We start from the raw sequence: 256880 nt of genomic DNA, 5'->3' as shown, positions 1-256880 counted from the left end.
AGTAACTGTCCTCAGCCTGTGGCTGTGGTTCCCCCGTGCACCGGCAGACCCTCAACCCGTGAGGGGGTAAGGAACCCTACGGGGCAGAGGGAGAGGGTGAACCACAGTGAGGTCACAACAAAGGCCTCAGCCCATCCCAGGATAAGTTCTAGAAGTTCTGTGGTCCTTCAGAGATACCTCAACTTGGGGTACAGAAGCTGGAGCTATCCCTGGCAGCCTTAACCAGTTACTGGATGCGGGGTGCACCCCAGAGGAGGCTTAACCTTGGGTAAGTAGTTGCCTTTGGAGGGAGGGTCATTCCTGGGGAGAGACATAGCTGTGAGCTGTCAAGGGGAAGGACGGTCTTATCATGAAGGGAAATGTGGGGGCATGCGGCACCTACTGCCCTGGCCCTGGGAACAAAAAGGAAGGCTACCGAAAGAGAATGGCTTCTGGAAGAAGTGCCAGGACACGCTGACCAGATAGCATAGGGTTCTTTCACTTAAGGACATCTACTACCTTTTTTGTGTTAGATACAGGCTCTGAATACAAAGTGTCCTTGACCTCAAGGAGCTCCTGGCTGGAAACCACAGAAGAGTCAGGACAGCTGCTAGGATGTCAGGAACGAGAGGTACACAGCACGAATGGGGTCGGGGGAGAGGGTAGGGGTGGGGGGAGCTCGTGACTAAAAAGATAAGATAATTCTTGATACGGTGGAGTTTTGTGTGTGTTTGTTTGTTTTTATCAGATTTGGAGTTTGAATTTTCCCTACGTCAAGAGATGCTCAAATCTCTGACTCCAAAGGAGAAATCTTCTTCCTGAGGGACCCTGAAGTACAGAGCGAGCACTCGTGCCATTGCCGCTCAGTCCACAGTGTCGCCGCCACCCCACGCCCCACACGCGTTCCATCCCACGGAACTGGGCCGCACAGGAGGCCGGTGACCTGAGGGAGTCCCGTGGCAGGAGCAGGACGCTCCATCAGAGGCGAGGCCCTCGCGAGGGCGCTGCGTGTCAGGAAGCGGCCTTGCCTTTGGCTCAGGAAGACGGGAGAGCTCGGAGGCTAGAAAGGTCCGCGGCGGGGCGGGGGGAGGCCGCGGAGCCTGTGCCCGCCCGAGGGCCCTCACAGAGGCGGCCACTAGGTGGCAGCAGGAGCTCAGTCCAGAGGGAGCGGCGGGGGCGGGGCGGGCCGGGGCTGCTCCCCGGGCGCTCCCTCGCTCCAGAAGACGTGTGAGGAGCGGGAAGCGGACGGGCAGGCTCCGGGAACCATCTGGGTCGGGGGGTGGCACGCCCAGGGTTCCCCGGTGCTGCTGGTCTCCCGAACCCGCGCACACCGGCCCCGTTCGAGTTCTTCCCTCGGCCACAGACGGGCCCTGCGGTCGGAAACCGTAACCCCGCGGCCGCCCGGGCCGACCCCCGGGGCTGGTTCCCCGCCCCTCCCGAGAGGCTGCGCCGCGGCGGGCGAGCGGGAGCGTCCCCAGGACTGGAACTCCGGCTCAGAGGGGGGGCCCTGCCCGCAGCTGCAGGGGGACCCGGGGGCGTGTCCCTGAGCCCGGGAGACGGGAAACAGCCCAAGACGTGCAGGGCTTTGGGGGAGCAAAGCCAAAAAGTCAGAGCTGCGCCTTCCCTTCCAGGGTCCCCTGGACCTTCTTGTCCGCCAGCTGACGGAGGGGGAGGGTAATGGGGTCAGTGTGGACCGGGCTCCGGGAGCCGCGAGGGGACAGAGCCGCCCCTGGCCCACGTTGAGGCCGCTCAGGGCAGAGAGTTGCAGAGAAAGACCTTCTGGTTTCAGGGATGGCCGCAAACGGCCTGGTGCCCGTGCACACTCGGGTCTCGCGCTCAAGCCCTTTTTGTCAGAGGTCCCCAGCCACGAGGAGTGGGGACCCGTTACTGCTGCGTGAGGAGTTCCTTTCACATGTGCCAGGTGCTTGCTTTTTTATTTTTTTTCAAGATTTTTTTTTTTCTAAGATTTTTTATTTATTTGTCAGAGAGAGAGAGAGTACACACAAGCAGGGAGAGAGGCAGGCAGAGAGAGAGAGGGGAGGAAGCAGGCTCCCTGCGGGGCAAGGAGCCCCATGTGGGACTCGATCCCAGGACCCCAGGGTCATGACCTGAGCAGAAGGTAGCGGCTTAACCCACTGAGCCAGGTGCTTTCTTACCAAAGCTCCTGGACCCGCGGGCGGTCGTTCTGGGCCTGACAAGTCATTGCGGGGGGGGGGGGGGGCGCCCTGATGGAGAACCACGGATTTACACTACACAACTCACTCAAGCCTCACAACCCTCCCTTATTTGTTTCATTGTTTTATTTTTATTTTGTGATTGAACGGATTTTGAGGGGATTGGTTTTTATTTTTGTTTAGAGAGAGGTAGGGTGCAGGGGAAGAAGGAAGGGGAAATTCTTTTTTTTTTCCATTTGAATAACTATTTATTGACAGGAAATTCAATATATTTCCATTATTTCTTTTTTTTTTACATTTCTTAAAATTAATTAATTTCAGCATAACAGTATTCATTATTTTTTCACCACACCCAGTGCTCCATGCAATCGGTGCCCTCTATAGTATCCACCACCTGGTACCCCAACCTCCCACCCCCCGCTGCTTCAAACCCCTCAGATTGTTTTTCAGAATCCATAGTCTCTCAAGGAAGGGGAGATTCTTAAGCAGGCTCCATTCCCAGTGCGGAGCCCAACATGTGGGGCTCCATCTCAGCCTCGTGACCTGAGGCTAAACCAAGAGTCAGACACCTAACCCATGAGCCTCCCAGGCACCCCATATTTTATTTTTTTTATTTAAAAAAATGGTGACAGAGACGTAACATAAAATTTACTGGCTTACCTGTCTTTAAATGTATGAAGTATGTTCTCACGACCGTGCACCATCACCACTGCCCATCTCTAGAACTCTCCATCTTGCAAAACGTACCCATTGGACAACTCCCCAGCACACCCCCCCCCCCCGCCCCGCAAGCCTCGGTTCAGCTTTGTCTCTGTGACTCTGATTACTCTGAGTACCTCATGGGAATGGAATTGTACCGTGTTTGTCCTTGCACTCAGCGTGAGATCTTCACATTCGTCCACGTGGTAGCGGGTGTCAGGATTTCTTCCATCTGAAGGCTCAGACACCATCGTATGGGTTCTGTTTATCCAAGCATCGGCTGGTGGACACCGGGCCTGCTTTCTCCTTGTAGCCATTGTGAGTAATGCTGCTCGTATGACCCCTTTTGATAGAGGCAGACACTGATGCTTAAGGGGTGAAGTACCCTAAGTCCACAGCTAGTAAGTGACAGAACTGGGATCCCAGCTGAACATCAACTTCAGAGACTGTGCCGTTGACCGTCACGAGCCCCCTCTTGAGGCAGGCAGGCACCGGGAGAGATGGCACCTTCTTTTGCCATCTGATCAACTCGGACCCGTGACGGCTTTGCTGGGAGCTGAGTTGGGTTGAAGATTTGTAGAGATGGGGAGAAATGCTGGAAATTCGAAAACGATTTCTTCCCTCCCCAACCCCCATCAGATCTTGAGTCTTATTTGATCCCTGGAAACCTGGGTTGAATGAGGAGGTAGAGAGATTTCTTCAGTGATGGGTGCTCCACAGGAAACTCCCACTATCTCTGTTCCGCCCCCACCATCTCTGTTCCGCCCCCACCAGTAATCCCAGCACCCTGACCCAGTGGCCTGATGCGGATGAGAACTAGAGTTCACCTGCTTCCATGTGCTAAAAGAGCAGCTAGTCTGCATTCTTATAAGGTCTTCTATTCGAAAATCCCTAAATAGACTCATTAATAAATTCTTCCTTGCAAGCGGTGTACCATGGCATGGGCATATTATAAAAGACATATGCGATCACTATGGGGTGGGGAAAGAAACCAGAAATCCCATTGTTTCACACAGTTTTTTTTTTTACAAAAATGTATCTACCAAAGTCTACAAAATTTAGATGTGAAACATTCACTATTTGGGGCTTCAAGTAAAGGTCCAGCACCCCTAGTGAATCAGCTCTTTGTCTGGATAGTGCTTGTGTATCAGGTTTTCGTAAGAAGACCCTGACTCTTCAGGTCTGCAGGTTTCCAAATATCAGATTTCTAAAACATAGAATGAGTCACAGTTTCACTGCTTCCCTTTGGCAAGGGATTTCTTTCTGTGACTGAGCCCTGAAGCTGTGGGGTCCGTGTTAACTCCAGCTTGATCGTGTCGGAACCAAACTGAATTGTTGCACACGCACTTGATGTCAGAGAATTGGTCGTTGATGTGGAAAAAACTCCACAGATTTGGTGTCAGAAAAAAGATACTGTTTTTTCACCCAACAGTGGAATCATCAGGATGTTTCTGCGACGTTGCAGTGCTCCTGGAGGTTTGGGGGGTCAGCGTAGATTATCACCTACACCCAGGGACAGCCAACCAAACGGACACGTTGGGCATGACAAGTCTCCGCTGTGAGGGCTTCTAACAACGTGTCGGGCTGCGTTTGGCAACATCCTTGATCTCTACCTGCTAGATGCCCGTAGCACCCACCTGCGAGTTCCTGCCTGCCTGCACAAAGTGTGACAAAAGTTAGAAAGGTAAGTGTAGTGCAGTCCTAAAGGAGACCTAGGGTCTGGTCCTGCCGCGGCTCCAGACTCCCTCTGAGACTTTGGGCACTGCTTCTTAGCCTCTGGGTGTCCTCGGACCCAATAACCTAGCTCCTTCTGCGGCAAAATGCTCTGTGGCTGTGCCTGATGCACCTCCCCGGAGGGAAATTAAGCTCATTAAAGGTAGTAACCCGGGTTCTGCCCTGTTTCTTGTTCCATCAAGGCCTGAACTCCCCTCTCTCTGAAGGATTTGACCCTGAGTCTCCTATTTCACATAGTGAGGCCTGCAGGGGCCCGACGAGGGGTCTGTGCTGGGGACAGTTGCTTAGTGACAACTTGGAAGGGCATCTAGACTGTGACTCTGAATGTGACTGGGTTAAGGAATCTTGTGGGCTTAGGGGGAGCTCCTTCCCCAAGGCAGCCTTCCCCGAGAGCCCCAGCGCAGGAGTGTGTCTTTGTGTGCGTGTGTGTGTGTGTGTGTGTGTGTGTGTGTGTAGGGGACCAGGGAGGGAATCCAGAGCGTCCCTGGGGGCAGACACCGGGCAGGGACCTGAAGCCTGAGCTCGCTGCCTGCTCAGCCCCTCCAGGGTTCGTCTTGTTAGAACCGGGAGCCCGCAGTCCTGCTGCTCTGGACGGGCCACATTCTGGAGGCAGCAGTCACCAGCCACGTGCCCTGCTGGGCTCCGTCCTTCAAAGAGAGGCCTCTTTTCTTCTCAAAGATAAGAGAATCTGAGCTTAGCAGGCAAGAACACGCCTGGGGGGAATCTCCACTCTCGTGTAACACCGAAAGTAGAAGGAATGGAAGTCCATGGACCTGGTAGCTGCGTCACCAGGACTGAGAGCTTATAATGAGGCTCACCTGATGCAGAGACCACGGGGCGCCCGGAACCAGGCTCGGCACTCAGTAGGACGTGTTTCATCTGATTCAGGAGATGGTTGTCGTTTTTACCCCCATTTACAGATCGGGTGGCAAGTTCTAGAGTAACTCACCGTCCTTCCAAAATGAGTAAGCTCCCACGCTTTCACGTAGGAAGCCCGGGCCTGGGGAGACCGGATCCTCGACACACGGGTTCTCTTGTCCCCAAGTCTCGGTGGGAAGAATTTGGGACATCTCAGCGAGTGTGGCCCAAGTTTCCTCAAAGCATTTCTGGTTCTTGGGAAAGGAGCGGAGGGGAGTATAAAGCCGGGGTGCTGACGGGAGGGGCGGTCTTCTGCTGACGGGGGCCGTTTCACACTGGAATCGTTCAGACTCATCCTGGTCTTCCTTCCTCTCCGGCCGTTCGTTAGCTCAATCAGTAAAATCTTACTAGGTACCCACTTGTGTATTGTGCGAAAGGCCGGCGATCCAAAAAAGAGTCCTCCCGCATCTCCTGTGCTCAAGGCATTCCCCGTCGCAGGCTGCTGGCTAGAGGCCAGACTCCTTCCCTGGGTCCACCTGGAAATCCGCCGGGGTTCACATCAGGCGAAAACTTCCCAGCTTAGTTTGTTGTCAGACTGGGATTCCCTGGACTTTTCCTTTATTGTACTGCATAGGCGGATCTTCTGGACAAGCCAGCCAGACTCTTGGGCCACCTGTGGTCATGCGGCCGCGGGCCCTGCCGCCTGTGCTTGGGTGCAGAGGTCCCAGGAACTCTGCCCCCTGCTTCTCTTGCCCCAGGGCACGATCTGTGGGGAACATCTCCCAGGTCACGGAGGGCAAACAGGACAGTTGGGGCCAGCCCAGCAGAGTCTGGAGAAAATGACTAAGGGATCTGTTTGCTGCCTATGGCCTCGGGGGTTGTGCTGCCGAAGGCCTGGCAGGCTGTGCTCTCCTGCCATCCTACAACCCCAGGCTTCCTGCCCTCCCTGCTTTTCTTTTTTTTTTCTTTTTCTTTTAAAGATTTTATTTATTAATTTGACAGAGAGAAATCACAAGTAGACGGAGAGGCAGCCAGAGAGAGAGAGAGAGGGAAGCAGGCTCTCCGCTGAGCAGAGAGCCCGATGCGGGACTCGATCCCAGGACTCTAAGATCATGACCTGAGCCGAAGGCAGCGGCTTAACCCACTGAGCCACCCAGGCGCCCCCTCCCTGCTTTTCTGCCCAGCCCTCCCCTGGGGCTGCAGGGAGTGGTTGCTCCCACCACCTCTGTGGTCAGATGGACCTGGGAGGGGTCTTCCCCCTGATGCACGAGGCAGAGTCAGAAGTCTTCTGAAAGGCAGATGGCTTCCCTGTTTCTGGGAGGTTTCCTGGCTCCCTGGTTGCTATGGTGCCAGCCCTTCTGTCCCATCTTCGGGGCCGCCACCCAGAGATATCTGGATTCTTCTCTCTAGTCCTCTTGACCTGGGGGGTTCATCACCCTGTTCCTAGACTGGGGAGAAACCTGCTGCACCCCTGCCTCCCCCACCCTCGTACGGTGTCGGCCTCCACTTTCCTGAACACTCCGGGGCCATCCCACCATTCATGAAACGGGGTAGTTCCCGCAGTTTCTACTATCTGTAAACTACTTGACATTAACATTTACTTCTCTCTCCTCTCTCTCTCTCTTGTTCTCTCTCTCGCTCTCTCTCTCTCTCACACACCCGGTGTAAAAAGCTATAATTATTCTTGAAATAAAGATAAGAAATTGAGTTCAGAGGCCACCTCTCGCTTTGGTCCGGAAGCTGTTCTCTTTGCCTAGAATGTAGGTTGTTGGTGATGCTTCTCAGCCTTTGCCTGGAAAGACAGTCTCCACGGGTGGGGGTCATAGTAAACAAAGCCAAAGGTGAAAACTTTTGCAAGCTGCTTAGAGATGGTCAGGCGTGGTGACCTTCCCGCTCGTGGGGAAAGGCAGGAAAAGACTCCACGGCTACCTCTGTCTTACGTGGGAGTTCACGAGTCCCAGCTGCTGGAGGTCGGAGCTGAAAATACCGATTTATGGGCTCTCCCTTGGGCCCAGCTGGACCTGGCTTCAGGGGCCAGTGTGCCTGTATGGGGCCCAGGCTCTTGTCCAGTAAATATACAGGTGGTCAGCGGGGAGGTGGAAATCCTGGCAAGGTCAAAGGTGTGAAGTTGGAAAAAGAGCTTAGATACCTGGTCTGGAGCGAATCCAACCTAGATTCAAAGCTAGCACCGTCCTGTGTCCTGTGTCCTGCTGTGTCCTGCTGGACAAGTGACCCCACATTTTAGAGCTAAACTCCACGGGGACAATAATAACATGCCATAGAATTGTGGTCAAGATGGAAGAGAATGTATAAAAAGGATAACAAACATAGTCAAAGTCTGTGATTTTCCATCATCATTAAATTAATGCAAACTTTCAAGTTATGAGATATTTTTCAGCTCATGGCAAACATTTTAAGGTTGATAATGGACAGTGTTGGCAAGGGTGTGGTAAAGCAAGCACTTCACATATTGTTGGTGGGAGTATGAATTAGTATAATAGCTGTGAAAGGTGATTTGGCATTAAGGATTAATTTTTAAAATGCATATAATTTTTGATGTAGCAATTCCACTGCTCTGAATTTATCTCGTGAATATATTAATTTTAATGAGGATATTGGATTGATTTCTGTAATACTCAGAATAACAGTGGCTTAAACACAATGGAGATTTCTTTCTTTCTGGAACACAACAGCACAGACTAATTAATCTAGGGCTGGGTGGTATGTGTGTCTGTTGGGGGGATACTTGCATGGTATTGGGGGGCCTAGGTTCTATGTTTTTTTGCTCCTCTAGGGTGCTTGCCTACATGGTGGGAGACAGCTCCTTACCATAGCCACATTCCAGCCGGGACCAACCGGGAAAGTGGTGGGGGTGGGGGGCACATCTCTTTCCTTTAAGGCCACAATCCCAGAGTTGCACACATCACTGCTGCTGTATCCCGATGACTAGAACTTAGCCACATGCTCTTTCCTAAATGCAGGGATGCTGGGAAATGTAGTCTCTATTCTGGGCAGCCGCATATCTACTACAACTCAGGATTGGATAGCAGAGGGGTTGGTGACCAGGTTGGACCATTGAGCGACCTCCAGTAGAACACCATGCACACAGGGAGAGGGTATTCATTGTAGCATTTTTTCCCAGTCTTTTATTATTATTATTATCATCATCATCATCATTATTATTATTTTCAGTTAGCCAACATATAGTACATCCTTAATTTCTGATGTCATGTTCAATGACCCATTGGTTGTATAGCAGCATTTTTTATAATGGGAAAAACCCCTGGTAACAATCTGAATTCCATCGACAAGTACAAGCCTGACTAAATAAAGAATAATACATTTGCTCTACGGAATACTATGCAGTCATCAAAATGAAGGTGGTCGATGTTTATCTGCTAATAAGATGTTTAGTGTGCTAAAAAGTGGCAGTCCCATAGGAGGTGGGCTTCCAAAAGCCATCAGCCTCTTTTCTGGGCAGACCGATCAGCCCCAGTCCTTTCTCAGCCTGCTGTATCCAGACCCTTGTCATGGTCTTAACAGTGGGCAAGGCATGCCCCTTGACGTGGACTTTGGTCAAGGCTGTGGACTGCAGTAGTGACATGCCCCTCTGAGACTCATATGCCTCTCTCTGTCCTCTTGCACGGGGAAGTGCCGCCCCGTCAACCTGGACCCCTGGCCAACACACGGTGGGACAGAGTAGGCCCCAGAGCTGCAGCGAGGAGTGGAGGCGTACCAGCTGAGCTCCGCCTAGATTGCCAGAGGCGTCCAGCCAACCCTGATCCAGAATAATGAGTAATTGTTACTTTATGCCAGCAGTGTGAACTAGTTCATCGTGTGGCAAACTGAAACATAGTCCCATCCTGGCCTCCATGGCTTGCTCTGTAGACTGATCCAAGGGACCACGGGAGGGCTCTCGTGCTCTCTGAGGCTTGCCTTTCCTCTCCACAGAGCAGACTTTTCCAAATTTTCCTTTCTGAGCTATGGAATTTTGTTTCAAAGAAAATTTCTTGTGTATCCTCATGTGTATATAATTGGTGAGACTCGATTTACCAATTTGGTGTACGAATATATATGCATCATTCCCCTGTCTCCTTGCAGGAAGTCCAACACCCTTCTCTTGAGGCCTTGAATTATCCTTTGGATGGAGAGCTCAGTGGCCCAAAGGGCTACCCTCCTTCCAAATGTCAGAGAGAGTTAGGGTGGCATGTCTGGTCAGCCTCTAGCAGGACTAAAGTCTTAGTCGTCATGGCTTCTGTTGCTGCCACATGGTGTTTTGATGAAAACTGTTCCCATAAAACCCAATGCGACACTCAACCTGGCCCATGTCCCAGGCATGGCAGTTACAGCAGTGTTCACTGAGGGGACTCGTCGCCCAAGCTGCACTTCCTAAGAAAGGAGCCCCACCCTCACCGGGGCACAGACCGAACTCAGCCTTCTGCCCTGATGAGCTCTTTCTTCTGACGCATCTCCCCATGGGGTCTCTGGTTCCTTTTGTTGACATTGGACCTTGGTACCGAGCACCTTAGTCTTTTAGGAAATTCTAAGAGCCTGAGCAGTATCAGTTCATGTCCTTGTCTGTCGTAACGTATAGAACCCTCAGTTTCTAACTGGGCAATAATGTTCGAAAGTTAAGAGCATGACTTTCTTACAAATATGGAATAAACACAGGTCAAAAACTTTTTTTAACTCAGTCATTAACGAGGGAGACAATACGACGGTCAGGCCGGTTCCGAGAGTAACGGCAGCCTTGGGGGTTACGTAAGCCTGTTCGAGGAAGGTTATTGGATACACAGGTTAGACACAGAACTGCTTCCTGTCCTGCAGGACAATGAACCCTCACTTGGAGGTTATCCTTTTTACCCGACAGGAATCATTTGCAGCCACATGGCTCTACACGCTAACCGTTAACTTCTCAGAGTCTGAGCCCTTCACGGATAGTAGACAGCAAAGTCAAACAAATGTAGGTCTCCTAGAAGGTGAACAATCCTTGGATGAGCCTGTTCTGCGATACTTCAGCGGGACATTGGAAGGACAGGCAGACAGATACCCCCTTGGCCTTGTTTTCAAGGATCTTTTTTCTTAACACTTGTCAGGTAAGCCTTACAGCCAAAGCAGCTGGTCAAGGGCATGGCCTGATGGCGGCCATGGGGCCCTGGATGGATCCTTCTGTGTCAGGCAGGGGAGGAAGATGTTGCTGAAAGTGGACCCGAAGGCCAGTGAGAAACGGCCAAACTTCTCCGTTCTGTCAACAAGCTCCAGAGCCTTGAGCAGAAGGTCAGGCTCTGCTGAACTGTCTAGTCGGCCTGCTGTCTGCTTCCTGTGCCCCCCCACCCCCGGCTGTCGAAGACAGGACGCGGAATTGTATGTCCCTTCTCTGAGCCCCTCCACTGCTCGGTACTTTCCTCGTGGCCCTCTCCGCCAGCGGCTTCCGTATGCTTTAGAACGCACAAACGTGCTCGTGTTTGAAAAGCAATTGCTTTTTTTTTTTTTTTAGCAGCTGCTTTTTTTGTGGCTGCCTGCAGCTCGTGCAGCGTGTACAGAGTGGCCACCCGCCCAGGAAATGCTGACTGGACACGATCAAACACCTGTCTCTGTGCCTCGTCCGATGCGGTCGTAGATCAAAGCTCAGGCCCCAGACACCCCCGCCTAGGCTTCCCCCTTGTGACCTCCCCGACCCAAGGCTGCCTCGTCTTCTGGGCTCACCCCACCCACCACAACCCTACTCAGCTTTGAGACTCAGTTCTGATGCCATGACCCTCAAGGGGGTTCTTCCCCCTCCTCGCAGTGACGTCCCCCTTTCCCAAGCCGTTTTTCTCTGTGCTGGACCCTCCTCATCCTGCTGTCACTCACGTTGCACACTGCCCCAGGGTCCAGAAACTGGGACCGGGTCTTCATCCTCTCGGGGCTTGTGGGCGCTGCTTTGCACCTCGTCCGGCTAACAAGTGTTCTCTGCCTCAGAGGATAGCCACGTGCGTTCAGGGCTGGCTGTTTCTGGCTTTGGCAGCAAATTTTTTCTCGTTTGTTCTTGGCGGTGCTCCAGGGCCCATCGATCACCTGCAGGATTCCGGCCTCTGAGGTGCCGAGCAGGAGACGCACGGCGCCTGTCCTCTGCCACACGAAGGGAGCCCGTGGCGAGCTGCTGGTAACTGGAGCATGTCCCTTCGTGCTTCATCAGCGGCGCATTGCTTTCCCTCTCGGGGGAGGTGGTGGGAGGAGCAGCTGCTGTCTTTGTGACTGTCCTAGCCTGCAGCCAGCTTAGGACACAGAGCTGCGCCTAATGTCCCTAATGTCTCTCCGTGTGCGCCCAGAGGGCCCAGTGGCTCCAGTGAGCTTCTGCTAGGAAAAGGCGTCCCCTGTCCCCTTCCCTTGCAGATGCATGCTCCAGGGGAGGCAGCTCGGGCTCTGCAGCTCGGGCGGTGAGACTCCAGGGGCAGGCTGCTCTGTGTGTGCTGCATGGGCCAGCAGCGTGGGTATCACCGGAGCTGCCGAGAGCCACAGGGTCTAGGGCGCAAGCCGCACCTTCTGATTCAGAACCCACGTGTAGGGAAATGCCCTGAGTCATGCATGTGCACGGTAAAGGTGGAAAGCAATGCTCTAGTTAATCCCAGGCTTGTGGGTAGGGGGTCAGCCTCCCTGGTGCAGGCCCAGGCTCTGAACTTGGAACACCTGCAACGGAACATCCTGGGAATTCAACCAGGAGGGCTCTGAGGTGATAGCACTGAGGGCTCGTTGGAGACCGGAAATGCTCAAATGCAGTCTTATTTTTGACATGCAGGAGTGACAAGTGCAGAACAGGAATCAATGCCCCCACTCTATGAATAGCTGAGCTGAAACCCAGTAACATCTTTGCAGAACAGGGGTGAAGGCTGGGTGGGAGGCCGAAGCTGTCTGTGGTCCCTCAGCCCATACCTGACTCTTGGTCTCAGGCTGCACAGAAAGATAAAGCCAAGGACGGAACTGAATGCCAGGGCCCACTAGGGCTGACCCTAAGTCCACGTGCCCTCCAGGCCGCCCAGAGCAGAGGTAGAGCCTGTGCAGGACTGTAAACTATGACGGCGGATTTGCTGAGCTCCCTTGCTCACCCAGGGAGGGTGTGATAGGGGCCAGAGCCCAGCCTAGCAGACCTTTAACTACGGCAGACACTGTGCCGCCCTGCCCCACCCCCCAGCAGAGTCCCAGATAGGCTCAAGAGTCCATAAAAACTTCCTTTGAAATACTTTCATTTGTTTAAACTGCTTTACTGTGGTGTAATTTACATACCATCAGCTCCGCCCGTGTTAAGCACACCAGTCAAGGATTGTGAGTGTATTTACAGAGCTGTGCCACATCCCCACAATGTAATTTCAGAACATTCTCCTTACCCTAGAAAGAACCTCATGCCCCTTTGCAGACACTCCCTGTTCCCAGCCCTACCCTCTGGCAGCCCCTGGTCCACTTCCTGTCTCGCCAGCTTATCTTCCTGTGCATCCAGAAAGCTGAGTTCCAGCATGTTCCTGATCCAGATTTCCCAGTTACCCTCACAGGGCTCGTGGGCTGCGGCTTTCTCCTGCCAGGGGCAAGGAATGATGTAGAAATGCATACAGTAGGCATATAATAAGAAGTATTTAAGAATGAAAACGAATTTGCTACCATCTTCAGTGTATTTGTCTTTTTGCAAGAGGAAGGGGAGTGGCCTTAAAGGAATGGGCCTTTAATTTAGGGGCTATTTCAGACCCCGAGGCCCTCACCAGCTCACACCTTGAGTGGAGCTGCCATTGCTCCTTGAAAATCAGAACGTGGTATCTTCTAGAACGAGACGCACGAGACGCTCCCTGTGGGGGAGTCCAGTCGTTAGAGCTAGAAACATTCCAGCCAGCACCTCTCTTGGGCTCTAGGCAGGGGAAATGGAAGGAGCTCCTGTCCTGCCCTTTCATTCCCAGTGTCACCTCTGCCTCTGGTGTCCCTGCTCCCCAATTCTCACACCTGGGTGCCCGTCCTCTCTCTCCAGCCTCCGGGCCCTGGGCTGCGGACACATTGCTTTGATGGCCTGGCATCTCCTCCAGCCCTTTTTCTAGAACCAGAAGCCTCCTTCCTTTGGGGAACACTCACCTCCATAGAATACTTAATTGTCTTTCTGCTTCCAACTAACCCTCTGCACCCTGCTCCGGAATGCTGGGGCTGGGACTCCACTGACACGCTTTGCTGCTGCAAAGCTTCATTGCTCCGCCCTGCAGAGGGGAATCTGGAGGATGGCTGAGAGGCGCGAGGAGGGTGGGTAGGAGAACTGGCTCATGCTTATGGCTTTCCAGCCACAGTAGTTGACTGCCCCCTCTCTGAGCTTTATGGCGATACGACAGACGTATTGTGTAAATTTAAGGTGCACAACGCGCTGATCTGGTACATTTATTATGGCAGAATGAGTAGCACAGGAGGTTTCGCCACCACCAGCATCATGCTTGCTTTTCTTAAAATGGAATTTACAAACCATAAAATTCACCCTCTTCAGAGTTCGCATATGGGCAGTGGTGCAACCCTCACTGCAGTCTTCCTTCATTTGCATCAGCCCAGAGAGAAACCCAGAGAGCATTCCCTCACATCCCCACGCCCACCCAGGCAACCACCAAGGTCCCTTCTATCTCTACCTCGGTGCCTTTTCTGGATGTCTCACAAAAACAGAAACTCCTGATCTGCCCACTTATGTCTGGCTCCTCGCACTCTGCAAAATGTTGCTGAGATCGATTCATCATCCTCTCTCCCTTGTTCTTGTCGAATAGTACTCCGGTGTGTGGATGTACCGCTCACATCCTGTTGGTCAGTCAGTAACCATGCATCCGTGCCGGTGGGAACAGCTGAATCCAGTTAGTGCTTTTCCAACCCGCCTCCATTCATCCCCCTCGGAGATGCCAACCAGCTGGCACTCTCTCTTCAAAAGCCCAGGTCTCAGCGCCCAGGGGGGTCCTTCTTTAAATTTTCTGTGTTTTCCTAAGTCCAGCCTCTTCCCCCTGTGCCCAGCCCTAGGGTTAGTAGGTTCTCAGGCGGTAGCTAACTCCACGAGCCAAATGAGTTCTCTTACCTTACCGGTTGCTCAGTGAACAACTTTACACGTTAGTAGAAGGTCTTTATAGAAATTGCTGTTCAAATAACAGCTGTGGTTTCAGCGATTCCAACATGCTGTGTAAACTCGAGCAGACACTTCTGAGGGCCCTGCGTCCTGGGTTCCTGCCGTCTGGAGGTCCGGGTGCAGGGCTGGGCGGACCCGTCAGGGTACCTCCCTGTGAGTTTTGGAGCTGAAGCCTGGCTAGAGGAGAAAGCTGACAGGTGCCTGTCCCCTCTCCGCAGTGAAGTATAGTGATGGTTGGCCTGGGGGCCGCCTGTGGCTGGAGAAAGCAGGGCTGGGAGGATGAGCACGGAGCGGAGCGGGAGGTGGAGGGGTGGTGCCAGATCCGAGAAGCCCATGGCACATGCCTCTTGACAGCCCTGGAGTCCTGGTTCCAGCGGGTGATCCGTGGTGTGGCCGTGGTTGGGCATCCCCAGGCCTGACTGTGAGTTTGTTTGTGTCTTTTACTCAATGTCAGATCCTAACCTAGCTGAGTAGCTGAGTTAGGCTTCTCTGGCTTGCAACCCCAAGTGTGCAAGGTTGCACACAGACTACCGGGTTTCTTGCCTCTGGGCTTGTTCCTCCAGTGACCTAGATCTCTCCAGCATCGATCCGCCCCCTGGAATCTTCACTGATCTTTCTGGCCTCTGCCTGGATGACAGCGCCCCTTTGGGGCCAGGACTGAGTCAGAAGGGCAGGGGTTTAAGTCCTAGGGTGACCCATGCTCCCTGGTGGGTGTGGACACCCTCTCCGCACGCAGGTGGCTGGCACAGGACGGCGGCTGGCATAAGGGATCTCATCGTCGGCAAGGAATCAAATGAGAGCACAGACCCAGAGCCTTACTCAGGCTCCATTTTTAATCAAGAGGCAGTGTGCACCCTGCAGGGGGAAGCAGGGCCCCCAGCTCTGGAAGCTGTGTAGGGGGCTCTGCCCTCTCTGGAAGCGTTGATATTCCTTCGCCCTGACTCCCTGCACATCAGCAGGGAGCTGCGTGGCTCCTGGCTGTGATTCGGGCATCTGTGGGCACTGCTCCCTGCCTACCCACCCATTGGCTACAGGTTTTTGCAACAACACAAGACAAGCCCCCCCACTCGTGTGCTGAGATAAGATTGTGTGGCCCTTTTTGGAAGTCAGCAGACACCGCGAATCCGTGTGGTAATTCGCAGACTCATACGCCCGCTGTCAGGCGTGTTTCTTCCTCTGCTTTCCGTCCTCCCTGGCAGCGTATAAGAACCGAGCGAACACTGTTCCATGCACACCAAAGGTCATGTTCACAATCCTCTGAGGGAGATAATACTTTAAAATTTTAATTTTAGAACAGTTCTAGATTTACAGAAAAATGATGAAGAAAATCCACAGAGTTCTCGTCTATGCCATACCCCGTGTCCACTATTAGGAATGTCTCACCTTAGTATGCTATGTTGGTCCCAATGAAAAGTTCAATATTGTTACATATTAGTAGCTAAAGTTGGTACTTTATTCAGATTTTTTCAGTTTTTTTCTTTTTAAGGTTTTATTTATTTGTCAGAGAGAGAGAGAGAGAGAACACAAGCAGGGGGAGCAGCAGCGGGGGAGGGAGAAGCAGGCTCCTGCTGAGCAAGGAGCCCCAGGGGAGGCTCGATCCCAGGACCCCGGCATTCATCACCTGAGCTGAAGACGTACGCTCAACCGACTGAGCCATCCGGGCGTCCCTCAGTTATTGTTGTTGTTTTAAAGATTTATTTATTTATTTTAAAGAGAGAAAGAGCACGAGCAGGAGGGGCAGAGGGAGAGGGACAGAATCTCAAGCAGACACCCCACTGAAGCGCAGAGCCAGACGCAGGACTCGGTCTCCCAACCCTGAGATCATGACCCAAGCTGAAGTCAAGAGTCGGATGCTTAACCGACTGTGCCACCCAGGTGCCCCCTCCGTCTTTACATAATTTCCTTTTTCTGTGTAAGGATCCCGTCTAGAATATCACATCACACATCAGTTCCTCTTGGCCATGGCAGCTTCTCATGATGGCATCCTTGTTTCTGATGACCTTGACAGTGTTGAGGACTGCTGTCTAGGAAGTCTGCAGGCCGTCTCTCCATTGTCATCGGGTGTTTGTCTTGTGATGAGACAGTCTGGATGTGTTTTGGGAGGAGGACAGATGTAACGTACCATTCTCGTCACATGAAGGGTTATCGGCTGGAGGCGTTAATCTTGGTCACCTGGCTCCGGAGAGGGCTGGTCAGGCTTCTCCACCGTAGTTACACTTTCCGCCCCATTTCCATAGGGTCCTCTTTGGAAGGAAGTCACTACACACAGCTCACACCTCCTTGAGGGCAGAGCAGCTCTAGAAAATATATGGAATTCTCCTGTATGGAAAATTGGTCTCTTCTTACCCATCCATCCGTCCGTCCGTCCATCCATCTAATTTCTTCATATCAATATGGACTCATGGAAACTGATTTTGTCCTTTGGGATATAATCTGATATGACTTTATCTATTTTGTTGCTCAGATGGTTCCAGCTTTGGTCACTGGGAGCCCTTTAGGTTCTCTCCTATGTCCCGTTCACAGCACCCGCCCCCACCACCACCACACTGGACCCGTCACCGTTGCCGTGAGCTGGGTGGTTCCCCACTTTGTCCCTTTCGGCACTTCCTTCCGTCCTTCTGGCCCCACCAGGTACTCCCGGCTCCAGGTGTATTTCCTGCCCCAGCCCTAGAATCCACCCTTTCTCCTGGGAGCCCTGGTTCCTTTCATTGCAAAATACCAAGCGGATAGCATTTTGTCCCTGTCTTACAGAGACGAAAACTGCTGCTTGGAGAAGTTGAATCGTTTGCCCCAAGTCGCATGGCGACTTTACTCCTGACTCTGCTCATTTCATTAGAAGGCGCCAGCTGATTCCTTGTGACTTGTAAAGCGTTACACTCGGGAGGGTCTTCTTGGCAGGGTGGTGGTTAGTGTTACTGCTGCCTCTTTTCTTTTCTCTTGTTCCTCTTTCTTTCTTTCTTTTTGTCTTTTTTCTTTTCTTTTTTTTTTTTTTTTTCCCACTAAGGAAAGTCTCTGTGTGTGGTGCACGCCGCGGGCAGCAGGCAGCCAACTCCAACGGGAATTCTTCCAGCCCCTCGTTCAGCCCCAGCTAGGCCCAGGGCGCACCCAAGTGCTGAGTCAGGAGGTTCTCGGGGAGAGTCTGCCAGGCCCCAGCAGCCGTGGAAGCAAGAGCCTGTCAGCACCACCACCTGCCATCAGCCCCCCCCCCCCCCCGGCTGCCATCACAAGCACCTGCTGGAGATGGGGAGCTGGACTAACGTGGGAAATCGCCAGACTCCGAGGTCCCTGGTGAAGGGAGAGAGGAAACCTGAGACATGAGAAGCAGAGCGGGCCGGGGGAGAATTGTAGGCTGCCCCCCACCTCGCATCCCCACCCTCCCCGCTACTTCCCCATCCCCCCACCCCCTTGCCTCGGGTAGGGCTTGGGTTTCCACTGCGGGCGCACAGTTTGTGCCAGCAGCCTGAGGGGGAGCCTCGGACCGGACCGGGGCTGGGGTTTGGGTGCCACAGCGGAGGGCCTGGGGGGGGGCAGTGAGGGCTCATGGGCAGACCTGGTGGCTGAGACCACACACGTGGAGGACAAGGTGGGTATTAAGTTGGTGGCACCGTAGGGGGTTTGTCCATTCTCTAGTCCTCAAACTCTCTGTAGAACCATCTTTATCCTCATACTGAGGGGAAAACCCCAAAACAGAGAAGGATGGATGCCTTGCACGTGGGGGAGACAGACTACTTCTCCAGTGAAGTTTAGACAAGAAGAGGGGGCGGCGGGGGCCGCCGGGAAGCAGCAGGCAGCAGCCTCTCCAGCGGAGTGTAGGACTAGCTCCCTCCCTCTCCGGGCAGGACGCCCCAACCCCAATTAGCAGCACAGCTGGGCGCGGCGGGGCCGTGGGCTGCCTCCCCCCTCTGGCTGGCAGTGCATCTCGGTTCCCTCTCTCCTGTGGCAATGCAGTTGCCGCCTCAGGACGGCCGGGGGACCCTCTCCTTCGTGTGGACAGTGCAGGGATCCAGCAGCGGCCACCCCTCCGGCTGCTCCCCTGCCCTGCTCCGTTCTCCAGGAAGGACCCAGCACGGCTTGCGTCCTTTCGTCCATGAAGACCTTCCTTCGACAACCATGTGCTAAGATCTAGGTGCGAATGTCTCTTCCTTTCCAAATTACGTGGGACGGAAGTTGCGACTAAAATAAGTGCTTCCCGGGGGTGCTTGGAATAGGCTTCCCCATCTTAGAGTTTTGGCATCCCTGGTGGTCCCCTGGGCCCCCGCCCCAGCTCCCGTCTTGTTGCGTTGCTTGCGGGGCTGACTTTCTCATCTTCGCGTGGCAGTGGCAGGAGAGTCTGCTGAGACCGGAAGGCAGCCGCTGTGGGGCTGGGGATTCCAGAGCCTCTGGACTCTATGAGCACCACGTCGTGCCCGCCGCCACCTTCCTGTGCCCAGAAGTAGCAAGCCACTTGGATGCAGCATGGGCAGTGGGAGGTATCCTGGGGACAGAGGCTAGCATGACATCCAAGCTGGACGAGGAGTGGGCTACGATGGTGGGGGACAGATGTCGGTCCCTCGGATGTCAGAGGAGGAGTGGCCTTTGGGGGCATTGAATACAGCGCCCTCACATCACCAGCTTACCTGCCCTCCCAGAGCCAGTCAGCAGAGCAGGTAGAACTGGGGCCCCGGGAGGGTCTTCTTGGCAGGGGGAGGCTCGCACGTAAACACACCAGCAAACACACATCTGGCGACGTAGAAAATCCCTGTCTGGAGCCCTCTTCTGTGCACAACACCCACCTCCTCAGAAAAGGTGTCTCCAAGCTTGCCGTCTATCACTGCTGCTGACCCACAATTTCAGAGATTATCCCATACCCCTCTCCACCTGAGATGGTGGAGCATATCAGTTTTATGATATCATAAAACTGTCCAGTCCAACTGACATGAGGGAGCATATCAGTTTTAAATTGTAAATATTTGTGTGATGATTTGGTGGTATTTGGCAAGGACCAAGAGAGGGGACTGCGTGTGTGTCTGTTCCTCACAGTGCATGGCCTGTCCGGAGGTGGGACTTCTCAGCAGTTACTAAAACTCAGGCTCGGGACTCTCCCCTGTGCAGCCTCTGCAAGGCTGGTGGTCATATTGTTCTAGTGTGGCAGGCTGTAAGGAGAGAAGCATTTCTGATTAAGCATGACAGGTCATTTGCCCAAAAAGACCTCAGAATGTAGGACCTGAATGTCCCAGACATCAGTAATATGTTGTGATTTCTCTTCGACCTTCTGGAGCGCCATCAAGAGAACACCTATTACTGGCACACCCGCTGACTTTGTAACCCATCGTTTTCTGATTGTTGATGGTTTGGTTCGGTGGGCCTCAGATTCTTTTCCCAAAATGCCATTTTAGTGAAAACTCTTAGAATCGGCTTATACTTTTTGTTCGTTATTCCCAATGACACATTCCTAGGAGAGGCTTACGCCTATCATTTTCCTAACACCCTTCCTATTCTTCCTGAAGACACACCCCCAGTTTAAGGTGGATGCGGCCGCCCCCCTGATGCCTGTGCTCAGAGATCAGCCCACCACGTTCCCAGGGAGCTAGTTTTCCCGAGACCAGCAACTCCAACCCATCAACATTGATCGAGTGACCTCAGCCTGTGCCGAGACACCAGTAACATAGTGTTGAGCCGGGCTGTGTCCAGAGGAGACTGGTCATCCTGGGGCCTAAACCCACGGGAGGCAGGTAAGTGCCCGTGATGGGGGCCGGGCTGGCCAAGATGAGCGGGGGCCTGGGGACGCTCAGTTGAATAGATGGATGAGGAAATTGAAGGTCAAAGACAGGAATATGGGCTCCTCCCCAGGACAGCGAGGCTGCTGCAGAGAAGGTTCGTAATAAGACGTAACTATGATGTATCGGGTGTTTACTCTTTGCCGGGCATTTTTATGTCCATTTGAGGTATATTATTTTATTTTTTAAAATTAATTCGTTAAAGGGCGCCTGGGTGGCTCAGTGGTTTAAGCCGCTGCCTTCGGCTCAGGTCATGATCTCAGGGTCCTGGGATCGGGTCCCGCATCGGGCTCTCTGCTCAGCAGGGAGCCTGCTTCCCTCTCTCTCTCTCTCCTGCCTCTCCATCTACTTGTGATTTCTCTCTGTCAAATAAATAAATAAAATCTTTAAAAATAAATAAATAAATAAAATTAATTCGTTAATTTATTATTTAAAAATTTAAAAAATAATTTTATTTATTTATTATATTATTTATCTCGGCAACTCCAGGGGACACACACTCTTGGTGTCCCCATATTACAGGAAACGAGGCCCTGAGAGGTGAAAGAACTTTCCTGATGTCACCCAGGGAGAAAGGGGCAGCTGTGAGGTTTGTGCCTGGACAGTCTGAGCTTGTGGTTACCCTGTAGCCCACTAAGCACAGAGGCCACCATTCGGGTCTGTCTGTGGCAAACGTAGAAGGCAGGGCCATGGGACACAACTTTTCACCGTGGACCCTCCAGGGCTTACAAGGGCTCGAGTCCTGCTAATTAACGTCTGTCGTGTCAAGACGCGACACCCTGTGCTGAGCGTGGTGAGGAGCGCGGGCCTTGCCCTCCAGGGACTTTGCCATCCCGGCCACACCGAGGGGGGAAGGCACGGTACGTAAACACGCTCCGAGGTCTGTAAAGAAAGCGCTAAGAGGGGAGTCACCCGGAGTCAAGGAGGTCCTGGAAGAAGGTGACATTTGAGAAAGTGGAGAAGGGGGTCAGGAGATTGCGACAGGCGGAAATGGTGGCAGGGACATGCCTGTCCACTTATCTGTTCCTGGGAGGAGCATGAGGAAAGCCAGTCACCCCTGATGGCCCCAGCAGAAGGTGCTGATGGGCCCTTTTGACCAGACACTTGGACTCCCCTCCGCTGCCTGGATCTGCGCCATGACGCCTCGTGTCCATCTTTGGAGAGGGTGACAGGTTAAGCCATCAGTCATGAAGCCACCGGTGCACAAAAGGGCCTGCAAGGCAATCCCAGTGGGGCCCTGGGAAGCCCAGGGAGGTGGGCTTGGCGACCATCTGTTCCACCTGTAGGTCACCAGGCCGACTCTGCTCCCACGCAGCAGGCTCATGGGAAATGGCGCTTGGCAGCCTGCAGACAAGCCTTTTACCAGGACCGATACTTCAACTGCCAGGCTGGGTTTTTGTTCTTCGGGTTTATTTTTATTCCAAGCTAGGGGAATCGATCTGGAGCAGCACAGTCCACTAGAACTTCCTGCGATGGTGCTATAATCTGGTCTGTTTACGGTGATAGCCCCCTGTCACGTGTCGCCAATCAGCACCTGAAATATGACCAAGGTGACTGAGAAACTCAATTTTTCATTTCGCCTAATTACAATTTATTCAAATTTAACTGGCTCCAAGTGGCTCGTAGCTCTCGTATGGGACAGTTTGGGGCTGGGGGATCTCGGATCAAAATGAAGAATCACATACATTTGAGAACATAAACCCAGTTCTTCAAATCATCTGAGACAAGGACCCTGGTCCTAGAGAGCAGGGAAACCCTACAGTGTTTTGAAAGGGGGCGGGCGAGCAAACAACTATTTCCCTCTCCAGCTAATAGGTGAGGTGTTCTGCAAACCCTGTCGGGTATCAGAGTGTTGGTTTGCTGTCCCCCTCAGGAGCCTCCTGGATGTGATGTGATCTTGACCCTGTACTCCAAGGGCAGGGAGAGACAGAAGGAAGATGCAGGCCATTCCTGGGGAGTACGTGGCCGTTTTAATAGGCAAAGGGAACGTACATATGAGGCTTGTCCTGGGCTGCAGCAGGTGAGTGGACCCCTGCACTCACCAAATCTGAGTTTACATAGAGACCTGCACTGGGCTCAGTCATGCCGACTGTGCAAGGGTCCTCCACGCATCGCCATCTCAAGGCCATGTCCTTAGAGCAGTTGCTGGGAGCAGGAAGGCACGTGGAACTCACTTCTAAGGACAGGGGTGGGGGTGAGGAGACTCTGAAGCGTCCCAGTTTGGCTCACAGGTCAACGGCTGGTCACGTCCTTTCAATGACAGTCCCCAACACAGATGCTGGGGTGACCAGCCAGTCTGAGTGTGGAAAGTGTTTAACAGGATTGGGGGTTGGGGGAAGAATACTCCTGAGACCAGGAATGAAAATTTCAAGACGTTTGCTCTTGGTCATTTTTTTTTTGATCACCATCCAAAAGGCAACCTTTTATTTCCCTTTTGATCATAGACCATCGTTTTATTTTGTATTTCTTTTTTTTTTTTAGGAGTAAAAACTCTTTGAGTGCCTACTATGTGCCTTACATAGGGGATATTCAATCCTCACATGAACAACACAAGTCGGGTATGATGGAGCGATTGCATTTCAGGACTGAAGTGAAGAGAAATGGAATGGGTTTAGGAGCAGCAACCTTCCAAGTTACAGCTGCATTCTGAGCCCATTGCTTAGAATGTGAGAGAGTGATGACCTAACAGCTGAGGGTACAGAAAGGAGCTCGACTTGGACAGTATGTAATGACCACAGGATTGTCTGTTGTCAGCGTCGGATCTGGACTCCGGCATCCCGGCCAAATACCGATTCTACAGACGAGTCTCTGAAGCCGGTGATGACTGTTTGCTGGCGTTCACTCTTTTACTGACTAGCAAGTCAGCACCATCCTGGAAAGGGATGGGGCAGTCACGTGTAACAATTTATGTTAAATCTACCATTTGGTTGAGTTCCAGAGTGGAGTCACCGTCAACTGTGCAACCCAACGTAATTCCCAAAATACTGGTGTATTACTTGTATTTTCCTAACCCAGTAGAAGCTATGGTTCCCAGCTCCTGTGTTTTCTCTTTAAAACTGTTGGGAAACTCTCCGACTACCTCCAACCTTCCTAATTCTACTCCTGTTCCTTTCACTCCTCATTCTGTCAGATGTTTATGATGTGCATGGACACACTTTCCCAATAAGTTTTTTCCCTACCTCTCCCCATCTCTGTAATTCACTCGCCTTTGCCCATTACAAGTGGTTTTCCTTGCCCGAGAAAACCATTTTCCTTCTCCGAGAAAACCACTTTGGTCAGGGGCAGGAGAAGGAGAGGGAATGAAAACCCTGGCTGGCAGTCTAGAGCCCTCTCGAATGTGCAGGGCTGGACACCTGCTAGGAACCTGCGCATTACTGATTTCCATCCCATCTCATTACAGAGCGCAAACATGATGTGCAACCGGGGAAATCTGCACAAAATCAGCTGCACCTTGCGGTGGCAGGCAGTTAGCCAAGCCAATACCCACTCCTTTGCCTCCTTTCCCTGCTAATACAACCCTGATTTGGTTTAACAAAGTGAGCAGATGCCGGCGATGAAACATGATTAGTCTAAGCCAGCCATGACTCTCCTGCTCCCTTCTCCAGGCTCACTGACTTCCTCATCTCCCTTGCAATGGCTGGTGGTCAGTGAGATCTAGCGGGAGGCAGAATAAAGATCTCCCAAACGTGTCCACATCCTAATGTTTGGAACCCGAGACTATGTTAGAGCACATGGCAAAGGGGAGTTCAGTTTGTAGATGGAAGTAAGGCTGCTAATCGGCGGACCTATAGAGAGTGGAGCTGGGGTCATCCACGTGAGCCCAGTGAAATCAGAAGGGTACATACATGTGGAAGAGAGAGTCAGCGTCAGTGTGATGCACCATGAGAAAGCCTTCGCCAGGGGCTGCTGGATTTGGACCTGGTAGGGGGCCGAGAGCCAAGGAATGGGGAAGCTGGAAAAGGCAAGGAAATGGATCCTCTCCTCAAGCCTCCAGAAGGAACCTGTCCTGCTGGCACCTTGATTTTAGCCTGCTGAGACCCATTTCAGACTTCTGACTTCCAGAACTGGAAGACACTACATGGGTCCTTTTCAGCCACTAAGCTTGGGGTCAGTGTTACAGCAGCAACAGGAACCTGGTACAGGCACATAAGGGACACTAGGTGAGCAGGTTTTGCAAAACCTTTTGCTTTGCTTTTTTCTTTCTTTCTTTCTTTCTTTCTTTCCCTTTTCTGATGCAAAGAAAAACATGGCTGGTTCTACTTTTTCCTTCACTCTCCCTGCCTTGAAAACAGGCACCGTAGCAGGAGCTGTGGCTTTCCTCTTGTGACTGTTAGGTCACAGCATGAGGGTGACAAGCCGTATGTCAAGGGTGGTTGAGAGGAAAGAATAAATGAACCTGGGAACTTCATCACCTTCTTGACTTACTGAAATCACCCTAGAACTGTGCATTTCCAGACCTTGTTCTGTGAGCCTACGAGTCCTGTGTGTTAAGCCTGTTGGTTGGATCTTCTGTTACTCACACGCCCATCAGAGTTCTTCCTGAAGGGCAGATGCACCAAAAGGAACGAAATAAGCCATTTCCTAGGCACCTGCTCCATGCTAAGCAGAAGACAGGCGACTTGCTTCGTCTCACCAATGGTCGGAAGGTCGCACGGCTTAACTGGGAAGGGGGACAAGAAGGCAGAAGGTATGAGCCATGCAGAGCCCGTCTGCAGCCCCAAGGCTTAAGGAAAAGTGAATCTGGCTCCTGCTATTAGCCCCACCCCCTCGGAAAGCCTAATCCCTCTACTTGGAGTCTGGAAAGAAAGTGGGGCTTCCAGCAACTCTCCCCCGCTCCCCCACCAGACCCCTAGAGGAAGCAGGGGGGTTTCCCTGGGCAAGTGCCGCGGTGTGGCCTTCTGCCACCTGACCATAGCTTGACGCTGCGGACAGTCATGAGGGAACTCCTGTCGCGCCCCACCCCCTCACACTTAGAGAAACAGAACCTGTATACTTCTCTCAGCTCTTCCCAAGACGGGAAGGTGGGGAAGGGGACAGGAAGGAAGGGCAGGCTCTTGCTCCCCCGGGCTGGGTAGGGACCCAGGGTTTAGGATAGGTCGGGGTGACTTAGAGCTGCAGCTCCCAAGGCTGCCTCTGTAGTCACCGGCCTGTCATCTGGGCAGGTGCCCGGGGGAGCCCATCCACACCTGCGTCCCGGAGGGGGCAGGCAGCTGCACGCAGGGAGACTGCTCGGCCCTCGTGCCGGCCAGCAGCACCTGGTTACCAGCAAATAAGTTCTTCTCCCCGGAGCCACTGGGCGCTGTGGGGCACAGCCAGCCGCAAAGTCAGTGAACAGGTCCCCGGGGTGGCCCTTCCTGCCAAGTGGAGTGGGAGCAGGAGAGGATTTGGACAACGACCTAAAAGGCCATTTATTTAATTCTGTGATATTGTGATTTATAATAAGAAATATTTATTTGGCTTTCATCTTCGTTTCTGGCAGAGCCTCTAAGCCTTGGAATTTCCTGTAAGGAGAGTGATAAAGATTCCTCTTGTGAGGCGACTTTTGGCCTGCACCCCGGCTTGGGGGCTGGGCGCCGGAAGAACTAACTGTGGGTTTGGAAGGTTAGAACTTTCAGTCCCGGCCCCTTGACCTGGGGAGGGGAGGCAGAAGGGAGCAGAAGTTAACTGAATCGCCAATAGGTAGTGATTTAATCAATCATGCCTCTGTGGTGAAGCCTCCACAAAACCCCCAAAAGGATGGGGGTTGCTGATCACGTGAAGGTTTGGGGAGAGTGGCACGTCCCAGAGAGCCTGGAAGCCCTGTGCCTCTCTTCTCTTTGGCTGTTCCTGAGTTAGGTCTGTTTATGAACCTGCAATCTAGTAAGTAAACTGTTTCTGTGGCCACTCTAGCAAAATAACCAAACCCAAGGAGAGGGTCATGGGAACTCCCAGTGTATAGCTGATTGGTCGGAAATACGGGCTGCCCTTGCCCAGGCGTCCGTGGGAGGCGTGGACAGTCTTGTAGGACTGAATCCTTCACCTGGGGCATCCTACGCTGTCTCTGGGTAGACAGTGTCAGAATTGAGTCGAATTGTAGGACAACAGCTGGTGTGGGAGACTTGCTTGGGTGTGTGAGGGGAACACTTGCACGCGCGCGCGCGTGTGTGTGTGCGCACACACAGGTTGGAAATTGGTGGCCAGAATTGTTGGCTGGTGATGAGAAGTTCAGAGTCAGAACACTCTAAGTCCTCTTGTTGAGTGCCTACTGTGTGCTAGGTTTTGGGATTCCAAAGATGAATGAAGGAAGTCCTGCGTGGAGGAACACACGGTCTCCTGGGGAGGCGTGGGTGACAATGACGCCAGCCAAGCAGACGTTGCTGCAAAGTGCGGTGAGGGCGGCACCAAGGAATTTCAGAGGGAACAGCAAGGATCATAAAATCTCTTCAGCTGACGGTCCCTGAAGGACTTCCTGGAGGAGGCTCCAGGAAGCCATTGCAGGTGGAAGGGGCTGGCCCAAGGAAAAGATACATGGGGACCGTGGGAACAGAAGGCCTGCACTGGGCGGAGCTGGTCCTTGGAGCTGGGTGAGTCTGGAATGCTGCATGACCGCCGGGGCGGGTCGTCACCGGGCACGTTAACCCAGGTAGAATGCGCTGTGGAGTGTCACCTGGCTCCAGGGACCGAAGAGGGAAGGAGACCCCAGATCTGTTCAGGGAGCTAGGAGCGGCAGGTAAGGGGAGGGCAAACACAACACTTGCAGGGCCAAGGAGGCCGAGCAGGGGCTGGGCTAGGATGCCAACCCTGATGCACCGCGCCCTGTCCCACCCCCTGTTCTCGGGTCCCAGAAGAGCTCATCTTGCAACCCGGGAAAGTGGATGCCTTTGTTCCTCACCAAGCAGCACTTTCTTGGATAAAGCAAACAAGTTTAAAGTTTCTGAAATGTACAAGTTAAAGTCTCATGTAATAGAAAAGAAAGAATCTCGTCATTAAAAAAAAAAAAAAGATATGCAACTTTAAACAAGCCTGGAATGATCTTCACTAGGATTGGGCACAGAATGCGGGGTGGGAACATAGGGTCTCGTCCCCTTGCCTGCTTCAGGCCCCCAAGGTAAGCTCAGCTCACTCTTCAGGCAGGCACACGGGGCTGGGGAGCTGCCCCTGTGCCACCACTCCCTGTGGTAGGTGTGGGCTCGGCTCTGACACAGTCCCCCTTCCTGGGGATGCACCTGCTCCAAGGAGGCCGGGCCTCGCTCTGCGGACCCTGCACGGGCGCCTCTGAGACACCTCCCGCAGGTGGCGGTCAGGAATTAACACGGTTGTGCCTTTGGAGAGCGCAGCTGAGCCTTTGCAGGTGTCTCTGGTGGGGCTAGCCGGTCCAGCACAGCCCTGAATCATCTTTAGGGACCTGTCAGGCTCTCCCTCCAGGTGCTGGATCTAAGAACATAGTTTATGGACTTCTGACACGTTTCTTTTTCCGAAGCGGATCCTGATGTCCCAGAGTCGAATTCCTTCCAGGCTCAGCCCGGCTTTTTTTTTTAGACCCCCTGCCAGGGATTCTGCGTTTTCCATCGAGGACAGGAAAAGCTCAGTTTGCTGAGAGGACCAGATCTCTGGTAAATGAGTGTGAGAAAGAGCCATGGCAGGGGTCCCCCAGCATCCGTGACATCAGATAGCAGTTATTCTTCCAAGATGCACCCCGGCCCGTGCCCTGGAGGGCAGAGTCCTGCTCAGCAGCCCGGCTGAGCTTAAAGAAACCAGATGGGGTAAGGAACTATCCCTGGGTGGTCCAGGACCAAATGCGCACAGAGTCCAAAGGCCAGTAGAGGAACAAGGACAGGGAAAACACAGCCCCAGTCTTCAGGGAGGCGGGCAGGGGAGGAGCCTGGATAAACTTGGACTATTTCCTTTCCAAAAAGGCCAGGATTTGCACCCGTCTTAGATGCTGGACCCTCTCCCCCAAAAAATAACTTTCAGAAACTCCACCATTAGATATTCACTCCTTGTCTTGAAGCTTTCAGAAAACCGGAAGTTGCTTCGTGGGTGCAGAGTTTCAGCTGGGAAAGAAGAGAATGCTCTCGAGTTGGGTGGTGGTGACGGTTGCACAACAGGGTGACTGCGCTTCATGCTGCCCAACTGTATGCGTAAAGTGGGTCAGAATGGTAAATTTTATGTTTTGTATATTTTACCATAATTTTTTAAAAAATGAACAAAAATATAAGTGTAGAAGGTCTTAGCTTCATTTAGGCTGCTTGGGACCAGATGGTGGAGTGACTTACAACAGTTGCGTGATGAGAACCCAGGTCTCCCTGGGGCGGACAGTCTGCTGGGGTAGCCCCTCGCGGGCCTTCTTTCCAGATAAACTCTTCTTTATAGCCAACGGTGCATCGAATCTGGCTCTTCCTCCTCGGATGCCCTGTAACCCTTCCCACCCCTCTTCCAGCCCCCAGCTGCCCAAGGTGAACATTCCGGAAGAGTCCCCCAGGGAAGCCTCACACCACTTCTGGAAACACCTCCCTTATCCAGGGCCTAACCAATTCAAAGGAAAGTTGTAGGAAGCAGAACTGGAAAAGTGGGTCCAAGTGTCCCACTTCCCACTCCCATCACATGCTGGCGAGACCTCCTCACTCAAGGTCTGACCCTTCCATAGGTCAAGCCCATGTCCAAATGGAGGCCCAGTGCTCCTTTGGAATCACAGGGTCCCCGGCTGGATTCCAGCCCAGCCTCCCCCTTCTGCTCACCCCCTCCCCTTCCTTTCACCCCTTGCTCCTGTTTCTGCAGAGCCAAAGAGCAGTGAGGACGAATCTCACACAGTAATGTGGCCCCACCAAAGCCGGACACAAAGGAGTAATGCTGTGCGATTCCATTTAGGTGAAGTTCAAAAGCAGGTAGGGCTCACTCCACTGGTTGCTTGGTTGCTCTTGGGCTGGGGGCCAAAAAAGAGTGAAGAAGGGGGTGACTTCTTGGGTGGTGACGGCGTTCTCTCTCTCGGTTCGGGGTACAGAGGCACATTCCTTTGCAGAAGATTCAACAAACTGGACTGCAGGACATGTGGACACAGAAACCTTCCCTCTCCTCGGAAACATTTAATGGGTTGGAGGCAGAGGGTTCAGAAGGCCACGAAGCTTCATAAACCCTCCATGGGTTCCTAAAGCCACCATTCTTCTTCCCTGGCTTGGGTGTACTTCCTGGGGCTTAGGCCTGTATGCCTCTGGGAACCTGGAGCTGAGCTTTTGGGGGCAGACTAGGGGACAGTGAATCCACCAGCCAGAAGTCTCTGAAAATGTCCTCTCCGTCTCCTCCATCCTGTGAGGTTGACGCCCAAGCACCGTGCCTCCTGGGGCTTTCATCAAGCAACAATTGTGACTTGCAGAAAGGTTTGCCCACCTGGAAATGTAAGGGAGGTCTCTGAAATGCTCCACATCCGGCCTGCTGTCAGGTAGAAATTGAGCGGCGTGCTCTAGGCCTGGGCAAGGGGCTGGGGGACCCACTCCAGGTGTCCAGGGCATGCTCTTTCAGTGCAAGGCCAAGTTCCCATCCCAGAGTTCCTGTTGGGGCTTGACCCTGATGCTCCCCCACTCTGAGTTGTGAGGTGGGGTGGGGAGACTGCTGACATCACCATCAGCTGTCCCCCCGCAGCTCCCCCTACCCCAGAGTGGCCAGTATAGTCTCTGTGGCAGCAAAGTCTGGTGTTCTTGGGCCACAATGCTGCCTCAGAGGTGCCCCGAGATCTCCTGCTTGAATCCCCTCCCATTCATGGAAGAAAACACAGGCCCAAGGAGGGGGCGTGACATTGTCCCCCTGCCACACAGCTGGACTGCCACTAATTAGAACTTGCATTTCTGGAGTCACATGGCTTCCTGTCTCTTTGGAGATTCACAAAGGGCACAGTCCCAGGGAGTGGCACCATCAGGTCTTAGCAGAACCTGGGGGCTTGTCCAGAGACCCTGGCTGGGACAGGGAAGGGTGCTGAGGACGGTGGCTCATGGGGAGACACAGGCTCCCTGGAAAAGCCGCAGGTACTCTGCAGGTCTGCCCATCGGCTGCCAAGTGACACTGTGAGCCCAGAGGTGGCCAATCTTAAGTTGCAGCCATATAAGTCAAATTGCATGAGAACTTTCCAAAGTGTTAAATAGCAGACGCTGTTATCAAGCAGCTTTTGCTAGTTTATGCTGGCTAAGGAAGAACCCCAAACTCTCAGTGACCCACAGCAACACTGATTCCTGCATTGTTCGTGGTCCACGTGGACTGTGGGTCTGGGGCTCCTGGGCTCCCTGCTCAGGTTAGCTGAGCCTCTGTCCACATGACTTCTTTACTCTGGGATCCAGGCTGAAGAGGCCGCTTTCATCTGGGACCTGCCATTCTTAGAGCAAAGGAAAAGGAACAGTGACTAAACCTTGTATCTGAGATGATGAGCGCCTCTGACTTCTTCACCCTGGATTGGCCAAAGCAAAGCCCATAGCCAAGTCCAAGATCAATGGCGAAGAGGGCACACTTCCAAGGGCAGGAGCACTGAGGAGTTGGGAATCATATCACTCCACACAGAGGCTAATATACTATTACTTTGGAAAGACCTGACAATCAAATACAAGCATCTCGGGGCCAGATTAGAGCCTCGGGAGGCCACCAGGTGCTGCTGGTGTGGAAGACGGACTTGGAGTTGGAGAAGTATACTCAAGTCCAGCGCAGCTGCCTGACTCACTTTGCAACCGGACCAGGTGCATGGACCTCCTGGGCCGCAGTCTCCTCGCACTTGTAAGACAGGGGTGAGAATACCAACCTCCTGGATGATCACAGAGCCCTGGGCACAGCGCCCGCCCCGAGCCGACTTTGGGGTACGGACGTGGGCCAGAAGGCTGGAGAGGAGCCCTTGAGTTCATTGACTGCAAAGAGCAGAGCCATGTGGACACAGCATGGCCGTTCCTCCAGAAGTTAAATATAGAACCGCCCTGTGACCGAGCAATCCCACTTGTGGGTGTGTACCCAGAAGAGCTGAAAGCTGGCTCTCGCGCAGACACCCATATCCCCTTGTCCACAGCTGCATCCCTGACCATAGTCACCAGGGGAAACAAGCAAGGTGTGCATCAACATGTGAGTGGATAAACAAAGCGTGGTCTACACATGCGATGGAATACTATCCAGCCTTAAGAAGGAAGGGAATTCGGATGTGTGCTGTCATGTGTGGATGAACCTTGGAGACCTCATGCCCAGTGAAATAAGCCAGACACAAAAGGCTGATTTCACTTAGATGATTCCGTGGAGAGCAGGTGCCTGGTGTAGCCAAATTTTTAGAGACAGAAAGTAGGATGCTGGTTGCCTGGGACTGGGGGAGAAGGGAATGGGGCGTTCGTGTTTAACATGTACAGCCTTAGTTTGGGATGATGAAAATGTTCTGGAGGCGGATGGCGGTGACGGTTATGTAACAGTGAATGTACTTAATGCCACTGAACTTCAAATGCCACGACACTTTAAAATGCTTAAAATGGCAAATTTGATGTTATATTTTACTACAGTTTTTTCTTTCTTTCTTTCTTCTTCTTCTTTTTTTTTTTTTTTTAAAGTGCCGAGCTGCACATTCCTGGTGCAGGCAGGTCTCCAGGTGGGGGCTGCTCCCAGCTGTCCCACGGCCCCGCCTTGTGGGAGTCCGTGGCCACTGCCACTCAGTGGCCTCCCGCTGGAAGCTGCTCCCACCTGCAGCTGTGGAAACCAGCAGAGCGAGGAGAGGTGGTGGGTGCGACATCTGTGAGACAGAGCCTGCCCTCCGACTTCCTCTCGACCGCTGTGCTCTGATCCAGCAGCGGCCCGGAATGGGGCACCTGCTGCGTCTTCGGCCCTGGGCTTCTCCCCCAGAAGTCTTGTTCCTTCGTTCACTGAGCAAATACTTACTGAGTACCCACGGATGTCCTGGCTCTCTTCTGGACTATCCGTCAGGGAATGAAAGACAAAGGAAATATTTTCTCCCCTCCTGAAGCTTATGTTGCAGTGGGGGAGAGAGACAAGAAACAAAAGATAAGTTAAAAAAAGAAAGGAAAAATTTTTTTTGTTAGAAGGTATTAATAGTTAGAAGGCATAGTTTGTTAGAAGGTATTAATCCTTGGGAGAAAGTAGAGCAGAACACAAGGGACTGGAGAGGCCAGTGGAGGGAGGGGGCTCGTCGTCTGGTGGTCGGGCCAGGCCCATGGAGAGGGTGACTGCTTTGGGTAAGAGCTACAATCCACACTGCCTACACCCTTTTAAAGTGCATGTAGTGAAAACTAGTTGTAGATCGACATGTGCACCTCACTCCCTCAATTGATCTTAGAACATTTCATCATTCCAAAAAGAAACTGTGCCCATTAGCTGTCATTCCCCATTCTTCCCTCCGCGCAGCCCTAGGCAACCAATTCCTTTTCTGTTTCGATACTTTGCCCATTCTGGACATTTCCTATAGATAGAGTCACACACCATGTGGCCTTTTGTGTCTCTCATGTCACAGAATGTTTTCAAGTTTCATCCATACTGTCGCACGTGTCAATCAATACCTCATTCCTCTTTAGGGCCAAAGAACATTCCACTATATGATGCACCATGTTTTGTTGATGCATTCGTCTCTTCATGGACACCGGGGCTGGTTTCACCTTTTGGCGATTTGAATGGAGCTGCTACGAACATTTGTGTACGAGGTCTTGTGTGAAGAGGGTGACTCAAGCAAAGACAAGAGGAGATGCGGAGATTCACCAGGCGCACAAATGTAGGGGCTCTGAGGTGTCACCTGCGTAGTGTGTGTGAGGCAGATAATGGAAAGAGACATGGTTGGAAAGAAATGGGTGGCCAAGTCACACCAGGCATTGGAAGCCATTGTAAGGACTTGCGCTTGAGTACATGAGAGCCACTGGAAGGTTTTGAGCAGAGAAATAGAGTGACTTGACCCTGTGTACACGTACACCGTGTAGAGTTTGCTTGAAAAGAATGCAAGTAGCCAGGCCCCAGCAGCACCCACCTCCACGGGGGACAGGTCAGACATGCAGAAATCCAGGCCCGGCTCCAGACCCAGCCATGTGGTCTGCACCTTGACAGGACACCTGGCTTTGAGAAGCTTTCTTTTTTCTGCCCATCAACTCCCTCCTCCACTCTGTTAAATCGAGGAGTGAGGGCTGCTGGCCTGTACATGACTTTCTGCCCCAGTGATGGTTGAGCAATGGGCACAATTAGAACACCAACCCTGGGTTTTCCTTCTCTGGTCTTGGGCTGCTGAGGCCAGGTCCCAGTGGGGGAAGAAATCAGGATATGGAAGGAAAAGAGCCAAAACACAGAGGCCAGAGCTGTCTGCCTAAGGCTGGTCTCTCAATTAGGATGTCTTGGTTGTAAGTAGCTCAGTTTTCCCAGCCAAAGAGAATTTATTGGAAGGGTACCCGATCTTTACAGAATTGAGGAAGTCTGAAGAGTCAGGCCTGGAAAGAGGTGGGAATCTGGGTGCCCCCCAAGGCCTAAGAAGCAGGATGGACAAGAACAGCCTCATGGCGGACGGAGTGCACAGGCAGACAGACGGAGTGCCCAGGCGGACAGAATCCTACCCTTCGCCTTGTTTGTTTCCTTCTGTTGGAGATTCGGGTTCCAGGGAGGGCTTGGTGGGCTCCTGAGTTTGGGATGTGCCCTGTCAGACTGTATCTGGGAGGAGTTAATGCTCAAAAGGAGACCTGAGTATTGTTAGGAAGAGGGCAGAAACCGTAGAAGCTCCCAGAACAGCAGAGGTCCTTTCGGAGGTGTCACTACTTGGTACCGTTTGATTGTGGAGGCGATCGCCCTGCTGTCCTTGATTCTCTACAACTTCTGCTCTAGTAATTCTCTCTGTTACCTCTTGCCGAATTGTCATTTTTACCATGAGTTTCCCACACAGTTGTTGGTAACCTTATCCAGATACTCTCAACACCACCAGCCAATGGCTCCCCCCTGCCTGCAGGAAAGAGTCCACATTCCTTGGTGGGCCTCAGCCCTGGCCTTCGCTGGCTTTCCCCCCACCCCACCCCCCACCACATTTGCCCACGTGGGACTCGGCCGCATTTCCAGACTCGGCCTTCCCAGCCCGGGCCTGTCCTGTCACCACACCCTTGCTGGAACTTGAGTCCACAACCTTCCCGCCCATCACTCAGGATCTCCAGGTCGTGAACTCCGCCCCACTGTCTGCACGTCACCTGGTCCTTTCGGTCAGGAGGCCCATCCTGCCTGCCCCACATCCCATGGCATGTGGCACTGAGCAAAAACTACAGGCAGGGGGTCCATGGCTCCCCTGGAAGGCTTAGTCACTCTGGAGCTATCTCTAAGTGGATTCGACCCTGAGCTGGTCTGGGCTCTGAGCTCAGGGACACTGACTTGACAGGTTAGGGATCCGTCTGTGGTCCTTTGTGCCTCTGTGGAGCCACCCCTCTGACTCCGCCGCCTCATGTCCCCGCCTCCTCCTGGCATCACACGTAGGAACTCTCTGCCTTGGCCTTGGCCTTGGCCCTGGCCCAGATGAAACTGTCATTATGAATGGCGTCTGTCCAGGTCACTTGGCGCCTCCTTGGTTCCTCCTTGAAGCCTTCCTTGATTTCTCCAGTGCTAACTAAGGACACTGGACACTTGTCCAGACACTTTCTTTCTCTCACACACACAAAAAGAAAAAAAAAATGTATGCTTCTATTAACATATTTTCAAAGTGCCTTCCTATATGTCAGATCACAGCCCAGCCTTGAAGAAGGTGGAGCAGACCAGGTTTCATCCTCAGGTGGGAGATGAAATAACCCAAGTTCAGAGAAGTGCGGTGATTTCCCAAGGCTGCACAGCTATTAGTGGGAAAGACAGGAGGGGTGCCTGGATCTAACTTTCGTTTCACACCTGTCTGGAATTCCACAGCCCACTATTGGAATATTCACCTATTTTAGAACTGTCTTTCATCCAAACCGGGAGCCCTGGATTTCAACACTAGCCCTTCAATTCGATGACAGCTAGAGACCAGGGCCAAAGGCAGCTTTCACAGAGATGATGGTTCTCTTTCCCGGCCCCTTCCAGCATAAGAAATGGAGCTTGGCAAATCTGACCCCCACTGCAGCGCTGTTTGGGTTACCAGATCTCTGCAGATTCTCCTTCTGAGTGTCTGGGAGGCTGTCTAAGCTCAGGCTGCTCTAACAGAATACCGTAGACTTGGTGGCTTAGAAAGTATAGGTGTTTATCTCTCTCAGGTCTGGAGGCCGGGAAGTCCAAGATCAGGTTGATGGCAGATTTGGCTCCTGGTGGAAGATCCAGCTCTTGGCTTGCAGGCGCCGGGCTGCCTAGCTGTGTCCTCACATGGCATCAAGAGAAAGCTCTGCTCAGCCTCTTCAGACCCTAATCCCACGATGGGGTCTCCACCCTCCAAACCTTATCATAAACCTGATGAAGCCCCGGAGACCCCACCTTCTAATGCCGACCACACGGAGGGGTAGGGCCTCAATGGATGAATTGCGGGGGGGGGGCATTTGGCCCATGAGGAAAGACGTCAGTTCTTGACTCCACAAGCTGCAGAGCATAGGGCCTGGGTCTCCCTGTGCCTAAAGTGTTTGGTAGAGTCAGCATTGCCACCCAAGGGAAAGAAAACGAAGCCTGCAGGACTGAGCCCGAATGCTGCTGGCTGGCTAGCAGCCAGACGTGGGGGGAATTGGAGCGCTGTGTCTTTAAGAAGGAAGAGGGCACATCTTCGGGGGTGGAGCCCGGCCCCATTATCCAAGGGCTTGGAAGTTGCTAGGACCTGCCTTTGAGGAGAGCAGGCCTTGTGGGTCTGGTTTGCAGCTCTGGCACCACTCAGGGCCCTGCTCCCCTACTTCCCTGCTGCCACACGACTCAGCCTTGGCACCGGTGAGCACCCTCCCACCCACACACCCACGAGCTCTCCGCCGTCTTTCCAAGCCCAGCGCTGACGGCTGTCATTTCCAAACTCTTCTCCAGGCCTTTCTTCTTCAAGTTCAGGCCCTTCTCTTTGGTGAAGAGAAGCTTCTCCACATGGTCCCTTTCTTGCCTGTTGGCCTGTGCTGGTGGTGGTGGGGGGGGGGGGCAGCTGAAAATAAGAAACCTGGTTTTCTAGGCTGACCTTCCTGGGTGATGTTGAGCCACCCAGGCTGCTGGCTGTGTTTAGGCTGTGAATCACGTGTGTGTGTGTGTGTGTGTGTGTGTGTGTGTGTGTGTTTTCTAAGCTGGAACTGAGAACTCTCTGGAAAGGGGCAAGGTGTCCCAGGCCTCCAGTATCCCAGGTGCGCTCCCAGGTGCCTGCCGTAGGCACTCAGAAGCCCCGGGCAAGAATGAGCTCATGGAAGCAGGACTGGCCTGAAAAGTGGAGACACTTGCATTCTCTCCCCACCTCCCCCTGCAGCTTTTTGGCAACCCCCTTGACCTCCCGAGGCATCCTCATTCTAGAAAAGAGGCAAACACTTGCGTCCTCGCCTCCTCCAGCTACCATAAGACCAATTAGATGCATGATGAGAAATTTCCCTCTGAGGACCAGCGAGCGGAATCAGGGGGGCGGAAGTTCCAAGGAGGCAGATTTGAGATCCGAATCAGGAAGACATTTCCATTTCCCAGAGTCCTTCCTGTAGATTCCTTGTCACCCAGAGAGCCTTCTGCTCGGGGAACTCGTCAAGCCTCCAAGGTGTTCATCTGACATCAGTCCTGCAGGAGGGAGCAGGGCTGTCCCCTCTGAGATGTGACAGTCTGCTTTTGGGTGGATGTGGAAGGGCTTTGGGAAGAATCTCTGGGGGGGCGGTTAAGTACGTTGGTTTCTCTGGGCCGTTCCCAGGAGCCTGGCCAAGCCTTCTCCTAGGAGGGGGTTAGGGATGCCAGGGGACAGCCAGCTGCCTGCCTGGGCTCTGGTGTCACAGAAATGCCTTGCCATTTTCCAAGACACCTTGAGTGGAGAGCTTCTGAGTCTGCAAAGCACATTGATGGAAGCCACAGGCCCTTTCTGCCTGGGCAGGGAGAGCCGCCTTCCGGCCATGCAGAGTTGCCCAGGGAGGAGGGCAGCCGTGCGGCAGGTCACTGGTCGCGGTGCAGGTGCTCAGGCGGGAGATGTGGTGCCCTCACAGGGGACATCTGACCCGGCCACGCTGGGAAGAGATGAGCCCGCCCTGCCTTCCAGGTGGTTCTTAGAGTATGATCGAAGGAAACCTTTTCTCCCCCCTCTTTCAAAGCCTACCCTTCAGCTCTAAGACGGAGAATGAGACCCTCTCCTTCTACTCCGTAGTAGTTTTTGGTCGGGAAAAAGCCAGAAGAGATGAAGGAGACAACAGACACTTTTTTTTTTTTTTTTTTTTTAGGCTGGTCCTATAGACCGGTGGAGAGCCCAGATTAGGGACAGGGGTGGGTAGGGAGGGCAAAAGCTGGACTGAAGGGTCAGGAAGGCTGAGCCCAAGTGTAACGGCTTGATTGGGAGAAGATGCCTGGCTGCGGGGGTGGGAGGGCCCTAGTCCCCTCCGGTGCCGGTGCCGGAGGTCCAGACAGGTTAGGGACAGCAGAGACCAGCCAGGGTGTTGATATGACCTTGGGCGACTCCAGCAGGGGCGCGGGGCAGCCAGCGCAGAGGAGGAAGAACCGGGCTTCACCAGGAGACGCCGGGAGCTCTCCAGAGGCAGGAGGGGGCGAGGACAGCGCAGGCCACTTGAAGAAGCAGCTCGTCGGTTAGGGACGGAGAGTGACCAGTTCGTTTCATCGCTTTTTCTTGTGAAAGAGACAGAAACATGTTTACAGACTGAGGAGGGGCTCCCAGAAAGGCAGAAGTTGAGCAATTAGGAGAAGGGACATGATGAATCAAAGACACCGGGAGGGCAGGGAAAGGGGAACCCACAGACCTGACGTGTGAGGGGCCCCATGCTGGCCTTTACTCCACCTGGAAATGGAAGGGGAAGGGTGCTCCCAGCGCTCTCTGCCACGAGGGGCTTGGGGAAGGGGGACGTGGCCGTGGTGGGGCTGAGGGGCCACCACACCCACTTGTGAGCCTCACCCGGGAGTAGAAAGGGGCACCTGGGGCAATGGCACGAGAATCACCAGGTGGAACTGATGAGTTTAGACAACCCGCTCCTGGCCCCTGCCCTGTGTATGGGATGGGGAAAGCTGGTCTGAAAAGCCAGGACACCCTGCCGTGGCTCTGTCCCTACCTCTGTAACGGTAGGATGTTGGGCAGATGGGAAGCTCTTAGGGTTTCCACCGGCTGGCTGGTACAGCTGGTGGAAACTCACTCGCCTGGCTTAGGAGCTGTGGGGTGGAGGGGACGGGGGCTGGAGCCTCACCGCTGCTCGGGGGGAGAGCAGAGTGTGGTATTAATGGCACGTCCCACTGCCTTGAAAAGCAGATACTCATGGCAAAGCAAATGGCCCAAGGCCCAGCAAATTGTTTCCGAGGGAGGCAGTGTCCACTGGTCCAGAGGACCCAGTGTTCAGGATATCGGGAGCCCGGCCTGACTCTGCCTCTGAAAGGCGTGGGACTTTGCCTTGGTCACTGCAACCTCTGGCCTCCGTTTCCCCTTCCCCTCAGTGGGGATGGGGGTGGCCAGCTGGGAGGGAGGGCAGCTCCACATCATCCAGTGAGGGAGCAGCCTCAGCGGAGTTAGACCTTTCCAGAAAGTGCAGGAAGAGAGTCAAGAGTGAGGGTCTCCTCTCTTCTTCCCTTTTCCCCCATAAGTACAAACGTCCCACAGTCTTTGCCCCCAGTCACATGCTGCAGTCCCTGCACCAGCGTCTGGGGCTGCTGTCGCCAGCCCAGCTCCCAGGGCAGGGCCGTGGCCAGCCCAGCACAGGCCGTGCTCGCCGCTTCCGTGGCCGCACCCCCAGCAGCGCCACAGTGGCCCCCACTCAGTGGCTGCAGGCAGCTCGTTCTCTGCCCCCTGCGGGGACTGGGATTGATTTAGCCTGTTTCCGTGGCAGCGCTGGCAGCTTCTGCTTCCCCACGAGGCTGAGTGAGTCACGGCCACCCACGCTAACCCTTGGCACAGCACAACCTTGCCGGGAGCTCAGAGGAGAAATCCGCAAGGAGATGGCAGAGCGCTTTGCACCGTCGGAAGGTTTCCCGCGCTGGGTCGCAGGCCTGGTGTGGATGGTGCGCCGGGGCACAGGGGTCTGGGCACCGCTCACCCACCCAGAAACCAGGCGGGCTCTCCCAGCGGGAGATGTTAGAGACCAGCTTCCGCTGCCTCCGGAGGGGCTCACCTGGGTGGGGGCCAGCAGCTACAAGGTCTTATGGGAGAGGATTGCAAGTTTTCGGACTCGAAGTCTAGGGCTCTTTTTATCCCCCGTGACCAGCTCTGCACCAGATCGGCCCCAGGTTCCTTCTGGCTCTCATCCTGGGACCTTCCTCTGTGGCACACATCTGCCCTCTCCTCTGGGCAGTAGCCCTCACTCTGGATTCTGTCCCAGGCCCTCCCCTCCCTGAAACTTCCCTTTCCCTCTTCCTGATCTGGGTGATCTGAAAGAAGGCGTGCCTCCTGTACCATTCATGGGTGGTAGCAGATTATAGTGTTATTCTGAAGGCATTATACTTAACCTTGACTTTGAGAGACAGAGCATCAGCCTAAGGGATGGGCCAGCAGCAGCAGCAGCAGCAGCAGCAGCAGCAGCGCAGGGAACTTATTAGAAATGCAAATTCTCAGACCCCACCCCGGATGCACTGTGTCTCAGACTCTGTGGGGGAGGGGGTGACCAACTGTTCCCACGGGCTCTCCAGGTGATGCGGAGACAGGCCGGGTTTGATCATCTCTGGCCTAGGGAAGTGGATCTGAAGCAGTGTCGTCCTCCCCCTGGGAGGAAGGGAGCGTTTGGGTCTGTATCTCTGTCTATACTCAGAGCACAGCTGCGAGGGTCTCTCTGTTCTGTGCGAGCCACACTGGGGGGCGTGGGTGAGCAAAGACCCCAATTGCTCCGACTCGGGGGAGGGGCTAGAGTTTTCCGAAATCTTGTCCTTCCTCCAGATTGTCTGCATCCCATGGAAAGAAACGGGTGCGTTTTCCCCATGTGGTCAACGGCAGCGTTGCCTCCCCCACCGCCGAGAGGACCTCGGGGTAGAAGGAAACCCGCCCATTGGCAATGAATAAGCCAGCCATGGTGGCCAGGCCTGGGGCCCGCCGGGGTCCGCTGCAGCAGAGCTGAGGGACTCCGGCAAAAGCCCTGATAATGCTTGTTCATCAATGTGCGTTACTCCTGTCTATCAGGTTGGGGTTTTTTTTTTTTTTTTTTTTTTTTAGCGTTTTGTGATCACCCCGTGCTATGCCCAATAAATGGCCTGACCTTGAAAGAGCTTGCAGGCAGTTGGGAGCATTAGTCAGAAGAGATCAGGCTCTGCCCAGGCAGCAAACCCCAGAATCACTGTGGCTGAACCAAACATCACAAAGGCTTAGCCGGCAGACGATTCCTGCGACGACCTGCTCTGCTCCACAGAATCACTCAGGGGCTCCGATGATAGACAATCCGCATCTTGTAGCTGCCTCGGACACTGCAGCAGCAGCGGGAAAAAGCTGGAGAGGGTCAGGCACCCGCCCAGGAGTGAATCCTGGCACTTCCGGTCACAGAACAGCATTAGTCGCCAGGCCCTGCCTAAGCTCAAGCAGGTGCACGCAGGAAGCCCATGCAGAAAGGAGAGAAGAATGGATACAGTCAGGTACTAAAAGGCATGACTGCATGGAGAGAGACCATTACTCTTTCATAAATGTTGCCAGGTTGCTTACAGTACCACGTAGCAGGCACTGGGCCGGACCCTGGGAGGAGCCCGTCACCAGCACAGCCGCTCTCCCATCATCTAGCGAGCACCAACAGCAGCGTAGCGTGTTAGGAAGAGCGCCCCCTGGAGTTGTGTGATGCAGGAGCCCTGCTTTTATTGTCCTCGCTTAGGTTATGTTTGGTCATTATCATCTGTCTTCCGCACCGTCAGGAAGACTTTGAGAGCAGGGCTTTTTACCTGAGTTGCCTACGGCTCTATTTTTAGACATTTAGCCCAGTCCCTAGGGGGCTTGACCAATACTTGTTAAGTGAATGATTAAAAATGGATGATCATGAACTGTGTTTCCGACCCATTCCTGCCCTCGAAGAGCTTACAGTCTGCTGTGCCAAGAAGTATATAAACAATCAACTAAAGTATAAAGAAATGTCATGCCAGAGAGGGAAAAATCCTTGCCAGGGAAACATCTGGGCCCTCGGGCTTGGGAAGAGAGGCAAAAGGTCATCTTAACCACAGGTGGGGTCAAGGATGCTTGCCGGGGAATAACGAAGGTCCGGACAGGTTAATGGGCCTGACAGAGGGTGAGCTGCAAAGTAGCGGGCAGGACCCTGCCGTATCCCTGGGTCTGCTGTTAGCTTCCCACACCAGCCACTAACGTATCTGTGCAGCGGTCTGGTTCTCCCAACGGCTTGGAGAAGCCTCATGTCTAACTATCGCTCCTCAGGGAGGCTTCGAACCCCCTCCAGGTGTCGAGCCTCAGAATTTGGTTCACTTTTGGGGTTTTGCGCTCACCCGCTAGGAGAGGTGGAATGTTTGGTTGGGTCCTCTCTGCCCCACTATACCTCAAAGCACCAGCTGCCCGGACAGCCTCACAGAGCAGGTAGCAAGTCACAAGGCTGCCTGCAGAGAGCCACGGGAAGGAAGGCTCCACCTCAGCGAAGCCAGACAGAGGAGGGTAGACAATGGTGGAACCAGAACCTTCCCCACAGGCAGGAATGGGGCTCATTATTTTCAGTTTAGCTTGCAGTGAAAACAATGACATAAGCTTCCCATCTGGCTTCCAAAGCACTTTGGAAATGATTCCATCACAAGTCCATTAATTTTATGTGGGCTCTAAAGACAGGGCGCTTTCCACCATTCAGGCTTTGTCACCGTATTGTCCTTCATCCCCACGGCTGCCCCATTCCTGCTTCTCCATCCTCTCCTGCCTGCCCACCTTCCCATCCTGCAAACCTCTCCCCGACCAGGACCCCAGGGCCCAGCTAGCAGATACTTCCTGGGTGCCTGCTCTACAGAAGGCCCATGCTTGGTGTTGGAGATACCAGGAGGAGCCCAACCAAGGCAGAACCTCAAGGAGCTTTCTGTGACATGGGTGTGGCTCAACCCTGACCCCTTCCTAAGATCCTGTTTCACCCTGTTCCGCCTTCCACCCTCTCCCCAAATACTGGTTCTTCCTCCGATGCCCCTGTGCACCAAGCAACGAGCTGAGAGTTGTGTGCATTCCTTTGTTTAATTTTTCACTCCAAGGAGATTCTAGGAGTATGTCAGTCTTCTAGATAAGGAGATTAAGGCTCCGAAGGGTATAGAAACTGTCCAAGGTCACGCAGCGAAGAAATGCCCAGCTGGGGTGCCTCCCTGTCGCCTGCCCTCAAGATCCATCTTTCTCCTGCTGCGCCGCCTCCACCGAAACTCGGCCGCTGACTGTCCAGTCCACACTCAGAACGAAAAGAATGAAGAAATGTCTAGGGCTTTAGCACTCTCTCTCCACCCCTTCCTTTGGAGAGTTAGCTTAAAAAAAAAAAGTGTAGTGATTTTTTTCCCTAAAGACCAGGAATTAGAGATCAATACCTCCTCATATTCCTGGAGTTTAAAAAACTGGATATTTTGATCATTTCTCCACTCCCTGGAGAGTAGGAGAACCCTTTTTGACACAACCACGTTAGCAGTCTGGTCTGACACATGGGCTGTGGCCTCTGTCTCAGAGGTCATCCCTGGGAGGTCTGGAAACTGCACAGATGCTGGGCTGTCTCTTCACATCTTCGGAGAGGGTTTCGATGCTCTGGGAAGGGGTTGGCACTGCTGGCGCACTGGCAGGCTTCGCTCATGGCCGTTTTTCACCCTGTAGTCCCCTCGGAAGGGCAGGAGATGGCAAAGAGCTCCATGGAGGTTTCTGAAGGTTCACATCCAGGAAGAGGGACGGCTTTGGACAGCGACTCTTGCTCGCCATGGGATCTGTACATTGCCCATGGCTTTCAAGCGTTCTCCTAAACTAGCAGAGATCTACAGCTGGATCAACAGCCAGATTTCGTTATTCTGGTGTTTGAGGCTGTCAAGTCTTGACTTGATTTTTTTTTTTCCTGATTTCACCACTTTCACCCACTCCAGCCAGCTCAAACTGCCTATGCCAGGAGAATGGAGAGGAAACGAAGTTGGGAAAAAAGTCAGAACTCCCCAGATGGTCTTTTGGTGTCAGCCAACTCTCCCACACAGTTTTGGTGCTGACCGCCTCCAGGAACACCGACTCCCTCGGTCTCTTACTTCGCTCCTTCCTCAGAGCTCCGCACAACCTCCACAAGGAGCTCTGTCTTGAAGGCCACCTTTGTGGGGCGGTCCCCAGGCCTCCGTGAGCTGCAGCCAGGGGCACCATGGGGCTAGGAGCATAGGGCGGTGGGGATCCCAGAAGGGTCAGAGATGCCCGCCGGCACGTGGTGAAGCTTGGGACACAGGCCCCAAAGGGGTCCAGTTGGAGAAAGACTGAGCGACTGGGGTGGGCTCTACATATGGGGGCTCACGTGGGACGGGGCTGAGAACGGTACCCAGCTTCGGCAATCCAGGCAGGGATTCCTTATCTCATCCCGGGCTTGTGTTTCAGAGCCAAGGCTACTTGAGCCCTCGAAGCTGCAAGAGTAGCTAAGTGTCAGGAAAATGGAAGCTGAGCTGTCACATGTTTCCATCCAACTTCCAAGAGTGCAGACCCACAATTTTGTCTGCCAAGCTACCCCCAACCTCACTGCAGTAGTAGACCCTCTCGCACGGTTGCCTTCCCCACCCAAGCATGGCTTATACAGATGGCTCTCGACCAAGCCCTTCCTAGAGATGTTCAAACTCAGAACCCACGGTATGACTTCGGTAGACCCTGTCAAGGCCCAGGACATACCCCTGTCCCTTCACTCTCCATTCTGACTCTGCATGATGGATTTTCTTTTCTTTTTTTAAGATTTATTTATTTATTTATGTGACAGGAATCACAAGTAGACAGAGAGGCAGGCTCCCTGCTGAGCAGAGAGCTCCCGATGCAGGGCTCGATCCCAGGACCCTGGGATCACGACCTGAGTCAAAGGCAGAGGCTTAACCCACTGAGCCACCCAGGCGCCCCGGATTTTCTTTAATAGATTCTCCCGCACAATCTGTTGACGAGCAGGTTCTCCAAATGTTCATGCGCCATTGAGAGTCTGACGCGCTGGTCTCTCACTTGCTCATGTTAAAAGCCAGAAGATCAAGAAGGATTGAGTCATTTTCTTCATTGGGTTTCACAGGCTTTCAGAGCGCTCCAAAGATTCTTCATTTTGAAGCGAAATGCTTCCTTTCAACACCTCAGCTCTCTCCCCACCTCCAGAATCTCTCCTGGAATTCAGAGCGGCCGAGTGGCCCTTTTTATATTACCTACCTGAGCCGAACCTTCCCTAATTTCAGTGAAACCCCTCAAGCTGGGAGTTAGGTGAACTCAGAGTCAGCTGTCTTTTTAAAGAAACTGATTCTGACACAGAACCATATTTTGCTATTTTTATGCTATGCACTTATTTTATCTACTAGACTGTAAACTTTTGGAGAAGTGTTGAATGTCTTTGTTTCCCTTGGCTCCCAACACTTCATATTCAATAAATACAAGTTTGAGACAACAATGAATCATTCAATCACATTCCTTAGGTTAAATATAAAATTAATGATTTAAGTATCATTAATGAAATAGATAATCCCACTAAAAAACATTTTTTTATTTTATTTTAATTTTTTTGATATTTTTATTCATTGGACAGACAGAGGTCACAAGTAGGCAGAGAGGCAGGCAGAGAGAGAGGGGGGGAAGCAGACTCCCTGCTAAGCAGAGAGCCCGATGCGGGGCTCAATCCCAGGACCCTAGGATCATGACCTGAGCCGAAGGCAGAGGCCTAACCCACTGAGCCACCCAGGCACCCCACTAAGAAACATGTTAAAGCATACTGTTCTATATTAGAGTGGTTTTAAAATAGATCCCAATATTAATAACATTGGGCAAAACAAGTCGGTATTTTTCTTTTGCATGAGGCACAGAGGCACAGAAATTCCTACCACCTTGAGGGTGAGAGGAAATTGGAGGGTCCAGGCAGAGAAAAAAATGTGCTATAGATGTATATCTTGATTCTTGTATATCTTGATTCTTCTTGTGGGCTAGTGAGCTGGCTGAGGTTCATGTACGGATGAACACATCGGATTCTGGGGGACTCAATGGAAGCATGGGGGGTGGGGCAGAGATCCTTTGGTCCTGATTGCCTCTCCAGGCCTGAAGTGTTCCCAGCCCTCTCCTGCTTCACAATAGGGCTGGTGGCTAGAGGACATCGGTTATCTATTCCACCCTCTTCTGGTAACAACACCAGGATTTGCTGCTGGGGACACATCCTTCCCCCACTCTCAACGCCTGTGACCTCATCCTTCTGTTCTAGAAGCGGACACATACCCCTGTCCTGGTCAGACGGTGGGTTCTAGCTCCCTGGCCACAGTGTGGATTTAAGAGGAGCCCAACCAGTCAGCCCAGGGCGGGTGGCTGGAAGAGAGGAAAGAGGCACTCTTTTCCCGCGGGCTAAGCCCAAAGATTCGGGGTGACGTGGGAAGGTGGGGGACTCTGAAGAGGGAGGTTGTGCCTGAGAATGAAATGAATGAAAATGAAACTGACCTGGGCTGGTCAAAGGAAGCCGCACAAACTTTACTCAGTGGACTGCCCAAGCTGAGACATTGCCTCCTCTCAAACCAGACTGCTTTGGTCTGGTTCTCAGTGCAGCTAAGGGTCCTGCCCATGAGAACAGGGAACCAAGGGAGAGAGGACTCTGCCACTGAGTCACGCTACTCTGGTGCCAACCTGGAAGGGCTCCACTTCCGTGCCTTTCCCATATTCTCCCCTGACAGCATCTCATACCCCGGGCAACAGTCCTTGAGAGGCTGCCTGCAAAGCCCAACGCACCCAAGGGCCCTGGCTTCCCCCCTGGTGTCCCACCCTCGTGTGTCAGCCTACTGGTGGGGGGAGGGGAGGGTTTCCTGTGAGTGCACTTAAATACGTTCAGAGCCATTTTTAGACTTTTTATTCTATAGACCAGAAAATTGCTGAAATTAGGAGACATTTGAAGTGGCTCTTCAACAAGCCCAGAAGAGATTTCTCTTCTGCTGCTCTATTTAAAAGCCCAGCAGCAGGTTGTTTGGGCTTCTGTCTTGCTGTTATGTAATAAACATAATGTTAAGCTTTGGGAGCCCCCACTACAGGTTGAGAGGGAGGCATACAGCAGCCTCACAGTGATGCGTGCCCTGGAAATGCTTTGTAGAGGTTGGGAAGAAGGTAATAGAGCTTTCTGTGTTAAATAGTGTTAAAAATAACAGCGTGTGTGCGCAGATCTTAATTACTATGTAAATTCCCGAAGGAACCAGTAGCAAAAAAGAAAATGGAAAGAAGGTGTTTTATTCATATAAGGGGGAAATGTAATCAAGAACCAAACAGAAGCTGTTTTTAAGAAGACAAAGGGACCCAGAGGTGTGGCCCCATCTGTTTCAGAAAGGAGACTGTATTAATTTTCTATGCTGTGTAGCAAATTACCATACATTTTATGCACTTGAGACCATGCAGATTTATGAAAACTCAGATCTGTGGATCAGACCTCCTGTCATGGTGTGGCTGTGTTCTCTGCTCTGGGTTTCAGGAGGCTGAAATCAATGTGTCGGTTGGGAGGAGCCACCTCGGAAGCATGGGGTCCTCTTCTGACCTCACTTAGCTTTGTGCAGAATTGAGTTGCCTTTGGTTGTAGGACTGAGGTTCCCATTTTCTTGTTAGCTCTCCCTGGGCACTGCCCTCACCTTCTAGATGGCTCCCACCTCCTCACCTCCACAGGCTCTCTCGCAACATAGCTGTCGTTTCCTTCAAGGCCCCAGAAAATCTCTCTCATGCTTCCAGTCTCTCCACCTTCTTCCATCTTGGACCCCTAGACCCTTTTTTAAGGAGATCAGCTGATTAGGTAAGGCCCACCCATCCCTCGTGGGGGCAAGAATCATGGGGACTATCTTGGAATTCTGCCTACCTCAGTGATCAAAGTGTACAAAAGCAGAACCCCCACACATGTAATCTTATTACGCTACTGTTATGGCCTGAATGTTTATGTCCCACCAGAATTGCTAATCTGCTCTGTGATGGTATTTGGAAGAGGGGGTCTCTCAGAAGGTGATTAGGTTTACATAAGGTCATGAGGGTGAGACTCCTGCAGTGGGACGGGCATTCTTATAAGAAGAGATGGAGAGCCCAGAGCTCTCTACCTCCACCATCTGAAGATCTAAGGAGAAAGCAGCCATCTTTAAGCCAGGAAGAAGGCTTTCACAAGGAGCTGAACTAGCCCACACCTTGATCTTGGACTCCAACCTCCAGAACTGTGAGAAATAGATGTCAGTCTGTGGTATTTATTTATAGCAGTCTGAACTGACTAAGACAGCTATAATACTGAAAGCCACATTAATTTACCGCAATATGAACCTTCTAGAAAGCAGGCTCTCCAAACACTGGGAAAGCATCCAGTATCTAGAGTTTTCTCATGAGCATGTCCTTCCATGTACACCTCATTTGTTTGAGCTTTTATTTGTTCAACCCTTAGCTCCTATTCTCCTTTTGGCCTGGCGCTTGATCCCAGGGCCGAGTCTATTTTTCCCTTAATTCCATCCACGGTATAGAGCTGAACCACTCACCAGAATCGGACTTGCCATCCTGTAGGTTGTTTAGAATTTCTCTCATTCAGCTAAGAAGCTCCTGGTTCTATTCTGGGTGCTCGGGAGGCCTTGTCCAATCTTGGATGCAAGGCCAACTGAGCCTGACACCCTCAGCCCCAAAGCAGAGCCCAGGGAAGGAGACCATCCCCAAGGCCTCTTATTCAGGGTCTTTTGGGCTCTTTTAGGCTCTTCTGGTGAAATCTTGTCTATTCACTGTTCTCCACTCTCCTGCTGAGTGGGCAAATGAGCCCCACAAGAAAGCAGTTTTGCGGCTGGGAGCCTTGCTATATCCTCATTCAGGTTAAACTTCCTTAAGTAACTGAGAGCAGACCTGAGTTAGATTTCTTAGGGCATTTCTCTGTGCTGAGTGCTTAACCAGGAAGAATGTTACACAGGGTACCGAGCTGAGGGCAAATAGCTGTGACCAATTCCCTAACCTCAGTCACAGAAGGGACTTGAGGGGTTGGACCTTGGGGTCCCTGGTGTCACCACAAGCTAGATCTACCTCTTCCAGAATCCTTTGCCCAACAGCAGAGCTATTATGAAGATTTCCCTCACCCTTCGTGCCCCAAGCAAGCAAGATGTTTGCTCCAGCCCTGGAGGGGGGGGGTGCAGGCAGCAAGGGGAAGAATGCTTAACCAGAGCTAACCCAAGTCAGATGGCTGGGCTGGCCACTAACCAGAGCTCTGCCTCGCCCTCTGGGGAGGGCAGAAGCAAAAGTCTGGATCTCTGCATGGCACTCTGGAGGTTTAAGCTCGGATCTGAAGCTTAACCACCCCCTTCCCAGAACTATTATTTATTCCCCCCCTTTAAGAGGAGGTGACTTGCTGTAGACAATAAAAAGAGCTTGGGACTGACCCTTACCTACTGCCTGTCAGAACTGAAGGGGGTTCCTTAATTTCTCTCAACTTCCATTTCCTCATCTGAAAGAGTGGGGTAATTATACTTGGCTTGGTCTTCCTGGCACCACACTTGGAAACTACCACTCCCTCCAGAAAGGGTTACTATTGCTGTTCTTTTTAGCCCTGCCTCTGGCTGTAGGTTTTTCATGGCTCTGCCTCAGCTAGGCTGCGAGTCTGAGAGCAAAGATGGTGTCCGCACTGAGGATTGCAATTCAGGTGCCTGAAAGAGAGGAGGCGCTGGTCTCTGAGTAAGTGTGGAGAGTCTGGAATTTGAGCAAGGGACAGCGGCCACAAGGAAATAAGCGTCTACGCGCAATGACTTACTCTATTTTCTGGGTCAGTGGTTCTCAAATTCTTTGTGTTCAGGACACATTCAGAGAAACAGACATATTCAGACACCCGTGAGTCAGCAATAATTGTAACTCTCTCCTTACTATTGAAGAACAGTGTCTTTCAGAAGCTATGAAAGCAGTCACTGTGGGGCATCTGGGTGCCTCACTGGGATAAGGGGCTGACTCTTGATTTCGGCTCAGGTCATGGTCTTAGGGTCCTGGGGGATTGAACGTTGTGTGGGTCTCCAGGCTCAGCACAGAGTCTGCCTGTGATTCTCTCCCTCTCCCTATGCCCCTGCCCCAACTCATGTGCTCTCTCATTCTCTCTCTCAAGTAAATTTTTTTTTTTTTTTAAGGCAATCACTGTGGCCTCACTGTTTATTGGGATGTCTTTGACCCTGTGGTTGAGCGGTAGCTGTTTACCGCTCTGATCTCCCCTACTAGTGTGCACAAGAAGAATTCATCCATGTCCAGTTAACCACCATAACTTCTTGGTCCCTGGCTTGATAACACAGCTTCAGTGCTTTCATAGCAGTACAGCTTGTGGCTGTGGTGTACCGGCCTGCCAGTCTCAGGCAGGAACTTCAACACTGGCCTTGGAATCCCAGGATTGAACTTTGCAATTTTTATTGGTTGGTAATCTCATAGGTCCTTGACATATAGTCATTTGTAAGTCATTTGGCTAAGATGTTAATTTTTAAAAAATTAGTTTATTATACAAGTAATATATGAATATGTGTGTGTGTGTGTATATATATATATATATACATTTAATGCTCACACAGTACAGACCCAGAGAAAAAGCTGTAGAAGTCTTCCTCTTTTTGTATCAGTCAGAATAGGTCATGTTATTGTACAGTAACACACACCCCAAATCTCAGTGGCCTACGGTGTATGTCTTATTCATAGTGTGCATGTCTTATTCATACTGCATGTTTTCTATGAGTCCACTACAGCTGTGTTTTTTTCCTTCCTCTAGAACCAAAGCTGATGGAAAAATTAGCCATCTGGAGCATTGTCCCTCTCATGACAGAAAGAAAATGACAAGGCAAATGGTGCCCTGACTCCCAGAACTCAGCACTAAAGTGACCAACATCACTTCTTTGACTAAAACAAGTAATATAGCCATTCCTAAGTTCAATGGCATTGGAATACATCCTCCACAGAGAGGAACGTGCCAGGAAAGAAACTGAAATGTTTAGTGAATGAGAACACATCTCTACCATCTCCTCCTAGGATGACTTCTTTCCCAGAGGTAACCGCTCTCAAAAGTTCAGTCCCTTTTCTTACGTATTGGTGTGTGTGTGTCTTTCTCTCCATTTATTTATTTATATTTCTGTAGAAAAAGGCATGTACAGAAACATGGAACGGTATACATGTTGCTCTGCAACTTTCTCTGATCACGTCCTTTGTCTCAGAGACCTTTCTACGTCGGTATAGAAGTCTATCCTGCTCTTCTAACAAATGCACAGCATTTCATGCCATAATATCTTGACATTGTTGGAGTACTTTTGGGTATTTTCAAAATCGTTTGCTATTATATATAATGCCATGATAATTACCCTCATACAGACATATATATTTATGCGCACATGTATTTCTGAGTAACGGTTTTCTAGAAATAAATTGTTAGAGTAGAGCCTGTGTATGTGACCACTTTAATAGGTTTGCCAATTTGCCTTGAAAAATGCCTTCACTGGGACACCTGGGTGGTTCAGTTGATTAAGCGTCTGCTTTCAGCTCAGGTCATGATCCTGGGATCTGGACTGAGTCCTGCAGTGGGGTCCCTGCTCAGTAGGGAACCTGCTTTTCCCTCTCCTCCCTGCTCAAGTGCTCTCTCTCGCTATCTCTGTCACTATCTCTGTCTCTCCCTCTGTCTCTCCCTCTCATCAACACACATACCCATCAGCAATGTAACAGAGTCTCATTTCCTACATAATCAACAACTTTTAATATTATCAAACTTTTTCTTTTTTGTTTTTGTTGATATGGTGAGTTTTAAAAGTGGTAGTTCATTATTTTATTGTGTTTAATGTGTTTCCTTCTTGAGCATTGCTTGTGTTTATTGTCTAATTTCATATTTTCTCTGTTGTGAATTGTCCCTTTCCACTCTCTACCTGTCCTCTAGTGGTTGTTTTTCCCTTCACATTTGAATGAGCTATTTGATATTAACCCTTTGTCTGTACTACTGGTTGTGAATGCAGGCATTTCTCATTTACCATCAGGAACTTTCCTAAAAACCAGACACTGAGCAAAATGTTACAGCAGCTTTTCTCCTGTCAATTCCTCACTACCAACCAATTTCCTAAAACACAGAACAATGTCAATATGTGCAACAAATTAGCATGTCAGTTGCATGAACCATGCATAACAAATTAGCATGTCAGTTGCAGGAACTATGTGTAACAAATCAGCATGTCAGTTGCACCAAAGGTTGCTTCCTGATGATCAAACAGTGAATGACTTTTCATAGATATTTGCATGTGTGCATTCACCTGGTCAGAGGATCATCAACGCCAGACTCAATCCCTTTGCTGATACTGAGTGCTTTTCACATCTGCATGTGATTCTGACATTCTTCCAATTATATGTGGAAAGTAACTAGAGAACTCCTCCCCACCCCCACACACATGCCACTTTGTTTAAAATGTTATATTGAATCTAGGGGATGTACAAATAAAATTTTCTGTATTAACCTTGGTCCAGAGCACATTGTGTTGGAAAGAGATGTCTGAGTGTCACAGATAGTAGGGGGATTCTCTTTTTAATTTTGTTTTTTGGGGTTTCCCCCCTAGCTTTATTGAGTTGTAGTTGACATGTAACTTGAAGTTGTATAATGTGATGCATATACAACGTATGCATATACATATGTTGCATAATAATCACCAGAGTTAGGGAAGCTAACACATCTTTCACTTCACATAATTTCTTTGTGTGTGTGTGTGTATGTGGTGAGAACTTTTGAGATCTACTCTCAGCAACTGTCAAGGATACAACACAGTATTATTAACTATAGTCGCCTTGCTGTATATTAGATCCTCAGAACTTACTCTGCTGGTAACTGGGAGTTTATGTCCTTCGACCAACATCTCCCTATATCTTTCCCTGTTCCTAGCAACCGCCATCCTATTGTCTGTTTCTGTGAGGTTGGCTTTTTAGATTCCACATACAAGTGAGATCATCCAGTGTTTGTCTTTCTTTGTCTGACTGAACTTCGCTTAGTATATCTACTGCCCTCAGGATCCAGCCATGGTGTCATGAATGGCAGATTTTTCTACTTTTTGTGGCTAAATAGTATTCCAGTGTGTATGAGTGTGTACACCATAGCTTTTTTATTCATTCATCTGTCGATGGACATTGAGGTTGTTTCCATGTCTTGGTTATTGTCAATAATGTTGCAGTGAACATAGGGGTGCACATATCTTTTCAAATTAGTGTTTTTCTATTCTTTGGGTAAATTCCCGGTAGTGGAATCACTAGATCATACAGTAGTTCTATTTTTAACTTTTTCAGGGAACTCTGTACTATTTTCCATAGTGGTGGCACCGTTGTTTATAATTTTGTTCATGGTGTCTCTTTTAGTTGCAAGATTTGTCATTTTCATGCAGTCGAATTTGTCAATTATCATGTTTCAGGTTTAAGGATTTAGAGTCTTGTTTTAAGTGACTTTCCCTATCTCCAGTTCTTTTTAAAGATTCCTACATATACATATATTTTAAGATTGTTAATTTTATGTTTGGCTCTTTAATCACAAGGAATTAATTATTGGGTAAGATAGATAGAGATAGGATAGTGGAGTCTACCTTTCCTCTGACCCCAAAGCAGGCAGCATATCAACCCAACACCTTTTTCCAACTGGTTTAAAATATACCATAAATTAAATTCTCAGCATTTAAAAATATGTATTCTCTATCTTCAGGAATCAAATTTTGCAGTGCTCCTGGTGTACAGGGATGCAAATCTCGGGGAGCATAGTGCTAAGGACCAGTATCCATGTATCAACAAGGGCATTCTCTGTCATTGTAATGATTGTCACACAGATAAACACTTTATGTGACAAACTATTCTGAGATCAAGGCAGCTGCTGGTGATGCATGTCGAGGGATCTAGGTGAAATGTTGATTACAAATAACTTTGTTCCTATTGTAATAAGATTATGAAAGTTTTTAAGGGGTCATTTTACTTTTTCAGTTATCCTTTAATGCACTTTCCCTAGGATCCTTATAGATCTGATGATGTTCAAGAAATCAGGGATTCGGTAACTCTAGGGCGAGTCCCTGGAAACATTCACGTTCTACTGTGCTGTGAGCTTTCTGGGTCCTGGAGATTGTCCTGCAGCTGTTCCCACCTCCGCCCTCCGTAGTTAGGGGTGAGACTTCTCCAGGTGTTTCTGTCCCACTTGTTTTATGAAAGAGGAGGCTGTGCTCTTGACCTCCATCCCTATCTCTCCCCACCAGTCACTGCTCATCCCATGGCAACCTGAGCGCCCCTTCTCCACACCTCTGAAAGGCCACCTGCGGGTCTAGTCAAGAAGTTTGAAGAGGCCAGAGTCGGGGTAGTAGAGTACAGGAGTGTTCAGATGATGGCTGACATATCTCTCTCTCTCTCTCTCTCTCTCTCTCTCACACACACACACACACACACACACACACACACACATATACCCTGAGGGAAAAGTAGGTGACATCTTAGAACAAGAAGGCCAGCCTGGGCTAAGAAGACAGTCTGAAAGCCTCATGAAGAGTTTTGAGAAAGCTTTAGCCTCATGGTGGCTGCCAGTCCGGGCCAGGCATCTCCTGACCATGGGCTGCCCCCCAGCTGGCCTTGTAGGTATCCTTCTCATTTCTTCGGGGGGCTTCACCCCCTGAGACCAAGCCCTTGTGCCCCCGCCATGGCTACTCAACTTCCTGCTCAGCCACACCAAGCTGCTTGAAGCCTCACTCCAAAGCCTGGAGAGACACAGCCCGTCCTACCTTAGGCAAATGTGGTATTTCTCGGCTGTCCCCAGCTTTATCTTTGAAACAGAAGCAAAGTTCGTGTTCCACATCATGGATCTGTGCTTATTTTGATATAAAAAAAAATGCATGTTCAATTTCATGCCTCACCCTCCCAGTAGGTCCCAGTATAAAATCCGAAACTGCTCTCTACTTCACAGTACTCAATACAGTTGTAAGTAATTCGTGTTTGCCCGATAATTTAGCTGCTTTCCTTCCCACTGGACTGTCAGCTCCCAGAGGGGTGTACTACGTTTTCCTTACTCCCTGCATTCGAAGGGGCTCACTAGTGCCTGTCGGGGGCTGTGGCTTTTAGTCTCCGCGGTGAGAGCCTTCTTCTTACGAGGCTGACATAGGGATTCCAGTCCTCGTGGAGGGCAAGTATCTGTGCTTCCGTTTACAAGCAGAAATGCCTGGAGAGTGGCCTCACAAAGGGGTCCTTGTTTACCAAGGGTCCAGGTGAGAGGCATGATCCGTCGCTGCTGGGGACCGTGTCACAGCTCCTGGCGCTCCCCTGGGACAGCGAGGTGATGACATCACCTGAGAGCACATACAAAAAGCACCTATTCCATAAAGGTCTCTAAGGAGAATTACTTTCAGCTCATTCTTTCTGTACTGGGTGCATCACATCATAAGTCACAGTTTCCTGGATTCAGTTCAAGGGCATCGATGATTTGGTAGTTATTTGATTTATAGAAGTTTTCCCAAGTCAGAGAGGAAATTGAAGTGTGTTTTGCTGAGGGTAGGAAAACAACTCAATTTGGAAGAGGAGCTGATACCTCGAATAAGCAATTGTAAATTATGTCAATTTCCCTCACCTTTGGGTCTAATTCTGCTGTCTCCTACACGATGTCAGTGACAACCCTGCTTAGCATTCCTGATACCCACAGAGCAGCAGTCAGAAGATTTATGGGTTAAAAAGATGCAAGTTCCTTAAAACAGCCAAGTGCTGTCTCCGAGTTTCATGCTAAGATATGGTTAATAGCATTTGAAGACAACACTAAATAAAAATAGTAAGAAATCTGAATTGTGGAATAATTATTACTGTAATTACTTGCATTTATTGGACACTTGTTACTGGGCAGACACTGGGCCGAGTTCTTTATATGGATCGGCTTGTTCATAGCAACCATTGAAGGTAGGGAGAATTATTATGCCCATTTCCCAGATGAGGAAACGGATCTCTGGAGAGAGTTAGTAACTTTCCCAAAATCTTGCCTAGTGGAAAAGAGAGTCAGAGCTTGGAGGCTGGTTCACATCATTTTCTGGTCCGGGCTCTTAGCACTGACCATGAATAAGCAATCAGCATTTGTGTTTGAGAAAGAAACAAACTTCGGTCATGCTGAGTACCAGTGGCTGGTGAGCTTGTGTTGTTCACTTCGGGGCCAGACAGATTTGTTTCCCTTGACAAAGACGTAAAGATCCTTCATAAGCGGTGCATTTATGAACTCTTAGGTGATGGAAAATCTTCTGTTCTCTTCCCTTAAAAATGTTAAGCATTGCCTTTCCTCTGCAAACCCATTACAATCTAACAAAATTTTTGTGAGTTTGGCCCAGGCTGAAATTCCAGCAAGACACCTGTTTCGGTTTGGCCAGTCATCAAACAGAGAGTTCTGACCAGCGGTGGTCTTTGGAATGGTAGGCTGACATTCACAGCCTCTGCTGAACGTCTCTCTCTGAGAGCAGGGCTCCCCAGGGTTTCTTTCAGTCACTGGAGTTGGTGGGAGTTTGTAGACGCTTCAAGTTACCCTTACAGAGTACTCGTGCAGGTGCATTTGGCAATGGTACGACCCTTTCCCCACAGCCATTGACCTTTCTGTCCATCTGGGTCCACAACCATCCCCCACTTCGGGAAACATTTTCAATTCCCTTCTGTCCAATGCAACAGGGATAGACAGAGCGGACACTATCTGCCCAATGTTGTGCTACTCCAGGCCGGGGGAGAAGACTCTCTAGAAAATATTAATGTATTAATAAAAGCTGACATTTATTGACTGGTTCTCGTGAAGCAGGACTTCATTTTATCCTCACAGTCATTATTCCGAGTGGCGGAGCCCCAGGTCCCAGTAGCGGCCTGAGGATCCAGGCTGATTGCAAATCTGACATCACAGTCTGGGATATTAACCCTTATTTCTTTGGTACCATTGCAGTGAATGCCAGGCAGTCTGAAGACAAGGGTGGGACTAGTCCCGGAAGAGTCCAGGGAAGGAGTGGAAATGGAGCTGGATTTAAAGGATTGCATTGGAAAGATTGGAAAGGTTTGCCCAGGGATGGAGTCGGGGCAGAAAAACAGGCTCTCTTGTTTTTGTTGTCCCTATAGAGCAGTGGGAAAGGTGAATTAGAGCACTTTGTGGTTGGCATTACCAATTAATTTTAAAATAAACACCCTCCTTGTCATTTGAACTTAATCTTATTATATAGCAGATCTCTTCAGATTTCTTTTGTTTGTGCAGATTTTGCAGGCAGGGCTTTTAAATCAATCAAAGAGTGCCTGGGCTGAAAGGAATTATTTTTTGTGTGCATTAAAATAATTGGCCTAGTTCCTCTCTGAAGCAATAAGTAAAACATCTCTAATTCCTATCTTAGAGGAAAAGTAATTCTGTATAGGGCAAAAAGCATTCACCTCACTACCTCTCTTTTATTTCTAGAACATGGGATGATGTCCGGGAAAATGAATTTACACTGTCTGGAGGAAGAGCTGAGATCAGCATATGTAGCCTGAACTTAGCACAGATACAGTGTCCTTGACAGTCATGCTGCATTTGCATGATAAGTGAGCAAAGTTTTCCAATAAGAGAGAGGGAACAGCCTGAGAAACGAGTTTGAACTGCTATATCCTGCACGCGGCTCAGGATACCTCCCTGTCCTCTTTTCTTCCACTTTCTGTCGTCTCACCATAAAAGTGCCTCATATAAAATATTCTTCCTGGGATATCTGGACTTTGTTTCCAAGTCATTTAATTCCCCCCTAGTTGTTGACTCTGTGTCCTTGTCTGTAAATCATCGAACTCCTTCACGGTTTCAATCTTCTCGTCTTTTTTGCAGAAAGGAATTTTTTCAAAGACATATTTCAATACATATAAGGGGGAAATTACCGGACTTTGATTTAGCATCTGCAAAGGAGCTTTGGTTTGTTTCTGAGAAAGCTAGAATCAGGTGACTTTCTTCTCTGTATGGGAGCAATCCAGGCTCTCTGTCCCTGCATAGAGATAAGCACTGTTGGTGGCAGCTCTGTGGGGTGGCTGGGCCCGAGCCTACCTTCAGCTCCAGCGTCTAGCCCTGATCAGTCGAGTTGATCGTGGGAAACAGTCTCTCCTGTTTCATGGGAGTAAGGCAGCACGTGGACCTTACTGCCGCCAGGCCTCCTATAATCATCAGGGACTTAGCCCTAGGAGGCAACCCACATTGGATGTGAAAGAGAGGGGTGGTAGGAAGAAAGAGAATTCTCCTGTCATTGTAGCAATCAGTGCTGTTCACTGTACCTCTGGCCAGTTGGCCAATAAGTCCCTCTTTGTTTAAGAGTTTTAATTCAGTTTTCTGTTACTTGCCGCCAAAAGCATTTTACCTGCTACACCCAACAACTGGGCCGTTGAACTGAAACACAGTTCTACACCTTACAGTGCAGTTTATCCATTGCATCTGTCTAACAGTAGCGTATTGGGTAAGGAAGTTGCACCCACTGATGGTAGGTGAGGTAGGATAGACGATGCTGTTAGAATTGTATCTTGCGCTCCCATGACAGCCTGAAGTGAGTGTTCCAAGTCAGCAGTTGGCTCTCTTCCCCTTGGTTCCACTAGTTTTTCAGGAAACCAGCTTCCTTCCACCTTTTGCCTTCCCATCTCTTAGGACTTTGTCAGCATCCTCATCAAGCTGGCAGAAGGGGAAGGAAGATGAAGGGGGTACCTCTGCCTCTTAAAAACCTGGGTCTAGAAATGGTACGAACTATTCCCACTCTCTTTTGGCTCAAACTCAGTCATGTGGCCACATCACCCAGCAAAGAAGGCCAAGAAGAAAAAGTAAATTGTTGATAACTAGTTCACAGTCTTGCCCAGAAAGAATGTTCTAGAAGATTATCAAATTACATGACAAAAAGCTCAAGAACAGTGCACATAATATCAGCCCAACTTTCCAAATGCCCGTGTCTATACATGTATAAGCTATGCCTCTCTATCAACATTTGTTCTCGATCTCCTGCAACCATGTTCCCCTTCTGGCACCTTCATGGTGACCGCGTTTGCAAATACACTCCACCACCCTCTGGTAACCGTTACAGATTTCATTGTAGATCTTGTATGGAGGTTAAGATGAAATCAAATTCCTCTACGGACACTTGTTCTTTCCTCCAAAATTCTCACCCCATGTCAGTGGTCCGTCTTCACCATCCACGTGCTTCCCTTCCACCATGACCGGCATAATCACCACCTGACCAGAGCCCACTCTGCCCCCTGCACTTGGTTATATGCCATCTGAGAAAAACAAAAACCTGCTAATCAACTCAAAACGAATGATATACTTTTCTCCTCCAGCATACCCCTCCAAGAACTTAGCGAATAATTCACTGAACAAAGAAAGGTTTCTTCTTGGGGTACATCTGCTGGGTGGGGAGCTGCTAAATAAGATGAGTTTTTGCCATAAAAATTCACTTCCATAGACAAAGAAAATTGGAGGGATAGTCCCAAAATGTTGACCATGTCTATCTCTAGGTAACTGGATTACATGTAATTGTTTTCCTCCTGCATATTTCTGTACTTTTCTGTAAATTTCGCTTCTGTATTTTTAAAGTGTTCTATAGTACATGCTGTACTTCTTTAACGAGCTGAAAAGACATATTTTTTCCCAAGATTTTACTCACTTATTTAGAGAGTAGGGGGAGGGGCAAAAGGAGAGGGAGAGAGAATCTGAAGCAAACTCCCTGCTGAGCATAGAGCCTGATGGTGAGCTTGACCCCATGGCCCCGACATGACCTGAGCTGAAATCAAGAGTTGGACACCCACCCAACTGAGTCACCCAGGTCCCCCAAGCTGAAAAAACATATTAAAGGAATGTATTTTTGCTCAATTTCCGTGATTGATAGAAAACTGTAAATCAAAAACCACAATGAGACCCTACTTCATGCCCATTAGGATGGTTACCATAAAAAAAAAAATAGAGAGAGAAAAAGAAAAATAGAAAATAGTAAGCGTTGTCAAGGATACAGAGAAATTAGAATTCTTGGTTGTCGCAGGGAATGCAAACCAGGGCAGCCGCTGTGGAAGACAGGATAGAGGTGCCTCCAGGCATTAAACGTAGACTTACCATAGAATCCAGCAATTCCGCTTCTGGATTGACATCCAGAAGTGAAAGCGGAATCTCAAAAAGGTATTTACACCCCCATGTTTATAGCAGCTTTATTCACAATAGCGAGGAGACAGAGGCAGCCCAAGTATCTATCGGTGGATGAATGGATAAACAAAATGCGGCATTTACATACGATGAGATATTATTTAGTCTTCAAAGGTGGGAAATTCTGGCATGTGCAGATGATGAATCTTGAGGACATTATGCTAAGTGAAATGAGGCAGTCACAAAAACACAAACACTGTACAATCGACTTGTGCGAGCTACTTAGAGTATCAAGTTCATAGAGGTTGAAAGTATTACGGTGGTTGCCAGACTGGTGGAGATGGGGAACAGGGAGTTAGTGTTGAATGGCTACAGAGTTTCAGCTGGGAAAGATGAGAATGTTCTGGAGGCGGACGGTCATGTGAATATCCTTCACACCACTGAATCGTATACTCAAATGGTTATTTGAAGTGGCAAATTTTTGTATATTTTACCATAATTTCTTAAAAGAAATTTGCTTTCCGGAAGCAGCTTTATGAGAATTCTTTACTTGGATAGCTTGTGATCTCTTTTGAAACCAGATATTGCTACAGTTCAGACTTCCCATCTCTATAGTATTACTGTTTTTTTTTTAATTTAAATTTTCTTAATTAAAATTAACGTACAGGCAATATCGGTTTCTGGAGTAGAATCCAGTGATTCATCATCCTCATACAACACCTGGGGCACATCCCAAGGGTCCTCACCCAGCGAGCCCATCCCCCACCCACCGCCCTCTACCAACCCTCAGTTTGTTCTTGGTCATTAAGAGTCACTTATGTCGGGGCGCCTGGGTGGGGCGTGTGGATGGCTCAGTCCTTAAGTGTCTGCCTTTGGCTCAGGTCATGATCCCAGGGTCCTGGGATCGAGCCCCACATCGGGCTCTCTGCTCAGCGGGGAGCCTGCTTCCTCCTCTCTCTCTCTGACTGCCTCTCTGCCTACTTGTGATCTCTCTCTGTCAAATAAATAAATAAATTCTTTAAAAAAAAAGAGTCACTTATGTCTTGTTTCCCTCTCTCTCTCTCTTTTTTTCTTTTTTCTTTTTTTCTTTCTTTCTTTTTTTTTTTTTTTAACTTAAGTAGGCTCCACTCCCAGTTGTGGAACTCAATGCAGGGCTTGAACTCACAACCCTGAGATTGAGACCTGAGCCGAGATCAAGAGTCAGACACCTGACTGTCTCAGCCCACCAGGTGCCCCTATAGAGTATTACTTTTAAAATGAATGTGTAAGTGATGTAAGGAAAAATACTTATTACACCCAAATTACAGAAGGCACAGGGTTTGATAAGCTATGGCTTTCTCCTCCCTAAAGATTTGCTGTCTGGTAAATGAGAAGGACAAGTAAACAATGAACTATGGTCCACTGGGAAATGAAACCGTGGCCAAGCGCAGAGATAGAGGCACTGAATTCTGCCTGGGTGGTTAGCGGGGCTTCCCAGAGAAAGAAGTGTTTAAACACTTGGGGGTTTGCTCGTAGAGATGAAGGCGTGAACATGGGGGCACACTGGAAAGTGGAAGAGAGATAGAGGGACAGGACTGGATCGTGAGGAAACCAGTCAAGCCACAAGTACCATCCCCAGAGGCCTCTGCGCAGTCACAGGACATCCTGGGACTTTGAACGTGCCTGGCTAAATAAAGGCTGGGGAGAAGGCAAGCTCAGGCTTGCATGTGGCAGCGTTGCCTTTACTGGGGAGAGGACCCAGGAGGCTGGCTAAACTCAGAAATCACGTGAAAGCCAGCCATGGGTCAGGGCCAGAGTGGAGACCTTGGCTGGCTCAGCAGTGTGGTTCTAGAGAAAGACGGAGCCCGCCAGAGCTCCTTGCGGAAAACAAGGGAATGGCTTCCTGCATGTTGGTGCCTGATCGTGTGCAGGTGTTGCTTTTGTAGTCTGACAAGAAGAAGAATGGAAAACTTTTCCACTCAATCCAAAAGCTTCTGTAATGTTCTGTTGGCATCTTGGACTTGGCCAAGCTGAGGCCCATGGCTTCCCCCAAGCCCCATAGGCACGGACTTCTCTCGGGATGACGGCAGGCAAATGGTGCACCGCTGGGCAACTGTCACCTTGGCCCAGGAAGAGTGGAGACCAGAGCATGCTTGTGAACTGGACATCTGTGGGCGCTGCGTCAGTTGGGTTGTGGGATGGGGGAGATAGATATGTGATGCGGGGATATTGTAATATTGGACCTGGAAGATCTTCAAGGTCAACTCAGTTGCTACCTTATTGTCAATTGGTGTGTGTCCCTCCTGTCACTGCGGCTGTTTCTGGCCTCTGAAGCTTCTGTCATCTGCTGGTCCCTCCCTCCTGTGGGGCACGTCTAGTCCAGGCAACTGCCTAGATGGCCCTCGTGGCTCCTCTCTGAGGCTCCAGCCCCCCGCCCCCCAGGACCCTTCCTGCTGCTCCAGGGACCAGAGCAGTGAGTGCCCACAGCTGGCTCTCATCAGTTCATGGCTCCAGCACAAACTGCAGGGGACGGGTCATGTGGAAAATCCCACAAATCCAGATCCATCCACTCTCAGGGGATCGGGCCCCTCTCTTATCCACAAATCACAAAAACCTCTACCCCCTTACCTTCTTGGAAGCCTCTTTCAATTCCCCGGGCAGGCTTGACTGCACAAAGAGCTGGAAACTCCCTGCCTGGGGTCAGGACACCCAGGTCTGGGAACACAAAGTGCTGGCTGTTTTTCCTGGAAGGGAGAGGGGAAATTATCTTGTCATTGTTTTTGTTGACAGGTCAGAGTGGCAAAAAAGAGAAGCTATTATAGAGAAGCTGTAATTTCTCAATATCTCACCTTGTTGCTTGTCGATGAGCTCACTAGCCTGAGCACCTGGAGACAGGAGGGCTGGGCTCCGCATCTGACACCGTGACATCAGTGGAGCCCTTGGCCTGACACCTGTTGGTCTGCTCTGGGTTTCTTGGCTCCCCAGGACGTGCCTGTCAGGCAGTTCTAGTGGGCCACTGATTGCTGCTTCCGTTCCTTTTCTTCCCACCCCTGTTGCTCCCAGGTGGCACTTCCCACTCCATCCACCTCTGTCTGGTCCTTCTCCTAGTCATTCCTGTGTCCTCGGGCACAAAGCCCCAGAGGATCTGATTGGATCTTAGGGCAGAGCCACACTCATGCAGCAGAACCAAACCCCAGCGATGCCTGAGCATTAGGAATCTGAGGGATGAACCCTCTTTACTTCCATATAAATTTAAAACTCACTTTGTACTAAGGATCCTGGCATGCCCGACCCCAAGGAGTAGCATCCTTTGTGAGGAGCCCGCTGCCCCAGGCCTGAATGAAGAGATCAAATGGCCTGAACGAAGCTATGTGGAAGAGGCCCTTCTCTCCTGTGGCTCAGGGAAAGCCCTTGTCTTTGTTCACCAAAGAAAAGGCCTTGTTCGCTTTTTCTGGAGTGTTCTTTAAGGAAGCTTGCAATCTGCTCGGTTCTGTATATTGGATTTTCCGTCTTGACTGGGGCCCTCGTGGAGCTGAAGCCAACCTCCCCTCTGATGGCCAAAGTCAGGGACTTTACAAGTTCTCGACACTGGAAGCTTTGCAACATCGGAGCCTCTCCCCCGGTCTCCTTCTGCAGCCTCTCCCGACAATCTCTGAGTCTAAACACTTTGGCCTCGCATCCGGGGTCTGGGGTGTGTGTCAACAGTGCGAGGGCTGCTTCTGCGTGTCGGCTGCTGCCCTCCGTGTCCACTTGCCCAGGTCTGAAAGCCACGACCTTTCACCTCCTCCTGGGTGCAGCCCCCCCTACCTCCCTGCCTGCCGCAGCCTATGTGCGTGGACAGATACAGGATCCAACAATCTGATTTATGTTTTCCAGATTTATCACATCACTCGCATACCCAGGCCGGCTGATATTTTAGGAGCGTGAATCAGAGTGTCTGGCATGGCTTCCTCTGCAGCCGAGCTCGTCTGCAAGCATGATGAAGTCGGGAGGGGGAAGAACTCCACTTATCAGGGAGGAAATTTGTGTCAGTGACAAGTCTGCCTGGCAACAGTGCTACGAAAGAGACACGCTAGGCCCCAACATCGGGACCAAAATCTTCACGCTGCTGGAGAGCGTCACGCTAAGCAGTTTTCCTCTTTGGTGAGCTGACTATACTCTTTGCGGGGTGGGGAAGGGGAGGAAAGGAAGTGTTCTGAACAAGCATTCTCCCAAGGAGATACCATCACCTGCCCTCAAGCAGGAAGACTATGGTCAACTGAAATGTCACCAGGCTGTAACTGTCCATTATCCATGGATACGTCGTGAATGAGTAATACAAAAGGGGCTCATACAGTGGAAAAGGGAGGTGCAAAGGTAAAGCTGCCAGAGGCAGAGCTCATGGACCCCCTGTGATTCAGGGTGGGCTCTGCTTGGGGAGCAGAGCTCAAGATGAGGCAACAAAGAGGTAGTCCTTGATTTTTTTCCTAGTTCGCTTAAGCACATGCTGCTAAAGAGAGAGTGTCTGATGGCTCAAGGAGTCTCATCGAACAATGGAGAAGGTAGATCCAGGGCGGGTGTAGACATCCAAACACTTGCAGATCAATTGGAAGCAGTGCTCGTTTCTTCTCTGCCTTTAGACCTCAACACCCAGATCAATGGTAGGCATAGCACAGAAGCTTACTGCAGGTGTGTTAAACCAAACCCAGGCCCAGCTCTGTTTGTACTTTGAGCGCCTGTGAGTATATCGCTTTACCCCTCCAGGCATCCTTTTTACCACTTACCAGTGATCTCTTAGAGGTCGTCCCAGGTCGGACATTCTAGGATTCTCAGGTCAAGACTAGTTTTAAAATCCTAAGAAAGCAGGGAATTTAAAACGTTTCCATAAATGTTTATATCTCAGATGCTGGATCCTTGGGTTCCTTTATTACCCCACTGTGTACACGCAGGTCTTCGGGCTTAAATGGCCCCATGAATACATCACCCAGCGGTATCTGGGGTATATTTACATTTTTAGCATCCGTGTAATTCTGTTTGGCTTTATGGCACAGGAAGTTCAAGCCTGATTCATTTAAGGAGTTTCGCAAAATGAGTCTTTAAAAAGGAAAGACGATGTGTTGCACATGTTAGACCATTGTACTTGGCATTGTTATCCAATCAGGCATGTTGGGGGTGGCTCGAGCTTCGGTCCAAGAATCTGTTAGCAATCCATAAAGTTGAATACTTTACTGTCTTATTTGGAAGCATGGAATTTAAGAGCTGGAATGGGCCTTCGAGGTAGGCAGGCATCTCTGACTAAAACAAGGGCAGGGGAGATTTTGCCCATTTTTGCATGCCTCTCAGCTCTCCATGCGGCTTTCGTATTGTGGGTCTAGAAAATCTGATCCGAAAAAGCCCTGGTGCTAAACCTGAGAATGAGACGGTTGGGAACAGACAACAGAATTGGGTCCAGTCTGAGAGTGTGTTCCTTCCCACCCCAAACAGACAGCTCCAGAGTTCAGTTCCTGCTTGTCACAGGCAGGGGGGGGCAGCGGTGCAGGGCGGCTTCGTGCCAGGCGGGAGCTACCTTTTGCTGGCTTTTGCAAGAAGTGTATCCCGAAGAGAAGCCGCCCTCCCTAAAAGTATAGCCGAAGACCCATGGGAACCTTACAAGGGAACGCTGAGCCCATGCAGACTGACAGAGAGACCGAGGACTCACAGCGATGCCATCAGACCTTGGATTAGAGTCAGCAGACAGGGCAGCGGCGGAACCCAGAGGAGAGACGAAACCAAAAAGGAGAGAAGCAAACATCCCGAGATGCCCCTAGTGAGATGGGAGATGAGGGTGGAAAGTGCAGAGGCGCTGCCGTGGGTCCTGAGGAGGCAGCGTGATTGCGGGGGACTGTATGCCTTAACCCATGGGACATGTAAGCTCCCATGGAGGACACAGTCCTCAAAGTGAAGGCTGTGGACGGAGGGAAGTAGCGTACTGGAAGGTGAAAAACGAAGTCCAAAGCTGGGAGAATTGAGGGCAGGGGAAGGTGAGGGCAGCAGGTTCAGAACAGAGTCTTACATTTCAGGAGTTCTTCTCTGTGGCACTTGACCCATGTCTGGGGCGACCATTTAAAGGCCCTCTGCCGAGGTTCGCACAAAGACAATGGACTGAGGGGATTTGGACAGGATCAGAACAGAATCCTGTCCTTTAGACAGTGTCCTTGGACACTGGAAGTTAATAATGGGGCCACAATCTGTATTGTAAAATCTCCATTGTACTTTTGGCTGCAAGTAACAGGAAGCCCAGCGGAAAGGAGCTGGAACCCGGAGGGATATTTAGCATCTCATAAAACAAGAAGGTGACCCAGGGCGGTGCCAGGGTTTTCCAGGAAAGGGGCCCCCCTGTCTGCAGCAAGGATCCTCTGTCTGCCCATCTTTTTTCCCCACTGGTCCGCAGGCGGATGCCCGCTCAGGATGGCTCTCCTCGTGGCGTTGGCAGTTTCAGGCATCCATGCAGACAACAACAGTCAAGGCAGAAGAAAGACCGAAGTCCTCACTTGTGTCACATCTTTGTGTGTGTGTATGCACGCGTGCACACGTGTGTATATGTCATTTCTTTTTTTTTTTTTTTAAGATTTTTATTTATTTATTTGACAGAGAGAGATTACAAGTAGGCAGAGAGGCAGGCAGAGAGAGAGAGGAGGAAGCAGGCTCCCTGCTGAGCAGAGATCCCGCTGCGGGACTCGATCCCAGGACCCTGAGATCATGACCTGAGCCGAAGGCAGCGGCTTAACACACTGAGCCACCCAGGCGCCGTGTATGTCATTTCTTAAGAGCAAAGAATCCCTTTCCAGAAGGGCCTCTTACAACATCCCCTCCCATCTTCTCAGTCACGGGGTGACCTCATTACGGCCCCAGGCCTTGACCATGGCCATCTTTCCGCAGAGCACGCTAGACCAACAGACTGGCTGAGGCTGTTGAAGGTTCATCCTGGGGGGGGGGTGGGAGGCTTCCCCGGAAGCAGGTGGCTGTCCAGGCAGAGGTGGACAGAACTGGGAGTCCGCGTGGGAAGGATTGAGGATCCAACGTGCACATGCGATTAGTTGTTCTGGGTCATGGTGAGGGGACTGGAGAGGGCGTCCCCAACCCAGGCCTGCTAAGCCCCTCCACTGACCCTCTGCACTTCGGGGACAACTGTGACAGAGGAGTGATTGAGGTCAAGGAGAAGTGAAATGATAGAGCAGCGTTTCTCAGGTAGGGAGGGGACAGCTTTCGAACTACCCCTCCCCCTGCCGCACCCCCCAACTCAGCCCTTTTTACCACCACGACAGCTCTTTCCCTGGGACATTTTAAACCACCTTCGTTAAGGCTTATTGCAGGGAAAACGTATTTGTCTCCAACTTTATTGAGACATAATTGACATATAACATTGTGTAACTTTACGGTGTAAAACGTGATGATTCAATACACCTGTACTTTGCGAAATGATCACCACCGTAGGTCAGTTAGCACATCTGTCACCTCGCGTCATCATCTTTTGTGTGTATCCCAAGAACATTTTAGATCTACTGGGAGTCGATCGTGAATACTTGCGAGTGTACAACCCAGCGATGTTAACTGGGGTCACCACGCGCACGTCGAGGCCCCAGGACTTGTTGGTCTTAAAACCGGAAGTCTGGACCCTTTGATCAGCACCTCCTACATTTTCCCTCCTCCCAGACCCTGTTTTTAGAAGTTGGTCTTGCGTTAGATTTCACATATCAATACATTTATATAGTATCTCTGTGTCTTTGACTTCAGTGAGCACAGTGTCCTCAAGGTCCACCCAAGTTGTCACACATGGCAGGATTTCTTTCTTTTTGAAGGCTGAAGTTTATATACAGCTATATATAATTATATATACTTGTTATATAGTTATATCTATAATACCTATTTTATGTATAGAACATGTATATATATACTATATGTTATTTATATATATATAACATTTTCTTTATCCATTCATCAATAGATTCAGAAGTGGTTTCCATGTCTTGGCTCTTGTGAACACGGGAGTGCAGGTGTCTCCTTCAGACACATACCCAGGACTGGCATTCCTGGATCATAGGCCAGCTCCGTTCTTCATCTTCTGAGGACCCTCCATACCGTTTCCCACAGTGGCTGCACTAAATATATTCCCACCGACAGGGCACGAGGGTCCTCTTTTCTCCACATCCTCGCCAACACTTCTTACTCCTCATCTTTTTGATAATAGCCACTCAAACAGGTGTGAAGTGGTATCTCATTGTGGTTCTAATTTGCATTTTCTTGATGATTTGTGATACGAAACATCTTTTCATGAATCTGTTGGCCACCTGTCTTTTTTTTTTTATTTTGAAAAAAATATTTATTCCATTCCTCTGCCAATTTTTAAATCAGATTATTTGGGTTTTTTGCTGCTGTTGAGTTGTATGATATCACATACTTGGGATATCCACCTCTTATCCCCTTACCTGAAATATGGTTTCTAAATATTTTCTGCCATTTCATAAGTTGTGTCATCATTTTGCTGTTTCCTTTGCTGTGTAGAAGGTTTTCAGTTAGATAGCCCTACTTATGTATTTTTGCTTCCGTTGCTTGTGTCTTCAGTCTCCAACCCTCCCCCACAAAAGAAAACTGGTTCTAAAACCAAGTGTCAAGGAGTTTTCCCTGATGTTTTCCTCTAGGAGTTTTATGGTTTCATGTCTTATATTTAAGTCTTTCATCGATTTTAAGTTCATTTTTAAAAAGATTTTATGTATTTATTTGACAGACAGAGATCACAAGTAGGCAGAGAGTCAGGCAGAGAGAGAGGGGGAAGCAGGCTCCCCACTGAGCAGAGAGCCCGATGTGGGGCTCAATCCCAGGACCCTGAGATCATGACCTGAGCTGAAGGCAGAGGCTTAACCCACTGAGCCACCCAGGTGCCCTGATTTTAAGTCCATTCTGCAAGTAGTGTAAGACAAGGATCCAGTTTTAAGCTTTTGTGTGTGGATACTCAGTTTCCCCAGAACCACTTCTTGAGAAGATTATCTTTTCTTCCTTCGAGTCTTCCTGCCTCCCTTGTCAAATATAAGCTGGCTGTATATACATGAGTTTGTTTCTGGGTTCTTGATTCTATTCCATTTATCAGCATGTTTTGCCATCCAGTTTTGATTACTACAGCTCTGAAGTGACAGTTAAAAATCAGGGAATGTCTGGCTTTGACATTGGTTTTCTGTTTTCTCAAGATTACTTTGGCTATTCAAGGTATCTTATGGTTTCATACCAATTTTACAATCATTTTTTCCTATTTCCATGAAAAAAATGCCATTAAAATTTTGATAGGAATTGCATTGACTCTATAGATGACTTTGGGAAGTATGGACATTTTTGCAATATTCATTCTTCCAGCCTACACACACAAGATAGTTTTCCATTAATTTGTGTCTTTTTCAGTTTCTTTTAGCTGTGTCTCATTGTTTTCAGTGTATAGATTGTTCACTTCTTTGGTTACATTTATTCTTAAGTATTTTTTTATTGTTTTTGAAGGTATTGTGAATAGGATTGTTTTCTTTACTTGTCCTTCAGATACTTAATGTTAATGCATAGAAATGCACCTGATTTTTGTAGGTTGATTTTGTGTCCTGCAAGATTATGAAATTTATGTTTTAGTTCTAACAGTGTTTTGGTGGTTTCTTTAAGGTTTTCTATATATAAGATCATGTCATCTGCAAAAAAAGATAATTTTACTCCTTCCTTTCCAATTTGGATGATCTGTCTCTCTCATCTCACTGCTGGGGCTGGGATTTCTAGTGCTATGTTGAACAGTAGTAGTAAGAATGGTCATCCTTATCTTGTTCCTAATTTTATTTTATGACCTACTTTTTTCTTATTTTAAGAAAGAGCTCTTAGTTTTTCACAGCTTTTTTCATATATGGCCTTCAGATGTTGAGAGATGCTACTTGTATACTTTATTTGTTGAAAGCTTTTATCGTGAAGGGTGTTGAATTTTGTTAAATGCCTTTCTGCCTTGGAGGGATTGTGTAATTTTTTTTAAAGATGGTATGATTTTTATTCTTCATTGTATTAATGTAGTCTATAGTGTCTATTGATTTCTGGATATTAAGCCTGCATCCCAGACAGAAATCCCACTTGATCATGATGTATGATCCTGTTCATATGTTGAATTCAATTTGCTAGAATTTTGTTGAGAATTTTCACATGTATATTCATCAAGGATATTGACCTTTGGTTTTCTTTTCACATAGTGTCCTTGTCTGGCTTTGACATCAGGGTAATGCTGGCCTTGTAAAATGAGTTTGGGAGTGTTCCCTCCTCTCCAAGGAGGAAGAGGTTGAGAAGAATTGGCATTACTTCTTTAAATATTTGGTAGAATTCATCAATGAAACCATTTGGTCTTGGGCTACTTTGTGGGAGGGTTTTGATTCTTCTTCTGTCCATGGTCATTATTGGTCTGTTCAGGTTTTCTATCTCTTCTTACAGTCTTGGTAAGTTGTCTATTCCTAGGAATTTATTTATTCTAGGTTATCTGATTTCTTGGTGTATAATTTTTCTTAGTAGCCTCTGTGGTCCTTCCTATTTTGTGGTATTCATTATAATGTCTTTTTTTTTTTTTTTTCATTTATAACTTTGCTATTTGAGTCCCCTTTCTTCTCTCCTTGGTTAATCTAGCTGTCAACTTTATCTTTAAAAAACCCAACTCTCAGTTTTACTGATTTTTTAAAAATTTCTTCTCTGTTTTTTGTTTTCCTTCTTACTGCTAACTTTGAGCTTAGTTTGTTCTTTTTTCTAATGACTTGAGATATAAAGTTAGTTGTTTATTTGAGATCGTCCTTTTTTTTTAACATATGCATTTATTGCTATAACCTCTTAGAACTGCTTTTGCTTCATGGCATAAGTTTTTATATGTTATATTTTTATTTTCATTTGTCTCAAGATACTTTTTTTTTTTTTTAAGATTTTATTTATTTATTTATTTGACAGACAGAAATCACAAGTAGTCAGAGAGGCAGACAGAGAGAGGAGGAAGCAGGCTCCCTACTGAGGAGAGACCCTGATGCGGGGCTCAATCCCAGGACCCTGATATCATGACCTGAGATGAAGGCAGAGGCCTTAACCCACTGAGCCACCCAAGCGCCCCTCAAGATACTTTCTGATTTCCCTTTATATTTATTGACCCACTGGTTGTTCAGGAATGTGTTGCTTAATTCCCCCACTTTTGTGAGTTTTTCAGTTTTCCGCCTGTTATTGATTTTTGGTTTCATACCATTGTGATTTAAAAAAGATATGATTCCAGTCCTCTTAAATTTGTTAAGACTTGCCTGGTGACCCAAAATACAGTCTATCCAAGTGCACTTGAGAAAGATGTATATCCAACATCTGCTGGATAGAATGTCCTGTTTATGTCTGTCAGTTCTATTTAGTCTATATTGTTATTCAGGTCAGGGGAAACTTGTTTGGCCATGAAATTGGGTGACATATCTAATGTGGCAATAATGAGATGTGGCCATTTTGAGGGAACAGCTGAGATCGGAGACAGAGCGACTTGGTTTTATTCTTGACTCTATTTTCTACTTGCGAGGCACTGAGCAGTTACTTGATGTCCTTAGACCTACCTCCAGCACCACAATTTCTTCGGCATGTGGCTTCTTTCATGGGACGCTACGACGAGGGCTTTCATGAGGGCTACCATGGCAATGAGTGTGGCATTCTACAGGTGCACAAACACAGGGCCGGCTGAGGGGCTGAGAACAAGGGGGCGGGGGAAACAAACGTCCTCATTTTTCTCTTCTCTCACCCTTCCATCCCCATTACTACTCACTGCCTTGGCCAAACCCAACAAGAAGCCGAGGGACAAGGAAGGAAAAAAAAAAGGTTGGGGAGAGGGGCAGTCTATACAAATATCTAATACAGGTGTCGTAGGTGCCCTATGGATGGACAGAAATGGATATTATTTTTGTTATTTTTTAAGTTTCAGAATCCTAAAGTCCATTTTTTCAAAAAAGGAAAGGTCAGACTTCCCATATATAAGAAAACCAGACCACATGTTAGAGACCACAGTCCCTGGTCTTCCTGTTGCTCTCTTCTCTCATCCACAGAGGAGAGCATGCTAAAGGAGAATTAGTTACATACTGAAATTCAACTATTTGAGGAAAGTTTGTGAGAAGCGTAGTTGGAATAGTTTTGTTATCTTCCTGCTCGTGTAAATACAATATGCCCCCCCCCCAGACTGTCTCTGTGTGTCAAACAAGTTCCTCCACTTCAACTAAACCGACCTGTCAGTGTAGCCAGACGCTGGGTAAACAAGTCTGACAGAAGCTGTGGTAATGACAACATGGAAAGCCATCTATCTTCTGCTATGATGACTGCATCACCAGTGCGTGCACCTTGAGTAGTTTTTCCTGAAGTGATGATACCAGTGGACCATTTGATACAGCCACACTCTCTGCCCTGTACCCATCAAAGACCAGCATGTGATGACAGGTCACTATTCCATTCTAAACTCGAGAGCCAGACTTGTGTAGTCAATGCAGATTTCTCCTAGCTCAGAGATGAGTCACTGTGCAATAAGCGTAAGTGAATTACACATGGGATCCGATGAGTGTAGACATTTGCATGCACAGCCCTCTCCTGCCTCCTGTTCTCACTCTTTCTCTGTTCTCCATTTCTCCCCACTGCCTCAGATTTTTGCCTTCCTCACCCATTTTCTTTCCATAGAGTCATTATTTTGTGATCCCCACCCGTGGATCCAGGTAGATTGAATCAGCACATCCAAGCAAAGAGCCCAACCTTTGAGGGGTGGAGCACATTTCCTGAGACCAGAAGAGAACCAGGCTAGATTCTAGAGCAGATCAGTGTTTCTCCTTGAGACAGTAACTGATATAGCCTCCAGTTTTGATGACCTAAGACCTTGGATGTAGGCTCTTGGTTACTTAGTCCACAAATTACCTTCTTCTGGTGGCTCTGCTCATCACAGTTATGCCAGATACTGACCAATTCTGTTCCCTCAGGAACTGATATTTGAATCCTTCCCATGCCCACCCCTTACTCAACTGCTGAATGAGCCAGAAAGTATTTCTAATTGGATTCCTGTTTTGATAAGATTTTACCTGTTGCCTTTAAAATAAACACATAAAGGACTTCCTCTCCTCCTGCTTTTCCAACTTGTAGCAAAAGGAATGAAAAAAATACCACATACATTGAGAGGAACAAGACAGGGGAAGGAGGTGTTCTCTCAACAATAAGAAATGTCTCAGCAACTATAACTTAATTTAGAAATATATGGGTAATTCCAAAGAGGGAAAGTTTTTGTAGGAAGCATGTTTCTTCTAAAAGCAGCAGTTGTCTTTATGTAATGGATATGCACAAGAACTTTTTGTCATCCGTGCCTAGAGCTGTTTGCTTCAATTATCTCAGTGGATTTCAATTTACCTCCTCCTCTTCCCTTGAGAGGAGACCATTGTTTATTAAAAAGGCGATCCAGTTCCCTTCTCCTGTATCAGGTGCCTATCCTGTCACAGAAGAAAAGTGTCTATAAAGAGCCTCCTTTGCTGGAGTGGGTGTAGGATCCTCGCTGGGATAAGATTAAGCTCGAGTGTCAGTCACACCCTTAGAGCAGTGTTTCTCAACCCAATTTGCACATTAAGATCACCTGGGGGAGTGTGGAAAGGGGTGGTGTATCTATACACACTGATTACCTGGGCCTCACCCTGGAGAATCTGATTTAATTGTCTGACGACCAGATATCCATAGGTTTTAAAAGTTCCTTAGTGGTTCTAATGTGCACCCAGGTTGAGAATTACTGCCTTAGAGCTTTCAGAAGTCTGCCCATGACTGGCTTTGTTACCTTATTGACTAGGTAGCTTTCTTCTGAAATTCAAAAGGAGATGCTTGAAATTGTTTGCCTATCTACAGTCCAGTGATGTCCAACCCTGAAGGAGAAAGGGGTGTAACGCCTGAAGCCTACGAGGGCCAGAGTTCTGAAAAGTCAAATATTTGAATCTGAGTATTGGAATACTGGTCAAACTGTGAGGATGCTTCCTTCCCTCCTTCCCCACCCCACCACCATATATATGCTTGCTTGTGTGTGCCTACATACATACATACATACACACACAATGACATACCGTGGTTCTACAAATGCACATCACTTTTGGCCCACCTGGCACAAAGCACTGAAGCAGTTAATTTCTATTTGTCAAAATGGTCTTCCTGCCCTTACTGGGGTGCAGATGGCCTTCTTAGGGTCAAATTGTTTTCCATCTCAAGTTGTTTGTTTGCAATTCCAACACAGGTTCCCATAGAAACAGTGTGAGTATGGTGATAAATTTCCAAAGTCACCTCAGTATAGCCTGTTAACCCATAATACATCTAAACCAGCACACAAAAAATTCTAGGGCAATCACTATGGATTTAAAGCACTAACAACATGTGTCCACCCTGCTGGATTACTAATACACCAATGTTCCTTGAAAGAATAAGGGCACAGGCAGGAAGAGTAACATAGAACAGCAATGATACAAAAAAAGAAGAGAGAAATGAGTCAAACTCAAGGGTGAGAGCAGGCTTTGGAGACCAAGAAAAGAATGAACATGAGCACTGAGTTTTAAGATCTAAGGGGTAGGCTGAGGTAGATGTAAGTGAGGTGGTATAACGGGGGTTTGCCTATTTAGTAGGTCATTGACATTCACAATCTTAAAAATTCCTGACTATGTAAACAGGGAACTCTTTATGGAGGCTGTGGGTTTCTTCCAAATTACATGCCCATAGGAATTTTCTCTGATTTTTATGAATATCTTGGTACCTTTGGTCATGTTTTCAATTTAATAGAAATTGAATTCTCTCTTGCCATTTTTTCACAAAGAAATAAAGTGTTACCAGGAAGTGGTGGAGACTGCAATGAACTAAAAGCAGATGCTCCATCTCACCTCCAACCAAAGACTTCCAGGATGTGCTGCTTGCCAGTTCTCTATTTTTGTTCAAGAAATAAGGTATTTACATAGACTATCCTGACTTTATCCTGGAAGTAGTAGTTAATGTAATAAGACAAGAAAAGGAAATGTAAGGAATATAGATTTAAGAAGGAAGAAATAAAATTATCTTTGTTCACAGAAGATGTAATTATCTATGCAGAAAACCACAAAGGATTGGAACTAATAAACAATTATGGCAAGATTGCAGAGTACAAGGTTAATATACAAAAGTCAGTAGCTTTCTTATATAAAAAAATGAGGAACGACTGGGTGGCTCAGTTGGTTAAGCAGCTGCCTTCAGCTCAGGTCATGATCCCAGCGTCCTGGGATCGAGTCCCACATCGGGCTCCTTGCTCAGCAGGGAGCCTGCTCCTCCCTCTACCTCTGCCTGCCATTCTGTCTGCCTATGCTCGCTCTCTCCCCCTCTCTCTCTCTGATAAATAAATAAAAAATCTTTTAAAAAAATGAAAAATTGGGATTTGAAATTAGAAAAATACCACCATTTCTACTAGTGGCAATAAATTTTAAATATTTATGTACAAATTGAACAAAATATGTAAAATATCTATATGAGGAAAACTGGAAAACCTTGATGAAAGAAATCAAAGAAGATCTGAAGGGAGAGGTATTCTATGTTCATGGATAGGAGGACCTGACATTATTAAGATGTACTTCTCAACTTTATCTGTAGATTCAACATAATCCCAGTCATAATTCCAGTAAATTATTTTGTGGATGTCAATAAACCGAATTTAAAGTTTACATGAAAAGACAAAAAAAAAAAAAAAAGAATAACCAACACAATACTAAAGAAGAAGAGCAAGCTCAGAGGAGTGAAACAACACAACTTCGAGACTTACTATGGAGAGACGCTAATCAAGACAGTTTGCTATTGCCAAAAGAACAAATCGATAGATCAATAGGACAAAATGGCCTAGAAATATACCCACACAAATTCAGTCAACTGATCTTTAACAAAGGAATTAAGGCAATTCAGTAGAGATAGGATATTCTTTTCAATAAATGATACACATCGCATGCAAAAATTCAATGTGGATCCAGACCTTTCACAAAAGTAACTCAAAATGGATCATGGACCTAAATGTAAAAAACAGTACTTCTGGAAGATACCATAGGAGAAAATTCAAGTGTGCTTGAGTTTGGTGATGACTTTTTTGACAGAACATTGAAAAAACATGACCCATGGGAAAAGAAAAAATTGATCACAGATTTCATACAGTTTAAAACTTCTGCTCTATGAAAGACCCCATTAGGAGAATGAAAAGACAGTCCACAGACTTGGAAAAATCTTTGCCAAACATGTGTTTGTGGAACTTATATCTAAAATACACAAAGAACTCTTCAAACTCAGTAAGAAAACAAACAACTCAGTTAAAAATGGACAAAAGATCCAAAAAACACTTCACCAAAGATGTTTGGATAACAAATATTTAGTATTTGTTTATTAGGAATATGAATATGAAACATATACATATGAAATATGTAAATGAAAAGATCCTCCACATTACATGTCGTTAGAGAACTTTATGTTGGAACAACCATGAAATACCACTACGCACCGATTAGAATGGCTAAAATCCAAAGTGGCTTCAAAAACCACAAGTGATCAAAAATATGGATGAGCATAGCCTGCTATGTTAGTACTCCAAATTAAATGCATGTTTGAAGATGTGCTAGCAGTGGGACAGGGAAGAGGAACTCTCTATGGGACGAAGCTGTGAGTCCGTCAGAAAAAGAAGATAGATTTGCCTGGCAGAAACAAACAAAAGTTACAAAGTTTTAAAATAGAATGAGGGGCAATTTTTAAGATGTCGACCACTCTATCTCCAAGTAAAATCCAGATCAGTTCACTGCAAATAAACTAAAATCATCTCACTTTCTATGTCCAGTAGATGCCTCCTGCATGGATGTCCTTTGGACTGTGCTCTAGAGATTGAAGGAGACAAAATGGTCAATGACATTTGCAGGCGAGTAAGAGAAGACAAGTACACCAATAACTAGATTTGATAACAGGTACAGAAGAGGATTCTCTAAAAAGAGGGAGACTGGGGAGGAAATAAATGGAAGCTTTTGGGAGAGGGACATTTTGGAAGGGTCTTGAAGAATTCGTAGAATTTTTACAGGCGATCAGACCAGGTGACAGTCCAAGTCAAGAGAGCGTTGTGAGCAATCGACCAGGTCAAGAAGGACAAATGTTAAGTGATGCAATTTGGCTGGAGTTGGGGCATAAACAGAGTGATAATGGAAAGTGTGGCTGAAGGGCAAGATTTGAACATTATGTGGAGAATCCTGAATGTCAGACTAAAGCATTTGCACTTAATTCAGTAGGCATTTATCAAGCATTAAGCACTGGACAGAATTCTAAAATTGTCCTTTTCTCTGTCCTTGGGCCTGATGTTGATGGAAAATTTGCTTTCTTCCCATATATATCTACATTTCTTCTCTTGTTCTCCCCTATGCCATCCTCCTCCTCTCCTTCCTCACTCTGTTCCTGAGGAATTTCAGATCTTCCTGCCTACTCCCCTCCCTTTAGCAGGGAGCAATATCTGTGGCCTAAATTAATTTCATTCCATTAAAAATCCTATTTGTAAGGATTTTTTTCTGGACTGCATGACCTAACATAAGCCACTAAATAAATAGCTCTCTGACGTCTGTTTTTTTTTGTTTTGTTTTGTTTTTTTGTTTTTTTCTGTTTCTCAAGTCACCAGGTTAACATCTCCATCAAGAGATGAAAAAGCTTTTGCTCTGTGGTTATGAGATGACAGATAACGTTGGTGTGCCCCAAAGTAGAGGGGTTCTCATAATTTGCTGGAGGGTGATAGTTAATGCAAATCTAAAAATAAAACATAGCCAGGCAGCCTCAGGTACAGCCCTCACCAAAAGCAAACAAGGTTTTAGTAGGCAAGTCATTATCCCTACTTTATTTATTCTGCAAGCATTCATTGAGCATCTACTCTGTAGCAATTACTGTGTAGGTTAAAAAGACAGTGTTTCTACATAGCTCACATCCTGAAGGGAAAAAAAAAAAGAAAATATAGCAATGTAATAAGTAATACAGAACTGTGCTTTCCAAATTTATTATGTATAACAAATCACCCAAGGATCTTGCTAAAAGTACATTTTCATTCAGTAGGTCTGGGGTTGGGTTAGTCTGCATTCCTAACATGCGGCACCCCAATGATGCCTATTCTATTGGTTCTGGACCACATCTGGAGAAGCAAAAATCTAGAGAAGTTCCCAGGGACATTGGAGCAAAGCCACCAATGAGTTTTCTTTTTAATGTGAACTCTCTCAAATAAAAAGAGTTATTTCAGAAAAAGGAAACATTAACATTTTATCAAAAACTAACGATTAGTATATCTTTGCTAATTGAATTTAAATAAGAAAAGAAAGAAAGAAAAGGAAAGGAAAGGAAAAAGAAAAATGAAACCATGAAGAGGCTTGGAAAAACAGAAACAATGGTAAACCTTAAAAAAATTATAAAAATCAGTTGGCAATTTCTGACTGTAAAAATAATGAACAATTTTTATGGCTTTAAAAAAAGGTTAAAACTAAAAATCTAAGCAACAATAAGAAGATGGAGAAGATATATGCAAAGAATGAAGTAAGTTAAGGTTCTGATTGAATTTGGAAGGATATAAATACTGACAAGTATTTGACTTGTTGGAAAAGTTATATTTAAATATGAAGGTTAAAAAGAGTTAAAAATGTACTACTTGTTAGAACAATTCAATCGCATCTAAGGGAAGACTTCATTATCAGATTCCTCACACATATCATCCATAGTATTTAGGATATAAGAAAACTTATGATACATTTGAAGAAATAGGAAAATGTCACCCATAGTCAAGAGAAAAGTCAAGTGACAAATATCATCAATGAACCAGATGTTGCAATTAGTAGATAAGACTTTAAAGCAGCTATTATAAATATGTTCAAGGCCTTGAAAGATAATATCATAAAGAATCAACAATGGGGAGTTGCAGCAAAATGGAAACCATAAAAATGAACTGAATGGAACTTAAAGAAATGCAAAGTACAATATCTGATCTTAAGAAAATTTATTGGCAGGACTTACCAACAAATGAGTTTGCAGAAGAACGGCTCAGGAAATTTGAAAACTCATAAACAGTAATTATCCAATCTGAGAAAAAGAGATTGTTAAAAAATACCACAATCTTGATAGCATGTAGAATAATATTCAATGGTTTATCATAAATGTAATTGGATCCCAGACAGAAAGGAGAAAGAGAATGGGGGGAGGGGGAAGAGAGCCTATCTGAAGAAATCATGGCCAAAGTTTTTCATTTACATGATAAATGTAAATTTAAAAATCCAAGATGCTCAGCAAATCCTAAGCAGGATAACAGCAAAAGAAACACATATAGGTCCATTAAGTCAAACTAATGAAAACCAAAGATTAAAAAAGAATTGTGAAGGCAGGTATAGAAAAGAAGGCACATTATATGCAAGGAAACAATGGTACTAATGATGTCAGTCTTCTAATTAAAAAAAAAAAAAACATAATCAGAAGACAATGGAGGAACTTTTCAAGGACTGAAAGCAAAAAACTGTCAACCCCCAATTTTTTATCTAGCAAAATATTCAAACACTGAGGTGAATTCAAAAGACATTTAGATTTTTTTTTAATTTTTTTAACATATAATGTATTTTTATCCCCAAGGTACAGGTCTGTGAATTGCTAGGTTTACACACTTCACAGCACTCACCATAGCACATACCCTCCCCAATGACATTTAGATTTTTTTTTAATAAGAAGATCATTAACCATAGATAAAGGAATATCTAAAAGTATTTCTTTAGATTGGAAGAGAATAACATAAGCTGGAAACTCAAATCTGTAGGAAGGAATGAACACCAGAAATAATCAATACATGGTACATATGAAAGGCCAATGTCAGCTCAGTGACAGATGCCAAGATGGAATTAGACATACCTAAGATTTCTTGGGGAAATGCTTGCGAAGGGGAGGGAAAGCCAAGGGAGGAGTTGGGAGCGCTTCAGAGAACAATGTAGGTCTGACACCTGGGCAAGAGGAGAGGGCGAAAGTTGGGGGCAGTGTGGGAGAAGACTTTCTTTTAAGATTTTATTTATTTTATTTAAGAGAGAGAGAGGGAAAGCATGAGCAAGTGTGAGCGGGGGAGGGGTAGAGGGAGAGAGAATCCCAAGCAGACTCAGCACTGAGCATAGAGCCAGACGTAGAACTCATACAGGCAACCATGAGATCATGACCTGAGCCCAAACCAGAAGTCCTTGCCTTAACTGACTGCACCACCAAGGCCCGAGAAGTTTTCACTAATGTGCAGCTCTGAAAAAACCTTGACCAGGCCAATTAGAATCTCCAGAGCAGAGACTGCCCATGAGAGGAGTCCCAGGTCAGGCAAGAATGGCCTAGCTCTAGTACCTCTGCTGTGCTCAGTCACAGGCTGAAAGCAGTCTGGGGCCCGCAGTCTCAGCATGAAAGCTGCGGCAGACCTTCATGGGCAGCCCTGGGAAGCTGTCCATCAGTTCCTCTGCTCCCAGCGGGTTTCTTGAAGGGAGATCCAGGCAGCACACCTTTATGTATTTATTTTTTTTCTCTTTTTAAAAAGTCATATGACTCTTTAAAGTAGGAATGAAAACACTATAATGTGGGGTTTATCATGTAAGTCGATGAAATGTAAATGACAATGATCACACAAAGGAGGAGGAGGTAAGTGGAACTATACTGTCGCAGAAGAATTCTACTTTATATATGAAGTAGTACGATATAACTCTAAATAGTTGTGGTGAGTCTAAGATGTATATTTGTAGTAGAGCAACCACAAAAAATAAGACGTAGTACAGCTACAAAGCCAGTAAAGGAATTAAACTGAAGCAGCACACACACACACACACACACACACACACACACACACACACAATTAAGCCAAAGGCAAGAAGGAAGTCATGAGGAACAAAAAAAAACATGAGGAAGAGATGGACAAGGGGTGCCTGGGTGGCTCAGTTGCTTAAGCATCTGACTCTTGGTTTCAGCTCAGGTTATGATCTCAGGGTCCTCAGATCGAGCCCCACGTAGGGCTTTGTGCTCAGTGCAGTCTACTTGTCCCTCCCCCTCTGTCCACTCCCACATGTGCTCTCCCTATATATAAAATAAATAAATAAAATCTTAAAAAAAATAGATGGATAAGTAAAAAATAACAAATAGCAATTGACACACCTAAATCTAATCATATTTATAATTACATTCAGAGTGAAGAGACTAAACATTCCAACTAAAAGACAGGGATGGTCAGACTGAATAAAAAAAAATGAAGACCCCCCACATATTCTGTCTATAAGAGACACACTATAAATGTAAAGACTTGGACTGAAAGTAACAAGATGGATAAAGATATATCTTGCAGACGATAAGCATAAGAAAATTGGAGTGGCTAAATTACTATCAGACAAATAGATTTCAAGACAAGGAGTACTACCAGAAATAAAAAGATACATGTAATAATAATAATAATAATAATTTTCAATTCATGAGGAAGACATAACCATTGTAAATAATTCTCAGAAAATTAAACATATATTTACCTATGGGCCAGCAATTTATAGGTCATTAACCATGACAATGAAAACATAGGTCTACAAAAAAGACTTGTACAAGAATGTATATAGTAATTTTATTCACAATAGCTTAAATTTGGGAACAAATCAAATATCAACTGGAGAAGAGAAAATTGTATACATGGATACAGTGGAATACTATTCAACAAAAAATAAAAAGTTTAAAAAACTGCTAATATACGCAACAACACGGATAAATTTCACATTATGCTAAACAAAGAAACCAGAGATCAGGGAGCACATACTGTGTGAGTCCTTCTATATGGCGTTTTAGAACAGGTAGGACTTACCTATGCTGAAAAAACAAGTGAACCTCCTAGAGTTCTATCTAGGGTGGTAGAAATATTCCTCCTAGAGTTCTACCTAGAGTGGTAGAAATATTCATTATCTTGGTAGAAATTGATATTATATGGACACATATGTTTGTTAAAACTCATAAATTGTTTATCAAGGGGAAAAAAGAAATCATAAACAGATACAGTTGTAAAGATATGTAAAAAATGATGTCTGTCCTCAAAACAAGAGCTTTTTTTTTTGAGAAAGTAATAAAAAACAAAAGAACACATAGTGACTTCACAAGGAACAAAATCTACCACACAGCAGAACCTCTATGTTTTCTCTTGCTTGGAGTTAGAAACCAATTATTTGGAGGCATTGAATGGTAACATCTGAATATACATGGTGCATTTTTATCTGATTTTTTGTGTACGGTGTAAGACCAGGGTCTAATTTCTTTCTTTTGTATATGGATGTCTAGTTTTCCCAACAGTTTGTTGAAGAAACTATCATTTTCTTAGCATGTATTCTGGTCATCCTTGTCAAAGGTCAGCCGACCATGCATGTGTGGATTTATTTCTTGCTTTTTATTCTGTCCTATTGGCTTTTATGTCTGCCTTTATGGTGGTATCGTACTGTTCTGACCAGTGTAGCTTTGTAAACTGTGTTGAAATCAGGGAATGTGATGCTTCTAGTTCTGTTCTTCTTTCTCAAGGCTGATGGGGCTATGCAGAGTCCTTTGTGGTTCCATATGAATTTTAGAACTCTCTTCTATTTCTGTAAAAAGTGCCCTTGGAATTTTGATAGGGGTTGTACTGAGTCTGAGATTGGTTTGGATAGTACGGACATTCTAACAGTATTGTCTCCCAATTCATACGCATGAGATGTCTCTCCCATATGTTTGTGCCTTCTTATATTTCTTCCAGCAATGTTTTCTCATTTTCTGTGTACAAGTCTTTCACCCCCTTAGTTAAGTTTACTCCTAAGTGGTTGATTCCTTCTGGTGTTATTGTAAATAAGATTGTTTTCCTAATTTCCTTCTCAGTTTATTATTAGTGTAAAATCCAAGTAAACATCACTTGTAAGAAACATGCCTAAATAAACAACCTCAACCTACCAAAATTTTTTGAAATAACAAAGTGAAAAAAGATTACCATGCAATTACTAACCGAAAGAAAGACCATATACCTACAGTAATAGAGACAAAATAGAATTTAAGGGAAAGTGTTTATAAGCTATAAGAACAATACTATGTAAGGAAAGAAAAGTCTACCAATAGTAATAATTAATAATTAAGAGCAAAATGTCATGATATCAGAACTTAAATTCAAATGGTTCACACACACACACACAAAATAGAGTGGCACCTGGCTGGCTCAGTCAGTGTGTGACTATTGATCTTAGGGTCATGAGTTTGAGTACCACAATGGGTGTAGCAATTACTTAAAAAAAATTTTAATGGGGACAAATGGCAAATGTTAAAAACTTATAAATCTAAGTGAGTGGAATAGAGGTGTGTGTTCATTTTATTATTCTACTCATTTCATGACTATTTCTGTTTTTCTATAGTTTTGAAATTTTTCAAAATAAAATACAATTTTACAAAGTAAAAAGTTGGGAGAAATTTACTTGAATAATTCATGAGCTAAAGAGAAAATCAGAAGAAACTAAAATATTTAAAATGAAAAGCAAAAGCGTTACATATTAAAACCTGTGGAAAACAACTAAGGCAGTATATAAAGGGAAATTCATAGCCTTAAGTAAATTAATAAAACAAGAAAGATTTAAAATAAATCGTTATGCTCAAATAGCTAAAAAGCTGAATAACTGAGTAATTCCCCCAAAATAGAGTGAGGAAAATAATTAAGATGTGAGCAAATATTGATAGAATTGAAAACAAACAATAGAGAGATTCAATAAACCAAGGACTTGTACTGTGGAAAATTAAAGAATACAATACCTAGAAAGTCTGAAAGAAAACCAAAAAAATTCAAATAAGCAAAATTAACCGAAAAACCCTCAAAACCCATAATAACAAGCAGAGTAGATATAGTAGCAATCATAGTAGATCTATTAACAATCATAGTAGATATATGAAGAATAATACAATAAATGTTTTTATTAAGCTTAAAAACTTAGATGATATACGTATTTTTTCTAAAATAATGAACTGCTGAAATTAAGAAGCAATTACCAAAATTAACCTAAGAAAAAGTAGAAAATCTGTATCAACTAACCCATTAGAGAAACTGAATCAATAATTTAAAGCGTAAGCATACCTACCACTCTAAAAGTGCCAGATGTGTTACATGAAAGTTTTAGACTTTCAAAGGACAGATAATTCCTATATTTAAAATTTTTTTCAGAGAGTAGAAAAAGAAAGAAAACTTCCTTTTCATGTGGTCATGTTCATGGTCACGGCCACAGATAACATGGATGTTATAAAGAGCCTAGGCTAAGCCCTAAGGGAAAACAGGAATATTTTGCCTATGAAAGACCATACCTGAGCTGAGTCTTAAAGGGTATGTAGGAATTAGCCAGGCAAATGAGAACGAGAGTATTGAAATCCTTTATTCCAGCTAAAGATTAGAATTTTATTTAATGTTTTTAAAGAATTTATTTGGGGCACCTGGGTGGTTCAGTTGGTTAATCATCTGCCTTTGGCTCAGATCATGATCCCAGTGTCTTCAGATCCAGCCCTGCCATCAGGCTCCCTGCCCCGAGGGGGGCCCTCTTCTTCCTCTCGCTCGGCCTACCTCTCCTCCTACTTGTGCTCTCTCTCTACCAAGTAAATAAATTAAAAAAAAATTTAAAATTTAAAAAAATCAAAATTTTATTTATTTATTTGACAGAGAGTGAGGGCGTGAGCAGGGGGGAGGAGCACGGGGAAGGGGGGAAGCAGGCTGCCTGCTGAGCAGGGCACCCGAAGGCTTGGAAATTTAAACCTATATTTTGAAAATGAAGGAGTAAAGCTGAAGACTTTTTTTAAAGTAGGAAAAGGTAATATGCTCAGATTCCCATCTTAGAAAGATTATCCTGACAACAATGTGGAAAATGGTTTGGAATGGGCAGATCTGAACCCAGCCAGTCCCATGTAAGTGAAAGCTGGCTTTTCGTGCAGGTCACCTGTCCCACATCCCTTGGTTAATAAGTGCTTGGATAGGGCCTGAAACCTGCTTTTAATTATTCCTCTATCGTTTAGACAAAAAGAGTAGACAATGTGCCAAGGAAGGATAAAACTTGCTAGTAAATAGTTTTAAGTGCGACTCTTTTAAAGCCCACATCTGAGGTCCTTCAAGTCTGACAAGGTCTTCTGAAACCCGAGTGTACAGCAATTTCTGTCAGTTCAACCATAGGATCTCATACTTGGAGGGAAGCCCAGAGGCCCCTCTCCCACCCATTACAGGAATCTCTTCCAGAACACACCCAACAGATGGCCTACGGGCCCCTTGTGTGGACACTCTTCACCTTCAAAGGGAGCTCCCGGGCCTCCTGTTCCTCGGCTGGTCAGATCTAAACATAGAAAATTCTCTCTCATGTGGAGCCAAGTTCTTCCTCCCTGTAACTTCAACCATCCATCTGCAATGTCTTTTCCCTGAGTTGTCTTTTCTCAAGGAAAAACCATTAGCCTTAGAGAGAATAAGCATTAGGATGTGCCATCACGGGGCCATCATGAAAGTTATCATGTTTAAAATATGTCAGTGGGGCACCTGGGTGGCTCAGTGGGTTAAGCCTCTGCCTTCGGCTCATGTCATGATCCCAGGGTCCTGGGATCGAGCCCGGCATCGGGCTCTCTGCTCAGCAGGGAGCCTGCTTCCCCCTCTCTCTCTGCCTGCCTCTCTGCCTACTTGTGATCTTTGTCTGTCAAATAAATAAAATCTTTACAAAAATATGCCAATGGTTGTCCAATAATGTGGACATCCTTAATGCCACTGAAAGTAAATAATTTCGTGTTGTATGTACCTCACCACAATTCAAACTTAAGAAGTCATTTCAAAAAGACGGCAGCATTACACTGTCCAGTTAGAACAATATGGCGTGATGCTTTGAACTTTAAACATTGGTGGGTCTTCAAAATGACACTGGATTTTTGCTTTGCCTCTTTCTAACTCATCCTTGCTCTCCTCTGGGAATGTTGTCAGAGTTGATTCCCATCCATCTGTCTTTTAGCCAGGCTCTCAGGTTATCTTTGAGAACCAGGTTTTTCTCTTGTTGGTTCCCTCTAAATCCTGAAGGTTCACTGGATCGCGTAAAATCGCTTTAAGAAAAATCTAAATTAGGATCCTTAGCTCGGTTATTTCAGGGAAAAAAATAATTATAATACTTTGAAGCCCCAGGAGTCCCACATTGCTCTAACACAGTTCTAGGGGAGGAAAGATTCTTTAAAATCGTGTGTTTCTAAGTGCTAAGGTCTTAACCTTTGTAGGAAGAGCTGCATTTTTAAAAGAGGAATCTCAGAGAATATGCATGACCCAAAAGCAGGCAATGATAACAGTGACATTTTAACTGGCTCATCTTGCTCATCTACTAACCAGTTACCTGGCTGTGAGGCTACCTTCAATTATGGGATTTAAAAATTTTTTATCTTCATGAGATGTTTACTTACTATAAAATTTTCTTGCCAGAGAGTGAACCTTAGTTTTTCTGTGGGGACAAAACTCTATCATGACCTCTGCTCATCAGACAGGCTGATCCCTGATGGGCTGCTGCTTCCAGCAGCTAGGACCTTGACCTCATGAGGTCATTGGGTGCCCCACTGACTCATTAGTTCTGGGGCAGCTGTGTTAGCCACGGCCCCAGGAATGCTCGTTGGTGGTCATTTACAGCTACAGATCACTTGAGTGAGGTTGGATCAACCAGAAGTCATCTAACACAGCAACTGACCCCAATTTGGCAGTGTTTTAAAATTCAAGACCTCGAATTACACGCAGCAATGCATTAGTCTCTTCGATGTTCAAGTCTTTTGTAAAAAATACTGATTTTTAAAATTTGATATCAAGTTAGATGACTTACCCCTTTTTCATTTATCTTTCCCTTTTATAAATTAATATATGCACCTCAGAAAGATGAATGTGATTTTCCCATAAAAATCTCTATTTTCTTGGGACGCCTGGGTGGCTCAGTGGGTTGGGCCGCTGCCTTCAGCTCAGGTCATAATCTCAGAGTCCTGGGATCGAGTCCCACATCAGGCTTTCTGCTCAGCAGGGAGCCTGCTTCCCTCTCTCTCTCTCTCTCTGCCTGCCTCTCCATCTACTTGTGATTTCTCTCTGTCAAATAAATAAATAAGTAAAATCTTTAAAACAACAACAACAACAAAAAAACACCCTGTTTTTAAAAAAAATCTCTATTTTCTTAATTTTTGTAATATTCTTAATAAATCTTGATTCTGTCCAAAACCATATTCTTAAAATATGTCATACCTAGGACACTTCCCTGTGAGATCTTTGCAGGTGGTGTGTTTTTTAAAATATCATTTGGAAACAAATTTTGACTTCTGGTATTTGCAGAGCAGCTTGATTGGACTAACCCTCTCATGAACAATAATTATAAATAAAAATAAAACTGTTTAAAATGATGTTTAAGATAAATGAACTGCATACATGAGAGTCCCCCAAAAGTCAGCAAAGTGGAGAGAAGTCTGGTCTTAAAAAAAGCAGAAAGTACATCTTGTGAGATTTGCAAGTTTGCCGGGACTCAAGTTTCAGGTTTCAGGTCTTAACATTCAAGTTTTTAAAACATTTCGAGATCGTTTTTGTGTATGGCATTAGATAGTGGTTCAGTTTCAGTCTTTTGCATGTGGCTGTCTAGTTTTCCCAACACCATTTATTGAGGAGACTGTCTCTTTTCTGTTGTGTATTCTTGGCTCCTGTTTTGTAAATTAACACACATGTGTGGGTTTATTTCTGAGTTCTCTGTTATTTTTTAGTGATCTATGTGTCTGTTTTTATGCCAGGACCACCCTGTTTTATTTTATTTCATTTTTTTTTTTAAAGAGAGAGAGATCACAACTAGGCAGAGAGAGAGAGAGGGGAAAGCAGGCTCCCTGCCAAGCAGAGTGCCTGATGTGGGGCTCGATTCCAGGACCCTGAGATCATGACCTGAGCCGAAGGCAGAGGCTTACCCCACTGGGCCACCCAGGCACCCCACCCTTTTTTAATTACTATAGCTTTGTAATATAGTTTGAAATCAAGGAACATGATGCCTCCAGCTTTGTTCTTCTTTCTCAAGATTGTTTTGGCTATCTGGGAGTTGTTGTGTTCCATACAAGTTTTAGGATTACTTGTTATTATTTCTCTGTTGGTTTGTTATTGGTGTATAGAATCACAACAGATTTTGGAATGCCTATAGACAACATTTTGGAGTCAGCTGAAGAAACAGTGAACTCCAAGATAAATCAGTAGAGAATCTTAAATCTGCAGAATATAGAAAAAAGTCCCAAACATTTGAAAATTAATCAATACATTTATAAAAATCCATGATTTATATCATAAAGGAAATTTGAAAATATTTTGAATGGGATTATAATGAAAATATAAAATATCAAAATTCATGTGATTCAGCGAAGGGAATGCTCAGAGGGAAGTTTACAGATTTAGATTCACATATTAGAAATGAAAAACTGGGGCACCTGGGTGGCTCAGTCCGTTAAATATCTGCCTTCAATTGAGGTCATGATCCCAGGGGCTTGGGATCGAGCCCTGCATCAGGCTCCCTGCTCAGCAGGGAGTCCGCTTCTGCCTCTACACCACTTGTCCCCCCGCCCTGGCTAGTGCTCTCTGTCTCTGTCTCAAATAAATAAATAGAATCTAAAAAAGAAAGAAAAAGAAAGAAAGAAAATAAATGAAGAAAAACTTAAATTATCTATTCATCTCTTGAAGAAAGAATACATAAAAAGTGGCAAATTCATACAATGGAATATTATTTGGGAATAAAAAGGAATGAAGTGTTGACACATGCTACAATATAGAGGACACTTGAGGACATTTATGCTACGTGAAAAAAAAGTACTTTCATTGTGTGACTCCATTTATAGGAAATGTCCAGAATAGGCAAATCTGTAGAGACAGAAATTAGATTAGTGGTTGTTTAGAGCTGGGAAGAGGGGTTAGCAAGGGGTGGGGTGACTCATAAAGAGCATAGGATTTCTTTCGGTGGGTGATGAAATATTCTAAAATTTATTTAATGTTGGTTGCACAACTCTGTGAATATTCTTAAAACCACTCAGTTGTATACTTTGGGTGAATTGTGTAGCACGTGAATTACATCTCAATAAAGCTGTCACCAAAAAAATCTAAATTTACAACATAAGAAGTCAGAGAATGAGCAAATAAAGCCCAAAGTAAGTAAAAATGAAGAAATAATAATGATAATAATAATGATGATAATTGAAAACAAATGAATGATAGAGAATATGAAGCCAAAAGTTGGTTCTTTGTAATGGCCAATGAAAGTGGTAAATACCTAGCAAGACTGATAAAAGAAAAAGAGAAAGAATATAAAAATTTATTTATATTTATATATAAATATATATATATTATTATATATATATTATTTATATTCTTTCTCTTTTATATTTTCATTTCCAATTTACATTTCTAACATATAAAATGAAAGAGAGGAGACAAGTCCTACAGACATTGAGCTGATATACATATGAGTACACATATGTAGCAAAACTCATTAAACTACATGCTAAATGACTGAATTTGAATATAAACAAGTTCCCACTCTACAAAGCTGTAAAAGAATCAATGTAACCCATTGATTACATTTTACTTTGTTAATAAAATAAATAAATAATAAAATAATAAAGTAAAAAATAAAGTAAAATAATAATAAGTTATTATTATATAAAAATAAAGTAATAAAGTAAAACCACATGACTGTATCAGTTGCTGTCAATCCTCCAGACTTCAAGATATAAGATTCTAGAAATCGTTTGTTTCTTTTCCTAGGCTGATCTCAGGATCTTTCCAACCATGCTCCATGTACGTCTTCATGATGTCTGAGAGGACATCTTTCAAAGGCCATATTATTCCCTCTCATCGAGGTACTCCCATAATTTGTAAAGACCATTTCAACCCTGGCACTACTCTTTTCCTCACTCCCTTAAAAAAAGGCCCAGGTGAAACTCTGAAGATTGACTTGTGCTGGCCATTTCTGTCTTAGCAGGATCCTAAGAGCTAGTCAATGGCTACTCTCATTTGTTGACCTTGTTACAACAAAATCTATACTCTGAGCATAGGTCATCTCCTTCAGTGGTTTCTTTTCCCTCCCGGGGTGATTGCGTGCTACAGCAAAATGAAGCTCGGTACCTGATTGTGTGAGTGGGCACCTGTCCAGGGAGGATCAAATAAATGGGTATAGACTGGGACCCATGGGAGCCTCACCTTGGTCTATGACAGAGAACAGGAAAAACCTGAGCTTTTCTTTACAAAGGCAACAGAAGACAAATGCAAATCTAACCAGTTCCCCCTGAGGAAAGGGAAGCAAAGTTACGAATCAGTTTCTTTTATTCCTATGTTATTTACTCTGCAGAAAACCATAAAAAGGAGGCCTCTTCGTGCATCTTAAAGGTCTTATGAGTGACTAATACCACTCTGTGGTTTTGTGATGTCTCAAACTTATTCTGGACAATACTGCGCTCTACCGAATTCTAGCCTTTCTGCATTAGAGTTTATGGGTAGGATCTTGAGGTGAGATAAGGAAGGCTTCCCGTGTTACTTTGTGCGGACTAAAGACCCCGTAGGAATAAATTGTGAGACAGTGCACGCACAGTTTAAGAGGACAGACTTAGTGTCACATAAAGATAGGTTCTAGTCTCAGTTTCACCAATGATTAAGTGTATGGGCTTGGGCCAGCCATGGAATCTTTCTGAGCCTCAGTTTCATCATCTCTAGGATGGGTCTAATACTACTACCTACCTCATAGGGTGGCCAGGAGAATTAGGAGAAGTATCAATGGGAAAGGGCCTATGACAGTGTCTGACCAAGAATAAAAGAACTTGTGATACTATTTATTTCTTCATGCTTACACATATTTTCTGCTGGGGAAATGGACACTCTGGTATATTTCTGTGGGAATATAAATTAGCACAGCCTTTCGGGAAGGTGATCGCTGTTAAATTTTTTAAATCTCATGGGCTTCCCGCTCATAATTGCACTTGCAGGTGTCTGAATTAGAGAACTCATCATAAGTGCATTTAAACTCGGCAAAAAAACTTGAATTTGGTGTACTAATAAGCCTTATCAAACATATCTATAGACAGGGGTGCCTGGAGGACTCAGTTGGCTAGGCGTCTGACTCTTGACTACGGCTCAGGTCATGATCTCAGAGTTGTGAGATCAAGCCATGCTGGGGGCGTGGAGCTTGCTTGAGATTCTCTCTTTCCCTCTCCCTCTGTCCTCGCCCCTCCTCTCCCTCTCTGAAAAAACACAAAGAAATGAGAAAAACATACTGTAGACAGCCTTTTCCTTAGGTACTGCCCCACGTCATTCTGCACTAAGAGGGGGCTAGCTTAATGAAAGACTCATCAATGGGTTTCACACACTTCTGGAAAGTCAGCCATAGTTTCCTGTTATTTAAGAGATGAATACGACACAGAACCTTCAAATTACACATTACAGAATTGTTAAAAACCTTAGCTGTAATATGGCTTAACCATCTTCTCTTATAGACGAGAGTATTTTAGGCCCCCTGAGGTGAGATCACTCCCCTGATTTACCCGTCTGGCTTTGACAAAACCCCAGGGCAAGCTGGTGCTCCGGTCAGTTTGTGTTTTTGAAGCCCAGCTGTGTCGGAGAATTCATTCTTACTATTCTCGAAGCAGCAGGCACACCTAGTTGTTCACCAACACCCACCCAGCACCCACTCCCTTCTTCCCCGTTCCTGAGAGTTAAAAATGCTAACTACCCAGACTCCCTTGCAGCCAGACCTAGTTCTCCAGGGAGATGTAAATGGAATAGGCTCTCAGGAAAGCTATTGTTTTTCTGATTAAAAAAGAGAAGGATGGGGCTGACACGTAATGTCTTTACCCTTCTCTGTGTTTCCACCTGAAATGAAGACACGCCCCCTAGACTGTCAGCGGCCACACACTGGAGACCGGCAGAGTAGGACTGTAGAAGGAGTCTGGGCATCCGTGACCCTGCGGGACCCATGCGTCAACCTTGGACAGGCCACCTCTTGTTGCTTCCTGCCATGTCAGAAACGTAAGCCCTCTCTTGGTTAAGCTTCTGCAATCCTATTTTCATGCCCTCTTCACTTCCCAAGGCGTAGAGAGGCTGCCATACCTAAATTCACCTTGTCTTCTTCATTCCTGTCTCAGGGGAGGAGGGCATCATCCTTCTCTCCAGATGTAACCATCTCCCATCTCACTGTCTCCCTGCACCCCCTTCTGAAGTCCCTTCTCTCTTCTAGTCCCTCCTTGCTCTGAAGGTATCTTTAACATTTGCCTTCAGTTTGGATTTCCCTACAAAATACCATTCTTTTGTTCCACTTCATGCCCAAAAATCCTTGGGAGGAGAGACTTGAAAGCCTGCCCTCAATGCAGCTAAGAAAGACTTGGATATACCCAAATCTGAAGAACATAGCTGGCCACTCACTCCGTCCAGATTTGTAACTAGTTTGACCTTGTGGGTCCACCTTTGACATTGTGAACCCTGACCTCTCTTGCTTTCCTGGCATCACTCTCCCCCACCTCGCTGATCCTGTCTGCTGCTCAGGTTCCTTCTCTGACCCCTCTCTACCTACCCTCCTTGTCCTTGGATGCTGCTGGCCCTCGGGTTTCCTCCCAAACTGTCCCGGAAGCCTCTCTCACCCACGTGGTCTCAATTCTTGACATTTGCTAACTGTCTTCAAGACTACTTTCATATCCCCTACTTGTCTGGTTTTTTGTTTCCTGAACTTCAAATTCCTATTTTTCTAGCTTCTCCTGGATCTTCAGTCGCAGTGTATCTGAAGCCACACCCACCGTGTATCCCCCGCCCCCACCCATGCGGCAGCACGTCACCGTCCAATAGAGGGCACAACCGTGGGTCCAGGAATCTGAACAGGAAGACTTGAAGGTATGATCAGTTCTACTCTTACCAAATCCGCGTTCCTAAGAATCAGTGTGGTATACAGAATTGACCAGTGAAAACTGTGGGGAAAATGGGCACAACACTCAAAAACTCCATCAGTGGCATGAAAAAAAAAAAAAAAAAAAGGAGCCTAAAATGGTAGGATGGTCTTACCTATGTTCAGTGGTCAGGAAGTCCATAAAGAATACAGTAAGTGTGGCACTTCGAGAGATGGACAATTTGCGGGCGGGGGTGGCGCTGGAAGGGCTGTGCTTTGGGGGTTATTGCAAAGTGGCGAGAGGAAGAATTGGGCACAAAATGGAAGCACGAGATGTGGGTAAGCGTGGCTCGTCACGCACGTGGTGAACCGAGACAGCCGGCAGATGTTTGAGCAGTGTGTGTGTGCGTGTGTGTGTATGGACACATACGTGCACATGTGTTTTGGGTATTCCTAAATTGGATGCAGCTTTCTGCATTCACCTGGTATTTCTCAAGAAACACGTACGTGCAAAACTGATCCTGAAATGTGTATCGTGCTTTAAATTTTTCCTAATATATCAATAGGATGGGGACGCCTTTGAATGTTCAAAGCACAGATTGTAGTTGAACTGACTGTATCTTGGAAAACTCTATCTTGTTACACTCACAAGCACTTGGTCATGAATTCCCATGAATTCTGCTCCTGCCCACATCTGTGTCTTCTCCATCCCTGCTAGAGGCTCATTACCTCCCTTCTGTGACACTGCAACCGCCACGTCTCACTCTTCCTCGTTCTACCCCTGCCGTCAGGGGCCTGGGAGATGCCACGTCTGCAGTCGTGTCCTGAAGCAGATGACAGCCAGTGAGGCTGTGACCCCTGATTCCCGAGCCACTCATTCATTGGCGGATGTGGGCCTCTCCAAGGCTTCTCACAGTGTGCTGTGGGGATCAGAGGAGGGACTCCATATAGAGAATCTGTACAGATTTGAAAACATAGCAGACCTTCAGCAGGTGGTAGTTTTTCTTCCCCTTTCCTGTTGTTCAACACAATATAGGATTTTAAAATATTAAAAATATGCAGAGTGATTCCACGCTTTCTGTAGGATTAAGCCAAATCCCCTGAGAAGGGTTTACAAGACCCTCCCCATCTGGGTCTGGCAGGGCACTCAGCCTCAGTCTTTCTTTTTTTTTTTTTTAAAGATTTTATTTATTTATTTGTAAGAGAGAGAGAGATAGTGAGAGCGAGCACAGGCAGACAGAGTGGAAGGCAGAGTCAGAGGGAGAAGCAGGCTCCCTGCAGAGCAAGGAGCCCGATGTGGGTCTCGATCCCAGGACGCTGGGATCATGACCTGAGCCGAAGGCAGCTGCTTAACCAACTGAGCCACCCAGGCGCTCAGCCTCCGTCTTTCTGATCCAGGTCCCAGACCATTTCCTTTTTGAAACCTCCCCACTGTTCCCTCCCCTTCCTCGCCCAGAAAAGAAATTTGTCCCTCCCTCAAACTGCCACCATGCACTGTGCAAACACCTCTGATCCAACATCTCCCCAGTCCTGGGGAGTGGGCACTGCTACCTACCAAAGACCCAGGACCTTCGCCCCTTTACTAATAGAACTCAGGTCTCTTCCCTGAGCTCATCCTATCCAACCTTTTCCCATGAGAGCTGGGGATGGTGACCGCATTCATAGAACCAAGTGTAGATCCTGACTGGTCTGCACCATTGAGGGTTCTCATTCCCTTTGCCAGCGATGAAGTCTGACATGGGCACATAACCTGATTCTGGGAACGAAGATATAAAGGTATGTCTGCTGGGAAATTTGTGAAAAGAGTTTCCTCTATTCTAAGAAAGAGATACAGGAAGACATGGTTTTCTTTCTCCCTTTGGATGTTGTGATATCTGATGTGATGATGGCTGGAATTGCTGCCGACCTCTAGTCTGGTTGGACGCCAATATACATAAACCAGGTCAAATTCAAGAGAATTATAGATGTTATATTTTCAGTGACATTTAGAACCACAAAGGACTTCAGTTTTATATCCCCAGCACCCGGAAACATGTGCCACATACTGGATGCTCAGCAAATATTTGTTGGATGGATGGATGGATGGATGGTTGGAAGGATGGATGGATCTCCCAGTGTCCTGCTTGTTGTGCTTTCCAGTATCTGCCTCCTTCTCAAATATCCTGCTCATTACAGAATCTTAGTATTATATGAAAGATCAGGAAGAGGCAAAGTGTTTAGGCAGGAAGTCCAGAAAGTCATAAAACTGAAAAGCAGCCCTGATTGGTATCCTAGGAGTACCTGAAGGCATCATGGGAAAGAAGCTGACCTGGTCCTGCGGTCCTTGTGGCAGGGCCAGAGGGAGCATGTCTATGACGGCCACCCAACACTCCTTCAGCTTCAGCTTCTCCTTGCACCAGGGCTTATACAACCCAAAGCTCTAGTACTTCAAACACAGGCATGTATCTCACAGTTGTCAGGGAGGAGTGATTTCCCTAAATTACTGATATCTGGGTATCTGTGATGAACCAGATATAAGGAGAGAAGAGAATCATGGAATCTTACTGGTACAGAGTAGTTACTCCACACTAGGCTCATCTCACGTCGCCCTCACCGGCACCCAATGAGTTAGGCACTATGGCATCCCCTACTTGAAAGGAAAAGAAATTAGAGCCTAGAATTTAGGAGGTTTGCCCACAGCCACCAGGAGGTGGACCTAACTCCAGAACCCCAAGAAATGGATACAAAGTTGCCCTCCAACAATTTTCCTCAAATATCGTTGGCTGACAGTTCACTTTACTTTGTTTTTAAACCACAATTTATTGAGAAGCTACTCATGGGTTTGACCCTATATGTACCGTGTCCCTTTAAATACCGCATTTATTTTGGGGACCCGGATGTTATTATCTACTGAGAAGATGATGGCCCGGAGAGGTTTAGAAACATACCAGAGTCACCCAGCTAGTAAGTGACAGAGGCACCCTGGTCCACTTAAATCTGGGTTCTTTCTAATATCCCACAGCTGCTTCCATTCTCAACTCTGGCAAAAACCTGGAGAGCCTAGACTATTTGTAGGAAGGCACCCAGGCCTTAAATCCAAGTAGCAAGGTCAATATTTTGTAACAAAATGAGAGAATGATAAGTGACCTCTATTTCCAAATGACTGAGGGACCAATGAGTCAGTCTCTGGACGGCCTGAAACCAGGGCCAAATTTTCCTTGTAGTCAGTAGCATGTGCAAACTGGCTGTGACTTGTAATGTTTGCCCTCGTATAAATTGTCCCCCGTTGTAAATTTCAAGCTACCAACAGCTGAACACCTGGCGTGCAGGCATCAGTTGGCTGTAGTGCACTCTACCTACAGAGCGCCCTGCTCTGCTCAAGAGGCAAAACCAGCCAAGGCCCTAGAATTCCAGATCTCATGGCTGCTCCCCTTGGCTCTCTCTCTCAGGAATGGCACTTCCATCTATCCAGGTGCCCAAGGGCAAGTCATGGAGACCTACTGGGTGGTCCCCTTCTGCCCACTTCCAAACAGTGACCAAGTCTTCTCTTTTCTACCTCCTAGATAGGCTTCAAACCCATCTACTCTTCTCCTCTGCCCCTGCCAGGGCTGAGCCATTAGCATCTCTTGCCCAGACCACCACATGATGTCTTAACTGCTTCCCCTTATCCACTCCTGCCCTGCTGAGTATCCTTCATGATCTGCTCAGAGTCATTTGGTGACAGTGCAGATCTGATCACATTACTCCTTTAAGGAAACTCCTTCACTGGCTCCCCGTAGCTTTAAGAGGATGACCAGTCCTCACCATTCTCCAGACCCAGCCCTGCAGGATGGCCTTCCCTCCTCCAGTGTTAACCCACCACCCTGGTCCCCGGCTTTCCGGTGCTTCAGCCTTCCTGGTCTTCATGCAGCATTTCAGCGGGTCCAGCTGCTTCATGCACGGAGTTTTTTATTTGTGTAGTCCCCTTCCCTGGAAAGGTCTTTCCCTCCCTTCTTTGTCTCCCTTACTCCTACGCATCCCTTAAGTCTCGGCTGAAAAGCACTCCCCCCAGGAAGCCTCCTGTTGGATCCTCAGACTAGATCAGACCCTCCTGTTACAGATTTCCAAATCATCCTGCACTTGTCTTTCCAGTCACCCATGACCTGTCTTCCCCACTGGGCCATCAGCTTTCTCACTGCTTATGGTAGGAAATGCGAGACTCTGGAGAGAGCATTCTGCACAGAGCAGCCAAAAGAGTCCTTCTAAAAGGCAAGTGAGTCCTTATGACTCCTCCATTCAAAACTTGGAACAGCTTTGCAACTCTCTCAGAGTAACCTTCCAAGTCCATGCCAGGGTCTATTATTCCCTACAAAATGTGTTTTCTTCTATTAATCTCCTACTCTCTTCCCCTGCGTTAGCCACACTGGCCGCCTTGACCACTGTCCTGCCTCAGGACCTTTGCATGTGTCATTTCTTCTGCTAGGAAAACCAGAAGGTTCGCTATCTCAGTTTCTTCAGATCTCTGCTTACATGTGGCCTTATCAGAGAAGCTTTCATTAGCCACCTTATCCAATCCTGATGTGTTTTTTTTCTAACACTATCAAGCAGTTTGCTAATTCTTAGCAGGCGCTGACTAAGTGTCCTACAAATTTAATTAAATTCTGACACTATCTACCCAGGGATAGTGTCAGACCCCACAGGGTAAGGGCTCAGTCCCACAAGACTGCCTCCATTTCAACCTGAGTCTCAGGTTCCCACAACTTCCTCCGCAGGTTTAATTTGCTAGAGTAGTTCACGGAACCAGGAGAAATATTTGCTTACATTTGCATTTATTATAAAGGATGTAACAAAAGATACAGATGAACAACCAGATGTAGGGGAACTTATGACGAGGTCTGGGAGGGTTCCAAGCGCAGGAGCTTCCATCCTTGTGGAACTGGGGTACGTGGAACCTTCTGTCCCTGTGAAACCTCCAGCACGTGAATGCACTCATAAAGCCCTACACTCGTCAAATCTTGTTGTTCAGGAGTTTTTACCCAGCTTAATCTGCAGCCCCTCACTTCCCTTTCCCAGAGATCAGTTGGTGGAACTGAAAATTCCAGCCTTCTCATCACTTGATTTTTCTGGTGAGCAGCCCCCATCCTGAGGTGATCTAGGGGGCCCATTTTAAGTCACTTCTTTTAGCATCAACTCCTGTGTGTGCAAAGTTGGTCCCTGTGAATAACAAAAGACACTCCTGTCACTCAAGAAATTCCAAGTATTTTAGAAGATTTATTCCAGGAATCAGCGACAAAGACTAAGTGTATTTCTTAGCATACCACACCAACCACGTGCCCCCCCCCCATCTCTCTGTATCTCTCCCCCTTGCCCTGCTTTATTTTTCTTCATAGGCCTTATCACCACATGACAGAGAATCTGTACTTACTGGTTCATTTGTTAATCGTTATCTCTTCCTCTCTAGAAGATGAGCTCCAGGAGAGCAAGGACTTCGTCTATTTTGATCACTGTTGTGCCCCTACCAGTGAGAACAGCACCTGGCTTAAGAGTACTTTATTTTTTATATATAACAATTTATTCAGTTGCTGGATCCTGGAAAGTTTCCTGGAAAAATCTCACCAAGACTGGTACACTGTGGCTTATTTTTAGTAACATTTCCCCTGGGTGATATATTGACTCCTACTTTCTGGTAATTAATTCTGGTGATTAATGAATTCTGGTCACTCTTTTTCACTAATCCACCTTTTTGGTGGAGAGAATAGTCCCCTGGGCCACAGTTTCAGCACTTACCACGTGCGGTTAGAAGCAGCTGTTCAGGAGAGGGAAGGCAGGTCTGAAGAGAAATTGTAAAATCTGCCTGTGCTTTGCCACGCTCTGAGAAAACATCAAACAAGGTATTTTAATACCAAAGGTCAGAGGCACTCTTTATTTTATCCTCTTTCCCCTAGAAGAAATTACTTTCAGTTTAAAGAACATGTTCTGATCATTTCCATTGGCAAACAAAAGGAACTTGAAAGTGAACGGATTAACACACTCATTTTTGCTCAGGAAAAGCCAATACAAAGTTCTCCTTATTCCTTCCTGTTTTAAACAGAGGATGATTCCAAGGTTAAGGGTAGCTCTCTGGGATTCCTGACACTTCCAAGTGATAGATGAGGTTCTTTGTGGGGATGGGGGAGGTCACATCCTTTAGAAAGGGAGAAGAGGGGACAGAGCCACAGCTGAGCCCTAACATTTCCATGAGAAATGCCATCTCATCATTAGGATAGAATTGAACCAACTTCCACTGGATGCCTCATGGACCATCGCTACTCTATCTACCCTTGGTTCCAGCCTCCTCTTGGAACCTTCTGGAACCAAGGGTAGATAGAGTAGCGATGACTCCTGACTCCCTGTTTTGCCGGGGCTCTTTAACTTCCTTTAACTTTGGCCGGGGCTCTTTAACTTCCTGGCGGTTCTGCTTCCTTATCTATACAATGAAGCCTGGAGCCCAGAGGACAGATGGCCGAGAGCACAGCCCTCTAGAGCTAGAGGGCTGGGGTCCAACCCCCGCTCTGTCATGTCTCAGATTTCCGGTTGGGGCCACCTCTGTAACATCTCTTCGCCTCAGCTCTCTCACTTGTCAAATGAGGAAATGATAGTTCCCACCACTTAAGGCTGTGATGAGGGTAAGTGATGGGTTCAAACTGTCTGACCCACAGTAGATATTCAGTAAATGCTAGCATAAGGAACAAATTCTGTTTTCTCCTCTACTACTCACACTGAGCGCCAGACGGGTGAGTGATTTTTCCACCTCAAGCAATTTTCTGACACCAGCGGAGTCCCACAATTTAACTTAATTCGACCCTGTCTACCTGGAGATAGCATCAGATCTCACAGGTTTAGGGTGTTGTGTGGGTCCTAAGAAGGACAAGGGGTAAGATTCCCAGGGTCAACTTGGGACAGACTATGTCAGGACAGGCAGGGTCTGGATCCTAGAAACCGTTTGTGTGGTTCTGGTCACCAACTCATGTGTCCCGGAGCAAGTTTCTTATCCTGAATCTTTACTGTCTCTGTTTACAAACTGATGGGCAACATCTGCTAACATGCCTGCTCGGTGGGTCGTTGGTGTGGGGATGAGTCAGTGGGTGGGAAAGCGCCTTCTCTGGCAGGCGCAGCGACGAATGAAGAAGGTCAGTGATGGGGTGAGCGCTAACCCTTTGCCCCGCACTGACGCTTTGCTGCATCCTGGCTGGGGGACAATGGCAGTGTTGCCACACAGTGATGTCAAGAAAACATGTCAGAGATGAATGATTCACAGACCGCACCGAGGATATGGGCGCTTTGCAGAGTCAAGAGAGGAAGAACTGGCAAACTCCACATGTTCTGTAAGACGGCTCCGAACCTGTTGTCCGACCATCTAAAGAATTTGGCTGCAGGAACGGTGGTAAAAACCATGGCCTCCCTCCTTGGACAAGGCCTGGAAAATGTGAATGATTAAAAAAAAGGAGAAAACGCTTATAGATTCCAAAGGAAGATGCCATATGCCCACAAATAAAGCAAAAGTTTGAGCTGTTAATAACTGGGAGAGCTGCTCATAGAGCAGAGAGTGGGGCTCGGAGTCCGGCATGGAGGGGGCGGCGTGGCTTCAGAGGGCATCATGAACTAGAGCCACGGGAACTGAGTGACTTCAGGCTGCGTTCCAGAATGACCGTGTGTCTATGGGAGGAAGGAAATGAGGCCTCTGGCCTCTGTTGCTTCTCATAGCTGGTGGGTTAAAACCCCTCCTATGGGCAGACACTATGGCCTTACTGTTCTCCTACACGCAGAGCCAACAAAGACAACTGTGGAAGCCATTTTGCTATGTACTTGGGGTCGAGACCCAGAGGTTAAACCTGCTGGTGAGCACTGAAGGTTTGTAGACCCATAAATAAATGGGAGAAAAGGGACCTAGAACAAAGGTCCCCTGAAGGAGACAAGGAGGGAAAGGACAAAGACTGAGTGGGAAGGAAATCGCGGTCTGCACTTGACACCTTGTGCTGGTCACTGAGGTGGGAGGCATTAAGCAACCGCGTTAGGAAAGCCCAGGACTCAAACAGGAAATGAGCCTACCACGGCTATAAGGCAAAAGTCAACTACAATATAACGAGAAGTTGGAAAGAGGGATTGCATGAAAGTACAGAACATTCTGTGGTGGTTAATGAAGACTGCAGGAAGAAGAAAGATGTGCCCCAGGCTGAGTGTGTCAGGGGATGAGTAATACCGACTGAGTACAGGAGAGACTTGGAAGGTTCAAGGTCCCATTTCTAAGGAGGCTGAGGTTTGCAACAAAATTCAGTGTAGGGGGTCCCAGGGTGGCTGGGTCAGATAAGCATCTGCCTTCAGCTCAGGTCATAATGCTGGGGTTCTGGGCTCAAGTCCCACATTGCACTCTCTGGTCAGTGGACAGCCTGTTCCTCCTCCCTCTACCTGCTGCTCCCCTTGCTTGTGCACACACTCTCTCTCTCTGTCAAATAAATAAACAAAAAATCTTTTTAAAAAATGCAGTGGAGACACAAACTGGGATGTGAGTCCCAACATCTGATTTCTAGCTCTGTTACCTTGGAGTTCACTAAAGTTGAATTTCCTCACCTGTCAAATGAAAATTACGAGATCTCCTTCCTGGGTTTTTGCAAAGAATAAAAGTATATGTTAAAACACCCAACCTAGTGCTTAGCATGGACTTAATACAACCTAGCTCCCTTTCTTTTTTTTTTTTTTTTAAGATTTTATTTATTTATTTGACAGACAGATCACAAGTAGGCAGAGAGGCAGGCAGAGAGAGGAAGGGAAGCAGGCCCCCTGCTGAGCAGAGAGCCTGATGTGGGACTCGATTCCAGGACCCTGAGATCATGACCTGAACCGAAGGCAGTGGCTTAACCCACTGAGCCAGCCAGGCGCCCCTAGCTCCCTTTCTTTCTTGGTCTTTGGTGTAAGCCATTGCTCAGGCTTTAGTCGGTGTAAAGTCATGTCATGTTCTTTCACAACTGACAGAGGTCATTACTTGCCCCAGAGTTATCCTACGATCTCAGATTCTAAACAGGAAGTGATTCAATAAGTAAAATATTAACAAAATGGATGGGTGACAATGACACTGTCTTTGCCTTTATCCCCCAGCTTCTGAAGAGTGGGAACCACGTGTAATATCCCCCGTGCTGAGCCCAGAGCCTGGCCCGGAACCCTGATAAGTTCTTTCTAAAAGAATGAAGGAGGCTGGTGAGGAAACCTAGGAGGATAGCCAAAGGATTAGACGTATAGCACTTTGAGAAACTTCGTATAAGAACAACAACAACAACAAAAACCCCAAAACAAAAACAAAAGCACACACACACACACGGGAGAGAAGTAAGCCTTTATAACCCACGTAGGATCAGAAAGACCAGCACCCATCCCTGGCTTGGTAACAAAAGAAAGGAGCAAGAGAGGAAATGAGAGTCTGAGCAAGTCCTTCCCCTGCTTGTACAAGCCACAAGGATTCTCAAAAACTAGAACAGTTGGGGCCTGTGTAACATGCTAAGAACTTTTTCAGTAATGGGAGGAAGGAAACAAGGAAGACCCCCTCCCTTTGCTCAGGGCAAGATGATAACAGATGACAGAAAACAAAGGTCTTGCAGGCCTTCTGCCTCCCTCGCAGAGAGGAAGCACCTCATCCTGAAAAAGGTGCTTGGGGAGGTGGCGAGGGCCAGGGGAACCTGAGGTCAAGAGCTCGTGCATCTCAGCTGGGTTGGAGACTCTCAGCCAGAGTAAGTGACATCCCAGAGGTCAGAAATAACTTGTTGTAGATACACTTGCTGTCCTATTCTTGGAGATCTTTGACAGACCATAAAGAATTGGAATGTTGTTCTTAAACCCAAGGCGAGCAAAGGATAAAAAAGTGAGATCTCAAAATATCTGAAACCGGTTGTTTCCAAATGCTGGCTCTCAGATCCTTCCTGAGGCCCTTTTTAAAAATGTGGTCAGAATCTATGGAACTCAGATATAGAAAATTGGCCAAAAGGGACATACTCTGGGTGTCAAAGGGATAGAAGGCTAGGAACACCTTCATTTTGCCTTCCTGCTCTCCCCCTGGAAAGGGGACATGTCCTGAGGCACTCTGTTGACTCCTACCTTTCTAGACCAGTAAAGTTGACATTTGCTGACTGAATCATTCATTAGCTCCTATAAAAGGAAGCAGCCAGCATGGGAGCCGAGAAAGCAAGGCCAGACCAACCTCATGTTCTTTTCTGTAGGCTATCAGTGGAATGTTGTAATAGAATTCATCTGGATTTGAGCAATGTATTTGACAACATCTCTCATTAGAACACACAAAATGAAGTTGCTACCATGGAGCTATCACGTGGTTGCAACGCTAAGACCAGCCCCAAAAGTTGTTAGTTAAATGGTCAATTCAAGTCCTAGGGACGTTCCAATGGCCTGCCAAGGAGCTCTCTTCTATCAGCTCCTTCTGTGACATTTTAATTAATAATGTTAACAATAATTACTGTTGATTAGGTGCTTGATCTATGTGAGGCACAATGCTAAACACTTTATAGTCAATCCTAAAGGGAGGTCCCGTTCTTACCAGAGGCTTGAAATGGACAACTAGCTTGTTCAACATCACATAACTAGGAAGTAGGAATCAAGGACTTAAACCTCTGCCTGAGGGACTCCAGAAACTGCAATTAACCCGATGAGGACATGGGTGACACTCATGACATTCAGGGAGAGCTAATGAATCGGATAATAAAATTATTACCCCAAAAGATCAACCGTTCAAAATGATAGACTAAATTTAAAATAATTAATGTAAACAACGAATAGCCAAAGTTCTAAAAAACAAACAAGCAAAACACAACTGTAAAAAAGAAGCTACATAAATACAAGATGGGAGAGAGATAGCTTATTAGCAGTGAATATGAAACAAATCTTGGAGGTTTTTTTAAAGATTTATTTACTTAGCATGCATGTACACAAGTGGGGGGAGGGACAAAGGCAGAAGCCCAATATGGGACACATGACCCTGAGATCATGACCTGAGCCAAAACAAAGAGTTGGACACCCAACTGACTGAGCCACCCAGGCACCACAAAAAACTTAGAGGTTTTAATTAAAGACAAATTCCTCACCAGTAAATGGTGAAATATACCTGCCAAAAATGTTAACATGAACACGAGCCATATTCATAGACTAGAGTGTCCAAAACAAAGGAAGGGCCGGCATGCCACAACCTGTAGAACTCATTGTCTTGTCTCCATGTTCTGTGCTGGGAATCGCATTTGAAGATGGATGCTGATAAAGAGAAATCCAATCAAGATTGCCAAAGGTGTACAAATGATCTGGGAATACTCATCTCAGAAAGGAGGAGATAGTGGGAATGACAGAATTGTTTTCAAGCCTGTCTGGGCCCCTTCTCAGGTTGCTGCATGGAACTCAAGTGTGTTTTGCTCCGGCAGAGAGACCCAGCCTGTGGCACATTCACCTATAATGTCATCCATGCTTTCTATTCTGTCAGTGTGCTTCTTCCTCTGCCTTGCTCTTATAAAGATCCATGTGAATGCCCTGAGGGCTCACCCTGATCATCCAGGATAATCCTATTTCAAGATCCTCAATCACATTTGCGGAGGCCATGTCCCCACAGAAGGTGATGTTCACAGGTTTCAGGGATTGGGGCCTGGGTAGCTTTTGAGGACCATCTTCCAGCCCACTATAGGTAGCATGACTTTGGAGCCTGAATCTGAGACATTCCCTTCCTGGTTCTCCAGCCTAATGATTGTAGCAGAAGTAGACACTGAATGATACACCAGTTCTGAAGTGTCCTGAAAATTGTCCCAGAAGCCCAAGCCTGAAGCCTGCTCCTTAGACTCCTCCCTAATTGTACGTGCACCCATTTCCCTTCTGCTTGAACTACGAACATGTTTCTGTTATGTGCAACTGAATCCTAATGGATACTTACAATATGGTCACATGGTGATGGGGATCCTTTAAATTCATCTCTATTTTTTTCTGTGTATCTACATAACTGAGCCACAGATTTATTATACTCATATTTACAAAGAAAAGACACCACCTTTAAAAAAAATTGCTCTGATACTGGTTATAAACTCCTTCAGCTATGTGGTAATGATTATTGTGGCGGGTGGCATATGAGGAAAGATTTAATTTTCACTCCAATCTGGTAAACTTGGTTGAGAGGATCAAGGAGTTCATTAAGATCAATTCTGTCTCTCAGGTTTCCTCTCGTCCCGGTCCTCTCCAAGGTCGAGTCTGTCTGTCTTTTTTTTTTTTTTTTTTAACATATAATATATTATTTTGCCCCAGGGGTACAGGTTGTGAATCATCAGGCTTACAGACTTCACAGCACTCACCGTAGCACATACCCTCCCCAGTGTCCATAACCCAACCATGCTCTCCCTTTCCCCAGGCAACCCTCAGTTTGTTCTGTGAGATGAAGAGTCTCTTATGGTGTGTCTCCCTCCTGATCCCATCTTGTTTCATTGATTCTTTTCCTATTTCATTTATTCTTTTATTCTTTTTCATTTCTATTCTTTTTCTTATTTTCTTATTCTTTTTTTTAAAGATTTTATTTATTTATTGGTGGGGGGGAGAGAGCAAGCACAGGCAGACAGAATGGCAGGCAGAGGCAGAGGGAGAAGCAGGCTCCCTGCTGAGCAAGGAGTCCGATGTGGGACTCGATCCCAGGACGCTGGGATCATGACCTGAGCCGAAGGCAGCTGCTTAACCAACTGAGTCACCCAGGCGTCCCTTATTTTCTTATTCTATTTCTATTTCTTGTTCTTATTCTTTTTCTATTCTATTCATTTCTATTCTTTTTCATTTTCTATTCTTTTATTCTATTTCATTATTCTTTTCATTTATTCTTTTCCTCATAGCAGGGAGATCATATGATAATTGTCTTTCTCTGATTGACTTATTTCACTCAGCGTAATACCTCTAGTTCCATCCACATCGTTGCAAATGGCAAGATTTCCTTTCTTTTTTTTTTTTTTAAGATTATTTACTTATTGACAGACAGAGATCACAAGTAGGCAGAGAGGCAGGCAGAGAGAGAGAGAGAGGAGGAAGCAGGCTCCCTACTGAGCAGAGAGCCTGATGCCTGGCTTGATCCCAGGACCCTGGGATCATGACCTGAGCCAAAGGCAGAGGCGTTAGCCAACTGAGCCACCCAGGCTCCCCAAGATTTCATTTCTTTTGATGGCTGCATAGTGTTCCATTGTGGGAACACATCTATTGTTTTTAATCCATCTTTATCCATTCATCTGTTGATGGACATCTAGGTTCTTTCCATAGTTTGGCTATGATGGACATTGCTGCTATAAACATTCAGGTGCACGTGCCCCATTGGATCACTACATTTGTATCTTTAGGGTAAATACCCAGTAGTGAGATTGTAGGGTCATAGGGTAGCTGTATTTTCAACTTTTTGAGGAACCTCCATGCTGTTTTTCAGAGTGGCTGCACCAGTGTGCATTCCCACCAACAGTAGGAGGGTCCCCCTTTCAGTTGAGTCTGTCTTAGTGGGTAAAATGGATTATATGAACTTACAGTGGCATCGGCGAGGAAGGGAGACAAAGTTCTCAAATCCATACTCAACCCCCCTCCCCCCAGTCACACTGATCTTTGCTTTGAACTGGCTATTGTAAACTCTTTCCTGACCAGTGGCTTCTGAGGCACACAGCACAAGCACTCATGGTCTGGTCTTCTGCCCATCTATGGAGGCTATCACCCTCTTTACATTTCCTATCCTCAGACATGCAGGGACTTCTGGGCTCGTTATAGACCACACAAAGCCATGGGGATGAGGAACACTGGGTCAGGTTTAACCATCTACCTGGGACTCACCAATGCTGCTGCACTATTGCTGTTTGCCCCGTTGGAGGCAGTATGCAGGGCTACTCTAGAGACTGACAACCTCCTTGTATGATGGGGTGGGGATGCCTTCAAGTTCTTGGCCTCCCCTCAGTTATCTGGATGTTCTAAGGCCCCCTCTATGCACACAAGTCTGGTTCTGAGGCAGGCTGAGAACCAGAACCTGTGTCTGACCTTCTGGATCCTGTCTGACTATAGGATTCCTACTATAATTCCAGGAGCCAGAATTGGGCAAGTTTTGGGGTTTCCATGTCATATGCAGCGCATCTATCTCCTGATGTGTTCTTTCTAGGATAGTCAAACTCAGGGCATGACCATTACATGCAGGAGAGTAGTCCCCTGTATGCCAAGAAAAGAGCTCTATGATCTAGTACTGATGTTAAAGGGGGAGAGAACATAGCTTAAAAATCCTTCCCTTCCTTCCTTCCTTCCTTTCTTTTTCTTTTTTTTTTTTTAAATATACTTATTTATTTTTGAGAGAGAGAAAGCATGTGAGAGGAAGGGTAGAGGGAGAGAATCTCAAGCAGACTCCCTGCTGAGTGCAGAGCCTGATGCAGGGCTTGGTCTCATAGCCTTGAGATCATGACCTGAGCCAAAATCAAAGAGTCTGGACACTTAAACTACTGAGCCACCCAGGCACCCCCCCAAATCCTTTTCTTTCTTTATGTCTGTTTTTCATGAATATTTTCTTGTTTGATATCAAAAGGCCAAGGAAGTTAGCTGTGAATAACACTCCCTCTTGAAGGCACTACCTGGTTTTTGCTGAGAACAATATGCCTTGTAACTCAACAACTCAGCCCTGCTCATGGAAGACTGTTGGGAAGACAATTCAGAAGGAAATTAGAATAGACCAGTTTAATATTTAAAAATATTATCTGTTAACTTATGTATTCACATCAACCAAATTTTAATCACAGCTACTTTTGGATTCAGGCAATTTGGGTGAAGTGATTACTTTATTCTTTAAACTTCCAGTTATTGCTTAGATTTTTAAAAATAAGCAGTAGTCTAATAAAAATGTCCCTAACAATTTCATTTGGATCCTTTCTCTATCCAGCTACCCCCCACCCCTTTATTTCTATGTCAAAGAGCTAACATCTTAGAGACTCTCCACAGTTCAACATTCACTCATTCATTAATTTATTATGCATCTACTCTGCTTCAGGTCATACATTCAAGGATACAGAAAAGAGCAAATGTCATTTTTGCCTTTTAGGAAACCACAATTTAGTAGAGAATGCAAAGCACACAACTCTAACACATTCGAATAATTATGATGACATAATTTTCTGACCTTATATGTCATGAAGAATTGACTCAATTTCACAACACATCTTTATTAAGCACCCACACATAAGCCAGGCCCCAGACTGGGTGCTGGGGACAGAAACACATTATTTGAAACAGAGAGTTTCTCTCCAGAAGGCTCTTGGGGCTTTTCAAGCCAGCAAGACAAATTTCCCCTGAAAGTCTGTAGGACAGAGTTCACCCTCCAGCCAGCTGGTCTACCTGTAGGAAGCCAGAGCTGTTCTAAGTCAGAAGTGACAGGATCTGTGTCATAGATCAAAGAAAACACAGGGGCAGGATGGACATCTGCATAAAGCTTGATTGTTCTCTGCAGCCACCAGGGAGGAAGTGACTAAGGCTGGGAGTCAGAGTTGTACACTCTTCCACTTAAGAGGACTTTCTTCAAACCTGGTCTCCACATTGAGCTGACTCACGGGCTTCTTCTCCTGTGGTGTCAGAGCTGCCTCTCCCCCGACTGCTGTTCCGAGCTAATAGATTGCTTGTTTCGAGGTAGATTGCTGAAAACTTGTTTCATTTCTCCTTTCTATTTCCAGGTATGTCACTGACTTGCTGAGTCATATTTGGCAAGCTCAGGATCTCTCTTTTCTCCCTGTTTTTCCATCTGGATAATATGGTTTATAAAGAGCTCTAAGACATTCTGTTTCCAAAAAGGTAAAATCATACAAAAATAATTGTGTTGTTTACCAAAAGGTTTTTTATCTGTACATAGCTCACTTAAAACATTATCTTATTGCAATAAAAATATTTTTGTCTATTTTGTTCTTCACTGGGATGGAAGCACTTTGAAGGAGGTACCATTTGTTTATATATTTCTGTTCCCAACACTCAGCATCACACAGTATAATGAGGCCACGTACTCTCTGTCTGGTCCTTGGACCCAATGGGAGATCCACGCATGTATACAAGTGGCCTGGAAGTCTCATGATGTTTTGTGGTGCCTCTGGGCACCTTTCGAGGTACAAGGGCTCTCATCTGATTTTCAACAGTGTGAGTCAGCCTCCCCCCGCCCGAACAAAAACCAGATAAAAACCATAAAAGAGTTTCTTAAGATCTACTTATCTTACAGGTAACTGTACAGCTGCTACTATTTCTCAACACCGAATTACTAATTCTGGTCATTCCTCAGAAGTATGAGAGTCTAGAGGAGCTTACACAATGTCACAATGGCTGCACTGTCCATTTAATACCAGATTCAAGGGCAGGAAAGAGAAAAGTCTAAACACCGTGGTCGTCTCATGGACACTGAAGTAGCAAGAGGTAGGAAGCTGATCACTTAATACTATGCTCTTCCTCTGGCCAAAGGGCAATATGCCCAGGTAATCTATTTTAATTTAATAACAATCAATATACTGAATAAATATTTGATGGTGGCAAGTAGGAAGCATGATGAAAGAAAAAGCCAGTACTATAAAGGTATCACCATGCAAATTTTGCTAGGACTTAATTTTGTCATAAATATTTTAAGATTTTTGGACTTGAGTTATAAATATGACTTCTAAATGTATATCCTTCTAAATTTTTTTAAGAAAATCAAATGTATTGGAGAGAGCAACTAAAAGTACAGTTAATGTTTCTGAGTTTATGTAGCTTTATTTGTTGCTTTAAAAAAATCTGCTTCTTGGGGCACCTGGGTGGCTCAACCGGTTAATCGTTTGCCTTTGGCTTAGGTCACGATCCCAGGGTCCTTGGATTGAGTCCCACATCAGGCTCCCTGCTCTGTGAGGAACCTGCTTTTCCTCTGCCTGCTGCTCCCCCTGTTCATAATCTCTCTCCCTAACAAATAAATAAAAATAATTTTTAAAAAATCTTCTCCAGACCCAAATCATCTTGAGATTGAATCCATGTTTTGTTTTGATCTAACTCTAACATTTTATACAGAGCACAGAGCTCTATTTTCATTGGTGCTTCAGACATATTTTCAGTAAGGATGAATGGGAAGTATCTAGATACAATTAACTTATCAAATGTCTGCATAGGGTACTTGAGAGACTAAAATAATGAGTCTAGAACTAGCAGAGTATGTAACAGATATGCCACACCCACTTTCTGCCTTGGGAGTATACGGAAAACACTCAACGGGACTGTGAAAGTCAAAAGTCTACTATTTTATTGTGCAGAATTTTCACTTGTAAGCTCATTATTGTAAAATAAAACAGATTTAAAAACCCACATTCAACAAACGCATAGCTTAATGAATTATGATAAGGCTAACATTCTTCCAACCAAGAGCAACAAAATAAAACTTGGCCAGCCACCTGTCCTAATTATAGGCATCCCCCTTCTTTCTCATTCTTCGCATCCTAAGCTCCTGACTTTTATGGCAGTGGTCCTCTGGACCAGAGGATTCATCCCCACCTGAGAACCTGATAGTAACACAAATCCTTGGTCCCCATCACAGATGTGCTAAATCAGAAATCTGGGGGTGGGGCCTAGTGATCAGTATGTTGAGAAATCCTTTGGGTGATTCTGACGTGTGTTTAAAGTTTAAGAACTATTGTTTTACAGTAATCACTTACTTGTGTTTCTTTACTTTTTATCACCAAAGTATACATCTCTATACACTCTAGTTTAGTCGTGACCATTTTTAAGATTTAATGTGTCTTTTAGGACTCTTACAATGTGAAGGTTTCCTTTATAGTCCTTCCTTTTCCTTACAATGTATCTCTTAAAGAACGCAGGCTGTAATTCTCCCAGACCTGTAAATTTTCTCAGAGTTTGGACTTTGCTGATTAATACACAAATCTGAGTTTGCATCCATGAACTTGCTGATTGGCTACATGATGTAGTTCAACATAGTCTTCTGTCTTCTGTATTTCCTGCAAATTGACAGCTAGATCTAGATCTAGAAGTTATAAAATGTGTGTGCATGCGTGTGTATGGGTGTGTGTTAGTTATTCCATACTGTGGAACAAACTACTCCAACACATAGTTGCTTAAAACAAGAAACATGTGTTATCTCAGTTTCTGTGGATTGGGCATCTGAGGTGAGCTTACCTGGTGGTTGTGACTTAGGGTCTCCCATAAGGGTGTAGTCAAGATGCTGGCCAGGACTGCAATCATCTGAAGGCTTGACAGGGGTGGAAGATCTACTTCCCAGGTAGCTCACTCTGTACCTGGCAAGTTGGTGCTGGATTTTGGCAGGGAGCTCCAGTTTCTCCTCACCAGGGCCTCTCTGAAGACCTCTTTGAATGACCGCGAGCCATGCCAGCTAGCCTTCCCAGAAAGAGTGATCCAAGAGAAAAAGGCAGAAACCACTGTCTTTTATGCTATAGCCTTGAAAAAAATCACACTCCATCATTCCCAAGCTATAGCACTGGTTACATAAGGGAGGAGAGGGGACAACGCAAGGGCATGAACATCTATAGGACAGAATCATTAGGGACCATCCTGGAGAATGGCTGGTAATCAAAGATAGAATACTTCACACACTAATACGGATACTTTCATTTCACATGCAGGATTTGAGTTTTTTGTTTGTTTGTTTTTGTTTTTGTTTTTGTTCTTTTGTAATATACTCTGTATCGTATCTCTTTTCGTCCACATGGAGATTCCTAGCAGTTAGGATACAGTAGTATCCCCTTATCTGTCCGAGTTCCAAAACCCCCAATAGATACCTGAAAACTCAGTACCAAACCCTATGTATAAACCGTGTTTTTTCCTATGCATACATACCAATGATACATTTTAATAAATTTTAATTTGTAAATTAGGCACGGTAAGAGAGACTAGCAGTAATAATAAAATAGAACAAGTATAATGATACACTGTAATAAAAGTTATGTGAGGGTCAACTCTCAAAACATTATACTGTATTTACCTTTCTTTGTGTAATGATGTGAGATAATTAAATGCCTACACGTTGAGATGAAGTGGGGTGAATGGCAGGCACTGCGGCTCCGGTCGGCTGCCACTGACCTTCTGACACTATGTCAGAAGGAGGACCTTTAGCTTCCAGACTGAACTTGACTGCAGGTCATCAAAGTCACGGAAAACAGAAACCATGGATAAGAGGTAACTGATTATCTCATAACTACCCATTTGTGTTTAGGTTAGCTCAGGTCTTTCAGGAGGCAAACAACCTGGGATTAGACAGGAAAGCGATTAGGGAGGGAAAAACGGGAAAGAGGAAAGAAGAGCAGCAAGAGAGGCAGGGGTGGTCTGCAGGCTAGAGTGTGCAAGTCTAACACCTATGAGAGGGACTGGGGAAGGAGGGAGGATGGGTAGGAAGAGCCTCAGACTGCAGCACATTAGTAAGAGAGTTTTAGCCACGTGGCTAGGGAGCCCCGGAGCCAAAAATGTCAGTTGCAGAGGTAGGACCAGCGGGAAGGAGCAGGGACCAATGGCCTCCGTTGTGCTCATTCATTGGCTGGGAGCAGCCCTGGGGGCGTGGCCTCCAGGCCAATGTGCAAGCACAGCACGGGATTCATACAGCAGAAAGGGGGTGGGGGAGTGTCCACTATGCTCCCAGAAGGTGGAAAAAAAATGCAGAAAAAATGAAAAAACGGCACATATTTATCGGTGCTGTGGCTTCATTCCCCATTATACGCAACAGACTCAGGATAACAATATCCATACTCTCACCACAAATACGATCACAGAAAAGAGGTCAAATATTTTTGTACTTGCTCTCTCCATAACCCCCCTTGTTAAAAAAAAAAAAAAAGTGGTTCTATATTTGTGATTCAGAATATGGTCATTGTATACAGTATTCCCCCGCTTTGAACCTTCATTTAAGACCTTTATGTATCTACCAGTCCTCCTCCTCGGCTAAAGTTACCTCTTCCCTTTGGTATCTCCTTTGCCCTCCCAGCAATCAGTAACATTTAACCTGGCTTCAGTGTATCCTTTTGTATTTGAGAAACGATCTAAAATCTAACTGAGCGCAGTCTGGTGACTTACACTGCTCTAAGTAAGAAGTAAGAGGTCCTCGACGTTCTGTTACACAGGTGACTTCAAAGCCCAAACTAGATAAGCCAGAGCTGATCGGATGGCTCAGTAGGCAGACCCATGACCTGCACCCATGCTGGCAGGCTGGGGTCACTCACGCGCCTAGACCCAAAGTAGGGGTGTAAAATCGATGTGATTTTTTTTTTTTTTAATGGAAAACAGAAGATCTTGAGGACACAATGCACTCGAGCAGCCTCCTTCCACGACCCTCAGACATCAAGAGGATGCAGTGTGTGGCTCAGGACTTCTGCTGTTCTTTAATGGAAAGTTTGAGAAGCATTGGTCTATATATAGCTCAGGGGTTAGGGGGAATTTTCCTGGTTTTTAAAACATCATTTACATAACAGTGAATGAAGATACATAGAGAGGCTGGGGCAGCGGAGCAGTTATTCTGGGGGCACAGGTTTTAGTGGGTTTTTTGGTCTTCCCTCCCCTTTCCCTATTCATGGCCCCGGAGTTTGCACCATTTAAAATGGCTCTGTAAATCAGTTAAGTACACAGAGGCAAATTCCAGCAAACTCACATTCGTGAGAAGAATCCCATTAAGATTCCCATGAGAGGGCTGCATGAGATACGTGCGGAAGTATCTTTGATACTTCAGCCTTGGATGAATACGCGGCAGAGTATAAAGGATCTCTTTGGCCTTAAGTGTGAGAACTACTGATTAACGTTTTTCTTTCATTTCCTTGATCTTGACCAAAAACTGAAGATGCTGGCCTCGCAGACGCTGGTGGCTGGTACTGTATGCTCACCAGCCTGTGGCCGAGTCCGTGGTGGGGAGTCTCACTGGGCAAGGCACCTGTCGCCTGGCATGGGGGCAGCAACTAAACACCGAGGCAGGGAAATCCATGTCTAGTGCAACCGTGTCTACTCCTGGTCTAAATCCCCTCTTGCCCCTTAGATTTAAGAAGGAGGGGGATTAAAAAAGCAAATGGGCTTCTGGCTTTGGCTCTTGATGGCTCCTTTGGGTAAATTCTTCCTACTCAAACCAAACACCTCCTACCTGCCATTCGGGGTGGGGAATCCAGCTTTTTTATTTTTTTATTTTTTTTAAGTCAGAGTTGTAAAACAGAACATAGAACGATTATTTTCATTACCAGAAGATTTTTCATTTTTCAAGATGAACATTTGCCAATAGATTCCTATAAATAACCAATTCCTTTGGCATATCTAAAACAAGCTATGACTGACAATGGTGTGATGCACATGGAGCATTTTGGTAACATATCCCATAGATGTCCTGGGGGTGGCCTTGCCAGGTAAGGCCAGAAAGCCTGTGGACCAGTGCTGCACACAGATTCTAGCATTTCTAGAATCACAGTGGAGAGAAAGTGTCTTTTGCACATCCAAAGTCTGACTCAAATGTTATGAAATCAGGTTGTGTCCTTGCCCTTGTCCTTCAGCCGATCCTGTGTAAATCAAGTGGCAAGCAGTTGCACTCCTATGGGCGTGTGGAGTATAAGGCATGGGGGCTGACAGCCTGGACTTAAGTCCCAGCTGTGCCCCTCACTGTTTCTGTGACCTTGGGAAAATTATTTAACCTCTTGGAGCTTCTGTTTTCTCATCTGGAAAATGGTTGACATGAGGATTCAGTGTGATAATATTTTTTAATGTGGGGTTACATGTAAAACCCAATCAGGCTGGCACATACTAAGTTATTAACTACCATTAATAACTGTTAGATGAACAAGATGCCATTCTTCAGGCTCTGCAAATAGGTGGACAGATGTCTTTCCTGTTCTGTTCTGATTACACAATCCGTGAACCAAGAGAAGGCTCAATATGCAGCTTCTCCTGGTGTCTAATTAGCACTGAGAGAGCAAGTCTATCTTACACTACACTCCAAACAGCTGTCTGCAGCTAATACATTCCTAAAGTTTTATTTATTTGACAGACAGAGATCACAAGTAGGCAGAGAGGCAGGCAGAGAGAGAGAGAGAGAGAGAGGAGGAAGCGGCTCCCTGGGGCGCAGAGATTCCAGGACCCTGGAATCATGACCTGAGCTGAAGGCAGAGGCTTTAACCCACTGAGCCACACAGGTGCCCCAAGTGCATCAATTTCTGCAGGGCATAAAGGGCAGTTAACTCTGCCAAGTGATTCCATGGAGATGTATGTTAATTAAAATCAGAAAATCTTCAACTGCTCTATCAAAACTTTTCTATAAGTCAGACCACTGTAAATATATTTTCAATATATTTGCTCAATCGCAGAACCCCGGGATCATGACCAGAGCCGAAGGCAGAGGCTTTAATCCACTGAGCCACCCAGGCGCCCCTCAGAATTCTTTTAAACACAGTGCCCACAGTCACTACAAATCAATCCGAGTTGGCATGGCTGGTGAGGAGACGGTACTCTGAGTTTTTAATTAAACATTCATTTAGTTGAATTTCCCTGAAGGAACATCGTGGCTCTCCCTTAAGAGGTCAGGAGACCTCAGGACAGTAAGAAAATAAGTTGAATTTCTAAACTTTCATCATCAAATATCATCCTTGACATACGCATGCCCAGTGACAACAGCTTATGGAATTTCCCCCAATTACCAATGCAGTCACAATGTCTGTAGTCCAAACTCTTGCCAGAGAAATGAACCTGGATGTAATTACCATTCAAATCCTGTCAAACCATGTTAAATGCCTAATTGATGTCGTAGGAAAGTCGTATTCTATCAATCTATTTCCAGTTTTTTTTTTTTTTTTTTTTAAAGATTTTATTTATTTATTTGACAGAGAGAGATCACAAGTAGGCAGAGAGGCAGGCAGAGAGAGATAGAGGAGGAAGCAGGCTCCCTGCTGAGCAGAGAGCCCGATGTGGGACTCGATCCCAGGACCCTGAGATCATGACCTGAGCTGAAGGCAGCAGCTTAACCCACTGAGCCACTCAGGCGCCCCAATCTATTTCCAGTTATTCTGTTATGCTGTGTTTTGTAAAAAGTTAGATCACAAAAAATTTGTATAGCATGACCCGATTAACTTCAATCCCTTGGGGCTGCATTCTCACCTGCCAAAAACAAAAACAACAACAAAACAATCTCTTGAAAAAAAATTTTGAGATGGCTTTTAATAAGACATATGTATGATAAACCAATTAAGGGAAAAATAGAAATTCAAAAGCTTTGCAGAATTACAGAGATGCATACTTACTGGGACTCTAGGAAAATGTGGTTATTCTGGTTGAGCATTATTCTTAGGTTTGAGCTCTAGAGAAGTATGGAAGGATAAATCATTACCTGGGTAAAATGAAAAGTATTTTTGCTCTTTCAATGAAAGACTTTCCTGGAATGTAGAAATCAGGATTCATACAGGATATATTTGCTACTCTGTTCTTCTATAACTCTTCTGACTTTCTCCTTTTATTTTATCTGAAAACTTAGTCATTGATGGTTGGTGTTGTTTGGCCAGACAGTATAAGATCAACCCATATTCAGACTTCTCCTGTTTTATCACTGTCTGATTATTGCTGTGGCCCGTTATTCAATGCACAAAACTCAAAAGTTTCCTTTTCAAAAATGGAACTTCATTTATCTTTGACCATATTGCCTAATAAATGGAAGCTAACTTGCTACCAGTCTTCATTGAATGAGGTCACTTCCTTAATAGCATTTCTGACAGATGGCTATTGCTGTTAGTGACAGCAGTTGACATCTTGGGAATTTAAATATTCAAAGAAATTCAATGTGAATTTATTTAGTAATCTGTTATGTGTCATAAATGGTGTGGGTTGGGCTTCAAGGCATGCTGGGAGTTCTCAGCTAAGAGAAAGATTTGAGCTAAAGTCAGCCAAGACCAAAATCCAACCCAGGTCCAAGTCCAAGATCAACAAGTCTGATCTAGAAATGTAGAATGGGGCATGATACAGAGCTTTGCGAGCAACAAACAGTACTTGTTCTTAAGGGTCAAGTCTGAGCCCAAGATCAAGGGCATTTGTTCAGATTGCTGGAAGTTGTAACTGCTTGCAGGGTTTAGAGAAAAAGATTGGCAGGAATTAGCTGCATCCATGGCTTCTATTCATAGCTGGACTTCAGTTCTAGGAGGAAACTGGAGTGGGTTCCAATAGTGTGGGTAGGGAGGCTATAACTGGATATATACATTGCTGCCCAAAGACTAATTTCATCCCCAAACAAGTTAGACAGTGAATATAGGCTGCAGATGACTTTCATGCTCCACCATGGCAGACCCTGCTACATGCCTCTCTGATATCCAGGATCTTGTTCTTTCTTTTTCTTGTTCTGGACAGCAAAGTGCCAAAGTCAAGCAGTGGATTATGAAAGGTCTGAGCCAGTCAGAGCAGTCCTGTTGCCCAGCTTCCTAGACTCCTTTACCATCAGAAGTGCCATGTGATCCTCAGTGGTAACCAGTGAGCCAGATGGGGAGTTTGCTGAGGATGCTTTCAGGAGAGCTTTTGTTTTTCTTATAAAGGGAACAGAACTGGGGCACCTGGGTGGTTCAGTCAGTTAAGCATCTGACTCGTGATTTCAGCCCGGGCCATGATCTCAGGGTGGAGAGAGCCAGCCCTGCATCAGGTTCCGCGCTGAGCACGGAGTCTGCTTAAGATTCCTCTTGAGAGGAAGCTGCTTCTCCCCCAGCTCATACACGCTCTCTCTCCCTCTCGCCTTCTAAAATAAATAAATAAATAAATAAATAAATAAATAAATAAATAAATAAATAAACCCTCTCCTCCCACCAAAAAGGGGAACAGAACTGGCACATCCAGCACCTTCAACCCTTCTTGACTTACCTGAAACCTGTCACTGGGACGAAAAGGCCAAGAGAATCCTAGCAACGCCAGCCCTGTCATTGTTCAGTCACTATACTAATGCTGGGAGTTCTCAGCTAAGAGAAAGATTTGAGCTAAAGTCAGCCAAGACCAAAATCTGGCCACTGTGTCCAGATAGCTATGATGTAAGAATTAGAAACACTTTTGTTTAAGCCACTGATAGATGTTCTGTTATTAACAGTGAGAATCATTCCTAACACACTACGGAGATGGAAATCCTCACCACTATCACATTCAGAAACTGGCGCTGAGCGTCAGTGGGGCAGGAGACTGGAACTGAGATGGCATGCTGAGCTCGGGGCTAAGGACCATGGGAAGGAGCATGGTGGTGATTGGGTCTTCAGAATCCTGTAACTTTGTTTGTGGGTTGATCAGATCTCATCTGAGATACTTGCTCTAGTTCAGAAGACCAGGCTTTAAGACAGGTGTTATCTAGGATTAGTCGAGAAGAGTCAAGACATTGGAAAACATGTGATGCAAGAATTGGCTGAAGTAAGAGAGTTGTAGCAGCCCAGATGTTGGCATATGGAAGGCACTCCTACATTAAGTGAACCATTCCGTGTTTTTCAGTGGTCTCTAGATGAAGTCATGGCTGGTCCCAGTCTGGATTCCAGCCCCTATCGGATATATGTGATCTTGACAAAACTGTTTGAACTCGTGACTTCTCTCATTAAGACCTGGTGGCTATAATGATAACACTGTATTATACAATTGAAATGTGCAAGATAGTAGGTCTTAAATGCTCTCATAAAATCAAAAACAAAAAAATTCTATTACCTCTCAATTTCCTGATCCTTAAAATGGGGACAAGAATAGTACCTACCTCATAGATACATGTGAAAAGTAAATGAAGCAATCCATAACTCAGTGCCTGGAATACAGTAAATGTTCAGTAAGTGATTTTTGTATTACTTTAAGAGGTAGTTAAGTACATGGCCTCTGGAGTCAGAATACCTTCCAATCCCAAGTTCATCATTTTCTGGCCTTATCACCTTGAGTAAGTCTCAGTTTCCTCATCTATAAAGTGAGGATAATGATAGCACCAACCTCCAAGGGTGATTGCAAGAATTAAATCAAATAGTGCAAGTTGTGTAATTTGGCACAGTTAGGTGTCCAATAAATGCTGGCTATTATTATTATTATTATTATTAGCTAGACCTTGAACAATATAAAAATGTATAGAACCTACTTTTCTCACAATGCTTATTATTTTAGTTTCTAAAAATTGAGAGAGTTAAATAATGACATATATGCAAGAGGAGATCAGGGAGGGAAATAATCAGTAGAGGATGGAAAGGTAAGAGGTAACATCTTGGAAGGAGTTGGACTTAAGGTGGGTCTCATGTGATAGGTAGAGTGGGGACACTGAGGAAGTGGGGCAAGCACCAGGGGTGACCAATATCGTGCATTTTTCAAGAGATGACTTTGTATATATTATTACTCTTCTTTCTCCTGACCTCACCTTCCTGGAGCAAACAGAGTATTTCAATATTGTGATTTAGGAAAATACAACCTGTAAAATAGTTTGCCCCTTCTTTCTTTTTTTTTTTTTAATTTTAGATTTTATTTATTTATTTTACAGACATCACAAGTAGGCAGAGAGGCAAGTAGAGAGACAGAGGAGGAAGCAGGCTCCCCGCGGAGCAGAGAGCCCGATGCAGGGCTCGATCCCAGGATCCTGGGATCATGACCTGAGCTGAAGGCAGAGGCTTTAACTCACTGAGCCACCCAGGCGCCCCTGCCCCTTATTTCATAATTGCTCATCCAAGAAAATCCAATGATATTTAAAAATCATTGAGTAATGCAAAGTTCAGGTCATGTGTAAACCAAGAAATATGTAAGAAGGAGAAGTAAAAAAACAAAACAAAACAAAAAAAACGGAGAAGTCAGAGAGTACGGGGACTGGTATCAAGAACCACTAGGCACTTGATCCCATATATAAATTGGTTTAACAGTCATGACCATTCTAAATGTAGACTGCACATGCTCTCCCCGCCCCCCGTTGAAATATGGATTACACTTTTGGAAAAGAATCTATTAAGAGTTCTTTGAAGCAAACAAAAGAATTTCTGTTTCTAAAATGGGGAACACTGGCTTCAAATATGTTAGCAGAGGACTCAAGGCTCTTCCTAACTTGGACACGCCTGTTTTGCCAACCTTATCCCTGAACAGTCTTAGATACTGGTACTCGGCTGGTCTCCTCAAGATCTCTCGAATGTGTCCTGATCCCATACAGGGCCCAATAGCAGCCAATGCCTGTCATAGAGTGGGTGTCCAAAACTACTGGCTGGAACCACATCCATGTGTCACGTGTGCTGTTTTGCCAGCCTAGAACCATCTTCTTTGCCATCTCTGTCTCTGTTTGGCTCAAGTTTGCACCCTATCTGAGACCTCTTCCCACCACATGAGTGTCTTTTCACTACACAACACTACTTGTCATCTGAATCACAGAAAGCATATATTGTACTGCTTGGGCCACTTCTCTGGTCCCAACCACATTCTCGTGTTTTCCTTTCAAGGATGACCCAGGTGTTCACTGTGAGAGAGCAACATGGACTAAGCCCAGAGGCCCAAACGAGCAGGGCAGGCAGGGAGTGGTCAGTGATTTTTATGGCATGTCCCTCAGGAAACATCTCTAAAAAGCAGCATCTACACCACTTTCTCCAAATCTTTACCATAGTTTTGCTCCATGAACACAGTACCCTATTACAGGGTGACCATATTCTCCCAAGCTCTTGCTAGAAATCTCAAGCCTTAAACGATTGTGACGTATCAGTCTATTAAGCTAAGTGACTTCATGCCTAACAGCCCTGCTTCAGGGGGATGCGGTGTCCTGGCTGGAAGGCTGCTAAACTAGAAACATTCTTTCCCTGTTTTCCAAGAAGATGAGGCCTGATTGCTCTGCCTTTCCTTTGTGATCCAAATGCTCTGTTATCAGGGTAAGCCTTCTCTGATTTGTGATTGACAGTTTTGCCAAGTGTCATACCTGGCCTCCTTGCCTTACAGATGAGAACTTAAGTCTTTTGAATTTATCCCATGATCGCTGAGCTCTGCCTATAGTTTCTTAGCATGCACAAGGTCTGTTTCTCAAAGGAAGTGATCTCTGCCATTTGTTTTCCCCTCTAACACTTTAAGCTTTGGTTCCATGTCACAATTTATTTGTATGCCAGGTGTTGTTAGATAAATAGACATTTGAATTATGAGAAACTAGATATTATTAGACAGTGGATTTGTCTCTTTTTCATTTTAAGTTATCTCCTGAAATTTACTCCTGGTTTTACCAATTGATTGTCCCAGAGAATTACTGAACGTTTACGAACAGGAACGATATAACACATGAGCTTCTCCTCAAGGCTATGGGCTTGTTCTTGGCAGGGAGTGTGTTATCATTGCTGCGTGTTCCCAGAGCTGCACACAGCCTGGGCTTTACTGCACGTTCTACAAACCTTTGGTGAAAAAAACACAGTGTGTTAAAGATGACCAGGCCCCATATTCTTCATTATTGCCCTCTGTTATTACATAGACTGGAGATGTAATTGCTTGACTAATTGAATGTGGCGGAGGTACCATGCCATTTCCAGGCCCAGGTCTTAAGAAATTGACAGCTTCCATGGTGACTGGGTGTTGGCTGAGTGGCTGACTCTTGGTTTGAGCTCAGGTCCTGATCCCGGGGACATGGAATTGAGCCCCATGTCCTGCTCCATGCTGAGCACGGAGCCTGCTTAAGATTCTCTTTCCCTTTCCTCTGCTCCTCCTGCTTGTGCTCTCTCTCCCTCTCAACTAAATAAATTTAAAGAAAAAAAGAAAAGAAAAGAAAAGAAAGAAATTGGCAACTTCTACTTCCTGTTCCTCAGAACACCCTTTCTGGAAGCTCTGCCTACTAAGTCTGATTACCCCGAGACTGCTTTGCTGAAGAAGCCTGGTGGCTACCAAGGTGCAGACTTGTGGGTTGGAACAGAAGAATCACCTGGCTGGGTTCTGCCAGAATTCTCTGACCTGGGAATTGTGAAATATAATAAAACAGTGGTTGTTTCAAACCTCTAGATTTGAGGGTAATTTATTAATAAATAAAAAAGCAGAACACAATCCTGAGATGGGGGCTTGGAGTATATTATTTAGCACTCCAGAGGTCAACTCGTGTACTTACAGCTGTTGTTCATCTGAATTGGTCTGATTCACTACCCCAGTGATGGCCCAATAAATGTTGTCTTTCATCTTGTGTGCTCCTAGGCAGCACAGACCAGAGATCCAGACACAGATCTCAGGACACAGAGATTTCAGGTGGGATTGTATCCAGTACTTGGAGCCCAAGAGGACAGAGTCATCATAGTTGTCTCTTCTGATCATTAGAAGAGTTCACTGCTGAATAGTAATCACATTTCCAATAGATGGGGCTAGATGGGGGCACCTGGGTGGCTCAGTCTGTTAAGCGGGTGTCTTAGGCTCAGGTCAGGATCTTGGTGTCTAATAATCCCTGACTCAGGCTCTGCTTGACAGAGTCTGCTTCTCCCTCTTCCTCTTTCCCTCCCCCCTTGCTTGTGTTTCTCTCTGTCAAATGAATAAATAAAATCTTTTTTAAAAATACTTTAAAAAGTGGGGCTAATTCCAAAAAATGGAATTAGATAGGAGACTCCAAGTCTGTTCATAGGGTTGATGGAGTGAGAACCACCCAACAAAATGAACATAACGACACAAGGCAAATGCTTTTCCTGTCTTGTCCTCATGATATGTCCAGAGAAATACAGCTGCAAAAATTGGACTGGGGATGGACTGAAGAAGAAGAGAAATTCAAGCAGAGAAGAGGGAGGGGCAGTGAAAAGTCACATTCATTCTGTGTACACTTGAAATTTCTGGGTCAAGGGACTGGAAAACATCTTACTAGCACTTTAAATTTTTCTGAAAATAATTGAAGGGAACAACTCAAGAATAAAATAATGACAAGGTAATGGCTTCATAAGAAAACCCTTGGAGAGGGTATTAAGAAACTTGTTTTAGTCTCAACACCTTGAAAATTATGTGACTTATCCCTAACTCTGTTTTCTTGTTGTAAATGATACTTTAATGGAAATTCTGTGAGTTGAATTACAAGAGAGGAGATAAAAAGTAGCTTAGAAAGAAAGAAATATTGTATGATTAATTAACGATATCAACTCCTGAGAAGTTTGAAATAGAAACTCTTCAAACATACCTCTTTTTTTAATTAAGTTTTTTTAATTAAGTAAAGATCATCCTTTACTATTATGCAAATGCTGATTATTAAGTTTATATAAAAATTAGTTTGGCTAGAAAATAAAAGACAGATGAAAGAACCAGTGAGACCTAAGAACTGCAACATTGTCTAAGAAGCATTCAACATCTAGACCGTTTCTGTTGCATTTTGGGCTGAATGTCACAGGGCACAGGCTGGGAGCTAAAGGCCAGATCATCTGGTGACCAAGTGGCCCCTTTAGAGATTGGGGACCAAAGTAGCCCCAGGAAGTGGCCACAGGGAACTGACTCGGTGTAGTTCTCCTGAGCTATTGGGACGCTCTTCAGAACAGCTACACCCAAAGTTATGCACGAGGGGCCCAGGAATCTGCATTTAACAGGCACACTAGGGGCTTCCCTGGGCATCCCACAGTTTGGTGGCCCCAAAGCATGTGACCCTTGCATGTGACTGTCCCCAACCGTGCCACGTTCACTCTGACCTAGGTTCTTCTGCTCGCTGCTCATCCCTCAGGGAACACCGCCTCCCACCTTCTTTCATCTTCACTACATGTGCCAAGATCCACTGGCTTCCTGGAGCCATCACCAGCTTCTTGATCTCTTTTCCATAAACACTAATTATGCTACTTCATCCTGTCTTATCCTATTTCGTAGCCTCTTTCACTGTGCACGGTATAGTAAATCCACCTTCATGGATTAATTCCATTAATTCCTTCCCAGGGCAGAAAAATCCCTCTTTAAATAGTTCCCCTGTTTGACAAGAACCTGTCCCCTAGCCATCCTTTATTTTGGTTAAGTGTTTTTCTGTCTTGTCTTCCAAGACAGAAGAAGGATGAGGCCTAGAGCTTGAAGGGCAGACAGTCCCGAGAAGCAGATATCTTCCAGAGAGAGATGCAGGGCCTTACTGATTGGACCTCAGAAAGGACAAGGTTTCTTCCACCACTCTTGATCATTTGGGATTTTTTTTCTACATCATCCCCTTTAGCGTCAACATCAATTTAAACCTAATCAAAGACTTAATATTTCTATCTTATCCCTACATGATAATTTCCTTAAGGGATGAAACCTGGTCATATACCTCTCATGTAACTTCTCTACCCTGCATGTTTACAGTGGTCTGCTGTCCCTCTTCCTGGGAACGGTCACCCTCGTGGTCTCATCATGGCTCCTTCGTGCCATTTTATGCAACATGGCCCCAGACTCCTGGTCACAGCTGATTGGTCTAAGGTAGGCACCTGATCCAGAGCTGGCTCAGGCAGGTCCTTCTCTCTCCAGATCTTTTGCAAACTTGGGACATGTTTGAGTTTGGAATGGATCTGGGAGATCTGGGAGGTATTTGCCTTACATGGACCAAAACAAAGTCAGGGAAAGCATTGTGCAGAGGGAATGTCATAGCAGATGCTAGGAGAGGAGCAGGTGAGTGATGTAGAGAGGCTGGTGTGTACTGTATGTCTACATTTCTGCATCGGTATTTCACTGTATTTCTGCATATCTTTTGGAACTCGGAGTTTTCAGAAGAGTACCTATTTTATGTGAGTTTGTTCTGAATGCTTCAAGAAATCTGGAAAGACATGGAGGGCAAGGTGGGAAAGGGGGGGTTAATGCTAGGCTTTTAGGTAGCCAACTCACGAGTCTAACAAAATGTGTTTTATCTGAGGGCACCTGGCTGGTTAAAAGAATATGAACTCTTGATCTCAGGGCTGTAAGTTCGAGTCCCATGTTGGGCATAGAAATTATTTAAAAATAAAATATTAAAAAAAAATTCATGTTAGGGGCACCTGGGTGGCTCAGTGGGTTAAAGCCTCTGCCTCTGGCTTAGGTCATGATCCCAGGGTCCTGGGATCGAGCCCTGCATTGGGCTCTCTGCTCAGCAGGGAGCCTGCTTCCTCCTCTCTCTCTGCCTGCTTGTGATCTCTGTCTGTCAAATAAATAAAAATAAAATGTTTTTAAAAAAATTCACATTATGTTATGTAAGCTTCTAAACAGTAATGTGTTTAAAAAAACAATCATGAGACACATGGGTGGTTCAGTCAACTCAGCGACTGACTCTTGGTTTCAGCTCTGGTCATAATCTCAGGGCCATGGCATCAAGCCCCAAGTCAGGCTCCCGGCTAAGTGGGGTGCTGTTTCTCTCTCCCTCTCTCTTTCCCTCTTCCTTTGCCCCTCCCCTGCGCATGTGCTCTCTCTAATAAATAAATAAATCTTTTTAAAAAAGTCATGATTAGTATTACCACTTTTTAAGGCAAGAAAACGAAGGCTTAGAGAGGTAAGGAATTTTTCTAAAGCCACTAGGGCCATGAAGTGTGGAAGTGGAGGTCCGGCGTGAGGCCAGGGCCCTCTCACTCCACCAGGCGGAAGGAACTGCCTTCAGGTGAAGACCAGTCGGTGTGATGCTTTCATTTTTGTGGCACAGTCCCAGCTGCAGGAATTTGAATGGATTCTCAAGGCCAATCCTGCATCTTCAAGTTGTCCCCGGTTCCTTGGCAGGCCCTGCGCTTTGGGCTGCTCTCGGCAGAAGTGTGGAATGAGGAAAGCGTAAGTGCCCCGTAGCCCAGGAGCTGGCTATTCTGAGAGGCGGGAGCAGCTGGGAGCAGCAGTCCTGAGAGGCCCACTGCCAACCAGAGCAGCTGGCACGGGCTGGGCATGCCACAAGCTAGAATCCACTCTTGCGGCACCAGCCACAAGAGCACAGCAGGACGTGTCTGCAAGGTTGTTTGGGAGTCTACACACCTCTCCAAACTTTCTGCGGGAGTTGCGGTGGCCCTTGATATCCGAGATGGGTCTGTGGAGTGGGGGTGTGGGTAGGAGGCAGGATAGCCTAGGGACAGGTGGAGACCATAGTTGGAAGGGCTAGACCAGTGAGAATGGAGGAAGGTTCAGGAACGTTTTCCTTGTTCAGGGACAAAAGTCCAGACCTCAGATTTTTGATCAGCAGCATATAGATGCTTGAAAAAAGCTAAGATGGCAACATACAAATGTTTAGTCCAAAGGGAGGGGCTCTTAGCCCTCTCCTTGTGCATGTAAAGAAATAGAAGTCCAGAAAAATTAAATATAAAAAATTTAAAATTATATTATTATTATAATATAATTATTATTATAATATAATATAATTATTAAAATTATAATATTATTATTATAAATATAAAAAATAAAAAATTAAACAACTTACTAAAGTTGTAGTTTATCTGGATGAGTTAGACTCTGGAAATCTAAGCGAGAATCCAAGGTCTAGTAGGTTTTCTTCCACACCACTAGGAGAATATCTGTAGCATAAGAGAAGATTACATGTAGTTGCCTTGGCTATTTTTTATACCTGAGTAAGGGTATTCATCACTACCCCTCAAATGTAAAGAACAAATGACATGGAAAACTTTAAAAACTTCATTTAAAAACTTCATCTCTGAAAAGTGATATGTAGAGTTCAGGGTGAGAGAGAAGCTGTTTTAAGATCCTATAATCACATTTGAACTATCAGCATAGTCATTCTTTCCTCTGTGCCCTCACATGAAAGCTATGATCACTTTAACATACCAGTCATGCTCTTTGGCATGACTACAAGCAGACACCCTAACTGGATACGTCTTCTGCACCCAAGAATATGCAAAGTGTGACCCTTGCAGAATCTCACTGTGCTCTCTGGTTCCCACCGGGCAGGTGCAACTCCGGCGCTCCCTCGGCTCCTGAGTTCTTGTCAATGTCGCCTTGGCTCTGGCTGGCAACGACAGGAGGCAGATGGTTCTGGGAGGCCTCAGCCCACCACTTCCAAGTCATGAGCAAGTCTCTTTTCATTTCTAGGGATTTAAAAAGACAAGAGAGTGGAGAGAGACCTCCCCCCCCATCTTCCTTCCTGACACATTCTTAACCATGAAATCTGATGAAAGGAATAACGAGACAGGGGTTAGTTGGAAGGAAGATTCCAGCTCCCGGGAAAATGCTCACATTATTTTAAACAGTGCAAAGAGCTTCCTGAAGGGAAATACCATTGGAGGGATGAACAAAAAAATTTTGAAATGGTTCAGAGAAGATAGACTTCTTTAAAAATACTGTAGCAGGAGTAGTATGTGCTGATCCCTTGTCGAAAAGGTCAAAAGGGTTGGTGAGCCAGAATTTTCAGTCCTTTTGGGTTTTCTATTGAACTCATGTTAGCAAAAAAATTGTCAGAAAACCAGGAATGGCATGAACAGCTTAATGGAATATTGTTTCATAAAAACATATCTGTGAGAAGGAAAGAAAGCTTGTGAGGGTGCTTTTAATTAAAATGTTATCTAAATGCAATATATCAGCAACTATAAGCTACTGCCTCCTACATTATGACTCTTGTTCTGCCCTCTTCTCTGACCCATGAATTTCTAAATTTCATGCTTTAACTATGCTATACCTCCTAAATGCAAATTGGAATATGTGTGTCTCTGCCTTGCTGAAAATCCTTCAGTGTCTCCCCAATGCCTACAGAAGAGAGACCAAGCTCCTTAACACATCCCACACGGCCCCTCGTGATTTGTCTTCATTCTTTGTAGCTGATATTGGTGCCTAAGTGGTGGCTTGTCTCCCTACTCCCTGCTCCTATATCTTTATGGCTCAAAAAGTTCAAGGAGGTTTCCTAATAGCAAGATGTTCTCTTCCCTTCTGAGGCAAGGTGATGCCAGGTAAATGATTATGCCACTCCATCAGGAGGGAGTTTTGATTCTTCTCTGCTGTTAAACTTCATTCTTTCCTTCTACAAACATTTACTGAATGTCTTGCCTGTGTTAGGAATTGTGCTAGACAGTAGGGATTTAAGATGAACAAGACATGTGTCCTGCCTTCAATGAGTTTACACACTGAGTAAACTCTGAGTAGTAGTTTCCTCTTAACTGTTGTAACAAATTTAGTGGCTCAAAACCACGCAAATGTGTTCTCTTGCAGTTCTGGAATTCAAGATGTCAGTAGGGCTGTAAATCCTCTGTAAGGCTCTAGGGGAGAGTCTCTTTCCCTTGCCTTGTCCAACTTCAAGAGGCTGCTGACATTCCTTGGCTCGGGGCCCTTTCCTCTGTCATCTTAGCCACTGGTGTGGTGGCCTCAAATCTCTGTTGGACCCTGTTTCCATGGTCTTATTATCTCCCGTGACTCTAACTCCGATCCTCCTCCTTTCCTCTTATGAGAAACTTGTGATTACATTGGGTCCGCTCAGATAATGTAAGGCTCATATCCTGTTGTCTCCAGATTTTAATCACATCTGCAAAATCCCTTGTGCTGAATGTCCCCTTTTCCATATTCACAGGTTCCGGTACTAGGACATGGACATCTTAGCAGGGAATTAGTCTGCCTACTGTTCTCTGCTAGCCCTTTTACTTTGTCTTTAAAATAGCATTGCTTGTTTATTCAACAAACACGTGTTGAGTGCCTGCTGTATATAGGCCGGGCTCTAGGTGCTGGGAATACAGGAATACAGAAGTGACAACGCAGAAATAAAGCTCTTGCTTTCAGAGATCTTATCTTATGACCAAGAGGAGAGGGAGAGAGAGAGAGAGATAGAGATAGAGAGAGAGAGAGAGCACGCAACACAGGATTTAAGAAGCAAAAGCACCCAGAGCAAGCAGGCAAATGACACAATGACCTTTGAACAGGGAGTGAGTCACACAGACATTTGGGGGAAGAGCTTTCCAGACAGAAGGAACAGCAAATGCAGGGCCTAGAGGCAGGAGAGTGTCTGGTGTCTTCAGGGAACAGAGAGAAGCCACCGCAGTTGAGGGGGGGTGGGGTGGGGTGGAGAGGGAGGAGATGAAGTTGGAGCTTTAGATGCAAGTCAGAGAAATACATGTCTCCAGTCCAAAATGGGAAATTTGGCTTTTCCTCTGAGTGACATGAGAAGCCCTGAAGGCTTTTGAGCTGTGATGTGATCTAACTTACTTATGCTCCACACTCTGGATCCAGTACATAGAACAAATTATTGAGGGGGAAGGGCAGGAACAGAGAGATCAGAAAGGGAGACCAACGGGGGAATATCGCGATAATCCAAGCGAGAAAAGGCTTGAGCCAGGGTGGATTTGCAGTGGGTGGAAAATGATTGGATTGTACATGTATTTTGAAGGAAGGGCCAACGGAATTCACTAATGGTCTGGCTATATGATCTGAGAGAAACAGAGACGTCAAGGATGCTGCACGACTTCTGCTCTGAAGGAAAAACCTTTGAATCTCTGGAAAGGTGCCCTTAACTGAGGTGGGGAAGATTGCAGGAGGGAACTGTTCTTTGGGGGTTTTCTAGAGCTTTTCATCTTTACACATGTAAAGTCTGAGACACCTAATATACAACCAGCTGGAGATGTTGAATAGGAAATATGTTACCCTCAAAAATAAAACTGTCAGTTGTTTTACCAGCAAAATGGGTTTATTCAGAAATAAACTTTAGGAGGAGTGCATTCAGGGCAAGCATGCTGTGGCGAAATCAGAGGTCAGTCCAACAAACCAAGGATGGCATTTTATGGAGAAGGAGGAGGAAGTTAGGGGGACTTTCTTTGAAGGAAAACCCATTGCAGAAAAGCAGGAGTTCAAGGTGATGATGGCTTCTCATTGGCCAAGTTGCAGCCGTAGCCAATTTCTTGTAGGAGATGTAATGCACATCTTTTCCCTGTTGGGGCCTATAACTGATTATTCTTTCCTGTTGACGATTCTTCTGCTAGGCGTGTAATTGACACTTCCGTTGGAGTCCATAATTGAGAATTATTCCTGTAATTGAGGTTGCATGGTAGGACTCCTTCTTCTAGCCTCTAGATTCCACATTAGGGAGGTTTCCCTTTATTAATTTTCACAGATGTAGGAGTCTGGATTTCAGGGAGGCGTCTGGACTGGAGATGTAAATTTGAGTGTAGTCAGAATATACATGTCATTTAAAGTCATCAGATTGGTGAGATGACCACAGAATGATAAGAGACCATAAAAGAAGATATCCATAGAGACCTGGGGACTTCTGAGTTGAGAGATGGGAGACTGAGAAGGCCACAAAACTAGAATAAGAACCAAGACACTCTTTGCCCAGAAACCACATGAAGAAAATATTTCAAGGATGAGAGTTCCCAACCTTGAATGAGGTGAGGAGGGGAACTGACCAATGTGTTTAGCAGCAAGGCAGTCACTAAGGACCCTGAGAAGATCTGTTTCCCTGGACTGGTGGGGGCAATTCAAGAGAATGGAGGAGAAGAACTGAAGACAGCAAGCATGGCCAAACCTTCTGAAGATTCAAGGGGTAAAGTGAAGCAGAGGGAGATCTGGACTCTAGGGAATGCCTTGTTTTGCACCATGGCAGATATTACCGCATGTATATACGCTCTTAGAAATGACTCAATAGAGACAGAAATTTCCTGATGCAGGAGAGAAGGGACAATTATTGAATCGATATCCCTGGGTCAGAGGGGTGGGACTAGTGCACGGTGGGAGAGGTTAGTCTTAGCGTAGAGCTCCGAGAGTTCATCCCAAGTGCAGCACAGAAGAACATGTGCAGATAGGCGCAGGTGGGTTGGTATCTCGAGTGGTAAGGAGGGAGTATGTGCGAGCTTCTCTTTTGACTGCTTCTGTTTTATCAACAAAGAAGAAGCAACGCCGCCGTTAGCTGTGAGTAATAAGCCAGAGGTTTGGTGAAGGGGAGAAGATGTGAAGTAACCCTTTAGAAGAGAGGGGGAGTGCACAAGGAAGCGTAGTAGCTCTGCTAAGCAATGTCAATTGATTATAAAGTTCCTGGTGTTTAAACATGTGGTAAATATTATCACATAGATGGGAGACCGAATTGTTCTGAGAAATCTAGTATTCAGAAAAATCAAGTTACACCGCATAGGGCTAAAACCATAAAACCCTAAAATTGGAACAGCATTAAATATAATTTAATTTTGGATGATTTAGGAGCACTTTGATCTTGTTTTAATAGTTTAGAGTAATTTTCTGCGTATGTTTTGTTACTTCCCTATAGATGTATAGTTACTAATAGGAAGTTCTGAATTGATAGGCTGGGTAAACCAGACTAAACTGAAAAACATGGAAGTTTGAATTGATATTGATAGTATTAAAAAATACCAACTTTGCTTGCTTGGTAGGCTACTGTGTCAAAATCATTCCATATCAGATATGTTAGGATGTTTTGTTGTATAGAAACAACTAGAAGGAAATGAAGTCAACTGTGTTCTAACAGACTAAGGAGTGAATAGGGAAGGGGGAACAGGAAAGGACTAGGTGTTCTTCTTAACACTAGGGAAGGTCACATGTCCTTCATCCCTCCGTGTGGGAGGGGGTTGGGCAGAGGTGGGTAGAAGAGCCGAGGGAGAGTAGGCAGGAATGGTGTTTGGCAGACTCTGTGTTCCTCTTTTTACTCTTCTGCTGCCTCTTCTCTGCTATCTTGAAACCCCCAGAAGGCCAAGGAGAATACAGAGGGAGTGCCTGAGCCAAAAACATGTAATTGGAACCTATAGCTTTGGTGGATTTCACCTTTTATCTCCTTCAGAAACAGGTGAAAATTCTGTCACCAGTGACTGGTAAATAGTAGCCCAGGGCCTTGAAAGAACAGTTTTAGGTCCCTGCGGTAATTTCTTCTATTCTACTCTATTTGAAGGTTAGCGAGGTTACCTTCATAATCTGAGGCCAATACCCACTCTTGAGCCTCATAAGCACTGAATAAAGTTAATAGATTTGGCTAGCACTTGGGGCAGTTATTTCAAATGTTATCAAATAGCTATCTGGGAGTCATAAAACAGGTGGCCCTGAAATTGTACAGTGCTGGTGGATACAGATTGGTAGCTATCCTTTACCGGTAAAACTACGTTACCCTATGTTACCCAAGTTGAGCCAGAGCAAATGGGCAACTGATTTACAATAGGGCACTGCGCTGTGAACGCCGGTTCCTTAATATACCTCAGTGGCATGAATAGTGATGCTCTATTGAGTTTCTTTGTAAAAGAAATGGTATTTAAGATTTTATTTATTTATTTGAGAGAGAGAGTACAGAGGGAGAGGGAGAAACAGACTCCCAGCTTAGCAGAGAGTCCAACACAGGGCTCAATGCCAGGACCCCGAGATCATAACCTAAGCTAAAGGCAGGCGCTTAACTGACTGAGCCACTAAGGCCTTCCTCTTTGTAAAAAATATATTAAAAACACCCGTGTGTGAACTTAAGGCCTGCTCCCCTCCCGCCCTTCCTTCTCTCCTTCCTTTTTTGTCTTCTTGCCCTCCTTTTCCGTATAGTTATTTTGGTGGGGGTGTGGATATATTCAGTTTAGGTCGTTGGTTTGAATTAGCATATTTATTAAATAACAAGGAATCTGTTTTGAGTTAGTGTAAAAACAAATCACGAACAATGGATTCCCTGTGAAATTACTGTAGCATGGTCAGTATTTTTGTTGTTTTTACAGTTGAGACAAGAGAAACTTTAAAATCAACTTGTCAACACTTAGCTAAGCTTTGTGAAACTGACCTATAAAATGAAACACTCTTTTATTTATTTTTTTATGGAAAAAGAAAATATGTTATTTATTAGAAATTTTTATAGGCCTAGAGCTACAGAATTTTAAAGCTGACCTCACATCTGGGCTACCCCTCATTTTACAGATGAAGAATCAGAGGTTAAATGACTTCTCAAGGAGACTCAATTATTAGTGACATAGAAAAACTCAAACCTAGTTTTCTGAAGATGTCCCGTGCTTTTCAGTCATTGTCTTCACTTAGGTTTCTAATGTAAAAACTTTCATCAGTCTAGGATTTAAGCTTGCACTTGACCTGAGAGAGTCTTAACTGCCTAGTCTTAATGTATTTTCATGGGTTTTCTAGTTTTGAGGGCTTGAATTAAATCACAGTTTTCTCATATTAATGTAAGTCGGAATGTGATTTATTAGCTTTTTATTGAGATATAATTCACATACCATGGAAACTATTTTTCACATATCCCTTTTGAAATCTAAAGTTCAAGCTTCACTTCTAATCACAGTATCCATTTTATGTCAGCAGTGACTACTTACAACCCCCAAAGGAAAGTTCCTACAATTAAGAGAACGTGAAAAGATTTTGTCTCCATCCTATGCAGGATTTTAAAGTAGGTTTGAAGGCGTTTGAAAGGTGGTGATTTAAAAACAACAACAAACTAAAAACAAAACTTCTCCCACCCCAGGGTCTTCAGGAGATGAAGTTGTAGAAAGGAAGGACTCTATTGAAAAAGACACATTCTGTGTGAACAAAAATGCGCAGTCATGGCGTGAACAAATACGGCTGTGGAGCAGAAACGTCCATGCTAAGCCCAAGTAGGTACATACTCTACAGGCAGGGTGAAAGGAAACTCCCGAGGACACTTGCAGACGGCTGCGCAGACATTAAGTAAATATCTACTATGTACCAAGCCTGTGGAGGCGCTGAGAACACAAAGATGAATAAGGCAGATCCTTAAGGAGCCCAATCTGGTGGTGGTGGTGGTGGTGATGGTGGGGAGGCGGGGGCGAGGGAAGGGAGGAGAGAGGGAGCCTGTGCAGAGGTGGTTGGGGGACGAGATTAGACGGGAGGGTTGAAGGAGTGACTATATGGTAGAAATCCGGGGGTACAGATTCGTGCTGGCTTCTATGGCAGAAATCTCCCCCAGAACCTCTGGAGAATCTGCCAAATCTGGCCGGATACCAGGACGCGGGTCTACAGATGTCCTCTCAAATAGGTTTAAAAATCCTCCTCCCGCTTCCAGCCATCGCTTTCCCCACCATGAGGGGGTCGGGCAAGGGAGGAGGCAGGTTGAAAACTGCACCCACGTTCGCTGCCTCGGCTCTCTGCAGGAGACAGGAATCCTGGGCTTTGCCGTCGTCATAGCAACTAGGAGTTCCGCGGTCCCCCACCTTCCTCCAACTCCTACTTCCCCCGCAGGCCCGGCGGAGAGGCTGCTTCTCTCGCGAGATTTGCGCGCTGTGCCGAGCAGCCCCGCGGTGATCTCACCCGAGACTTGCCGAGGGAGGGAGAGAAGGAGGGGGAAGGAATGGGGCGGGGAGGCGGGGAGGAGAGGGGAGTGGAGGGGAGGGAAGGGCGAGTGCGGCGCCGCCACCGCCGGCAACTTTGTGAGCGAGTTCAGTGCGTGCGTGAGCTAGTGAGCGAAAAAGTCAGTGCGGCGCCGACTTCCCGGGAGGAGGGTCCCCGGGGAGGGCCAGGTCTGGGCTTCAGAGGCCGCCCCCCAGCCACTCCATCCTTTCCCGCCTCCGGGGGCTCCCTTCCCATTTCCTCCCCCCCCACCGGTCCTCTCGGGCCTTCCCACCCCCGCCCGCAGTTACCTGGCCCCTCCCCCACTCGGCACTCACCTCCCCTTCCCCTGCTCCCACCTCTGACCTCCGGACCCCGAATCCCCAGCCACCCCAAACCCGCTTTACCCGCCGGCTCCCACCCCCACCTTTTTCTCCTGGGGACAGACAGGCGGGATGGGGGGCGCTGAGCCTCGGAGGCGGCGCGAGCGGGGACCAGGACGCCCAGACAATAGTTGATGCCCGGGGACAGGGGGCACCTCCGTCCCCCCACTCCAGGAGCGCGGCCCCCGCCGGCTGCTCCCCAGCCTGCTTTCCGGGTCCCCCTCGGAGCCGGGCTCGGGAGTTGGGCAGATTCCGCCCCCACCTCCCCCGGGCCCCCCTCCGCTCGGCGCCCGCCCCAGCCCGGCCTCGCCGCCCGCCGTTCTCCGCAGAGGAGGTGGCGAGTGAGCGCGCGCCGACCGTCCACCGGTTTCTCTTTCTCCCCAGGGAGAGCGCGCGGCGGACCCACCCCGGACGCGCGGTGGCACCGGGAGGCCGGGCCGAGCGGTAAGTGGCTCCCGCGCCCTGGGGCCGGGCAGGGGAGCTGGGGTGCAGGACTGTCGACAGCCCCCGCCCACAGCGCATTTCGGGCTGGGACTCGGGGCCAGGGCCGGGAGCAGGACACCCGGAGACCGGTCAAAGTTTTATTTCCGACTCGGTGGCGTGCTGATAGCGCAGCCCGGCGGGGGCGAGTCCGGGCTGCACCGCGCACGGCGCGCGCGCACGCACCACGGAATCCGAATCTGCATAACTACCCGCGGAGCGCCTCTGCGAGAGGCCGGGAGACCCGCGCCCGGGTCGGGGTGGCTGCGCCCACCCGGCTGCTCCCGTCGTCATCTGGCTCCCTTCCCCTTCAGTCACCTGGGTGAGCGCTGTGCAGGCTTTGCTGGAAAGGACAGGCCGAGGGGTGTAATCATGGGAAAGGGAGTAGGGAGCTCGCTGCCCGCGGGTGGTTAATTTCTCTCCCGAGAGTCTGGGCGGGGGAGGGGGGCGGGGGGGCAGTGAAAGTCGGGGATGCTCTAACCTGCTTTCCTCGGAGCGAGTGAACCTCGAGAAGGCTGGGGAGGCGTGAGGGCGCTTCAAAAAGAACTTTTCCTCTTTAGCCTCATCTGTTTCCAACTTCTGACCCTAAAGGAAATTTGCGAGCCTCCCTGTCGCTTCAGGGCATTTCTAGGTGGACAAGTATTCATTTGGGGCAGGTTGAAATTTCACCTGGTTCCGCCGTTTGTTGAATCTAGAGACCAGGGAAATGGCTCACTTCAGGGAGGATGTTTGAGTTGTTGGCGTTCGTTTTTGAAAGGAAGCGTTTGGGGACTGATGGCTCCTAGAGACTGCGTTTACCTTAATAGATTTAATTTTTCCTGACGGGTATTTTAGAGGTAGCATTCCCTGAAATTCTTACTACCTGCTGGACGATTATATTTCTAAACTGGGAGCCAGTGATACGATGCAAATTTCAGAGTAGAGGTGTCGACTTTCATCAGGTTCCAGGTCTCTCTGGATGAACTGGGGTTGGTGTTTCCTCTATAAAGTAAGCCTTTCATGTTGAAACTCTGACTCAGACTCTTAAACCCATTGTTTTTATACTGGTACTCTGTGGGAGTTAAGTGTCAACTTTCTCTTCTTTTCTCATATGGAATATTTGTCCAAGGCAAAGATTCTCTGACTTAATCTTTTGGAAAAGTACAAGATTGAAGTCCTGTAGAATCATTCTCTGCAGCCAGTCTAGTAACATTAATTTTCTATATAATCCTGACTTAATGACTTTCACTTTTCTCTTTTTCATTTTGTGAAGGCTGCAATTAAATCATCTTTACCGGGGTGGGGAAAAAAAAAAAGCAAAACCTGATGGGAATAATGTAGAACAGTGGTAACAGCAGTAGTCTCAAATGAAAGGTTTACGTAAAGCAGTTTATGGTCCCTGATGTGTCCAACTATTAGATGACATACCAGTTATTAACAAGAATATTAATAGTAAAACATTTTTCCCATGGAATAAATTATTTGTACTGAGGCATCAGCAATTAACAGTGCATTTAAAATGACTTGGGTGATGATTTGCTCGTAAATGGTTAGGGGCAAAACAAGAGATTTTGGGGATGAATGGCTTTATGTGGGTGACAACTTATTTTCTTATCTCATTATGCTTAAGTAAAGGACTCTTGAAGTTGACTGTATCATTAGATTTCTGTAGTTTGACTGTGAGAACAAGTTGGGCAAGTGGCTCAAGATAGTCAGTAGGTGTTGCTGTTAGCTTCTCTGTAGTTCTTGGTTCTACTGCTCTGGTTTGTAATTGCAATTCTGATACAGAGAACTTTTTAGATCTGAAGTGTCAGGCAGTCGTTGGGATCCTGTGGTGAGGCTGACTTGAACTCTTGGTAATAAATCCAAAGCACCTTACTTCGATTTTTTTTTTTTACTGAGATTCATTTAACTCTATCCATTAACTTTATTTTCTGGCTTTTGTATTTATTTACTTAGCTTTTGCTCTGAAGTACATGAGTAATTTTAGGGAAGCCCCAACCTCTGCCCCCATTTTTTTTTTTTAAACAACTTAAAAAAAAAATCTTCATGTAGCTTTGTTGAAGTCGTAGATTGAACATTGCTTGAATTTAGTGGTTTTGTAAACTTTGGGGGGTCTTGGTTGACTGAGTTGAGATATGTGTATGTTCTATTGGTTTACAGTTTGAATTTTTCAATAAATGGCTGTTTTCTATCTCTTTGAGCTATGAAACAGAAGCATGAAGAGAGGCAGAAAAGTATAAAAATATAGATTTCCTGAATCTTTCCAATTTAGGGGAAAGTACATAGTGATTCATGAGAATTATGTGCTTCCCGTCAGTCCACATGGTTGTGTTATCATGCAAATACTGGTCCCTATCAGGGCACATGTAAAGTATGGATATCTAGAAGATTTCTAGGTGACAGCTCATATTTGAGATTTTTGGTGCACTGATGAAATTGGTCTTACTCCTCTAATGGAGAACTAGATCTCTGATATAGAATGCTTTTTTCCTTATGATGCAAATGACAGAAGTTAATATCTGAAATTCAGAAAGAAGTGCCCCCCCCCCTTATGATACAACTATATTCCTAACCTTTTGTAGTTTATGGTGTCAGGCAGGCATTATTTATTGAGTTTCTCTGTCCAGGAAGTGTGCTGTCAGTTTCCATGGTTCCAGTGGTGAGTAAAATTGTGTGTTTCATGGAACTTATAGTCCAGTGGGGCCATTTGTAGTAACTTTTTTCTGGGTTTGGTGTATGGTACCTTGATGCCTCCATAAAGGTTTTGCATAGCAGGCAATCGGTTATTTTTATTATTTTATGAAATAGTGGAGCCCAGTATTTGCCCTCAGTTCTGGGTCTCAGATTTTCTGGCCATAAAAAATAATCAAACCTCTTTGAACTTCCTTTCTGGAAAACTGTCTTTTTTGGCAAAGGTGGACATAATGCTTGCTTCGTAGCTTTGCTGCAAGAATTAATGAGAAAATATGTATGAAAGTACTTTGTAAATCAAAGTCTTATTTGCAGTTGCATTTTCTTTCTGATGAGAAGATTCGTAGATTGTTGAAACTAGAAGGAATTTTGAATTTAAATCATTTGACCCATTTTTCTCCATTTGTAGATGATGAAACTGAGGCCCAGAAAGTTGAAGTGATTTGTTGCAGTTTATAGAAGAACTAGTTAGTGATCAGGCAGTGATTGGAAGGCAGATTTCCAGATTTAACTGGACTCCTTTGTTCCCTGGTTTTTGTTTTGTTTTGTTTTGAGTCTGTAGATTAAAATTTGTTTACTGCTCCCCTCCCCCCAAAACTGTTCAGTGTTTAATTAAGTATCTAAATGAGCAAAACTTAAGGAAACAAACAAAATCAACATTAAGGTCGAAGAGCTTTGAAAACAGTATTGATGTAGTGTTTGGCAAGTAAGTTTTAGAGTTAACTCAAATTACAAAGTTATGGAAAAAGAAATTATGAGTTAGTTAAAATATCTACATGGTAGAGCTTGTAGGCTCTCCCCTCTTTTTGTGGTGGGGGGGAATATACTTTATTAACTTAGAGCATAATATACTTGTATGCTCTTTAGAGAAGCCAAACTTCATTTCTTCTAGCTTACCATTTTCTTCCCTTTATATAATTTTTCATTTGTGAAAGAAGTGTCTGTCCTTCCTTATTTCTGGAACAGTGGCAACTTATAGACCTTCTCTTTCAGCTACGTGTAAGTGTTACCAGGAGGTGGGGGGGATGGGTCAGATGGAGGGATAATTGCACAGAAAAAAGGAACATGTTGAAGGAGTTTCCTGTTGAAGATCTGACTGATTTATAAAGCACCACCACCCTCCCTTCCACTAGGGTAATCTGAGCCAGGAGAGAAGAAATATCCCTGCAGGCTGGGTGACTGCCCTTCAGATGAGGGGCTCTCTCCCTTCTCCTGGGAGGGTTGAGCGTTATCTTACTCTCTTGGTGCTTATCCAGAAATCTGTGTCTTGTTCCAGATCTGGTGCTGCTTAAAATATGGGTGTTCCACGATCACTGGCGGTTGACCATCTAACCTGTCCGCTGCACTTTTACTTTTTGGCATAAGTAAATGGACTTCCTTGGATTTTAGTTTTTTGTTTGTTTGTTTGTTTGTTTTCTTTTCCCTTTCCTACATCTAGCTAATTGGGGGGGTGGGGAAGGTAAAGTGCACACGTCCTATAGCATTTTATTTTGCAAAGGTTAGAACTAAGTTAATGATAGTTAGATAATTATTCTTTCATTCTGTTGGCGGGCTTTTGATGAACTGGGGAACGAGTCAGAAGCATGGGAGAGATTCCCTTTGTTTTGGATCTCTCAAACACGGACGGTTTGAGTGAGGGACGGACGGTTTGAGTGAGGGACGGAGTAACTTGAATGTGGTTGGGTTTGTGATCATGAGGGTGAGAAAATCCACTGGGGTATACCTTTTGAGGGTGGGGGCCAGTGCACATCCATTTTCTCCTTTTATTCTGTCCTGGGGAGAATAAAGAGAACATGAGTGTTTTCTTGAAGATCAAGAAGGAGGACCCTGAAATGACATGGAGGAACAACAGGAGCTTTTTTAGTTGGACCCTAGGAAATAGCATTGCCTTGGTAGACTTCCCGCCCAGTCAGGTGAAACCCCAGCTCTCGGCCTCTGGAGGTCTGGGATGAGAATTTTCAGTCTTTATATTTCTAATTTGTTACTTGTCATGTTGCACCAACTTCTCTCTCTAATTAGGATTATAGTATGCCTCGCTTTAAATTGTGGGAAACAGACAATTACATAATGTTACATTTCCCTCTTTTCAGCTCAGCAGAGGCAGGAGCATGGAGGCTTGTTGGAGTGTCCGGTTTGGAGAGGGAGGGTTTCTGGTTTGCACAAGCACAGGGGTCACTCGGAGGCGACTTGAGTGGATAGGACAGGACGTCTAGCCTTGGCCACCACTGGATTCTTTTTCCTCTCTCCTCCCTCCTCCCCCAGAACAGATCTGGGTTAAATGCCTTTTGCAGATACAGTAGTTAATTCTGCTTATTTTCTCTTCTACTTTTTTCATGAAGTCTTTTACTGAAGCTATAGGTATAATCATTAATTGGTTTTTGTGGTTCAGGGTCTTGCTTCCTTTTAGAATGAATTCTCAGCTCCTCAGAAGAAGCTACTGAGAAGTAAAAAACAGCGAGCTTCACTGTGAATGATTACGTTTCTGTAATCCAGAATCGCATGTGACCTCTTTTCCTTCAGCTCTTATGTTATTTATTTATTTATTTTTTCATATTCTAAAGTGTTTGCCTAGGCAAGTTGGATAAATTGCAAGCTCTTTATGTTCCCTTTAACAGTCTTGGTCCCCAGAATTGATGGACTGTGGTTCTTTACAAGTTTCTTTTTGGTACTTGATGCTTTTGGGGAAGCAGCTGACAACCAAATTGTGGTATGTCATGGTTTCAAGAAGAGACGGTGCCCATGAGATTATCATTATTGTTGCGTGTCCTAAAATTTTCACCCAGTTTGACTATTATTGCTTGCTCCACCTTTGTGTCCCTAGGAAAAGAGGGGAAAGCAGTATTTTCCCAGAGTTTTGCAAGAAATGTAAGTTTATGACTTGTTGGAAAAACTTTTCTTCAGAAGGCTGTACAAACACGTGTTCTTACTGTGCGCTGTGGGTCGTTGTGTGGTTGCTGGACCTCCCCTGTCTTCTTAAGCCTAGTGCTGGCTGCTTGGGGGAAACCTCAGAAGGTTCTGCCAGTATCCTTTGTATGAGTGTTCCTGAGCTGCTGGTATCTCCTCTGTAAAGAGAGTGTGCTGTGTGTGTGTGTGTGTGTGTGTGTGTGTGTGTGCCTGCGTTTGCGGGGTGGGAGTGGGGGTCTGACTGTGGTTCCTAACCCTGGTCTCTTTATCAGTTTGCGAGGTGCCTGTGGCTCTTCTAAGCAGCTCCATGTTACTTTATTTTTTTTAATGAGGATCTTAGCGATGATCCTGAGTAATAGGAAATGAGGTCCGATAATTGCATAACAAAATGTTTCAGTAGGTAAATGATAGGTTATGGAGAACTACAGTGTTCATAGGAAAGGCCTATTCAGAGTTCAAGAATGTCAGCAGAATAATTGGTTTTGGTTTGTTGATTGTTTGGTTTGGTTTGTTGTTTGGGATGTTCTGAAGGCCATTTCCCAGGTAATGTTTTACAGTAGTGGCTTTCAGCGGTTTGGGGAAGGTGTGCGTATGGCGAGCACTGAGTGCTTGGGTGGAGAGGGTTAGGGGATCCCGTGAGCTTTGGGGCAGCATATCAGGTGGATGGTGGCGTGAAGAAACTGAGCTGTTGATTCTGTTACGCTCTCTTCCACCAGCTTGAGAACACATCTTTTTTTTTTTTTTTTTTAATCATTTTTGAACCTTTGCTTGACAATAAGGTAAACAAGTAGTAGGCTTAAACTAACAGTTGCTGGCTGGGGATTGTAGAAGCTTCGTTTTGAACTGGGGAGAAGGGGAGCCTCTGATCTTCTAGGCTGTCCCATTGACAAAAAAAGACAGCTTGGAAAAAAACTCTGGAAATACCTGCTGACAGCTCAAAGGGTCAGGCTACTTAGACCCCTGTGGTGGAGGTGGGACATGTAAATCCAACTTGGTAACTGTATGTGGGCACTTGTTTTTATTGTGTGACAAAACACATAACGTAAAATTTACCATCTTAACCATTTTTAAGTATATAGTGCAGCAGTGCTAAGTACATTCATGTTATCGTGAAACAGACCTCCTGAGCCTTCTCATCTGGCACTTCTGAAATCCTACTTTCCTCTTATCTGTGGCTCCTGCCATTCGGCTTTCTGTTTCTGTGAATCTGTCTGCTTTAGACAACTCATATAAGTGAGAATCTGGCAGTATTTTGTCTTTTTGTGGCTGGCATATTTCACTCAGCATAGTGGCCTCAAGTTTCATCCATGTTGGCATGTTGAGGCTCGTTAATATTCCATGATATGTGTAGACCATATTTTGTCTACTTGTCCACTCATGGACGTTCAGGGTGCTTCTACCTCTTCTGTTGTGAGTAATACTGGTATGAACACAGGTGTACCAGCATATCTTTAAGACCCTGCTTTTAATTCATTCGAATATACACACAGAAGTGGGATTGCTGGGTCATATGGTAGCTCTATTTTTAATTTTTTGAGTAATCTCTATACAGTTTTTCATAGTAGTTCTAAAACCACAGTGGTTTCACATTCCCACCAACTGCACCCAAGGGTTCCAGTTTCTCCACATCCACGTCAACACTTGTTATTTTCTGTGTTTTTCATAGTAGCTGTACTAATGCACGTGAAGTGAGATTTCACTGTGGTTTTGATTTGCATTTCTCTAACAGTTAAGTGTTTAGCATCTTTCATATGTTTGTTGGCCATTTGTCTATCAGCTTTGGAGAAATGTCTGTTCACATCCTTTGCCCATTTAAAAAAATTTTTTTTAAAATTTTTTATTAACATATGATGTATTATTAGCCCCAGGGGTACAGGTCTGTGAATCGTTAGGCTTAGACACCTCACAGCACTCACCATAGCACACACCCTCCCCAGTGTCCATCACCCAGCCACCCTCTCCCTGCTCCCCTCCCTGCACCTTTGCCCATTTTTTAATCGAGTTATTGGATTTCTTGTTGTTGAGTTGTAGGAGTTCTTTATATATTTTGGATATTAACCCCTTATCAGATGAATGATGTACAAATATTTTCTCCTGTTCACTGTGTGGGTTGTATCCTTTGATGTACAAAAGTTATAAAATTTGTCTATTTTTGCTTTTGTTGCCTGTGCTTTTGATGTCATACCCAAGAAGTTACTGCCAATACCAGTGTCACTAAAGCTTTCCTCTATGTTTTTCTTCTAGAAATTTTGTAGTTTTAGTTCTTAGTGTTTAGGTCTTTAATCCATTTTGAGTTAATTTTTGTATATAGTATAAGATAAGGGTTTAGCGTCATTCTTTTGCATATGAATGTCCAGTTCTCTCAACACTGTTCATTGAAGAGATTGGCCTTTCCCCATTGAGTGGTCTTGGCTCCCTTGTTGAAGATCAGGTGCCCACATACACAAGGGTTTATTTCTGGGCTATTCTGATGGTCTGTTTGTTTGTCTTTATGCCAGTACTACAACTATTTGGATTACACTAGCTTTCTAATATGTTGAAATTGGGAAGTGTGAGTGGCACTTTTAATTGATGCTATTCTCGGTGTTAAATAATAGAGAATAGAGAAGTCGACAATTGAGAAAACAGTTCACGGAGTTTTTCATCTTTTTGAGGGATCACTTAATGAGGTAGTGATGTAGATGGCAGAATGTTTGCAAGGCTATCCGTTGACAGCTAGTAGAGTAAGAGCTGTGTGTCTAGCACTTACTGATTTGCAAAGTACTTTCGCAAATACTTATGCCAATGGCTTGGGAAAGCTTCCAAAGGGTGATGGACCTTGAAGGTTGGATGTGGACCCCACTGGATATCAGTACCCCAAACCCTCTGTATCAGTTGGGTCGCAGTGTTAATGGAGGTCTTTCCTGAAAGACGCTAGTGTAATCTCAGGATTTTCAACGGTGTCAGTTTTTACACGAACTGTCACTTGTGGTATTGTTTTCCTTGACACTGTATTGCCTTTCCTACTCCATTCCGGTAGACTCTGCTTCTCCCCATCTGCTCCTTGAAGAGCTGTAGGCCTCATACAAAGATAGAATTGTTAGCCGCAGCACTGTTTCCTTTTCTGGGACGTGCAAAGAAGAGAAAACTAACCTGCCTGAGTTGTGTGGGATGGACTGAATGAGAGAGATTGGAACCAGAAGGGCCAATGAAGTGGCTGTTTTACTACATACTTTAGGCTACATAAGACATGCTTTCTTACCTTCTTAATAAAATTATGGGGATAATTTTGGTTGAGTGTATTACTTGAAGGGAAATTGTTAGAATTGTTGTGGAGGAAAAATGTAGTGTGCTTGCATTTAGTACACCTGAAGTAGAGAGTTGTTTGGTGGTGACCAAATGCATTTATGTCTATGTGGGTGAATCTTTAAGGAGTAGCTTACTCATTTATTTCCTAAATATTTATTGACTCCCACTATAATGCCAGTGGCCAATGGCTGCTATTAGTGACAAGGGAACGCTTAGTTCCTGGTCTCATGTGGTTGATACTCTTCTAGTGATTGATATGGTCCTTTTCAGTGTTCTGTTCCTCTCATCTGATTTTCTTTTAGTCAAAGGCCACCTGTTTTACTGCTGATGCAAAAACAGTTGTAGTTGTTTATTATGAAAATAGTTCTGTGTTAAATATTCTTTGTATAGGAGAAAAAAAGAAACCCTAGACAGTTCTGCCTTTTTGGTTTCCAAGGAGATAGGTCTTGGCAAAATTTATTTTATCAAGTGCTTTTCTAAGTAACAGAACTAAAGGAAACAGGCTTTAATGAATCTTGGCTAATTCTTTCCTGAGGACCCAGATAAGGTTTTCAAGTCTTGGTGGTTTCCTTTACTTCCATGGTGGTTCCAAAAGAATCTAGAAGCATAGTTTTGGTTAATGGATTTTTCCATTAGTTGTCACATCTTAGAAGAGTCATATACCCTTTTCGGGTCTTCACTCATTCACTCACTTAACAAGTTTTATTGTTTACTTTATTATAGACGAAGTATCTTTTCCTTTGTAAGAGGAGGAAAGTTGAGGTTGAGTTAAGTTTCCTTTAAGACCAACTGTTAAAATCCTGTGAATTTATTATTGTGATTTAGTGAGACTGAAGGCTTTTAACAGATAGTAGAAATGTTTTTGAAAGAATTAAAGAAGTAAATTCAGAGAATTTGTTTTTAACTCTAAAACATTTTAGTGAGGAAATTCTGTAATGGTGGATAGTTTTAGCATTAGTTTCACTTTGCTCTGCAAACAGTCAGCATTTTAACTCAACCCTGAGTGTTGTAATTTTGGTAGGAGACAATCTCACCTTTCTGCTGTACCTTGCAATACTGTCGAAACTTGATTCTGTTTGAGATTGGTGTAGTGCTAGTGTGGGGGACTTAGAAATGCTTACCACCCCTTTTCCTGGGTGCTTCTGTCATGAATGTGGTGGTAGTCCTGAGATTCGATGTCATCATGTCCCTGAATACAGAAGAGTCATAGAGCTGAGGACAGGGCTGTGAGAAGCAAGCTGGCGGTTGCCCACGTTGCCCAGTAGGGAAGATTCAGATAACCTCGTGTGAGCTTTCATGGATTTTTCAAATGAAAATGGTATTTTCATATGAATTTGTCATGAGAAATTCACCCTAGTATTATGTGTGATAGGGTTCAGTTATTCAAAGTAAGATTGAAGAATTTCTTCCCGCATGGATTGTTGGCTATGGTAAATGTGGTCTCATGGTTACCGAGAGCGCCGGAAGATCTGTGTAATCCTGGCTCTGTGAATTTGGCCATTTTTCTTTTGTTTACAAATCAGCAGTATTCACTGAGTACCTTCTAGATGGCAGGTACCTGCTCTCATCCTGGATCTATAGCAGTGAACAGCTCTGAGTGAGGTGGGAAGCCACCAGAGGATTTTCCACGAAGGGTCCGATCTGTTATAATTTGAAAGCAAAGCACTCAGTTGTGCAGAGAACAGAATAAAGTATGTACGAGCGGGGTGGAAGCAAGGAGACTTCAGGGGGTCCTAGCAATGATCGGGAGCAGATAGGATGATCAGTGGAGGTGATGAGAAGTGGCTGCGTTCTGGACGTACGCCACGTGGGGCTGATGGCACTCCCCGAGGGTGTGATGGTGTAGAGAGCTAGGAGAGCCTTCAAGGAGGGCAGCAGCGGTTTGGCCTGAGCAGGTGGGATAATGGTGCATTTGCTGAGATGGGAGGCAGGGGAAGAGGTTTTGGTGAGGATTAAGAGCTGGTTTGTATGTGCTGGGTATGAGGTAGCAGGTGACATGCAAGAGGAGAAGTCAGCTTGGCGGCTGGCTGCTGTGCAGGCCTCCGTGGGCTACGGTTTTCTCATCTGTGAAATGGGGAAAGCATTTGTCCTTCTCAGAATTCTTGAGATCAAATGAAAAAAGAAAAAAAAAAGTGAAAACTTCTGAAGTCATATCTGTGGTGGCATTATTTCTGCAAAGTAGACTGCTTACCACCTTAGGCCCTGTGTGGTCTCCTGCGCAGGGCTTAAGTCACAGGCCATCGGCCGGAATGTGTTGTGGAAAGTTGGCACTGGCCTTTCAAAGGCTGGTTTTCTTTCCCAGTAGATGGGATTGAGTTCTTTCTTATTCATTCTGTGATTCCTGGGCAGCTTCTGGGAGAACTCGGTATTTTGGTTTCCTTCAGGGTGTCAGAGGGCTTCCTTCTGTGTAGGGAGCTGGAGAACCGTGTGGTGCCAGATTTGGCCTTAATAAACATCCCTGCGAGCCGAAGGGATTTTATTTAAGGAGGAAGGATATTACAGTAGACAATCCCAGCTCTTTGCTTTCTCAACGTCTTTATTCTTTGAGGCTTCCCATGCCTTGCATCAGTTAATAGGGTCTCATAGGTCAGATTTATTGGGGAGACCACTCTCTATGGTTCTTGACCCAGAATGCCTATTTATGTATTCCGAGGTTTTTGGATTGCTGCCAGTTTTGCTATGTTCAATGAGGTATGTTCAATATATATTTGATGAGGTATGTTCAATATATATTTGACCCCACTGAGTTAAAATTTAAGATCCAAGCGATAAAGTTGAGAGCAGCAGTCTTATAGTTCAGTCAGTGACATTTGGACCTTATTAAATGTCCTGCCTTAGAGACTGTAGTAGAAAGTTGTGTCCTTGAGATGCAGCCTTTGCTGATGATTGATACCTCGCCAGTAGTCTGCTGTGGCTCTAGGACCATCTAGGGGTGTATTCTCTCTGTTCTCGGCTCTTCCAGTGTGCCCCCCACCCCAGCCCATTTGCACAGAGGCACTGCCAACCTCTCCACTGCCCTCCTGGTTTGCTGCTTCTGTGGTGCGTCAGTAGGGGGCCCACTGCAGGTTATGCGATTTAGGAAGAGGAGGTCAGGGAGCCTTTGAGGGCCTGGCACCTGTAGTGAGCATAACTGTTGATGAATGACTGACGATTGTGGGGAACGTGCCTAAGTAAGTGTGCTAGGTGTTGAGCGCCACAAGAGTGGTAACGGCTTTAATATGTGGGGAGGCATCAGGAGCCAGGTGTTTCAGAGGATACTCACAGGTGGGAAGGATGTGGATATTCTCATATACCTTCCAGACAAGAGGATCTCTCTTTTTCTTTCAGGTCTTCACATTTATCAAATAAGTTCACCCATCTGTGCAGTCGTAGTTAAATTATGTAACCTTTTGCTTTGCGTTGAATGGACTAAACCATACATTATCTGATTTCAGCTGGCAAGAAACTGAGCAATCGTTATCTGTTGTCCCATCACCTGATGTCATTGTCGGAGAAAACCCCAGCCTTTGTCTTTACTTTCAAAGTACCTATTAGGAAATTTAGGTCAGTTGTAAGAAAAGATTTGAAAGGGATCTATATATTTAAATCTCTGTCTTTTCCAGGCTTAACCATTTTCTTCCCCTAGAAGCTTACTTTGATTCTCTAAAATATCTTTTAGAATTTTCCGGGTTGCCTGATTGCTTTTTATTTGAAGTCAAGTCTAGTAATCATTTTTATTGGGCAGATAGGCTGTAAGTTTCTGAAGTCGCAGTGCTTGGTTATGCCCTCTTCTTTTTCTTTTTCCTTTATGTAACACTTTTATTGAGTTATAATTAACTCATTATATGGTTCTCCCATTTGAAGTGTGCATTCACAGAATTGTGTTACCATCTCCATAAACAATTTTAGAACGTCTTTGTCCTTCCCAAAAGGAACTCCAGCCCCATCCAGTTTATAGACTTGCCCCCTGTGGATGTTTCCTGTGAATGGGCTTGCACCATATGTGGTCTTTTGCGGCTGACTTGTTCAGCTGGCTCTACCGGAAACTTTAACTTTTTTCCAAGCTCTTTAACATTGGTGGTAATGTTACAGATTTTGGACTCAAAACCAGAGAAGAGCAAAGGCAGGAGCTGCCATGTGGAGCAGGGACTGTGAAGCTTCTGTAAACAAGCCCCCCCCCCACCGCCCCATGCTCAGATAGCTCTCAGATGTCTTCTCTGAGTCTTCCCTTTTTTCTCTTTTGGGCTGGTCTGAGACCAAGCACTGCCTCTCCCCCTCCCTTCTTTTGAATAGATTCTTTTCAACTTTTCTTCTTTTGATTGCCACCATCGTAGGACAGACCCTTGACCTTTGTACCTGGGTGGCCTTAGCAGGCTCCTTTGTGAGCACCTCTCCTGCTGTCCCCCTGTCTAGGCCATCCTGTCTGATGATTCTGTCTGATGCAGAACCGCCAGGGTGTGTGCGCCCCCTCAGGGGACTAAGGTGGTTCAGTAACTTGTCAAACTCACACACTTCTGCTTGCTTTTGTGACCTCTCTCTTAGGTCTCTCCCTCCTTGCTTGTCTGATTTCTTTGGCCTCTCCACGATGGTGTCTCTGCCTTCACATGGGCCTCTGCTTTCTCCTCTTCCCAAGGATTCCGAACTTTCTTTGAGCCATTGTTCATGTTCCGTGTTCTGTTCAGTTTAAAACTCTATTCCTCACCCGTAGCTTTCTCTCTCTCATCCCTTTCCCTGCAGATCACGCCCCTTATCATTGTTTAGTTTTCTTTTTATCCCCTCTGATGCAGTACCAGCCCCCGAGTTATAGTTATGTGTCTTTCTCATCCTTCTGTGCCTACTTCCTTCACTGCCATTTTTCTGTTAAGTGTAACCTTGAGTTCTCCCTTCTCTGATACGCTGGTGTACTGTGTTGAATGCTTCAGGAACTTAGCATTAAGTAATGAATGGGCAATTCATCAAGGACATTTAGCCTGGAGAAGACTCAGAAGGGATGTCATCCCTGTCACAAGGGTTGATGGTCCATCATACTGAGAGAGGAGAGAACCTTTGTCTTCCCAGGCCCCACAGAGAAGAATGGGAATAGAGTCAATACAAACATTTGAAAGAAAGGACTTTGCTAGTAGACTCTCTTATAGGAGTGAGTGGCTGCATTCCCTGTCGCAAGCCCGGGCTGGATCATTCTGGATGGGGCCCTTGTAAAGGCCATTCAGACAGTTCTTGGTGGGGCTCACAAGGGTAGTGGTTCTTAGTCTCCGTGGAGCGGTAGAATCAGCAGGGGGCCACGCTTGGGTGTCTCCTTGGGTGTTCAGGTTGAGCAGTCTGTAAGCCAGGCTTGGAAGCTTCTGAGGCAGGTAGCTCTTTTAGTCTTCGAGATCCTATGAGTGTGTGATTTGTTTAACAAATTTTTATTGAGAGCTTGCACTACAGCAGTGTCAAGTTATGGGTTTTGCCTTCATAGGACAAGGGGAGGGGGGAATTGCAGACAGACAGGTGCCGCCATGTGATTTCTCCTCAGGTAGACGGAGACCCTTGGAGGACAGGGACCATCTCTTACTTTCTATGTTTATTTGCCCCAGAGGAATGGGCACACTGGCATTCTTTTTTGTGTGGCAAACTGATTGATCTGCTGGTCACTGATTTTTTTCCACTGAGCCATTCCATCAATTCCATTGATTTTTTTCCATTTTTCCCCCAATGAGCCAAAAGGCTCATTACTGTGTTCTTTACCCAATTGTTTTCATACAACTTCATTTCGTAGTTGAAAGGGAGCCCCTCTGTTTTCGACTGTTTCATGGCAGGCTTAGCCTTTGGATTTTATTGCTTCCTCGTTACACAGTTTATAAAGACTAGCACTTATTGTACTCAGTGTGCTAGGCTCTTCATGTCACACCATTGCTAATCTTGGTAAGAAGCCTACAAGATAGACATTAGGACTCCATGAGTGGGAGCCAAGCTGCTGAGTTCCTGTTCCCAGCCTTCCTACACTAACTTCCAGTGCAGCAGCTACTGAGTTGGGAAATTGTCACCTGTTGGGACTAGAGTAGTTGCGCCCATGTTTTGGCTGTGTGCCGAGAATATATTTTATTGTTGAAAATGACGGAAAGCCTGTCTGCATATAATAGGGTAGCTATGCCCATCACCCTTTTAAACACTGTCCATGCTGATGATAGACGCTCTCCACCCACTTCTCCAGTGAAAGGCTGGTCTTGCTGGTAAATTTTTAAACATGGTATGTAGTTTCTCATTTGTCTGTGTTGTGCCACGGCGGACAGTCAGGGCCTGTCTTTTGTATCTGCAGTGATGATCTGGATTTCTCAGAACTAGCATGTGACCATTTGGCAGTTTCTTTTCCTGTATCTCCTGTAGGACTTCGGCCTGTCAAGGTGACCTCCATAGTGCTCAGTTAATAATAGTCCTGAATATCTTTCGCTGAGCTCTACCAATGAATAGGTTCTTTGCTTAGATCATCTGATTTTATCCCTGTGGAATTCCTGTGCTGTAGGTGTTATCAACAGATGAGAAAGCTGAGAAAGGCTAAGTGGCTTGGCCCAGCTTGCAGACCCGTGCCTGTTTGCATTTTCTTTCAGGGACTCAGGCCTGGTTTGCACAGGCATTATGCCATTTCTTTTCATTTCTCTCACCTCCTCCCATGGCTGGTTTCAGAAAAATGAGGTGGTAGGTGAGTGAACGTTAGGAGAGGCACAGAAGCAAGCATCTCTGACTCCTAGAAAAAATTCATGGTTAGTGTATTTAATTTTCTCCCTTCTGGTTGAGTCAGGCTGGTGGTTGCGGTTGCATATTCTCTCTGCTCAGCTGAACTTACTGAGATGTGGGAAGCGACCTCATAGGAGGCTCACACCTGCTACAGAAGTTCAAGGCCCAGGGTTGCAAATGTTTCTAGCGCAAGTAGCTCGATGGAATAGAAATATTTATGGTTGTGGCAAAATAAATATAAATCTTCACCGAGTTTGTAATAGCCACAGAATTATTTTCTGATAAGAGCACTTTCACTTTCCTTCCCAACTGCAGGCAAGACAGGAAACGTGAGAGCTGTGTTTTCTGGGTGAAATGCCGCCTTTCTCATCTTGCAGCATGGATTCTGCTCGGAGGTTGTCATCCTCTCACTGACTTCCTCCTGTTGCCCTAAAATGATCACAGTGTCATCAAGTCAGCATCTGCTTTGTTTTGAAATAAGTGTGGTTTAGGAGTCTGGAGGTATATTAGCCATATACAGATTTTTAAAGAGAGGTTAATAGAACTGAAGTTCATTGAAAATACAAAAACAGGTGTAAGGTTGGTCCTGGCAATCAGGTGTGCTTCTAGGAAACATACATTCAACTGATCAAACAGCTGAAGTCACTAGTAAAAGTTAATTTAGTTAACTGAGGTCATGGTGAAACAGGAAAACATTTTTACTACCTTAACTTCTCTACTGACTTACGGGCTTTGTATGTTTACTGACTCTAATACATCCTTCTTTAAATTTTATGTTCAGGTCATTTCTCCAAACCAAATATTTGAGAGTTCGTTTTCATGTTAAATCAGTCCTTAAAATTTTCTGCTTTGGTTTATTAGATAAGGATTTTGGTGGAGTGATAACACGGCTGGGGTGGTTTTAGCTTAATCCTCTGTTTGCTTTCATATTTAGGCTTATTTTTTAATCTTAAGACCAAAGATTAATTTGGAAGAGTATTCTTAAACTTTGGTAGCTGAGCAGGGCCATGATGTGCCCTCTAAATGGGGCATAGAGCCCTGGGGTTCTTTAATGAATGCAATTTCTGGGGCACTCATTTAGAGCAAGACGCATGAAGACCTCAGGTCTGTTCACCATTGGGTTCTTGGTTTACCTCTGCAACAGGGAGTCGCCTTGAGTCGTTTACCTTTTCTTCGGGTTGTTAGACTTGTCATGTTTAACTGCTCTGGTTTTTTGAAAGCTACTTTTTTTTATTTTTTAAAAGATTTTATTTATTTACTTAATACAAGGAGAGAGATCGCAAGTAGGCAGAGAGGCAGGCAGAGAGAGGGGAAGGAAGCAGGCTTCCTGCTGAGCAGAGAGCCCGATGCAGGGCTCGATCCCAGGACCCTGAGACCATGACCTGGACCCCGAGGCAGAGGCTTAACCCACTGAACCACCCAGGTGCCCCTGAAGGCTACCTTTATAAAAATGATATTTAACTATGATAATCCCAGTTCATTAAAGACATGCCACATTCATGCCTTGGTCCACCCACCATCCATTAAAAAAGTCCGTTTCTAAGTATTACCTGAATACTCCTCATTCACTCAGCAGACACTCACCGAGCTGTTTTGTGTCGGGCCCACTGCTGTGGACGAGGGGCTGTGCTGAGTGGTGTGCGGGTGATGTAGCAGACCCGTTCTCAAGACGCTTCCAGCTCTCTGGGGAGCTGAGTTGGGAAGAAGAGAGATGTCCAGCAGGAGACGAAGGAGAACATTTATAATGCATTGGCTTTTCTTTCCTTTTCTCTTCCTTGTCGTTTCCTTTTTTTTTTTTTTGTATTAGGAAAGCACTGCATAAGGTTTTATTTTTTTGAAAAGTTGGAAAATAGCAGGAAGTGTGAAGAAGAAGATAGCCCTCCATCATTCTACCACCCAGTGATAACTAACCACAAGTAAAGTGTCCATGTTTCCTACCTTTCAAAAATGGCTTCTGAAAACAAGCAAAAGGGGCACGAAGGTGGAATCTGATGGGGAGAAGGAAGAGGCCCCGGGAAGATGGCAGCATTTTCCACCATGGGCATATGGCGTCCAGCATTTTCCACCATGGGCATATGGCGTCAGGCGCCACGGCCTTGGGGGTGGGGTGTCTGCGATTCCTCAGAAGGAAAATGTTGGGGAACAAAACTAAGAGCAGCTTTGACCTTCGATTTCCCCGTGAATAGTTTCTGAGTTGCAAGCGACTCGTGTTTTAAAACTTTGTAAGGTGGTAGTTGACATTCTAGATGCTTTTCTCAAAGGTTAATTTTATTTTAACCTGGTGGCTCTGAGTTGGCCGGAGCCTGCCCTCAAGGACAGGGTGTGAGAGCTGATTTGCAAATCACAGTGTGTCCACGGTGTGCTCATGCTTTAAAGCTGGGATGTTCACAGCAGGAGAAGCAGAAAGAAACAGTTGTAATTTTTGAGGGTCTGTTATGTACTCGTACGTTTTTGGATATATTGTCTCATTTAATTTTCAAAGCCAACTTTTGAGGAAGGAATTCCCTCATTCTTACACTTTAGATTTAGAACATGGGTGCAGGGGCTAATTTGTGTGCCCATGTTACACAGTGGTTCTTGGTAAGTGGAAGTGGTACATACAGGCTTTAGGACCCAAGTGCTAGTTTCCATCCTACCACCGTGACCTCAGGTGGTTCTTCAGCTTCCTCCCTCTTTTTAAGAAAGGGGACAGTGATGCTTTAATCCACAAGGTTGTTGTCAAGAAGAAATGAGACCATGTATGTCACGCCCTCTCCATGGTTTGGGCTTCGTACCGATAGATCGGAGCTCTAATTATTATTATTGTTAATTTTTTAAGTAGTCTCCATTCTCAGCATGGAGCCCAACTCAAGGTCGAACTCATGACTGTGAGATCAAGATCAAGAGCCAGACGCTCAACCCACTGGGCCACCCGGGCACCCTTGGGAACTCTCATGATGATGGCGTGGTGTGGCCGCAGGGACAGGGTCTGGCACGTAACACACGCCCAGCCCAGCCGTGTCACTGCCCATCATCCCTTCCTGCAAGCCCTCCCAGCTTTTCAGCCGCCCTGGTCTCTTTCCCTTGGGTTTTTAAAGACCCGGGTGGAAAGATACATTTCATTTGGGTTTTAATAGTGGTCTCAGAGACAAAAATTTTATCTACGTTACACAGGAACATCCAGTCTCGTCACTGTTGTCTTTGAAAGGTTACCCTGAGCATTTCCCCCCAGGCGTCAGATGGAGGAAGGCAAGAGTAGGAAAGCGAAGAGCTCGGGGGAAGGAGAGGTCAGGGGGCAGAGAGGGAGGAACCAGCTTGGGTATCTTCCCAGCTTTATTTGCTCCCTGCCGGCCTCAGCTAAGGCCGAGTGTGGCTGAGATTTGTAACCGAGAAGAGGTCAAGACGGCAGGACAGCTGCTTGTGTAGGACATCCTTGGTTCTCCTTGCATAGTCCTAGCTTTTTCATTCATATATTCAATCAAGAGTTTGTTGGAGCTCTCCTGGGTTCAGGGCACTGTCAGTCTTTGGGACTCACAGGGCGCATCCGTTCTCATGAAAGTAAGCCAGGGTGACAGACGGGAAATAGAAAATTACCAAGTCACTTATTAAGTGGCAGGAGAGAGAGAAGCTAGGGGAGCTTTGTCAGAATATGTTAAAGTTATTTCTCTGTGTTTGCTTCTCCTGTTAGACCTTGAAGGCCAAGACTGTGCCTTTCAATTTTGTATTCCCAGAGCCTAATCTTACATGCATCCCTGAATAAATATGTATAAAGTTCAAAGCTGGCATAAGGAGAAGGTAGTTTATAAATGGTGCATCTCAACTCTCCATATATTTGTGGAAATCTCAACCCGATAAGTGGAGACGTCTGATAAGTCCTTGATCTGTTTTTAGAAGGCAGAAGATAGAAATTGTGACTCACTGATTCATGCTGAGAACTTTGGGTGAAGGTGGCTTCCATTTCTTCATGATGGAAGAGTCTCACGGCCTAGATTTTTAGAAGGAGATTTCACAAAGCTCAGGGAAAAGATAGGGTACCTCCAAGGCCAGCAGAACTATAAAAAGGAGTATGGTTTCATCCAGATGAGTGGGAGGCTCCAAGAAACAAAAGTTGTGATTGTAGATTCCAAATCACACTGATAAGCAAACATGGGGCCGGCTTCTGAGAAGGCAGTGCAGCTGTTTGGGGCCATTGCAAAAGAAGCCAGATTAAAAAAAAAAAAAAAATAACAGCTTTATTGATACATAATTCACATACCCTAATTAGCCTATTGAAAATGCACAGTTCGCTGGTTTTTAAGATATTCACAGCTTTGTGCAACCCTCACCACAGTTCATTTGAGAACATAACACGTTCATCACCTCAGAAAGAAACCCCATGCCCTTTGCTCTGGAGGGAACCCCCGACCCCATCCCTTCAGACCTAAGCAAGCCCTGACCTCCTTGCTGTCTATGGAGTTGCCTGTTCTGGGTGTTTCATATAAATGGAATCCTGTAACATGTGGTCCTTTGTGCCTGGCTTCTTGTGCTTGGCACCATGTCTTCAGGGATCGTGCATATTGAAGCATATGCATCCAAACTTTATTTTTATTACCGAGTAATGTTCCATTGTGTGGTTATATGCCATTTTGTTTCTCCATCATTTAATGGACATTTGGATTGTTACCACTTTTTTTGTGTTAAAAAGAATGCTGCTGTTCATGTGTAAGTTTCTGTGTGTACGAGTTTTCATTTCTCTTGGGTGTACACCTATCAGTGGAGTTGCTGACTTCGGTAGTAACTCTGTGTTTAACCTGCCAGACTGTTTTCCAAATTAGCGGTACCGTCCGACATTCCCACCAGCGGCAGTGTGTGAACGTTCCTGTTTGTTCGCATCCTTGCCAGGGCTTGTTGCTCTACTGTTCGGTGATTTTACTTTAGCAGTCCTGATGGGTGTGCAGTGGGATCTCAGTGTGCATGTGATTTGCATTTCCTTAGTGACTAATGATGTTGATCATCCTTCACGTGCTTTTTAAAAACAATTCTATTTATTTATTTTTGAGAGGGAGAGAGAGAGCCCATGAGAGCAAGAACAGGAGCAGGGGAAAGCAGGGGGGTAGGGGCAAGGGGAGAGGGACAGTTACACTCCCCGCTGAGCAGGAAGCCCAGTATTTGGATACTGGATCATGACCAGAGCTGAAGACAGACGCTTAGCCAGCTGAGCTACTCAGGTGCCCCGATGATTCATGTGTTTATTGGTCATTGTATATCTTACTTGGAAAAATGTCTGTTCAGATCTTCTTCCCATTATTTATTTGTTTGTTCATTTATTTATTTATTTTAAAGATTTTATTTATTTTATTTGAGGGAGAGAGAGAGCTCACAAGCAGGGGGAGGGGCGAGGGAGAAGCAGGCCCCCCACTGAGCAGAGACCCTGCCCGGGGATCATGACCTGAGCTGAAGGCAGATGCTTAACTGATTGAGCGACCCAGACGCCCCTCCTCTGCCCATTTAAAAATTAAGTTATGTCTTTTTAGTGTTGAGTCTTAAGAATTGTTTATATATCCTTGGGGCGCCTGGGTGGTTCAGTGGGTTAAGCCACTGCCTTTGGCTCAGGTTATGATCCCAGAGTCCTGGGATCGAGTCCCGCATCGGGCTCTCTGCTCAGCGGGGAGCCTGCTTCCTCCTCTCTCTCTCTGCCTGCCTCTTTGCCTACTTGTGATCTCTCTCTGTCAAATAAATAAATAAATTCTTTAAAAAAAAAAAAGAATTTTTTATATATCCTAGATCCAAAGTTTTTACCAAATATGATTTGAAAAAAATTTTCTCCTATTCTCTGGGTTTTGTTTCTGCTTTCTTGGGAAGCCACATATGAAGTGGTGCAGAAAAGAGAAAGGGGTGCATCGTAAGCCTGCAAACAAAGGAACAGACTGAAGAGCAGCAGATATTTACAAAGATTATATCTCGAATGACCCGTGACTTGTAGGAAAAGGTTTGAAATGACCACAATGATTGAAGAAAACTTTTTATATGTATGCACACAGCAGGTGCATCGTAAAGATAGAGCTCAGTCATCAGAAAATGAATACCCATGTGTAGTCAGCATGCAGGGTCAGGAAAGAGAACATGCCTCGCCCGCAGAAGCCTTCTCATGCAGCTTTGCCATCACTAGCCTCCTTCTACCCCAAAGGTAACGACTCTTCACTTCTAACACCATAGATTGGTTTTTACGTATTTTTGAAATTTGTAGAACGGGGATCATAGAGGGTGTTTTCATTTGTGCCTAGTTTCTTTCATTTAACTTGTAAAATGTATCCATGTGTTCCTTGTAGGTGTAGTTCTTTTTTCATTGCTCTGTAGTTTTCCATTGTGTGAAAATACAACTGTTCATATGTCCTACTCTTGATGAGCATCTGGGTTTCCATTTTTGATCTTTGGCTGTTATGTCCTTTGAGATGCAGATGGGCATGGATTTCTGTTGGATATACGTCTAAGGGGGGGTTTGCTGTGCTATCAAGTATATTTGGGTTCAGCTTTATAAAGATAAGGTATACGCAAATTAGTGATCAGTCTATACAACGAGATGAGGAGGAAGAAGGAAGCTAGACTCACTGTTTAATCTTCAAGGAGGGAATGCAGAGTCCTTCACTTCTCCTGCTGTCTTCTCCAGCGAAGAAAGTGGTTTTCAGACCGAGAAGGGTAGAATACAAAAGATGCTGCAAAGTGAGAGTGTTCTCACTCAGTTAAAGTAGGTAAAAATCTCCAGGCTGAAATGAGTTGTTTCCTAGGATACTGAAAACTCTGCAGTTATTTTCGAGGAACCCAGTTGGAAACTTCAAGAAACGAGAAGGTGAGAGAAGCTCCTGAAATCAGTGTTTCTGTTTTCTAAAGAAAGGAAACTGGATTAAGTTGCATGTGAATTTCTGGCAGAAATTGAGTCTGGGTTTAAACAGGTGATTCGGTAACACTAAGAGAAAGAGGTAGTGGTTACCTGGAGCCGGCGGAGTTTCTGTCATTCCAGAAATATTTATTGGGCATTGGCGGTTCAGTGGTAGAATTCTCGCTTGCCAAAAATACTTACTGGGCTTCCAGTTCCCATAGGTTCCTGGTACTCCAGGTGCTACAATACAAAGATGAATGTCAGGCTCCCAATTTAGGATATCAGCTTGTAGCAAGTATTCTTAGTGCATTTCCTTGCATGCGTCCTTTAAATGGCTCAACGGAGGGGGGTGGGACAGACCCATACAGAGAAGCAAGTAATTACCAAATGTATGCAGAGTGCCTGCCAAGCTGGTTATGAGGTGCTTTGTGGCCCTGGGAAGGAGAAGGGGAGAAGAGGAAGCCTTTGAAGAGGTGACCTTGCTTCTAAAATAGGAATAGACCAGGGGCGAGTGGATGAGGTGGGGAGGGCGGGTACCAGCTGGTGTGGGTATAAGAGCATTTCTGCTCTCCTGGGTAAAGTGATTATGAAGCTTTCTAGAAATGGGAAGATGTGACTGGCCACTGATTGGCCTCACAGTGAAAATCTTTGCATATCATGCTGAGGAGTTGGGACTTTCATCTTATTGGCAGGGAAGAACTGCGGAAAGATTTAAAATATCCGGGGAGCAGACAGATCAGATTTGCATTTAAAAAGTCCGGTAATAATGTGGAAAATAAAAGTCCTAATCTGAACCTAGGGCAAGGAACACCTCTTACGAGAGTGGAGGTAGGGAGTACGCAGGCCAGGAGACCAAGAAAAGGAACAGATTCTAGAGGGATTTCGGAGAGACTAAAATAGGTCATTTTGTGCTAATCGTGTGTTCTTCTTAAAAATAGATTTTAAGAAGGTAAGATAGGCTACTAGTTAAGGGACTGCTATCTTTTGATTTCAACAAAATGTCTAGTTTGACAAAATGCTGTCCTTAAGAACGAGATGGAAAATACGAACTGTGTATTTGGTGGCTTTTGTTGCTTGTTGAGAAGTGTACTTTAAAAATAGTAGTTTTAATGGATTTGCCTCAGCGGGGAGGGAAACCTTTAGACTCTGTACTCCTCTGGGTTACAACTTTTATTTTATTTACTTATTATTTGTTTGTTTGTTTATTTAAAAGTCGGCTCCACACCCACCATGGGGCTTGAACTCATAATCCTGAGATCAAAAGTCGCATGCCCAAGCCGGTCAGTCGACCCTGGGACTCTTGATCTCAGCCTTACAACTTTTACCTTTTACTGAAAGAATTTTATTCTTGACAGATGTCCATGTGAAGCAAACTCAGAAAGGTAAGGTAGTGTAGTTGACAGAAGCAAGGTTTTAAAAGACGCATGTTGGAGGAAGTAAAATTGGGGCAGGACAGCAATTTTCTTCTTTAATATTTGAAGTACAATGTACGTTAGTACCTGAGTGGAGGTACAGTGTGTGTGTGTTATTAAAATTTTGGGGGGGATTGTGATTAAGGAAAATTTCTAAAAAGTCTTCTCAGGGAGCCATAGCAACAGAAGTTTGAGAAACGCTGCCTTGAAGGTATTCAAGGGTTGGGGCCCCTGGCTGGCTCAGTCAGAGGAGCATGTGACTCTCGATGTCAGGGTTGCGGGTTCAAGCCCACATTGGGTGTAGAGATATTTAAACATAACACAAACTTTAAAGAAAAAAAAGAATTCAAGGGTTGGAATGGAGAAACTTGCCCTAGGTATGGGTGGGGAGAGCCCCCAAGATGCCTTCATTTAGGACCAGAAACCAAAGACCCCACTATAAGATGTGAATACTTCTCGCTTTATACGTTTATGTGGAGGAAAAAAAAATTCAATAGAGTTAAGTTTCTTTGTTACTTTTATTTGGCCCTGAATTCAGTATGAGTCCACAGGGTGGGTTTTGCTAAGAAACAAGTTAATGAAGCCTGAGGCTTCCTTTATAAACATAAAAAAGATGTTCTAGAGTTTAGAGAGTTAGTGTTGTATCCCAAACTTGACAGAGCTTCATAGTTGAATAGGAAAAGTGGGAGTATCCAGCAGATGATCAGGCAGACAAGAGGCCCAAGAACCCCGGGGAGAAGAACGAAGCCAGAACAGAACACAACTGGCTTATTGTTCAGAATACCATGGTGGTGGTGAAGAATTTACAGCTCAGATCCACAAGCATAATTGAATTGAGCAAGCCTGTGTACTTAATAAACAAGTTTAAATCAGTATTTATTAAGTGCCTACTATGGACGCTAGCTAGCATGGTTCTAGACACTGGAGACTTAGACTTACTTAGCAAAATGGGAAAAATATGAATGTTCATGGAACTTCTGGTGTGTAAAAAACACGTTGGTTTGTAAAATATATCCAGTATGTAAAATAGACAGCATTCAGATACTGATAAGTGCTAAAGAGGAAAAAGAAGGGCGGGGTGGGGGGGAGCGGAAAGGTTGTAAAATCCTGGGTAGTGGTGGACATGTTCATAAAGCCTGGCCAGAAAAGGCCTTACTGAAAAGGTAATTAAAACAAAACTTTATGTAATAGTATAAAAAACATATAGAAGGGTACAGAAAGTACCCCCTGGGTAGGTGTGGTGGGGTAAGTTTTTACAAAGTGAATACATTTGTGTAATCAGCATTCAGATTAAGAACAGAATATTACTAGCCCATGGGGCGCCTGGATGGCTCAGTGGATTAAGACTCTGCCTTGGGCTCAGGTCATGATCTCAGGGTCCTGGGATCGAGTCCCATGTCGGGTAGGGGAGGGCTTCCTGCTCAGTGGGAAGTCTGCTTCTCCTGCTCCCTCTGCCTCTCCCTCCGCTCCTGTTCTCTCTCACTCTTTCTTTCAAATAAAGAAAATAAAGAAAAGAAAATAATTTCTCAATAAAGAAATTTTTTTTAAAAGAATGTTATTGGCCCCTCAGGAGGCTCAGTCACCCCTTCCCAAATTATTACCTCTTGACTACTAATTCCATAACTTATTATTTGCCTGTTAGCTTTATATGACTGCTTTATTAATTAATATGATAAATTCTTCTGTTACTGGCTTCTTTCATTCAGCGTGGTGTTTGTGGGATCCGTCCGTGTCCTTCCGGTTGTAGCTGGTTCATTGTTGTTGCTGTAGAGCATTCCATTGTGTGATGACACCGCAGTGGTTTCCTGCCCTTGGCGAGTGCATAGCGCCACCTTTTCTGTGTGTGTGTTTGGTGAAGACGTCTCTGGGGGACGTAATTAGAAGTGGACTTGCTGGGTCATGGGGTTTGTGTATATTCATTGTAGTCGACACTGAGAAACCGCTTTCCGATGATTCTCCATCAGCACCGCACTCTGGGAGCTCCACATTCTTGGCAACACGGGGCATTGCCTGCTGCTGAACTGTAGCTATCCTGGTGGGTGGTAGAGAGCTTCTGTGTGGTTTTAATTTGCATTTCCCCATAGACCAAGGCAGTTGAGGACCTTTTCATATGTTACTGGCCATTTTGATATCACTTTTTGGGGCAGTGGAAATGTCCTATATCTTCACTGTGGTGCTGAGAAGTGGTTTGTTATGGATGTGTTTTGAGAGTAAGGCTGAAGGGATATGCTCACGGTCTGGACATGTGGAGGGGAAAAGAGGAGGCAGGGATGGCTTTAGGTTTTATTTATTTTTTTTGCCTGATCCACTGGAAGGAGAGGAGTTAGGATGTTGGAGATAGAGAAGGTACAGGTTACAGATCTAATTTTTAAAAATTTTCAGCATTTCGAAATAAGTGAATCAGAGAGACAATTATCATATGACTTCACTCATATGTGGAATTTAAGAAACAAACAGAGGCTCAAAGGGAAAGGGAGGGAAAAATACAATAAGACGAAATCAGAGAGGAAGACAAACCATAAGAGACCCTTAACCATAGGGAACAAACTGAGGGTTGCTGGAGGGGCGGCGGCGGGGGGATGGGCATCAGAGTGGGTACGTGATGGAACGGACGCTGGGTGTTACGTAAGACCCGTGAGTCACTAAACTCTACCTCTGAAATTAATAATACAGTATATGTCACCTAATTGAATTTACATTGAAGAAATTATATTTTTCAGCATTTTATGCCAAAAGAATAGAAAGGACATAGTCTCAGAATAAAGAGGAGCCTTTTGAATTGGATCCGTTTCGCTGGCTTTATTAAGTCCTCACGAACAAGGTGTTTTGTCCCTCCCTTCCCCCCTTCCCTGAGGACCTACAGTCGAGGTATCGTTTCGCACACTAGCTTTGGGAATCACTCATCTGCAATATATTACGTATGTATTTTTGACTTTGATACTATTAATGAATGTGCATCGTATCCCTCCTTAAACCTGCAATAAATAGATTGAGGTTAGAGTCTAAATATGAGAAACCAGAAAAAAAGCCTTCAAAGTAGGCCACGTGTCATTTCTAGCCCAGAAATACTTCATTTCTTAAAAAAAGAGAGAGAGCGCGAGCCAGATGCATCTCAAGGACACATATGGTGCACGTGTTCTCATAGTAAAGCTCCATACTCATCTTAGTAACTTCCTTGCCCAGAGGCTCTATGAAATTATTGTTTCTAAAATCTTGTTTGGAAGGAGCCAAGCTCTGAGTTTTCTTGAGCAAGCTGATTTGCCTCATCCTTAGGGAAAAATATAGCTATTTTTGACTTTTGTGTATTCCCGTTCTCCCCATCACCAGTGTTAAAGTTAAGTGTGCTACAGAGGATTTGACGAAAGCAGTTTGGGGCCGCAGTCGGGAAGCTGGAGGCGCTCTGAGTACCCGTGAGCCATGGTGAGCTTGGCACCAACGTTAGTAGACTTGTCTGCAGTCTCCCTTGACGCATACTTGTGCTCTTCTTTGAATCAAGTACCCACTTCCATTTGGCAGCCCATCGAGTCGTCTTCTGAGTGAATATCGGTGTCATTCTTGGTTTCAGAAGTGTGCAAGTGATCTTTTATGTAAAAGTTTTGCCTTTGAGTATTACCTGAGAAATATTTGTGTGCAATTTGATAGTACAGAGTAATTTGATTATTCACAGATATCAAATGTCCTTTGTAAGATTCTCCTGCAATTTCAAAGAACAGTATTACTAACAACTGATTACTTTTCTCATCTTTGTCTACTGATTTTATGCGACTTAATGTCTGTCTACTGAGAAGAGAATTTTTGACATACATAATCACTTCTCGGCATTTCCAGTCTGCTTTTGGTGTTGGGTCATAGGGTAATATTTTAGTTACCTGATGTGTCTGTGGTTTTAACATGATTATCTTGCCCTGAGGGATGGGTGAAAATAAGTGAAAAGTTCATTGCTGCGTTGTGAATTAAGTTATGCCTTGGCACAGAGGGCTGATCGTTTTGGCATTACAACACAGCATTAGATCACCTTGTCTGCAGTTTGGGAATGTTCTCAAAGTGCTGCCTGACACGGCAGGCTTCTCCATAAACTTGGGCTAGTACGGAAAGCAATGTTTACTGTATCCTGTTCTCAAATATCTCGCCAAGTTACTGTCATCAGACTCTTTATTGATAGAAAATTAGTTAGGCAAAAATCATTTTCTTCTCCTTGCATGGGAGAGGTGATGAAATTTATGAGAAGGTACATATAAGGGAAGGTTGGGAGTGTTGATTGTGGATTTGAGCCCTGGCTGGAAACAACTCTTGACTTATAGTGGAATGTTCTGTGTGTTCCTTGTGTCTTTCAATCTCCCCTCTCGTATGTGGAAATAATGAAAGGAATATGTGCTACGTGAATTGGTCAGGGTTTTTGGTTACAGATGCTAAGGTCTATTCTAGTTCGTGTAAACAGAAAGGGGTTTCTTAGGGGTGATAGGCAGCTGAGCAAATCGCCAGGAGGGCTGAAGAAAGAGCCCTGAGGCCGAGTTTCTGGAAGTGGGTGCCGGTACTGGGGACTGGCCCTCCGAGGGGCTGCTGCCCCTGCCTGGGTCAGGATGCTCCAAATCAGGAAGCCAGAGCTCGAAGCACTCCACGTTGCCAGCAAAGTGCACGCCACACATCCTTCCACCTTGCTGCTTTTCCCACGTGCTGGGACTCTGTTCCGAAGGAGTCGCATGTGGTGCCAGGTTGGCAGAACCGATTCCCAAGCCTTGCCTGTACTAGAGGGCAGAGAAGGCAGGAAACAGAATTCTTCCGTCTGCAATTGGTTTATTGGCTTTCTTTATTAATTCTGCTTTGAGAAAGTGGGCTTTACACAGAAGGAGCTGTTAACGGTGGTGAGAGGGAGGGTAGATTTTGGGCCTCTCTGAATAAAATGTTCATCACAGCACCTTTTTAAAAATAATACCTCGGTAAGAAGACTAATGGATTGCAAGGAATTTTGAAGGAAGCCTACTGTTTAAAAACACATGTTTTACATTTGGGGGGGGGTGCATAAAGAATATTTGGAACCCCAGCAGGTGGATGCTCTTGTTTGTTTAGGATTTCCCTACTAGCCCAGTAAGAGTGTGTTGGTAATGTAACCGAGACAAAAATACTGTCTTTTTTTGGCGAATTCTTTTGTCCTTGGTGAACCAGTTCAGACCCATTCTTGTGAATCTTTCGCTTTGAGAGAGTTGAGGGTTTATGCATGAGTCGGGATGAATTCATTACTGTTCTCAGAAGAACAAATTAAAGTGTATGGATCTGTGATGGCTGCTTAGCATTGCTACAATTTTTCAGTTATGGTTATTGACCTAACTTTTTCTCTGAAATGGACCTAGCCCTGGACGGGCTTGGAAATCACATGGTCCAGCGCCCTGATTCTGTAGTTGAGGAAATCGAAGGCCAGGGGGTCAAGAGGTTTGCTCAAGATTAGACAGCTTGTTGGGGGCCGAGGGGCCCTGATTTCACAGCCTGCCCGGTCTTTCCCCACCAGCCCCTCTGGGAGAGCACAGATTTCTCCCCAGTGGCATGAGGGTCTCATAACGAGACTTAAGTCCTGGTTGGGACATCTCAGTGGGTTCGTGGTTGGGTAATACTGTTGTTCCTTCCTGCGTTAAGTAATACTTGGAAATTTGTTCTGGGCTTTTAAGGAAAATGGGTCACAGAGATAAGAATTTTGTTCAGTCGAACACTTGGGAAAGGAAAAAAACCACGTAGTGATTGTGCCTAATTGAAGATGTGGGTTTCACTTGGTAGACCGAGCTGCAACAATGAAGGAGGTTGGGCTGGGCATACATTTGCTCGCACACTGTTGTTTTGGTATTGCTGTTGCATGCCCAGTCAGTACAAGGTAACAAGTACTAGGAAACTAGAGTCTGACACATGTCTCCGCTCCTTCAAGTCTTTGGTTTGAGTCTTGTTCCCTGATCCACAGTTTACCTTCCCTCCATTCACGCCGGCATCTCCGTACTGCACCGTCCTGGCCTCCTGTCTTCAGTAGCACATTGTTCCTTCCTCTCACATACGATGTATATGTATATATACATATACAATATGTATCTCCCATGTCATTTGTATGTGACGTTTACTGCATATGAGTACAGGATGCGTGTTATGTCTGTATGATGTCCAGATAGTCTCTGTGCCGCGTGTCTCCTCCGTCAGACTGCAAGCTCTGCGAAGCTTTTGTCAGTTTGTGTATTCCCAGCATGAAGAATAAATAGTGCCTACCTTGTAGGAGATAGTCAGTGTGTGAATGAATGAACTTGGCAAAAAGCAACTGTTCTTTATGATTTCTACTGGTAAAATGCCAGATTCTCAGTCCTAATGTTTATTTTATTCACGAACTCACGGAGGATGGCAAAATCACCAGTTGGGACCTAAAGGAAGGGAATTATCCCAAGATTGTGCGTTGTGTTATCAAGTATCAATTATCCCAAGGTTGTGCGTTGTGTTATCAAGCAACTTCCTTGCTTCTTTGGCAATAAGGAAGGAACTCGGCTTCAGATGGAAAAAAGTCACTAAATGTTCAGTTATCAGTGGAACAAATGTTTTAGACATTAAAATCTAGATTACTCAGTGATAAAAATGTACAGATACAGATTTGGATGGTAGCTGTTTTAAACCCAATTGATAGAAAAGCTTTTCATTTTCAGCATTATGGCAAATAGAGTCAGGTTTCAGAGAATCAAGGTGCTAAGGCAGCGGGTCGGAAGAGGAAGGAATTAAGGCCCGGGGAGAGTTGGAGAAAACCCTTCAGCAGAGTTATCCAGATGTGAAAGCACATTTCTGCACTTGCTCAGAGAAACGACAACACGAGACACTGAGATCCATTTAATTCAGATAAAGTCCATAATGTTCTGAAATTTTCATTTATCTAATCTGCTGGTAACCTCCCAATAAGTTCTGGGGGCATAATGTAACTTATAAACACTCATTTTTATTATTTAAAGATGTATTTGATTTTTAGGATTCAAGGGACATAAAGATGATCCTTAATGTCTCAGGAAGATGTTAAGAGACCTAGAAAATATCTTAGAAATAGATGATGCTGGCTTTTCATGTCAGCTTAAGCTCAAAGGTTTAATGATTCGCCCAACACCGCACAGTTAATTCATGGCAGAATTGGTACTAACTTTGGTCCCAAATTAGAACTGAAGTATCCTTAATAAGAGACAGGCCTCTCTCTGATTACCTAGGGGCACTTAGGAATTTGTTCCAAGATTTATGTTTTATCTTAAAAGTTTCAAAAATGCATGCAGATACTCCATTTTATGCAAGTCGCGTTCTTCTTTTTATGTGTAGAGCCATGCATATTTTAAAATATATTTTATTTGTCAGAGCAAGAGAGAGAGAGCGCGCACACAAGTATGGGGACGGCAGGCAGAGGGAGAAGCAGGCTTCCCGCTGAGCAGGGAGCCTGATGCAGAACTTGATCCCAGGACTCTGGGATCTTAAGTTAGCTGTCTGAGTGACCCAGGCCCCCCAAACATGTGTATTTTTGTGCTAGTCTGCAGAATTGTCATCTGGAATTGGAGAAAATGAGCAGAATGAAAGATCACCTGAAGTTATTGTGTTATATTGGAGCTTTAAAGAAAACTACAATGGGGGAATAAATCTACTTGATTTGCTCTGAAGTTAATTATAATGGAGGAAATTAATTATCGCACAGTGAAAATACCTTATTTAGAAAATATTTTCAACCTCAACTTGGGAAGAAAGGATTGCTATTTTTGTCAATTCAACATTCTGTTTAAGTGAAGTAAGGCATTATGCTTTGTGGCTTTTTTCTTTTTTTTTTTGCTGGAGGTATAAGTTTGGAAGTGGTGAGTTTCTTTTAAAAAAGAGCTGGTTTTTGTATATAATTTTGTAAGTACATTTTCCCTAAAGATTAGATCATATTTGTATGGAGAAAGATAGCCAACCCTGCCTTACCCCCTTCCCCAGTAGGAAGTTACTCTAAAGGTTTTGCTTCTTAATCGTTTATGTTAATCTTTTTTTTGCAACACATGGTTAAATGAGATTTTTATCCTGCCACAGAGTTGTAGCTTGATTTTAATATACTCCAAAAGATCTTTTCCCCAGCTGATTAAAGACAAAGGTGTGATAGGAAGAGCACCAGCCTGGCAGTCAGAAGATTTTGACTTCATCTTGTCTATAGGATGATGGTTTTATAGTGATAATGGGGTAGAGTAGCCTCTTCCAGCTCGGAAAACTTATGATACGTATTTGCTCATAATCTGCTTAGTGCCTCATACCCATACTCCCTAAAATGTCAAAGTACAGACTGTGTGTGTATTTCGAGTCTCACAGTCTCCCCACAAAGCAGCTCTTTCGAGATGAATACTTTGGGAGCCAATGCCCCTTGCTTTAGTCTGGCCATTGGGTTCTCCTGTGTGACTGCAGGGGAGTCTCTCTGGAAGGACCTGCTGGGCATCCACTGATGGCTCTCAAAAGGCCCTTTCTTCACTAAGTAGCCTGAGCTCCATGAGCCTCTTAGCATTTTTGAGACAGACTCGTTGGGCACGAGGAATGTTCAGATTGGGCCTGGCATCTTTAGGAACTAGACTATTGCTCGTCTTGAGCAGTTTGCCTCTCGGAGTCCTTGTATTAGTGGTGGAAGTAGCCATCTAACTTTTTATGGTCTTATATTTGCCGATTTTCCACAGACCATAGGTGTACATGGGAGAAGGCCTTTGGCAGAAGGGTCTGCATGAGTGTCTCCCCACGCTAGTCTCATGTATGCAGAGTCTTTCTCCTCGAAGGGGTGCTGTGGTGTGTGTGTTCTCAGTTGTCTGTGTTACACCGGCTAGTTGACTAGCTCTAGGTGGGTATGCGGAAATGGCCGGCAGAATTACCGGATTCCTCTCCCAATCTGGCAGGCTTGGATGTGTAGGAGCCCAAATACAGTGTCTGTTGGCAGGCATGTCTTGACACATGGTGAGGGACTTGTGGGTGGGGAGAAGCACGGCTCCGCGAAAACTGACTGGGGTGGAAGCCCCTGCCCATGGTCACACGGCGACCGTAGTCTAGTATCCAAGCGCTAGTCTTGTGTCATTTTCTTCGAAATCACAGCTGCAGATTCAGAGACAGCTGTAAAGCCCCTCAATTATTTTGTGATTCAGCTCTCATTATTTTTCACATCTCCTGGATTTGAAGTTTTGAAGATTTGAAGTTTTGTACTCAGAGTCTGGATGGAATAAGGTACCTGTTAAAGACTTACTTTGAGGCTGAAGAAAGCCTTTATTTTTCTTTCATTTCCCGAAGGTATGGCGGTATTAGAGCAGATGGAAGGCTGGAGTTTGAGCTTAAGTTGTGTGAAAACTTCATCAGCCAATTGGCTGACTCTTAATGGTGAGACAGGAAGAACCACCCACGTTTTCCATTTTGGATTTGAGTCACAGAAAACAGGTTTCCTGCAGAAACCATTTGGCTTCAACAAGTGTACGGAAATTTCATCTTTGATCAAATTGATGTTTTTATCTTCATCGTGCATGCATTTAAAATTAATTATTTTCCCTCTTTCAATCTTTAGGTTCAGTTTTGAATGTGAATGGCAGTAAACCTAATACCCAAGATTTCTGTATAAGAAGTAGATCAGAAGGGCTACACTTTCAGGTAAGGATCTCATTTGACTTTATCTTTTCATAATACACAGCTGCTTTGGCAAAAGTCCGGCGTGGCTCCTACCCCCTTTCCCATGAATAGAAGGATAGGTGAATTTTCTAAAAGGCAGCAAATTGATTGCTCTAGACCGGTTTCCACCTGTTTGGGATTACCTAAGAGTTATCAGTGGGGTCGGCTACTTAAAATTATTAGAGAAGCAATATGTGATGGCCGTTAACACACGCACACATACGCACACTCATTTAAAATGGCTTATAAAGTGGTGTAAGTTTCTTTTTTTTGGGTGGAGGAAATCATCTTTCTAATAACTACTATTTCCTTCCCATGGTTGATCGATTGAGCTATCATCTTTCTGGTTTCTAGTACTTAAAGTTCAAAGACAGATTGTTATCAGATTAATTTCTCTACCTCCCTGGCATCCCACAGTACTAAACAATTGTAGGCATAAGAATATTATAGAAAAAGCTCTGAGCTTGAAATAATTTGGAATGTATAGGGCCAGTATTTAGAAAGGCGTTTTCTTCAGGAGGAGAGGGTACTTTGTAGACCAAAAAGAAACAACCCACTCTCTCTCCATCTAGTAAAAACCATATTTACATAGAAAGTGTTGTGCTGAGTTAGAATTGTCACAGTCTTTGTGGATACAAATGAAAGCGTATTCTCAGAAAAGTGAAATATTGGTTTTTAGTCAATTACCTTGTTTTCCTAATTGGTTTTGAGGTATTGAGCTGTAACACCATCCCCCCTCCGCCCGATATTACCTCTTGTACCCCTTCATGGTGGTTATTTTTCAAGTTTAAAATATGTAAAACTCAGTTTTAAATTATTGGCATCGTTTGAAGAGTGAGTAATCCCACAGTCGTACCAGTAATGCATTGTAGGATGGCTCTTGTAGCAGGCTTCATCTCCTGACTATGTTATCAGTTGTCAGAAATTCGTTTGCAAAACGTTAACACACCGACAAAGAGAACTCTGTGGAGAGAACCTGGCTCGGGGGTTTGTAATAAGCTGCAGATGGTGTGTGGAGATCATTCCTTTCCAGTTGTTCCTGTACTCAGCCTTAGTCAGACCTGTGTAGTAACTTTTTTTTTTTTTAAGATTTATCTTTATTTATTTGTGGGGGACGGAGGGGCAGAGCGAGAGGGAGAGTCTTTCAAGCAGGCTCCACACTGAGCAGGGAGCCTGGCACGGCGCTCGATCTCACAGCCCTGAGATCCTGACCTCAGCGGAAAATAAGAGTCTGACACTTAAGTGACTGAGCCACCCAGGCGCCTTGATAGTACCTCTTGGCTCATCTGCTGCAGGCTGTTCCGTGTGGGATTAGGTGCTGTTACCCTATGCTTAGAATTCTTCTGGGCCTCCCTATCGCCTAGGGCAGTGGTTGTCAAACTGCTGGGTCTCAGGAGCCCTGCTGTTAAAATTGTTGAAGCCTCAAGAGACCTTTGTGTTTATGTTGATTATATCTATCACTATTTACTGTGTTGAAATGGAGAAAAATTTAGAACGTAAGAATATATAAGCTTGCATTCCCTTAGTTGGAGAGTGATGACATCATTAGTTATGAGCTTTTGTCAAACAGTGTACATTTAGGAGAGAAAGAGAAGCAAAAGGCAAATAGCATACTATTATTTTTACAAGTTAGATTTATTGAGGTGTAACTTCCATCCAGTGCAATCCACCCATTTTGGTGTATGATTCATCTCTGGGTTTTGACAAGTGCAAATGGTTTTGTGAACACAGTGAAGATATAGAATGTCCCCATCACCCCAAAATGTCCCCTTGTCCTTAGCCTTAGCACCCTCTGACCTTTTCTGTGTCCTTTCATTGTGTTTTTTCCCTTCTGTCATCTAAATGGAATTACACAGCCATGGCCTTTTGAAATCTGGCTTCCTTCATTTAACAGAGTGCATTTGCGACTCATTCATCTTGTTTTATCACTAATATTTTTTTATTGCTGAGTCTTACTCTGATGTATGAATGTACTGCGTTTGTCTGTTTACCAGTTGGAGAACACTTGGGTGGTTCTCGGTTTTGGTGGTGATGTGTCCTAGCATTAATATCAAAGTAGTTATAACCTCACAGACCCCCTGAGAGGGTCCCAAGGACCCCCAGGAGCCTGAGCCGGCTCTTGGAGGACCTCTGGCAGTCTTGAACTACTTGCCTATGTGTGACGTGCACTCTGTTTAAAACGCCAGGATCTACCTCAAGGGTCTTCTCTGTTCAGGCCTTTCTTTTTTTTCCTTCTTCTTCTTTCTTTTTAAATACGTATTTATTATTTGAGAGAGAGAGAATCTCAAGCAGACTCTGCACTGAGCAGAGCCCCACATGGGACTTGATCTCATGACCCTTAGATCATGATCTGAAATCAAGGGGTGGACGCTTGACAGACTGAGCCACCCAGGTGCCCCTCTGCAGGCCTTTCAAGCCCTCTCCCCACCATCACCCGAGGCTGGGCCTTAAGGCTGGGCCGGTCACCACCAGCTTTGTGCCTCTGCCGTGCCTTGTCCCACAGCTCAGCTGTTACTGAGGACGTGGTAGCTCCCCCGCATCTGGAGAGCCGTGCTTTCTCTCTGTCCCATGTACACACCCGGCACATGGAAGATTTAGTACATGTTTGAATGAATAATAGTACCTTTACATTTGTGAGGTGTTTTCTTGTTTTTAGAAAACTTTCCCATATAACATGCATCTCTCGTTTCAGCTCTGCAAGTCATATAGCACAAACGATTTTTAATATCTTCTATTTTTATTTTATCAGATAAGGATATCTATGGTCTTGACCAAGCTGTATGTTAGAATAACCTGGGAAGCTGTTAATAAACATACTAATGACCCGGATTCAGCCCTAATCTCTGGAGGTCAGCCTTGAGTACTAGGATTTTCTTTTTTTTTTTTTTTAAGTTTTTATTCATTTATTTGAGAGAGAGAGAGAATGAGAGAGATCATGAGAGGAGAGCGGTTAGTGGGAGCAGCAGACTCCCTGCTGAGCAGGGAGCCCGATGTGGGACTCGATCCTGGGCCTCTGGGATCATAACCTGAGCTGAGGGCAGTCGCTTAACCAACTGAGCCACACAGGTGCCTGAATATTAGGATTATTTAAAAACATCACCGTTGAGCCTGATGTGCAGCCCCTGGAGAATCATTGCTCCAGAGTGTGATTTGCCATGAAGTCTTAGTGGTGATGTTGTTGAGACTGGAACGCTGATCCTTGGCTCCTGCTGGCACGCCTTTTCCTCCAGGCTCTGGACTCTCACATGAATGGAGGCACTGCAGAGATTTATAGAGTCCTGTACCTGCATTTTTAATTCTGGAGGTACTGTAGTGTGAAGGCTGGAACACTGAACTGAGGGTCGGGTTAATATGTGTCTGTTGGGCTCTGCATTTATTACCCATGGATTAACAAATACTTGAGTCTGATCTCACTTTTAAAATAAGGATACTACCTGAAATTCTAGAAACTTATTACGGGGATTCAGTTAGATACTATGTTAACGGACTTTTTTTTTTTTTTTTTTTAAATAGGCTCCATGAGCCCAACCTGGGGTTGAAGTCATGACCCCTGAGATCACGACCTGAGCTGAAATCGAGAATTAGATGCTTAACAGATGCCCCTGTTAAAGGATTTTAAATGATTTTAAACTAAAGGCCTGCGAAATTCTTTTGTAAACTAAAATGTGCTTTCTAAAACTTGTTTTTATTTGATTTTAGCTTCATGTATTTATTGGCTAACTTTCCTTGAGGTTCATAAATTACACAAGTGATATATAAGTGTGGTCTCACTGAAATAGTGAAATAACAGATTTATGGAGAGTAAAACCGAGAGGTCACCATTGGTTGCATAATTTTGATCCTTTGTATATGAATTTAAGTGCATAAATATGTATGTATGTGACATACTTTTTTCCCCTTTGGTTGTATTAACATAAAGTCTTATATTATAAATTATATATATATTTTTAAAATTTGACAGCATGTCTTCTTTCATTCCATATTAGTATATATAAACCCCTCTCATTCTTCTTATAGCTACATAATTTTTTCATGTATTTCCATAGCGGTGGACATTTAGCCTGTTTCCAGTCTTTTACTTTTATAAAAAATGCTGGTGAACATTCTTGGCTCTTAGGAAACCATTAGTTAATTCTTGTTAAAACATATATTCTGTTTTACAGGTACTGGGAGATGAAGTAATAAATGTCTCATGAACGAAATCTTAGACCTGTTCTACTCAAGTCAGGATAGAACTTAGACTTTGTCAAAAATTGTACTAAAATATACTAGACCTCGGAGAATTTTTTCATATGATCTTTGTAAATTTAGTTTGTCTTATTTTTGTGGTATTATCATTTTGGTATTTAGATAGACTTTTGAAGACCAGCATGTATATTTCTTGACTCCTTTAGTGTTAAGGTGTTTCCCTTGACTAACAACCGCAGTGCAGCGAGATGGCCAGTGCTTCCTGACGCCCAGCCCTGTGTTAGGAGCATGGTCGCATTTTTCCCCTTCACTAACCCAGTGAAATTGGTAGTGTTTTCCAGGGTAAACATTCAAAAATGGAAGATCAGAGAAGTCAGATCACTTATCCAAGGCTGGTAATGGGTCTAGGATTCAAAGGTGCTGCTTCCACCTATGATGCCAAACAGTCTACCAGGAATTCACTGAATCAGAGATGGTACTTTTACTTAATGATGTCACAGTTTACTTTGTAAATTACTTGTATTTGGGTATTTTACTTTTTAGTACCAGTAATAGTTTAACCTTTGCAGAAGTCCATGCTTTCAAGTATCCATTTTGTAGAAAGTATTTATAATAAAAGCAATATTGTAAAATAATAAAAACAAATACTTACTGAATATAATAAGTGGTATGTTGGAGTGAAAGAGACCACTAAATGGGGAATTGATGTTGAATTCTATTTATTAATTAACAGAATAACCTTCATAAATGAATGTTTCCTCAATGGTAACATAATAATGTACTAAATTGATCACTCTATACTTCATCAGCCGCCAGCCCTAAATGATAGTAGTGTGAGTAAGAAATACTTGGGAGAACATTCGTCAGTGGTAATGGAGATGGATTGCGAAATGGAATTCTAGTAATGCTTCCCCTTGCCTTGAGTAATAAGGAGAATACTGCCAGAAGGGTTTGTTCATTCATGACAAATGAAAGATTAAAATGCTCTATCTCTGTTAATGAAAGTACCGGAATGCAGCCTCAAAGGTTTTTATTTTTAATTAATTAATTAATTAATTAATTATTTTTTTCGAGAGGAAGAGAACGAGAGGGGTAAGGGTGAGAGGCAGGCAGAGGGAGACAGTGAGAGAGAGAGAGAGAGAGAGAGAGAAAATCTTAAGCTTAAGAATCTTAAGCCCCAACAGGGGGCTCCATTTCATGTCCTTGAGTGGAAATCATTACCTGAGTGGAAATCACGAGTCACTGCTTAACTGACTGAGCCACCTGGGTGCCCCAGCCTCAAACGTTTTAAGCACGTTGAAATAATATATTCTTACAATTTTGTTATAGTTAACGTTTTGAGTATTTTGAGTGGCAATGGGTGGTGGTTATTTCTCAGTAGTGATCATTATAGATGGAGTTTTAGCAAAGGTGGTTTCACATATTCCTTGTGTACTCTTCCGTCATCTTTTACTTGAATGGTAAAATAAAGTCGAGGTCTGAGTGACACAGTCTGGGGTACATGCGATGTTGGGTGCCGGCTTCTTAACCCTTTCTTCTGTCTCCTTAAAACATGTCTCCTTTTTAAGCCTTAAAATATGGTGGCTGGATAGTTGAAATAGATTTTTTGATGGACAGATGGAACTCTATTAAGAAGAAAGAAAACATATGGCAAAGCATACTTCAGACTCCATCGTATTGTCTCATTCCTGATTTTTAACTTAAAAGCATGTTTAAAAAGAAATATTTTTGGCCAATATCTATTTGATAATTGGCTGGCGGAGGAGAATGAGCGTGCTGGTTCACCTTCCCGTGTGGATCTGTTCACTCCGAGGTAGGGTGGCGCCAGAGTGGGCTTCCAACACAGGAAGCAGTCGGGAGGCAGTGACTTTCAGTTGCTATTGATAGGCAGTCAATTCCAGTCAATAATCTAGTGCAATCTACTCCAGACAGCATGCTGTGGAAGTGTTCTCTTGTTCGTTTTTTTCCTCTTATTTGTAGATTTACTGATTCGCTTGGGTAGATGCAGAAACCACATTGTATTTGGGGCTGCTTTCTGAGATGACACACCCACCCTTCAGAGGAATTCATTTCTTTTTGGAATTTGGCATTTGTTATTTTTATCCCTGTTCTCTATTTAAATTTTCAGCCTTTAGAATGTAAATTCCCAAGTGCATTTTGCCTTGGTGACTAAGGGGTATTATGTAAGGACCCCCCACCCCCTTCACTGTGTGGACATGCATTTCTTGGCCTATTATTTGTTCTGCGTCTGTATCTCAGTGTAATCCTAACAAGTTCATTCAGGCAGTGGTTAAACTGAGGTTAAGTGGTATTCTGGTTGTTTGGCAGGATATGGCCGTAAACACGTCTCTCTAAACACGGAATGGCCTGAGGTGGCTGTAATGTTCAGTTGCGTAATCACAGATTACACCTGACAAACACAGGAACGAGTCCACAGGCCTCATCCATGCTCAGTCAGAAATTGCCCCACAGGTTGGAGTCTACTGTAGAAACCGTCTGTAGAGCTCCCTTGAATGTTTTCTTAGATAATTATATTAATATCATTCATTTAATTGGAATGTTTCTGATTAGATGAAACTATGAATAGTATTCCAGCGTTTCAGAAAGCCTCCCACCTAACATCTAAAGGGATGAGTTAGAATGTTATAAGTGTATTAAAAATGTGTATGTTTCTCAGGATTTTGTCGTATTTTTGCCTTTCTTTCTTCCCTCTCTTCCCGGTATTGTGACTTGCAAACAATTTTGCAAAACATCCCCTAAGAAATAATTCGTCTTCTAGAGATTGGATGGGGTGGAAGGAAGTTACAGTCATTCTATTTGAAAGGACACGTAAAGTGCCCAGAGAGGGCATCTCTGTGTGAATGTGAGGGACTGGTCTTTGGAGCTCTTAGGCAGTTTTGGAAAATACTCTGTGTTGGGGCCCCTGGGTGGCTCAGTGGGTTAAGCCTCTGCCTTCGGCTCAGGTCCTGATCTCAGGGTCCTGGGATAGAGCCCCACATCGGGCTCTCTGCTCAGGGGGAGCCTGCTTCCCTTCCTCTTTCTCTGCCTGCCTCTCTGCCTCCTTGTGATCTGTCTGCCAAATAAATAAATAAAATCTTAAAAAAAAATACTCCATGTTATTGTGGGCAGTGAAGAACAGAAATAAAATGCCTATTATAGTGGGTAGGAAGGCCTTTTTGGGCGTATTATATATGTTCTGAGGCTGATGTGAATATTTTTGAAAAAATGTTTTACTTAATTACCATTTACAGTATTTATCAGGAAATTGGATATATTTGAGTTTCCATAGCCTAAATTTTTGCTAAATGTTTTTATGGAACTACTTTTTTTAAAAAAGGTGTTTTAACTTTTTTGTAACTGTTTTTATACATTTCATGTGTTTTATTCAAACTGATTTTGTCTGAAATTTGCTTAGAGAAATCAAATCCAGTTAAAAATACTTCTTGACAGAGGCCTCAAGGTTGACATAATAGATTTTTATTTGAAATATTTACTGTTTTTTTTTTTTAAACTTATTTTATTTTTTTAGCAAAGTAATAATATCTCTGGTTTAAATAGTAACTGAAATGGTAATTCAGACTTAAAAAGAAAGGATCCTGTGTTCCACGTGTTGTTCTTCAGAAGCAAGCATTTTCAGGTTTCATTTTTAGCTGTTTCTTCTGGCATTTACTGCCATATATTTTTAAATAACCAATTTTTACTCTTAGGGCTCGGCTTTTCAACTCTAAACATTGCCTTTTGACTGTTTTCTACAGAAGATGAGGGTTTAACTTCCTGACCTTTCTTTTCCCATCCTCCCAATGATAATTAAAAAAAATTTTTTTTTTAATTTAAGTCTAAGGCTCACAGCCAGTGTGGGCTTGAACTCACGACCCTGAGGCCAAGAGTCGCGTGCTGTACCGACTGAACCAACTGGGCACCCCACTTCCAATGATAATTTTATTTACTTTTTGGTCAAAGTGTCATTTAATATTTACAGTATTATCATTTGAATTTTGAGGACTATGGCCACAGAATACTCAGTGGTCACTCGCTCTTTAATTTAGGCATAGTGGTTACTTTGTTTTTAATTGGCTTAACTTTCTATTGATCAATAATTTTGCACTAAACATTCTGATAGAACCATAAAGACTCACATGGTAAAACATATTAGGGTGTCTGTCAGTTCCAGATTTTCTCGGTGTTGTCAATCCCAGAGTTCCATGTCATGTTGGTAAATGACTTGCTGTCCAGCCTCTACAGGGCTGCCATTGTGGGACTCCTCTTTACCACCATCTTGGTGAGGCTTGGTTGTTTTTTCTTTCTTTGATTACTCTTCTGTTTCCTGGGTTTTGTGTTGTCATCTCTGTTGTTTCTCTCATTTTGGTGGGCTATATACACACTTGCGCACACACCCACACACATTCCAATATTCATACGCCCAAGAATGGGATTAAAAAAGCCTTTTTTTGGGGCGCCTGGGTGGCTCAGTGGGTTAAGCCTCTGCCTTCAGCTCAGGTCATGATCTCGGGGTCCTGAGATTGAGTCCCGCATCGGGCTCTCTGCTCAGCGGGGAGCCTGCTTCCCTCTCTCTCTCTCTCTCTGCCTGCCTCTCCATCTACTTGTGATTTCTCTCTGTCAAATAAATAAATAAAATCTTTAAAAAAAAAAAAAAGCCTTTTTTCCCCTAATCGTTTGCTGCTAATATGTAAGAAAATACTTGACTCTTTATTTTTGTATCAACTTTGTATCTTGCAGTCTTACTAAACTCATCTATTAGTTCTAGTAGTTGTTTTGTACATTCCCTGGAATTTTGTACCTAAATGATCATTTGATTTGCAGACAAGAAGTTTTACTTTTTTGTCTCAGATCTTTATTCCTTTTGTTTTTCTTGCCTTCCTGCATGGCTGAAATTTGCTTAGAGAAACTGAATCCAGTTAAAAATACTTCCTTGACAGAGGCCTCAAGGTTGACATAATAGATTTTATTTGAAATATTTATTGTTTTTTTTTTAAACTTATTTTTTTAGTAAAGTAAGTAGGACTTCTGGTTAGTATTGTTTAAAATGTGGTAAGGAGAGATGTTCTTACCTGTTCTTCATCTCAGGGGAAAATAAGTCAGTTTTCTACCTTTGAGTGTGATGTTGCCTTTGGTATTTTCCCACACGTGTTCTTCGTCTCTTTGAAGAAGTTCTCTAACTCTTCCCAGGATGTTGGCAGCATTCGCACGAATGGCCGTGAAATTTTGTTAAATACCCGATCCTGAGATTTTTCTCCTTTAGTCTGTATGCTGACTGATTTTCAGATGTGAACCAATTTTTGGAATAAATTGTACTTGCTCATAATGTACCTTTTAATATATTATTGGATTTGGTTTGCTAACATTGTGTTGAAGATATTCATGTCTTCATGCGTGAGGGATACAGCTCTGTCATTTTCATTTTTTGTGATGTTCTTGTCAGGTTTTAGTATTAGCATTAAGCTAACCTTATAAAATGAGTTAGGAGCTCTTTCTTCCTCCTCTGTTTTCTGAAAGTATTAAATTTCCTTGAATGTTTGATAGAATCTACCAGTGAAATAATCTGGAGTTGTTCTTTGTTTTTGTTTTTTGATAACAGATTTATTATCTCTAAAAGATAAAGGGCTTCTTAGATTTTTCTGTTTCATTATGTGCCAATTTTAATAGATTCTATTTTTCAAGAAATTTGTCCATTTTATGTAAGTTGTGCTCAGTTTGTTGGCATAAGGTCACACATTCTATTCTCTTATTATCTTATTATCACACGTTCTATTCTCTTATTATCTTTTTACAGTGGTACGTATTTTTGGCATTTCTGGTACCGGTGATTTGTCTTTTGTCTCTATTTTTGATTTAACTAGAAGTCTGTCAGTTTTCACAGTCCTTTTAAAGATCTGCCTCTTGGGTTTTATTAATTTTCTCCAGTGTCAGTATGTTTTCTACTTTATTGACTTCCACTCTTTATTATTCTCTTTCTTCTATTTTGGGTTTAATTTGCTCTGTTCTTTATGATTTCTGAAGGGAGAACCTTAAGGACATGGTGGCAGATCCTTTTTATTTTCTTATATTAAGCATTTTAAAGTTTAAAGTTTCCCTTTAAGTACTGTTTTAGCTGCATCCCACAAATTTTAATATGTTTTATTTTTGTTGCTATTTGGTTCAGAATATTTCCTGATTAACTTTGTGATTTTGTCTTTGATCCATGAGCTATTCAGAGGCATGCTGTTTGGTTTTTGTACATTTGGGATTTCCCAGATACCTTATTGTTACTGATTTCTAATTTAATTCTGTGTTGTCAGAAAATATACTTTGTGTGATGACATTCCTTTAGCATTTATGGAGACTTATTTACAGCGCACCATATGATCTGTCCTGGTCACATGCCAGGTGCATTCGAAGGGGATGTGTCTTCTTCAGTTTTAGATTGTCTGCGAATGTCTGTCAGGTCAAGGTGGCTGGTCATGTTATTCAGACCTTCTGTGTCTTTCCTGAGTTTTTTTTTGGTCCATTTTATCAGTTACTGAGACGGAGTGTGAACATCTCTTACTGTAATCATGTCATTGCTCTTTCCTTCCTTTGACTCTATTTTTGCTTCTATTTTGAGATGCATATACATTTGTAGTTGTTGTATCTTCATGGTAAGTTGTTCCTTGTATAATATAATGCTCTTTTTTCTCTGGTCATGCTTTTTGTCTTAAAAGTTGTTTAGAGACTCAGTGTTGTGCATGGTGGGGCTAGTGTTTGGCGTTTCTGGATGATGATCTTGGGCCCTGCTATTTCATTAGAAATTGTGTGTATGATCACTGAAGAAGTTACATTTTGAAATATCATCTGCTTCTGCATTCAAACTGAATATGGTTTACCTGGTGAATGGGACTGTAAGGGAATAGGATCTAGGTCCATTAAATTTTTTATAGGGGAAGGAAGAACAAATCTGAAATTTAGAGCAATGTCAGGGACAGGAGGCCTTGATAGAGAGGCATAGCTGTTAGCCTTAGGAAGCAAGGCAATGATCTCAAGTAGAGTATGGATAATATGGGTGTTTCACAGTACTTTTAGATACAGCCATGTCTGATCTCTTAATCACCACAATACTTCCATGGTTATGGTCATATTTGAACATTAGGTCCATGGCACGTGAAGACCAAAAATCTAACTACTAGTGGCTTAACAGCATTTATATGCTGCTCACATAAGCCTCTTAAAACATGTTCCAGATGTGAGAAAAATGGAACTTTTCCCACTTTTAATGGGGAGAACTGGAAAAAAGATATTAATAACTAGCTCTTACCATAACACAATTGATACTTGGACAAAGTCTAAAGCATTTACTGCCGTGTCACTCGCTGAATGAGCTTGGGATCTTCCCCTCCCCCCTCTGCTCTTGTTCAGTGTGTTTAGAAGCGCCCAGATTGTAGAGGAAATGGTGGATTTGTAGTGGTTTTGTCAATTGGGATAATGGTGATCAATGCACTAGAAGTGGTGTTTTTTAAAATAAAAATTGTAGTCATGTAGCTATGAACTTTTACATTTGTAGACGTAGGTATAAATAACTTAAGTGCTTGAAAATTCATGGGATATTGGTTTTAGAAGCTGCTGTACCGCATTGCCTTTGCTCATGATCTTTTTGGTCCTAGAAGTATTTAAAATAATCTTAATCATAAGGTAGGATGATTATTGAGTTGAACAGTCCTACTTTGTTACCTTGTGGGGAACAGCAATATGATGATTTTTTGGGTTTCTGATATACTTTGTGTGCTGGTCAGGCTGTACATTCTAGGTACCCTTGTCACTGAATGTGTTTTTTGGGTTGATAACCTCACTTCTGTTTGCCCAATTTCTTCATTTTGAATCCAGTGGGATACTATGTCCAACAGTTGCATATATATTTTTAAAAGACAGGGAAGTACCACTTGACCTCTGTTTTACTCTATTTTCTCCTTTTTCTTTCTTTTATTTTTTTTCTTTGTTAAACTATATTTTTTTAATAAAGACTTTTCTTTTAGAAAAATCACCAATATGGCATAGTAAATGAAGACTATCTTTGAATTGCTCGAATGTCAAAATATTTTTATTGTAGGGGTGCCTGGGTGGCTCAGTGGGTTAAGCCGCTGTCTTTGGCTCAGGTCATGATCCCTGGGTCCTGGGATCGAGTCCTGCATTGGGCTCTCTGCTCGGCAGGGAGCCTGCTTCCTCCTCTCTCTCTCTCTGCCTGCCTCTCTGCCTACTTGTGATCTCTCTCTGTCAAATAAATAAATAAACTTTTTAAAAAATATATTTTTATTGTAAGAGGAAGCCGATCCTCGTTAACTCTTTTCTGTAATTAAAGTTTAGGATTTTAATCAAGTTGTACTTAGCGATAATTACCTTTTGAGTTAGGTAGGTTTTGGAGAAGAGTGGTGATTTCGGTTTTCCAGTGTACTTTCACTAAGGACAGGGGCACAAGGGTCCTGTGTACTTTGGTAATTGTGTAAGCCAAGCGGTCTGGGTGGTTCCAGGCTAACCCTCCTTTTCATGGATGGTAGAACCAGACAGAATAGGCTTCAGAATCCGGATACGCAATGAAAATGGCATTACTGTTGAAACTTTGTCCCACCTTTTGTAAACATGGGATAGAAAAGCAACAATAGCCTAAACAAATTTACATTAGAACCTGTTCAGAGAATGGAGAAAGGAGAGAGGTTGTTTTCCCCAGCAGTTCTTCCTGTTTCTACTCCCTTTCGTTAGTTATCATTCACTTGAAGAACATCTTACTGACTTCTCTTAGGATTCCTTTACAAAGGAGCTGTGTGTAAAATTGAACTGACTTTTTCTCTGGGGAAGGGTTTTTATTAGGAAGAATAGCTTGGTAGATGCTACAGCAGTTTTAAAAGGTCTAGTCCATTCTCGACTTAATTAAAGGGGAGAGTATTTTAATTTGTTCAACAGCAAACCCTGAGTGCCCATAGGTGAAAAGGCCTGTCGGTTCTCTGGGGAAGCGGAGATTGGGCAGGGGTAGCCTGTGCTCGCCAAGAGCTGTAGGCCTGTAGGGAAATCAGCTGTGGGCATAACGGCACTGGAGTGAAGAGTGCCCCGAGAGAGACCTGCAGCCTGCTCCGGGAGTTCAGAGGAGGGAGAGAGACACGCGTTTTCCTAATGCACGAGGCGAGCGGGCTCAGGGAAGCTTCCTGCCGTGGTGGGATTTAAGCAGTGTCTTGCTGGGTGGGTTGTGGATGTAGGCAGAGGTCTTCATACCGAGGCATGGGCAGGTGCTGGGGGCAAGAACTTCAGAGTTGGTGCTCAGTCTAGCATGGAGAAGTAATCAGTAACAGTCATAATGATGCCAATACAAGCATTTATTGAATGCCTAATTTGTGATAATTATTGTTGGTTTTAGTTCATTTTCTTGTAACGTAACAACCCTATGAGGTAGACAGATTGTCATCCCTGTGTTACAGAGGAAGAAGTTGAGGTACAGATAAGTTAAGAAACTTGGATAAGGCTATATAGTTAGTAGAATTTGACCCCAGCCTGGTTCTGGAGAGCCCACCCTTACTTGCTGTGCTGTACTATAGAAAATGTAGAAAAGGTGAATTGGGGTCTGTCTGTAGAGCTTCAGATGCCCACATGAATAATTTAATATATTGGAAGATTTTTTTCCCCCTGTGGTTTTATCTAGGGGTTTAAAACACATTCTCTCATTTCTTTTAAGGTTGCTTTACTTTGAAAGGCCTTTTCCCTGTTACCTTCTTCAATTTCTACTCAGTTCTCAATTTTTGGCTTATGTATCACCTTTCCGTGAGAGGTTTTCCTCAGTCACCCAGGAAGAAGAGCCCTCCTGTGCGCTCCCATGGTGCTTTGCCAGCACTGTAACACAATGTTCCTTAGGTGGTGGGGTCGTTGTTCACTTTGTTTCTCAGCTAGACTATGAATTATGTGAGTGTTGGCATTGTGTATCCTCTTTGTATCCCTGGCGTCAGGTTCATCTTTGTTGCTGAATAAAGCTCAGATAAGTCCCAACTGATTGAAAGGGAGACTAATAAATTTTCAGACATCATATTGACTTTTTAAATTGCTTTCCTTCTGAGTTACAGGTGTCTGAATACCCAGAGAAGAGATAAATAGATGATAGTATGTTTTGGTTGACTGAGTTCCTCTGAGAAAGGAGGAGAGAGATTATTTGGTTTGAGGTTGCTGGGAGGGCCAGGCTTTGGGCTGGGCCCTCATAGACGTGTAACCTTTAAGCTGGCAGGGGGAACAAGGCCCGCCAGTGGAGAGAACAGCATGAGCAGAGGACACAGGTTGGGTCAGTTATGAAGGAACTCTACCTGCTTTGACACCTGAGCCTCTCAGCTTTCTGCTACACCCACTAGGGCATTTGATAACATATAGAATCTCTTGAAAGCCTGAATTTTCTTTATCTTCTGCCAGAAAGTTGTATGGGCCAGGAAAAGTATTTGCCATGTTGTGGTTTGAATTTAAGGTAAGTTCCCAACACATGGAGTATGAGATTCAAACGCAATGCTTTCTTGGTAGGAAAAGTACTGTTAAAAAACAGGCCCATTTGGACTAAATTAAACGGCTCACCCTCCAGAAATTCTTTAAAATCTTACAACAAGTAACGTCACATTTAGCTGGCATGTGGTCAGCCTGACTGCCTCGGACCAGCAGGGACCTTGAGATTCCGGTTACAACCTGTGCTGTTGAAGGCAGCCTCTTGCCCTTTTTCTAGAAGCATGGTGGGTGTGATGCAGGAGCTGAGGATATGTAGGACACGTCTGGCTCCTCGGACTCATGGAGAGGAAGGTGATGAGGAACTCTCATAATGAAGGGGAGTGTTGGAATCCAGACAAGGTTGTCTTTGTTAAGAACCTCTTCCTACCTACCACTGGAAACCTTTTCAAAGTGCTTCTTGAGGCACGAGCCAAAGTAGCACAGATGATGCCAGAGAACTAGTGACAGCCCTCAATGAAGAGCTTTGTTCCTCGCCAAGTTTGGGGGGATAGTGGGCATGTTCTTAGGAGAAGAGGGAACGGACAGTCTTCTCTAAGATGGTCGAGGTCATAGCTCACCGTGGTACTGCCTGATTGATGTGGCGACTGTGGGCCCTTCTATGAGCAGAAGAAGGGCCAGAGGGAAGGTCTGTCTCTTGTGTTTGTGGCCTCCATCCCAGGCTCCTCTCTACACACAGTTGCTGGTTTTAAATTTTCTTTTCTATTGATTACTGAAGATCTTGGGGCCATAGGTGTTGAATAGAAGCTTCATGGTTTTGTTCCCTGAAATATCCCCAGGGTCTAGAATAGCAGTGCCAAATAGAAATATAATGTGAGCCTCCATGTATTTAAAATATTTTGAACTTCTGGGGTGGCTGGGTGGCAGTGGGTTAAAGCCTCACCTTCAGCTCAGGTCATGATCTCAGGGTCCTGGGATCGAGCCCCGCATCAGGCTCTCTGCTCAGTGGGGAGCCTGCTTCTCCCTTTGCCTCTGTCTGCTTCTCTGTCTACTTGTGATCTTTCTCTCTCAAAAATAAAGAAAGAAAATCTTTAAATTTTTTTTTTAACTCCTAGTTGCCTGCCATGTTAAAAAAAAGTACAAAGAAATTAACTTGAATAATACATATGTTTAACCTAATATCCAATATATTATCTTCTCAACATGTAATCTATATAAAAAGTTACTGAGATATTTTACTTTCTTTTGTTCATACCAAGTCTTCAAAATCCAGTGTGTATTTTACCTTTATAGCATGTCTCAATTTGGACTAGTGCCATTCTAAATGCCTAATAGCTACATGTTTCTACCACTTACGGTATTGGAAAGAGCAAGTCCGGAACTGTATCTGGTCTGTGGCGGAAACCTGGCAAATGTGTGTTACGTGAAGGAAGAAAGGGAGAGACGGAGGGAAGGAGGAAACGGCAAGACCTAGAAGAGGAGTGAACAGAGGACCGCTGTTGGACTTGTCTTGGGCTCTCCTAGTGGTTTCTAACTAGAACAGCTGCTGAATGATGCTTCACATTTTTAGTTTAAGATCATTTGCAAGTGTGTTATCTTATGGATATATACCTTCAACGACACTGTTTCGACAGGTCAGGTTTTCCTGTCTTTAATTTATGGGTGGCCTAGCTGAGGCTTAGCTAGGCTAGGTTCAGTATGTTTGGTATAACCAGGTTTCACACTCAGGTCTTTTGAGTCCTAGTGCCATGCTTTATGCTCGCCACTGTGTGCCTTCCGTTTGGCTTATGTTAGTTAGGTGTACTCCTACTTTCCTGTGAACACATGTGGGATGGATAGATACTAAAAGGTAGACTGAATAAATATTTTAAATATAGTACTACTTAAAAAATAGTAAAGGTCATATCTTAAGGTTTGTTTTTAATTCAATAATCAAAGATGGGAGTGTATACTATGGCCAGTATACATGTATGTGTGTGGTTTCTCTAGCTGTTAGCATCTTCTGAATTATGGAAGGCACATACAAATGTGAGTGAAAAGTTTGTTTATGACAAGGTATGCATACATGTGTTTGAGCCTGTCCCTCTGTATAACCATTTTCTCTCTCAGATTGTCCTCTGGTAGGCATGTGTCAGGATTTTCTGTTCTAGCACATGGAAAAACGTCTTGTCTCTTTCACAGAGTGAAAGTGACTTGACCAGCATAATAACCCTCCAGTGTGTAAGTTACTGGATTTTTGTGCCTTTCTTGTTTCTTAGGCCTTAAAATGGTTGGTTTTGTTGTGCTTAACATTTTCTTAAAATATATGTATGTATGTGTGTATATATTTGAGCGTGTGTGAGCACGAGAGAGAACAAGTGGGGAGATGGGCCAGAGGCTGAGGGAGAAGCAGACTCCCTGCTGAGCAAGGAGCCTGATGCTGGGCTTAATCCCAAGACCCTTGGACCATGACCTGAGCCAAAGGCAGATGCTTAATCAACTGAGCCACCCAGGTGTCCTGTGCTTAATGTTTAAATAAAACCCTAAAGCAGAGGGGCACCTGGGTGGCTCAGTGGGTTAAAGCCTCTGCCTTTGGCTTGGGTCATGGTCTCAGGGTCCTGGGATAGAGCCCCATGTTGGGCTTTCCACTCAGCAGGGAGCCTGCTTCCCTTCCTCTCTCTCTGCCTGCTTCTCTGCCTACTTGTGATCTCTGTCAAATAAATAAAAATCTTTAAAAACAACAACAACAACAACAACAACAACAACAAAAAAGCCCTAAAGCAGATACTTGTGATATGATTCAGTTTGTTGTGGCTGAAAGGCTAAAGAGGAGTGGAGGTTAATTTCTAGAGCATCAGTATGATATTATGGAAGCATCTTTTTGGATGGAAGCCAACATTGGTCACCTTTCTATCTAAATCCTACTCCGCAGAGCATAGTGTGTTAGTGAGATATCAGGGCACAGTAGATACTTTATACAGCGCGTTCAAATATTTGAGTTTGTGAGAAACACCTCTAGTTTACAGAAAATGACAGTGTGATTTTAAGCTTTTCCCATAGTCAGAAGATACTGCAAAACATTTTGTTCGTTCGTTTTCGATTTAAAATAATGTACCATGAATTTGGAAACAGTAATGCAGAAGTTATTCACCAATAAATGTCTGTGTGGGTCTTTGTCGTAGCAAAAGCCACCACTTAGATTTTAATTGATCCAAGCCAGAAGCAAGGAAGTTAATTCTAATATGTCTTGCATATTTGGGAGGTCATTCATAAGGAATTTTCTGCAAAACCACATGACTGTCACTATCTATTGGGTGTGCTGAGGATTTCCGTGTGGATAGCTTCTATATAGCCTTCAGCTTCTCTTTTCATAGCCTGGGGAATGCCATTAGTTCACTGAATTCTTTTTTTTTTTCTTTTAGTTCACTGAATTTTTAACGTGACTGTAGCTGAGCCTTTCTGTGCCAGGTTCTGGACTCCGGAGGCTGGCAAAGTCACATCTGCTCATTTTTCCGAACTTGTAGCTCAGCATCTCAATATCCGGGGAACCGAGATCCTCCCTGCAGAATGTGGGGGAATCTTGAATACACTTGGTGCCTAAGGGACAGAAAACCGTAGGTCTGTGACAGCAGTTCCCAGCCTTGGCTCAATGACAGAATCAACTGAGGCGCTTTAGGACCCTAAAGCTGTCCAGACCCACTGGTTTCACACCAATGTGTCCCAGCATTACCTACATTTCAGGGAGGATCTTAATTTCCCATTGAAGAGCTTTACTGAATCTCTAATCATGGTGTGCCATGATTTTTTTTCTACCACCATACCTGTCTATCAGTAGTGACTTCTGATGAATCTCCAAAATGTTCAGGAAGGTTTGTTGGTTTCAGAGACAGGGAAGCTTGGGTAAAGGATGAAATAGGGCAGACTCCTCTGTAAGAAGCCCTGGGGGGAGCAGAGCCCTAGAGTGAGGGAGGTGGTGGCTCCTGGAAAGAAGGGGGTAAGCAGGCCGAAGCTGAGAGTCTCTAAGGGGAGAGAAGGAGGTGAGTCATGCAGGGAGTCTCTCTGAGATGGCTCAGGGGGCTGTGGCTTTAACTCTCTGCAAACTGCATTTCTTCATATTTGTATGTTTCCCTTTTGTCGTTCTTTGTCAGAGTAAGCAAGAGACATGATTGCTGACCATTGCTCAAGAACCTTTCCCTTCCATTTAGATTGTTTTTAGGTTAGTGCTGTTTGTAGGGAGTTCTCCATCTGTTGCAAGTGGTAGTTTTCCCACCAGTTTTTATATTTTATGTAGTCTTAGATATAGAAGGGTACTTTAGACTCTCACATTTCCAGGGGTTTGCTGGGGACAAGTTAGATGCTCCTGTTTCTGAAGACTTGGTATAGTTTCCTTCTTTTATTTGGTAATGACAGTATTTTGTGGGATATGTCTTAACTTATTAACTTAGACTAAGGTTATCTGTTAATTCAAAGAGTGGACCTTTATTTAAAGATTTTACTTATTTGACAGAGACAGAGAGTCCATGGGCTTTTGAGCAGCAGGAGGGGCAGAGGGAGAGGGAACTTCAAGCAGACCCCCTGCTGAGTGGGAACCCTGCCCCGAGGCTTGATCTCCCCACCCTGAGATCATGACCTCCTGAGCTGAAACCTAGAGTCCGGTGCTCATCTGACTGCGCCTCCCAGGTGCCTCAAGTGGATCTTTGTTGATAATAATGTTGATCTGTTCCCAGAGATCTAATGTGCCCCCATTTGATATTCTGGCTGCTGTGTGGTGGTGTCCGTGTGTGTTTCATAGTTTGAAGAACCCCGCTGAGAGCATGGAAGGGAATCCATGTTCCCGGGAGCAGTGCTGTCCCTGCTGCCGGCTTCTGATTTCCCTGTATTAACCTGTAAATTCAAGTCCCTTCACACCAGTTCTCAAGATGCAAAAAAGTAGAGAATAAATGTAGTTGTTTGGGTGGGTGGGAGCATTATAATATTTCTTTAGGACTGAAATCTGTTCCCCAGCATTCCTTCTGCTTTACAATATTCACATAAGTATGACCATGGGGAAAAAAAAAAACAAAAAACAAAATGGTCCAGAAACCTTTTCTGGTAAAGCCTAAAGACTTAAAATGTTATTATATTTTCATCCTAAGTGAGTTTAAAAATCCAAATATTTCCCCACTGATTATGAAGATCTTTATTATAGAAAATTTGGGAAACTACAAAAGAGTATGAAGAAGAAAATAAAGAGTGCCAGTAATCCTACAACTCAGCAGTAACTCTTGTTAATATTCAAACTATTTCCTTTCAGGGTTTTTGTGTCCGTGTGTGTGCGTGCGTGCGCCTGTGGTGCATACTGTTTTGTATCCTGTTTATTAACTTAATATTATGAGTAATTTCCCATGTAAATAATGGTTCTTCAAAAATAATGGTTTTCATTGGTTGTTTTGTTGCCCATATATTTTCTTTGCTTTGAGTTTCTGGTTGAAACACCACTCAGTACTTGGCTTGGATGCTTTTATTCCTCCGTGATGCCTTTCCTTCATGGAGGAAGTCAGGAGACTTTCCCCTGAGTTTCCACAGAAAGGAGCACAGAGATCTCCTATAACACTTACCATATTTTGCGTCATGTAATTTTTTTGTGTACACATCTGATTCTTCATCTGACATCCCTTGAACCCTTCCTTTGGAAGAGGTACTATGCACAGACCTCATAATACAGCGTAATGCAAAGGAAATAAAAGGCAAAATACAATAAGATAGTTTTGTGCCTGCGTTCAGGTTATTGACACCTGGCCTGGGGATACAAAGGCATTATTTAGGTAATCATACAAATAAATGTTAACTCACAGTGATCCTAAGTGATTTAAAAGAGAGGTAAACAGTGCTTATGAGAACAGTTCAAATGAAGAAGGACAAGGTGTTCTATTTGACCACAGATTTAATGTGATCCAGGTCTTGGCTTTTATAAAGGTCTGTGCAACCAAGAGATACTCTGTCCACACAAAGAACCTGATGTGGTTCAGGGCTCTGCTGTGGTTGGAGGGCCCTCGGCTTCTTTGGACTCAGCTCTGACCAACAAGAGTACATTATAAGGAGGGGCCCATGTTGGAGAAGATATTAGAAAGAATTTCAAATGAGGCCCAGTTAGGAAAACTGTAGTAAGTGCTTCTGAGGAAGAGAGGATACAGGGAGGATGTTTGAGTCGTCCAATACGGAGCCATTTATCAGGGTGTATAAAAGAGATTCTGGTAGTTGATGGGAAGTGAGACTGTTCTGCTAGTTCCCTTTCCGTTCTAAGACTCCACACTTTTAAGATTATCTGAAGCCATTCAGTGTCTGGTGGGTACCAAGAGGACCCTGAGGGTTGTTGTCAGCCTGTGTAAATTTAGATGGAGAGGAAGAGTGTCTAGCCATCTCCCTGCATGGCGACCCCTCCCATCTGTCCTTTTCAGAAGGACGTGAGGGAAAGCTGTGACCCGCAGTGACTGGTATCTCCTGAGGACAAGCTCTTGCAGGCAAACACTGTAGGAATTCTTGTAACACATAGGAGGAAGTCTGAAGGCGTCGACCTGGGCAGAAGGTCATCTTGCTTCCTCTCACTCCTCTCCCCTTACTCTGTCACCCAGCCTTATTTGTCCCAGTGATGGGGAAGTTTCTTGCGTAAGGTGACTTCTTGTCCTTTGGTGCCCTTACTGGCTTCTTTCTTTCTTTCTTTCTTTTTTTCTTTCTTAAACACTCCTCTCTCTTGCTAAATAAAAATTTTTAAATTTCTTTTTTAGGACTCGCTTAAAAGTTACCATCTGTAGAGTTTTTCAGGCTTCCTAGAGTTAGTTACTTTATAACACATACCTCTATTATAGTATTACTGAAATGTTTTATTTAGTTGCTTAGCTTGCTCCTTTGGAGTGTAAAGTATTGGGATTATGTATTCTGTTGGACTTTTCAGTGCCTGAAAGGCGCTCTATAAATGGTATATCCAGAGTATTCAATAACGTGTGAATGAATGGATCTTATTATTTATTTGTTTATTTATTAGAGAGAGCATGTGTGCATGGGGGATGGGGGGGTTGAAGGAGAGGAAGAGAGAATCACAGCCAGACCCTTCACTGAGCACAGAGCCCAGCACTGGGCTCAGTCTCACAACCTGAGTTGAAACTAAGTTGAAACGACTGTGCCACCCAGGTGCCCCCTGAGGAAATGAATTTAATTCACATTTGCTTTACTGTATTGACACCTTACTGTGGCTTTCGCACTTAACCTCTGTGAGATAAATAGCTGAGCTTTTTGATTGGCCGATGAATACCTTTAGATGGTCAGGGGTACAGTTTTCTTGGATCCTCTATTAAGGATGCCAACAGAGAGGGCGTCATTATATGGCGAGGCATTCCTAGTTAACACAAGACCACTTTGTATCTTGGGTGACCTTTTAAAACTTCTTCAGAGTTATCAAATTGACCTGAAACTAATGTAGCATTATGTGTCAACTATACTCAAATAAAAAAAACTTTTTAAATTAAAAAATGATCAAAGAAGGTTGTCAAATTTTTAAATCATATTTTCAAGAAGAATCACATTTTCTCTTTTTTTAAAGAAGAACCACATCTTAATCAGGGTTCTAGGTAGTTTTGCCACAAACAATTTTGCTGTGTCACTCATTGGTTATAAGGTAGTTTTGTCATAAAAGATAAAATAATGAAAGAAGAGGGATGTTAATAAGGTCATAATGAAACACGAAAACTTGATAAAATTCATTATTAATTTCTTCCCCATTAAGAGGTATCAGTTTTCCGGGGCACCTGGGTGGCTCAGTGGGTTAAAGCCTCTGCCTTCGGCTCAGGTCATGATCCTAGGGTTCTGGGATCGAGCCCCGCATCAGGCTCTCTGCTCAGCGGGGAGCCTGCTTCCCTCTCTCTCTCTCTGCCTCTCTGCCTACCTGTGATTTCTGTCTGTCAAAATAAATAAAATCTTAAAAAAAAAAAAAAGAGGTATCAGTTTTCCAAACACTAAGATGCGTATTTGTACCTGAGTTTCGTATTGCAACTTTGAGAGCCTTCTACACGGTTGTTCATTCTTGGCACATTGTCATATGCCCCTTAGTGAGACAGCCCAGAGTTGTACGGGAAACAGGGAAGGAATGCTGATGTAATATTGTAATCAGCTGGGCTTTGTTATTGTTGTAAATGGTGTGTTGTCATTTTCTAGTATAGTGCGGTATTCAGTCTAGCATGGTGCTCTCACTTGACCACTCTTGTAAGCTCTGTCACTGTATTTTCTGTCATGTTGTTGTATGTAGTCATCATCCACTATTTTAAGACCACGATGGCTTCTGGTGTATAGACCATTAGGAAGGCTGGGTAATATTTAGATAATAAAAAATGGGAACTTTGTCAATGGAGAAATGAAACCAAACTGATAACTAGCTTTCAATACAGTAACTGTGTCAGAGGGGATTAATTCTTCAATGGAGAAGTGAAACCAAATTGTCAACAAGTTGTTTTATCTTATTTATTTATTTATTTATTTGTCTGTTTGTTTAAAGATTTTATTTATTTATTTGAGAGAGAGAGAGGGAGTACAAGTGGGGAGGGGGGCAGCCGGGAGAGGGAGAAACACACTCCCACTGACCAGAGAGCCTGATGTGGGGCTTGATCCCAAGACCCTGAGATCCGGACCTGAACTGAAGGCAGCCGCTTAACCGACTGAGCCACCCAGGCGCCCCAAGCTGTTTCATCTTAAATGAAACCAAACTGTCAACCAGTTATTTTATCTTTTATGGAAATTGCCTTAAGGTCACTTAGTTACAAGGTGAAGATGTGGTGAAAATGTTTGCAGCTGCAAAGATGTTTATGGCAAAAGACACCAATGGTGAACATACCAGACGTGCTTCATTAGTACTAAAAAACGAAGCTAAGAGAAAATTGAAAATTGTCATTTTTTTGTTAATTGTGATGAAGTGAAAGACATTTGCAGAAAGATGACATTAGCATTGGAAGTGAAGTAAGTCTGTACTAAGATATGTTACCAGTAAAATTGAATGTATACTACGGGCAACTCAGAAGCATGTTTTGTTCTAAAATGATGTAGAGCACATAGTTTGCAAAAGCTGATTTATAACTGACTGTGCTCTTGTGTGTAGAAATTGCTTTCAAAGGAGCTTGGAAGTTTATCAGCACCGGTGGTCTGGTTATGGGACTGATCAGACCCTGGGAAATCTGATGCGCTTAAACAGAAATTCCTGAATGTTGATGTCTGCTGGAAAATCACTTGTTAACAATGAGAATTGTATTTCCAAGGAGACAGGTATTTTATACCGCGATAAGAGAATCCGGTTCCCAGGTGATAGATTACCGTTGCAGGATCGGTTTCTTCCACTACGGCAAAGTGCGCTTTCTGCCATTTCACTCTCACAAAAGACCTGTGTTAGTACCTGTTTTCGCTAACCGATAGAGATCCAAAGAGGATTTTCGCTTTTATGAAATGGTAATTGCTTTTTTGCTTTATGCTGTTCCGGCTTACGAAGCGTTTCCTAGGAGTACTCTTCTTTTGAGTAGCAAGGGAAGCCTGCATTACGATCTCCGGAAAGCTTCCCGGTACGTCAGTGGCGTCAAGGCTGGCAGGGGTGGATGGAGCTGCTGGTGCTCCTATGGGTGAAGCCTAGAATTTGCTGCCCAAGTTTTTGCTTTGTTCCTGCCAACATACCGTCCCAGATTTCTACAGGGATTTGTTCTACTGGGCACAGATCCTTTTTCTCATAGCTTCTGGCTGATTCTAATCAAAACAGGGTGTGCCTTCCCCTGCTATTCTAAATAGCTTCAGTTCCTCTGTTCACAGAATTCTATCATATTCCTTTCCAAAAGTCGATTCATTCACTGGAACCTTCTGTAAGGGACTATTACTTTGTAGATAGAGATTTTGTAAATTGGTTTAAGTTCTTAGAATATTGTGCTATCAATCTCTTTTCCCATTGGTGTACTTTCTGGACTTGATGACTGATACCTTGATTTTTGTTTATAAGAAAGAACTTTCTTACTTGAGAGGCTTTCTCTGGTGTGAATGTCTCCCTCTATCCTAATTTGTTCTGTTATTCTCACCTCCCCAGCTATTACTCCTTTGTAAAATGTTCATTTAAAATCAGCAGTGATTGGGGCGCCTGGGTGGCTCAGTGGGTTAAAGCCTCTGCCTTCGGCTCAGGTCATGATCTCAGGGTCCTGGGATGGAGCCCCACATCGGGCTCTCTGCTCAGCGGGGAGCCTGCTTCCCCCCCACCTCCCTGCCTCTCTGCCTACCTGTGATCTCTGTTTGTCAAATAAATAAACAAATCTTAAAAAATAATCAGCAGTGATTAAGATTACCTTTGTCCAAAAGCAAACAATTCATCTGCATATTTAAATTTAATGATTTTGGATTCAGGTTTGATTTAAATGATGCAGATTCATGTTGCAGAAAACCGACATCTTACATATTCCTGACGCTGTAGTTGAATAATATACTCAAAGCACCTTCCAAAGTTAAAGTAATTTTCTCATTGACTCATTAAGAGGACTTCACCTGATGGATAAGCAATAATTAGAAAGATAATATACAAATTTTGTAATTTATTTTGCTACTAACTCAAGAGGAAACTATTAGAACTTTAAAAAATGCTTTACATTTTCAATTATGGATACAAAGTTTGAGGATATTAGTCATGTTTTATAATTGGGCTGTACCGTATGATATGATGTTAATGGAAGTATGAAAGAGAGAATACACAAGGGCATAATTATAACCAAATGTGCACTAATGTTGGTTTCTTAGAGATGGAGCTGGGTAGGGCCTTGGGAAATTTTTCTTGAAATGAATCCTTGATGATCTGTAATTTCACCAAATCAAAAAAATACAGTTGGCTCTTGAACAATGTCGGTGTTAGGGGTGCAGATCCCCTGCACAGTTGAAAATCTGAATATTAGATTCGACTTCCCAAAAACTTAACTACTAATAGCCTACTGTTGTCCTTGCCATTAACATAAAGAATTAATTAACACATATTGTATGTTACGTGTATTACATACTGTTTTACAATGAACTAAACTAGAGAAAAGTGAATATTGATAAGAAAATCATAAGGAAGAGAAAATACATGTACAGTACTTGTATTTATTGAAGAAAATCTGCATATAAGTGGATCCGCGCAGTTTAAATCCATGTTATTCAAGGATCAATGTATGCTTCAGATATTGTCGATAAAGTAGATTTGACGTAATTGTGAAGAAAAGTATACTAATTTTGGCAAGTGTGAAATTGTCACAGAACATGTGCTAGTTGTTTTGTTTTGTATTTCCTTGCAATGGCAGAGGCCAGTACCCTCTTCGAATTTTATGTAGGCTCATGCTATGATTGTTAATTCCCTCCAACGTGATATAACGAGCCAGGCCTTTGACTGACATTTGAAAATGACTCAAGAGCTGTCCTGCTGTGGACTGCACTAGAATTCCTTTCACTGGGACCCCTCCCTTGGACTTTATCCCAAAGACCCAGACTTTATGAGCACCGGGGTCATTTCCCTGGGCCCAATGTGTGGAGAGATTTATATATATTAAGTACTAATTATGTGTCTGGTGTTTGCTATGTGCTCTACATTTGTTATTTCAGTTAAGCCTTTTTACAACTCCAAGATTAGAGATTTAGTCTGTGCATTTCAGTCATAGAGTAGTAACTTGTCCACTAAAGGTAAATCTGAAACTTTGCTTCCCATCCAGTTCTGATGGTGGAGACCATGCCTTATTCATTCTACTGTGACAACCTGTATTTGGGGAAGGGAACACAGTGACTTGGAGCACATTTCTTGTTCCCTTTCTCCTAAGTGGCCAGGGTCTCTTTTGGTATATATGAGCTAGACCACCATTATTGCTAAAAGTAGCTGTTCCTTCATCCACTAGCCATCTAGCCATGCATACATTCGTCCATGCATCTAACAGACATTTATTGAGTATTTACTGTGTGCCAGGTGCAGTTTGAGAACCTGCAGAAATGCTGGTTATCAAGCTCTCTCTGCCTTCATGTGGCTTATACCCACTTATCGAAAGACTCATTTTACAGTAAGTATGTGGAGGGAGAGAGTGTCTGGTGAGCCATGTCAGACTTCTAGGAGGCTCTCAACAAACATGGTTTTTTTTTTTTTTTTTTTTTTTTTAAAGATTTATTTATTTATTTGACAGACAGAGATCACAAGTAGGCAGAGAGGCAGACAGAGAGAGAGGAGGAAGCAGGCTCCCTGCTGAGCAGAGAGCCCGATGCGGGGCTTGATCCCAGGACCCTGGGATCATGACCTGAGCCGAAAGCAGAGGCTTTAACCCACTGAGCCACCCAGGCGCCCTTTTTTTTTTTTTTTTTAACCCTGCTTCTTTTTACCTAATTTTTATGTGCCTGGTCAAATATTGTCTCTTGTTTGTTCATTTATGGTTGTACTTTGAATTGTTGACCTGGGTTTCTGTGTTTTTATCAGTTCAAGATCAGTCTGTTAATCTTTAGAGACCAGCATGGTCCACAAAGAGATTTCATCTAAGTGGTCAGTTACTCGGATTTTGAGTATTAGGAAGGTGGTATGGGACATAAACTTACAGTTTTGAGACAAATAAGTTCTGACGGTTAATGTATAACAAGGTGGCTGTAATTGATTAACAGTGTATTGTTCAATTGAAAAGTTTGTTTTTTTGTAGAGGTAAATATGTGAAGTGATATTTGTGTTAATTAGATGGAAGGAATCATTTCATAGTGTATACATGTATCAAATCATCTGTTGTACACTGTAAATATCTTACAGTTTTTGAAAGTGTTATTTATTTACTTATTTGAGAGAGAGAGGGAGAGAGTGCGAGCGCGTGGGTGGGGAAAGGTGCAAAAGGAGAGGGAGAGACAATCTTGAGCAAACTCCTTGCTGAGTGTGAAGTCTGACACAGGGCTCCATTTCTTGACCCATGAGATCTTGAACCAAAACCGAGGGTCGGGTGCTTAACTGACTGAGCCACCCAGGTGCCCCAATTTTATTTGTTGATTATACCCTCAAGGCTGGATAAAGAAGGTGGTATTATAAAAATGGTATAATTTTTTTCTAAAATGTTAAATCATTTTTGTTCTTGTATAAGCCTTAATCCTATATATGCTTTATTTAAAATGTTTGTTTATTTATTTATTTGTGAGAGTGAGTGAGCGAGCGAGTGTGGGTGCACAAGTTGGGAGGGACAGAGGGAGAAGCAGGCTTCCCCGCTGAGCAGGGAGCCCGATGCAGGACTCGATCCCAGGACCCTGGGATCATGACCTGAAACAAAGGCAGACGCTTAACCCACTGAGCTACCCAGGCACCCCTGTTTATGTATACTAAATTGTTGTCAGTGTCTTATTAATAATTTACCATATATTGCCTGTCATTTTAAAAGGTTTATTATATTTTACAGTGTGAGGTAATGAGTTAGCGCTGAAACTCATTAAGAGCATGAAGCTTAGATCCTATTATGAAATTCATTGAACAAATGTTACACGTTGTGGAGAATCTTGAGCTGGTTCTATTTTTGGGACTTTTTTTTGTAGATTATCTTGTATCTTTTGATAAATTTAAACTACTTATAGATTTTCAAGGGGAACTAGACCGACACATTTCAAAATGCCCTTCTAGAGCTGAGTGTTTCTTAAACTGGTCTCTGTGTGGCTAATGGATGATTTCAGAGCATGTTGAAGATAAATACTAATAACTTCAAAGATCACTTAATGTAACTTTGATAAAAATACTACTTTTTGAGAATAGTGTAGGTGTTCCTTTTGTGGTGGTGCAATTTCTTATTTTGACCTCAGTTCCATTTTCCCAGTTGTCACATCTAATTGTTTTCCGGGTGGTGTGAGTTCTATGTCCATATCTCTTTCAGATTCCTTCATTTCTCTAATCCTTCTCCCCGGTTCCAGCCCCAGTCATCTCTCACCTAGGAAGTTGCAACACCTTGTTGCCAGGATTTCCTTATTCAGTGCCTTCCTCTTTTGGGCTCTCTTCCACATTACTGTTGATGATTTTGAGGGGGAAAGGAAAAAAAAATATGTGTATGCATGTGTGTGGTGTGGCACACGTACATCATGGCATGTTTGTTTCTGATTGTGATGGGTCCTCGTAAACCTTCCCTAGCTCCTCATTGCCTACAGTGCAGTCGAAGCTCCTTTGCAGGTTGTTTGAAAACTTTGTGGAGTGGTTCCAGCTTTCCACCACCAACCCCTCGGTCCCTTCTCCTTGCCTTCCCAGTTGGTACCAGCCAGTGAACTACTTTCTTGGCATTTGGTTGTTAGTGGTGCTTGGTTGGCATATTTGCCATGTACAGTATTCAGCCTTTCTTTTGTCCAGGTAGGCTTTTAAATATGGAAGCCACTATTACATCTTGTTTGAACACCTCACTTAGGGGCACTATGAGGCACTTCTACCATCTGAGCTAGCAGAGTTTGCTTTCTGTGCTTTAGAAGATGTGAAAATTTCTCACATAGATTAACTTTTTTTTTTTTTCTTGAAAGGCTTATGGCTTAAATGGAATTAAAGAACTGAAATGTAATTTTCGTTCTTTAGACTAATTTGTTGAAGATTATTGTTTTCCAATGTAGGCACTATTCGAAAGTTCTGATCTATTTTTGTACTATTACATTTTCAGATTCATCATTAGATGTGTTGCATTTTCTTTTGCAATAATAAATATTTCTTTGTAGCTGTGTGAGGTGATGGGTGTTAACTAAAATTATTGTGCTGATCATTTTGTAATATATACACCTATCAAATCATTACATTGTACACCTTAAGCTAATACAATTTTATGTCAATTAGATTTCAGTAAAGCTGGGAGGGGAAACCAAACACACTCGCTCACTCTGCTACAGTACAGTCTTGTACAATGAACATAACAAAAATTTCATAAGGCATTAGCAGCAACATAGATTTAAAAAAAAAAATACTGCTACTTCGGCGACCTGATAGAATTGCAAGTCATTCTGAGTTCATCTGAGTGCTTCTCTGTACTTGAAGGTGAGCATTCACAGGACAGCAATTCCAAGTGACATGCCCAGGACCCATAGCTGACACTGTGAGGATGACGAGATTGTCATCTCGTGGTGATCGATCCCACACAAATCCGTGGGTGCCAGCGATGGTGTTGAGGGAGGCATCTGGCTCCCTGGCTCTGAGGCCAAAGCTAGATGAGACACTGAATCAGTAGGAAAGCCAGTCTGTCTCCGGTGGCTCTTAGGGAAAATTTCCACGCAATCTTTAGAGCTTAAGTGTTTCTTCGTATGTTTAATATTTAAAATGTGTCTCCGTGGTTTATAGTCTTTGTTTACTCCCACACTATGTGCATTACAGCCTTTTCTGTCTTTATTCTCTGTCCACCCCCCCGCCCAGTTGCTTTGCCTCTGTCTTTTTTGCCCATTGGAAACTTATTTGTTACGCTTCTTTGATCCCACTGAGTTGATCTTAGAAGCTTTATGTCCTTTTGCCATTTCTTGAGGTTGTACAGGCCAACACTTTGGCTCTTATTATTGCTGTATTTACATGTCCTTTACCATGAATTGGGTTGTAAGCTTGTTGAGGGGAAAGTATGCCATTGGGATCTTTGGAGCTCTGCAACTTTTTGAAACTCAGAGCCTTCTACCCAGTTGCTATTTAAGAATGTTTGAATTATACAGCAGAGGAAATAGTCAATAAAACTAAAAGACGCCTACCGAATGGGAGAAGATGTTTGTAAATGACATACCTGATAAAAGGTTAGTATCCAAAATATATAAAAAAATTTACACAACTTAACACCAAAAACCCCCCCAAATAATCCAATTAAAAATGGGTAGAAGACATAGACATTTCTCCAAAGAAGACATCCAGATGGCCAACAGACACATGAAAAGATGCTCAACATCACTCAGCATCAGGGAATTTCAAATCAAAACCACAATGAGATCTCACCTCACACTTGTCAGAATGACTGAAATCAAAACCACAAACAAGTGTTGGCAAGGATGTGGGGAACAGGAACCCTCATGCACTGTTTGTGGGAATGCAAACTGGCAACCTGTTTTCAAGCCACTCTAGAAAACAGTATGGAGCTTCCTCATAAATTAAAAATAGAATTAGCATATGATCCATCGATTCCATTGCTGGGTATTACCTGGAGAATATGAAAACACAAATTTGAAAAGATACATGCACCTACATTTACTGCAGCGTTATTTACAGTAGCCAAGATAGGAGGCAGAAGTCATCGACTGATGAATGGATAAAGAAGTATATGTACACAATGAAATATTCCTCAGTCGTATAAAAGAATGAAATCCTGCCATCTGCCATGACGTGGATGGATTTAGAGAGTATAGTGCTAAGTGAGAGATGGGGTGCCTGGGTGGGCTCAGTCGTCTACCTTCAGCTCAGGTCATGATTCCGGGGTTCTGGGATCGAGCCCCGCATTGGGCTTCCTTACTCAGCAGGAGGCCTGCTTCTCCCTCTGCCACTCCCCCTGCTTGTGTTCCCTCTCTCATCATCTCTCTCTCTGACAAATAAATAAATAAAATATTAAAAAAAAATCAGAGGAGACAAATACCGTAGGATCTTACTCACATGTGGAATTTAATAAGCAAAACATACAAGCAAAGGGAAAAAAAGAGGCAAACTAAGAAACAGACTCTTAGCTATAGAGAGCAACCTGCTGGCTTCCGGAGGCAGGTGTGTGGAGGGACGGGTGAGACCGGTGATGGGGATCAGGGCTGCTCTTACCTTGATGAGCCGGTGTATGCTGGTGAATCCTGTACGCTACACTTGAAGCTAGTATCACAGTATGTTAACTACACTGGGATTAACTTTAAAAGAAGGTGTGTGTACTTAAATACTTGTTCTTCGAAGAGAGCAAATAATTGCACCTCAGGTCAGGGGACTTGGTTGGTGAAGTGTAGAGAAGCTGGGTCTTGGCTGTCGTGGAGGCTGTGGCAAGTGTCACAGTCATTTTTGAGAGTCAGGAAACACGTAGCTGAAACTTTGTCATTTAGCTCTAACCAACATGTGGAGCTTGTAGCATGTTCCTTCAGGCGTTCAAGTCCTGCGTCAGCGGTGAACTTCCGCTTTTCTAGTTTGTTTCGTTATTAACGGAATGCATCTTACATTCTAGTGACGGGAAGGGGGGGCAGTTGATGATCTAGTTGCATTATCCGCCCCCCATCTGTTTCCTGTGTATGACAGCCATTTCCACTCCGTGCCTTTGCCCATGGGGTCAGGAACATACGAATGTGATTCTGGTTCTTTCAGTGAGAGGAAAGTTAACTACTCAACTTTCCTCAGATTTGTTTGCTTTTTTAAAGGCCTCAAGCGTGTCATTAATGTATTTTCTTTAATTCCAAAAATGACTTTTCTGGTGTGAAGAGTAGGTGGCACACTTTGTAAGGTGTCTTGAGCCCATGTTTTCCTGTGGGAGATTAGGACTGTCTGTTCTGGAAGTATGCTATTTTGAGACGTAAACCTATTATTTTCATTTTTGAAATGGATGCAACATCTCGGGACTTATGACTACTTTGGCATCATTGCATAAATAATTTTGAATTTTTTTCATTCCATCGTATGGTAATTTTTCTGAATTCATGCTTTGCAAAGGAGCAAACTAAATATTAGGGGTTGTTTGGTGTTCATTTCAACAGTGGCTTCTTTGGGTGGTAAAATGTCACAGGTTGGGCTGGTAGGATATTGAGATGGGGTGTGTGTGTGTTTTAATCAATATAAGTATACTAAGAGGAAGAGTGTTGTGTTGACTTATAGATATTAAACCTTATTACTCTGTTTACTTTAAAAATATTTTGAGTAGACGAGAAAGGATAGAGAATTATATAATACCTTCTAGCATCATCAAATCTTAACCTTCTGCCATATTTGTTTGAGATTATAAAACATTTTGGAAGAAGTTGAAGCTCCCCTTTTCTGCCTCCTAATACCACACGGTTTTCTTCTTTTAGAATGCACAGTATTTGATGACTTCGAAAATTAATACTGGATTTCTATCCGTTTACCCAGTGAGTAGGTGAGCGGTGGTTTCCATTAGGGAAATGAAATTTATACACCTCCCACTTGCAGGATATGGTTAAACTGCTTCTGAAGAGGTTTTACGGAGGTGATGTGAGGTCAGTGAACAAGATGAGAAGTGCACATATTTTGAAAAGTAAATTTGGTTAAATGCGGGCATTCACATTCTGGTTATTTAGTTTAAATGACATTTCAGAGTCACCGTCATTTCTTCAGATTAACTCTTTATCTCAAATGCCTGGATGGTCACTAAAACGGACTTTTTTTCTGTGAAGATTTTGTACTGTAGTTTCAAGTCTTTTTTTCTTGAGTTGCATGAACTTGGTTGGTTTTGATAATTTTCCTCCAAGCATTTCATCCAACTTACGGAATTCTGAGTACCTGTCTCTTTTACTTACTTTCTTTTTTGGGGTAAGTATGATAGAAAAATCGAACAGCTATTTATTTTTACTTAGTGCTACCAAGGTCCTTATGATTTCATTCTGTGGCGTAGCTTACGTTGTTGTTCACTATTTGTTCGGTTCTGGAGGTATGTTAAACTTACGTCACATTTTCTAGTTGAAATTTAGTTTTGATAGGTTCCAGCGAAAAGAGGGGGAAAAAATCTACTAAAGTGTAGGTTTTTGTGTGTACATGTGTTTTACCTTTATATAAGGTATATATCATAATTAAGGAGAAACGAGGAAAACAAATTAGAAAAAGATTTGCCAGTGATCCTATCACTCATGTAAATTTTTTTTGACATCTATCTTTCCCGTTTTTTTCTGAAAAATATTTATAACATTTTAACATAGTAATTGGTTTATCACGTGCATTTAAATTTAATATTAATAAACAGTAAGCTGATTTACTAAGTTACTAAGTAGTAACTATCATTGATAAACATATGTATAATTTTAAAATATTTTATTTATTTATTTGACAGAGAGAGCAAAGCAGGCGGAGCAGCAGGCAGAGGGAGAGGGAGAGGGAGAAGCAGGCTTCCTGCTCCCAGGATGCCGGGATCACAGCCCGAGCTGAAGGCAGATGCTTAACAGACTGAGCCTCCCAGGAGCCTCTGTTCATAAGGGGTATTACTTAATTGAAAGATAGGTTTAGACATTGTCTATTTAAATTAAGTCAAGGTAGAAGCTTCTAGATGTCCTTGATTTTATTTGTACTTATTCTCATACAAGTACTGGTGGTTATTGAGGACTTTGTGAATAGTGTGAATATGACTGCTGCTGCTCCCTGTCCCCAAACTGGGAGTAGGTGGCCATCATTAAGATAACTTGTAAGGAAGCAGTTTTGAGACACTTTCAATGTATAATAAAAATTACCAAATATAATTATGTATATGTGTATGTGTGTGTGTGTGTGCGTATGTGTCCTGAGATCTGTACCTCTGTGAGTGCTTCTTATGTGTAGGGTATCGATCGTCTGCCTTCATCCCTCTCAACCTGCATCTCTTTCTTAGCTCCCAGGAGCTTTTCCCATGTACTTTTCCTCATTTTTATATTTTCTTCCTGACTTTATTATTTTAGGAGCACAGTTCACATTATTATTCCTCCTCCTTTTTTTCTTTTTTCAAAGATTTAATTTATTTATTTGACAGAGAGATCACAAGTAGGCGGAGCAGCAGGCAGAGAGAGAGAGGGAGAAGCAGGCTCCCCACTGAGCAGAGAATCCGATGCGGGGCTCAATCCCAGGATTCTGGGATCCTCACCCAAGTTGAAGGCAGATGCTTAACCCACTGAGCCACCCGGGTGCCCCAGCAGTACCCCTTTTAGTCAGTTTCTCTGTGATTGCATGGTAGGGTTATGGGAGATGATGGGTTGCTTGGTAAACTCCTGCCAGGTATGTGGCTTGTTTGAGTCGACTGTCCCGGTGTGTGCTCAGGCTGCCAGCCCTGTGTGTAGGACCTCAGTATGATTACTCTGTTTCCTCCTGTTGGCAGCCCTGTGCATTGACTCTGAAGCTGCCCTTATAAAAAATGTAAATTGGATCTTACTTTTTTTTCATTGCACATGTGTGTGTGCAAACACACAGACACAGACACACACACACACACACACACACACACATACACACACACACAGTCCGCCTCAAAGTAACGAGACTGCATTTGGGTTTAGATGAAGTCAGTAAAAGGGGTTGGAATTAATAACTTCATAAATTTTACCAGAAAACTCAACATTTCTGTGTTGGGGATTGGCATTCAGGGGTGTAAAGATGGTCTAAATTTTTTCTAAATTGGCATTTGAAAGGCTTGTTTTAAAAAAGTAACCAGTAGACATTCTTTTAATATCCTGGGATCAGGAGCTGGTAAAGGTGACTGACTTTTTGTCTGAAAGTTTGTAAAGCATGTCCAAATGGTACTTATAGGGGAAAAAGTATTCTCCTTCAGTTTATTAAAGAACTAACTATATTCTAATCTCATTTTATGTTATACATTTTAAATTTACATTTTGATATACATTTTAATTTTCATTAATACTTACCCTTATAGTAGGGCCCTAGGATATTCTTACTGATTGAATGACTGTCTCATGACTATTAACTGTTGATTTGCTACCAGTTTTAAATGTTTAGCATTTGCAGGGGTTTCTAATAGATTCTGTCCTTTGATCCTCATAATAATCTTGTGAGTTAGGCAGGAGAGGAATTTTCTCCATTTTGCTGGGAACTTAGTAGAATTGCTCAGGTGTCAACTAAATGATGATCCCAGGGTTTGAATTTAGGCACCTCTACCTTCTAATTTTATGCTTTTTGCTCAGTGCTATGCTTTTTCCCATATTGATGTGGAAGCGTTTTAGTACTTCGTGTCGAACAGTTTATTTGAGGGCACAATTTTAAGTTCTAGGTTTTTGTGGATGAACGTAAAGACAAGATTTTTACCCTCAAGATAGACTGTTAATAAATAAACAAAGGGATAAGGTAATGATTGTGCCTACAGTAATAATGATTGGTACATAGTAGGTGCCCAGTAAATGTTTGCTGACTGAATGAGTAAGTGGGCAATGTGATAAAAAGGGAATAGGGTCTCACATAGGTAGATTGACTACAGAAGGTTTTTCTTTTCTTTTTTTTTTTTTTTTTAAAGATTTTATTTATTAATTTGACAGAGAGAAATCACAAGTAGATGGAGAGGCAGCCAGAGAGAGAGAGAGAGAGAGAGGGAAGCAGGCTCCCTGCCGAGCAGAGAGCCCGATGTGGGACTCGATCCCAGGACCCTGAGATCATGACCTGAGCCGAAGGCAGCGGCTTAACCCACTGAGCCACCCAGGTGCCCCAGAAGGTTTTTCTGAGGAAGTGACATCTGAGCCAGAGAAAGAGCATTTCAGACAAAAGGACAGCATATGCAGAGGTCCTGAGTCAGGAAAGAACTTGACTTATTTGAGGACACCAAAGATGGCGGTGGAGCTAGAGCATAGTAAGCTGAAGAGACAGGAGTTCAACATGAAATTGAAGAGAAAGAGACCAATTATATAGTTTTCGTAGACTATGATAAGAAATTTGGCTTTTATTCTAATGTTGGGAGACAATTTTCCATGTGTCCTGTGTTTCCGACTGACAACTTTTGTTCTAGACTGTCTTTTTAAGGATGATTTGTATAGTCAGCAGCCTTAGAAGACTCCCTCCAGAGCAAAGTCAGTCACACTACTGTCTATATAATAAGGACAACGTCTCCTTCTGGAGTAAAGTTCAGGCAGGCATACTGCCCATTGGGTTCATTAAGTTCAGGGTTACTCTTCTGTAACACAACCCACTGCTGTGCAGGTGTTAACTCGTAAGAATTGGGACGTAAGGGACTGGCACGAAAAAAGCCGGTACTTGGGCTACGGCTTCTGCTGTGAGTAATGAAATCCTTTGTCTCTGAGCCACGTGTCTCGTGTCCTCTGTGGTATCTATACACCTCTGACAGCCTAACTTATTAGCTTGGAATTTAGAGTAAAATCTTATACCTTTCACACTCCTTGACATTTCAGGATATGGAAAGCCACTGATAGGTTTTCAGCAGGGGAATAAAGATACGTAGTTTAACCTTTAAAAAAGTCATTTCTGACTATGTGGAAAATGATCATGGGTAGAAATTAATGAGGAATCTGGGGCAGTTGTCTAGTTGAGAGATAATAGTGGCTTGGACCAGTGTGTCGCCAGTGGAGAGGAGAGGATTCAGGGTGCTCTTCAGGAGGCGGAATTTATAGGTCTTGGCAGAATGGATGCAGGCTGTGGAAGAAAGGAATATCCATTCCTTTAGGATTAGGTTATATCCATAACCTAATCACTCTTAGGTTTTTGGCTCAAGCAAATGGGTAGATAGAAGTGACTTTGAGTTGGAGAAGCCTCAAGATGAAGGTAATTAGTTTGTAAAAGGACTTATTTCTCACTTTTGTGTTTAGAATTTCAGGGAAAGGAAGAGTAAGTAGTAGTTTGTACCAGTTGGGATCAAAGGACTATTGTATGTACTTTCCAGGGGAAGAACATTTTTCTTGTGTCTTCATGAGCTGTCAGATCCATTAATGTTTAGAAATTCAAGTCCTGCTGTCCCTTGTTAAGGGGGTTATCTCAGTATCACTAAATTAGATGAACTGGGGAGGATTTATTTATTAAATAGCCATATTGATTTTTGCCCCAAATTCATTATCTGGGAGTTTATAAGTAAACGCTTTAATATGTTTCAGGGTTTTCCCCTTTCCAACGTTAAAGGAGTAATACATTTTTTTCATATTTTTTAGAATCTAAATTTCTTTAAATTTTTAAAAAAGATTTATTTACTTTAGAGAAAGAGAGAGCGTGCATGAGCGGGGCTAGGCAGAGGGAGAGAGACAGACTCCCCCCTGAGCGCAGAGCCTGCCATCGGGCTCCAACTCAAGACACCGAGATCATGACCTGAGCCTGAAATCAAGTCAGATGCTCAACTGGCTGAGCCACCCAGGCGCCTCTAAATTCTAAATTTCTTTTAAAGTTGGGCTGTTGTCCCTAAATTCTCAAGGATAATTACTGCTCACCTTGCAATGATGTAAGCTGAATGAAGTAAGGTATAAGAAAAGGGTACCTATGGATTAATTTATTCTTTTTGTCATTTTCATTTAGAAACACCTCAGAGGGGCGCCTGGGTGGCTCAGCCAGTTAAAGCCTCTGCCTTTGGCTCAGGTCATGATGGCTCAGGTTATGATCCTGGGATCTAGCCCTGCATCAGGCTATCTGCTCAGCAGGGAGCCTGCTTCCCCGCCCCCTCTCTGCCTGCCTCTCTGCCTAATTGTGATCTCTCTCCCTGTCAAATAAATAAATAGAAACACTTCAGAATAACTTCCTGTCTTTTTAATACCAGAGGCTGATTTCAACAGCACCTGATTGCTTTTCATAAAGAAAGTAACTAAAAAGCTGGGGTGGGGGTGGGGGGGAAGCCCCGCCCTGGAGAGTCCTGTTAAATGGCTTTCTTTTTTTAATCTAATAGGGTTTATCCTTTTGTGTGCTTCTCATTCGATTATTGTCTTTACAGGACCATTTTGCATTTCTTAAACTTTATGTATTATAGACAGTTTTGGGCTCCAGCACAAAGTTTGCATGAGTTTTGAATTATTTTTGTACCATCTTGCACACGTCCTTTGTTTTCTTTTGTTCTGTGGTATTTTCTTTAGTCTTTGGGCTAGGTCTAGATTTTTGCTCTTTGGAAAGAAAAGGAAAGGGAAGGTAGAATTTATTAGCAGGTTTTTGAGGGAGTTGGGAAGGAGACTAGGCCAAAAATTCTGCTGATTTCAATGTATACTCCACTGCTTGCAAGTCAACAGTGGGAAAACATATTCCATGTAACGAAAGAGAAAGCTTGAACTGAGATCACAAAGTCGTTAGTGCTGATCATGGGACTTTTCTGGGCTGTATGAGTTGGTATTAATCACTAATAGTCTCTGGAGATAATTCTACCAGAAGTGCAGTTAGAATGCTGTTACATCTGATTTTTTGAGAAGATTAATATGTTTTTTTCTTTCCTTCTTATGGAGATCCATCTTTTTGGGGTTTTAGTAATTTTAAACCACAGCCAGGTAGCAGAGTGGGGTTTAAGCTTCCCAGGATGTTCTGTCTTTCCTTCAGAGAAGTATTGTTGCTTTGCCTCAGTACCCCATTATACAAATTCTTTGAAAGGGCTCACCATTTTGTCACTCATTTCATGTTTCATAAAGTGTGCTAGGTGATGAGTAATTTCTCCCTATTTAGTCTTTGCCCAGGTGAGCCCTGGAACTTCATGAATGGGTTGCTGGTCTTCTCTCCCTAATTTCTTGATTTCAAAACAGAACAAAACTATAAGTAATAAGATTTTGCCAGAGTCTTCTGAGAGGCTTACTTGAGCCAGAATTTGTAGCCTCTGGAACGTGCTAGAAATGCTCTCTAAAGGATTGTTTATATTGTTCTTTCAGTCTCATTATGACCCAGAGTTGTGCCTCTCCCCGCTCCCTGCCCTTAGGAAGATTTTTACCCCCCCTTCGCGCCCCCCACCAGTTTTGGGCTTAGACTTGCCTGTACCCTAAAACCAGTCTGGAAATGGTTCAGAGGCACAGGAATCTTAGCCTTAGAACCACAGCTTCTCTCTCCTGCCCATCTTTCTTCCACCTGAGGAATAGCTAGGGCACAGTAGACAGAGGTCCACCTGGTTTGTGTCTGAGCTCCTGCTTGTTAGTTGTGTGACCCCAGGCAACACACGTAACCTTTCTAGACCTCAGATCTTAAATGTAAATTTGCGACTGCTGATGATCTCCTGGTGGTTTAGTGAGGCATAGTTGTGTATGCCAGGGAACTTGTTTTTAGGGCTTACTGTAGAGTCTCACTAAGAACTAGAACACAATCAAGTATTTAGAAGTTGTGTGTTTCCCTATAATTCTATTCTTCTGTCTTTCTCTGGAGGTAACTACTGTCCTAAATTTTACGTTCAGCATTCCTTTGCTTTTAAAAATGAGTGTATCTGTAAACAGTGTGTTTTTAGCTCTGCCTATTTGGGCTCTGCAAAAATGACATCCTGTACAGTCTCTAATAACATTTTTGTCACTCTGGGTTTTTCCCTTACTCTGGTCCTCTAGTTAGAGAGAGTGGGCTTTTTCTGATACTAGATCAGAGGTTGGGGTAGCATTAGGTAACATGAGGGCTGAGTCCAAGAAAGAAAAGTGAGGTTAAGAGAGCCACGTTTACTGCTGTTACAGAGAAGGGAAAGAGGAGAGCTAGAAAGACCCCATAGCTGGGCAGGAGTTCAGGGCATCTCTATGAACTCCTGGTCTGCAATATACATAGATATTGAAAGAAATAAAGAAGGACGTGTTTGTCCGTCTGTGTGTGCTCCTCTCTCCTGGCTAGGAGCAGCAGTAACCCAGTTGCAATAAGCACGCCCAGATCTTGGTTTGTAAATGCCATTTTTCCCCCTTCTAGGATGGTAGGAGTTATTAGACTAGAAATCGCTTTTTTTTTTTTTTGGCAGCCATTATAAAATAATTAATTTGGCTAAGAATTATCACTGGACACAAATGTTGGTTGGTAGCATATTTATATAGTCTGAAAGTATCGTATCACAAAGTACTTACAAACTACAAAGTAGAAAGAGTAACTTTGTAGTGGAAATCTGACAGAGTCCCCCCTAAAATCAAGGCATAGAAATTGACGTTACCAGTAAGGGAAGAAGGGGAAAGTAGCACCTCCTAGTAGGCATTTCTGCTGAAAATTCACAACTGGAGGCGCATCATAAGAAAGTATCAGACAAACCCAGGTTAAGGAACATGCTACTGAACTTGCCTGGAATCTTCACAGTTTTCAAGGTCATGAAAGTCTTGGAAAGCGAGGAATTCTGGATTGAAATACACTAATGAGATGTGAAAACTAAGTGCAGTGTGAGATCCTGGATGGATTGGGTCCTTCTACTAATATGGACATTCCTGGGGTAATTGGAGAGTGTAAGATCCGGTCTGTGGATTAGATGATGGTTCCGTGTAATTCTGATGATTTTCATGGCCACAATGACAGTTTTGTAGAATGTCCTTAATTATAGGAACTACTGTCTAAACTCTGGAGGCTCTCCTGTTGGCTACTTACTCTCAAGTGGTTCTGAGAAATATTGTTACTTGTACTAACTAGTCTTGCTTTTTTTTTTTTTTTTTTGGTTGGCCCATATAAGAAGCCCCTCTTGTTAGTTGATGTAGTAGTTAAATGTTAGCTTATCGGGCAGATCATTTGTAAGCTTCAAGAAGTTTGCTTTCTCATGCTGTCTTGTTGTGCTGCTGCCCCATAGAGTAGGCTTTCTGTCACATCTCGATTTGTCTTATGGTATGCTGGTTTTAGAGTATTTGCCTTCATTTCATGGGGCACTTGGGTGGTTCAGTCTATTAAGCATCTGACTCTTGATCTCAGCTCAAGTTTTGATGATAGGGCTGTGAGTTCAGGACCCACATTGGGCTCCATGTTGGGTGCGGAGCCTACTAAACTAAACTAAACTAAACTAAAATAGTAAAGTAAAATAAAATAAAATAAAGTAAAAATTAAAAAAAGTATTTACCATCATTACGATGTTTTTTTCCCTGCTCATTATTTATTATGACAAACTTCTTCTCATGGAAAGTATGATTTCTAGAAATAGGGCCTTTACTCTTACAATTCAGTGATAATACTGTATTTAACTTTGACTTTGTATGTTCTGTTCTTTTATCTTCAGTTTGCTGGTGAGCTATTCAACCTTTCCTTCTCTTTCTCTCTCTTTTTTTCCACTACACTGCATCTACCTTTGCATTGAATATATTTCAGTAGGCTTTTAATAAAAAGTGTTGGGCTGGTTGATTGCTATCTTAGAATTTAGAGTTTCAGAAAGAATAAATAGAGTTAGGGGAATTGCAGAGTGGTGAATTCGATGCTATACTAAACCATAATCTAGGCAGGTTATGTGAGTGGTTAGCCCCCAGAGGTTTGGGGCAAGAAGGGGTAGCCAGGGGGAGAAGGTTAATTTTCAGAGCAGCCTTCCCTCTCTGAAAACATGACATGTAAGTTGTCTGTTTGGTAGAATCTGCCCTTTCTTGTGAGAACAAAGACTCATGGGTCAGGCATTGAATGTCCACCCATTCCTCTCTCTCTTGTGGAACCGAAATCCATCATAGAGGGCTTGTTTTCCTTAGGTAGGTTGGAGGACAAACTTCTCTTTAGCAGCTACACTAATTTTCATATTTCTCCGAATGATCAAGGAAAAAAAAGCTTTTAAAAAACCAGAGTGGTAGTTACATTGCACTTAGTACACACCCACACACACAGGCTTTTCTTCAGCATTTTTTTTTTTTTTCTTCCTTGCTGCTTTTACAGTGTAGGTGGCCTCTGGATTGCTTTTGACAGGAAATAGAGCAACCTTTCCTTTTTGGAACAGAATATATTTTACTGGCGAGAGGAAAAAAAATAAAGTGTTTATGTTTTGAAATTTAATTATGAATTTTTATTTGAAGACTGATTTAAATCTAGAAAAATGGAGGTTGGGTTAAGTAGATGTCATATTGTGTGTTAATATTTTTGAGCCTCCCTAGTAATTTTTAGGCCTTCTCTTCTTTGTTCCTTTCTTGTCAAAAGACAAGGAAGGCCTGGAAATTATTTTGCTTCACAAAACAAAAAGAGTCTCCTTTGTTCTCCTAGCTCCTAATGGGTATTAAGAAGTCCTCTTTGACCAGGTCCGCAGTATTTTGGTTTGTGTTTGAGGCTGCCTTCCCCAGTGGTCTTCTTTCTGTCGTGGAGGAGTGATGGGCTCTACCTGGTTTCACAGGCATCCTAAATCTAGAACGTATGTTAGCCCTACCCTTGGACGAGCACAGGGCTCAGTAAAGCTTCCTAATGATTTGGCTGGTTGCAGAAGTTCCTGGAGCAGGGGTAGGGGCTCCAGATGGGAACACCGCCTCTGACCCAGATCCGGCCTCCCCCGCCAGCGCCCCCAGCAGTGCTCCGGGACATGAATGCCAGTCTGCCCACCAGCGCCTGCCACCCACCCCGGTGCTCACTGCCTGGGGGGCTCTGCTTGAGTTCAGTTTAACTAGTTGCTTTGCACACTGAGCCTTCAGAAGAGGGAGAAATCAGTCTATAATTAGAATATAAACTCATATGCCACATCAGGGAAATAGCCAGTCAGAAAGGATTCATTCTGATGGAATCTTCTAAGTGTGTTCGTGTAGCCTAGCCTTTCATTTGAGCTTAAACATTGCATGTTTGTTCACGTACCCGGCTAGATTCCTGGAGCACATCAGCTGTCGGGTATGTCTTCATTATGTAATTAGGCAGTTATAGCTCGTTAATTAAGCTTGACCAAACAAAACATATGTTTTGGGTGTTATAGGTTTCTGTACTTATGTCCTTATTCTGTGGGTGCAGTGGGTAGACCAATCATGTGAAATCTGCAAGGGTTAGTATCTGGGGTTCTTGACTTCGTAGGTTTCTTTCCCCCATGGTTTCTTCCTGATATCTATACCGTGTGACTGCAGTAGGGTAGAAATGACCTGCGGCAGGGTCTGACCAAGCTCTGTTCTGCTCTGTGTGGGGACATGGCTGGCCCTCAGAAGTCTCATTTTGAGTGCAGCGAAAGTGGATTTTGAAGTGCCTGTATATTTGGCTGAATAAGTGATGGGACTCCTACTATCTAGGATGACAGGCTGGGAAGAGGAATGTCATCCTCTTGTCCTTATTAGGAAAGGGGAATATCTGTGAGGGAAACTAAGTTCTGGTTCTTTTCAATTCATTGGTCTTAGCTCCCATTTTATATGGTTGGGAACAAAGTTTTGAGGGGTTAACATAGTTTGACATAGTGTTTCACCTCAGTGAACTTCAAAAAATTAGTTTCTTGGAAGGCTTTTAAGGATGTATACTCTGATTACTTTAGTATTTTTAGAATGAGTACATATACTGCATATGATTAATATGAGGCAAACGTATATACTCCTTTAAGTAACAATAAGCTTTAAGAGTCACAGGAAATGTTCGTATCTGTAGTGGGAGCTTATAGCCTATCTGAAATGACCACTGTGAGAACTGTAAAATTTCTAAGTGATCACAATAGTTGTTTGCTTTGGAACAGGGTCTCTCAACCTCACCACTGTTGACTTTTGGGGCTGGACCATTCTTTGCAGTGGAGGGCTGTCCTGTGCTGTGTAGGATGGGTTAGCAGCATCCCTGGCTTCTACCCATTAAAGGCTGGTAGCGTACCTCCTCCCCCTGTTGTGACAACCAAAAATATTTCCAGACATTGCAAGATATCCCCTGGGGTATAAAGTCACCCCCTTTTGAGAACCACTGGTTTGGAGCAGTGGTTCCCGTAGGCATGGGACAGGCTGATCACATCAAAAATCACTTTGTTGGAAGCCTTCATACACACTCAGGTTCCTGAGTTTCTCCTCAGACTTCCTGAACAGAGGATAGGGCTGAGGCCCTAGATCAGCAATCTGCCTGGAGCTTGAATAACTGGGTTGAAGAATTTGTTGAAGTGGGAGTGGCTATTGGTTGGCTTTCTTTTAAGTGTGCGTTGCACTGCGCATGAAGAGATGACCAATTAAAGAGGGTTTTAGAGGTAGAGTTTATCCTTTCATGGTTACAATCATAACTGTGATTTATAACAGTGATTTCCCCCCCTTAATATTATGAGGTATAATTGTATGTGATTCAGAATTCGAAAACAGCCTTAGTATACTAAAGTTCATAATTACTTTAATCTAGGTTCTGAGAGAATACCTCAAGTCGGACTCAAAAGCAAGATTTACTACTAACTTCGAAGTGGAAGGAGGTGAGTTGGTGGGTGAGTCAGAGTCCTGTGGGGGGAGGGAGCGCCGCTCAGATGCTTGTGCCTAGAAGACCTGCTCTTTGTAGGGATATTTGGATTTACCACAATTAGACCCTGTGTTTTTTCCTCCCTGGTTTTTTCTCCATTGTTTTACTGCAGGGAGGCAGAAACGGGCATTGGAGAGGAAGGGAAACTGGCAGCTTTTACTCTGTGATTTCTGAGTTCAGCATTGTTGTCTTTATAGTTAAAATAGTTCAGGTTTTTTCCCCTGGCTACTTAAATTAATAATAATAAGGTTTTTTGTCACCTACTTATGTTCTCATTCCATAGTAAATATGTTTCAAAAATTCTTCTACATCTTTCTTAAAATCTGATGGGTGTTTATACCTCAACTTGTGTTAACTGGGGTGCATTAGTGTGTCACTGGGAATAGCAGACTTCTGAAAAACGGAGATGGTTGGGTGATGTACTTCCTGATACGGGTATTATCATGGTCTCAGAGTGGTTCCCCTTGGTTACTAGCCCCAGGTAGGAACCCCAGGCCCACCTTGGGTCTGCTCTAATGTTTCAGTGGACACTTCTCAGACATTTTCATCAGCTATGAAAGGGTATACTCCTATTGAGAAAAATAACAACTTCATTCAGATTGAGAGAGACATCTCCACAAGCTTCAAGTGTTAGAATATGTTAAATTCTTTTTTTTTTTTTAAGATTTTATTTATTTATTTGACAGAGAGAGATCACAGTAGGCAGAGAGGGAGGCAGAGAGAGAAGGGGAAGCAGGCTCCCTGCTGAGCAGAGAGCCCGATGTGGTGCTGTGGTGCTCGATCCCAGGACTCTGGGATCCTGACGTGTGCTGAAGGCAGAGGCTTAACCCACTGAGCCACCGGTGCCCAGAATATGTTAAACTCTTAAATTCAGATAAAACAAATGGTTTGGGGATGTGTGGGTTTCTTCGGTTTTGCTGCAGTAAAAATCTGGGGGTTTTTCTTACCTGCTGCTTTGTCAGAAACAGAAGCAAACTGCCTAAGGAGTTCACTCTTCCAGAGCACTGCAACCTCCAAAGGACGGTCAAGGTTATCTGAGTATCTCCCCCATAGTAAACCTTTGTGCAGAGCTGAGGGCTTCTTTTCCAAAGCTCACTGGGTAATTGGAGCAGTGCTTTCAAAGTGGCTGACTGTCTTTGACCTTCCTTGAATTTCCGTAAGAGGAATCGAGGAATTATTATCTCTGACCATGTTTTTAAAGTGCATTAGGACACTTCCCTGGTAGCATTTATTTGGTCAAACCCAGTATTGTTCTTTAATAAAGTGAAATCCAGGAGGATTTTTAGGTCTCTGTAATTTGTAGCCACTTGAAAAGCCCAAGTCTTCTATTAGCAACACAATGGAAAAACCGTGTTTGAGAGTGTAGCATATTTAGAAGCATCAAGAATTGCTTAGTGGCACAACGAGCATTCTGCAGGCACGTCCCATGACCGGAGCTCCTGTCCTTTCTGAAGGAAGAGAAATTGGGCCTGGTAGAAGTGCCCTCTCCTCTGAGGTCTTCACCTCAGCTTGGAAGTTGTTTTTCAAGATTCACTTTTTTCCCCTCTAGAGTGCCTGTATACAATAGAGACACGCACCTTCTGTGCCACCCCTGTGTGTCCTATGGTATTTTAAACACTCTTAAGTAAGCATCAGCTCCTGATTGAACTTGAGTAGGACAGTTGTTAGCAGAAGCCTTAAGTTCTAGGGTTACTGTGAGGCCAAGCTTGTTTGGCTTTTGTCTTGTAGCAGCTATCCCTTGTCTTTTGAGTTTTGTTCAGCTTCACAATCCGAACCCTGGGGCACTTAAAACACTTCTTTTAATGGCAATACTATCTGATGGTGCTAGGGTGCTCTCTGTCAGGTCGGCTGGGAGGTTCTTCTCTTTTGCATTCCTACTGGCTCGTCTCTGCTCAGACGAGGGAGGCGTCACTGAGCAGTTTTCCAGACCTGTTAGTGGCATGACTCTTTCTTGGCCTTCTAAATGTACACTTGCCTTCTAAAGACTCTCTACTTCAGGGAACTCTGAATCAATTCCTTTCATCAGAGGAAAACAAAAATCCAGAAAACCAAACCAGATAAACTCACAAAACCTTTTATTTTCTAGACAGTCCTATGTGGATCTTATTAAATCCATCATTCTTAACATTTTTATTTATCTATTTTTTGAGTAACAATGTTCTAGAGTACAAAGTTGAGTTGAGAAAGTATACTTCTTTTTCTTCCCTTAAAAAGAATTGTATGACTCTAGTGTCTCTAAATCCCCAGCGAGAAACATAGAGCGCTATTAATTGATGTTAATCTCTGACTAAATTATTTGCTTTTACACATTGAAACATTTGAATAGTTTTCTCAAGTATTGTATTTTTGCTTTGAATTTTCCCATTCTCGTATAGACAGTTATGTGCTCACAGGTAAGTGCGATGCGGTTTAAATTTTTCTCTCATTTCGTTTTAGTTACTGCATCCCAGGCTTCTGCTTTTAGTGGGAGAGTAGCTGAGAAAATCTTAAAAAGCTCCGCACTTCTTTCTTTTCTTGAAAATAAAATAAAAAGACAAATAAATAAAAATGGTCACATTTGCATAGACTACTAGTTTGCAGATATGATGTGCTTCAGAAAGATGTGCTGCTTACTGTTTCATGGAAATCCCAAACATTTAGTAAGTGTAAACAAAAAAAAAAAAAAAGGAAAAAAATGCATATTGGTGCATTCTCCTAGACTTCTCTTGGTGTTATAACCTAATAACCATTAACGTGTTTCATTGGCCCTCCGGTTGGTAGAATGACTGAGTCAGAGTCAGAAGTTGGTTGAAAAACGGAACCTCCTCCGTGGCTGCCCAGCCTGTCCCCTGACACACCGGCTCTCCTTTCCCTGCCCACCATCCTAACGAACTGTGTCTTCCTTATAACCGAAGCCAGCAGTTTCCTCGTTAAAGGTAGTCCAGCAGCAGACAACAGATTAATTAATAAAGGTCTTTGAATATACGAACTCTAAGAAGAGAAGAACTCAGATGCTTACGTCGGGCACACTTGTGACAGTCTTTGGGTCAGCCTACCTTGAAGTTTCCCTGTAGCTCCGAAAGTACAAAAGGGAGACAACTTTTTAGAATAAATACTAGATGAAATTTATTAACAAATGCTGACTATAATATAATAGGAAAATATTAAAATTTTATAGTAGCAGAGGAATGATTGCAGAGTTTTCCTTTCTCTTTGGCCATGACTAATGGGAATGGAGTTGAGCATGCCTGTGGGCCCTTCAGAGTTATCTCACTGTGCTTACTTATTATACAGAGCCGCCTTCTTTGTTCTTGAAAAAGGAGATTGGGGTGCCTGCGTGGCTCAGTGGGTTAAGCCTCTGCCTTCGGCTCAGGTCATGATCTCAGGGTCCTGGGATCGAGCCCCGCATCAGGTTCTCTGCTCAGTGGGGAACTTGCTTCCCGCCCACTGCCCCCCCACTGCCTGCCCCTCTGCCTACTTGTGATCTCTCTCTCTGTCCAATAAATAAATAAATAAAATCTTAAAAAAAAGAAGAAGAAAATCATGTGAAATCCTTTGGCCTAGGAAACATTTTTACCAGCCTATAGAACTGTGGTACGACCCCATCGCATTTACTAATAATATCATGCTCCTTCTCTCTGGGGTAGGAACAACTTATCACTGAAGTGTTACCCTTACATTCTTCAGAACATAAGAGCACAGCTGTCCACATTAAATAAAATTTGAAATTCGTTCTAGTGACAAATAGAACAAATGCTAATAGGAGTTGAACTAAGTTGTCTTTGAAGAGTGCCGTATTTTTTAGTACCCGGTCCTTATGTTGGGCCCCGAGTTTGTATGGATATGATTTTTTTTTTTTTTTTTTTGGAGTGGATACTGTGTTACCTAGTCAATTTCTTAAACTATTTGTTTTCATGTTGACTGTCTAACAAATTTAAAATTTGCTAATAGGAGTGGATTTGAGCAAGTATCTAAAGTAAAAAAATCAGAAAAGAGAGAAGCGAGAGCGTGAACACTGAATGCATGTGGAAGTCAGGGTGGGAATGGTGCAGACCTCGGCCACTACCTGCCTTCAAAGGTCGGGTCGGTGAAGGAATTCTGAAGACGTGACTTCTGGGATCTGCTCGCACTGTGGAACTAGACATGAAACTTGTGGGGAGCCTGCGTCCGCCGGTTCTTCCCAGTATACCTTTCCCAAAGGGTTTGGGAAACTCTTCGTGGTGGGGGATTTATCTTGCAGCTTAGCCTTTATTTTAATGTTTGTCAGTATCTAAGCTTATTTTGTATATAAAAGGAAGTTGTAAATATCATCACAAGTATTTGAGGGGCTTTCATCAAAACCCTGTTTGCGAACTTAAGGCCATGGTGTGTGAAATCCTCCATTTAGGGAAGTGCAGTATGCCCTGTTTTGGGGGCTTTTCTGCACCCGGGAGGACGCCTTTATTGTATCTTTTTGTAAACAATTTTTAAGCAAGACATTATAGAAATGAATGCCCTAGGCTTGAAAAAAGCTACTGCCCCTCCCCGCAGCAAACATGCCAGGCCCCCCAGTGAGTGGATGATGAAGAAGACACGAGAGGGGTGTGGACACGTGGCCTTTCTCCATGGCACCAGCCTCTTCAGAGCTAGGGATGCTTCCTGAACTACTGTTTGTCCCAGCACATGGCTGGCTCTGTGTTCTCGCCATGATGGTATCCTTAATAAAAATGCGCTGACGTGCTACTACTCTAGATGAGTCTTCAGTAGGTCAAGTAATGAAATGGTTGCTGAAGACCTAATGAACTTTGATTCCCTTCCCCCTCCCCCCGAGAGTGATTTTTTTTTTTTTAAAGTCTGTAATTTAATTCAGTAGCTAGGCTTTTTCTGCTATTGGCTGATGTTTTCCCCCCAGTCAGCTGGAAAACAAATGGTTTGAGAAATTGATGAGATAACATTTGCTGGGTATTGATCTTTATATAGGGACCTCTAGGTAAGTCTTTTTTTTTTTTTTTAAAGATTTTATTTATTTATTTGACACGGAGAGAGATCACAAGTAGGCAGAGAGGCAGGCAGAGGGAGAGAGAGGAGGAAGCAGGCTCTCCACTAAGCAGAGAGCCCAATGCGGGGCTCGATCTCAGGACCCTGGGATCATGACCTGAGCTGAACGAAGGCAGAGGCTTTAACCCACTGAGCCACCCAGGCACCCTACCTCTGGGTATGTCTTAGCCTTAAAGCCCTTGTAGTTACAAGAAACAAGATATTCAACTTCTGTAGCCACTTGTCTCCCCTCTGGATTTATTAGTGGAGAAGTTAATTCAGTAAATAACTATTTAATCCCTGGTTGATGTTTACCAGGATGGAAATAAAAGAAAAACCCAAATGCGTCTTGTAATCAGTTGTTTTTCTAGAGGAGGAGATAAGACACAATTAAAAATTGCTGTAACAAATGACTGAATACCTTTTGTGGAAATAAAAGTAAAATGCAATGAGGTGTCTGTAGAGGGATAATTAAATCTATGGAGACGGAATCATTGGAACTGGACAATGAAAGATCCATCCATGCATCTGTCCATTGTCTACCTACCCAACCATCCGCTGAAAGGGCAACATTTATTTCTTCAGGTAACCAAAGTATCATGTTTATTGTATAAAATCTGGATATTCCTAAAAGGTACACAGATCAAAATAAAAATCACCCTGTTCAAAGCAGGTCACTCAGTCCCCACTAATCAGAGGTACCTATCCCTGTTAGCATTTTTGCTTTTATTTGTGAAAAATTTTAAGCATATACAAAAGTGGAGAGAAGAGCACAATGATCCCCCCCGGTACCCATCATTTAGCTTTAACAATTTCATTTTGCTGTTTTTGTTACATTGATCTTATTCTTGCTTTTGTGGGGTTTTTTGTTTGTTTATTTTAAAACATGACCTAGATATTATATCATTTTACCTGTAAATATTTCAGTAAATGTTTTTTTAACAGATAGTGACTTTTATAAAGTTACAATATCATTACCTTTAACAAAACCAACAATTACTCTTTCATATGACTTACTAGCCAGTCCTGTAATCCCCAGTTCCTGTCCAATATCTTCCATTGTCTCGTCATTGTGATTTTACAAATAATTTGTTAGACTCAGGATCCAAGCAGGATAACACATTGCATTTGTCTCTTTTAAGTTTTTCTTAATCTGTAACATTTCCCCTTCCCCCTCTCTCTTCATGTAATTTACTGTAGTTTTCAGGCCTGCTAACATCTTAATAGTTTTCTTTCATTTTTTGTTCTTCTTTGTGACCATGTACTTGTTTCAAAGCAAAATTGGGATCCTGTGCATGCTGTTCTAGAAGCTCTTTTTGTATTTAATGCTATAAGGAGGATGTTTTCCTGTGATTTACTTTTCTACAATTTATTTTCTGTTAAATCGTGGCATTATAGTTACTAAAAATGAGAAAGATGCATTTGGTTATATTTAAAGTATATTTTAAATCAATGATCGGTATTTCAGCACAAAATTGCTTCTTCCCTCCCTTCCTTCTCCCTTCCCTCCATCCTTCCTCCTTTCTTCGTTCCTTCCCACCTCCCTCTCTTCTTTTCTTTTCCACTCCAGCAACTAGCTGTTGTGGGGAGCTAGAACACTGGAGATGGGGTTCTCGGACTCGAGAGCGCGTTTCATTTATGGTGAGCCATGTGGATAGAGGGTTGTGTGAAAGCCAGGCTGGTGGGACGCTGACAGCGTTGGCCGTGGAGTTCAGTGGTGCCCCTCCAGGCCTTGATTTTCGGAGGAGCCCACTTCAAGAAGGGGACCCTGATCATTGGTATCGTAAGCTGACCTTTATTAAAAAGTTAAGTTGGCTTTCTCATAAAGTGTAGGCCACTGGTGGGAAAGGACTCTTAGTACTTAAAAGGGAGCATGCCTGATTTAGTTGAGATGTTCACGTAATCTTTTTATTTTTAAACATTTATTTATTTTAGAGTGAGGGAGAGTGACAGGGGAGGAGAGGGAGAGAATCTCAAGCCGACTCCATGCTTAGCCCAATGTGGGGCTCTGTCTCAACACTCTGAGAGCATGACCTGAGCCGAAATCAAGAGTCAGGCACTTAACCAACGGAGGTACCCAGGCACCCCCTTTTCCACCCTTTTTTCTTTAATCCAAAATCACCTAATAACCCTGTAAAGTCCTTCTGAGATGTTTTTAAGATTAATTTTTATAAGAGTAATAAATGAATCTGCTTGTAAGATTTTCTCCACGCCTGCCCCTTCCTGTTTGCCTCCTAGCTCTCCAGACATAAAGCCTTTGTTGATGTAAGGTTTATATTTTCACTTCTAATATGAAGGCTTGGTATTTTTGTGTTTTAAAACTTCATATAATTGGTATTGTATCGAGTATCAATAACTCTTTGTCATTCAGGTACGTATGTGCTTTGGAGGTCCGTGTTACTTCATGAGAAACCTGGTTTGTCCTTTTCTTTTTTTTTTTTTTTAAAGATTTTATTTATTTATTTGACAGAGAGAAATTACAAGTACACTGAGAGGCAGGCAGAGAGAGAGAGAAGGAAGCAGGCTCCCTGCTGAGCAGAGAGCCCGATGCGGGACTCGATCCCAGGACCCTGAGATCATGACCTGAGCCGAAGGCAGCGGCTTAACCCACTGAGCCACCCAGGCGCCCCTGGTTTGTCCTTTTCAACAACTGTCTGTCGTTCTGTAGGCTCATCATGGGAATAAAGCATGGTTTTTCTGCCATTCTCCTGTTGCTGAATTCCTAGGTTTTCCATAGTCCCTGGTTATGAGTACGGCTGCGAAGGGTATTCTCATCCTTGGCACTGTGCACGTGGGCACGTGTTTCTCTAGGTGGCTGTCAGGCCAGGGGATGTTGTAACAGTTACTCCCAAACTGTTTTACCAGAGTGACTCCCATTAGCAGAGGGAGTTGATCTAGAGAAATGGGACAGGACAGGAGCTAAATCTAAGAGCTGACTTGTGATTTACAAATAAGTAGACCTTATTAACTTCTAATATTTGCCTTTGAAATTCATTATTATTATTATTCATAATTATCATTATTTTTGGTGCTGGTCATGGAGCCTAATGTGGGGCTTGAACTCACGACTCTGAGATCAAGACCTGAGCTGAGGTCAGGAGTTGGACACTTAACCAACTGAGGCAGCAGGTGCCGTGAAGTTTTCTCTTTAAAGAACTAGTTTTATTTATTGGGCTGTATTTTTCTACCAGATATGCATTTATTTATATGTAGAGAATTTTGCAATTAAATGATTAACAAGTAAATTATTATAACGGCCACCGTGTTCTTGTGTAAAAATAACACCTAGTTATAGAATCTGTGCCCTGGGGCAGAGCCAGGTGTGGGGATCGTATTAAGTGTCTCCGAGGTCTGGAAGGCCTCCTCCTCGGACCGCTAAGCCCTGTTGTAATGGCTGAGGAATGTGTTGTGTCTTCAGCATCACCCACCACATGACGGCCACCGCAGGCAGAGGGAACACATGATGAAATGAGGGCCTCCGCAGAGGCAGGGAGAGGCATACCGCCATGCCCTTTGGTTTCCCGTAAAGAACGCTCCTCGTGGTAAAGAGTGGGACTTGCCTTTTTCCTTGCCCTTGTGTGGTTGTCTGGCATGTCAAGGAAGACAGGCACAGCGTCTCACTCCTTCAGTCTCTTAAGGAAAGAGTGTAATCATTGTTTTATCTGTTGATGATATTCAGAAACTCTGGGTTTTGAAGTTGTCAGTCTTAAAATGCGACTTCTTTCTGCACAATGGTTATTACACAATATTCCTTTTAATTTCCAAAATGCTTTAACCGAGGCCTCGAGGGGATTCTGAGCCTTGCCCTTTGATTTGCATCTGTCAGCCAGGCCTGCTGGGTTCCAGGTGCCTGCACGGTGTGCCTCGTGGTTGGCGGGCTCCCAGCTGCCCGGGCTAGGGAAGCCCTGTGGCCCCATCTTCTGTAACAGATGAGGAGACAGAGGCTGCTTTTATGACTGACATACCCTGTGCCATGCATCAGGTCACTGTGTGGCTCTGCCTCTCCAGCAACCACAGGGTGAACTTTTATGCCCGTCTTTTTTTTTTTTTTTTTTGGCCTGGAGTTTCTTTTTCTCCTTGCTTCTTGTCAGTCGCCTTTCCCTCCTTTGAAACACATTGGAGTTCCTTTCCTCAGGAAGGCATTGGGGGCTCATCCTATAGCTGGCTGTTATTTCGTATCCTCATCCACTGAAGTAGATTTTCTTGGAAAACTTGGAAGTGGTTTCTTGGAAAACTCTTCTCTATATCTATGTTATTTATAGAAGACCTTACACCATAAAATGCTGGTTATTTAGGGAAAAGGAACTAAAGGAACTTTAGAAGAAAACCATTATTTATTAGTGGCACAATGTTATTTCTATGTATTGAAAGGGAAAATTTCAACTGACAGAGGTAAACTCTCTAACTAACTCTCAGAGGTTAGCTCCTGATCACCTTAAACCAGTAGGTCCAGGTTGAGGCTTATGTTAAATAAATTAGAATAAAAACTCTCCACTGATGATTCATGTTATCTTTGCATATTCCTATATGCCTGTAACTTTCCCCAGTGTTCTTTTGTTTCCATGCTGTGAAAAGTGGTGAACAAAATAAAAATACCAAGTAGCAGTATATGCTCTTAAAGATAATTCACCAAGAAGATATTTGCAAATGACATATCAGATAAAGGGCTAGTATCCAAAATCTCTAAAGAACTTACCAAACTCAACACCAAAAGACCAAACAATCCAATCAAGAAATGGGCAGAAGACATGAACAGACATTTCTGCTGTCTGATGTCTGAAGACATCCACACGGCCAACAGACACGTGAAAAAGTGCTTAATATCACTCAGCATCATGGAATACAGATCAAAACCACAAAGAGATACCACCTCACACCAGTCAGAATAGCTAAAATTAACAAGTCAGGAAACGATAGATGTTGGCGAGGATACGGAGAAAGGTGAATCCTTCTACACTGTTTGTTGCTGGGAATGCAAGCTGGTGCAGCCACTCTGGAAAATAGCATGGAGTTTCCTCGAAAAGTTGAAAATAAAGCTACCCTATGACCCAGTAATCGCTGTACTGGGTATTTACCCTAAAGATACAAATGTAGTGATCCGAAGGGGCACGTGCACCCAAATGTTTATAGCACCAATGTCCACAATAGCCAAACTATGGAAAGAACCTAGATGTCCACCCACAGATGATTGGATAAAGAAGATGTGGTACACACACACACACACACACACACACACACACACACTGGAATACTATGCAGCCATCAAAAGGAACGAAATCTTGCCATTTGCAATGACATGGATGGGACTAGAGGGTATTATCCTAAGCAAAATAAGTCAATAAGAGAAAGAGAATTACCATATGATCCCAGTGATATGAGGAATTTGAGAAATAAGACAGAGGATCCTAGGGGAAGGGAGGAGAAAATGAAACAAGACCTGACCAGAGAGGACTTAAGAGACTCTTAATCTCAAGAAACAAACTGGAGGGGAGGGGGTTGGGAGGGATGGGGTAGCTGGGTCATGGACATTGGGGAGGGTATGTGCTATGGTGAGGGGAAAAAAAAAAAGATAACTTACAGAGGGGTGTTTAGGTGGTTCAGTCAGTCAAGCTCTTAATCGGCTACCTTCAGTTCAGAGGTCATTATTTCAGGGTCCTGGGATCCAGCCCTGGATGGGGCTTTCCACTCAGCAGGGAATCTGCTTCTCCCTCTCCCTCTGATAGCTCTCACTCTCTCTCAAATAAATAAATAAAATCTTTAAAAAAACCCCGTAACTCACAGAAGGTATATGTAGACTAGCTAGTACATAAAAGGTCTATGAAAGCCAAGTTCGAAGCCTATGTAATCCTAAATGAGGGAATGCACAATTGTTTGGATGTTTCACTGTACAGCATACACAGTTTAACTTCAACTCTGAATTCAGTAAATCCTTTCCCCATTCATTTGCAGACACTTATGTATGCTTTCAGTTTGTAATCAGTGTTATTTTGTTTTTGTTGTGTTGGGCCACACCAGAAATAGGAAGGAAGTGTTACGCGTGGCTCCTTCCCCCAGTACAGGCGGACAAATGCCTATGTTGGTTTCTGTTTATATCAGAGGACTCCAGGGTCTTTGTTTACACCGGGATGTGAAGGAAAAGAGAGATCATCGACTCTTAGATGCGGAAGGAGCCTTAACTGCCATCTCTGTGCTTTGTAGATGGAAAATGGGTGTTCACAGAGATCAGAAGTGTTGCCCAAGTTGTATTACTTTATGGTGCTGGTCCTAGGCTCAGAGCTGAGTTTGTGGAGAAGGCATAGGGCAGGCAGCATGACTGGTGCTTTGGGGGAGAAACTCAGTAGTATTTCTTTGTCCATTCAGGGACCTCAGTACTCGCTATGGTATTTATCTTTTGCATTTTGAATAGTTAGAAAATTAGGTATTGATGGGGCATGAGGCTAGAACTTTTTCTGTGGACATTCTTAAGCATGCTATCTCCAAGGTTTTTCCTGAAAAGACATCAGAGAAAACTATAACTTTGTCTCAATTGGAGTTTATAATTTTTCTTAAATTATGAAGTAAGTAATTTTTCCTTGAAAAGTGTTTTAATAGCCTTTGCATAAAACATTTCAAAAAATGCAAGGCAGCAGCACACTTTCACCTTCTCAAGTGTTGACTTCAGTTATGCCTAACTTCTATTGTTAAGGGCTGTGTCTTCTTTATTCTGTTCCCTACAGCTCTCAGCACAGAGCTGTATTTGCCTCTCTGTTTCCCTAGCCGAATCCTCAGTGAGAATTACTTACTTTTCTTTTCTCTTCGGTGTCGTTGTGAACTAAGGACCAAAGGAAATCCCAAGAAGGATTGTTGGATATTTGAAATACATAACTTCTTACTAATAAAAAATTGGATCATTGGACCAGAACATATGAATTTTGATTCTCATTTTTTGAACCCTTACCATGTGACAGAGATTCTCCAGATTCCTCAAGTACAGAGATGAGTTGACATGGCCCCTACCTTTAAGGATCAAACTCTGGTAGGTGAGGTAGGCAGGTGGATATTTAGGGGCGACAGCTGAAGTATTAGAAGTGTTGAAGTCATGCATCTCCCCTTGATGTGTCTCTTCAGCAGTGTGTAGAAGGATATGAATATCATGGAAGATAATAAACTTAATCATAGAATTATTGTTTTTTTTTAAATTAAACTTTATATTTTAAATAGCCAATATATGCCCATAGAGTAAAATCCAAAAGGTTATACAGTGAACCTGAACAGTATAGATTTTATTCAGATTTCATGAGTTTTTCTACCAGTGTCCTTTTTCTTTCCCAGGATTCAATTTAGAAATGTCATTTTGCATTTAGTATATATGTTTTCTAAAGTTTATTTTTACACAAATTGTGGCAGACCGCACTATGGTTTTATTCTGTTCCATTCCAGTTTATGGCTGTACTTTGTTATCGAGTCTCTTAATGATGGAGTTTAAGTTGTTTCTGATCTTTCAATATTATTAACAGTGCCTCTGCGGCTGTCCTTGAACTTCAGAGTGTACAGGTTTATATAGAGGGATTTCCGGGTTAAAGAATATGTATCTTCATAGCTGTGATAAGTATTGCCAAACTGCCCTTCATAGGCCTTGTTCAAGTTTGCGCTCCCATAAGCAACGTATGCTTTTCGCCTTCTTCCTGTGATTAAACCTTTTAAACCTTGCCAGTTTGATAGCTGAAAAAGGGAATCTTTTTGTCATTTTCCTTTGCATTTCTCATTTTAATGAGGTTGTAGGTACTGTCAACGTGTTCAAGAACAGTTTTTCTTTCTGTGAATTAATTGACTTTTATGATTCTTTGTTCATTTATCTGAGATAAGCTCTTTAATTAAAAAGAGAAGTTATTTCACTGGGTATATATTTTGTCATTTATGATAACTTGCGATGTATAAATTTATTATGATTGGATAATCAGATTTAGTTATATTTTCCTTTATGGGATTTGGGTTTCATGTCCTCCTTAGAAAGGTCTTAGGTTGGGACGCCTGGGTGGTTCAGTTGGTTAAGCAGCTGCCTTCGGCTCAGGTCATGATCCCAGCGTCCTGGGATCGAGTCCCACGTCGGGCTCCTTGCTTGGCAGGGAGCCTGCTTCTCCCTCTGCCTCTGCCTGTGCTCTCTCTCCACCCCCCCTCTCTGATAAATAAATAAAATCTTTAAAAAAAAAAAAAAAGAAAGAAAGGTCTTAGGCTCTCCAGAAGTATGAAAAGTATCTCCTACTTTCTTTTAATATTTTTGTTTCTTTTATTTTTTTAATGTTTAAATTTTTTGACCAGGGGCGCCTGGGTGGCTCAGTTGTTAAGTGTCTGCCTTTGGCTCAGGTCATAGCCCCAGGGTCCTGGGATTAAGCCCCAGGCATCAAGATGCATCTGGCTGGGTGGCTGGCTGGGAGCCTGATTCTCCCCCTCTCCCTCCCCCTGTGCCTGCTTGTGTTCCCTCTCTTGCTGTCTCTCTGTCAAGTAAATAAATAAAATCTTTAAAAAAATAAATTTTTTGACCAATTTGAGGTTTGTTTTTGTTTTTGTTTTTTTGTTTTTTGTGTTTTTTTGGTGAGTTAGTATCCCATTCTTTTTCCATGTGGCTGTATAGTTGTGCCAAAACCATTATAGAGTAATTTTTTTGCTTTTGCTAGGATTTTAAATGTCACATTTTATCTTATAGCAAACTCTCTGAAGTATTTTTAGAATTTTTATTTTATCTTCTGATTTGATGGTCTATTCATCTACCAGTTTCATGCTTCTAAATTATTACGAGTTTATAACACATTTAGGCAAGTATTAGGCCTTGGTCTCCTTTATTACTCTCCTTTTTTATAATTACTCTCATTATTTTTGTTCATTCATTTTTCCGTATGAACTTGACATTTTGGTACTGAATTTCCAAAAGAATATCCTGTAAATCTTAGTGGGATTGTGATACATTGCCATATTAATTTTGATTTTTTTGCTTAAGTATTGACCTTCTGGGACTTTTTTTTTACATGACTCAAATGTTTCTCATCTTCTGTTTTTTTTTTTTTTTTAAAAACATTTAATTTTAAAGAGATTTATCACTGATAATATAAAGGGCAGTCATTCATAATCTTACCTTCTCTCCCAGGACAGTTTATTGTTTCCATAGCTCACCTTCCATTTCCCCTCTGCTTTTGGTGATGCCGAGTCATGTTTTTGGGTTTTTATTACTTTATATTCTGTTACTGGCACAGTGCCTTGCATCCAGTAGGTGAATGTTTAAAAAACTCAGGCATACTGCCGTGGGACCCTCACTGGAGAGTGGCGTGGGAGCGTCCGCTGAGATTGAGCTGGTGTGCCTATGGGCACGTGCTGTGGGCGCGCAGGTGCACTACCCAGCATCCGCCCTAATGACAGCACGTGCGTCCCCACGCTGAGGCATGCACTCCAAGGGCAGAGGCAGGTGCCCCTTTCTGGAGCCCCCCCCCGCCCCCCCCAGCATCCTCATGGTCTCTTCTTCTTTCAGCCGTTACGTTCTGTTGAAGAAATGAAATCCTGCAGAACGGGGTCATAGCCCATGCTGAGCACTTTTAATGTGATTCTCTACCTTCCTTTTTAGTTAAAAAAAACAAAAAAACAAAAAACAAAACCCTTCAACATAGTCATCCTTTAGAGAAACATGTCAGAATCAGCTATTTCTTTCCTCCCAAACTGCTTAGTTTATCACCTAATATCTTCCCTCAATTTTGATCATTTCCCCTTTCCTTGTTGGAAATCACTATGTATGATTTTCATACCATATAAACCCGATCACCATCATGAGCCACGGTTCCTGATTGCAGTGTGAGTGTGCTAGGGACAGAAATACTCTCAGTTCCCTGGGTGTGGCTCTCCTGTTCCCACTCCCGCTCCTTCAGCATAAGGAATCTTGTTCTCAAAGACAGGGTGGTCTGCACCCGCTTCAGGACCGCTTTAACTCCCCTTCAGTCCTTTTGGGAGCACACCCTCTTTGTCCACATGCTTGACCTCAGATCTACACCAGCTTTGAAATCTTTATTTCTGTACCAGAGGATTCCTTCAGTCCGCAAACATTTATGCACAGTGGGGTGTGGGGAACGTGACTGCTTTGGTACCCAGTAGACCTGAACCAAGATTGCATCAGAAAACAGGAAATTGTTTCGTGCAAAGTCCTAGTCAAATAGCCCCTTCATTGTCTCAGCAGCATGTTGAAGGAAGAAAGGAGAGAACCATCTGGTAGCCTGGGAATTAAGGGCAGCAGGGAGATAGAATGGGAGTGTTTAAGGCACGCTGGACGGGTGCCCGGGGCTTGGGTCACACTCCCACGTGCTTCTGTCTGCAGCATGCCTGCCTCCCTTTTGGACCAGTTGGAAAGCCGTGGGCTGGTTACTATGGGAATTGATGGGTGCTGCTGGCAGTGAGGGAAGGAAAGTTCTTGGAATTGTTACAAAAATCTAGGAGAGCAGGGTTTCACCCCCTCTGGCTTCCCTGCTCACTGTTCTTGCGTTGGATGAACACACTTGATGTTAGCTTGGGGAAAGCATTTCCAAAAGCTCACCTCTGCCATCCTAAGAAGAGGTTGGGGGGTTCCTCTCCCAGGTAGGCTTCACAGAACACCGGGCAACACGAAGGATCGCTAATATGCCCAACGACGAATTTTTGTTTTCACAGTTGGCTCCGCACACTTCAGTGAGCTCAGAATGAAATTCAAGCTTCTGTTTCTTTTTACACTGTCAGGGAATGCGCCACAGACAAGGAGATGGGAAGTCAATATTTAATTCCGGAATCATGACCTTCCCCGTGTCTTCACTACCATTACCTCTCCCTAAAAGGGTGGTGGTGGGGGGGCACCTTCAGGGTTTGTTACCAGTTTGCTGGTTCTGAAATAGAGAGAAAATAGATGTTTTAATGAAGTGATACCCACAGTGGAAAATAGGGAGTTCAAAATACATTTTATAAGTCAACTTTCATTAATTTGATTAATCAGTAATTTAAAAAGTTCTACCATTGTATGTGCTAGTTTATTTTTATCACTACTCATGAACATGGAATGTAAAGCATTGATTTGTTTTTCTAAGAAAAATAATGGACTTGAGGAGAGAAGAATATTAAAGTATAGTGAACATTATAAAGTTCAAGAGGGCAGGGTTTTCCTGCCTGACATTTTTGTTTCGGTTCGCTGTTTTCTGTTGTTTTTGATTCTTTCACCATGAGTGAAAACCTTACTCAGGGAAAAGCTTTTCTTTTGATTTTGAGAGATTTTGTTGAATTCCTCCTGTAGGTGTAAGAGTGCTGTCTAGATCTGTTCAGACCTTGACTTCAGGGTCTTAAGAGGTGATGAGTCACTTGCAGAGCAATCATGCAATGTTAAATTACCTCGTGATTTGGATGATGTAGTTCTAGAAGCCTTAGCACTCCTTTTTAATTCATTTCATTCCCCTTTCTGTGGTAGGGGGAGGGGCTGGGAAGGAAGGCCAGTTCTCCTTGAGCTTCAGATCAGGGAAATAAGATGATTAAAAAAAAAAAAAGGGTACAGGGGAGGGTGTGGTGCATCGTGTTAGAGATGAATTGATGGACTGTGGTGGTGGCTCCAAAGTTAAGTGTCCTTGTTTGGGAAGCCCCAGAGGCCTTCCTGGAGGTGGCCACTGTCTAATAAGTCACAAGTGTTACTATTTAAATTGGATCTAAAGAATAAGCAGCATCTCAACAGGTGTTTCCTTTGTTTCTTAGCCTCAGAATTTCAAAGTGGCCCGATTTTTATGGATGTGCTTTGCTTTATACCTATGAAGTGCTTCACACCTCAAAATACGTGCCCCTGGTTGGAGGAGACTGGTGTCTCCTGTGTGATACTGTGACAGAGGGGAGCGCCGGGTGTGGTGGGAGCCCTGGGAGAGGAGGGCTGCTAACCCCGAGGACAGGGTCCAGGGACGCCAGGGCCCTGGGCATGGGAGTCCGAGCTGTGCAGTGGCTTCCTGACACTTGTCATTCCGCCGTGAAGTAGTTGGAACTCCTCCTGGTTAACCAGGAAGAAGGCTGAGGCTTGTTCCATCTGCTGTGGCAGCAGTGTTGTCCAGAAACTGCTAAGCCTTGCAGAGTTGTTACTGTAACCCGTGTTGTTCACATTGAGTCTAGCGAGGCCAGTCCCTGCTCGCAGCCCAACCTGTATGGGCCAGAGTCGAGATTTCAATGATGTTTTTGCCAAGGCGCATACCTTTCCAGGGAGAGAGCTCACCCTATGGAAATTCAGTGGAAGGGGCACTAACAGAGGCTTGGGGAAGAGGTGGCCCTTCAGTTGGGACAATGGGGTGCATGTAATTTCTAATTAACGGAGAGGCACTTTATCGGTGGGCACTGAATGCAGACGGAATATATGAGCGAAAGAAGTAAAGTGACGAGGGTGTTGAGGCAGGAGAGGGTAGTTCACAGTTTGCCCGGAGTGATGGCAGGCGGAGGGGGATGGGGAAATGACTTGAAGAATCAGTGTGAAACTCATTTGTGTGGAACTTGGAGTGCCTGGTTGAAGAATTTGGACTCTTTTCATTTAGTTACTGAGAAACCCTTGATGGTTTTGGGCAGGTGAAGGCTGATAGGATTTCTTCTTCATATTGACTTGGAATTTTATAACTTTTATTTATATCATATCTCTATATAAATTGTTGCTAAAATTTTTAAAAGATGGGGTAAGGAAAGTTAAGATTCAGTAGGAAAAAAATAGAAGGTTTACTCTTTAGGAAAGGTCATGAAACCTAGTTGCTTCATGGACTATAATTTGGATGACATGAATTTTCAGAATCTTGTCAGCTTGGTGAGTTCATGGCTGTGAGATGCGTGGAAACATGGTGTTGGTGTAAATCTATGTGACTAGTGGAATGTCTGTGACTTATTTTATATATACAGCTACTAAGTTTGACAGACGGAGGCTATTTATGGGTCCCTTTCAGATCCAGGGTCTTGTAAAGGGACTTTTTCCCATGGGCTATAGACTGGGAAGCCTTTTTTTTTTTTAATTATTTTTTTTTAAGATTTTTTTTTTTTAAAGATTTATTTATTTATTTGTCAGAGAGAGTGAGCAAGCAAGCACAAGCAGGCAGAGTGGCAGGCAGAGGCAGAGAGAGAAGCAGGCTCCCTGCTGAGAAAGGAGCCTGACGTGGGACTTGATCCCAGGACCCTAGGATCATGAACTGAGCTGAAGGCAGCTGCTTAACTGACTGAGACACCCAGGCGTCCCTTTTAAAAGATTTATTTATTTATTTGACAGAGAGAAAGAGAGAGAGAGGTGTCACAAATAGGCAGAGAGGCAGGCAGAAGGGGAGGGAGAAGTAGTCTCCCTGCTGAGCAGGGAGCCCGATGTGGGGCTCGATCCCAGGACCCTGAGATTATGACCTGAGTCTAAGGGAGAAGCTTTAACCCACTGAGCTACCCAGGCACCCCAACCCTTGCAAATTCTTTTAAGATAAAATAGCCAAATAGAGCAGGAGTAACCAAAAATATAAAATCTGGGGTGCTTTCGTGGCTCAGTGGGTTAAGCCTCTGCCTTGGCTCATGGTCCTGGGATGAGGCCCACATAGGGCTCTCTGCTCAGCAGGGAGCCTGCTCTTCTTCCCCTCCCCCCACTTGTGATCCCTGTTTGTCAAATAAATAAATAAAATTATTTAAAGAAATAAAGATGTAAAATCTTGTGGGCTAATTTAAAAACTACAGAACGTGTGTTATTGGCATGCTGTCTCATTCTCTTTAGAAGGGGTCATTACTAAATTGATAGATCTCCTTTCTAGCCAAGATTTCATTCTACTTGATTCAAAGCCCACAGTATAGATGGGACTACAAGGTTTGCCAAAGCATGGAACAGTAGTAAGATTTTTTTCTCCCTGGCAACTTGGAATTTATTTTTATAATTCTAGTAATTAATTATGAAAAAATGTTATTTTGTTAACATTTATGGAAAGTTGAAATAAATGTGTATAAATATTAAATGTGACTTGTTTTCTGATAGAGTGATAGCAAAACATGAGGAAGAGGTGATTATTTGAAGATTCAGTCATCCTAGTAGAGCCTGTGTTTCTGTGACTTCTAACATTCTTCTCTAGATAACATAGCATAATATTGCATGTTGCACCCTGAAGAGGGAGTGTTGGAATATCCTGGGGACATCAATTCATCTGGGAGCCAGTTTATAATAGTATGCAGGGAGATAAATTTTATGTTTATAGCTTTTGAGTTTAAAATAAAATCCCGAGATTCGATTTTTAGACTAAAAGAAATTTCACAGTGGTCATTCTGTCTCTGAAAATATTTAGACTTTCATAATTCTGTTTTATAATTTTTGTAGCCCAATACCTAGTGTGAAGTAAGTAATTAATGCATTATACATAAGGTCTTAGTGGTATTCTGGGTACTGTCTGCTGTTTTTAATACCCTTTTTTTTTTTTTTTTAAGATTTATTTATTTGAGAGAGCCAGGGAAAGAGTGGTTGAGGGGCAGAGGGAGAGGATCTTTAAGTAGACTCCCTCCTGAGTGTGGAGCTGGGCACGGGACTGCATCTCACGACCCATGAGGTCATGACCTGAGTTGGAATCAAGAGTTGGAACTTAACCAGCTGCGCTACCCAGGCAACCCTGTTTTTAATATTTCTTGTAAGGTCATTATCTTTTAGGCTAATTAGTATATCAGTTTTGAAAATTGGTCAAATTTAATCATTGATAAAGAATTTTACCTTTTTATACTTGTTGTAGTTCCTGGTAATCCTTCTGATGGGCTTTTGAATGAGTAAAGATGAAATTGATTTTCAAACAGAAGCCACATGTTAAATTGATGCAGAGGTTGTTGCTGATATTTAATATACTTCAGATGATTATATTTGTTGGGAGACCCACAGATACACTTGAAGAAGCCCTTCCTTGGCACTCTCTGTTAAGACTCAGTGATTTTTCTTGACAGTTACAATCTTGTTATGCTAAGCAGGTTAAGTAGAATAATTTCTATGTAGAATTTAGGTTTTTAAGACCAAACTGAGCAATGTTAAATGGTACATACATATATCTGTAGTTAGAGTTGCAGCAACCCTTGTCTTAGAAAGGAAGAGGGTCAAGAGGGACCATTTCCTTGCAGTGGTGCCACACTGTCCCAAGAATGGCTCACTTTCATCCTCTGGCTGCAGACAATAACTTGCACCAGGACCCCCTCCCCCAGCCCTTGAGCTCAGGAGTCCATCTCTTGGCACCTGGCTAGGTGGGAGGGAGAAGAAGAGCCTAGAGTTACACTTTCTATCTCTTGGACCCGTGGGAGATAAATAACATATGAAATCCAGACAGTCTTGGACATGTTTTTCTTTGGTTATCAGTTCCTGTCCAGGCAATCCTATTATAGTCATTAAAGCAAAACAGAACAAGACATTTTTGAAGGTTAGATGTCAGTGGTGTTACAGAGCTCTGGTTGTGTGTGTGTGTGAGTGTTCAGATATCTGAATTGGGGCTCTAGTTTCTGGGTGTACTTATCCAGGTTCATTATGGACAGAGCCAGGTAATTCATGTTTCTGAAAGTAATACCCATGGGCTCCTGTTATTTGCCCAGAGCCTTTACAAATAGTGGGGAGCTGTAGCCCTTCCCAGCCCTTTGTAGACACAAAGAATGACTTCATTTACTTCAATGGGACTAGTATAAAATTCTCAATCAAATTAGAATTCATTCTGAAGTGTGCCATTTAGTACTTTTTCTTGGGGTTATAGGAGAATGTTTTGAAATCAGAGCAGCCTCGGAAGACATAAGTCTAAAAAAATTCCCAGGTTCTCCTGATTTGTAGTTCTTAGAATAGGGAAAGAATACACCCCAAGCTTCTCAGTGCCCAAGGCTGTTTCCCATCCAGTGTTCCCAGGTTGGTATTTCTTTGGCTTATCCTGGGAAATTGGGAGATGTGATTTTTTTTTCTAGAACTTCGTCCATGTACTGTGCCAGACTGTGAGAAACAAGGCTGACTCCTTTTTCTCTGTTTCCTAGAGAAGGGTGTTGACATTAGGCATTGTGGAGCCCAGGAGGTGTGTGCCACCCACTCCTTGTCCGTGACTCTAGACTTCACCCCCACATGCTGTTGAGTTACAGATTTTGTATAATGTGAAGCGATTGTGAATGATCCCTGTAGCTTCGGGAGATTTTGAAGGAGGTGAGGAGTGGTCCTTGCCACACAAGACTCAATGGGGTGCTGCCCACACTTGTTCTGTGCCCGCAAGAGCCAGTTCCTAAACATGGAGGCACCTCTACCCCAGGGCCTACTGGTGCCCAGAGTTAGAAGTCTTAGCGAAAGCTAGCGGATGCCAAATTTAAGTACAAAATATTTGTGATGGGAACTTTTTAGAAAATGGGTTCATATTCTGATTGGGGAGAGAAAACTTGTTCATGTGAGCTACTTAGAGTTAGTGGAGGGCAACATACGATGTCACTGCTTCATTGACAGCTTTTATTTATCCCAAGGTTAGAAAGAAAATCCACGTACCAAGCTTAAAGTATGAATAGGAACTTTGACTTCTGATGTTTGAATGCGAGGGCCGAATGCGGGGGCGGGGGAGGTAGGCGAAGGCTAGAGAAACTCTGTCTTTAAAAAGTGTGACCTCCTTCATGTTCCCTGATAAACAGAGGATTCTCAGTTGCCTGGTGCTTTGATGAGAGTCTAGAATTAGAATCAAGGCATAGTCTTCCCCCACTTTGGAAGAAAATATTTGTTGATCATTGTATTAAGGAAGATAAGCAGTTTTCCCCTATCTCTTGTTTTCTTGAGATGAGCAGAGAGAAGTTATCAGCCTGAAGCTGAAGCCAGTCCTGTTTATCTACACTGATTACTGTTTCTTTCTTGGGAAATATGTATTAAAAACGAAATCTGTCCATACTCAGCTGTGAATGGGAGAGACTGGACAGCCTCTCTCTGATTGGTTGTGCTGATGGCTAATCAACTAAATGCATATGTGCTATATGGAGATATGCACTGGATACTAATATTAGTGTAATTATCTCTTACTTCAGTGTAAAACACTGATGAGTGTAAAAATGTCTGACATCTGTTGCTGACAGATATTTCTTATCTGAATTTCTATTGCAACATACATTTTCCCTCCCAGTTATTGTAGTTGTTGTGCCAAACAAAGTAAGTAAAACAGGTATCACGTAACTTACCAGATTTTCCAGTTGAAGTCAAATGGTTTCCTGTGTCTTTTTATCTGTTTTAAAGACTTCTGCTTTGTTGACTAGGTAAGTAGTAGGTGCTAATTTTAGATAATTTGGGAAACAGAATGGGACAAGAAAAGAAATCCTCATGTATTCTTACATGAGTATTTTCTTTATTAAAATTATGAAAATATTCAAACCATACCTGGAAGCACATTTGCCAGTTAATGAGCCAAGTAGGTCCTGCAGATAGAGACGGACGTGTTTGGAAGATTCCGCAGGACCAGGGTCGTCTGTTTGGGGTCTCAGAGCTTAGGAAACTGTGCACACGACGACAAGGGTGCCAGAAGCTTTTGTGTCCGTGTGTTTGAAGTTGTAGAAGCCAAATTTGGAAACTTCCCCTTAAATTAACTTTTACAACTGGTACTGTAGTGAAAGGAAACTTTGTAAGACATACTAAAAGGAAGAATAAAGCCTGAAAATCACTTTATTCAGAAGTTCACAGCTGAAATAGTGCAGCTCCGATCTTCCGCACCCTGGTGTCTTGTATTGACCCCACGAGCCTGCAGTGCCGTGACGCAATCCGGGGTCTCAGCGCTTCGGGATCGCCCTTCGTTTCGATGGAAAAAAAAGTGATGTCCAGTACTTCCCTCTGAGTTCTGAATATGCGGCCAGTGCAGGGTTCCAGGGATGCTCTTAGGTGTCACCAGGTGGTGGAGAGTTTACCTGCTTTTGATTTTTTTTTTTCATTAGAGTGATGTCCAGAACATTCATTTTAGGCCCATAGTTATTTGACTTGCGGCTCATTTTGAAAGGTCCTTGTTCTCCAAGGTGTGGAGGCCCCCTGGTCAGTGACAGAGCAGGACGCTAGCTTTGCGTCCTGTGGCTGCAGGTGCTTTCTTGAGGCCCCAGGACAGCCCTGGGAGCAGGAAGACTGTGCAGGTTCCCTCATCCCTTTTACACGTGAGGAAGCTCAAGGGGCTTGTCTAATGCCCTTTGATTATGGATGGCAACTGTGATTCTTCTTTCTCTTAGTGCGCTGTCCTTTTCTTCTTGGTTGCTTTTCCACTGATCATAACAGAAGCTGCACCGATGATTATAAGAATCAGAGCTGACTTTTATCGATCAGTTCCCATGTGCCTGGCAGCGTTCTGTGTGTGGCTTTTTTTGTTTGTTTGTTTGCTTGTTTTTAATAATTCTCTGTGTTTTTACATGTATTGACTTTCACCTCACTCCCAGGGAGGAGGTGTTACCTTTTTACAGACCAGGAGACCAGGGTACAGAGAGGATAAGGAACTTGCCTGAGGTCTGTTGATAATTATTGCGAATCTCAAAGGAAAATATGTGAAATTCTCTGCAGGTTCTAAGCTCTCCGTAAATGATAGTAGTTACGATGACAGTAGCATGTATCCAGTTAAAATTTCTACTTATGTGTCTTCGTCTTCATTAGCCCTTGAGTTCATCGAGGGCAGTGGATATGTCTTGCTTGCTGCTCTGGCCCCAGGGCTTGGTCCGGACTTGGCACCTTGCTGATACTCCTACTGAATGATCCTTCAAATGTATGGCGTGACTGTATCCTGGGGTGTAGGATTTGATACCAGTTTTGCTCTCCATCATCTCGTTGATCACCTGGTTAATCAAGACATCATGCTAAATCTGCATAGATTGGTAATCTGTTGATCCCAGAGGACTCGGACCATCTGCTTCCTTGTCCCCCGTTGTCCCAGGGGGACTGGTTGTGTTCTGAGGCATTGGACACACTTCAGATGGCCTTTGTGCTGACTCTAACCACTAGAATCCTGTATTTTGAAGAACGACAGGTCATTTCAAACAAGTATAACATGAATTTTCTAGCTGAGATAAAGAGAACTTTCCACAATTGGCTGAAAGAAGTGGAAATTGGGGAAGTTGAAAATGGTTTTGCATTAGGATGTTCTGTTTCTTTTGAAGTGTAGCCAAGAGATTCTTCATAACAGCCTGCATTTAAAGTCCAATTGTAAAAAAAATGACACATTGTGGCTGTGTACCCTCTTATTTTTGTCTTGTTTGATGTTAGGATGGGAGAATAGGCTAGTACTATCAGTGTGGCGTTAACTCTTTGAGTCAGCCTGTTCCAAAGCAGGAGTGTTTGTGGTGGAGTCAAGACTGAGTCGTGACTTTCTCACAGGTAGAAGCCGATGGGACCAAGGAAGCTGCTGCTGTTTTGATATTCTTTGGTTTGCTAAAGCCCTGTTTTAAATTACCATGAATAAACAAGCCACTGCCTTGAAGGGAATCAGGAAATTTAGATTCTAATTCTGGTTTCAGTTTTCTAACTCAGTGTGGATGATTTGAGTGGCGGGAAGAGAAAACTCCACTTGGCTTTTTTTTTTTTTTTTGTCTGAGTAAACGAAGTGACCTTAGTTCTCTTAAGGAAGGGTAATGAAGGTAATGGCCAAAATTCTACCTGGTACATGACTTACTACTGTGTTCCTAGGGAGTGGGATTAACCTTTGTTGGTCTTTAGGATATAATGAACATTAGACCTGGGGCTACACTTCTGGGAACAGGGAAGTTTCTAGGTTCTTTTTTTTTTTGTTCAGATACAGAGTACCTGGAAGCCATAGTGATTTTAATAGCAAACTAGGAAATACCGATACATTAATACACAATTATATACATACGTACATACATAATACATTAGGAACTGTGAATGACTTCATTAGCAGAAAATGGTTTCAGTTTTCTAACTGAAAACTGAAGTAAAGTCAGAAGCTCTGGCTGGCTCAGCTTTGAAGGTGAAGTGGAGAGCTGACTCAGCTGGGCATGACTTTTTTTTTTTTTAATATTTTTATTTATTTATTTGACAGAGAGAAAGCGAGATCACAAGTAGAGAGCCAGGCAGAGAGAGAGGGGGAAGTAGGCTCCCTGCTGAGCAGAGAGCCCCATGCGGGGCTCGATCCCACGACCCTGAGATCATGACCTGAGCCAAAGGCAGAGGCTTAACCCACTGAGCCACCCAGGCACCCCTGGGCATGACCTTTTCATGTCTTTATGGGGGTGTCAGTTTCCTGCTGCTCTCTTTTCCTCCCTTGTTCTGCTGTATGTGCTTTGTTGGAAAACCCTGTGTCAGATGCCAGAAGATTGATGAAGGACATCTGGGTGGCTCAGTCATTAAGTATCTGCCTTCGGCTCCGGTCATGATCCCAGAGTCCTGGGATCGAGCCCCACATCGGGCTCTCTGCTTGATGGGAAGCCTGCTTCTCCCTCTTCCACTTCCTCTGCTTGTGTTCCTACTCTCTCGCTCTCTCTCTGTCAAATAAATAAATAAGTAAAAAGTATATGAGAGAAAAATCTTAAAACTGAGAAAATTTTCTTTTGCCGATTTAATTTTTTTGTGGAAAGGGAAGATGATGTCTGTTGTCTTATTTTTATCAGGAGACTGTATTTCTCTCAGGTCTTAAGCTTATTTTTTAATCTTAACAATGATGTGTTCACTGTAAATACATAAGCAATGAAAGAAAACTTAAAAAATAAAGGAAAAATAAAAAAATAAAAAATAAAATAAAATAAAAATAAAAAAATAAAACCACCCCTAAGTCCTAAACCTAGCAATATATTTTAACATTTTGTTAAATACCCTTATATAATTTTTTTGTACACATGTAATGTAAAATATGTTCATACCATATGTGTTATTTTATTTGGTTTTATATTGTTCCATTTCTGTTTGGGGGCTTTATGGATTTTTTGGTCAGTCCTGTACTGATGTCAATATTTATTTCTCAGGTATCCACTTATAGCCAGAGGGTGTTTTCTCCAAGACTCTGTACCATTTATGTGAAATGCTCTAAAATCTTTGTAAGAAGGGGAGGCCATTAATTAAGCAAAATGTCAGACAAATTATTCTGGGTAGCCAAGTTTTTCATGTAGTGAAGTGTAAGCTGATGATTTCTAAGACTTCTTAAAATAATATGGATGAAAAATTTTCCAGAGTTCTTGTACACTTTTAGCATGTTTAAATGTATACTTTGGCCCTGGGGGTTTATTTCTATGAGTTTGTCTTCATGAAGCAGAGAACATATACAAACATGTCTGTCCAGTGACATTCACTGCAGCATTGAATATGAAGGCAGACATTTGGAAATGATATGCAGTACTTTATGGCTATATTCACTACTGTATCTAGTAGTGCATCCATAAAAGTTTGCATTCTAGAATATTTGACAGAAGGGAAAATAGTTATGGTATAATAGAAAAATGCACGCTAGGAATTATACACATTGTGTATTTTTATATTTACATATAATACATAGATACATGCACTCATGAATGCCTTGATTTTTTTCTTATAAATTAAAATTAAGTGTAACATGCATATAGAAAAATGCACAGACTCTGAGCATTTTACCATTGATAAACTTTTGTGAACTCAACACACATGTATAACCATTACCTAAATTAAAAATTAGAATGTTAGAGAATTAAAATATTATCAAATTCCAGAAGTTTACTTGTGTTTTCTTCCATTTCATTACCTTTCCCCACCCTAATATAAGGAAAGGTAACTGTGGGCCAGATGTGTCTTATTTTGAACTTCATAAAAATGGAATAATATGACAATATACTCCTTAGTCTGGCTTCTTTTGCCCAATATTATATTTGTGGGTAGAACAGCTCCCCTCTCCCCCTGTATTATTTTGACATGTTAACTATGCTGCAATTAATTTACTTACTACTGAACATCTGGTTTGTTTGTTTGTTCGTTTCTGATTGTTTTGTTTTGTTGTTGTTTTCCCTGTCAGTTTTTGCCGTTACAGCGAATGCTGTTACGAGCCTGCCTGTATTTGATTTTGGACGGCTGTGTGTACCCTTCTGTTGGGCATCTGTACCTAGGAGTGGGCTCCTGAGATTGGATCTGTGTGTGTTCATTTTTAGTAGATGACACAGAACTTTAATGGAGGTGCCCTGTTCACTGTTGCTCACAGTGTCGGCGAGTTCCACTGGCTCCACATCTTCACCAACACTTAGTTTTGTCTTTTAGCCATTCCAGAGGGTATGGAGTGGTAGCTCTTGTTGTTCAGATTGCATTTTCCTGAGGACTAGTGAGTAATCGCAGTTTGATTTGAGTCAATTCCCTTCTGAGGAAATCTTCTGTTATTAAATCTTGTGCTAATCAACTTCATTTCAACAGTAACAAAACCTGTTACCTTCCTCTGGCATTGAGGGTGTGTTGTGCTCTCAGTTTCTTTAATTGCCAGACCCAGCATGGATTCTTCTGCATCAGTTAAGTGGGGCAGTCCCTAATAGATACAACTTGTCACGCATCCAAATTTTCCTGCTTGATGCTCCAATTTGTGTGACTTTCTATTCTGTATTGAGAGAATGTTTGAAATTATGAAATATTTCAAGTTACCTATTCATTTCACATCATGACTGATTAAAATGTTGGCCAAAGAATTCAGTTTAAGAAATCCCAAAAAGAAAAACTTTTTGGCTTTAGTCACTGATTTTCTTTAGGTCAGTATATTAAGAATGACTCATCCTATTTTATTCAGAGTAACTTTTAAAAGAATATCACTCCACAGTAGAAAATTGCAAGTAAATTTGATGTAGGTAGAAATGCATCTGAGGCTTAAGGCTGGGTCTAATTGCTACATGGAATATTGGAGGAGAATGATAATCCTTACATCCAGTTCCTAGCTTTTAGTATTAACCTTTTTTTTGATTAATGAACTAAGAGATCCTGGAGTTATCAAATTATGGGTCTTAGAATAGAGAGACTTCAGGGTAGATAGAACTTGAGCCTGCCTTTTTTTTTTTTTAAAAGATTTTATTTATTTAGGGCACCTGGGTGGCTCAGTTGGTTAAGCAACTGCCTTCGGCTCAGGTCATGATCGTGGAGTCCTGGGATCAAGTCCCACATCAGGCCCTCTGCTCAGCGGGGAGCCGGCTTCTCCCTCTGCCCCTTGCCCCTTTCATGCTCACTCTCTCTCTTTCTCAAATAAAATCTTAAAAAAAAAAAAAAGATTTTATTTATTTATTTGACAGACAGAGATCATGAGTAGGCAGAGAGACAGGCAGAGAGAGAGGAAGGGAAGCAGGCTCCCCACTAAGCAGAGAATCCGATGTGGGACTCGATGCCAGGACCCTGGGGTCATGACCTGAGCCGAAGGCAGAGGCTTTAACCCACTGAGCCACCCAGGCGCCCCTTGGGCCTGCCATCTTGACATAACGCTGATACTGAACATGTCCTGGGTAACCAGGCTGGACGCCAGGCCTTGTCATCCTCACCTCATTTAAGGCCCACCAATAGTGGGAGACAGGGAATGTTATACTGTTTCATACATGAGGACGTTGTGGTTGGAAAAGGCTAGTGGATGCCACATCATGACTGAGGGTGAGTGGAAATTTTCTCACTCTGATTTTATGACTGTGTGATGGAAAATTATAGTATGTAGGGCCTTTGGTTTTAATTGAACAACTCTGTCAATTCTTTAGATGTCCTGGGGACACCAGTAATGTATGAAAACAGAGTAGTAGCGTTTGAATCTCAGTTGAAGGCCAGCTAGGGTATTTTATGGAGAAAGTTTTTCTTCTAGCTTCATTCTTTCTCATAATCTGTCAAGGGTTTCAAGCAATCATCCTGATTAAAGACACATTTTTCAGTAAATATAACACCACCAGTGGTGGTGGTAAAGTTAGAGAAATTTATGGTTGAGCTTCAAGCTTAATGCAACAAAAGCATGCATTTGTTAACGTTTGTTTTGAACGCTACAGCCCCAGCAGGCCTCTCTGTCCTAGGCAAATCATATACGAATCTGCTCCCAAGGAACCTGAGTTCTCATGGATGTATAGGAAAGCAGCCTCAATACAACATAGAAAGGGAAGCTGATAGGAAGTAGTTCGTTGCAGGCAAAGTACTGTAGGATTCCATACAAAAGACAACTTTCTGCTGAAACCTATCAAAAAATCAGCTCTGGAGAAGGTAATTTTGGAACTACCCTTGACGGGTAGAGGGGATATGGGGACCTAGAAATTGGCATCTGGTTGGGGGCAAAGCCACTGCAGAGTTTATCTTTTTATAATTCTGAATAAATACGCTAATAAAATGAGTACTGTAAATAAATTTTAAGAAATTTACCCTATCAACAAACAAATGGTATGTGTTGTAAAACCGTAATGTTTCTGATGAAGATTAGGCAAAGCGCCTTTTACTTTTGGCTCTGGTCTCTTCTGCTTAATGTCAGCCCCAGTCACTACCTTTTTCTGCCCTTTCGCTCTGGAGGCTCAGAAACGTGTGCTGTGTGAGACAGGACATCCGAGGCCATGCCTCTTTCCACTTTTCATGAATGCTCTTCTCCCTGTTAGGGATTGTCCTTGTATCATGTAAATATTTGGGAGAGCCTGGGAGAGTAAGCATTTGATAGGTCCTTTGTGAGTGGAGCACGAATGAAGAACTAAATGAAATAAAATGTTGTGCCTTTTTACTGAGTTCCTATTTTTATCGTGCACAAGTACTTGCTCAGATAGTTACAAGCTGTCCCAGAAAATCATTGTAGTGTAACTGCATCAAGCTGGCTCCCAAGCAGGAGGGACCGAGTGTACAGGTTTGTGACTTTGTGTGGAAACGGTTTTACCATTAGCTCTGATTGTATGTGTGCCATTGTTTGGTCACGGGAATGATTGCCTAGAGTGGTTGATTCTGAATGATCGTTTTTGTTTTTTTCCTCATTCCTTTTCTTAAATTATTTGGACCAGAAGGAAAGGATAAGAACTTACACCTACTGCCTCTACTGCTAACTTAAAGTTTAAAATTCTTTTGGTTTCCCACAATGTTGTTGGGACCATGAGAAAAAAATCCCTAACCTGGAAATCATTATTTGGCCTTTTTTTGTGTGATGAAATTTGGTTCTTTCACATTATAGCCTTTAATACTTCCAAATCCTTATTGAGGAAATGTTAAGTTAATTATAACAATAATAGTTAACCATTATTGAAAAACTTGTACTCAGAAATTTGCTAGACTTTTGCCTCCTTGACCACATATAATCTCTGTATCATCCTGTGAGATGTTGACGGACGTCTTCATGTTACATGCAACGCTATAAATGATTTTTTGTCAAGGTCTCATCACTCATGAGTGGCTGAGCTGGGATTTGAACCCACATCTGTCTGCTCTAGTGTGTGAGCTACTGTGCCGAATTGTTCTTCCCTGTTTTTTTTTTTTCTGTATATTTATGTTTTTTCTTCCCATATTATGGTGATAGGATGTATCCCTGTTTTAGCTTAAAATAACACACTTTTAGTTGTCACTAATCCTTTATATAGCAATATTTGTTGATTTCCCATCTTTGCTACTCTCATGAAAACTCTTTCATTTACTGTGGTGTTAACTGTACTTAGATATCGTGTGGTTTTTCCACTTACCAGCCAAAAAGTGAATTATTTAGTTTTCACATGTTAGTATCCTTTTTTTTAACTGGCAGTTTAGTCTAAATAGCTTCTAACAGTCCTCTGAGACAAAACCCTGGAGCCTAGATACTTCTTGTGCTAATTTGTGCAAAACAGCATCTCAGGTCATCCTGTGTTGTAACTGCTCAGAAACACAGTGTGTGGATAGTAACAGGGCAGCCCTCGTGTGCTGGAGGTCACATCGCAGAGAGAAAGCTAAATCCATTGAGAAAGTTATGGTACACATTCATAACATGTTTAGATTTGCATTAGAAAAATGTGCAATAAAGCCATAAGGGAGACTCCTACAAACTACAGGCTGCTGTGGGTAGGTGGGTGGCAGAGGGGCTCGGTGGGTGATGGGCAGGGAGCAGGGCACTTGTGATGCGTTCTGCGTGTTGTATGTGACTGATGAGTCACTGAACTCTGCTTCTGAAACTAACATGACACTGTATGTTAACTGGAATGTAAATAAAAACCTGAAACATAAACAAAGCAAAACCCTTTCAGTAAGTGTCAAAAATTCTTATTGTTACAAGAAGTTAACATCTACATTTTAGAAACATAAAAACATAACTATCTATTTCATGGCCTGTAATGCTACAGTGGATAACTTTATTATATACTGGTCTGCCAGTGCTTGTGGGGTAGGGTGGTATGCTTTTCCAGTCTAACATGTCTAGACAGAACCAGATGTATAATTATATAAAATCACAGCTTGGGGATTATGGTTGAAAAACTTTAATAATTATTGGCAACTGTGTGCCATTTTGTCTTACTTTGCATCCTTATTTTCTTGGCCTATTGCTGTAAAGGAGTTAAAGTTTATTTTTAGGCAGAACAGAAAGTGTCTAAAGTGTGATATGATATGAATCTAGTTTTTTAAGTTAAATGTATTTTCCATGCAAATATATGTTTCTTGACTTGGAGAATTGAATAAATCTCAATAAGAATTATTGCTTCCAGCATTAAATTTGGGTAGAAGCTCTTCGAAACCAGCATAATAGGACAACAAAACTGCCACTTTAAATCCAGAATTTTTTTGAATGTGCATTAACTGGTGCTGTGTACAGTGTGTTTTTTAGAAGTTCAGACTGTCCTGGCATCTGTCTAGTTTTTATCTCCTGTCTTCTCCCTCAAGTAGTCTTCTAGGGAATCTAGCTACTAACCGTTTATTCTTCACAAGAGGGAAAATTTCCAGCATCTCCACTTCCCCTGTCGAGCTGTCCCCTCCAGAACAGGCTGTTATAACTAAACAAGCTCCGGTGAACATTTTATTATTGAATGTAGGAGTTCCTTATAGAGACTACATACCAGTCCTTTTTTTTTTAGATTTATATTTTGCCATGATTTTCCCCCCATTTTTTTATAACAAACTTTAGATAATCAAAAGTCTTAAACAGGATTAGATCTAATGTGTCCATTAAAAAAAAACTGGTTCTTACTTACTGTGTCTCAGGAGGCCTTTCCCTTCTCCCCTCCCCCTCCATCCTGACATTTCTTCTGAAGGCTTCCTGGTTTTAGCTTATGTATGTTGAGGTTTGTGATCCATCTTGAGTTCACTTTTTTTTTGACATGCTCTCTTACTGCCTCCGTTTTATAAGTGAGGATTTTGGCAATCTGAGAATTTGGCGCTCTAGCCGTGGTATGTAATGGTAAATTCGATTTATCATTTTAGAACTTTTCGTGGATGATCATGATGAAGCTCTATTGTAGGTCGTATCGTATAAACCATTTTGCTCAGGACATTTTTGAGGCATATCTTCATGGTCACAAAAACATTGTTGCTGACAAACGAATGTTCTTTTGTCGGGGTTCATCCCCATGATGAAACCAGCCGTGTTAAGTGAGGAATAAGACTGCAACCTTGGTGTGCGTGTATTTTATCAGGAGAGATATTGTGTTTATGTACAAGTGTCCTTTGAAGCTGCCTGGTGTGACTTGCCTGTTAAGACAATCATCTTGTGATAAGAAATTGAAGTGAAACAGGGGCGCCTGGCTGGCTCAGTGGGTTGAGTGTCCAACTCCTGGTTTCAGCTCAGGTCATGATCCCAAGGTCATGAGAGTGCTGAGTGGGGAGTCTGCTTGAGATTCTCTCTCTCTCTCTCTCTCTCTCTCTTCCCTCTTCCCCCACTCTCATGTGCTCTGTCTCTCTCTCCAAAATAAATAAATAAATATTTTTTAAAAAGATCCTGAAGTGAAACAATCAGCACGATTGAGCTCTTTAACCTGGTCTGATTAAGTGTTTTCACTAGCTGTAGTATGGAGGCCTGCTCTGATGTCAGGCTGTGGTTGTCTCAGGGTTATCCCTTATTCCGACCCTTTAGGCTCTCTCCTCTGACACTGTAGAACCATCCCTGGTCCCCGCCTCTAGGGCTCAAGAGAAGCCCAGCAATTGATGTGTCATGGAGGGTATATGTTTTGGGTGTTTCCTAGGTGTTAGCCGTCCTGCAAACATTATATTCCTCCCAACAGTTTCCTTCTAAAGCAGAAGGAAAGGAAGATTTTCCCAGCACACTCTTGGGGGTGGCATGTGGGGGAACTTAATCTAGTTCTCTAGGAAAGCTTCAGAGTGGTGATTTCTCGTAAGTCCTTTCATGTGTCTGGGTTGAGATAAGACTACAATATGCTGGCAATTGAGTCAATTCAGAGATATGTGTGGAGTATTTGGGGGGAGGACAAGGGGCTCCCTGTATTAGACGTCTGTAGGTCCCAGATGCTGTACTGTAGGGGGATGTGAAGGTGAGCAGGACAGGAGGAAGCTAACGTTATTCTTAAAGGGAGCTTTGCTTTGTCCTCGGGCTGCCGTCCATTAGAATGTATGATTAAGCTCATTTGAAGCTTGCTGTTTATCGGGGAGAAAAGCTGCCCTTCATTTTGAGCTGTGCAGTTGAGCCTAACGGAGAGAGTTCAGGCCCATCGTTTAAGGACACTCCGATTCCACGGCAACGCTGGAGGTGCCCATGCTACAGATCGGGCCTGCATCTGTGTAATTAGCAAGGGCAGCCGGCCGGGCTCACGGCACTCTCCGAGTGGCCTTCTCACTAAGGAAACATTAGCTTCAGTTGATAACTCTCAGAAACTAGGACAGTTCTCAGGCTGCTCTTTATTTGTATAGATAAACAACGGGCATTAATGCAGCCATGCCGAAAGCAACAGTTTAAAAAAAAAAGTCACTATGTTTTAATTGTATCCTCTTAGCAAGGTTATGTTAATTTTTTAATCTAAAAATTATGACTGAAGTAGAAATTTGTATGCATTATGAACCAAATTAAAAACATTTTCCTGAATAATATTGGTTTTGCTTAATGTTTGCTATTCTCTCTGATTAAAATGGATGTTTATAGTCTCAAGCATGCTGACCAATTAGTTTTTACGAGCTACTCTATATTGTGCAGAGGAACCAAACTTAATGGACTTAGTTATTTGTTCTTTCGGTGTATTTTGAGAACAGTTTTCTCTTTCATGTTTGTTCTCTCCATTTTGATCGAATGAAGTTTTACTGAGTGCTTTTGATCTACGAATCAGTTACGGATGTATGTGGTAGTTAATGATTTTAAGGCTATAAGTAAAACTGGCTTTGTCTTATAACTTACAGACAAGGTTTTAGAATATTTCTACAGAAAAATTTTCTGACTGCTTGGAACAACACTCTGAATTGTCATGTGAAACCAGCCATTGATTTCTTTGCCATCCCTGTGTCCAGATTTATGTCCATACTAATTACAGTCAGCAGGGGTTCTTGGAGTCCACACTGTGTGTGGGCATTTACAAATGCAATGTTTTGTGCTGCTGTGTCTAAGTGAGTGTTGACTATTATTTATGGGTAAAGAACTCTCTCGTCTTTGTAGATATTAGGTTATCTGAATCAAGTAATACTTGCCTAGCTATTTATATGTTAATATGTTTAAAAAGAAATTTCTCTACGAAGAGGCATTAATCATTCACTGTTTGTTTGATCAGATGGTGATGCCGACATTCTATTGTGTAATCATAAACTAGCTTGTCATGTTTAATGCCACGAGCAGATGCACTTCCTAGTATAAACAGCACGCAAAGCCCCAAATCTCAATGCAGTATTTAGGAGCATATTAAAATCTTTGGGTTTTTTTTTTTTTTTTTTTTTTTTTTTGTGTGTGTGATTTAAAGAAGTAATTGTGGATTGATTGCATTGTGTCAAATTTAAAAAAAAAATGTGATTGCTGCCACAGCTTAAAAACTGAAGAAGCAAAATCTGGCCCATATGCTTTCAATATAATGTGTTATTCTTGGAGACTGTGTCATTCCTAGAGGGTTAGTGCATTGACTAACTGGAAGCAGACCGCCTGGATTCAAGTCTTACCTGTACCACTTGCCCAGCTTTGTGATGCTGGGCAGGTTACATAATCTCTCTGTGCTTCAGTTTCCTCCTTTGTAAAGTAGCAATAATAGCGATAACAGTGTGTACCCCATAGGGTTGTTAGGAGACTGATACACGGTAATATCAATAAAGTGTTTAGGACAGTGCCTGGCACATTGTAAGGACAAACGAGCAAGACCACAAATGGTGAAATAGGTAGATGTGTGTGTTACTGGGGCTTCTCCTGCAGTCAGTTCCAGTTCCTTTTTTTCTAATGATTTATTCATTTGTTTGAGAGACGGAGCACGGGTCGGGGGAGAGAGAGAGAGAGAGAGAGAGAGAGAGTCTCAAGCAGACTCCCTCTGAGTGTGGAGCCTGACTTGGGGCTTGATCCCATGACCCCGAGAGTGAGACCTGAGGTAAAATCAGAGTGTCACGCTTAACTGACTGAGCTACCCAGGCACTCCTCCAGTTTTTTTAAAGTAAGTCTATGATGTCCTGATGGGTCACAGATGTTTATAGGATGACCATTATGCTAAGTATTATTCTAGGCTTTATCGGGGATACAAAAGGAATGTAAGGCATGGTTGCTACATTGGAAGCTTGCACCGTGTTGAAGTAGGTCCCCACAAGGTGATAAGTACAAATGAGTGTTAGGTAAGGGAAAAGGTATAATCTTCAGTTAAAACACAGGGGATGAAGAAGTATAAAAGGTGACTTTTGACCATGGAGGACAGGAAATGTAAAAATCCCATAAAAAAAAAAATCTCAGCTTTGTGCCTATGAGAACCATATGACTTCATGGAAGAAAGCTCATCATGTTCATTGTTCTCTAGCAGAGCGAGTCATTAATCTTAGATGTGTTCTAAGTCCCCTGTTTTTGTTTAAACATCTCCCTTGACTTCATCTATAGCTCTCATTACTGCCGAGTGCTCCAGCCCAGAGCGTCCCGGCTCTCAGGTCTTTTAACATTTCCGGGCCGTTGTGGTTTGCCTTGATCGGAAATGCCCATCTTTCTCACCTCAGCCTCTCTGAGACCTTTCCCCAGTCTCAATTCCGAGATGCCTCCTCCAACCTCCCAAACTGAGCCCCAGCTTCTCCAGCTTTGACTTAGATGTAGTTGTTTTTCTGGCTTGTTTTGGGGGGGCTAAATGTACGTGAAGCCTCGTTGCATATTATGAAGTGCAGACAGCACAGATGTAAGGGGCAACATTGCCATGTCTTTTTTGCACGATTTTTTGACCTAATATATATTTATCCTGTCATTCCTCCACGGGACCCCCCCCCCACCGCTTCCCCCAACCACTGGCCTCTGCCACGTTCACTGAGAGCTCCTAAGTCAGAAGTTCTATGTTAATGCATCCTAGTTTGCTGCCTGCGCCCCCGCCCCCAGCCCATGTCAAGACAGCAGGGAGCCGTGATGAGTGAGCGAGTGAGCTGAAGGGTGTTGTGCCTGGAGTAGCACCTCCACTAGCTGGCGACCGTGGACTCGGGTGCAGCTCTCACAAGAGGCCGTGTACTTAGTGTGGGCAGAAGAGCAAGGGCTTCCATGTTGAAGGACGGATGCAGGTACGACTTCACTTCAGTGTGATGTTTTCCCCCCTTTTGACCCCTTTGACACTCACGTTGTCACGTGACAAATGAGGACGTGATGTTTACCCTGTGGGGTGGTGTTGATGAGATGAGATGTTTGTGGAAAACCATTTGTTAATGTTAAAGTGCCTATTAGTTGTTTCTCATAAAAACACAACGTTAGGCAGAATTGTTCATCGCTGCGCTGCGCGCTGGAAAAGTTCACACGTCATGCTCAGTCCTAACCAGGAGGTTGATGTGGTTGGGTGAGTAGAATCTGGAGGGCTGGGGAGGCAGCATGGGGCTTCCTGACCTTGACTGCCTCAGTGGTTGGTCCTGAGCTGGTAACAGCAGCTGGGGGTGACTGGCAGACCCCTTACGGGGTGTCAGGGGAACCCAACGAAGTGATACCTCAAGCTTTGTAAACACTAGGGTTTTCAGATTGGGACAGAGATAGAGTGTGTGAGGAGCTAACATTACTTCAGATCTGTGGGAAGTTTACCTTAGGGAGCTTTCTAGTGTGGGGGGGGTGGGGGTGGGGCTTATGTTACTGCAATTTATGAAGAACCTTGGGACAAAAAATTATGAAGCCAAATGATAAGTACCAAATTGCAGACACTCAGCTTCTCTCTCTCTCCCTTTCTCTCTCTCTCCTAGAAATTCACAGTAGATTTTCATAGAGAAGGGTTAGTAAAAGAAGAGAGAGAAGTTAGCAACAACAGCTTCCTGCAGTGACTGTGGGATTTTGAATCCGGGTAACTGGATTTTTAGCTTCTGTTGCTGTGTATTGTTCTCTGGCTCTTCAAGAGTCTCCACGTTAGTCATGGGCTTTCAAGTGTCTGTGCAGCTGCGGACACTGCAAGAAGCCTCTTACGTACACCAGAATGAAACAATAAACATCTTCGATTTAACCACTTCTGTTCTCCAAATACTGGCAAGAAATGTGTTGTGTATAAACACAGGGAGAAGGGAGGCCAGGGGTGATGGTTTGGTGGAGCTGCTTGTGCTCTCATAATCTCATAAATTTTGTAAAGTTTTTTGGACCTTAAAGTTCACATCTGTAAAATGAGGGTGTTGGAGTAGAGGTCCATTGTCATGCCCGTGCTGCGAATATTGTGTATTTCAAAGGACCTGGAAATGTTTCTCCTGATATTCTAATTATACATGGAAATTTCCCAGAGGAGTCTGCAAGTTTTTAGGACCTCTTTTCACTCAACAATGTTTATTAAGGACTTACTGTGTACCTGAGTCTACTACTTTAGGGGCTGGAGATAGATCCGTGAAATAAGGCAGGGTTCCTGCCCCGTAGACACTTACATTTTAAGGAGAAGGAATAAATCCACAAACACGAAGATATGCTAGGAATTTCTGTTACATTGGATGTGGAATTACAAATGGGAAAAGTCGTGGACAGCAGCCTCATGGCTGGTGGTTACTGGTCTGGAGAGTGGAGCAGGTCTACGGGGTGAGAAATCCACACTCCGCTCTTTGACATGCATCCAGAGTTTTACATTTGAGAGTCTTCACTTTCGACATGGTATTTGAAGCTTTGAGGCTGGATGAGTTCAACTGATGACTGGATTTAGAAAGAAAGGGGCAAGAGATGTGGACCAAGCCTGGGCTCTGTTGGGAGGTTCGTTGGAAGAGGGGGGTAGGAGAGAGGGAACTTGGTTGGCTGCTCTTGGCTTCCATTCGGCAAATCTGTTAAATACTAACACGGGTTCTGGCCCTCCCTCTGAGTTCAGGCACTACCTGTGTCTGTAGAAGTTAACACGGCACCTACGTATACACATAACGTTTAACAAGTGACTTTTAACACAGTGCTGAGTCCTTGCAAAGTGCTGAGATGCGAGAGCTCTCTTTGGTGTCTTCCATCTCCCTCGCCTCTTCCTTCTGCCAAGCTCATGGACAGTGGTGATAAGTCTACACTGTGTGCGGCAGCCACTTCTTTCTAGGTCGGCTGATTGACTTGAATGTTGATCAAGGGTTGGTTTCCTTGATAACAAAAGCTGGTTTTTGTCAGTAGTGCTTGTTATTGTATAATTACATAGTTGAAATTTTATGTAATATGATTAAATGTTAGTTTTTTACAAAAATATGCTAAATATTTTTGAAAGCATCCGAAAGCAGTCCTCCAAAAAGATGCTGTTAAGTGAGGTATGATCGTGGCAACTGCAAAGGATTGGGGGAGTAGTTAAACTTCCACAAGGATTCTCAGCTTGTTTCCTGAGAGCCTTTGAGTTCATATTCCATTCTAATAAGATAGGGAGAGTGGGAGATGTGAATGATGCGTTTTGGTCATGGTTTGTGTAAAAATGACTAGCCTGCAGTCGGAGACCGATTATTCATGGCAGAGATGTTCGCTCTTCATCAGGAAATTGGTAAAAGAATGTATATTTCAAATTAGATGGCCCAGCTCTGTGTGTGTGTTTATGGTTCTCTGCCTACAGCAGCTTTTTCAGTTTCTAAATTGATTATCGTCCTATTACCTTCATTCATTGGGATTTTACCATGTGGCCTTTGTGAAAAGCTTTTTGACAGTATGTGTCCAAAGCCTTCACGGTGATTATGTCCTGCCTTACCACTCTAGGACTTTATTTTGTGGCAAAACACTTTTTTTTTTCAATTCATAAAGATTTATGTTCAGGGATGTTGATCATTGTAATATTTGTAACATAAAAATTAAGTGCAGGCTTCTGTCACATAGTGCAGAATGGCTCAGTTGTGACCCGTGTGTATAGAGAAGACTGTTACAATCAAGCATCTGATTTTTTTTTCTTAATATTTTATTTATTTATTTGACATACAGAGATCACAAGTGGGCAGAGAGGCAGGCAGAGAGAGGAAGAAGCAGGTTCCTTCCTGAACAGAGAGCCGGATGTGGGACTCGATCCCAGCACCCTGGGATCATGACCTGAACCGCAGGCAGAGGCTTTAACCCACTGAACCACCCAGGCGCCCCAAGCATCAGATTTTTGAGAAACACTAACCATAGGGAAAAGTTTTCACAGGATAATGTGAAATTATAAAAGATACAGACCATTTTACATAACCTCTTAAAAACTTACAGTATTAAGAGTTTACCCCTGGGTGGTAGGATTGTGGGTGACTTTTGAGTTTGTATTTTATACTTTGTTTAAATTTTGTAATTTTCCACTTGGGTTATTTCTGTAATTACATAGTAACTTTATTATAGCAGTGGATGGTTTGAAACTTCACAAAGAAGACTTTTGAACTTGGTTGCTTTTGAGAGGTGGTACGTCATAGCAGGACTTAGTAAGAGAGAACATGAATAAAAATAATAAGATTACTTTTAGTCTTTAAAATAATTATTTGTGGAATGCCTGGATAGCTCAGTGGTTGAGCCAACTGAGCCTTCGGTTCAGGTAATGATCCTAGAGTTCCGGGATCGAGTCCGCATCAGGCTCCCAAGTCCATGGGGAGTCTGCTTCTCCCTCTGACCATCTCCCCTCTCATGCTCTCTCTTTCTCAAATAAATAAATAAAATATTTTAAAAGATAAAATAATTATTTGTAATTAAAAATATAAAAGATTTACCTTTATTGTTATATTAAGTACATACATATATAAGTAAATTTACTATTCATCTGTTATATGAGGTTGACTATAATATATAATTAACATGTTGGTATTTATAAATCTAGAAGTAAAATTGTTTTTAATCTTCTTACTTATTATTAATCATTTATAATAGTTATTAATCTTTATAATGACCAAGAACAGGTGAGCAAAATAGAATGTTCCTCCTTTTGAAAATAAAGAAATAGAGTCTCAGAAAGGGTCATTTCCCCTGCCCCAAGTCACATGGTTAGTAATGGCAGCTTTTGAAGCAAGATTCTGTGATTCTGAATCTACTGGTCTTACTGCTCCTGGCACTGCACTGCATTCCAGTCTTTTCTCCAGCAAAGTCAGGTATGGAAGGAAGGAGTAATGGGAATCTGGCTTAAAAGTCCTGAACTGAGGAACTGCTTGTAAATAGAAGAGGGTTAAATAACCTGGGTGGGGTAGGAGTCTGTCTTTGAAACAGGAACCTGAAGGGCACACAGCTGGCTCAGTCAGTGGAACGTGTGACTCTTGATCCCAGGGTCGTGAGTTCGAGCTCCATGTTGGGGTATAGAGTTTACTTAAAGAAAAAACAACTTGAGAGCAGAAATGCTATCAGAAGGAGCCTCGGTTTATGGTTTCCAGAATGAGTGCGTCTGTTGGAGAGCAGGACCGTAGCGCCGTTATTAAACCATTCTAAGAAATACACTAAAATTTTCCGACATTCAACATGCGGCTTGAAGCTGGGACCCTTGCGTGGGTCCTGTGGCTGATGGAAAGTGTCTATCCGGGGGCTGGCTTGTGTGGGACTCCACGGTGCAGGGGGGCAGGCAGCCTTCCTCTCATTTGCTGTCGGCCTGTTACCGCTTCCGGTGTTTGTTCAATAGACTTACAGGTTATGCTAATCAGTGTTAATTAAAGCAGCAGCTACAAAATTGACACCTGGCTTAAAAAGATTCCTACGAAGAACCATAGGTTGAGGGTAATGATGATGCTAACACAAATGAGCTGTGAAAAATTGGCAGAGCTGAGACTTCCCTCAGTACCAGCTATTATCAACTATGAAATTAGCCAAAAAGTGAATTTTGTCTAAGAAAATTGTTCTCCTCTGTGGGCTGCTGTTGGAGTTACAAAACCCCTCCCAAGTGGAGGAGGTGTTGTTGCTGACGGCCATTCCCAGGGGTGCCGCGAGCCCTTCTGGGCAACAGTGGGTGACACCTGCCCGGGGGTATGGCCATGTCACTAGTCGAGTTTCCAGTTTAGATTCTTTCTAACCTGCATTTACTGAGTATCCCTCAGGTACCAGGCCCCAGCCTAGTGTGGTGAAGACAAAGCCTTTCAGGAGCTTACAGTCTAAAAGGGTCTCATTCTTATGCTAAAATTGTAGACTAAAAATTTTTTAGTTTTAGGGGATTTGTGGAGTATCTCAGCCAACCCTGTTACTGTTTAGGTCAGGACTTCTCTGCCACGCACAGCACACTGATGGCGTGTTGTCGGTACCTAGGAGCCATCGAAATTGCTCCCCTGACTTGGTAGCATTGCAAAATCGTATCCAGTTTTTCCTTTCTTCCTTGCTGTTTACAGTTGAGTTCTCAGTCCTGATTTTCTAACTTGCATTTTTTCCCAGGAGGCATTGCTAATCTATTCCAGCCTGGAAAAAATAAAATCCCCCAACTTCAGGCTCTAAATCATGTAAAATGAATGAGTTTTCTTTAAAAAAAAATTGCATGTGTGAAGTTCTGTGTATTGACTTATTTTTTGAATGCAGAGTATCTTTGTCTGCATAGACTAATAGAAATTATAGCATCCAAGGCAGCAGAAAGAGCAAGGCCTTGCTGGGTCACTTGACATCACTTCCCACTCCTGACATTGAACAGAAGGCAGCGTTCCCTGTGGGTACATCAAGGTTCATCATTTATGGTCAGTGGATTGTTTTTCAGTTACGTAAGGAACCCCAAGAAGTTCTCACTTTCTGAAAAATAATGTAATAAGTACTTCAGGCTTGGAATATTATAAACAGAGTTGGCTTATTAAATGTTCATATGTTCCTCTGCACTGTTCTTAAGCAAGTTAAACAGATCAAGGAGGAGTCTCTCCCATTTAAAAATATCCAGACTCTCCTCATGTTTGTGTTCAAATTATTTTTGTAATGATTGGTGAGAGCAGCGTTATCTGAAAGTTTAGTGTGTGTTATCCCCGCCCCCTTTGGTGGTGATGGTGGGATATTACATTAAAAAGTAGGCTTTCCTCAAGAGTATTATTAATGGTCTTCAGCTGTAGTTTATTGCAAATTACATTAAGAGTAGACAAAAGGAAACTCAACTATTTTAATGTTTCAGTAGAGGGAACCTTTGAAAAGTAAGAAAAATAGAAAGGCAAAGAAACTATCCATAGCTTCATCATTGAAATAAAAGTTCTATTTCAAGAGTACTTTTTAAAGTAACACGGTTCTGATTACCTTGCACTATTGCTTGGCCAGTGGGTACTCGTGAAGGAAAGGCATCGCTGAAAGTGGGGTGGACGACATCTGCATTAATCTTTTTTTTTTTTTAAAGATTTTATTTATTTATTTGACAGAGAGAGAGAGAGAGAGAGAGAGATCATAAGTAGACAGAGAGGCGGACAAAGAGAGGGGGGAAGCAGGCTCCCTGCCAAGCAGAGAGCCCCATGTGGGGCTCTATCCCAGGACCCTGAGATCATGACCTGAGCCGAAGGCAGAGGCTTAAACCACTGAGCCACCCAGGCGCCTCTGCATTACTCTTTGAAGAGTTAATTGTTTTTCTTTGAAATAGGCGAAAACGACTCCAATAAGAAATGCTTTGAGGAAATGGAAGACTAACCTATTTTAACAGAAATAGTGCAGAGATGTGTCTAAGAATATGATTTTGTCATAGTATTTTAGCCCTGGGTTGGATCATTTCAGTTTAACGTTGGTGGTTGAGAGCTGTTCCTCCCCTTCGCTCACTCCACTGGGTAGAGCAGCATTTCTGATGTGAGGTGTATGGAAGTTAGGGGCAGGTGTGGGCGCACTGTGGAGGCACCCGCCTTCTATGGTGGGAATGATGACGTGCAGGCATTCTCAGTGAAACTGGTTTCCTTGACCTTTTCCTTCTGTATTCCTACTCCTTGAGCTTTAAAACAAACTGAATGTTCATTAAGTGCTTCCTGTTGAAGAAACGGAGGGGGTTAGTGAAGCTCTGTGGGGCTAGAGATGGGACCCTGGGTGGTAGTGGACACACTTTGGAGAGCTTCGAGACCATGTGTTTGGTTCTCGGATGACTCACCTGCTTTATAACATCAACATCTCAAAAGCCAGATGCTTATATGGCTAGAATTGTTGGCTCTGTTGAATATTGGTTTTCCTACTGTGGAAGAGTCCTATTTTTTTTGTGATTGAGTGCTTAACTTTGGGAAGAAACAGTTTTGTGGTGTCTTTTAAAATGTTTTATAAATAAACCTGGTTTAAATAATGCTTGATACTACATGTTCCATTGTCTTTAAAACCCATTTCTGTGGCAATATTCAGCACAATTAGTTACACAATTTAGCTATGTAAGATGTTATTGTAAATTTGAGGTATTTTTATGTTGGTTAAAAGATTAACATGGATTAATTTTTTTTTTCTTTGCTGTACAGTTCTGTGAATTTTAACACATGTGGATTTTTGTAACCATCCCACAACTGTTTCATCCCCTCAGAGAGTGTCCTCGTGCTGCATTCTCTCCTACTCCCTGAATCCTGACAACCACTGATCTGTTCTCCAGTTCTATAGCTCGGTCTTTGTAAAAGTGTTGTTTAAATGGAAGGATGTAGTGTTTAATCTTTGAAGTGGATTTCTTTCATTCAATGTAATGCCTTTTCATTCAGCATCATTTTAGTTGTGGGTCTCAATAGCATGTTCCTTTGAATCCCTGAATAGGAATCTGTTGTGTGGAAATATTACAGTGTGTTTGTCCATTAACCTACTGAAGAATATCTGTCTTGTCCTAATTTGTGGGTGTTACAAATAAAGCTAACTGTGAACCTTTGTGTACAGGTCTTTACGTGAACACGTGCTTTCATTTCTCTGGGGTAAATACTTGGGAGCAGAATGGCTGGATTATGTGGTAGGTGTACATTTAACCTTCTAAGGAAATGACAAATCATTTTCTAGAGTTAACATTGTGCATTCCCAGAAAGCCGTGTAGGAGTTTCAGGTGCTTGACATCCTTGTCAGCATTTGATATTATCAGTACTTTTTGTTTTAGCCATCCTAATAGATGTGAAATGTATCGCATTGTGGTTTTAATCTGCATTTCCCTAATGGCTAATGAACATTTTTTTGTGTTCTTATCTGCAGCCATTAGTTTATTCTTTTTGGTGAAGTGTCTGTTCAAGTCTTTTTTTTTTAATTTCTAAAACATTTATGATTGAAGTATAGTTGACATACGATATTGTTAGTTTAGGTATACAGCATAGTGATTCAACAGTTCAGTGCACTTTCAAATGAAAGTGCATTTCATGGCACTTCACAAAATGCCAGATAAGTATAGTTACTATCTGTCATTATACAAAGTTATTATAATATTATTGACTCTACACCCTCTGCTATACTTTTCCTCCCTATGACTTCTTTATTTTGTAACTGGATGTTTGTACCTCTTAATTCTCTTCACCGGTTGTGACCCCCTCCACC

The 256880-nt window shown here is 44.0% G+C and overlaps 1 protein-coding gene across 4 annotated transcripts; it reads left to right on the top strand.

The window, feature by feature from the left end:
* Nucleotides 1–133615: 133615 nt before the first annotated feature.
* LOC101682383 lies at nt 133616–256313 on the top strand. 4 transcript variants are annotated; one of them, XM_045072879.1, is made up of 5 exons: nt 133616–134243; nt 167361–167537; nt 167629–167711; nt 170479–170578; nt 171243–171422. In XM_045072879.1, the coding sequence occupies exons 1-5, from the start codon at nt 133934–133936 to the stop codon at nt 171266–171268; spliced, it is 696 nt and encodes a 231-aa protein (XP_044928814.1). In that variant the 5' UTR covers nt 133616–133933; the 3' UTR covers nt 171269–171422. The 4 variants fall into 4 exon arrangements, 3 of the variants coding, with proteins under 3 accessions (XP_044928814.1, XP_044928816.1, XP_044928822.1); XM_045072881.1 differs by lacking the exons at nt 170479–170578; nt 171243–171422 and adding an exon at nt 256242–256313; XM_045072887.1 differs by lacking the exon at nt 170479–170578 and having other exon boundaries at nt 133617–134243.
* Nucleotides 256314–256880: the final 567 nt, after the last annotated feature.

This window comes from Mustela putorius, unplaced genomic scaffold (assembly GCF_011764305.1).
Source record: "Mustela putorius furo isolate JIRA1106 unplaced genomic scaffold, ASM1176430v1.1 tig00000129_pilon_pilon_pilon, whole genome shotgun sequence".
Lineage (NCBI taxonomy): Eukaryota > Metazoa > Chordata > Mammalia > Carnivora > Mustelidae > Mustela > Mustela putorius.
This window is presented reverse-complemented; position numbering and strand designations above follow the sequence as displayed.

Bases quoted from the DNA above. Each gene is read 5' to 3' on its own strand.
- LOC101682383 (XM_045072879.1), top strand. From the start codon at position 133,934: ATGCCCGGGGACAGGGGGCACCTCCGTCCCCCCACTCCAGGAGCGCGG. The intron at 134,244-167,360 runs GTAAGTGGCTCC...CATTTCCCGAAG, and splicing joins CCGGGAGGCCGGGCCGAGCG to GTATGGCGGTATTAGAGCAG. The intron at 167,712-170,478 runs GTAAGGATCTCA...TTATTTTATCAG, and splicing joins CAGAAGGGCTACACTTTCAG to ATAAGGATATCTATGGTCTT.